Source organism: Arvicola amphibius, chromosome 5 (assembly GCF_903992535.2).
Source record: "Arvicola amphibius chromosome 5, mArvAmp1.2, whole genome shotgun sequence".
NCBI lineage: Eukaryota > Metazoa > Chordata > Mammalia > Rodentia > Cricetidae > Arvicola > Arvicola amphibius.
In genome coordinates this window covers 42818471-43029140 of record NC_052051.1, presented here as the reverse complement: position 1 = coordinate 43029140, position 210670 = coordinate 42818471, and the positions used below count along the sequence as shown (strand labels likewise).

Here is a 210670-nt window from a genome sequence, read left to right as displayed (position 1 = left end):
TACGCTTCCCTGAGGTCAGCACTGAAGGGGTTCAGCAGGAGGAAGCCTCTTATGGTATAGCATGGGGGAGTAAAAGCCAGGGTTGCCCTGGGGAAGCACAGTGAATGGTGTGTGTTCACTTAAATCTGCGTAAGTGTTTGCGACAGGCCAGCACAAGATACTTGATTCCCTGTGGCCCTGCCCCTTAACTCAATCTCTAGGAGGATAGAGTGGCTTTTTCCATTTATCTCTGTGAACCTTCAATAAAGACTAAGACAAGACACTGCAGCCCAGGCCTCTGGCAGGATGGCCTGTTTCAGCACTGAGGGTAGGTTCACGACCTTATTAGCTCATGAACACTGTGGGGGACTTAGGATAGCATCTGTGATGTTTTCCAGAACCACAGAGCCTTTGTGAGGGTCACTTTGTTCCAGAAACGTCAAATCCTGAAGATGAGAACTGCTGGCCCAATGTGAGGTTGTGTCCTGGGCTCGGGTCCTTCGCCTGTTTCTCCAGGTGACTCATGGTCTGGATTGGAGCCCGGGACCTTGCACTGACTCAGCCTGCGGTCCTTTACTGAGTTCTACCCGAACCGCAGTGATTGCTCTTTGGGAACATGCGACTGATCATATTATCAGTGATTTCAAAGCAGTACAACAGCAGCAGTTCTGTTTAAAGTTGGAAAGGGCTTTAAAATGCTGTATTGGGAAAAAGGAAAGAAATAGGTTTTAAACACACACACACAAAATGTTGTATTGGATTCACAGTTACACACAAAAGCGCATACATTCTATATGTGAATGTCAGTAATTCTCACAGGCTGAACCTATCTGTGCAACCAGAATCTTTCTTGAGCTATTAGACCCAGTGCTGCCCCTACAGGAGGCGTTCCATCTGCAGAAGCAATGAGAGCAGTGGGCACTGTCCTGTTTTCTCAGGGTGCTGGCAGCACACAAACTGAGCGGACAGCATTTCGTTGCTAACCTGTTCTGTTCAACATGCTAGGAAAATATGAATACTGCATGTAATCCATGGTTTTAGATGACAGTGTTCATCTAAATATAAGTTTAAAATGCAAAGGGCTAATTTAATAAAATTTAATTATAGAGTAGGTGACACCAGATGCTCAAAAGTTAGAACTATGGTGTGCCCCCAAATCGCTGAAGTCCAAGATACAGTAGAATAGATTATTCTAGGGGCTTGTGGGTAACTACAGGGTGGAATAGTGCAAACACATCCATGTTCAAAGCTACCTTTGCCTCTCTTTGCCACAGTGAAAGTTATTTTAAAAAGAAAAGCATTCACGCCTTTAATCCCAGCACTCGGGAGGCAGAGGCAGACGGATCTCTGTGAGTTCGAAACCAGCCTGGTCTACAAGAGCTAGTTCCAGGACAGGTTCCAAAGCCACAGAGAAACTCTGTCTCGAAAAACCAAAAAAAAAAAAAAAGCATTCATGAATGATCAGACAATATAAAAGACTAGTGATATCAAAATAGGAAAATAGTTTCTGGCTAGTAATTGAAGCAGTACCAATGTAAAAATGGATACATCAAAGGAAAGGGTTGAGTCCATAAAGCAGTGTGGTAGTTTGAAAGAAAATGGCCCCCCATAGGGAGTGGCATTATTAAGAGGTGTGGCCTTATTGGATGAAGTGTGTCACTGTGGAGGTGAACTTTGAAGTCTCATGTGTGCCCAAGCCACACCCAGTGAGTCAGCCCATTTCCTGTTGCCTTCTGATCAAGATGTAGCCAGCACCATGTCTGCCTGCAAGCCACCATGCTGATAACGAACTGGACCTCTGAACTGTAAACTGCCACTTCAATTCAATGCTTTTCTTTGTAAAGTTGCTGTGGTCATGGTGTCTCTTTACAGCAATAGAAACCCTAACTAAGACAAGCCGATATGCAAATTGATTACATAATGAAGGTGGCATTTCAAATTAGGCATGGCTGGGGACGTAGCTTGGTGTAGACCTATGTAACATGCACGTGGTCCTAGGTTCATCACCAACACAGGAAGAAGAAAAGAAAATGTAAGACAAAGACAGCTGTCAGCAATGGTTTTATAATGACAGACTCGCTGCTTTGGGAGAGGGAGAGTCAAAATAGAAAGCTGGGTTCCCCATCTCATTTCTTATATCCAAATGTCTTCTAGATGGGTTTCAAGGTAAAAAAAAAATCTATATAAGTGTTAGAGATATATATGTTTTATATTTATACATATATATTATATATAATACATATATTATACACAGGCATATGGGGAGAAAAGGATGTCTTGGATTGGGGAAATCTTTCTAAGAATTGCTTTAAAAAATAAAATCCTTAAAACTTCAAAGAAATTTTGATGAAATTGTCTAAAAACATATACCTTCTGGTCTGGCAAGAATGATTCAACAGGTGCTTGCTGCCAAGTGCGGTGATCTACCTGGGTTTGATCCCAGGACTCCGTAGCAGGAGGAGAGGAGAGAGCTGACTCTAGCGAGTTGTCCTCTGACCTCTGGAGTTGTCCTGGTGCATACACGTGATTTTTTGTTGTTGCTGGTGGTGGTCAACTAGACACAGACCTCTTCCATGTGTAGGAAGAGGGAATCTCAACTGAGGCATGGCTCCATCAGATCAGCCTGTGCACATGTCTGTGGGGCATTTTCTTGATTGTTGATTGATATGGGAGGGCCTAGCCCACTGTGGACAGTGCCATCTGTGGGCACATGGGCCTTGGCTGTAAAAGAAAGCAAGCCAGGGTAAACAAGCCAGAAAGCAGCCTTTCTCCATAGTTTCTTCTTCAGTTCCTGCCTCCAGGTTTCTGCCTTGGCTTCCCTTGTTGGACTTTGATGGACCTGTAAGCTAAGTAAAACCTTCCCTTGCCCATGTTGCTTTTGGGTAAGTTTGTTGTTGTTGTTGGTGGTGGTGGTTTTTCGAGACAGGGTTTCTCTGTAACAGCCATAGCTGTCCTGGAACTAACTCTGTAGACCAGGTTGGCTTTGAACTCACAGAGATCTGCCTGCTTCTGCCTTCCAAGTGCTGGGATTAAAGACATATGCCACCACTGCCTGGCTGGTGAGGGTTTTTATCACAGCAACAGAAATTAGACTAGGAAACAATATACAATGAAACTAAAGGTTGATTCTTCAAAAATATAAAGCTGAATAAATCTTTCAAATCCCCAGTAACACTGTGTGACAGTAAAACTGTCATTGATAAAACTGCACCCAGCTGAAGGTTGGGTACAGGCAAATGGGGAAAGCTGACCAATATCATCTACCAATAGCAATATCCTTGTTGTGATAGTATACTATAGTTTTGCATAATGAAGCCAGTGAGGGAAATGGAGTAAAAATTATTCAAGATATCTATTATTTCTCACAGCTGCAGATGCTATACACTTATAACAAAATCTAAAATACAGTTTAAAAAACCGAAGGGAAATGGCTCAGTAGGTAAAGCACTTGCCATATGATTCTGAATGTTTGAGTTCGAGCCCTGGAACCACATAAAGATGAACGGAGAGAACTCACCCCCCGAAGATGTTCTCTGTTCTCTACACACATGACGTGGCAGGTGTGCATACATAGTACACATAAATAATAATCAATAAATGCAATCTAACAATGAAGGGCCAGGCATTAGGTTGTACTCGCCAGCAATCCCAGCACTCAGGAGTCTGAAGCAGGAACGTGGAGAGTTCAAGACCAACCTGGGCTGCATAGACCCTGTCTCAAAAAAAAAATTTTTTTTTTTTTTTTTTTGGTTTTTCGAGACAGAGTTTCTCTGTGGCTTTGGAGCCTGTCCTGGAACTAGCTCTTGTAGACCAGGCTGGCCTCAAACTCACAGAGATCCGTCTGCCTCTGCCTCCCGAGTGCTGGGATTAAAGGCGTGCGCCACCACCGCCCGGCTTCAAAAAAAAAAATTTTTAAGGATCACCAAGTTATGTCAGGATTGGCTGAGCAGTTATTTGGTGGATGCTCTTGTAGTTTTGTCCACCTGGCAGGTTCACTGGTACTGGACAGCCTGAGATGGCCTGGCATGCATGCCTATCTATGGAGCCAGCTGCTGAGCAAACCATCATGTAGAGGGCAATTTCCAAGGGCACACTTCACTCGCATTCGTTAAGCCTCTCCTTGCATTGTATTTACCAGGGCCCCATAAGCCAAAGGAAGGTGCATGGTCAAGTTCAGAGGCCTTGTGAGAAAGGACTATCTAAAAGCGTGAATGCAGAGACATGAATCATTGGGTGCCATTTCTGAAATAACTTTCCACAAAGAATAGGAAGGATTTATTTTTAAAATCTACAACAAACCAGCAAGCAAAACAAAACAAAAACCCCACAAACTCTTGCATTTGCCTTTTCTTTCCCATGACCACCGCTTCCTGCCACCTCTCTCTTATCCTCCTTCTGTCCTTGTCCAACCCACACAGGACCTTTCCAAATATTCCCCCACAGAGGCTCCCAAGTTCCTGAATGTCAGCAAGGTGAAGGCCATGCTGGTTTCCAACTCAGTTATTCTGTCTTTTCTATGCTTTTTGGACCTGAACTTCCAAAGCCATCCTGTTCCGCCCCCATCATCAGGGTTCCACCTAACTACTCAGCTACAGTAATCCTACACAGCAGGACCTCTTTCAGCTCTTAGCTCACGCACATTCCTTCCCTAGTTTACCCTGCCAGTGCCAGGCAGGGACCGGAGATAGCAAAATCTAATCAGGACATGAATTTTATATTCATGTCTCTTGTTCAGCATCATGGAGAAGCATTCCAACAGCTTAGTTCTATTCTTAGCTGGAACCACAGACATTTAAAGCTAAGAGCAGCAGCTAAAGCAGGAGGTAGTTTGCGCCCTTTGAGCACCAACATGGCAGAAGGAATTGTCCAGCTGCAGGCGTGAGGTGGTGACACTCTGTTAACAGGCAGGGTGTTCCTCTAAACCCTCGGGCCCTCTTTTCTGCCTCTGCCAAGTGAGGTTATTAGCACAGCTCCAAAGCCCCTCAAGCTCAAACACTGATTCATCTCCAAAGAGGTTGGATCTGGGAGCCTGGTTTTCCAAATTGATTGAGCAGCATGGAGCTAAGTGCATGGAAAATTAAACTGCTCTTCATAAAGATTCATTTCCTGAGTTTAGTCCATTAGCCCACATTTATTAAACATCACTTACTCTGCAGCCCTGGGTTGAATGCTATGGAGACAGAAGGAGCACCTCACGGGATCCAAGGCCTAAAGCAGTTTGTTATGTAATCGGATTTGTTTATATAATACCAACTTATCAAGCTCATTCTCCAGCTTATTTACCTAAAACTTCTTTTGTGAAACCAAGTGACTTGACTTCAGTCATTGCATACAATCCCTGTGTCAGCTGTGGGCTCTTCTATACTATTTTACTTGAAATATTTATGTGTATATATACATATACATATGTTTTTACTCTAGATGTAAACATATGCATTTCATAAAATATATACATTTGAAATGTGTTTGTTTAAAATATATTTATTGACAAGTTGTGGTTTGTTTTTATTTTTTCGTTTGTTTGTTTTGTGTTTTAATACAAAGTCACTATATATCCTCTGGTGCCCTGGAACTTTCTATAAAACCCAGGCTGGCCCCAGATTTGGGATAACAGGCCTGTACCACTAGAGCTGGTTCATGTGGGCCTGAAGGCAGGTGGATCCTCTACCAAGATACAATGCAGCCTTTCCCTAGGGTGCTTTGTAACAAATCCCAGATGTTGCTCTATTGCATAAGTAAGTTTAGCAGAATATATCCTATGGGTGAAGCTTTTGGGGGTGGAGGATAGGGTCTCATATAGCCCAGGCTAGCCTCAAACTAGGTATGCAGCTGACGATATCCTTGAACTTCTGACCTCCCTACCTCCAGTGCTCTGATTACCTGTATGTACCACCACACCCAGCTTCTTTCTCTTTTTCAGTCACAACACCACTAATTTCCCCGAGGAAATAGTCCATTCCTTGACATCAGTCAATCCTCTGTCCGCGTCCAGTTTTCCCCAATTCTCTCAAGAATGCCTTCTCGCTACTGAAGTAAGGATCCACATAAGGGTTCGTGGTTCCATGTGGTTGCTGTACCCCAGAAGCACCTTTCGAATCGTGGTCGTCTTCCTTTCTTTTCGGCACTGTGCTGAGGGCTTTCACCCTATGCACATACACAGTGACTTAGGGCCCTATAAGGTTTGACGTGGACTGAATCTCTCGTTTTTACACAGGACGTTTCTTTGCCAATCTTCCCATCACCACTGACTATGGTAGCTGTGAATCTCAGCTGGCCAGCGCCGCACGTGAAATCTGGGAACTTTAGAACAGCAACATAAACTAAGCATTAAGCAGAAGGGACCCCTAAAGGAGCGGGAGCAAAGGACCCCACCATGACCTTCATCCTCCCTGCACAAGACCCTGGAAGAAGCTGTATTCTGGGCTATCGATTTCCCTGTCAGTCGACGTTCTGGGTATCGTCAGGGAGAAATGAACTCTGACCGACTTTAATACTTCAATGGGGCCATGAGTTGCTAAAGGAATTAGCCAGAAGGATGGATACCAGGTTTCTAAAAACAGGTGAGCTGTGTGGATATGTGGCCAGCAGGAACACAGCCAAAGGTACACCTCAGAGACACTCCAGGTAGGATGTCCCTAACTCTTGCCCTTCTCTGAGGGGCAGTAAATGAAAAGTCCTGCCACTTGAATTTGGCTAGCAGAGCCTACAGTCGCGACCAATTAGGGCATTCCTTACCCTCTGTCTGATGCATTCTGTCTCCAGACAAGCAGCAATATTTTGGGTGCCATGTTTGCAAAGGCTTTAACCTCATTAAAAAGGAAACAATTTCTTTTTGTGTATTGGTGGCACCTTTACTGTCACCTGACCCAATTCTAAAGGGAAACCAAGCACAATGGATCTACCTGATGTTGTGCTAACCTCAGTGTGACCATTCAAATCTCTTCTCCGAGGTTCCGTCAGCACTTGAGTTGCCCGTGAAAGTGTGCCAGGCTACTAGCCAGCAGGCTGGGCAGGGCAGATGTGGACCTTAGATTTGCTGCCCTCTGCACTTCAGTGTATTTCTGATGATGCTAAAATTCCATAATGGAAGATGGGGTTGTGTGGTTTAGTAACATGAGGCCGCAGCTGACACTGTGACCGCAGTTCCCTGAGGCTCAAAGTTTGGCTGTTGCTGTGAAAAGGTGCCCTTGACTTTCCTGGCTTGACAAACATGGTCTCCTCTGCTTTCTGATTGCCTCAGTGGATGGCATGGTGTAAAATAACGAGCTGGAAAGACCTCCAGTGCCTGTGAGTCCAGTTTAGGTTCCTCTCAGAAACAGATCCAGGGGAGCAAATGCAAATGAAAGCAGTTTTTCTTCCTACAGAGATGAGGCACTGGGACCGAGACTGGAAGCCAGGAAGATGTTACCACGCGAGTGGGCACTAGAGGGGAATCCAGCTGGGAGACTTTGGCAGCTAGGGCAGAAAGTAAGCATATGGAGTGGGGGTGGGAGATAGCTGGGTTCTTTGTTTTTGCTCTTTGGGGACCCACCACCCAGCTCCCAAATAAATACACAGATACTTATTCTTACTTAATGAATGTCCATCCTTAGTGTGGCTTGTTTCTAGCTTTTGTAACTAAATTATCCTATTTCCCTTTAACTACATTTTGCCTCTGGGCTTTTTACCTTTCTTTATATTTCCTTTTTACTCCTTAGCTGGTTGTGTGACTGGGTAGGTGGCCCTGGCGTCCTCTTTCTCCTTCTCCTTCTCTGTCTTTTCTCTCCCTCACTCTTGCCTTGAACCTAGATTTCTCTTTCTATTTATTCTCTGTGCCCAGCAGTCCCCACCTATCCTTTCCCTTGTCTAGCTATTGGCTGTTCTGTTCTTTATTAGTCCAATCAGGTGTTTTAGACAGGCAAAGTCACACAGCTTCACAGAGTTAAAACAAATGCAACATAAAAGAATGCAGCACATCTGTGCATCATTAAATGAATATTCCACAGTGTAAACAAATGTAACACATCTTAAACTAATACTGCACAATGGACGGGGTGGGGTGGGTGCTGTAAACCCCAGTTCCTGTCAGTCTGGTAGAAGCTGGGAAGACACTCATTTTTAATACTACACTGCAGTGTTCAGAACCTTAACTACCAGACAATTCCCTTCCATATAGAGACAGTTGCTGCCAGTTGGAATGAAGGCTGGAATTCACAGAACCTGAGGACTCAAAATGGCTGGAAAAGTCACCCTCATCACCGGATACCCTGAAGTCACTTTCTTCCTCTAGTCGAACAGTTTGGGTAAGAACGACAGCTTGCCGTACAGGAAGACTCTTGTATGGTAGAAACTAATGAACGCTTGTTTGTCGTGGTGTTAGGCTCAAGCCCAAGACCTTGGGCCAGCAGTCCTCCAACCTCAATTCTCATACTCTGGCACACACACACATGCACACGCACATGCATGCACACACACACGTTCATGCACACACATGCACACACATGGTGGGTAAAATAATACAGTTTTAAAGTATATGTTAAGAAAAAGCAAAACCTAAATAAAACAAAAACTTCTGTGCTTACCCTTGCTTGGATTCCAGGTTCACTTTTTTAATGAATGGCTTAATGATTTCCTTATCAATCCTCTCACTTGGCTTGATGTAATCCACCTGCCTCTGTCCAAGTCTTTGTTCTAGGACACAACATGGATGCTCTATAGTGATGCCCTTTGAACCCTAGTATTAGTACCCTCCTGAAATAGATGGTAAGATCCCCCAACATCTCTGCAAGTGATGACCAGCAAAAGACCCAGCCAACAAGGTCATTCGACATTCCAACAGGCAGCTAGAATTTTATTTATTATTTTTATCAGACTCAGAGGACGATTAAATATTCTATTAAAAAAATTGTGCCGGGGCTGTTTCAGGAGATGTTCCAGTGGTTAAGTACCACTCTTGCAGAGGACCTAAATTCTATTCTCAGCACCCTCATCAGAAGGCTACTCTGAAACTCTACTTTCCTTTCTCCCTCTGGGCTAGAAGTTGGCACCTGTTGGAAGAGATTTAGTCTGATAAGCCTTGATACTCCTGTTTACATCCAGAGCTGAGGTACCACTCAACTCTTCGTATTTGCCAAAGATTCTCTGTCCTGTGAATTCTGTGAAGTTTGACTCCACTGTGCTTCTGGAATGGTGTGGGAGACAGGAAAGACCAAATTTAGTAAATGTTCTAGCATTTTCTTTGTGTCTTATAGGATCATGTGTCTTGTAAAGGTCAAAATAGATTGTGTTGAGATGAGCATATGCATTGGTGACACGCCATTTTAGACAGTGTCATGTTTATGTGGCAATATAAAATTGGTATTTTTTTTCTTTTTTTTACCTTTATGAGAGAAGGTAAAAGAAATGAAAGGCAAGTAGGGACAGAGGGGCGGGGGAGTGATCCTTTAGCAAAAATTACATTTGCATATTTGTTACTCAAAACAAAAACGTGGGCAATTATATCTTGAGAGCACTTAAGGTATGCATATTTACTTAGCAGTAATGGTTCCTCAAGGGCCATTATGAATTAGTGGGAAATGAAATATTCATAGGTAGATAAAACTACAATTCTCCCATGTAAAGTTTTCCCTGGACATTCCACCTACAGAACACAGTTCTGTTAGGGAAGAGCTGCCGGGGGCTGCTGAGCTCTATGGTCCCATCAATAACTTTCATGCCGGCATCAGCAGGAGGAGGCTGCCTCACAGAGCAAAGTCATCAAATCTCAAACTCACAAGGCAGAACCAACTGACATTTTATGGCTCCTTGGGATGAGAGCAGAGACTGGCAACAGAATTCAGCAGCCAGAGGGGGGAAAATGGGGAACCCAAAACCATCAGGACAGAACTACTGGGGAACTCTCCCTAACGGCTCTGTTAGCTCGAGAGTGGCATGACTTAAGAGTCATGGCCACTCATTCTGGTGGGTAATGGAAACGCCACATTTTTAAAGGGTTGTTTTATAATGTAGCCGAATAGCAAATCTCCTTAGGAAGACAGTTGTATCCACAGGCTTCTTCATAGCAAGGGGATAAAGAGGCTGTGGGCAGGCACCAGGGACACGGAGAAGTGGTACTGGGAGATGGGAAGATCCCCCAAGAGAGCAGGACAGAGGTCTCAGCCTCCTGCCGCTCAGCACTGGAGGACTGCAGACTTTCTTTGTCTTTTTTTTTAAGTTAGAATTTTTTTTTTCCATTTTACATACCAACCCAAATACCCCTTCCTCCCTTTCTCCTGCCCCACCTCTCCTCTTTCCCACCCTCCAGAGGAGGTCAGACCTCCTTTGGGGAGGCAACAAAGTCTGGCAAATGTTCCTTTAAATCTGACTGGGGATTGAATGGGACCTGACAGAGGCTAGGCGAGTGCTCAGCCTCTGAGATACACCCCAGGTCTTTGTTTCCTTCTTAGTCTGAGTCAGGATCTCACTGAATTGCCCAAGCTGGACTGGAACTCACTCTGTAGACTAGCTCTTAATCTTGCCATCTTCTTGATCCCGAATCCAAAATGAGTGGAACTACAGGTTTGTGCTCTCAGGACTGGCCAGATTTCATGGTTTCCCCTAGCTTCCTTCTGCTTTGTGGCTAGGAAGAACCCAAGGCCACCCAATCCTTGCATTGATTCTACCTGGGAGACTCTTTCTGCATTGCTGTGCACCCATCTGCTTTATACAACATGCAAACATTTTTCTTTTTTTAAAAAAACATTTATCTATCTATCTATCTATCTATCTATCTATCTATCTATCTATCTATCTATCTATCTATCTATCTATCTATGCATTGATATTTTGCCTGCATGTATGTCTGTGTAAAGGTGTCAGATCTTGGAGTTACAGGCAGTTGTGAGCTGCCATGTGGGTGCTGGGAACTGAACCAGGTCCTTTAGAAGAGCAGCCAGTGCAGTGCTCTTAACTGCTAAGCCATCTCTCTAGCCCCATACATGTTAGCATTTTTCAACCTACGCTGCGCACACAACATTTTGTTGAACTGGGAGGGTACATTGAGAGAACAGCTTCCATCTTATCTCAGGTTCTGCCAACTCTCCCTTCTTGGTCAATAGACAATGTCCCAGGCCTCTCATTAACTCCAAACCACCCAACAGACAATTTTAAACCTGAATTCCCACATAGGTGTGGGTGTGTACAATCTCTCCCTGCTCTCTTGTGAAGCTTGAAGTCAAAGAAAACTGAAGTGTCCTCTCATGTGGTCGCACTGGTCTGGTCTTTTCGCTAGAGTTTCTAGGGGAAAAAAATACCAAAATTAAGAAAAATTAGTGTGATTTGAGTGGAGACAGTGTCCTCCCAGTGAGGTTAATTCCTTTCCTGTCTTGTCTCTGGGTATTACCAATGAGTCAGCAAACAATAAACTCTGCCAGACTTTGTTGACTCTCCAAGGGAGGCCTTACCTCCTCTGAGGAGTGGATGTGGGGTGGAAAGGGGGAAGGCAGGGAGGGGGGTGGGAGAAGGGGAGGGAGGGGGAACTGGGGTTAGTATGTAAAAATGAAAAGACCGCTTTGTCTTTGGGGACAAACTTTACATAGATGTGGGAAGGAAGTGACATGTGCTGGCCTCACTGTGTCCTGGTACTAAGATGGCGATCCTGCCAGCTTTGCGGAGTTCATATTATGTGATGTTCACACACACCCATTGAAATCTCAGTCCCGGAAATACTTATTTCAGAACACTAGAAACGTGTACAGGAGCTGATGGGACAAGTTCAGCCAAGCGTTCACAACATATTGATTCATAGTTCTTCTAAGCTGGGAACAATCCAATCCAAACACTCACCAACAGCAGCGTGGATAAACTGTTCCACACCATAGTACGGAACACTACACAGAATCGGAGAGCATGAACACCGCTCTCTATAGACAGATGGGCAGATCTCAGTGATGCCACACTGTCCTTAAGGGCTCAGGCTCAAAAGGGCACAGGCGACGTGGTGCTATTTATACAAAATTTGAGAACAGACTAAAGGATTCTGTGGTGTTAGATATTGGAAGTGCAGTTCTATTCGTTGGGAGTGTTGAATAAAAGGGATGGGGGAGCTTTCTGGGTTCTGGGAATGTTCTGGATCTGGACGGTAACTACATGGGTACATGTGTTAAACTTTAATCACCTATAGATGTAAGATCTGTGGACTGCACCAGTTAATTCATTTAATATGTTCAATTTTTAGGATGAAAATTCTTAAAATTAATTTTACAAAGAGAACGAATCTCAGCCCTGCCTTTTGCCACTGCACCATCATGTTTTTTGGTTTGTTTGTTTGTTTATTTGTTTTTTGGTCTTTTATTTTAGTCTCATCTGTAAAGGGAGAACTAAACATTTGGTCCTATAACATTAATTTTAAAACCTTATTGTAACACATATAAAAGTGCTTTGTAAACCAAGTCACGTTGCCCAGTGAGTGTGTATTAATGGGAGAATATACAAAGGTCATAAACACCCTTCATTTTAGATACTCCGGTTACGAACTGCATGGTTAGTAATATCAAGTGGTAATTTGTCAAAAGCACGAAGGGCTCGTCAAACTTACCATACTCAAAGCATAGGTGACCCTTCACCCCTTTCTGTCTCCTTCTCCTCCTCCCTCCCCCTTTTCCTCTTCCTCTGTTTATTAGCTGGGACAGGGACATCATACAGAGGACAACTTGGAGGAATCTGTTCTCTCTTTCTGCCTGGAGATCGAATGCAGGCTGTCAGGATGGATGGCAAGGGGCTTTACCCAAAGGGACATCTCACCAGCCCCCCCCCACTGTCAGTGTCTTGCTTCCTCTCAAATGTACTAAAGAACAGATGAATCGTTTCACATGTCTCATCCTATGCAAGCCTCAACTGAGGAACACCCCTGCTGTGTTACACATGACCTGGCTTCACCTCCTGACTTTCCTTGAGAAATGGTCATTTTCTTAAAATATATCTGCATGAAAGTTGTGTGGTGTTACATTATTCACAGTTTGGTGGATTTTAAAAAAAGTAAAACCTTTCTTGAGACTGGAATGGGCTTGCTACTTCTTAATTATTTCAAAATACATCAAAAATCTTATCTGCTAGAGAAACTGGATATAGTAGGTATTCCAGAATCAAATTTATCCAGGGAACGTTACTAGCTGACATAAGGCTCAGGTCGGGGAGGGGGCGGGGATGAAGTCAGAGTCACTAGAGATAAAGGTCTATCCTGGTGGCTGCCAACAAAGGGAATTCTGTGGACATATACCTGCAGGGCAACAGTTTCCATGGCTGCACCATCCCCTGGCAGGCCACGCTCTCACCTTTAATCTCCAGCCTTGTGGCGCTAATGCTGTGATTAATCTAAGGATTTACCAAAGCCGCAGTCAGCTAGCCTTACAAACAAATGAGTTAGTGAATTGGAAAACAAGAATCCAGAGTTAGAGCCCAGACTCCAAGGTGGTTTGATCTGTTTGCCGTTTGTTTGCTTGCTTTCCAATTTTCTCTCTGATCTTATCTGTCTCATTGGGAGACTGGCTTTTATAAATGATTTTTCCTGGTTTGCCCTGCTGTTTCCAGGTAGCTTCAGTTGCTAAGAGGCACTAGCTTTAAGAAAACAAAAAACAAACAAACAAAAAATAACAAATAACAAAACGCTGAGTAATTCTCCCCCTCCTCCTCTTTGGAAAGAAACCATTGCATCTCTGGCAGGAGCAGCCTCTCTCATTTCCAGCTGCTGCCCAGCAGCCTTCTTGCCTTCTTATCCCTACGTATTATTTTCAGTACCAAATTCCCTTTGTTGATTTCATTTTCAAGGGTGATCATTTCAGAAGTCGTGTACAAAACCACCTTCTTAAATACTGGGCCCTGGAGCTGCGTTTATTCCGCCGCAGTTCTAGGAAGGAATTCCGGGGAAATACTGTTTCCCGTGACTTCTTTTTCTAGTATTTTGTTGTGTTATCTGAGATAATATTATATCCGGAATATTATCAACAATCAAAAAGTTAAATCTTACCAGGCATGGTGGTGCACACCTTTAATCCCAGCCCTTGGGAGGCAGAGGCAGGTGGATCTCTGTGAGTTCAAGGCCGGTATGATCTACAGAGCAAGTTCCAGAACAGCTACCCAGCTGTTAAAATATAGTGTCATTCCTGTTAAAATCCCAGCCGGGTTTTTAAGTGAAAATTGACCATTGATTTAACACTTTGTATGGAAATATAAAGGACTGAGAAGAGCCAACCAGCTTCCTAGCAAAAACGAGATGAGATGGCCTTTGCCCTCAGATGAAGACAGTCTTTAAAATGACGCGATGCAGAGAAAGCGAGTGCCGAGTCAGGGAGAAGACAGGCCTGGGATGGAGCACAGCTGGGCCAAGCAGTCTGCAGAAACATCCACACAGCACAAACTCTGCTTTCTTTTTCAAGGTGAAATCATAGGGGAGTTATGAAGGGCCATGTCAAAGCAGGATTCCCAGGGCAGCCAAACTATGATATCATTAAAAACTGTGACCATGTCCCTCTCTCAGAGTCTAAGCCCTGGTTCCTTTAGTGTTCCTCTTTCTTTTTGTCTCCAAAAAAAACCGCACATGCTGGCAGTCTCCTCCCAGCGTCCGTCACTCCCGTACAGAGAAATCTAAAAGTGGATGTAGAAACTGGCTGTTGGCCAGGGCTGCCCTTTGCCCTCAACTAATTGGCAATGATGAAAATAGCATTCCTTCACCAAGGTTATCTTAATAAACAAAAACACAGCCCAAACCCACCCTGAGAAGCCAAAAGAGGGTTCTAGCATTGCTTAATCATGGTCCTCTAGGGAAAAAGAAGAAAGAGAAAGTATTGGGAAACTGGGGTGCAAATACTTCAGGGACATAGCAGTTGTAAATAACTACAGATAGTTAGCACATTTTAAAGAGTAGTATTAACCCTTGTGTAATGTCAACAACAGAGAGAACCTCTCCTGGACGCCCCTTCTCTCCCTCCTGTGCTCTTTTCTTTCTAGCCCAGGCTAGCCTGGGGTTCCACCACACCAAGCACAGCTCCTGTTTTCGGTATCCACTGCTTAACAGAGATTCTAAGCAAATTCTTTTGAATCACAAACATTCGCTTTTGTTTGTTTTGAAAGAATTTCAGGTTTCATAAAAAATGCAAAAATAGTATGCTGTTGTAGTATACTGTTTATCATAATTGCCCAAATGTTTATTATTAGTTTTTCTTTACTTAGCCAGGCATAGTGTTGCTCATTTTTTATATCAGCACTCAAGAGGCAGAGGCAGGAGGATCTCTGTGAGTTTTAGCTTACCCTGGTTTACATAGTGAGTCAAGAAGGAGAGAGAGAGAAAGAGAGAGAGAGAGAGAGAGAGAGAGAGAGAGAGAGAGAGAGAGAGAGAGATCTTTCTTTCTCTTTCTCTTCTGGTTCCACAGATACATACAGTTTAGACATTATCTGTTCATGTTCAGTCCAAGAGCCACACCATACACAACCAATCTCAAACACAGAAATGGCATTAAGAAACCCTGGTCACAGGGCTGGAGAGATGGCTCAGAGGTTAAGAGCATTGCCTGCTCTTCCAAAGGTCCTGAGTTCAATTCCCAGCAACCACATGGTGGCTCACAACCATCTGTAATAGGGTCTGGTGCCCTCTTCTGGCTTGCAGACATACACACAGACAGAATACTGTATACATAATAAATAAATAAATATTTTTTAAAAAAAGAAACCCTGGTCACAAAGATAGGAATCTCTTAAAGGAGTCGAACATGCGCTTTGGCAAGAAGCACAAAAAGAAAGGCCTGAGGAAGATGCAGGCAAATCAGTGAGAAGGCAGTGAGCACAGGTGCAGACGCCATCAAGGCTCTTGTGAAGCCCATGACGGTCAAGATCAAGATGCCAATGGCTCCAGCTGCAAACTCAGCTGTCTTGCTTCTATTGTTCATCCCAAATTTGGGAAGTGGATTAGAAGCTTCATGGCCAAGGGTAGTAGACTTTGCCAACTAAAGCCCAAGCTCAAACCAAGGCAGAGGCCGCAGCTCCAGTTCAGGTTCCCAAAGGTGCCCAGGCCCCTTTGAAGCCCCATAGAAAAGGTTTCTATTGACAATGTGAAGGCAGATGAACTGGTGTGACACACCTACACTATCTGCAGATGGTCAAAACCCTATGCTGTTTTTACAAACTTTGGGCAAGATCTGTTAAAAAAAACTTGAAAATGTTTGAGTGATTTTTTTCTTTCTTTTCCTTATATTTTTCTCAAAATTTGAGACTTGAAGTCTTGATATGCATTTTCTAAAAACAAAGAACATTTTTTGAATATTCAAGGAACTTGCCTCAACATCAGCAAAGAATTACCAACACAGCTATAGGTACAGGTCACAGTGGTGGGGGTTCGGAGAACATGGCAGGATGACCCATTGAAATGTGACACATGGTTGAAAACAGAACTAGAACTTGGCAGGCAGAAGCAAGTGGATATCTGTGAGTTTTGGGTCAGCCTGGTCTACAGAGTGAGTTCCAAGACAGGAAAAAAGAAGTCACTCCTGAAAATGGGAATGGTGTAATGAACTGGGGAAAACATCTGGTCAAAAAGCCCTGGGTCACAAGACTTGGTGCTTTTGCAGGTCTTTTACGCAGCACTGGCCTCTCTAGTGTAACATGCTGTCTCTTCTCACACATCCTCTGCTTCTATGTGTACTCTAGGTGGGCAAGAGTTTCCAGTCTGTCTTTGCCAATAAGCGTCTTTCATGTTCACATTTTACGTTTAAATTTTTCTGAAAGACTTATTTACTTTTATGTGGATGGATGTTTTGCCTACATATATGTCTGTTTACATTTGTGCAGTTCCCAAGGGGGCCAGAAGAGGGGTCAGATTCCTTGGAGTTGAAGTTACAGATAGTAGATTGTTAGCCACAATGTCGGTGCTGAGAATTGAACCTAGTTCCTCTGGAAGTGCAGCAAATGCTCTTAACCATTGAGCCATCTCTCCGCCCCCCCCCACCCCGTTTTGTTTCTTTTGTGTGTGTGTGTGTGTGTGTGTGTGTGTGTGTGTAGTGGGGGTGCATGAGTGGAGGTCGGAGGACAACCTTGTAGAATTGGTTCTTCCCCTCCACCTTTAAATGGGTTTGAATTCCAGTGAGCAGGCTTGCATTGTTGTGGCTTAGTCACTAGAGAAGTCTGCTCAGACATGGCTTTAAGTCAATAGATAGTTTTTATTAGGTAACTGGGGACCACAACAGGTGTTCAGGATCCCAGTGTAGCCCCAAGCCTTTCTCTGGGTGAACTTTTAAGCGCAAAAATTATGTTCTAGGTTGACATCCTTCAGTTAACAATAATTTAGCCAGAAGTGGAACTACAGAAGCCAGAAAGTAAGAATTAAGACATTTAGGGACTTTCCCAAAACCATGGACTTGGATGGATTAGGCCTGGGCTTTAGTTTTGGCAGGTGGTACTATCTATGTGCTGGGGTTTTCAGCCTGAATGGCATTGCCAGCATTGAGTCTAGGGTGGGGCGGGCACTTAGGTCTGGGGCCCTGTATCAGCATGGCAAGCACTCTCCCTGCTGCGCCAAATCCCCAGACCCTCACGTATCAGTCTTGATGTTGGTTTCTCTAGTTTCTACTCCCACCACAAGACAGTAGGGTCATGTGGTCTTTATGCCTTTTCAGATTTTAGCAGTTGTCTCAGAAATATTATTTTCAAGACATTTCTGATCTTCTGGGGTTGATGATATAGAACAGTGGTAAGGTGCTCGCCTGCATGCCCACGGCCCTATCTTCTCCCTGCCAATGCAGAAAAACACAAACAAAAATTTAAAAGCATATATTCTATAGCTGCGGTTTTGGTAAAAATAATCTTCCAGGAAGATGCATCTGTCTGTATACTCAGCACATGCAAAAAGAATCTGAGGCTCTTCAGGAAAAGGAACTGGAGATCCCTTTTTGGTTGTCTCAGTAGACAGCTTCATCACCTAACTGAGGAGATCTCAAGTCAAGTCTCACTGTTCCTCAGAATCTGTTATCAGAGCAGATTGTAGCTCTTCTGAGCAGGATGCTTGCCTGTGCTTTCTCCTGATTCCTTATTAGGCTAACAGAATCCATGTCAAAAATAATCTGGAAGATGTTATCACCTCCCTTGCACACATAGCTTAAAAATGCATTGCTATCTCAATTTAAAAGTAGGCAAAGATGAACAGGTTTTCAAGGATTTACTAGTTCCTACAACGTGGTTACTTCATACCCATACCCTGGCCTCCGGCTATGCCCATGTTATAAAGGAGTAACTAAAGGCCCAAAGGGGGTGGGGGAGTAACAACCTAAATAAATGTCTATCAGGAAGAGCTAGTTAAATACCAATATACCCATTCAGTGCAACACAGTGTGGCTATCCAAGAGGAATAGGAAGAGGGGGGAGGGGGAAAGGGAGTGAAAGAGGAATAGTGCCAGTTACATATATGTTCTAAACTAAATTAGGCCTAAGCCACAGAAAGTGCTTACAGAGGGAACTGAACTTAGAAACTGCAGTTAAAATAGAGAGATAATTTTACAGAGCTTCCTTTTGGCCTGTCTGATTATTTTTGTTGTTGTTCTTTTGTTTTTCGAGACAGGGTTTCTCTGTAGCTTTTGGAGCCTGTCCTGGAATAGCTCTTGTATACCAACTCACAGAGATCTGCCTGCCTCTGCCTCCTGAGTGCTGGGATTAAAGGTGTGCGCCACCACCGCCCGGGCTACTGATTTTTTTTCTTAAAGCCCATCTGAATAAGCTATGTATGTGGGGTGGGAGGTGTCCACGAATGGAAGACAGAGACATAGATGGGAACACAGATATACGGACCTAACATCTGGACCAAGAGCAGGTTATAGATTCCTAGCTGCACACTCTAGGTTTACAGCCATCACTCTCTTGTAAAGGCCTAAGAACCGCCTGTGTGTCCCAAGCAAGGATCTTCCTCAGCTGGGCAGAGGAGACACAACGCTGACCTCGTCGTTTACACACATCAGAATCACACGTATCCACCACAGTCTCAACCTCGCCTCTGCAGGCTCTAAGATGTGTGAGGGGGAGCTGGAGCGCAGGCGCCGTGCAATCCGAGTTGCCCCTCCTTGCCTGGGACAAACAACACCTGGCATCCCCGCATCCCCGCCTGCGCCTCCTGGACCCAGCGCAGGGCCACGCTCACTGGCTGAGGTTCTGCCCGCTGGCACCGCCCCGGGGCTGCTCCGTGACGTCAGGGCTGAGCAAGGGGCGCCCACGCTCGCCGCTCGCCCCCGGGCGCTGCACCCGGCCTGCCCTTTATAAGAGCCAGGCTTGCGTTCACCACGCCACAGCTGCTCTGCAGAGCCCGCACCCGCTGTGCTCCTTCTGCTTACAGCTGGCGAGAGGAGCCATGCAGACCGCCGTGCTCCTCGGCCTCCTAGGCGCCGCAGCTCTGGCCGGTGAGTGGCTTTCAGCACCACGGACAGCTACTGGACCTGGTCCCAGAGCCCCGGGATGGAAACGCTAGGTTTCATCCTTTACCTGACTGGCCTCTTTTCTCCCTTGTATCCCTTGCCTCACTGCTGTGAGTTGGGGAAACAAGAGCTTCCCAACCTTTTCCTGCTCTCCCCGCGGGGTCTGTGCGGCCCTTGAGAGCAAAGCCGCCTTCTGTGTTCTCTGCAAAATTGTCAAGCTCTCTATAGGACTTGTAGTCTGATTCTCTCTGTGTGACTCTTGACAGCACTGGGGCCGCAGTGGGGTGGAAATGCATGCAGTTGGCACCTGCAGAATTTCCTCTATTATTATAAAGATGCCGCGTTAGAACCAGACCCGTGTGCATATAAGGCATTTTCCTCAGCACGTCCTGTGTGTGCAGGTCTTCGTGTGTCTATGTTTACAGGGCTAACATATTTATGCTTTGTATTTATGTATCTAGATAGAGGTAATTCACTTTTAAGTCGACAGGCTTTTAATTTATGAATGGAAACCTCACTGGATATTTATTTTGTACTCTAGAAATAAAAATAACAAGACTGTGTAATAGCTATAAAAGTACCTCCGGAGTAGTAAACTAATGTTTCAGGCAATTTTGGAGGATGAAAACAGAAGGAGTTAACAAATGATGATTCGTGTGGTAGAAGATTGTGGTGTTGAATTTCAAATTATGCTAAATTTACTCAGTGATCTCTGATGACTTGAAGAGTGTGTTTGTGTTGGGATACTGATAAGCAAGTACAGCACCAAATTAAGCTAGCATTTTTCTCTTTGGCTCTTCGGCCTCAGAAAAGTGCTGTGTTCAGAGACCAAGATTCCTAACTAGGCTTGACTCTATAAATATAAACCTTTGATTGACAGGAATTCAATGCTTGACAAAAACGAAAGCCAAAGGTAATTTATTTTAATGCAGTCACAATGTTCTCAATTTTTAAAAATCATTCCTGTGAATAACCAATACATGTTCTCAATCTGATTAAAGAAGCCAAACTGAATAATTTAGAATTTTTAAAGTCCAAAGTATTTCAGAAAAGCCTTGCTGAAGAGGTCACAGTGATGCTATACATTGTGTTCTAGATTACAAAACAGTAACATTTTTGTAACTTAATTGTGGTGGTTAAACATTTTCATACCTCCTATGAGGGGATAAAGCTCATACTTAAGAGTGACTAAAACGGAGTTATGGTACCTTCTCATATTTTAGACTATAATTCACACATTATGTAGCCTATCTCTTGAAAGTGGCTGACTCAGTGGTGTATAAGCTATCTACAGATGTTACTGTCTCCACTACCAAATTTCAGGACATGCTCACCACCCCAGAAAGACACCCTGTATCTTAGCAATCACCTCCCCATTTCTCTTCCCCAAATCAGGCAATGAGGGACTCCAAGTGGTTTGTTATTTAGCAAAATCTTGGTTGGTAGGGAGCCCTCGGGAAGTTATCTAGTTCATTTTCTACCACTAAGAGCTTATAGAAGGAGATCCACAACTGTGTATGGATCATGCACTTTAAAGATTAATATGAATGAACTAACTGTAGGATATCTATGTCCTTACCATATGCAGAAGGATTTTTTGATATGTAGATCTTGTTTAACTTGCAACTTAGTTGAATTTGGGGTGCCCATGGTTTACTAGCAGGAGAACAGGATTAATCTATTTTGCAACTGTATAGTTCTATGGATGCTGACATTTCAGAAGTTATTCCCAGATTTGTTATTTGATTCTTTTTACCACTTGATTATTTCACTTTTTCATAAGTGTTAAATTTATTTCTTATTTGCTACAACATAAGTTGAAACAGTTTGGGGAGTTCAATATATCTCTAATTATTACTTTGCTATCATAGATTCTATAGGAAGAAATGCGTGTGACTTAGCAGTCTCACCGAGGTACACACTGTGCCTTCATAAGCAAACCCTAGTTCCTTTCTATTAAGAAGAGTCTGAGGAGCCTCCCTGGGGGAAACAGGGATGTTCTATAATAGTAAGCTGTAAACTGTTAATTGTCTAGGACAATGGGACCTCCCTTGACCATCAAATCTGACAAGGGTTAATACTTTGGCTGTATGGGTAAGTACTGCCTTAAGTTGGGGACAACAATAGACAACTGTATTGTGGAGCGGCATTGCTACAGATGGTCTGGGGCTGAACTGGGAAAGGGTGACTTCTTTGTCATCAGGGAGTAATTCTTCCACAGTTACTTTCCAGAGAATTTCACAGATTTCAGGTGGGGAAAAAAAAGTGCCAAAGTGAGGATGTTCTCAAGATAGCAGTCATTCAGAGCATAAAGGACTAGCCCAGGGCAGGGGCTGCAGTTCAGTGCGGGGGTGGGGGGACATTAGGTGATTATCTGTCCTCTGTGAGGACCTGGTCTCAATCTTCAGCACTAATGAAAAGGGAAAACATCAACAGAACCCCCCACAGTCATATGACCCTGAGCGCCAAAAGTTGGCCTGCTAGGTCTTACCTAACCTGTGTTTGAGGAAGAACCTGGGGTCTTTCCTTGTAGCTTGTTAGGCACTTTTCAAACATTTTTCAATGACCCTAAAAAGCTAGATAATAGTGGGCTGGAGAACTTGATACTTTAGTGGTGTTTACACAATTGTATACAATGCAGGGAAACATAATATTAAAACAGATGTAGAAGCAAACTGTTTAAGCAAAAGTTTTGAGTGATCAAGGATCTAATATCCATGTTTTTTTTGGTTGTTGTTGAGGTTGGTTTTTGTTTGTTGGTTTTGTTTTGTTGGTTTTGTTTTTATTTGTTTTTGAGATAGTGTCTTTCTATGCAGTCCTGGAAGTTATGCAGACCAAGCTGGCCTTGAATTCACTCATGAAGATCCTTCTGCCTTTGCTTTTAGAGTGCTGTGATTAAAGCTGCGTGAGCATCATCATGCCTAGTCTTTAATAGCTGTGTTTTCATAAAGTGAGTTTAGATCACCATGCCTAGTCTTTAATAGCTGTGTTTTCATAAAGTGAGTTTAGATCACCATGCCTAGTCTCTAATAGCTGTGTTTTCATAAAGTGAGTTTAGGGGAGATTTTCTTGGGCACAGGAATAGCAGATAGGGCCATAGATCTGTAGCCACTCAGTGTGAACAGAGGGAAAGGCTTACAGAGGGTACCTGATTCTATTTCAACTTAAAAAAATTATTGTAGCACAGAACACAGACACTACACAGAGTGCGTATACAGCCTAACAAACTTTTCACAAACGTAGGACAATTGTGCAACCAGCACAAGACATGGTAAGCTGCCAAAACTTAAGAAGCCCCCTCATCTGTGGTCTGCATTTGATTTATATAGGCTGTAAGGCAGCATTTCTTTCCAAATGTTTGAGGCATTGCTTGGAGAAACAGCTGTGTATGCTTGTGACTCCACACAAGTCTGTGCATGTGCACACGTGTGTACAAGCAACTCGGAAATGATGACCAATGTCATCATGCCAACTGTGGGTTCTGCTTAGTATTCCTTCTGCAGTCCCCTCAAAGAAGGCAGGGTGTTTTGCAAATTTGGCATCAAGCCTCCAAGAAGTCAATTCAAGACATTTTCCATTTTTCTCCTTCAAAGCTGTCAGCTCAGCTCCAGTGGATAACAGGAATCGCGATGAAGAAATGGTAAGTTGAAATGCTGGTCTAGAGTCTTGACTTGTGTGTACAGCCTAGACTGTCTCACTCCCTTTGACAGCTCCCTCCCCCGTGTTGACTTACAAAGCCAACGTTTTGTCTCTTAGAGACAAGAGATACCCCCCCCCCCCCCCCCCCGCCGCCGCCCCGTAGTAAGGACACACATTCTTCCCAGAGTGTTTAGTCCTCCCGCGGACAGAGGCAATGTCCCTGGAAGCATTAGACATGGGTCTTTATTTCCCTCCTTTGGGCTATCACCAGGCAATGACTTCTTTCATTTTGTAGTGTAGTACCCTGGGAGGCTTCCTCATGGTCCTGCCAGTCTGTGTCCTGGCCCTGAGGGTCCTCCATCAGTTCTAGGCACACACTCAAGCCTCTTGTGACAGAAGCTCCTGGTTGAATTGTGTTCTTGTGACACCAACTTCCCAACACACTCTTGTGTTTTCTCATAGGTGACCCGTTGCATTATTGAAGTCCTCTCAAGTGCTCTGTCCAAGTCCAGTGTTCCAACTGTCACCCCTGAGTGCCGGCAAGTCCTGAAGAAGAGTAAGTGTGCCATCATCCAGATAGACCTTTGTGTCTGTGTGAATCTTCTTCCTGCAGCCTCTGCCTCACCTGCAATTGCATCCTTGTGGTTTAATTCTACAGCTAGTGTTGATGGGCTAGAGTGGTAGAAAAACAAGTCATATCACTTCTGTCTGATAGTGGGAAGATCATTTTTTTAAAAAAAAAAGTGGTTTTTTTTTTCTAGGCTTATTTTTTCAAAGAAGGAATTGTGGTTGACTGTAGTCTTTGAGCTGTCCATCAATTCTTAAATTCTTTGGTTTCCTATCTTTAAAAAAATGTAAAGCAGGTCTTCCTTTGGGTGGAGAGGGGTGTGAGAAGTGCTTGCTTGTGGGTAGATGAGGTGGCTGAGGAAGGGTTGGAAGCTAAGAGGAGGTCAGGACCGGAGAACTGCTCTAGGCCAGTGGAGTATTTTCTCTGTGCTAACCTGCTTCTGTGGAAAACAAAGTTTGAACAGTGGTGTAAGCAGTATCTCCTGTTACCAGATTTTACAAAACTAGACAGTTCTTGTCATTTGGGAAGTCACACCAATTCAAACAAATGCTGTCCTTGTGAACACCTTCCACTGCTTGGTAGTTTTTAGTCTATCTGGAAACAGCGAGTTCTTTCTTTTTACCTCTTGGATCTCTCATGATAAGACAAACACTCTTGTGGCTGCTGCACGTGGGGTTTGTACATAAAGTGATACAGCAGTAACCATGGACAATTGGCTCGGACGTAACCTGGGTTAACTTACCCTGCTCAGAATCATCAAAGTTATGGGGGTGTGTCCTGAGACATGAGAACACCCATTAAACTGTGAATGGAAGCTTCCCTACCACTCCAGGCAAGGTGTTTCTCTTTTCTTTTTTTCTTTCTTTTTTTTTGTTTTTTTGGTTTTTCAAGATAGGGTTTTTTTTTCTGTAGCTTTTGGAGCCTCTCCTGGAACTCACTCTGTAGACCAGGCTGGCCTCGAACTCACAGAGAGCCGCCTGCCTCTGCCTCCCAAGAGCTGGGATTAAAGACGTGTGCCACCACCACCCAGCTCGCATTCATTTTTCTCAAGTTTATTTTCTGCTTATACAGGCAGCAGTTCTAAGTCATCACAGGAAGTACTTTGCTGCTACCTTTCCCTGTCCTCATTTGCCCGATGAATTTTGCAAAGGGAATGGTCTGTCATAGAAGGTCACCAGATATCCACGAATACTGAGGGGGATGAGAAGTGTTACCGAATGCCAGACTCTCCTTACCTCCAAAGTCAAGTACTCAGCCCTCAGGCTGTAGTCATAGTAATTCCAGCTTGCTGATTGTGGGTCTGTTAATCCTGCACCCGAGAACAAAACAGCTGGTTCAGATCTCTAACAAGACACTGGACAGATAGAGGCAGGAGGGGCAGGAAGATGGAAGTGTTCCTGCAGGGTTACAGCTTCAAATATCACTCAAGCTAGACACAAAAGCATGAAGGAGCAAGAAAGACTAGAGCAGAAGAGAAGCAGTGCAGAGTGGGCCCCTTCTGAGGACCCACTTTGCAGCAGCAGCAGCAGCAGCAGCAGCAGCAGCAGCACAATCCGCTTCTTAGGGCAGCAGCACAGCCCAGCAGCATTGAGGGCCAGTGGAGCGTGTGTTGCTTGGCTTTCAATCTTCTAGGGGCGACTACGCACACTCTCTGTTACCAGATTTTGCTATTTAGACTTTGCAAATTTCAAAGGAAGTCACAGAGATCCTCCTGCCTCTCTCTTCCATGTACTGGGATTAAAGGTACGTACCACCACCACCCTGCTTAAAATCTTGACTGTTTAAAGTGGCATCTGATATTTAAATATTGCCTCCGAAGTATAGGTCAAAGGGAACTCAGTTCTAGGCCACACCATCCTGTCCTGTTGTAGTTTTCTCTCTCCTGGCCTTGTCTTCTTTCTCCTGAGCCAATGGGCAGACTCACATGTGCAGCTGAGTGGGGGAAATGCCCTGCTTGGCCCGTGTCCCACCCCAAGTCCAGGCTCACCCCCACTCTCCTGCCCTCAGTAAAACAAGTATTTGGGAAGAAGGGAAGAATTGTGGGTTTTTTTTTTTTTTTTTGGTTTTTCTGTTTTGTTTTGTTTTTGGCGTAAAGAGACTTTATAGAAAAGTTCAGTTTCTTACCAGGTACAAGCTTTCTCTGGTCAGGGTTGGCCAAGGTTGATCTGGTCAGCTTTGAAACAGGATGGATGAGACGTGCTCCCTTTTTAATCTGGAAGCAAGGGTGAGCTGCACACTTCAGTGTTACAGAGTGCCAAAGCCTTCATGGGCTAATCAGCCCCTTTTCAATCTCACCTGCTGGGCATAGAGCTAAATTTAGGGCAAAGTGCTCAGCTCCAGGTACCAGCTGCCACAGGCAATACACATTTAACTCAAAAGAGATAAAAATATTTCTGTTCTTGACACTCAAGACCTAAATCAGGTAGGAAGAGGAGCATGTGGCCTCTGTTGTCCTCCAGTAAACTCTGAGAATAACATGAGCATCTGTCTGAGTCAGCTGTCCCACTCCTTGGCAACATGGCCACCTTCTGACTATGTCCTCCTGTGTGAAGGGCGGTTGTGTTTCTCATGTATCCTCTTGTTAGGACCTTGCTCCCATCGTGAGGGCTCCACCCTCAGGACCTGAAAATCTTCAAAGGTCTCAACTCCCCAAACTATCACAGCATTGTGCTATTTAGTATTTCAACACAAGAATTTGGAAAGGCAGCACAAGAAGTGAAGGATACCACCCAAAGCCTCCTTGCTTTCTTATGCCTGCCTGATTAGTCCTGCCCCAGCACTGTATATAATACAAGGGGCCACCTTTTCTCTTCTTTCTTTCTTTCTTTCTTTCTTTCTTTCTTTCTTTCTTTCTTTCTTTCTTTTTTTCTTCCTTTCTTCCTTTTTTTTGGGGGGGGCAAGGTTTTGCTTTGTTATTTAGGCTGTCTTAAATTCACTTTGTAGCCCAAACTGATGTAGAACGCATAATCCTCTGGGCATCATCATGGTCTCTTACATGGCGCAGGGCTGTGACCAATGAACTGGTTCTCAGATGTTTGTAGAAGACAAACCTGCAGCTTTGTAAACATGAGAACGTTATCATCATGCCAGGCTGTGCTTTAACAAAGAGGTACAAACCAGTTGTAATTTTTTTTTATTTTTTATTTTTTGGTTTTTTTGAGACAAGGTTTCTCTGTAGCTTTGGTGCCTGTCCTGGAACTAGCTCTTGTAGACCAGGCTGGCCTCAAACTCACAGAGATCTGCCTGCCTCTGCCTACTGAGTGCTGGGATTAAAGTCATGTGCCACCACTGCCCAGCTGCAATTTCTTGATGTTTTGTAAAATAAATAAATTTTGTTCTTTGTAAATATCAGTTCATAATGACTCATATAATCTGTTCCTGGTACGCTTGTCCCGTAATCAACTCCTGTCTAAAAACAAACAAAAAGGCCCATCAGCGCTGTTCAAAAGAAATGTAGTATGAACTACAAATATAATTTCAAATTTTATAGTGGACACATTAAAAAACTTAAGAAATGCAAGTGAAATTAATGTCAACATTCTATCTAATTTTGTCTAATGTACTTATTTTATCCATTTAGTATTACCCAATCTATAAAAATGTTATTTTAACACATTCGCTGATTTTGTATGAAGTCTAAGGCCTCAAGTCTCAGTTTACTTGAGCCTCATCTCGAGTGTTCCACAGCCACAGGGAACTGGTGGTTCTCATGACAGGTGGCGTTGGCGTTGACCCTTAGCTGCCAGTGACCTTGGCTTCGGGTCTTCTATCTGAACTGGTAAGAGAGGTTGAAACCTAAGCCCCTCCCAGCTAACAACAAAGACAGCGTGTTCTCCACACCTCTTTCCATAGGGTGTCCTTGGGGAGGATGTCGTAAGGACTTACTGACATTTGGGAAAGATGAAAGAGCACAGCAAAATGTCAGCTACATCTTCTGCTGCTGACTTGTGAAATGTGGAGACAACCCAGGGTCCTGAAACTTATCGTCAGCATCAACGAACATGTGGACTGGGTGGGACCTAAGCGAAGAAAGAAAGAAGCCCTTTCCATTCTTAGCACCAGTTACAGCCGTGAATCATATAATGATCTGAAAAGGCTCTCAGTGAGCCTTTTTGCTGCTGTACAAATATCAGTGATTGTATCTGCAGAAACCAAGAGGGTTATGACTCATATGATATGATGACATCATATGATATGGTGGCGTGGGACCACTGTGAAACTCGCAGTCCATTGTGGGTTGAAATACACAGTACACGACTGAGTTAGGCTAAGCTGTCCTTTCCTGCTGGATAGGGTCCACACAATTGACTATATAACAAGGTCTGATAAATAATTAAATTTTAAATCCTCCTTTGAATCGCAATAGTCCCTCTTTTGGCTACTTAATGTTGTTTAGTTGGATTATAGTCAGAGCCATTCATGTCCACAGGGCTAACTTTGCCACCTTATTCAAATATGGAAAAAACAGTCCTGAATTATATCCCTTCTGGGTCTCGTTATCTTCTATACCTGCAAAACAAGGAGGCTGAACCAGAAGAATTCTAAGTTCTTCTGGCTCTAAATTCCAGTCTTCCATAAAGTTCCATCTGTTTGATCATTGACAAGTAGAGATGCTAGGTCAGTACTGTGAAAACTTAAACCTGCAGAGAGCCCATTGGATTTAAACACAGCCTAAGAACTTCCATAGCATCAGCTTCTCAAAGAACTGAATCTATCCTCTATTGTGGAACTATTTTCCAGCATCCTCGGGATTTTTTGCGATCACTGAGGCTAGTACTTGAGGCTCACGCATTTCTGCAGTTGTGTTTATATTTTCATTACAGGTGGGAAAGAGGTCCAAGGTGAAGAAAGAGGTGAAAATGAGAACTCAAAGTTTGAAGTACGATTGCTAAGAGACCCAGCTGATGCCTCAGTAGCCCACTGGTCCTCCAGTAGGGAGGAAACAGGAGCTCCAGGAGAAGACACTCAAGGCCAGACAAAGACAGACAATGAGAAGTGGGTAGAAGGAGGAGGGCACAGCCGAGAGGGAGTAGACAAGCTGCAGGAGAGCCTCCATCCCTCCAACCAACAAGAGTCCAAAGAAGCAAAGATACACCATTCGGAAGAGAGTGGGGGAGAGGAAAGGGAGGAAGGAGAAGGCAAGAATTACCCAAAAGGAGAGCACAGGGAAGATGCTGGAGAAGAGAAATACCTCGAAGCTCAAGGAGAGAAACAGAGCACCTTCTCCAACAAAAGAAGCAACACTACGGGTAAGAAAAAAGAGGAGTCCTGGAGCAGACCAGATACACACTCTGTGGGGCTCAACGAGAAGACACACAGCCGGGAACAAGGCAGCCAGGAGAGTGGAGAGGAGGCAAGGAGGCAGGAGAAACAACCCCAGGAGCTTAGCAACCACGACCAGAGCGAAGAAGAATCTGAAGAAGTTGAGGAAGACGGGACCTCTGAAGTAACCAAACGAAGGCCCAGACATCACCATGGGAGAAGCCGGCCCAACAAGTCTTCTCAAGAAGGGCATCCTGTATTGGAGGAAAGGAGACATGGCCCTGAGGAGTCAGAGGAGGCAGATGTGACCACAGCTAGTTTAGGAGAAAAGAGGGGCCACCATTCAACCCACTACAGGCCTTCAGAGGAGGAACCTGAATATGGGGAAGAAATGAGAAGCTATCCAGGCTTCCAGGTTCCCGAGGGCCTCTGGGGACCACAGTATGGGGGCAGAGGAAGTGAAGAGGACAGAGCTCCAAGAACTCAGAGTGAGGAGAGCCAGGAAAAACAGTACCAGAAAAGCCAGGCCAACTCTGAATTTGAAAGCATGGCAAACAGACACGGTGAAGAAACTGAGGAAAGGAGGGGCTATGAAGGGGCAAAGGGAGGCCAACACAGAGGTCGGGGAGGTGAGCCAGGTGCCTATTCTGCCCCTGACAGCAGAGAAGAGAAAAGGTTCCTGGGTGAAGGACATTACCCTGTTCACGAAGGCCCCATAGATAAGGCAAAAAGATATCCACAAAGCAAATGGCGAGAACAGGAGAACACCTACCTCAACTATGGTGAGGAAGGGGACCAAGGGAAATGGTGGCAACAGGAAGAGCTGCTAGACCCGGAAGAAAGCAGGGAGGAAGTGAGGTTTCCAGACAGACAATACGCACCCTATCCCACCGCTGAGAAGAGGAAGAGGTTAGGGATGCTATTCAACCCCTACTTTGACCCTCTCCAGTGGAAGAATAGTGATTTTGAGAAAAAAGACCACCCAGATGACAACTTCCGCGAAGGCGAAGATGGAAATGGGTTGACCTTGGCTGAGAAGAATTTCTTCCCGGAGTACAATTACGAGTGGTGGGAGAAAAGGCCCTTCTCGGAGGATGTGAACTGGGGATACGAGAAGAGAAGCTTTGACAGGGCCCCTCATCTGGACTTTAAAAGGCAATATGATGACGGAGTGGCTGAACTGGACCAGCTCCTTCACTACAGGAAGAAGTCGGCCGAATTTCCGGACTTCTACAACTCGGAGGAGCAGGCGGGGCCTCGCCAGGAGGCAGAAGATGAAAAGGGCAAGGCTGACCAGAGAATTCTGACCGAGGAAGAGGTACAGTATGAGGCTTTTGCTTAAAATTAGATGATGATGATGATGATGATGAAGAAGGTTGATATTAGCATCGTCATGTCTGATAATGGGGAGAAACGGGTGGGAAACTGCTCTGGGGAAATGTGGGTACCCAGGTCACAGCAGGGCTGATTATCAGCCCCCGACCAGCATGGCGCACATCCTTGCCCTTATCTCTCTTAGACATGTATCACGTCTTTCTTAGAGAACTTGGAAAACGACTGTCTGGGATCTAGCCCCAGAGTCTGTCTGGTGAGTGCCAAGTGCTGCCTGGGCACGCAGTAAGCTTTAGTTCTTAGTCACCTGGTGCCCGCAAGGGGTTCCAATGCTCATGCTGACCGCCCAAAGAGCACCTTTCCCTAACCCGATCGTGTCAGATGGTGCTTCTCAGCTTGAAAGCGTATCAGAGTCACAGGAATTTCTGATCCCCCACCCCTGCCCCATGTTTCTCATACGGTAATTTGGCATGGGCCCCAGGAATCTTCATTCCTGGGCAGTTAGTTGCTTGGGGGGACCAAACTGCTGATCAGGAGAGCACACATTGAAGACCCCTGATGTTGGCTGACTCAGACAGCCTCTACTATACCTAAATCTCCCCGTCCCTTTTCCTTTGAGCTCCCTGAACTGGAGCGTGGGAATTGACTTCAGCGCTCCACTTTTCTGTTTCCCAGAAAAAAGAATTGGAGAACCTGGCTGCCATGGATCTGGAGCTGCAGAAGATAGCGGAAAAGTTCAGTCAGCGGGGCTGACGGTCCAAGAGTCGGTCGGAGAGACTGAAGGATACCACCGATTCACCCAAAGGCAGAAAGGCAGAGCTTAGTATTCATTAAACATTTGATGCAGTTGGAAATACCATTTATCTTTGCCAGAATGCTAATGCTGTGTGACTAGACTGACGTGTAGCATATCCTCTCTGTGAAATAGATGTTCACACGCCTGTGGCGATGACCGTGTAACTGGCTTTGAAACATAAACAATAAAAGATTTACCTGAAACTAAATCCTTCTTGGTGTTTAGCTTTTCGAGGGGTTAGTTAGGAAAAGTGAGATTATGAAATTCATTCTTCTAAGTATATTCTCAAAGATCGCTTTAGGAGTTGTAGGCATTCAAGTGAGTAACAGGAAAAAAAAAAGCAAAATTTCTGAAGTAAAATATTGCAAGATGCAAAGAAATATATTGAGAATAAAACATCTAATTTCTACCCTGGTAGAGATCAGGCAGATCTGAAGAACCCATCTTAAGAAAACATTATTTAATTATTGGATTATTTGATTATTAAAATTGCATTTGGTTTATTCAGTGTGTATGTGTGCACTCACATGTGTGTGTGTGTGTGTGTGTGTGTGTTGGTTGTTCAGAAAACAGACAACCTTCACGAATTGGTTCTCTGAGATCACAGTCAGGTCGACCAGCTTAGTAGTAAGTGCCTGCCTTTCCCATAGTGCCATTTCACCAGCCCAAAACATGGCTTTGAAAATTCTGCAAAGCCGAAGAGAGAAGGCAGGTCAGTGTAGAGGGCTTGTCTGGCATGTAGGAGGCTCGGGGTTTCCTAGCCAGGACTGAAAAAGACTGGCAAAGAGCATGGAGTGAGACAGGACAAAAAAGAAATGTAGCTGAACTCCCTCTTAAAAGTCTACAGCAAACTGCTCGTGAGGCTGAGACAGGAGAACAAGCCCCGGAGCTCGAGGCCAGCCTAAGCAATATATTGAAAACCCATCTTAAGAGAAATACAAACAATTAGACCTCAACAAACCGGAGAGCTTCAGGGGTAGGTGGTCAAGGACTGGGCCGAGTAGAAAGCCTGGATAATGAAAAGAACTCTGGACTGGGAATATGAACGCCTGGTGTGAGGCCCTCCCTCGGGGCGTGCCTGATTCCTGCCAGGTATGCAGAACTCGTCTCTGTGACTGCGTCTGAGCAGCTGTGCGGTTTCTAGTGCGGTTTTTTTTCCATCTCTGGTTTTCAGGCTAGATAAAACAAAGGTATCGCTCTCAGAAGGTTATTTCTAACCAGAGTTTATGCAAAGCAGTACAATGCCTGCTGTGAATGAATGGCGTGGGGGTAAGGTTGGCCGCTGCTATTATTGTCCTAGTAGCTTCTTAGTCCAAGATCATCTGACAGCCGCCTTCTCTGTCTTTGGCCAATCACCTCATTCCACATCAATAGCAGCTTTGACTAGGTCATTTTTATTGTTTTCTGTTCAGATAAAGACCTGTTTGCCGGAAGCTGGTAAAAAAAAGTCTGAGGGCTGCAGGTGATTTTTATTAACACAGGAGGGCCTGGACTTTAATTAAGCCAGATTCTTTCCAGATGAATCATGAGTGAACGGAGACTTTATTACACAGGGGGCCAAGCTCTCCGGTGCTGGTCAAATGGTGCTAAATACAGGCTCACGTTTCAGACCTCTCACTGTCTCCTTTCTGGAGTCTCTCTTCCTGGCTGTGGGATTATGATTAGCTGCACGCAATGACCAATGGAACATGTGCAGGGCCCGTGACTATTGAAAGCTGTCCTCATTCCTTCACTGTCCTTCGAGTCAGAAGTCCTAAATCAGGTGCTGGCAGGGTCACGCTTCCTAAGTCTGCCGAGGTGGCTCCTTCTTGCTCGTGTAGCTCCAGTGGCCCCTGGTGATTCTTGACTGGTGACGGTATTACACCACACTCTGCCTTCCTTTACATGCCACCTTCTGTTGCCAGTCTCCATCTCCTCACACGACACTATTGACGGGAAGGACTCCAGTCACTGTGTACTGACCTGTCTCTCTCCAGTATGGCCTCATCTTAACCAACCGCATCCACAATAACCTTATGGCCAAGTAGCATCCCATTCTGAGGTCCCGGGGGTTGGGACATCCGCGAAGGTTTTTCTGAGCACACAATTCAAACCATGATATGACAGGCCAGAAAAGAACAAAACAAAACGAAAAACAAGTCAGCTCCCACCTCCCCCGAGCAGATCACTCTATAGAAGGTACATTCTATTCTGCCTTCCAGACTGTCTCAGCAGTAACCTGCTTGATAATGTATCCTTTGCCTGCTGGTTGCCTTTCCCACTCTAGTCCAGTGCCGACAGGTAAACTTGGAGGTATTTCCCAGAGTCATCTTCCACATTAACTGTCTCTCCTCACATTCTAATGTTAGATTTGCTCCTGGTGGTTCATGACCTAAGAAACAGTCCACACTCAAGACTTGTATTGTAAATGTAAATTGTAATAGATCAGACACGTGCCCCACAGCCCAGTGTTATGGCCTAGGAAACTCTGAGCACACAGGCTGAGTTATGTGGTCCTTGCTGTCTTCTTGACTGGAGTTGGCATGACCAGGAGTTTCAGGCATACCTCTGGGCAGACTAGTAGTGTTTCCAGAGGTTTAGCAGAGAGGGCGAGACCCACCCTGAGTGTGGGTGGCATGGTCCCTGACAGGCTGGACAGAGGAGCTCAGGTGAAATGAACTGTGACAAAAAGAAGAAAGTTTTGCCGGGCGGTGGTGGCACACGCCTTTAATCCCAGCACTCGGGAGGCAGAGGCAGGCGGATCTCTGTGAGTTCGAGACCAGCCTGGTCTACAAGAGCTAGTTCCAGGACAGGCTCCAAAGCCACAGAGAAACCCTGTCTCAAAAAACCAAAAAAAAAAAAAAAAAAAAAAAAAAAAAAAAAAAAAAAAAAAAAGAAGAAGAAGAAAGTTGGCTCAGTGCCAGTTTCCCTTTCTTCTTTCTGGCCTACTGTGATGTGACTGTGTTCTCTCTCTCTCTCTCTCTCTCTCTTTCTCTCTCTCTCTCAATTTTCCCTCTCCTTTATAGGAATATTTCTTTTACTTTTAACTGTGTGTGTATGTGTTTGTGTCTGGGCATGTATGTATATGTATGTATATATGTATGTAGGTGCCTGAGGAGGCCAGAAGAAAGTCAGATCCTGTGGAGTTGGAGTTGCGGGTGGTCATGAGCAGCATGGGATGCTGGGAACTGAACTCAGATCTGCTGGAAGAGCAATATGTGTCCTTAACCACTGAGCCATCTCTCCAAAGGCTTTCTGCCCCTCTTTTTGAAACAGTCTCACTATGTAGCCCAGACTATTCTCCTGCCTCAGCCTCCAGACTACTGGAATTACAGACATGTGCCACAAGGCCTGGCTCAAATCCCACCCACCACCACTACATAAAAGGACAGGCATTACATGGTGTCCTGGGTGATAGCCATACTGTCCAATACCTATATCCAGCTGTGGGTATAAGCCTGCCCTAATAACCTCACCTGTACTTAGCTGCGCTTCCAAATTAGGTCCGTTTTAAGATTACTTGTTTCTACCATGAACATACACAACCCTTAGATGCTGCACAATATTGCTACCAACTGTAGACCGTGTATATGACAGTGGTCCTATAGGTTTAGAGGGAGCTAAAAAGATGCTGTCACTAAGGACATTTATGCTACTGTTACTTTTGTCTATCATGGGTTCTCTTTCTGGGATGAGTAGACGTGTGTGTTTTGTGTCTCCCCAAGAAAAGTCTTTCATATAACAACCAACAAGTATGCCCACCTACACACATGCGCATACACACATATGATACATATACAAACACATACAAATATAAAGCAATAGCTACAGGCAGTCATAGCTGCAGATAGCTTTGGGAGTACAGAAGTGGTAGCAGAAACTATCTCTTTCTTGTTATATTAGATTTCCAGGGCTTCCTTAACAAAGCACTACAAGCTAAGCAGAATTAAGCAACAGAAATTGCATCACCAGATTTGTGTGTGTGTGTGTGTGGTTTTACTTTCTTCCTCTAAACACTTTTTAGTTTACAGGCTGCATTAGTTACTACTTCTCTATTGCTGTGAAAAAGCATCATGACCAAGGCAACTTCTAGAAGGAAAGGATTATTTGGGTTTGTGATTCCAGAGGTATAAAAGTCCATCACCATCACAGTTGGGGAGCATGGCAGCAGGCAGGCATGGTGACTGGACTTGAAGGTGGAGAGCTGAGAACTCACAAACAGGAAATAGTGAGGCCAAGCTGGGGATGACAGGGTGGTGGGGGTGGGGGGTTAGATGTGAGGGGTGGAGGTTTGGAGGATGGGGGTGTTGGGGTTTAAAAGCACTTCCCAGTGACACACTTCTTCCAGCAAGGCTATACCTTCTAAGCCTCCCCAAAGAGCATCACTGAGGACCAAACATTCAAATGTACGAGAATATGGAACATCTAATTCAAATCACTGTACAAATCACAAAAACTAGCAGTGGTCCACATTTGGCTTGTGGCTTTAGTTTGCTGACAATTTATTCATCTCAGTTATATTCTTTCCATATTATATAGTAAGCAAAGTATGGCTTACTTTGCGTCACTCACAAGGGATAAAGAACAACGAGAAGCCACTTTACCCCCTGCCTTAGATAGGTTTTCTATTGTGATAAAACACCGTGGCCAAAAGCAAATTGGGGAGGAAAGGGTTTATTTCAGCTTAAAGCTTCTAGCCATCAACCATGGAATCTCCAAGATTCGCCTATGAATATCGTAATCACAATATAAAACATTCCAACTTTTAAAAGTCCCACAGTATTTAAAATCCAAACACCTTAAAACTTCAGTCTTCTTAAAACATCCAACGACTCTCCAAAACTCTGAAGTCTCTCTAAAATTCCAATGTCTCTAACTGTGTGTGGGTTTTTTTTTTTTTTTTTTTTTTTTTTTTTTTTTTTTTTTTTTTGAGACAGGGTTTCCCTGTAGTTTCTAGAGCCTGTCCTGGAACTAGCTCTTGTAGACCAGGCTGGCCTCGAACTCAGAGATCCGCCTGCCTCTGCCTCCCGAGTGCTGGGATTAAAGGCGTGCGCCACCACCGCCCGGCTTTAAATGTGTGTTTTTGTAAAACAAAGTAAGTTAAATATTCTCCTGTTCCAAGAGGAGATAACCAGGGCACAGCCACAATCAAATCAAAGTAAACCAAAACGCAACAGTGTCTAAAGCTCAGTATCAGACATCTGAGTCACTCACTATCTTCTATGCTCCAAAGGGCTCCATTTATCCAGTTCTGTCATTGTTAGCACACACAACGTGTCTCCTAGGTGCAGGCTGGCTCAACTCCACAACTGCTGCCCTTTGTGGCTCTTCCATGGTACTGGCATCTTCAAAATGCTGAGGTCTTTGCAACTGGGTTGCACCTTTACTGATGCCCTCTTCTGGACTCTTTTCAAGGACTCTGACATCACATCACACCGTGCCAAACCTCAGGTTGTCTCATGACCACTTTAGTCCTAGGTAGGACTCAGCTATACTTGGTCTACACTTTCACCAATGGCCTCTCCTGGGCTCTGCTCAGAGACACAGCCCTGACATAGAGTACCAAGTCTCAGTCTCCACAACCCCTTCAAGCCTTCAAAACCAGTACCTGGCTAACTCCTACTTGTTACCAAGTTTGGTTGCCAGCATAAGAGGTAGACTTGATTCTCTCTGGACCATTGCTTCCGGGTGCTGGAGTAAGGGAATACTTCCAGAAATATGATACTCAATAATGCCAATTGTTTTTCTTTCTTTGTCTTCCCTCCCTCCCTCCCTCCCTCCCTCCCTCCCTCCCTCCCTCCCTCCCTCCCTCCCCCCCCTCTCTCTCACCACACAGGGGTTCTTAAGATTTATTTATTTTCTATACAGTGTTCTGCCTGCAGGCCAGAAGAGGGCACCAAATCTTATCATAGATGGTTGTGAGCCACCAGGTGGTTTCTGGGAATTGAACACAGGACCTCTGGAAGAACAGCCAGTGGCTCTTAACCGCTGAGCCATCTCTCCAGTCCTCGCCAATTTCTTCTTAATCAATGCGAATTTCTTAGCTCCGGCTAACCAGTATCAATTGTCCCAGTAATGTTGCAGGATATTTGATCACACTGTGAATCCTGAGATTGCATTATTTACTGGAAAAACCTGTTTCTAGTTGTGGTGTGGCTCAACCCTAGCACATACCTTAATCCAAGAGCTTTCTGCTTGAATATTGTAAACAGGATTAAATAAAGTCAATCATAGGTTAAGAGGCAGAGCAAGCCACCAGTTGACAGGAAAAAAATGTATAGAGAGTTTGAGGCAGTCAGGAGGATGGATAGAGAGACACACAGGAAGTAGAAGGGAGGAACATTTAGTTTATGATGGCTTAGGAGAAAGCTCTCTTTCTGGGTTATCGGTGGGGGAGGAAGGTCAGCTAGGGTATTCTGACTCTCTGAGCCAGCAGGCTTTCAACCCAATATCTGGCTCCCAAGTCTTTATTGGTAAAATTTAACGACTAATATTTTGTTAAAAACAACACAGTAGCCGGGCGGTGGTGGTACACACCTTTAATCCCAACACTCGGGAGGCAGAGGCAGGCGGATCTCTGTGAGTTTGAGGCCAGCCTGGTCTAAAGAGCTAGTTCCAGGACAGGCTCCAAAGCCACAGAGAAACCCTGTCTCGAAAAACCAAAAAAAACAAAAACAACAAAAACAAAAACAACACAGTAAAGCAAAGATTTCACCCTAGTGGTACTGGTCTCTTGTTAATCACAGCTGATTCTTCTGCTCCAGCTGACCAGAACCACAAGTTTTTTTTTTTAAAAGATTTATTTATTTATTTTATGTATATGAATGCTCTATCGACTTTATACCAGAAGAAGGTATCAGAACCCACCATAGATGGTTGTGAGCCACGATGTGGTTGCTGGGAATTGAACTCAGGATCTCTAGACGAGCAGTAAGTGCTATTAACCACTGAGCCATCTCTCCAGCCCCAGAACCCCAAATTCTTAATTCAAAATATCAAACAACCCATACAGAGTGTTGTAATCTGCTGGCCTGGTCTGTCACCTGGGTACCCTGTCCCTTTAAGAGACAAGCTCTGCCCACTCCCAACCTCCCCTCCCCCTTCTGGTGCAGCAATTGGATCTCCCAACTCCTCTCCATTTTCCTTTCTCCCCCCCTCTTTTGCTCTCTCTCTCTCTCTCTCTCTCTCTCTCTCTCTCTCTCTCTCTCTCTCTCTCTCTCTCTCTCTCTCTCTCTCTCTCTCTCTCTGCCATTCTTCTAGAAAGGCAACTTGTGCCTCACTCCTCCCCCTTCTCCCATTCGCCTTCCCTTTTCCTCCACAACCCAGCAAATAAACTCTTATACCCAAACTCTCTCTGCATAGCATATCTGTCTCTCCCCTGCCAAGGCCTCAGGCAACCCTCCAGGGGACCTGCTGAGGCCTCAGGTGGCCTGCCACTGGCCCTGTGGGACTGTGGGCCCCTTGTGGGACTGGTCCCCACCCTCTTTATAAATGATAACATAGAATCTCAAAGCAACTCTCCAACTTCCTTGGGAAACTCCACGAGGCTGACCTGAACCTGGTACTCACTCTATAGACCAGACCTTAAACTCAGATTTACCCACCTCTGCCTCCTGAGTGCTAGGGTTAAAGGCATATGCCACCACTCCCGTTTTTTTTAGTTTTATAGAAGCTCATAGTCAGAGAATATCTTGAGTCTCAGATGAGACTTGGACTTTCAGTGTTGGAGGGCCAGAAAGACGGCTCAGCAGATAGAGGCTCTTGTCCTCAAGCCTGATGATCTGGGTTCAGTTCTCAGGATCTGCATGGTGGAAGGAGAGAGCCAACTCCTGCAAATTGTCCTCGGCCTCCACGTGCAGGGACACTCATGCCTGCACACAAACATGCATGAACACACGCAATAAACAGTGTGCATTGCTATGTGTACATCATGTGAGTGTGCATGTTATGTGTACATCATGTGAGTGTGCATGTTATGTGTACATCATGGGAGTGTGCATGTGTTATGTGTGCATCATGGGAGTGTGCATGTGCTATGGCCAACATGTGGTTGTCAGAGGCCAACCTCAGTCATTGCTCCTTGACTTCCATTTTGTCACAGGGACTTTGTTGTTTGCCACTATGTACTCTAAGATACTTGGCCCTTGAGCTTCTGAAGGATTCCTGTGTAGTCAGGTTTTCTTTGGACCACCAGCTCCCAAATAATGACACAGAGACTTATTATTAAGCATGAAAGCTTGACTTTAGCTTAGGCATATTCCCAACTAGTTTTTAAAACTTAAATTAACCCATTTATATTAATCTATATTCTGTCTCGTGGCTTGCTACCTCACCTCCATTATCGTACGTCCCATTTTCTTTATGTTGGGCTGGTGAATCTTGCCTCTCCTTCCCTGAAGTCCTGCCTAACAATTTTATTAAACCAATCAGAAGGTGCCTTGGCAGAAGACACATCTTCACAGTGTACAAAAAGATTATCCCATAACATTCCTGTCTTGACCGAGACCATATGCTGGTTAGACTCATGCCGGTAAGCCACAGTCAAGTGGCAATACACATTAATGGAGATGGGTTAAACTAATATGTGAGAGTTAGCCAATAAGGGGCTAGAGATAATGGGCCAGGCAGTGTTTAAATGAATCCAGTTTCCGTGTAATTATTTTGGGTTAAGCTAGCTGGGCGGGATGGAACAAGGGGCCCACACCTATTTTACAACACACTGTGATTACCGTGGCTGGCTTTACATTGGTTCTGGAACTTCAAGCACCATACGTTGGTTGCAATCACTTTATCCACTGTGCCTATCACCCCAGTACTCACTGTTTTTGTTTAAGCTGTTTCAGGGCTGGCAAGATGGCTCAGGGGATGGAAGTACTCGCTGTCCAAGACTGACTACCCACATGGAGGAAGGAGAACTGACTCTCAAGCTGTCCTCCAACATCTACGTATACACTGTGGCATGCATATGCCATTACTGACATACATCAAACACAGAACACATACAATAACATGCTTAGAAACTGTTTTAAGTATGTGGTTTGAGAACATTGGACTGTGACCTCTGGTGTTGGTATAGCTTTATAAGGCTCCCATTTAAAAACCTGGTATGATTAAAATTTTATTCCAATGAATAAAGGCTTAAAAAGCTGTGGGTACCTTATAAATGTTAACAGGATCGTTAACAGTTTGTTCCCTGCTCTTTAAGTAGCTGTCCAGTCTTAGAATTTGACCTGTGCCCACAGTTAAGTCCAAATAAACTCACAATCTAAGTGAAACTAGTTTACGTATGATGTGTAGGTGTGAGCATAGTTGTCACATGTGTGATCACAGGACGGTCTTGTGGGCTTGGTTCTGTTCTTTCACTGTATGTGGGCTCAGAGGTCGCCAGATTCATGCAGCAAGCACCTTTACCCATCAAGCCACAGCCCAGGATTCCTCTGTGAAGCCCTGACTGTCCTGGAACTAACTCATCACTTTGTAGACCAGGCTGGTCTTGGACTCAGATCCTACTGCCTCTGCTTCTGTGCTAGGACTAAAGGCATGCACCACCACTGCCTGGCATCTTTTTATTTTCTTTAAATAAAAGTTAGCATTATTCTAGAATTACTTCAAGTAAGGTGGTTAGGTCCACTCTCCTTCCTGGCACTGCACACAGGAGATTCCAGGATCAAGAATCTGGATGCTGCAGATCTTGGATTTTTAGGATAGTGTCTAGTCTTTGTATTGTTGCAGTTCTTACAACCTATACTTTCAAATAACATCCAAATACTCTCAAAATTTCATATGTATCAAAACTATGTCAGGGCTAGTGAGATGGCTGGCCCATAAAGCCACACACAACCCAAGTTCCAACCCTAGAGACACCTTTCCCGCTTTGAGGTATTTGCTAGGGTTCTGAGGCATGAAGGGCTTTGGTAGCTCAGACCCTAAATCCCTACCTTAAGTGCAGACTCAACAATTCAGAGGCTGGAACAGAACCCGGACACTAGCTGAGATCATTTTACCAGTGACCAACCCCTACTGAGCTTCCTCTGTGCAGTCTTACGCTCTCCTTAAATGTGACTTGCACATCGCACATCCCAGTGCATTCTCTACCACAGAGACCATTTCGCTGCCAGCTCAATGTGGTAAATGTGGCATCATTATCATTAATGACACATGGCTCAGAGTAGGAAACTTTTATTCTTTAAAAGCAATTATTTAGAGGAAAAGGAATAAAAACCATAGTTGGCAATCAGAGCAGCCATTATTAGAACAGCACATGCTACTAAAACAATCTTTTTCATCCAAGATGCTTCTTGCTGGGTAGACGTCTATGACACACACGCTATACACGACGAGCATGTTCTAGTGAGCAGGACTTAAGATTCTCAAGTGGACAAGAGTCTTGAGTTACTCTAGACATTTTTATTTCTTACAATGGAAATGGTAATTTGATTAGACTTTTCCAGAGCTGACAAAGGCCACCCACCTCACTCCAGCAGACAGACCTTCAGAGACCAGTGTGAGTAATCCCAGAAAAAGGCACTTGAAACACACTTGACAAGAAATGATACCAACGCACTGAGAGCTGGTCTGTCTTGTACAAGTCTTTACCACAGTTCAAATAAACTGTGTACTCATTCTCTCTCCCCACTACAGGTAGTACATTCTGTCCGTGTTGATACATACAGACGTACCAACACTGGTACACATTTCTAAAGAGGGAAAAAAATCAATTGTTTAAAAGTTAACAAAGTTCTAAACACTTTTTTAGAACAAAGATGCATGAACCACTGCAAAAAGCACCCACTAAACCTTTCTATGCACTGAAAAGGGGAGAGGCAGTAAAAGAAATATCTGGATCTTCTTTAGGCTGTCAACTATTAAAATAATAAAATCTAGTATTTAAAAAAGCTTATTCCATTGAAGGGCACAATTTTTTGGTACTGTAAATCTCATAGGCGCACACATCCATATTGCTTAGGTAGAGGAGAATGGATGAGAGGGAACTTCCTTTCTCTGTTCATCATGTTAGCTAGCTTGTATTATTCATCTTTGCTTAAAATATAAACAAAGTCTTACATATCAACATTTCAGGATGTTGACATTAGTTTTAAGTACTCAAAGTCTGTTATAGAAACAGGACTGCTGTACCCACCCATTACCGCATGTCGGAGCTGCAGTGCCGACTAACCCCATCTGCATCAGAAGCAAACGAAAGGCTTATTTCTTCCCAGGAACAGGTAGGTGTACACGCATTCTGAGGATAGGAAAACACATTTAGTGATGTCATCTAAAGTGTAATTGCCAGCTGCAGAATGCCTTGGAACAAAGAGCAATCTCTTAAGAGCCAGATCCCACGCATTTCTGTTTTTTAGCTGCTGGCTCCTCAGTCACGTGTGAGTCTAAAGTGCTTGCACAAGACTTGAGGCTGGGGTCCGCTCGAAGGCTGTCTGAGACAACGGTGAAGCCCGACAGAAGGTACCCTCCACCTCCACTCATCAGCAATTTGGGATGACTCCGATCTGGCAAAACCTAACCAAGACAGAAAAAAAACGGACATTCATATCTTTCTGCATTCTTACAAACTATGTCAACAACATAACAAAAATCAGAATTTAAATGACAAATTCTCTTGATTTAATATGACTTAACTTTAACTTTAAGAAGACCACTTCAGCCGGGCGGTGGTGGCGCACGCCTTTAATCCCAGCACTCGGGAGGCAGAAGCAGGCGGATCTCTGTGAGTTCGAGACCAGCCTGGTCTACAAGAGCTAGTTCCAGGACAGGCTCTAAAGCTGCAGAGAAACCCTGTCTCGAAACCCCCCCCCCAAAAAAAAAAACCAAAAAAAAAAAAAACCAAAAAAAAAGAAGACCACTTCATAGCACAATGTGGAAGAAGGTGATCTATTTGTTTTAAACAAGAATAACTGAAGCCCTGTTTCTCTCAAATTGAAAGCTAGTGTGAGGGGGAAGGCAAATAGTTTCTGTAGTAATTCTGGCTCCGGGAAGCTTCATGGCCAACAATCGGGTGTGTGGTATATGGAGAAACAACACAGGATGGACACTCCCCTGAGGTTAGCCCCTGCAAGGGCTCTTCTCACTTGTTACTCTGTATTCAACAGCATCCTTACCATGGTAGGAACGGATGCCAACCAGCAGGACTGATGTAACACGTGGTAACACAGAAGTGCTCCCTCCAACCTCCCTTCCTGAAGGAACTCGCTATGAGGTATTCAGGCAGCAAAGTCTCCAGCTGCTGTGACTTTGGGATCTGCTGCAGGGATCATTCTGAGACCAAACTGAGCCCAGGCACAAGAGCTGACCACTCCTGCTCAGTTCAGGAGGTCCCTTTCACAGGCAGTCTTTACTCCCAGCTCCCCACTGGCCTGCCTGAGACTATCTCAGTGTACGGATGTTAGCTATTCCTTTTTTCTTTTCTAAGTACTGACCTACATAATTCCATTCCCCTCTTGCCCCCGCCTTCTCTCCCAATATATATTTAAAGTCCCCTTTACCCTAATAAACCTCTTATAAAATGTCTACCTTGGCAAATATCTGAGGATATGGCTCAGCGGCAGAGTACTTGCCCAGCCTGCCTGAGATGCTGATTCTGATCTCTTAACACTGCCAGAGAGGGGGTAGGTGAGGAAGAAGGTAAGCACTAACAGAGCTCAGTGTGTGAGTCCCGGAACAACACACCTCCCACCAGTGGATCCTGAACTGGCTGGGAAGATGCTGCAGCAGAGGACAGGGTCACTTCATTTGCAGTGACCTACCTCCATTGACAAGGTCTTGAGAGTAGTATAACTAGTTATTTGCATTTTAAATATTCTGGACTAGTCAGGCACAGAGGCAGGTGGATCTCTCTGAGTTCAGGGCCAGCTTGATAGATATACAAAGGGAGTTACAGGACAGCTAGGGTTACACAGAGAAACCCTGTCTCAAAAAACTAAACCAATTAAACCAACCAACCAACCAAACCAACAAACAAAAAAACCCACTGACCCCCCACCTTCCTCTGGATCAGAGTCACATAACAGTGCACCCTGATATGAAAAGGTCAGGAAGCCACGGTATTTTCTATGAGTGACAGGCAGACACTTCCACCATTGCCACTGTAAACAATGGTTTTATTTAACAACTTGCAGTATGGTGGCAAGGAGCCAGCAGCTCTGGAGCCTGTGGTGAGAATGCTTACCTGGTAATTTCTGAGCCAGGTTTCAGACAGTCTCAAGTTGATGACACCTCCTCTCTCCCGAAGTTTTGTATAGCATTCCAACAAAGGCTAAAGGCAAAACCAGAATCCTGTTAGATATTTTCTGAGCTACAACAGGGGAATAAAAATTCAGATGTAGGAATTCTGCATTTTGTCTCAGCATTTACCTCTTTATACTGACAGTAGACCACAAACGGTCTTGATGGGGCCACAAAGTCTAGCAAAGACAGTAGCAGTGGAGTGGGGTGGAAACGACTGGCCACAATCAAGCTGCAAGGAAAACAGAGAGAACATTCCTCTACATCCTCCCAGTGGAACATGGCTTTTAAGTGTATTTAAAATGATCACGTATAGCCAGGCAGTGGTGGGGCACATCTTTACTCCCAGCACCTGGGAGGCAGAGGCAGGCGGGTCTCTGTGAGTTCAAGGCCAGCCAGGTCTATAGAGTGAGTTCCAGGACAGCCAGGACTGTTACACAGAGAAACCTGGCCTCTGGAGAAAATAAAACAAAAATAAATCAATAAATAATAAATAAAATAAAAAAAAAATAAAATGATCACCTAGTTATGCATGGTTAAAATCCTAACACTGAGGCCTAGGCAGGAGGATTGCCTTGAGTTCCGCAACTGTATATAGGGAGTAGGCCAGTGTGAGCTATACAAACACAACATTCTAGAAATTCAAAGCAGAATGACATCATGAGCTATTTATTTATAAGAAACTGGGTTATAAGCATTTGTGCTGCCTGGCAGCTAAATGTAGGATATTTTTGTATTTTTTTTTAGATCTTGTATTTTGCTTTTAGATCACCTGGAAGCAAATCTAACACTACACTTCTGAATCTACCTCCCATTGACAGAGGTATTGTTGCCCTTATTTTATTTTAGTGTGTGTGTGTGCCCACAGAGGCCAAGTGTCAGATCCCTTGGAACTAGAGTTATAGACAGTTGTGAGCTGCCAATATGGGTAAGAGTAGCAAGCACTCTCTTTTAACCACTTAGCCATCTCTCTAGCCTCTGACAGGGATTTTCATTGGCTTGTTTTTGGCCAGCATTATTGCCATATAAATGCTCCACCCCCACACCTAACAACTATTCAGTCCTATCTGATAGTCATTGCTAAATGTTCAGATTTCCTTGAAACTATCAAATTACACCACCAACTTACTCCCCTGCTACACTTGGCCTTTCTTTCAAAACAATCAACCAACTACTTATTTTTACTAGCCTTAAAAGCTTTGATAAACTGTTTCTTTTTTGCTTATGAATGTGTACATTTGCATGTAGATATGTGTATGAGTGTGCAGGTGTCCAAGGGGGCCACAGGTGTTGGATCTCCCCCCAGAAACTGAAGTCACCAGGCAGGGTGCTGGGAGCCTAACTCTGGTCCTTTGCTAGACCAGTGTGTGCTTTTAAATGCTGAACCTTCTCCCCAGCCCTGACCCAGTCTCTCAAAAATCAAAACAATCAAAAGAAAATCTTCATCTCACTTCCCACAAGAATCAGAGCAGACAGGGGAAAGAAAACGCTGATGCATTGGAAGCAGAATGCAGCAGCACCGAGGAGCGCCCCACATCCCTCATCAACATACCCATCTGCATTTCTTTCTCCCAGCAGAGCGGCAGCCTCTAAATGTCTTTTCCTCTGCTCTTCTTGTCTTCTTTGCTTTTCCTGAATCTGAACAGCAAGAACCCAATGCACTGAGGTCATTCAGCCAGGTTTACCAAAATGCTCTGTCTCATTAGAGCAGAGGTATTCAGCAGACAACAGAGAAAGGGGTGGTTTATAAGGAAGATGAGGATGCCTGAGTCAGCCCTAAGTCACCTCAGCACTGCTGAAGCTGCTGCTAAAGTCACCCAGAGTTCCAGCCCACAGACTAAGTCACACAGCTGTGTACAAACACACCCATCTCCCCCAGCTGTTTGACAGTTATCATCTAGGGACCTAATGTTTTAAAGTTAACTAAAATCTCACAACTTAAATGATCCACTGGGTCTGAGGCTATTACAAGGATAAAGAGTCTTACATAATCTCTTTTATTTCCTTTTCCTTTAGGCTCCTTATTCTCTGGGTCCCGAGGAACAATTTCCATTGTTGTCTGTTCTTCTAGGTTACTTTCTGAGGCTTCTGCTATGCTGTCCTCATCGGCTTGTTCAGATATCTGTTTTTCCTCATGTTCACCGTTACTCTGATCAACCGGAGTGCTGTCCTTAGGCTCCGAGGACAGCATCTCAGCAGAAAATGTTCCATTTACAAGACTGTTTATTTTGTTGAGTGGGAATTCATGAAGACCACTGAGGAAAGATTTGGGAAATCCAAAACAAGCTGTTGCTGCCCGCACAGGTCCATCTCCAGGGTACAGCTGAATAATGGAGCCAAAACCTGAACAGACGAAACAAATGGAAGGAATCTAGACTGTGCAATGCCCAGGTCCTTACACAACTAATTCATGATTCTTCTCCCATGTCTAGAGGGCGAAGAATGCTGCAACCCATCTGGATGTTCTTGACTGCTATGAATATATGAATATTTCTTTCCCTACAGAGAATATAATTCCAAAGCAAACAGGGAATTTTAAAGAAGCTTATCTCCTCAGGACACTATGGCAGGGAGAACCAGTGATCCTGTTTAGTTACGTGATTTAGGTTCATCCACAGAGAAGGTGGATTCATGCTTATCTTCCACAGAGTCAGAGAAACTAAGACAGGTCAGCTTGTGTATCCCAGGAGAGGATGCCTCCTGGGAAGCCTCCGTATTCAGCCCCTCAGGGCCCAACAACACAGTAAATCATTAGCCAGCGTCAGTTCCAGAGTTATCCCCACAGACAGCAAAGCAGGGAAGGCCAGCATCACAGGACACCAACACGGCCTTAGTGGAAGAGAAATGGGCCACACAGGAAGGTTCTGGGACAGGAGCCATAGAAATCTACTGACTTCGTAAAGAAACTCAATCTGGTTTTCTAAGTATCAAGTTTTGGACATCTTTCCTCACATCAGGGTAGTTTACAGTATTTGAAAACACCGAGGCTTACCTCCCATTCGTTCCATCATGGCACCTAGCACCAAGCCCGAACACGTTTCCATGACAATCATTTTATTGCCAGCACGGATATTTCCCAATGTCAACATCTGGGCTAGTGTATCATATCTCATGTGGCTAAGGGAAAAAAGGATGATCCACTTACTTTTAGTTAAGTAAAGTCTGACGTTTAATAATTGTTTTTCTAGCTGTTTCATAAAAATTATGTTGATAAGATTATTGTTTGCTTGAGGCGACAGTAAAAGGACTTACAATTTATGAGGAAGGAGGACACTTTATGCAGGTGAGCAAGCTTTTCATTTTACTTAAAATCATGACTCTCTTAAAGACATATTTTCCCCCAATTATACTTTGAAAGGAAACAAAGCGTACTTAATTTTTCCAGGTTCTCTTGCATAATACATAATTGAAAGAATACGGGTAGATGGCTTCAAAATAGTAACGATGGCTTCATATCTAGGGGAATTAAAAGCAGAATAACAATTTAAAATACCTTATTTTTAATAGTATTTACTTAGTAAATAAAAAAGATGTGCTATTTTCAATCATTTCAAACAAAACAACTTACTTTTTCTTCTTCTTTTTAATATATTTATCTTGGGCAAATTCTGTCTTGTCGCGGAATGTTGTACTATTTTCAATTAGCTGCTGAACTATTTCCTGTAAGAAAAGGAGGAGCAAGCAGATTTCCTGAGGCTTCACTGTCTTACCCCAGCACTTAGCCAAAGGTCTCATCTCCAGTCCCTCCTCCATGAAGTCCAGGCGGCTCAACTGTGTTTCTACACTCTACTTAGGACTTGCAATAAACACATTACAACTCCATTTAGATTTGTTTTTTTTTTTTCTGGTGTTGGGGATGGAACCCAGGGCCTTGTTCACACAACTCCTTTAAACCAAGCTAAAGGAAGAGAGATATCCAAGAAAGGGAGACGAGAGATGAAGATCAGCCAAGATCAAAATAAACGAGCTGTTACCTTCTCTTCCACTAACACTGTTAGTGCTGCCACTCACCCATTATTCCTATGCCATAAGAAACAAAATCCCCGTGGGTTCAACTGCACACATATTTTAACAGACACCCCATTTTACCTCAAGATCGGCATTAGAAACAAGTTTGTTACACACAAACAAAGGGAAAGAATCCTTTTTACCTCTCCTTTAATGCCCTTGTCTTTCAGAGCCTTTATATCATCTTGAGTAAGTTTCTGGGACTTTCCATCATCAACTATATTTCGATTATCAGTGCCTGCTTCTTTAGTCTCTAAGGAAAGAAATGGCTTTATGATAATTGTGATATAAGACTATTAAAATTATATTACTTAATTTTACATGTATTTGTACATATGTGTGGGCTCACACGTGGTGTGGTGCACGTTGGTCCTAGGACATGGTTCTTTCCCTCCTTCCACCAAGTAGGTCTCAGTGAACTCAGGTCGTCAGACTTGTTAACAGGTCCTTAACCACTAAGTCATCTAGCTGGCCCTCATTTGAAATTATTTCACAATGTTTGCTTTAAAATTTTTTTTTAAAAAAAGAGTTGGGCATGGCGGCACAGACTTTTAATCTCAACGCTAGGGGGGCAGAGGCAGAAGAATCTTTGTGAGTTCAAGGCCAGCCTGGTCTACATGTCAGGGACAGCAAGGGCTATGTAGAGATCCTATCTAAAAAATTAAAAAAAGAAAGATAAGGTTTAATTTTATGTGTATGAGTGTTTTGCCTACATGCATGTATGTGTACCAGATGCATGCCTAGTGCCTGGACTCAGAACAGGGTATGAGATGCCTGGAACTGGAGTCACAAGTGGTTGTGAGCATCATACGGGCATTTGGAACTAAACCTGGGTCCTCTACAAGAAACAAGTCCGTCTACCTGCTGAGCAATCTCACCAACTCCTCAGAGTTTCTTTTTGAGATAAGTTCCAGGTAGCACAGGCTGGCCTCAAGCTCACTACATAGCTACATATGAACCTGAACTCTGATCCTCCCACCTCCATCCCACAAGTACTTCAATTACACGCTCATGGAGTGCTGCAGATGAAACTGGGGCCTTGTGCAAACCGGGTAAATGCCCTACCGACTGAGCTACATGCCCGCATCTGCAATCCTTCTTTTCCCAAGTTCCCTTTTACACCTAGTCCATCAGCCCCTCAAGTCAGCCTTGGCTTTTTAGGATCACCTCTTGTTTTAGGTAAGTTTCCTGGAAAGCATCCAAATTAAATGGAAGTCTGCCTAGCTAACTGTAGACCGTCCATCTCATACATCCAAGCGTGGAGTACCTGAAGTAGGCTCTTCCTTCTTCTTCTTGAGCTGAAGGCATCCTCCATTGCTCACTTCAAATGTTGACCCATAACTATGGCCAATGGCATTATCCAGGTAGAACCACTGTTTTTCGAAAGTTACTTTCCTGAGGAAGGAAAAGCAACCAGTCAATTGACTTCCTTTACATTCCTGCTACAACAGGTGCACTCATTCTCACGATGCACAGTGACCAGCACTGCTTCTGTGCACAAACTTGACAAATGAACTAGAGACAACCAGGCTGAGGAGAGACACAAACATTCATAAAGAAGCTAGGAAAACACTGACTTTTAGAAGAAAAATGATATTCCTTTTATGGGGCACAGATCTGTTTGCACTTTGCTTAAACTCATGGATTCTGAAGATCTCGACATGCAGTTGACTGTTGAGATTCCCAGGCCATGAGGATGCACTGTGATAACCCACGCCGCTGGCGCTAGAAAACCCCTAGAGATAACCGCTGAGATGACAACAATTTTTAAACTCCCTGGTCTCTGTCTAACTGGCTGTTCTATTAGAAGAGTGGCAAATCCTAATAACCTGTATTAGAAATAAACGTTAGTGGCAATCTAGACATCTGAACTGAACACTGACGGCGCACTGCTGAGGGTGGGGCATTAGGCTCTCCTGTCACTCAGCCCTGTATCGACTTTCAAAGAGAAGCACACAACAAAATCCCTTTCCCTTCAAAGAAAGGAAATGAACCCCCGCTGAGTAATAACTAGACATTAAGCAACGTGTGTACCCTTTTCATTCTCACAGTAATCCTGGAATGCCCTTTTCCAGGATAGAAATCTGAGGCCCTGGGAAAACTGTACTGTTCAAGATGCTAAATTCCAGGCCATACTGGCCTTAGCCAGTGTTGAAACATGGCCATCTGAATTGCAGCGTTCCCTCCAAACTGAAATACTTCCTCTAGGAGGGGAGGAGACACCAGCTTGAAGGGGCAAGCAACAGGTCACACATTGGAGAACAAAATCTTCAAATTCTTAAAGGTCTCCTACCCATCAACATCAAAAGGAGTAAACAGTCGCTGGGTAGGGAGTGTGGGGGACAACTCTGACCAGTCAGGCTGCTGAGAGAAGTTCAACTTTGGAGCGACTTTACAGCCTCTGGGTTGCATGTGTGTAATGACTCCCCAGAAGTATGTCACATAACACACAATGACACCTGCTGTGTGTGCTTGCTTGTGTGAGGAGCTAAAGCTGGGGACTCATACAGGTCTGCAGTGTTTTTCTCTATCACCCAGCACAGCTGACACAAGAGCGCTGTGAAGGAATGCTTCTAAGGAAGCGTCAGAGCCCAGCGGGCACACACAGCATTTTGAGTTCTGAGACCGGCCCTGGTGAATTCTGTTTGTGCCCTACCTCACTCCTCTCTTGTTTTCTGTTTCTACAGGCTCGTAGAATGTGCTTTCCACAACTGCTAGTCCTACATGTGACAGGGTTCTCTATCCTGTCACATCTTTGTGCATCACATCCTTTAGTAAAAACTGTATCTACTTTTAGTGTGTGTGTGTGTGTGTGTGTGAGCGCGCACATGCGTGTGGTATATGTACATGTATGTATGTTTCAAGACCACAGCATCCATGTGGAAGTCAGGAGACGAACTCCACCTTATTTTGAGGCAAATTCTCTTTTGTTTACTGTTGCATGTCAGGCCAGCTGGCCCTCAAACTTCTAGGGCATCTCCTGTCTTTGCTTCCCTCTTGCTGGATGAATGTTGATATCACAGATCAATTATGTACCACCATATCTCATGCTTGTGTGCTAACATCTTTACTCACTGGGCCATCTCCCTAGTTTCATTCATCAAATGCCACTTGGACCATATGACCCTCAGGCTAGCTTCAGTGTTTAACACCAGGTGCTTTAAGGGGCTGCAAATCTGGCCAGAGCTGAGCAAATATTTTGAGTCTTATATGTTTGTTACTGAAAATTCAGCAAAGGATAAGAGTTGTCTATGTTAGGAGCTCTTTAAGAGCCCACCTGAGTTCAGTCACAAAAATACAGTGGCAATGAGGACAGTTGTAAGACTTCTCTAATTTCAACTACCAAAAAAAAAATCTTATCAATGGAGAATTTTAAAATGTTCAAAAGATTTTTGATTAGAATGAACACTCTGTCCCCCTGCTCTTCTTTTATCAAATTGTGCTTGGGCCAAGAAAGGTTGGCCACCAACTGACTTGATGCTCTGGACACTGCTGCCTAACTGGTTTTATTTTGTTGAGACATTGCCCAGGCTGCCCTCAGACTCTCCACGCATGACCCCGAACTTCTGATCTCCCTTTCCTCTGCCTCCCAAGTACTGGAATTGCAGGCCTGCGCCAACAGTCTATTAATGCAGTGCTGGAAACTACACCTAGGGCTTGGAGCACGCCAGACACGCACTCTAGCAACTGAGCTACATCCCCAGCTCTTAGGATTTTTACTGTTTCCTGCTCCATTTCAAATACCACTCAATGGTTTGAATCAAACAGTAGCAAAAATAACTTATGCAACGTGAGCATTAGAAGAGGTTCCAAATTTCATGATACCCAGTTTTCTGACCCACAAAGAGTTGTTCTCCTGACCTTGTACGATTTACTTCTTTTCAAGGAGTATCACGTGAACAGCAATGTGACTCAGTGGCAGAGCCCTTGTCTAGTATGCACAGAGCCTCTCTGCACTACAACAATCTAGCAAATAATGAAGCAGTATGATACTTAAGTTCAAAAGAAAACTTCACTGTACCAAAGTAACCTAATATCCCAATAAATTCTAACCATCAATAAGCTATTAGGATTAAGTAACTTAATCAGCTCTGTCAGAAAGTCACGAAGCCCAATTATGTATGAGCTCTGAGCTCTTAAGCGAACTGCTTGTGAACAATTCGATTTTCCAGGACCTTTAATACCTTGATGTAAAAAGAAGGGCTCACAGTAATTGCACACTGTAGGGATTTGGCTTTTCTTATTCATAGTAGACGGATTTTTCCCGCTGAGGTCGAGAGGTCTGCCTACCTGAAAGTCAGACTAGGTGTATAAAATCTTTTTTCTCTCTCTTCTCCCTGCTCTCTCTTACAGAGGAAGTCGAGTTTATGGGAAAGGTGGGGATGAGAGTCAGACATAATGAGGAGACCTCAATGTAAAAGGCTGGAGGAGTTTCGTAATAGAGAAGACCCTAAGAACCGAAGGAAAGCACCCTCGGGGACGGCAATACCAAGAACGGAATTCCTGGGAAGGGAATCCAGCGCTGAAGGTAGAAGGTTGGGGAATGAAAAGTAGAGGCGAATACTGTAAAATGAGAAAGGGGCAAATGAGGTCCTAGAGGCTAAGGATGCAAAAAGATCCCAGTGGGAAACGGCCTCTGTGGTAGGAAGATCTGAGTGGTGGCAACAACGGCTGGGGGGGGGGGGGCGGATTTAAAGAACCAAGAGTGGGACACTGGAGGGGGTGATTATCTAGGTGATGGTGCGCGCCGCCCAAGGCCAGTAACTTGACTTACTTTCTCCGCTGGACTTGCACTGCTTTGAACACATCTTCCCGCTTCAGCACCACGAAGTCGCCGTCACGGATGCAGTGCTCCCCGGGCTGCGGGGGCTGCGGGCTTGGCTGCTCCGCTGATGCCTCCATGGACGTCAGATCGCTTCCAAACTCCGTAACCAGCTCCAGCCGTCAGCAGCACCACACGACCCAGAGGAATCTACCCTTCCGCCGGCACCGCCCCCACGTGCTGCGCGCCGCTTCCGCTTTCCGGTCCCGACCTCAGGACGGCTTCCGGGAGCCTCGCGGCTTCCGTCTATCTGAACTCTTTGATTGGCTACGCTTCGTCCCGCCCTCCCGTCGCGTGGCTTCCTTAAGCGTCATAGACGCGCCAAAAAAGAACTTCGGAGGAACCCGAAGTTTACCTTGTGGTGTTGTGCTCGGGCTTTACCCGCCCTGCGTCTCGCGTTCCGGTGCTCGGCGAACCCGGGCTGGCACCCGGGCTGCTCTGGAACCCGAGTGTCCGCGTAGCCCTGCGTGCGCGTGCGCGTGCGCACCGCCTAGGCCCGGTCGCTGGCTGGGAGGCCTCGGGGACTCCCGCAATTAGGACGACGGGACGCGAATGGAGTCAGGGACTGCGGGTGGCTTACTTCCTTAAATATATGTTGGCCTTGTCACCGTTCCCAGTATGTTATCCTGTTGGGTGGATATGGAACGTGGTGTTGCGATGGGATGTCTCATCTTGAGGGTCCTGAAGGCTTGAGTTTTTATCTCAGTGTAATACAGTCAAAGCTTAGTTTGCTTATTTCCGAACCTTTTAGTTATTAACTAAACCCTGTCGAGATTAGAATAGGCTCTCCTAATGAATTTCACTGCAGTGTATGAATATATCATTAGTACTTTGTAGCAGTGGGATAGGCATTTTTAAGTGGATTTTTATTATCCTTTAGAACAGTTTAGGACAGCTTGCCACAGAAAATAATACAACAAAGATTGAACTACGATATAGCCCAGAATCTTACAGGTGGGGATTATGTTCAGCTAGTATTGCCTAATAATAGTCTCAAACTCTGCAGATAGGCTCAAGTTGCCGTCTTTATTTCCCCCTTGGTGGTTCTTTGAAAACTGGTGCTGAGTAAACGGCTGTAGTGTACTTTAAATCTTGATGGGTATTAAATTCTTAAGGCCGGGCGGTGGTGGCACACGCCTTTAATCCCAGCACTTGGGAGGCAGAGGCAGGCCTGGTCTACAAGAGCTAAGTCCAGGACAGTCTCCAAAGCCACAGAGAAACCCTGTCCTGAAAAACAAACAAACAAAAAACAATCCTTAAATAATTACACAAAACATAAGCTTTCTACTGTGGCATGGAATTTTGCAAGCCTATGTGCTAGTCTCAAACACAATACATTCATTTCCTCCTTTTACTACGTCAATACATTTTTAGGAGTACTATTGACCTTTAGAAGACATGAGCGGTGCATATAGAGGAAGAGGTTTTGGACGGGGAAGATTCCAAAGCTGGAAGAGAGGAAGAGGTGGCGGGAGCTTCTCAGGAAGCTGGAGGGAAAGAGAGGATAGAGCTGACCCGAGTAAAGCCACTGGAAAGTACACTTCTGGTAAGTGCGTTCTCGTGAAAGAAACAGCCCAAGGGCCAGGAAATGGTGGCGTAGGAAAGAGTGCCTGCCACCAAGCCTGATGACCCTCAGGTCCCTAGGAACCCACAGGATGGAAGGAGAGAACTGACGCCTCCACATGTGCACACTGGCATGTGTTGGCCCACACGTGGTCACAGACAACACACGCATGCATAAACAAGTGTTTAAAGAAAACAGTTCATGCCTAGTAGACAGCAGGATATTATTTTTATTGAACTGTCCGGTTTAGACTCTATTAATAGACCCTGGGAGGAGGAACTGGGAGTGAAAAGAGTGCTTTGTTTTTTACTAACGTCATATTCTGCTTTTCCAGAACAGACTTCACAGCCTTTACGTCTACAGTCAACGCTGGATCAGTTTATACCGTATAAGGGCTGGAAGCTTTACTTCTCTGAAGGTAGAGTTAAAGAGCTTAAATGTACCAGGAGTTATATATCCATTTTTGGATACTACATTTCATGTTACCATGCTTCGGTTGGCTGTATGATAGCATGCCTTCTGCTCTTCCAAACATTTGTTAGGGACGTTGTTTTTATTCATGTATCAGGAAAACAAACTGGTAAGTGTCTCAAAGAAGGATTTAATACAAAGAATTAGATGTGTATGTGGAAGACTCAAAAATCAGAAAGGGAACACTGAGGTAGCCTCCTGGAAAGCAGTGATTTCCAGACACAGCAGTCTGATCCCTGTGGCTGAGGGAGAACAAACATCCAGACTTTCCAAGGCTGTCAGAAATTGGGAGTTCAAAGGTGGAAGAACAGTAGAGATGTCGCTTTAATCTCAGGGCACCCTCCAAAGCTGTGCTTTAGGACTTAGGAAGGCACCCTGCTTTGTGCTCAGAACACAGATGAATGAAGCTGGTTGATCCCAGTAGCTAAGGACTCATCAGATGTTGGTTGGATCCTGAAGCTTGGAACTATAGTTGTTCTGTGCAGTAGGAGAGATGCTGAAAAAAAAAAAAAAAAAGCTGGAATAAGAGGCTGGCGACGTGGCTCAGAAGTTAAGCATACTTGCTATTCTTCTAGAGGGTCTGAACTTGGGTTCCAGAAGAAAGTTCGCTCTGAAACCCTCTTTTGGCCTCTGTAGACACCTGCACATGTAACATACTTAACACACACACACACACACATGCATAAAAGTAAATCTTAAAAGAATGAATAAAAACAAGAATAGTTTATTTCATACTTCTTGCTGCCTTCCAGTCCTTACAGTGTCTCCAGTTGGCTAAACCTAAAGGTTGTCTGGGAACTTGGGCACAGATGTCACTGTCCCAGCAAGAAACAGAGTAATAGGCTTGGAACCAAGAGTTAGATGCCACTTCAAGTTTGTGTAGAGAAGAATACCATCTACTATCAGACATTTTTGTGAACTGTGGAGATGTTGTTCTTCCTTCTTTATGGTATCTACATGTTTGTTATATTTTTATGAAATGTGCTTTTTGTTCTTTTTATTTAAAACTGTGGATTTTCGTTTGTTTGTTTTTCAAGACAGGGTTTCTCTGTGTAGTTTTGGATACTGTCCTTGGAACTAGCTCTTGTAGACCAGGCTGGCCTCGAACTCTGCCTACTTCTGCCTCCTGATTAAAGGCTTATGCCACCACCGCCCAGCTAAAGCTGTGTGCTTTTCCTTCCTAGTATACTATATTGCTGTGGTCAAGGATCCTGTCTTTGTGACTTTCAGTATTCATTCTATGAATGAATTCTTCTTTTCTTCCCTATTAACTTGATAGATGTCTTTCACAGATCTTTTAATTCCTTTATGATACATTAACCATTAATGTTTTTATTATTGTTCTAGTAGTTAGCTCAGAGAACTGTAAGTGACCTTTAGATTACTAAAGATGGAATTTAAGAGAAACCTTGCTTAAAGTTGGCCAGTTTTATGTCACTAGACTGAAGCAGCATTATAGTTTTGAGATTACAGTTAAGTGTTGGTCTGTGGTCTGTCTTCAGTCTTCAGAAATAATTTGAAAGGTGGCGGTCTGAACAAGTAGAATTTACTTTGCAAAGATAGTGATTATGTTTAGCTCCATTCATGTGTATGGCTTTGCATTTATTATAATGGTTAATTTAAGTTTATTGTATATTTGAGTATACTGAGTTCAAGACTCAGTTGAAAGTTTCTCAGATGTTTGGACTTCTATAGATATTTCAGGTTATTCAGACGACATTTTCTTTTTAGAATCTCAAGTATTCTTTCATATCAGTATTCAAATATAATCACAATACAAGGTAAGTAAGGAGGGAAATTTGTGGTGTTTCTAGGGATCTGTCTCAGGAAAATATAAATGCTTCTGTGTTTGATTATTGTGCTAATGCTGTATTTTGTTGGATTAGTTTACAGTGATAGCTCTCCTTTTATTGAGAAGATCCAAGCTTTTGAGAAATTTTTCACAAGGCATATTGACCTTTATGATAAGGTAAGTGCTTTCTGAAACAGCACTGTCTGTCTCTCTGTGACAGCTCACTGGGCAGGATGTTTGAGGTGCTCGTGAGTGTGAGCGCTGGGGGTGGATGGGGGGTCACTTAATCCTGGTTCTCACGTACCAGCAGTGTGGGCCTAAGTGAAGTGTAGTCTCTCTGCTGAAGTTTCTCACCCTTAGAGATATTACTATAAATAGTGATCTCAAAAGTTTGTTAAGTATGTACATGAAAATATTTGCAATATTACAGCTATGTAATAAAACTTAGAATTATCACTGTGTGATTATTCCATGCTTTCTCAAAGTGCATACTAAATAATTATGATAATTGAATTGCAAAGAAGCATTGTTATATTTAAGATTTAATCTTTTATAGGATGAAATAGAAAGAAAGGGAAGCATTTTGGTGGACTTCAAAGAGCTGACAAAAGATGATGAAATAACTGCCTTGATACCAGACATAGAAAGTGCACTAAGAGACACCCCTGAGAAAGCCCTGGCGTGTATGGGTCTCGCAATACATCAGGTAAATTTAGCCAACATTTTAAATGGAGATACCATAGTGTCAGTACCTTTTAAAAGGTACTTAGCTTTTACTAACAGAAGTTGGTTAGAATTTAAGGATTGCAGACTTCCCCTAGGAGATAACAAATTCAGCCTATATATAATTTCCTTGAATCAGCTTCATTTTACTAAAGATATAGAAGTTATGTTTTCTTTTTGAGGAGATACCTGATTTAATATGAAATATAAAACAAGCATGGTGTCAGGAATTTGGAGCACAAGGACTGGCCTCAAATGTAAGTTCCTTTAGTATCAGGTAAATCGCTTCTCCGAGGGTCCCTTGTGTAGCCTGAAAGTGACAGTTGTTCTGTGCTTGTATCAGTTGTCCTCAGGGACAGATGACACAGCACCTGAAAGCACCCACCCAAGTGCTTCCAGGTAAAAGGAAGCAGATCCTAGGAAGGGCACAGACTAGTGCTGGGTGCCTTCAGAGGTGGGGTAGAATGGGAAAAGCTCAAGGGAAGAAGTGGGCTTAGGATAGGTCTTAAATGAATACGTAGAATCTGGACACAGCAGGGGAGGCCAGGACATCCAGGTGCACTGATGAACACCCTGCACTGGGAACCTTGCCGCTTGCCTTCAGACCCATCCAGGCAACTGTGTCGTCTCCTCACTCATCTAACATGCTCTTAAGCACAATTCCTTTCTATCCTTCCTGCTGTGGCTCAGGCTGAGGCATGCCCTACAGGATGTTTTTTAGTGCAACCCAGTGGGTAATGGCTTTGAGGACTGTTATCTTATGTGTATGAGTGCTTTGCCTACATGTATGTGTAACTAGTGCCCAAGGACGTCAGAAAAGGGCATGGGTCCTCTAGAACTGGACTTGAGCCACCATGCAGGTGTTGGGAACTGAACCTCAGTCCTTTGCAAGAATAGCGAGTGTTTTTAACTGCTGAACCATCTTGCCAGCCCCCAATGTAAGAACTTTTAATGTTTTATTTGGACAAAAGGTAGGGGTGCTGAAGTTTTCTGGTACAGATACAAGAAGATCCCAAATAAAACAATCTACTGCAAAATAGTCATAATCAGTTATCAGTCTTTTAGCTGACTATCACAATACTCTTTTTTTTTTCCTGAGCTCTTCATGAACTTTCGGTTCTCTCTGAGAGTTCTGCTTAAAGAGAGTTCTGCTTAAAGAGTATTACTTTTCAATTTTTGACTTAGGTATTAACCAAGGACCTTGAACGGCATGCAGCTGAATTACAAGCTCAAGAGGGATTGTCTAATGATGGGGAAACAATGGTAAATGTGCCACATATTTTTGCAAGGTAAGAAACCTGATGCTATTTTTTCTCAATAACTTTTTGATTGTTGTACAAACAAATGGATTTCATTGTGAAACATTTATGCACACATATATCATGACTGTTTTTATTTTCCTCCCATCCCCCACTGGCCTCACTTATTTCCCCTCTCAGCCTTTGACTGGATCCCTTCCTCCCCTTTAAATAGTCCCTGTTTCTGTTTTCATGGCACAGAAATTCCGTTACCCTGTTTACCCCTCATGTCTCCCTTCAGACTTGTTCCCCCACTTCGATGACCCTTTCTACATTCATGTGTGTGTCTATAAATCTATATTTCATGTATGAGAACAAGTGAGCAGTGTATATTTCTGAGTCTTGCATATTTCACTTAATGTAATAATCTCCAATTCTATCCATTTTTATGAGTGTCATAATATCATTCTTCTTTACAATTTAATAAAATTCCATTATGTACCACATTTTCCCTATGTATTTATCTATTACAGATATGTAGACTAGTTCTTATCTTGACTCTTGTGAGTAGTACAGCAGTAAACGTGAGTATGCAGGCATCTGTAGTGTGCTCACTCAGAATCCTTGAGGTTTATACCCAGTAGTGGTATAGCCGAGTCATGTAATAATCCTGTTTCCATTTCTTAGGGCTACTGATGTGTCAGTTTACATTTCCCCAGCAGAGTGTGAAAGATCCTCACAGTGTTTGTTAACATTTTTTTTTCTTATTGATAATAGTTTTTACTGACTGAGATGAAATCTCAAAGCAGTTTTATCTTGCTTTTCCATGGTGCCTAATTGACAGTGAAATTCTCCAAATATGTTTTGGTCATTTGTATTTTTCCCTTGTGAACTATATTCAGTGTATTCTTTCTTGCTCACATGTTTTTGTGTGGTGAAAAGTATTAAGACAAGAACCTTGGGTTGGTGAGATGGCTCAGTGCGTAAGAGATGCTGCCACTGAGTCTGATGACCCGAGCTCAGTCCCTGGAACCTATATAGTGGAAGGACAGAGCCAACTCCACAGGTTGTCCTCTGAGCGCCACATGTACCCCATAGCACACTCATGTGTGCCCTTGTACACACTAATCAGTAAATGCTGAAAGAAAAGGAAAAAAAGCCAAAAACAGAACGAGAACCTCTGTTTATATAAACAAGGAAACCAATGTTCCTTGCTTATTTAGTACCATAACCAAATTACCTACTGAGGATTATTCTAACACATCATGATAAAAGTTAATATTTTTCTACCCCAGTAAGCTGATTTCCTTACCTGAAAACTTTTATAAAGGTTGTTTTTGAACCTGTTAAGACTACTATATAAATGTGATTATTTGTGGAGTGTACTTAACTAAATTCTTAGAGTTATATTAGATACAGGGGAATAAATATTCTCTACTTCATTATTTCCAGAGTTTTTAAATTCTTCAGGGTTTTATTTTTCTCTTCCAAAAATTTATAGGAGATATTTTGTAGCGGCTCTTTAAAAAGAAGTTAGGCAGGTGTGGTGGTATACACCTTTAATCCTGGCACCTGAGAAGTTAGGCCAGGTGTGGTGGTGCACACCTTTAAGCACCCAAGAAGCAGAGACAGGCAGATATCTGAGTTCAAGGCCTGTCTCTGTAGGGAATCTTTCTCTGTCCCTCCAGCCTGCTCCCAAATAACCACATAGAGACTTCTTAGTAAATTATAAAAGTTTGGCTGATAGCTTAGAACTAGTTTCTAGCTAGCTCTTATAACTTAAATTAACCCATTTTTATTAATCTGTGTGCTGCCCCGAGACTTGTTTACCTCTTTACATATTGTCCATCCTGTTTTCGTATTTCTTCTGTGTCTCCTGGCGTCTTCACCTTCTTCCTAGCATCCTCTGTGCCTAGAAATTAGCTATTGACCATTCAGCTTTTTATTAAACCAACCAGAGTGACACTCCTTCACAGTGTACAAATTGTCTCAAAACAACAACAAAACTAAGCATAAACCAGAGAGAGAGGGAGAGAGAGAGAGAGACAGAGAGAGGGAGAGAGAGAGAGAGAGAAATGAAAAACATGAAAAATGTTAGAAACTCTAGAGTCACTTTATAGAATTTTCCTTTTGAAATTATTTTTCCTTTCTTCTTCTTTTGTTTGTTTTGTTTTGTTGGTTTTGTTTTTTTGTTTTTCAAAACAGGGTTTCTCTCTTAGCCCTGGCTGTCCTGTAACTCACTTTGTAGACCAGGCTGGCCTCGAACTCAGAGATCTGTCCACCTCTGACTCCTGGGTTCTGGTATTAAAGGCGTACACTCCACAGTGGCTTCCTTTTTCTTCATTAATTCTTTCCCTCCCACTTTTTCCCTAGATGGCAACATATGAGATTTAGCATTTTTTATTTTTAATAAAACTTAGCTCATGTGAAATTTCTGGAATAAATTCTACAGCTGCTCCCAAAGGAACCTGTGAAAATACAACTCTTTCTTTTCATCATAAGTTTATAGATAGGCACATTCTTGCTTTATTTTTAGAGTGTACAACTATGAGCCCTTAACACACCTCAAGAGCGTCCGAGCAAACTGCTATGGGAAGTACATCTCTGTAAGAGGGACTGTGGTTCGTGTCGGTAACATCAAGCCTCTCTGCACCAAGATGGCTTTCCGTTGTGCTGCATGTGGAGAGATCCAGAGCTTCCCTCTTCCCGATGGGAAGTACAATCTTCCTACAAAGGTGATATGTTCCTTAACCAACTTTCCCTTCTATCTTCTTTCAGAATGCATATCCATTTACAGAAAACCTTTCCCAGAGTCTTTGATCAGAGCTGTTGCAGAGCAAATGGCCTTATACTTAGAGCTCAAAACCACAAGACTATTATTTCTCATGATTTCTTGGTTTAGAAGGCTGGAAGAACTCCCACCTGGGTAATTCTGCCTCTGTGTCCCTGTGGTGTTCCAGCCCATGATGGCTGGAGCTGGTAGAGGTGTCCTAAATGGACACCTTCCTTATTGGGCTGCTTTTGGCTTTTCACACACATGATGGCAGTTCAGAGCTTGTAGTCTGCTCTTGGCTGCTGACTGCTGCTGTGGAAAGAGAGCAATTGGTAGGCAGAATTTCAGAATATATGAGAATATGCCAGCCTTGGAAATCATGTACCATGACTTCTGTCACAGACTGCCAGATTCCAGGAGGGAAAATTGACTCCCGCTCCTGATCAGAAGTTACCCTGTTACTATCTGCTCCAGTGCCTTAAGTTTATAAATGCACCTGGAGCTTCAGACACCCAACAAGTGACCTAGGAAAACTTGAACACATCCTGCATGTACAGTGAGAATCACTTGTCAAGTGAGTATACCACACAGTGCAAAGGGAGCTAGGGGAGATCTGAGGGTTCTTGATAAAGACTTTCCAAAAGAAGAAGATTGGGTCAAAGCATGTAGACTGAAGGAGAAGGAGCAGGCAAGGAGCCTAAGACTGGGAGAGTTCCTAGGCTTAGAGAAAGGAGTAAGTATATGACAGGGAGGTAAGGTGGGAGCTTTGGCTACTCACAGCAAAAAGGAAGTACAGGCAGTGAGAAAGGTCAGCTAGAAAAGGGCCAAGAATGACTTCTGAAAATTATAACAGGGTGGGTAAGATTGTAACTTAGTTACTGTAAGATGTGATTATGGCTTACCAGAGTCCATGTAAATCTCGTGTTGCAGTGTCCTGTGCCTGCATGTCGAGGGAAGTCGTTTGCTCCTCTGCGCAGCTCTCCTCTCACAGTTACAGTGGACTGGCAGTTGATCAAGTAAGCACTCAGAACACTGAGTAAAAGAGTTCTTGTTCTGCCGAGTAAGTCTATGGTTTTATTACATGTATCATGGCATCTGATCTACAAACAGTGCTTATTTGATAAGTCTGTGTTTTAAAATGCCAATTATCTCTTTGACATTGATTGGTTACTGGAGTCTAGAAAGGATACAGCTATTACATCCCATTGCTACTGAGAAGTGGTTCATTTTGCACTTAAAAGTCGTGACTCATTTCATATTCCATGATCGGCTGTGATAATATTGAAGTTTTAGATAATCATTTAAAAGTGGGCTATTTTATGATAGGTTCTCATTTTCTGTTCAGCATTTTATGCCATTTACTATTGGCTTATTTTACTTTTATTTGTTTTGCAAGTAAGGCATTGGTTTTTTGTTTTGCAAAGAAGGTTTATTTTTATTTATGTGTAGTATGTCTACATGAATGTTTGCCATGAGTGTGTTACTGCCCGTAGAGGTCAGAAGAGGGACATCAGAGGCCAGAAGATTGGCGTGGGATTGAACCCCCGAGCTGTAGTTACAGGCAGTTCATGAGTGTTGGGAACTGAATGTGGGTGCTTTAGTAGAGCAGTAAATGCTCTTAACCGTGGAGCCCTCTCTCCAGCCTCCTCATTTACGTAGTTTTCATCTACTCATTCCAGCTTTGAGTTTATGTCCATGACAGCTCCTCGAGTCTACTTAGTTTTTGTCTTCCCTGCTGATAGTGGGACACCTGATGCTGTCGGACTCTCATTCTCTTTAGGGTGCTGAACTCCCCCTCTTTGTAATCTCTTTATTTGTGCACTTAGGAAATGGCAAAGGAATATTTAGTTATCTTCATGCCCTTGACCCTTTTGTCCCTGAGTTATCTTCTCTTTGGACTTCAGTCATATGCACCCCTTATGTCACCCATTGCCTTGTGTCTGCCCCACCTTTTCATTTCTCGCTTGCTTTCCAAATTAAGTTGGCGTTGTTGTACCATTTCTAGAAACCTTTGCTTTTTGTGTGCGTTGTTGTCATTGTATCGAGACAACTTTGTAGCCCATGTGTAACCTGTACCCACAATTCTCTTAGCCTCTTGAGCACTGGAGTTACAGACATGCACCACCCTGACTTACCCTGGTGATTTTAATTTTCTGATTTCCCTCTGTTCCCATCTCAAAACACTTTTAATTTTGTTTTTTGGACATACTCTTAGACTCCTGTTTTTTATTTTCTCTTCCTTGAACCTCTACCATTTCAGAGATGAGGTGAGAAATTGTTTGGAGAGGTGGGATCTTCTTTTCTGCTTTCTATGGGTTGGAGTTCTTCCTCCTCGGGTCTTCTTCCCAAGTAAAACATTTCTGAGTGTTCTTGAATTGGTTTGAGCTTCTAAAATGCTGAACTGAGGAGGTTTTATTCTGGAGCTGAGGTAGCTGTGTGGACATCTTAGCGCCCTCTTAGAAGGGATTTGCCCATCCCTATAGGATAGTGCTCCTGCTCCTGATGGTGAATTCTCATTCTTTCCCTACTTGATTGTCCACTCCTTCCAAAGGAATTCTAAAAACTTATTTTTGTACTGTCTGTTGCTGCCTGTCCCCAACTTTGAGAACCTCTTGGGGCTCTCCTGAGAACCTGGGTTGCTGCTTCTCTATCATCTTAGGAGTTTTGTCTGTGCATTCTGGACTGCATTGTGCTTAATCCGTCACTATTTCACTGTTTGCTCTTTTCAGAAGTTTCACCAATACCTCATTTGTTACTGTCACATTTGCATACTCCAAACTTGCCTTCACTTCCTTGGTGACTCTTATTTGTTGAATTCTTGAGGGATGCTAGGTGAAATGAATACATATGTTCATTCTGCCATCCTCAATTGGGAACTGTTAAAATGATTTTTGAAATACCATTGAACTCCTTAAAAACCAGTTTGCCTTCTTCTAGAGCAGCAGTGTACAGATCCTGAACAGTCACTGTATTGAAGAAACAGCTGAAGGGAAGATGTATTCTAACTGGAAACTGTTGAATGCCTTAGGATACAGGAGCTGATGTCTGATGCACAGAGAGAAGCAGGACGGATTCCTCGAACAATCGAATGTGAACTTGTTCATGATCTTGTAGATAGCTGTGTCCCAGGAGATACAGTGACTATCACTGGAATTGTCAAAGTCTCAAATACCGAAGAAGGTAGGTTGTAACTTTCTTCATGACTGTCTCTCAACAGTGATATATTAGCTTTTTTTAAAATCTGTGTAAAATACTTCTGCATCTCAAATAATTTAGGAATTCCTTTTTTTTCTATGTAAGATGAAGTGCTCTAGTCCTCAGGAAGCTGAGGTAGAAGGATTGTTACAGTTTGAGGTTCCTCTTGAGGCCTTGTCTCTAAGAAGCCTCAAGTGAATGAGTAAATAAAGTTACCCAGTCATAAATCTTGTGGAACACTCAGTCAAGTTCTTGTATGGAAAATGAAAACAGTACATTTAATATCTTGAATTTACAGGTTCTCGGAATAAGAACGATAAGTGCATGTTCCTTTTGTACATTGAGGCAAATTCTGTCAGCAACAGCAAAGGACAGAAGTCTCAGACTGCAGAGGACGGGTGTCAGCACGGGACATTGATGGAGTTCTCACTTAAAGACCTGTATGCCATCCAGGAGATCCAGGCCGAAGAGAACCTGCTGAAGCTCATTGTCAAGTATGTCTTAGTGACCCGAGGCTTTCCACAGATGTGCATGGCACATGCTCTTGGTTACTTGTCAGAGAAACTAGTCAGAATGTGCAACAAACTTGAGTCCGTAGAGCACACGTAGCCCGCTATTTGTTATTTCATGGTAGGGTGTTTATACTTATGCCTTTTTAGGAAAAATAATGCCTAGCTTAAATGATGATTGTCTCACACAGAAGGTTGCCATGTAGTTATTACTTGTAGTAATGTACTTGTCTTACTTGGTATGGTATACTTTTGGCGTTCTGACAATTTGGGGGTAATTTTGAAGAAATGAGGAAAATCAAGAAGGAAGAAGACTCGGAGTGCATTCTGTGAAAAATTGATCAAGGTTTCTGGCTCTAGAATTGAATCTTTTCTTTCTGTTTTTCATATGTCAGTTTGCCAACTGAGGAAAGTCTTGAGTTACTTAAGTTCTTGTCCTTAAATCCGTGAGTTTCCCACCACATAGCCACCCAGGCCTACTCTGGGAGAGCTAGCGCTGTGATAGGGTCAGCGTGTGTGAGCTACAGAGGAGTCGTCTGGGCAGGCAGGCGCCAGGAACAGCCAGCTGTCACTCCTCTTATGGCTGTAAGTGAAGCAGCCTCTTAGTGGCCCGTCTTCGGCACTGCTCACCAGTTTGCCTCTTTCTTGTCTTTGTGTTTGTGATTTCATCATCCAAACTGAAGTTTTTTTAAAAAAATTGTCTTTCACTCTGTGAAACCTAGCAGATTAGTGATGTAGGCACACTGTTTCTCAGGAAGTTTTTAGTGAACATACTACACCTGATTGATTGGCATGTTGTTAGTGGTTGCTCTCCACTGCTAGTTGAATGCTAGAGACTGAGTCAGTATAGTCTAGAGGGCTGAAATTATCCCCACCCTGACCTTCAGTTCATTGACCAACACTAGATAAGAAATGGAGGACAGAGAAGACAGAGTTAGAACTGTCAGTGCACAGCGGTTATGGAGGACAGAGAAGACAGAGTTAGAACTGTCAGTGCACAGCGGTTATGGAGGACAGAGAAGACAGAATTAGAACTGTCAGTGCACAGCGGTTATGCTTCAGTTTGGAGCCTTTGGAGGCAGCGGTTTGCTTAAATGTCATTTATTTGGGAGAAGAGCTCAGGAGTAGCAGGAAGGCAGGGGTAGTACAGAGAAGGGATGGCAGCCGGGCATGGTGCCCCAATAAGAGTGCCTCCTGGGGACCTAGATTTGAGGAACAGCCCAGCACTTCCGTTCTGCTCTTGTTTCTACTGATGATGCTTCTCTGGACGTAGAAAAGTCACAGGCACAAGTGCTTGGTAGGAAGCTGGTGGCAGATAAACTGGGACATGGTAAATATTAGTTTCAAGGGACACCAGGTTCTGTTTATTAAAACAGGAGGAAGATTCACACTTTATTCCTGGCTACTACTACCCTGTCCATTTTTATTTGTTCCTTACTTACAAAATGGACACATGCAAATACTGTGTGTGTGTGCGCGCGCGTGCGCATGAGTGCGTGCGTGCGTGCGTGCGTGCGTGCGCTTGCATTATGTTGACATCAGGTATGTTCCTTGTGTTTATTGCTAAGCATCTTATATTTTGAGCCAGTCTCTCAGTGAATCTGTAGCTTAGAGGTTGGCTAAGCTGGGCAGTGAGCACCAGAGATCTGTCTATCTCTACCTCCCCAGTGCTAGGATTACAGCTTCCCACTATACCTGTGGTTTTTTTTTGGAGGGTGGGGGTTGTTGCTGTTGTTGTTGTTTTTTTACAGGACTTCTCTGTGTAACCTTGACTGTTCTGCAACTCACTCTGTAGATCATGCTGACCTTAAACTCAAGAGATGTTCCTGCCTCTGCCTCCAGGGTGCTGGGATTAAAGGCATGTGCCCCACCATCTGGCTTATACTTGCTTTTTTTTTTTTTTTGGTACATGGTTCTGGAAGTCTGAAATTTTTATACTTTTGCAGCAAGAACTCTGTAGGTTGAATCACTCTCCAGCCCTTGTAGGTCTGTTTCCTTATATTCACATTTTAATCTGAATTGAACTGAAAAGAAATGAAATTCTATACTATCTTCAAATACTAATATTTGTACTGAGCTTAGTCATTGGTGTCCTCTTTTCAGTGACTTAACTACACAGATTAATGATGTCTGTTCAAATAAAACAAGAAACCTGGAATGTGGAAAACCTGATAATAGTTCATTTTAAGTGTTAATTCTGTAAGATCAGCTGTGTTAAGATGTTTTTCAAGTACTCCCTCAGAGAGGCATGGGTTTTAAAGCATCCTTCTCTTTATAGATTAAATAAAGTTTACTGTAAAAGTAAAATTTGTGGGATTGAGGAGATGTAAAATTTACTCCCTTTTGGATACTAAGTAAAGAAAATTAAGCAAATTGTAAAGTAGACCTTCTAATGGACCTATGAAATTTAAGTTAGAATTTATAAATTGTCTTCTATTTTTCAGTTCACTTTGTCCTGTCATATTTGGTCATGAAGTAAGTATATTACTTTACCTTCATTCAAAAAGTACATCAAGTTGTCAATATTAATACTAAAAAGTAATTAGATTCTCTTACCAGTTATTAATATTTTAATTTGAGTCATCATTCTGTATAAATTGGTTACGTTGGAGGCAAATAATAGCCAACAGCTACTGGGAATGCACCTCTGTGACACACAGACAAAGTAATTAGACACGAGGTTAAAGTCGGCACCATAGGTGCTTCTTACTTGGGAATGGATTGTTGACATACAAAGTTGTTCTTAGCAGTGTCTAAGATACCACTGATGTATAGACTTTCAGTCTTTGTTTTTAATCATTGTGTTATAGAAGTTTATTTGTAGATGTTTTTACTTTTGAGACAGGCTTTTGCTATGTTGCCCCACATAGCCTTGAAATTAGAACCTTCCTGTGTCTGTATCTAAGTTCTGCAATTGTTGACATGCCTGGCTTTGTTTCTTGACTTCACTGTAAAAAAATGAAGTTCAGTCACATTTAAAAGTATCCTGGCTGGTGGTATAGCTCAGGGATAGAGCATCTGACTAATTAGGCACCAAGCCTTGCCCTCCATCAGCACTGTGAAGAGAAAATAATCTCCAGACAGACAAGTCATGCTGTAACCATGCAGGAATACCTCCTGCTAGTCATCTTGATGTTTTTCTTTTTTGTTCCCTCCTTCTACACGAGCTTGTTAAAGCAGGTTTGACGTTAGCACTCTTTGGCGGTAGCCAGAAGTACGCAGATGACAAAAACAGGATTCCTATTCGAGGAGACCCACACATCCTGATCGTTGGAGATCCAGGCTTGGGGAAGAGTCAGATGCTGCAGGTATTAATTATTTAGTATTTTGCCTTCTGCTTATATAATGTATGAATAATTGACAGGTGATATTTCTCAACAAACGGCATTTTGGGTTGCAGAAGATCTAGTTTGTCTAGGGGTATAGAGGAACTGGAGTTTGTATGAGTAATATGTATTATGTATGTGGCTCTATTTTCACATCAGGCTAGTCTCCTGCCACACAGACCACATAGGCATCCTGGTCTCTGGTGATATTAACTATGATGAAATGCTATTTTTCTTAGACCATTATTGCACTTAGTAATGCTTTGCTAATCTCTTGTGATGTGACTACAGCAATGAACAGAACAGAGAAGGAAGTAAAGCTGGGCCATGTGTTCTCTCCTTACAAGTATTTAGGCATCTTGCTAGGGCTTCAGAATATTCTAGTAAAGGTAAGGGATCTATATCTGTGTACATTGCCACCGTTTCTCTGAATCCAAAGCAAAGCAGCTTTTCTGACCAGTCAGTTGTTAGCCACCGAAGAAGATTCTGTCTCTGTCAGCCGGAGCCTGATGGTGTGTTCCTCTTGGGTTTGTGATGGCTCTAGAAGATATTTTGTTGGAAGCTTGTGGTTTTCCAAGAATGATGCCCAGCAGTGTCCTTAAGGATATTCACAAACCCCCTCCTTGCAGTCATTCCTGTGCTGATGAATCTTTGTCTAGCAGTTGAGCGCTGGTTGTATATCACAGTTGTCTTTGAAACTCTTTGAGGATGGTATAGGCAGCCTGAAGCTTGTCCACATGTAGTGCCCAAGGTGATCCTGGTGTGCAGACAGGGTTACTTTGATCTTGCCATTGCATCTTCATCCCACCACTCTTCACAGTGTCATCTTTATTCCCTGTGGTTGAATAGTAAGCCTGTCTTTTTCATTCCTTTAAAACATTGCATCCTTGTTTGGGTCTCTGGCCAGAAGAACATACTTTAATCTGTTCTGAACCCTTGCAACAGCCTGATAGCGAGGCAAGGGTTACCTAGTTATAGTAAAAGTGAAAGCAGAGGCTGAAGAGATGGTTAGCTGATTAAAAGCAAGTGGTACTCTTGTAGAGGACCTGGATTTGGTTCCCAGTACCCACATAGCAGATCACAGCTGTTTCCAGTTCCAGTGGATATGACTCCCTCTTCTGGCCTCCCCAGGCACTGCACACATGTGGTACACTTAATACATTCATGTAATACACCAATACACACACACACACACACACACACACACACACACACACACACCAAAACAATAAAAACAATTTTAAAAAGCTATAATTAGAGGCCATGTTTTAGACCAGCACTACTGGGAAGCACTTAGCATTTATATTCCTACTTTCTTCTGACTACTTAGTGACCCGCCCCACTCTCAGATCACGGTGAGACTTCTCAGAATAGACTAACAAAGAGGTCTGCTAGTGTAGCCCAGTTGATAGAATGCTTGTCACACAAAGGACAGCTGTGGTTTTGTATCCTTGTAAAACCAGCACTCCAGGGTCATCCTCTGTACCACATAGTGACTCTGAGGAGGACAGCCTCAGCTATGTGAGACCCTGTCTTGGGGAGAAATAAGTGGCTCAGCAGTTGAGAACATTTGCTGCTATTCCAGAGGACCCAAGTTTGGTTCCCAGGACCCTTGTCAGGTGACTCAGAATCACCTGTAATTCCATCTCCAGGAAACCAGTACCCTCTTCTGGCTTCTATGGGCACCAGTGCATTTGTGGTGCATACACAGAAATATCCATCAGGGCTGCAGAGATGGCTCAGCTATTAAAGAGTAGACTCACAGCCAAAAATATAAGAAATATCCATCAAAAAAAGTCAGGAATAGAGCCCTTACTTAGTATGTGCAATATTACCAGGGTTTGAACCAGTGACTGTGGTCAGTGATTCTTTGCACGCACGCACCTGCCTGCCTGTGTGTTACTGTGTGGAGGCAGCCAGGTGTCATCTACCACTCTGACGTTACTCTTTGAGATGGGGTCTCTCACTGAACTTTGGAGCTTGTCATTTTGAGTAGAATGTCTGGCCAGAAAGTCCCTAGGATCTGCGTGTTCCCACTCCTGAAGCTCTGGGATTCTGAATGTTACACCACTTCTTCTGGCTTTTACAAGGGAGCTGGGGATCTGGACTTAGGTTCTCATGCTGCATGGCAGCAAAGATGAGCCATCTTTTCCATCCCTCTGAATGATTCTTTTAAACCTTTTGTTTTTAATAGGCAGCATGCAATGTGGCGCCCCGTGGTGTGTATGTCTGTGGAAATACCACCACCAGCTCTGGGCTGACTGTAACTCTTTCAAAAGACAGTTCCTCCGGAGATTTTGCTTTGGAAGCTGGTGCTCTGGTACTTGGTGACCAAGGTGAGAGACAAAAGGGATTAATAGTTCTGGGCTTAAAAACTTTCTTCAGATGAGCAATGGTGGTGCGCGCCTTTAACCCCAGCACTCAGGAGGCAGAGGCAGCCGGATCTCTGTGAGCTTGTGACCAGTCTGGTCTACAAAGTGAGTTCCAGGATAGCCAGGACTGTTAAACAGAGAAACCCTGTCTCAAAAAATGCTAAAAAAACAAAAACAAAAACAAAAAACAAACCAAACAAACAAACAAAAAGCCAACAAAACAAAAACTTTACTTCTTGGAACATTGGGCTTGCTATGTTAATCGGATTACCTCCAACCTCTACCACCTAAGTCCTGGAATTAGAGGCACATCACCACCTCTGGCGTACTTTCTTCATTTCGATGAATTTACTTTAGTATGAGAGCCATTTAGACAGCACTGTCGCAACCAGTAGATTGACAATGAATGTCAAATAATTGAACATACAGTACTATCATTTTTATTTCTGTTACACAATTGAAACTGATTTGTTTTCAGAATCTTAAAGCAAATATATGTTGAAATTAAATAATCAGATAAAACGTGGATGGTTTCTACACCTCCCACCTGATATCCCTGTCACATCTGTGATCATTTCTTTTGAAGTTCTTTGGTAAGTTCCTTATGGAACTATCCTATAGACTAACTTGTTCCCATTGCTTAGTGTGTATGTGCACAGTGAGTACCCAGTGAGAACCTTACTGTTACTTAGCTCATAATTGTTCTAATTACCTTGAATCAGGAAAGAAGATGGATGCCACCTTGTGTTCTAGAAGAACTGCCCTGTGAACTTAGAGCTGTGACTTAAATAGTTTCACTGTATTGATCTCCGTCTCGGCCTTCTTCTGTGGCAGAATCTGTTCTCATTGACATGACTGCCTTTACTCTGCAGAGCGGTTATCACCACGTTTTCAGTTGTCTGCCTCTTACTGGCCAGATAAATTCACAAGGGGAGGGCGATTTTATCTTCTGTGCTGTTCTGCATGCGTGGAGCATGCCACTGGTGTGCAGCTAATAATCAGCAAGTATCTGCTGGAGCAGGTGTTCGTCTGGTGCTTGTCAGAAGTCGCAGTGCTTTCCCTGAGTTCTCAGCTGAAGGAAAAGTCATGTAAGGGTAGTTAGCTGTCAGACTACCAGGCTACTCCTTAGAAGGCGGGGTGATTAGAGGGTTAGGTATACAACCACTAATGAAATGTAAGATGTGAAATATTAGTTCCATGTTTTGCATATATTTAGATTAACTAAACACCGAGGCTAACTAGCACAGTTAGATAGGTAGAAAGGAATTTTACAAATACCAACAGGACTGAGTTCTGGCAACAAACAGGGTCCTGCTAAAATCTTTACAAAGGTGAGGTTAAAAGGAAATATAAAGCTTTTAAAAAATAGTCTTTTCTAGTTAGATGGTGGTGGTGCGCACCTTTAATCCCAGCACTCAGGAGGTATAGGCAGGCAGATCTCTCTGAGTTTGAGGCCAACGTTGTCTACAGGACAAGTTCCAGGACAGGCTCCAAAACCACACAGAGAAACCTTGTCTTGAAAAACTCAAAAGGAAAGAAAGAAAGAAAGACAGAAAGAAAGACAGAAAGAAAGAGGGTATTTTCCTTCAGCATCTGATGAAATGACCAGAAGAGGTTTACGTATTAAATTTTGTGACTTAACGTTTGTACTTACACAAGCAGAAGAGTTGAGGGTGGTTCTAGTTCATGGTTTTCACCATGGGCTGGGACTGGAGAGATGGCTCAGCAATTAAGAACACTTGTTCTTTCAGAGGAGGACCTGGGCTCATTTCCCAGCCTCATGACTGTCTGTAACTCCAGTTCCAGGGGATTTGACACCCTCTTAGCTCCTTCAGTGCCAAGCACACTTGTGGTACACTTAATATATATACAGGCAACATACTCATACACATAAAATAAGAAAAAACTAATGAAAAAAAATCCCAGGAATGAGAACGTGCTTGTGATCCCAACCTTCAGGAGACTGAGGAAGGAACCACGATTCTGAGGCTTTATAGATCATCCAGGCTATCTGATGAGACCTTTTAAACCAACCGACACCAGGGCACAGCAGACTTCAGTCCATAGGTAGAGCCTGTGTTGGGCTTGTAAAAGCTAAAACTTTTTTTTTTTCTCATGGTTTATTTTTTTTTTATATTTAAAAATTTCCATCTCCTTCCCTCCTCCTCCCCCCCCCTCCGCTCCTCCTCCCCCTTCCCTCCCCTCCTTCTCCCCCTTCCCTCCCCTTCCCTCCACCCATACCTCCCCTCCCTCCCTCTCAAGGCCAAGGAGCCATCAGGTTCCCCACTCTATGCTAAGTCCAAGGTCCTCCCAACTCCCCCCAGGTCCAGGAAGGTGATTGACCAAGCTGAGAAGGCTCCAAAACTTTTTAATATATAGTTTTAAAGAATTGTACAGACAAACCAACCAACCAAACAAACAAACAAAACCAACTATACGTGTATGTAAACTATGGCCTCCTGAACCTAAGATACTTACTTATGGACCCTTTCAGAAAAATTTGGCTGCCTCGCATTATACTTTGTGAAGTAGGAGCCAACAGAGGGAGTTGCTTGATTTTGTTCCCATCTCATCCCCACTTGGGAGGAAATGTGCAAACAACTAAGAATTTCCAGTAACATCGTTGTCAGAGGCATAGACAGGACAGTGGGGCAGCACAGGAAGCGTGATGTGCGCACAGTCAGCCCCGGAGGGAGGTTCACTGTCCTAGCATTCTGTTGAGCAGCCTCGTGCCTTCCTCATGGATGGGTGAGCCCTCTCAGCAGAGGAAGAGAGGGGGAAGAGTCCAGTCACTCTTGCTTCCCCTTCCTGAGTCAACAACCTAGTTCATAAACTAACAGACAAGGGGATAGGGTGGATCACAACTATAGAAGGAAAAGTACAGTAGGAACGACAGTATAAACAGGCTTGACCAGAACAGCCAGTAAACATGAACAGGATAAACAAGCAAGGTAGCAAAGTTCCCTGTCTGCACAAAACTAAAATCCAAGTACCAATGAAAATTTCCCATTAACGACAACATGAATTTAATGAAATAAAATGAGACAAAGATATGAAATAAAATGAGATAAAGATACTAGATTAAGAAATTGCTGGATGGTGGTGACACATGCTTGTAATTCCAGCACTCAATAGGCAGAGGCAGGCAGATCTCTATGAGTTCCAGGCCAGCCTGGTCTACAAAGCAAGTTGCAGGACAGCTAGGACACAGAGAAACTTTGTCTTGAAAAAACCAAAGACATAAAAATAAAAATTGATAATCAATATAGGAAACTGACCCTGCCAAATAAGGAAAGGCTTACAGTAGCGTCAATGAATATGGAAGAAAAGAGCAAAGGTCTAAATAACTAGATGTGGGCATCTGTAGAGATGACAAGAGAGGAAATGCTGCACAAAGGGAAATTGGTTCCATGAAGTAGGAACCCAGAAGTGGCTCTGGATTGAACTGAAGGATGTGAGAGAGCTCTGACCCTAATGTGCCTTAGGTTCAAGCCCCAGCACCACAAACTAGATGTATAGGTCTTGAAACGTGAACAAGCTAAAAAGCAGTTATTTCTCATATGTGCTTAGCTGGCAAGGATTAGGTAGCCACAGAGTATAAATGAGTCTAACCACGGGTAAGCCCTCCAGAGAATCCCCCAAATGGTGTTCACAAGTGGGAGAAAGCGCACTACCAGATGTGCTAATGGTCCCAGTAACTTGTGCTTCAGGGGTAACATCTCTGGTACTCAAAAAACCTTCAGTGGTGGTACTATGTGTTAAGAGTCCCTGCAAGTGCCATCAATCAATACCTCCCTTTACTGAGCCATGTTTGAGCCTTCTGACTGGAGCTATGTTCTTCCACCTGAATCATGTTGCCTACAGTCCCCCAAGGACTCAGCTCAAGGAGTACCCTTTCCTTCAGCCCGTTTCATTCCCCTAGTTTAGCTAGACTGTGCTCCAGAAAGCAGGCACATAATCCTGCATATCTCTAGTGGTTTGGGAACTACATTTCTTAGATGTCTGTGTCTTGCCTGACTGATTAGGTCTTGATGCATTTTAAGACTTGCGTATCTTCATATATGGAGCCACCACATAGTGTGTTACCCACAGAGAATGGTGAATAATGCACAAGCTTTAGTAATAAGATAGATGTATCATGTGCTATAAAGCAAATGGCAGTTCTCATTAACTCTTGATATTTTAAGTTCTGGAAATAAATGGAAGTAATCTTTGTGTAGTAACCTCTGCCTTACAGATTTGAAACCTGACCAGAGAAAGATGTTTTTGTCTATTTTCCTACTGTGCTTGTAGGCATTTGTGGAATAGACGAATTTGATAAAATGGGGAACCAACATCAAGCCTTGTTAGAAGCCATGGAACAGCAGAGCATTAGCCTTGCTAAAGCTGGTGTGGTTTGCAGCCTCCCTGCGAGGACTTCCATTATTGCTGCTGCAAATCCAGTAGGAGGACACTACAATAAAGCCAAAACAGTTTCTGAGAATTTGAAGTAAGTCTCTTCAAGTGTGTGCTGTGATCACTAAGGAAAAGATAGCTGAGCATATCAGTGGATAGCTCAGAAGTTACAGGTCTCCAGTAAATGTCCAGAATGCGTTAAAGTCCTGAAAAAACAGTGAGGTGCCACGGATAGCCTACCAGACAGGCCAAGGTTTTAGATGCAGTTATCTATGTTAAAGGAGTGGGAAAGAATCCTCATGTCCTCCATATGTTGAAAACTACCTTGTATGATTCTGTAATTCTCTTTATTCTAACTACTCTATGCTTAGGAAATCCTGATCATAGTTAGCAACTCCATAGACATGTGTGGAATGCGCACTGCAGTGTTAACACCATCAAAAATCAGAAATTGTTTAAACCTCAGTAAGACCGAATAATGGGAAGCAGCAGTGAGAAGCTAGTGGCTTTGCACACCCTGATAAAGGATCCCTGTCTGCTTAGCTAAGAAGGCCATGTTGTGTACTTAAGGGCTGTGCTCTCACTCTTTCAAGAACAAAGTTTACTTTGTACTTCCTCTTTTTTTGGTCTTGTTTTTTGTTTGAGACAGGGTTTGTCTGTGTATACTTGACCTGGAACTTTCTCTGGCTCAGGCTGGCCTTCAACTCACAGAGATCTACCTGCCTCTATCCCATGAATGCTGTGATTAAAGGTGTGTGCCACACCTCCTGGCTTGTGCTTCCACTTCTGATTCATTTTGTACAGGGTGAGTGCAATGTGTATGAAAGAAAAACAGACTTAAATGACATAAAAGTGAGAAGACAATATCTCAGGGAAAACTAGGGCCTTGCTAGAGCAGCTTATTTCTTTCTCTTTTCTTCTTTCAGAAATTTACTTTTTCTTAAAGATTTATTTGTTTTTATTTTATGTGTATTGGTATTTTGTCTGCATGTCAGAAGAGGGTGTTGGATTCCCCTGGAACTGGAGTTACAGCTGGTTGTGAGTGCTGTGGGTACTGAGCCATCTCTCCGTCCTCCCCCATCCCCCTTGTTTTTGAGATGGGAATCTCACTGTGTTACTCATTGCTAGTCCTAAACCCATAGGTTCAAGTGACCCTTGCTGTCTTCTGTCTTCCACTATCTTCTCGTCTATAGAAGCTACAGGCATGTGTGCTGTCCACAGCTAATGTTAAATAATTTATATATCTGAGCAGGGTGTGGTGGCACACGCCCTTAATCCCAGCACTTGGGAGGCAGAGACAGGTGAATCTTCTGTGAGTTTGAGGCCAGCCTAGTCTGCATAGTGAGACCCTGTGTCAAAAAAACATAAATAAATTAATCTAAGATAGATAAGAAATTTTGCCAGGTGGTGGTTATAAGACTCTGTGTCAAGAAAAACAAAAAACATAAAACAACCAAACCCATACATATATACATATAAGCATGCATAAATAAGAAATTTTGCCAGGTGGTGGTTGTGCACACCTTTAATCCCAGCAGGTGGTGGCAGAGGCAGGTGGATTTCTGAGGGGCCAGTATTGTCTACAAAGTGAATTCCAGAACAGCCAGGGTTATATACAGAAACCCTGTTTGAAAAACCAAAAATAATAAATAATTATAATAATAGATTTAAGAAATTTATACATCTAAAATAGAAATTATCAGGTTAGCAAGATCAAGGTAAAGGTTTATTCCAGAACCAATTCCCATGAATTCCACACGTGCTTCATGGTACACACACACACAAATACATCTAAAGAGAAAAAATTTTAAATAAAAAATAGAATGCAATTGCATTGGGAAATTTGCAGTGTTTTTTCATTGCTTCCAACAAAGTCAATCTTCTGTTAAGATTTCCCTTAGTAAAATAATGATAATTCTGTTTTATAAAGTCTGTATAATCCTGGTGAACAAAACCTATATCAGACTTGGTTCTGTTTTTAGCACAAACTTTCTTTGGTGGTTTCATCAAACATTTTAAACAGCCTAGATTGGTTTTTCTTGTTATAAATAGGAAAGCTCCTGGTCAGTGGGCTCAGTGTGATGCCTAAAAGAGTGTAGCATCTTTGCTCTGTGTTTAACTGAACACGAGTACTTGAGAGACAGCATTTGGATGAGATAAGCCATCAAAGCATGGCTGGAAATATGGCTCAGCCGTTAAAGAGCACTTGCTGCTCTTGCAGAGGACCTGGGCTTGGTTCCTAGCACCCATGTAGCAGCTCACAACCATCCTTGATTCTAGGTCCAGGGCATCCAACATCCTCTTCTGACTTGCACAGGCACTAGGCACACCGCTGGCTCATAGACACACATGCAGGCAAAAACCCCATACATGTGAAAGGAAAAAAATGTAGAAAAGAGCTATGAAAGCACTGATAGATAGGCTTTGTGTCCATGAGCATGTAGCTCTCAGTGACTGCTGTGTGAGGAAAGACCACATCCACAGCTGCCAGGCATAGATTCACACAGCAGTCCAGCATGTGTGAGGAGTGGGAACACGTTTTGCGGAAACCTTTTCTTTAACCTGAAGATTGTTCCTTAGAAGTTCTGCATGGAACTAGTAAACAAGTCCACACTTCCTTAGGCTTTTCTGCTTCTTTCTTCCCTTCTTCCTAGGATGGGGAGTGCCCTACTGTCCAGATTCGATTTGGTCTTTATCTTATTAGATACGCCAAATGAGCAGCATGACCACTTACTTTCTGAGCATGTGATTGCAATAAGAGCTGGAAAGCAGAAAACCATTAGCAGTGCCACAGTAGCTCGGACGCTCAGTCAAGATTCAAACACTTCGGTACTTGAAGTAGTTTCTGAGAAACCATTATCAGAAAGATTAAAGGTATTCCTATTTCTTAATCATTTAGTTTCATTGTGCTTAAATGTGCAAATTCTGTGTGTTGTGGGGACTGGAAGTATGTCATAGTGTTATATTATGTGCTTAGCATGTACAGCTCTCTAGATTTAATCCTCGGCATCTACGCCGTTCCCCCCAAAATAAAATCCACCTTCCTCCTCATCCCTAGATATTTACCTGGTACTTTGGAATTTGAGGCAGTGGTTCTCAAACTGGGTCACGACTCTTTTTTGGGGGTTTGCATATCAGATATCATGCATATCACAAATTTACATTACAATTTATAAGAACAAAATAAATTATAAAGTAGCAATGAAATAATTTTATGGTTGGGGGTCACCACAATCTGAGGAATTAAATTAAAGAGTCGCAGCATTAGGAAGGTTGAGAACCACTGATCCAAGGCTGGGATTGGAAGCTGTAACCATAGTGTTTGGTTTATTTGGAGAAGTTTTGGAACTTCTTAATTTACCTAAACATGGTAACTTTTTTTAATTTATTTTTTATTTTTTTATTTTTAAATTCTACTCTAGGTGGCTCCTGGAGAGAAAACAGATCCAATTCCACATCAGCTGTTGAGGAAGTATGTTGGTTATGCACGGCAGTATGTCCACCCAAGGCTATCCGCAGAAGCTGCCCAGGCTCTTCAGGATTTCTACCTGGAGCTCCGCAAGCAGAGTCAACGCATGAGCAGCTCACCCATCACCACCCGGCAGCTGGAATCTTTGATCCGTCTTACAGAGGTTTGCATTTCCCTACATTCACGCTTTTTGTGGCTTGAGGAAGAGGGAAGGAGCTCAGCCTGTAAGTTAAGTTACTTAGGATGCTGAGGCAGGAGGATTGCAAATTGAAGGCATGCCTGGACTACAGAGTGAGTCCAAGGCCAGACTAGGTTACCTACTATGTGATATGTCTCAAAAATCAACCAAGAGATGACAGAGTTCAGTGGTCTTGAGTGCTTTCTCGGCGTGTGTAAGCCTAGGTTCAGTCTCAGGACTGTAGGAGAGGGTGTGTGTGTGTGTGTGTGTGTGTGTGTGTGTGGGGGGGAGAGAGAGGGAGAGAGAGAGAGAGAGAGAGAGAGAGAGAGAGAGAGAGAGAGAGAGAGAGAGATACTATGATTTCTCTTGATCAGTTTTCTTCACTATTGAACTATTGACTAGATCTTCTGTCTGAGAGACATTAAAAAATTAAAAAAATATAAAAGGATGAATAAAAGTTTTTTAGAAAAGATTTTGTTACTTTTGTAGCATATTAAAGCTATAGATTTCTTTCTAGGCACCAGTTATGCCAAGCAATGTCAGTTTTTTTAATGACACTGTAGATTGCTGGAGTGTCTGAAAAGTGCTTAGATTACCTAGGATCCTGGGCTTCCAAGTTGAGCATATGGGAACATGGAATATGTCGAGTGTCTTGACTACATGATTTGATTGTGTGAGAGGTCGGTAGGTATAGGCAGCCTTTCTAAGAGCGCTGTTTGTCACATTGCTTGGTGCTCTGAGTACTGTTGCAGTCAAAATTAGCTTCAGTGAATGTTAAGGTTCTTTTGATTCTAAAATATGATTGACACCTCTGTTATTTGAGTTTAAATAAACTGATTTCCTGAAAATAAAAGGCAAGGACAAAAACACATTTTCATAATCAAAATTCATAAAATGAACACTCAGAAAAAATATTAGTAGGTAAAAGTAAATTTTGGTTATATTTTAAGCTATTTGTACATATTTCTAATTTATTGTTTTTGTTTTTTGAGGCAGGGTTTCTTTGTGTAGCTTTGGTGCCTGTTCTGGAACTTGCGCTGTAGACCAGGCTGGCCTCAAACTCACTGAGATCCGCCTGCCTCTGCCTTCCGAGTGCTGGGATTAAAGGCGTGTGCCACCACTGCCTGGCTACTTTTCTAATTTTTATTCTTTGAGAATTGCACACATGCATACAATGTATTTTGAGCATATTCACTCCCAGCCCTCCCCATACCGTGAAATACAGCTAATAATGAAGCTTAGGTACAATGTACCGGCACAATCAATGGTTACAATATTTATCATTTATTTTAAAATAGTTGTTTTCTTTCATAGGCACGAGCAAGGTTAGAATTGAGAGAGGAAGCAACTAAAGAAGATGCTGAAGATATAATTGAAATTATGAAACATAGGTAAGATTAACACTAATTTTACATTTGTCTGGGAGCAGTGCATACACGTGTGGTCATCAGAGGACAACTGGAATCAGTTTTTGTTCTTCATCCATGTGTGTCCCATGGATTGAACCAATGCTGTCAGACCTGTCAAATGCCTTTACCTGCTCAGTCATCTTGCTGGCCCCTTAAATTTTGTATTTTTACCTTTCTCTTTTTCTTTCTCAACTTTCTCCCCCCATCCTCACTCCCTCCTTCCCTCCCTCCTTTCTCCCTATCTCCTCTTTCTGTCCTTCCTTTTTTCCTTTATTCCTTTTGGTGTTCTTGATAGGTAATTTCTATCTCTTCAAAGGTAAATTGTATAGAATTGTAAATTGTATTGAATTTGCTTTATGTTAGGGTGCTTTGCCAGTTCCTCTCTGACCCTGAACCACAGTTCTGTATAATTGAAGAACAGGGTTTTACAGTCCAACTTGAGGCTGCCATGGCAAGTTATACCAAAGGGACTGCAAGGTGTGCAGTAAAAGTTCATGGCATACAAATCGGATGATTTGATTCCTGGAAACAACATAAATGTGGAAGGAGAGACCCAACTCCACAAAGTTGACTTCCACTCTTGTGCTGTGGCATGGACACACAATAATAGTAGTGTTCTGTCAGTGCTAATGGAGTGCATGTTGGCGGGCACTGCTGTCCTCTATTAAAGGCTGCATAGATCCCCTTCCTCTGACTCATGCCATAAGCTGAGATCAGATCTTTTGTGAACAGCCAATAACTAGGCGGGGGGAAGGGGTATAGACAGGATTTCTGGGGAAAGAGAGGAAGAGGAGGAGGAGTGTAAGCAGGAAGATTCCACCAGAGAGACCCCAGGGACACACACTAAAGCGGTAGGACATACGGTACAAAGAAGAGGTAGCTGAGCCGTGGAGAACACAGATTAATAAAGCACATCAGTTTAAGTTATAAGAGCTAGTGGGACAAGCCTAAGCTAATGGCCAAGCCTTCATAATTAATAAGTTTCTGAGTTGCTATATGTGAGCTGGCGGCCCGATGAGAAAGTACTACTGCACAGGCGAGAAATCATGGCAATGTTGTGGGGTCTGGCTCTTGTGCTGTCCTTGTGGTTGTTCAGGAGTGTGGCGTTGATGACTGCTCTCCCCCCTTTCCCAGGCTTCATCTTGCTTTGCTGTGCTCATGATGGCTCTGGCCTTACCTGTGCCTTCTTCCCACAGGTACATAAGCAGACTTACGTAGAAGGGTACCCTGCTGTCCACTAGAGCTTGAGAAGTAACTGTGCTTGTTCCCTGCTTTTATAACCAGTCTGTGGAAGCACAGCCTTCTTTCATTCAGCGTGTCAGCAGCAAGGGGAGAGAATAGTTTGATCAGTGCTTAGGATTGCCTAGCAATATCAGAGATTGAGACCGGCTAACACATCAAGTTCAGATCTGTTCAACTAACACGCTTTCTTAGTGTATGAGAGAGAGGAACTTAACCATGTATACCATTGTCTTTCCAGGGCCCACAGTCACAGCTAGCATGTGTTATTAAACATACTTCGTTAATTCAACAATTGAAGAATTAAAGTACTCTTTAAAAAATTTGCCCTTTTTAGTTCCTATCTCTTCTGTGTCATTGAAACCACCATTAACATGTTATTCTGTGAAATTGTACTTTTAACTAGGAAGCAGAAACCTGAACAAGAAAAATATGAACCATGACATCGTTCATCTGAGTTAGCATAATATATACTTGGATTTTTTTTTTTTTTTTTTTTTTTTTGGTTTTTCGAGACAGGGTTTTTCTGTAGCTTTTTTAGAGCCTGTCCTGGAACTAGCTCTTGTAGACCAGGCTGGCCTCAAACTCACAGAGATCCGCCTGCCTCTGCCTCCCGAGTGCTGGGATTAAAGGCGTGCGCCACCACCGCCCGGCTTGGACATTTTTTGAAAAGTAAATGTTTTTATTTAATAAACAGCTTATATGAGTATTCTTTTTTATTTTTATTTTTTTTCTAACCCTAACCCTAACCCTAATTATATGAGTATTCTTACACAATTGGAAATATTCTAGAAGGAGTAGTACTGCCTACTGAGATTAGGTTTCTGTGAGCTTTTCCAATTCGGGAGAGTATGTCAAATATTTTATGTATCTTTTGTTCAAATGGAATCAAGGGAGCATGGATCAAAATCCCAGGTGTCACTCATTAGTAATGTTAACATTTGGAAAGTCATTTGTCTTTCTGCCAAAACTGTCCTCATCTGTAAAAGGAGTAAGGATAATTCCCAGAGCGCAGGGTGACTAGGAGGATGCCTGTGGTCAACAAGAAGAATTGCATGTCGGTACTCAAAGCATTTCCATTAGTTTGTTACGATTCAGGTGGGCTAAGCCTGAAGGTCGTGAATAACATGGACTGTTCTGTCATGTGCTTCTGTCTTCCTGAATGATGCACATTTCTGTGTGTACAGTTTCTTCTCTAGTAGAGGAACAGACCATGACCTTTGAAGGTCATTCCTAAGGACTCCTTAAGAAGGAACAGTGATTAGATTTGTTTACCACCCGGAGCCCACTTCCTAACAGGTGACCAATACATATTTGATAATTCCTGAGTAAAAACCTCCACTTGTTAAGCTGGCAATGCATTTTATGTGTCCCATTGTACAGATGGACTCATCAGTAGAGCTGGATTACATCGTGGTTAATTCCGTCTGTAATGGGTGTTTACAGACTCCAGCCAACTCTCTGTCAGATGTATTTCCCTTTTTTAGTGATACTGTAAAAATCAAACAGAAGAAAAGTGGGGATAGTGTCTGTCATCACTGCAAGCCAGCATGAGCTTAAGCTTATTCCTAGAGAATTTAAGATTTTTTTCTTATGGGTATGTAGAGGCAGACTTTCTAGCCAGTTCCCAAAGAATCACAGAAACTTATTGTTAATTATAATAAATGTTTGGCCGACAGCTCAGGTTTGTTACTAACTAGTTCTTATAACTTAAATTAACCCATATTTATCTACACTCTGTCACGTGATGGCACCTTCTTTTAACACAACAATTTCACCTTGTTTCTCTCTATGTCTCCTTGCAACTCCTAAGACTTCTCTTTCTTTTTTGTGCTCTTTTGTTGTCTGCAAGTCCCTCCTAACCTCTACCTGTCTAGCTACTGGCCAGTCAGCTCTTTTATTAACCAGTGGGAGCAGTGCATATGTACAGTGTGCAAAGATTGCTCCACAGCAGGTGTGGGTGTTTTGCCGGCACACATCTCGGCACCATGTGCACAGTGCCTTCCGAGGCCAGAAGTGAGAATGGAATTTCATGGAATTTCAGGTGCTTGTGAGCTGCCGTGTAGGTCCTCTTAAACCTGGGTCCTCTGCAAGAGCAGCCTGTGATCTTACCCATTTCTCCAGCCCCTCTAGAGTAGTTTGAAACATCTTTTCTTTGCAGATGCTGTGGAAGTTAATAACACATGTTTACCTGGGAAAGCCGAAAATGCTGTGGTCAGAAATTTTAGTTTTATTAATCAGAAAGAATGTTTTTGTTATTTGTAATATTGTTTTTCAACTCTACACTTTTGCATTTCATGTTTGCAAATTTGTTTTGGTGTTTTGAGATAGGATCTCCTTCCTTAGCCCTACTTGACCTGGTACTTGTTATGTTGAGTCTGTCTTTAAACTCAAGGAAGTTCTATGCCTTAGCTCCTGAGCACTGGGATTGTAGGCATGTACTGCCACTCCTGGCTGAAATGCTTCCTTTATAGCTGTAATTGTGTTCAAAATATGTTTCTGTCAATGTACATCAAATTGAATTCAAAGTAACTAACTAAGTCTCATAGCCATTCCCAAACTTCTGTTATGACTTGGAAGCCCAGTCCAAAAATGTCTGTAGCCATGCCATGTGAGATAATTCTTTTTTCTCCATCTTTAAGCATGCTAGGAACTTACTCAGATGAATTTGGGAACCTGGATTTTGAGCGATCCCAGCACGGCTCTGGAATGAGCAACAGGTCAACAGCAAAAAGATTTATTTCTGCTCTCAACAGCATTGCTGAAAGAACTTACAATAATATATTTCAATATCATCAACTTCGTCAGATTGCCAAAGAACTAAACATTCAGGTACCTGAATATTTAACAGATCGTTTTTGTACTAATTTCAGAGGGTCCTCATTACTAGAGGTCTACATTAGTTATAAACTGATTGGCCCATTAGCTCAGGCTTCTTATTAACTCTTATAACTTATATTAGTCCATTATTTTTATCTGTGTTGGCCATGTGGCTCGGTACCTTATTAGGCAGGGAAGTCACATCTTGCTTCTTCTGTGGCTGGGCCAGGACTATGGAAAGGACTTCCTTCTTCCCAGAATTCTCCTGTTCTCATTGACCTGCCTCTGCTTCCTGTCTGGTTGTCCTACCTATACTTTCTGCCTGGCTACTGGCCAGTCAGTGTTTATTTAAAATGTAATTGACAGAATACAGACCATTGTCCCACATCACTAGTCTAAGTTGGGTTTTTGGTTAAGACAAAGTATTCTTTGCTTTTTTGGAGTGCTGTAGAAAGCACATACTATTTTATTTGCCTGGGATACTTGTTGGGTGTCTGTCTGGAGACTGATGTGAAAATCATGTTTGGTGTGTTCCTAAATGGGCTGACTCTGGATGTTTGCTTCTAGGTTGCCGTTTTTGAAAACTTCATTGGATCACTGAATGACCAGGGTTATCTCTTAAAAAAAGGCCCAAAGATTTACCAACTTCAAACTATGTGACAAACTTACCAAGTCAGAGCCACCTGTGGTTTATTATAGCTCAAAACCGTCTTAATTACAAAAACTGAAAAGAAAAGGTCTGAAAAATGTCATATAACTCATAATGAAAAAATGTTAGTTATGGTCAGCTGAGAAGTGGTGAGATTGTATATTAGTAATCCATAATTTATCCAGAAGGCTAAAAGTAAAATGTTTGTATTATTTTATCTAAATAACACGAATATTATTTATACTTTTTCTTGTCATTTTTTATTAGTGTTTCATAGTCTTGTATATGAGGTGTCTCTCAAGCATCCAGGTAATATATAAACAAATGAGTATGTATTTTGGTGAAACTTTATTTATATTAAACTTTGAATTTCATAAAATGTTTACGTCAAAAAACCTCTTTATTTGTTTCTAACCCTTATGGTTATGGTGGGTCTGACTTGGCTTTTCATTTGGAAGTAGTAGAAATCTTTTGACTTAAGCAAAAGTTCTTTCTGGAAAATAATTGTTTACAAAATTGTATGAAGACTGGTAAAAGAAATGTAAAACTAGCTTACTGCCATGGTGTCTCAAGCACACCCACCTTTGTGCCTCACGGATGGTATTCCTATACCAGGAAATGCCTCTGTGGAAGGTGGCAGCAGCAAGGAACATCTTCATCTGGCCTCTTTCTGTTGTGAGTTCAGAAGAAAAAGCACAACAAGAAACATTGGTTTGAAAAGCTGGATTAACTGGGGAGTTTTCTGAGGTCTGCTTCAAGGAGGCAGAGCCCATAAAGTCAAAATTGATGAAAATAGATTGTGAGAAGCTTCAAGTGAAACTGGACCTCTAGCCAAGACACCCTTTGTATCTGTAACCATCAAACACTTCCACATATAAGCACTCAGGTATTGTGAGCCACTGGTTGGAAATATACTAAACTTCCAGGAAACCGGATGAATGAAAAATTGAAGAAACAAAATGAAGGGGGATTTTTCTGTCCTGCTAGCTAGTTCCCAAATAAATGACAAGGAGACTTCTTATTAATGATGAAAGCTCAGCCAGTAGCTTAGTCTTGTTTCTAACTAGCTCTTATAACTTAACTCATTTCTATTCATTTACTTTCTGCCTTGTGGCCTTATTAACTCATCTCTGTAGTATCCATCCTGCTTGTTCTGCATCTCTTTGAGACTCTGCCTTCTTCCCAGCATTCTCTCTACCCTGAAAATCCTGCCTAGCTATTGGCTGTTCAACTTTTTATTAAACCAATCTCAGTTACATATCTTCACATAGTGTAAAGGAATATTCCACATTTCACACTTTTTTGTCTAAAAAGGAAAGGTTTTAACTCTAACATAATAAAACTATAAACAATAAGTATCAGGTAAGAATTACATTTACAATGTCCTGTCCATTTGTGTTTGGCATATTTGGAGAAAATACTCCATTATTAATCTATCTTGAAAGTCCAAAGCTCTGTATCTAATTTATCTTTTATCATAACTAAGGAAAACTATAACTATAACTGTCCAGTCTTGAACTCCATCAAAGACCTTAGACATAATGTTACTTGAGTAAACAGGAACTGTAGAGCAAACAACTTCTAAAACTATAGAAATGTCAGGAACAGTTGACTGTTCAGTCACTCAAGGACCCTCTGCAATGCTAGGGCATCCATCTTCAGCCTGCAGAGCTAGAATATCTGACAGACTTCTGTGAAGGAGGAATTGTGAAGGACTGTCCTACCGAGTCTTGGCAGGTGCTTTCGTGTCCAATTTGGACAGTATACTGTCAGCAATTGAGGCAAGGGCAGTTTCTTGCCCAAATGGTTAGCTTTTACCACAAAGAAAGCAAAGTTCATATGGAGGTTCTTTGTCCATCTTTTCTTTTTTTCTTTCTTTCTTTCTTTCTTTCCTTCTTTCTTTCTTTCTTTCTTTCTTCCTTTCTTTCTTTCTTCCTCTTTTTTTTGAAGTAGATCGGTGCTGTCAGGAGCAGTCATGAAGAGCCTTGTCATAACATTTTAAATGCCATATTCTGTAGGTCTTCGAAGTTTTTGAAGATCACCTATCTAAACTATATCTCTGTGTGGTCTTGAAAACATATCTAACATGACTATAAGTTTGATTATTATAGATGAGTAACTATTAACCTGTATTTATTTATTATTTTAAATAGCTTTTAAGGCTAAAACTTTACATTTTACAGTTGCATGGGTACAATACCTTAAACAAGAAACAATATACAGAAAGTTTTAAGTCAACACACCACCATCCAGATCCAGACTCCCTGTGCATTTCCGTCTCCACATGACTTATTGCTTTTCTGTTATTCATAAATAATTTACTCTTTTCTATGACTGTGTACACCCATTTTCTTTTCTTTCTTAAGTCTAGGCACATTTTTAAACATACCATACCCTGTTTAGAGTTTTTCCCCCAGTCTAGATTTGTTTTTTTGTTTTGTTTTGTTTTGTTTTGCATATTTGTCACCTTTTCTGTCTGCATGAGCAAAATCTTAAACCACTGCGCAACTTAACTCATGGTATGCTGGCAGCTCAAGCCCTCAGGCAATGTCTGGAAGACTGCATCTGTGTAACATGGCCCCTAGGAGAGAATGGGACTAGGAAGCCACATTTGTCTCCACTTTTGTGTGTTTTAAAGAGGGAAGTCTGGGAATTGTGTTATCTTTTATTGATAACAAAATCCACGCACAATGATTACACGACAGAATGAGGGAGCCAGGCTGTGTCGCCAGCTGCTCTGCTGTTCCCACGGGGGAACCAGCTCACTGCTGCTGCTCTACAACCCCGTTCCCAAAAGGCAATGGAAGCTCCAAGCTGTGGCTTGCTGTCAACTCATCCACCATCCAAGAGAGCATGTGACCCCTTGCCCCTGGTTCTTATTGGGTCACTCATCCCTAGAGATGACCACACCCATTGGGCCGAGCTGCTCCAATACAATAGACTGTCAGACTGAATTCTCACAAGAGTATTTGGAACCTTTTTTTTTTAAAGCTTTCTCAGATCTTACCTGAAAATATATGCCCCCCCCCCTGCATTGGATGCCACACGTAGGAGATTTTTCTGTCTCACCAACCAGCTCCCAAATAAATGATAAGAAGACTTGTTAATTATGAAAGCTCGGCAAATAGCTTAGTCTTGTTTCTAACTAGCTTTTATATTAAGTCAACCCATTTCTATTAATTTACTTTCTGCCTCATAGCTTTATTATCTCCATAGAGCCTATCCTGCTCACTCTGCCTCTCCTTGAGACTCCATCTTCTTCCCAGCATCCTCTCTGCCCCTCAAATCCTGCCTAGTTATCAGCCATTTAGCTTTTTATTAAACTAGTCACAGTGACATATCTTCACACAGTGAAAAGGAATATTCACAACAAAATACACCCCAAACAGGATTGGAGAAATGGCTTCCTTAGTTGGTGAGACTTGACATGTAGACATGAGGACCTGAGTTCAGATCGTCTTACAAAGCCGAGAGGGTTTGCAACCCTAACATGGGCCGGGGTAGGAGAGAGGCAGATCCCTGAAACTCACTGGCCAGCCTGAACTAGTGAGCCCCAATTCATAGACCCAGTCTCAAAAAGTAAGGTGAAGTCACTCAACATCAACCTCTTTCCCTGACCCCTGAACACCTACACCACACACACACACAATGGCACTGTACATTAAATAACCAAAATAAAACAAATACTCATATTTTACAATGGGCTTTTAACTGATAATACATCCAAAATGAAATGTGGGATAAAATGCCACAAAATACCATAAAAATATTAAGGCCTGACTTGAAGCAAATGGTAGTTGTTAGTCTAAATATAATGATGTAGTGAATTGAACCTAGGGACACCGAACTGTATCTATAGCTCAATGTGGTGATGTCTACTTTTAAAAGATGTTTTTCTCTATTTTGGGGGTAGGGTGGCAGCGGGTGTCATAGTGTTCTTGTGTAGTCAGAGAATTGAAGTCAGTTGATCACAGTTATCTGCAAGCACCTTGATCAATTGAGTCATCTCATCAGTTGGGGATTAGTTTGTTTGGTTTTTAAAGGCAGGGTTTCTCTGTGTCACAGCTCTGGCTGTCCTGGAAACTTGCTTTTTAAGCCAGGTTGGCCTGGACCTCAGAGAGCTGCCTGCCTCTGCCTCCTGAGTGCTGGAATTAAAGGCGAGCACCTGACCTTGCCTTGTGTTGAAGGGCAAGAAGAGCTGATAATTTGTTAATAGAACGAAAAGCCTATTTCAGAAAAGTCAATGCATAGTAGCTTTTCATGAAAGAGGAAGATGAAATGCACAATCATTCAAAGAAAGATGGGCCTATCAGATTGTTGTCTAAGGTTAAGACTGCTACTTATAAGCCGGGCGGTGGTGGCGCACGCCTTTAATCCGAGCACTCGGGAGGCAGAGGCAGGCGGATCTCTGTGAGTTTGAGGCCAGCCTGGTCTACAAGAGCTAGCTCCAGGACAGGCTCTAAAAAAAAAAGCTGCAGAGAAACCCTGTCTCGAAAAAACCAAAAAAAAAAAAAAAAAAAAAAAAGAAAAAAGACTGCTACTTATAGAGACTATATGCCTAATTATGAGAAACCGCTGAATGTTTTCTTATATTCTATATTTGTTTATTTGGTATCTGTTGTCATAGTACCAAACTAACAGCTAAAAGTGGGGTGGCTGTGGTACACACCTTTAGTCCCAGCACTTAGGAGGCAGAGGCAGGTGAGGTATCTTGAATTTGAGGCCAGCCTGGTCTATATAGTGAGTTCCAGGACAGCCAAGACTACACAGAGAAACCCTGTCTCGAAAACCCAAATAAATAAACAAATAGCTAAAGCGGTTTACATCTTCCAGCCAGGCAGCTTTTGTAACTCCAAAGAAACCATCAGGTGTAGATGGAACAGCGGGGCTGTGTCCCGCCACCCGGCTAGCTTTACCCAAAATAATTACACGGAAAACTGTATTCTTTTAAACACTGCCTGGCCCATTAGGTTCAGCTGCTTATTGGTTAACTTCTCACATCTTGCTTTAACCCATATTTAGTAATCTGTGTAGCACCACAAGATGGTCGCTTACCAGGAGAGATCTTAACCTGTGTCCATCTTGGAGAGGAGAGGCATGGTGACTGCATATGGCGACTGCCTGAAGCGTCTCCCCAACTCTGCTTCCTTTCTCCCACAATTCTGTTCTGTCTACTCTGCCTACCTAATTTTCTGTCTCTTAAAGGGCCAAGGCAGTTTCTTTATTAATAATGAAAGTAACACATAGACACTCCTCCATCAATCAGGTACCCTTTAGCCCAAACCCCACGGGTTTCATCTCTTGCTGGCTGCCACCCACCCCATCTCACTTACAAAGGCTCTGGTCTCTGCTTCCTCTTCCCTCTGCCTACTTCTCACCAGAATTATCCCGAGTTTTTGAGAAACAGATGAAACCGTTCCAGTGGTAGTTTAAAAATAAAGTCTTAATATTGTTAAAATAACATTCTTAGATTTTTATGTGTAATGTGGATTTTTTCCTATTTAACATGTTTGGAATTTTAAAGATTTTCTTAATTTTTAACGTTTTGCCTGAATATATGTCTGTGGCATCTGTGTGCCTGGTTCCATGGAAGGCAGAAGAGGAAATCAGATCTCCTGGGACTAGCGTTAGGTTGAGAACCACCATGTGGGTGCTAAGATCTAACCTGGGTCTTCTGAAGAGCTGCCAGTGCTCTCAACCACGGAGCCATTTCTGTAGTCCCTAGCATTTCTCTTAATCAGTGTTCCAATAGGTGCACAAGAAATTAAAGATAGCGGGGCACGGTAGTAGATGCCTTTAATCCTGGCCCTTGGGAGACAGAGTCAGGCATATCTTTGAGTGGAAGCCCAACCTGGTCTACAAAGCAAGTCCAGGCCAGTCAGGGCTACACGAGGAGATCTCGTCTCCAAAAACAAAACAAAGTCAAAAATGATTTTGATAAAATGCTCCTTAAATCTATAATCGTCAAATTTAATTCGAGCTTTAAGAACAATCTTAAGATGATTGTGTGCTTCAGACTGGACTGAAGGAGGGTAGTGGAAAGACTGCAAAAGCTGTTGATTGCCATTTGACAGGGACTCGGGGCCTTCCACTGGTACTAGCCCTTGCTGGAGGCCCTGGGTTCAAGTCCAACACTGAAACAAAAGGTAGAAATATGTTTGTAAGGTTAGGAAGCCAATGTACTAGTAAGGTGTAACTTGTAACAACAGGTTCATTGTTCTCTCTCTCTCTCATCTCTCTCTCATCTCTCTCCTCTCTCTCTCTCTCTCTCTCTCTCTCTCCTCTCTCTCCCTCTCCCTCTCCCCCTCTCCCCCTCTCCCTCTCCCCCTCTTCCCTCCCCCCCCCCTCTCTCTCCTCATCTCTGTAGCTTTTGGGGGCCTGTCCTATAGCACTGACTGCTCTTCCAAAGGACCCAGATAACCCAGATACGATTTCCAGCACCCACACAGCTTTCTGTAACTCCAGTTCCAGGGGATCTGACACCTTCACGCAGACATACATGCAGGCAAAACACCAATGCACATAAAATAAAAATAAACTTAATAAAAATACTTAATAAAGAAGAATAAGCAAGTTTTTTTGTACAACTATTTCCATACCTATAAAAGTAAAGGAAATAAGAAAACTTATGTTAGAGTTGTTAGTAGGGTTAAATGCACAATAGCTTATACATTAGACACTTTTGCCAAGTAAATAGTGGTGCTGTGGTTGACATTTTTCATTGATTCTTTGGTCCTATTCATAATGTTATTTAGTGCTCCAAAAACAGGGTAGGTACTGTAATACTTTTAATCTAACACAAATATTTCTAAATTCCTTCAGTGGTCAGAGAGTGCCACGCACACCAGCGGGCCACTTGGCACCAGAGGCTTTCTTGCCGAGGCCTGATATGACTGGCTTCCTATGGCCACGTGGCACTCGCTCCTGGTCTTCCCTGCCTGTCATTCTTCTTAGCCCGAAGGCGAATGAGCTGCACCGGCGCACGAGCCCGCCGACCTTAGCTGCACATGCTTGCCGCTGCCGCCCGGGGGCGCTGGGGAGCCGAGCTGCTGCGTGTCGTGAAAGTGTCGTGAAAGCAACCTTCCTTGACGGCTCCGAGCCACCTGTAATAAGCGGGTCGTGCTGGAGTGTGGAAATTAGTATGGAGACATCCTTGCGGCTTGGGCATTGCCGGGTTCCCGTGGAGAAGCAGGCGGCCGGCGCCTGGGACTGCTGAGTTCTCGACTGTGACTGCACGGCGGCCGCAAGGCCATGCTGGCTTGGCGCGTGGCGCGAGGCGCGTGGGGGCCCCTTCGCGTGGCCGTCCGGCCGCCGGGGGCGCGGCTCGGCAGGGGCGGCTCCCGCAGGGCCCTGCTGCCGCCCGCGGCCTGCTGCCTAGGCTGCCTGGCCGAGCGCTGGCGCCTGCGTCCGGCCGCCTTCGCCTTGCGGCTGCCCGGCGCCGGCCCGCGGAACCACTGCTCCGGCGCTGGGAAGGCGGCGACCCCGGGGCCCGCGGCCGGAGGAGGCGCCACCGCGCAGGCTCCGGGCGCCCCTTGGGGCCCGGCGAGCGCCGCCAGCCCGGTACGTATGGCCGAGCAGGTGACGGGCTCGGCGCTCTGTCGCGACACTCGATGTTCTGGGAAGTTACGGGCAGGCGGCGCGTTCGGTCGCCGTGAGCTTCGGGGGAGGGGGGCAGCTGGGTACAGTCTCTGGCCAAATTAGAACCCACTTTAATCCCCGTCTGTCTACACCCGTTGCTGGGAGGTGTGTCTGCACGTTGCATTGGTAAAACATAGCTCTCGCTCGTCTACTTAAAAATCTATTTTTAATTTTTTGAAGCGAATCTTTGAGTGTAGAGGGTAAATTCGGAAGCGTCTAAGAACGGCCCGCCTGTTCGCTTGTGCAGGTTTGGTTCATCAACCTTTGGCCTTTGGTCATCATATACAGTAACACGGAGGATAATTTAGCGTGGGTTGTAATGACAAGAGCCTTCAACTTTGTATTATAACTTAAGACTATTCTTGCGGTGACAAAAGGAGGTATTTGTCCACCTTACCTGCTAACTTCTCGTCCCAGGCAGGAGACCCCCTAGCACGAGCATGGCACACCTTTTGTTGTCATGTTAGCAAAGCTCGTGCAATTATTACATCTTCAATTGTTAGGTCTTCAGAGGCCCCTGTCCTGCTGTGCTTTCATCAGTTACACAGCATGGGCTGAGGTGGCCACACCCCGGCAGGGGTCTCAACGTCAGGAATAGCTTTAAAGCCCTTCGGAGCTTGAACGCTGGATGCCTTGAAGCGGCCCTCAACCTGGCTGAAGCCCTACCCAGCACAGTTGGCCGAGTATGCCGCAGGTTATCTGGTTGGGTAATCTGAGATTAAGCTTTCCCAGTGTTGGCCTGTACAGATGTATGTAATAACTAGCTCTCGGTGAGCGTTTCTTGTAGGGCTCGAGCCCCTTCACTGGCCCGCTAGCGACCCATCTAGTTGTAGTGTGTTTGCCGCGTGAAGTGATAACTACTGCTGGCAGCAGCTCTGACCCAGTCTTGCCCCGTGGGCAGGTCAGACTAACTTTGGAGCTCTTCATTCCTGGCTTTTGCTTTGGATCACATCTTCTCCACCACGGGCTCTCTTCCCCTCTTCCCAGCCTTTGTGAGTTGCTGTGATATTGGATCAGTGTTTGACTGACCTTGTACCACAGTGTGCTCCGCAGGCTTGTCCTTCTCCTTACCCGTACAAAGGTCAGGAGAGCGTCCCTGATCCATCTCACCAGCCTGACACTTTTCCTAAGTTTCAGGAATGTTCTGATGTGTTGAACGTGTGTGTAAATGAGCATGTTTTCATACAACTTTATATGTGATCTGACTTTGAATAGAACATTCCAGAGTAGAGGGCTGTATTGCTTCTGATTTGGTGTAGTAGGATTTGAAGTTCTACAATTTTCTCTTTTTTTAAATTTACTTTTATTTCATTTCCATTGATATTTTACTTGCACGTATGAGGGTGTCAGATCTGGCAGTTAGAGACAGTTGTGAGCTGTCATGTGGGTGCTGGGAATTGAATATAGGTCCTCTGGAAGAGCAGTCAGTGCTCTTAACCTCTGACCCATCTCTCCGGCCCTGAAGTTCTATAGTTTTCAGTGACAGTATTTTGTCATCGGATTCCAACAGCCACCCCATTATCCCTCTGTACCAGTATGCTTTCTTTTGGATTCTTTTTGTAAAATAAATGCCTTTTCTTAGGAGGTAGGTGGCTCATGAGATTTTAAGATCTTGAGAAATGAACATCAGCGCTTTTTCCCTTTGGCGAGTGCACACATACTTGCTATGAACACATGCAGAGATGAGGACAACTTTCTGCCATGTGTCCTGGGAACTCAGGTTGTCAGAGTTGGCAGCAGGTACCCACACCTGCTGAGCACACCAGCTCAGCACCTTTTTTTTCTCTAAGAAGGTTAAGGTTCAGGCAAATTGGTTACTAATTTATTGATTTAAAAAGATGTTAGAATGGTTCTTTGAAGACAAAGTCCAGCGGACGAATCAGCTTTCAGGCTCCAGGGACAGACATTTTCTTGCTGTTTCTGTCCCATGTGGCGCAGGGCATGTCAGCTCTGCTGGGCTGGAGTTCTAAAGTTGAAGTGCTCTTGTGAATCTCCTGTTTGGCACAGGAGGGCTGTTCTTCAGGGCAGCTGCCAAGGGGCCCTTTTGTCAGTGCCAGTTTCTACAGCTTGGCTCCAAATGAACTTTCAAGAAGTCACAACTCCAAGTGGGAGCTGGGAACGCCCTCAGTTTTTATTTGAGGGAGGAGAAAGTGTCTCAGCATCTCCATGGCCACTTTAGAAATGGAGAGATTTACAGGACTCTCCATTTCCGTGGGCTTGGTTTGGGTTTGGTTTGTTTTTTGTTTTTTGTTTTTGAGACAGGGTTTTTCTGTAGCTTTGGAACCTGTCTTGGAGCTAGCTCTCGTAGATCAGGCTGGTCTTTAACTCACAGAGATCCGCCTGCCTCTGCCTCCAGAGTGTTGGGATTAAAGGCGTGTGCCACCACCGCCCAGCTCATTTCCATGTGTTTTAAAGTATGAATTTGTATTTTATAAAAACTGTGCTTTGTCTTTCAGTATGAAAATCCATGGACAATCCCAAATATGTTGTCAATGACGAGAATCGGCTTGGCCCCAGTGTTGGGCTATCTCATTCTTGAAGAAGATTTTAATGTTGCACTAGGTGTATTTGCTTTAGCTGGGCTAACGGATTTGGTAAGTTATGAATATGTTTGCTTTTTGCTCCCTTCCAAATCCCACACTATCCATAATTCCCCTGGAGTACTGGAAGGACGACCTCAGCATGAGTGTGATCTAGCACTTTGTGTAAGGACTTATCTTCAGCATCCATGTGGAACTGCTTTTCTGAGATCTAGAGGATCTAGAAAAGATGATAAAGATCTAAGAGATCTACGAGTGTAAAGGTCATGGAGAGCTGTAGGAGAGGATAATCTCTACCCTTAGTTTTTAACTTCTTTAAAAAAAAAACACATGTAGAAATGTTCAAGATCCAAGTACTTACTGTAGTGGTAGAGTAAAGAGAAGTTCTGGCACTCTGTGTCTACTGTGAAGGAAGTAGTCTGATCTGCAGGGAAAGTGGAGAAGGAGTGGCCTGGGTGCTGGTGAAGGTCGTGTTCTGCTTGGAATTGTCATTCAGCAACACACCTACGGCTGCTGTGCAGTGAAGGCCTTAGTACGAGATGGGAATTGGGCATCCTTTTTCCTACTTCCTCAGCACATGGACAAGGAGAGGCATTCTTTGGTATCACTGTCGGTTTGGGGAGTGTGATATCAAATTAGAATTGGGAATACAATGCCATGATAGAAGACTCTGTTGCTTTTGCTGACCAGCACTGCCATTGTAGATGACTGTGTTTATTACCTACCTTTTTACAGAGGGTTTGAAATGGCTCACAAAATTTTATGTCCACAAACACAGTTGAGAGAAGTGCAGAAGGATAGAGGAAAAACTTGAGGTCAGGGCAGTATGAGCATGCGGAAATAGAACCAATATTTTCTCAGACAGGAAAACTGGGAGATCTGTTTGTACCTGGATAGGAGATAAATTATGTTTTCAAACCTATTTGTTTTTGAACAGTTTTGCTCAACATTTATTTAATGAGAGTAGAAAACTGATTTCCCAAAAGTAAAGGTTGTATGGAAGTTTAAAAATGTTTGTTCTGGGCGGTGGTGGCGCACGCCTTTCATCCTAACAGGAGGCAGAGACAGGCAGATCTCTGAGTTTGAGGCCAGCCTGGACTACAGAATGAGTTCCAGGACAGGTTCTAAAGCTACAGAGAAACCCTGTCACAAAAGACCAAAAAGTAAAATAAAAAAAAAAAAGTTTGCTTTTCTGTCTGTGGTTTATAGAGACACCTAGTAACAGTAGTGTTAGTAATGAATGAAGTTAACGGAAGGCTTTGAAGATGGACAGACATGAACATTTGCTTTGTCTTAGTGTTTCTGAATATGCAGCAGATACAGCCTTTCACACGAGCCTTGCATTCTCATTTGTCAGCATCTGTTCGCTTTCTCATCATTTCTTCTTCTTTCAGGGCCTGTTTGTCCCTCTCCTGAAGCTCTCTCCACTCATTATTGGTGTGGTCTGAAAATCTGTCTTAGACTGATAATAAAATATTTTAGATAGTAAAGTTGTTTTTTTTCCCCCAGATATTGAATTTACCTTTTATATTTGTTAATTTGTGAGGGCTTTGTGGGGTAGGGGTTCAGCTGCCACATAAAATGGCCTTATTGAATGAGAGAGGCACCCCATTAACAAGCATGGCATGATGTGTATGGAAACCAGAATTAACTGATACCATATTGTGCACTTTCCCATGGAGATTTGGATGCCTCCGCACCTGCTGGTTTTAAGCAGGGGAATGGCAGGATCTGATTGTGTGGGAAGTAGGCTCTCGGCCAGCAAGAGTTGGGAGCCAAAGAGCTGGTGAGGAAGTAGCTTAGACTGAGTTGGAGTTTGGAGTTAGAAGTGGATGAGCTTGGATAATGTTCTGAATAAAGTATTGATATGTTGATATACTGGGCAGATTGACTGGAAATAAAACAGGATCACCAAGGCATTCCACCCCCACCCACACCCATCTTCAAAATCAGGTTCTTGGTGGTAACACTGGGGGATGGGGAACCCTTGAGAACAGGACAGGGTTTAGGGGAAACCACCAAGCTCCTGATAGCTGTTGCTTTAAGTTGAATGTGGTAGTGTAGACCAGAAGATGGCAGATTGGGAGCTGCCTGATCAGAGGAAATATCTAAGTGTGGTAAATTAGTCAGTGAGAGGGAGAAGTGGGCCATGAGTTACAGGGACAGAAGCCCGGCAGGGACGTTAGGGATGGTGAGAAAGGAAGGTGAGACAGAATGTCTCAGAGAGTAAGCCACAAAAGTGCTGCTAGTGTGAGGTCACATGATCTGAAAATGCAGAGCACATTGGTCATCTGCATGAGAACTTTCTAGAGGTGTGAGGATGATTGGCCTAAGTTGGTAAGCAAATGAGGGATGGTGGTGGTTGGCACTGCTTTTAGGGTAGTTTGTTTGTTTTGTAGGGGAATAGGGAAGGAGGGCCAAAGGAAGGTTGTTTTAAAGATGGGTGTGCTGAGGAAGATTTTGGATTAGCTGAGTAATAAAATGAGGAATGGAATTGCATTAGGGAAGACAGAAGATGAGTGCAGCTGGCTGTGTATTAGGAGCAGCGCAGGGAATACTGCTGGTGTCTTGTTACTGTTCCTTCTAGGAAAGTAGAGACATGGCTGTAGGGTAGAATGAGAGTGTTTAATACGCATGAAGTAGGTCGGGGTAAAGCATAAGATAATGTTAGTAGATAACAGCTAGCGTTGAGTGGCACACAAAAAGAAGGCTATGGTCATGAATTCGTGAGATCAGTCAGCCCACTTATGTATTTTTTGGAGCACTGTTTAACCACTTGCATGCTGGCCTGACGTGCACGGTGCTGGTGTTGTAGGAGGAATGAAGTGCAATGAGAGCAGTGTGCTTGTTGCGCAGGGAGTGATGTGAGTTAGAGCAGTAGTACAGACGGGGGTAATGCCAAAAAGTGGGAAAGAACAGAAACTGTACCAAAAGCTGGGTCTTCAAGGCCTTAATTCCCCATTATTGACACTTTGTTAATCAACCTTACCTCCAGTCCACTTAAAATAGCAGCACCAAAGGCAAGCTGATGACTGCAAAGTTCTGGACCAGCCAGGTGTAAATAGTAGGCTCCAGGCTGCAGAGGTAAGAGAATCTTGCCTGTGAATGAATGAATGAATGAATAATACAGGGTGGAGGGGAGGAAAGGGCAGGGAAGAAGAAGAAAGCTGATGTTCTAATAGTGATTGGAGTAGTTAGTAACTGCTCTTTTGAGGACTTGCTAAGAGACTGAACAAGTATTAATCATATTATGTGCTGAAGGCAGCCAAGGCTTTGAGATAGGTGGGTGTTACCTGTTTTAAGCAGGAAGAAAAGCCAAGTCTGAGGCCTTGTTCAAGGTCACACAAGAAGGGAGTGCAGAGCAGGACTTGGCAGCAGTCTGTTTCTGCTGTTGTGTGTGGGTGCTGGTGGGTTTTTTTTTTTTTTTTGTTATGAATAGGGATCATCTGGCCTTCTGTGTGTCAGGTGAGAGCTGTGCCCTGAGCCGCATCCTCAGGCCTAAACCAGCGACTTAACCACTCCCGGGACTGTCTTTCTCCTTAACTTATTGGAATACTTGGCAATACATGCTTAATTTTACATAAGTTAGTTTTATATTGTTTTCTTAGAAATAAGAATAAATTTCAAACATTTGTTGAAGTATAAAGTTAAATAAAATGAGTACTATACATTGGAGCTTAGGATAAACAAGGCAGACAAATCTGCCTTGTGTCATGTGACTAGGCAGCACCTGTTTTGATTCTCGTGACCAAGTCTGGCCCCTCTCGAATTAGGCTAGAGATTCAGGTTTTATGGTAAAAGAAAGCATGGCAACCTAGTGTGATCTGGGTTAAAATATCGTTTCTAATAAAAATAAGTAATAAAAGAAGTAATTTGCTAGGTGTGGTGATGTATTTCTTTAATTCCAGCATTCAGGAGGCAAAAGCAGGCAGACCTCTGAGTTTCAGGGCAGTCAGGGCTACGTAGTGAAACCCTATAATTTAAGTATTATCATTTAACTATAGGTATAGAGGAATTACAGTTTTCTTTCAATAGAATATCAAGTTATTGAATTAATAGTGGTACTATATATGTATGTGTGTGGCACATTTATTTCTTTGCGTGTGTGTGTGTGTGTGAGAGAGAGAGAGAGAGAGAGAGAGAGAGAGGGAGGGAGAGGGAGGGGAGGAGGGGGGTTATCAAATCCAAGGCCTCATAGAAGCTAGGCAAGCACTCACTGAAATACACCCCAGCTCTCTAATGAAATACATTTTAATATTGTATTTATAAGATAAGAGGCAGAGAGATGGCTCAACTGTAGAGTGCTTCCTTCTCTTCCAAAGGTCCTGAGTTTGAATCTCGGTACCCCCACATCAGACAGCTCCCAGTTGCTGAGTTCTGGAAGATTTAACAGTTTCCTCTGGCCTCTGTGAACACACATGTACACACACAAACACACAACTTACAGTCACACATATACATAAGTTTTAAAACAGGACCCACAAGAGTCAGCCAATACAGGAAAACAGATAGAGATGTGAAAGCTGAGTGTCTCACGGTTTCAAAGTAGTTCTTCCAGCAACAGCAGCCGTTTGGCTCAAAATAGTAGGCTCTTAGTCCCAGCTCTGTCAGTCACGCTTTCCGTGAGTTGTGTGGGTTTTATCTCTTCATTTATGTTTGCGCTCATTTCACGTGGGCATGCTGTGGAATTAGTAAGAAGTCAGTAGGACCCCTTGGAGAAGAAAGAACAGTACTGTAAACGTGAAATTTGTTTAGATAATTGCTGTTTTAAAAGCTAAAAGACTAAGAATGTTTGGGGGAATAAGAAAACAAGATTTTGCTGGCTTTTTCTGAAAGCATAGTTGTCTCTGTATCTCTTAAGCTACAAATTACCTACTCTGTGTCTATGATGATGTTTATTTAAAAAAAAAACACTTCTATTTTCAGTTGGATGGATTTATTGCTCGAAACTGGGCCAATCAAAAATCAGCTTTGGGAAGTGCTCTTGATCCACTTGCTGATAAAGTTCTTATCAGCATCTTATATGTTAGCTTGACCTATGCAGATCTTATTCAGGTAGAACACTGTGTTACTTTAAAATAACAGTGAGATAACAATGGTAGTGAGCTAGGCCTTCTCTTGAGAAATAGTTTTTCTTTCAAAAATGTTTTCAGCTTTAATAACTGTTTCCTCAATTTAAGCTGTTTTGCTTGCCACACTGTTTATTGTAGAATTGTATTCTTGTTACAACTAGTAGAACAGTTTTCTTTATAACTTATTTAAAATTAATTGAGATAATAGTCCACAGTGCTGATTCATAATACTCTGGAATTTTTTGGTGGTACTTTATGTGTTTCTAGCACACAGATATTTGGAAATAATTTAAAATCCCCATAAGTCTCTGATTTGTGTGTGTGTGTGTATATATATATATATGGTGTGTGTATTTTGCCTGCATTATGTCTGTGCCCACGGAAGGCAGAAGAGGGTATCATATCCACTGGGACTGAAGATACAGTTTTGTAAGCCACCATGTGGGTCCTGGAATCTAACTCAGGTCTTCTAGAAGAGCAGCTGGTGCTCTTACCTACTGAGCAACCTCCCAGCCCCTAGGGTTATCTTTATTTAGTACAGTTTATTCATAATGGGAACTCTGATACTCTAAAGATATCTGTAAGTTTTACCTTATTTTTTTAAAAAAAGATTTATTTATTCATATGAGTGTTCTATTTACATGTGTGCTTGCATGGCAAGAAGAGGGCATCAGATCCCATCACAGATTGGTTGTGAGCCACCATGTGGTTGCTGGGAAATGAACTCAGGACCTCTGGAAGAGCAGCCAGTGCTCTTAACCTCTGAGCCATCTCTCTAGCCCCAGCATTATTCATTATTATTCAGTTTCAAATTATATATACATACATAATGCATGTCTGAATATTGCAAATCTTTATGGTCTCTTGCTTTATGTGTTGTCATGCCTCTATGGTTCTTCATTTTGTGCTTTGGCTGTATTTGTCAAGCAGGTTTTCTTCCTCATCCCCCAAGAGTTGAAGTGAGGTTTGAGAATGGAAGCTGGTTCATTGTTTGTGTCTGGTAAAAGAGTGTAGTGGTATCTTATTGTATTGTCGTTATGTGTCCATTGTTGGCATTTGATAGGTGAAGTGTATTGATGCCTCATTCTGGGTCTCTACGTAGGGTCCTTGAGTGTCCATTGTTGGTATCTGGTAGACACGTGTAGTGATGCTCGTCAGTTTGATGCAGGTTTTCAAGTGCTCAAGACACATTAGTTATAACAATACATTAATTATTAATAACTAAATAACATTATTAGTTATTAGATATTCTTAGCTGTTTCCAGTGTGTCTGATCTTAGAATCAGCTTTTTTCCAAAGGGAAAAATAAAAATCTGTTGGGGATTTGATTGATTTGGGTTACATGGAATTTATAGGTATCTTTTGACAGATTTATTCTCAGGTATCTGATAGTTTGAATGTTCTTGCCATTGGAATCATGTAAGCCTTGTTGTGTGGTGATCATTGTTACTGATGTGACAGCAGTCAGGTCTTTTCCTATGTTAGCCTGTGTCTAGTAAGGCTTACTCCCTCTGACACTGTTAGTCTACTGGCTTGTCTCCAGGCCCAGTATGCACTGTCTGTGGTTGTGGCTGTTTTATCTCTCATTTCCTCACTGTGTGTCTCATGCTGAGCGGGGAGCAGCCTGACTTACCTCAGCTCAGACGCAGCTTTGCATCCATTTTGTGAGGTGATTCCTCTAGGGATTTAATGGATCCTCTTTGCAAATTAAGTAGTAGTTTTTTCTTGGAAATTTCTTCCAAGCGTTCATTCATGACAGAACACTGAGAACTCCTTGGCATTTTATGGTCTAGCAATGTTTTCCCTTTTAGGCTGCTATTGAGGTGAGTTGTAGTACGTTTTTCTAGTGTTAAATCAACCTGTAGTCCTGGTGAAATCAGGTAAAGCTTGGCCATGATACATGGAGATATTGTTGGATTTGGTTTGATCATATTTTATTGAAGATTTTGCATTCAGATTATGAGATTTAGCCTGGCATACTTTTTGTGGTAGGCATTCTTTGTGATTTTGTCCCTACTTTATACTTGCTAGGCATTATCTATCTACCACTGAGTTAAATTCCCAAGAATGTAGCCTGGAATTGTGTTTCTTAAAAAGTCTGTTGGTTTTTAAATTAGCTTTTTAAGTTATAAAGTAATGGTTTCGTCATGGCATCTTCATCAATAGGTGTCGTTACACATTGTTCTCAGTTCATTCCCCTTTGTCTCCAGTGGACCCTTTTCATTCTCTAGTTAGATGCCCTCTGCTTCCTGTTACACTATGATTACCTGCTCTGCAACCACCGTTGCAGATCTTGTTCTTTTAATGATCCCCTTTCTAGCTTTATGACCTACAAAAGTGTAAATATGCATAAATATGCACACATACATGTGTACATTCATACATGTAAAATTTTAAATTTAAGTTCTGCATGAGAGAAAATGTGATTTTGAGTCTGACTTACAGAGCCCAATAATGATTTCCAGCCTATTTGCTGTAAATGTCATAACTTTTTCTTTTAATGGTGTAAAATTTTTGTTCATCCAATCATTTATGAACATCTAAGCTGTTTGAGTTTCCTGACCTTTTTGAATAGTGCAGCAATAAACATGCAGTTCTTGGAGTCCTGCTGTGTACTTAAGTGGCATAGCTGGGTTATATGGTGGCTCTGTTCTGTCTCTCTCTTGAGGAAGCTCCATACAGATCCCTCTAATAACCGCATTCTCATCATCAGTGAACAAGGCTCCTCTTCCCCACAATCTCCTCAGCATTTGTTGTTGGTCCCTGTTTTTAATACCAGTGTTGTTACTTATCAAACAGGTTAGTGACTTTTTTTCTTAAGTTTTTGAGTAGTAGTTATGTGACATTACAGTTTTTCCATCTTGAATGTTTGATAGAATTTGTTGAAACCATTGAGAAGAATTTTGAAAGGTGATTAATTTTTAAAATAGTTTAATTGTTCCAGGGTAATTCAGTTTAATAATTCATCCTTTGTACCTTTGCAAGGGGTGATTTTTTTTCCCTAAGAACTTACCCATTTTATTTATATTAAGAAATTATTATTTATCACTCTTTGTTGGTACCTTAAGATTTATGGTATATAACATGTCCACATTGAGTCTTACTCCTTTGCTTTTCTCTTGATTAGTTTTGTCACATGCTTGCCAGTCCTGTGAGTCCTAATGAACCAAATAAGGCTTTGCAAAGACTCAGATTATTTATGTTATTAAATATTGCTCTTCTCCCCTTCTGGGAGAAGATATTGTCTTTCTCCTTATCTGGGTTTTCCTTGATCCTTTTTTGTATATCAGTTCCTTTAGTAGAAATAAAAAAGACACTATCTATAATGAAACATTTTTAATAACTATATTAAAAAATAAGAAATAGATTAAAATTTTGATGAAGCATTTTATTTTATGCACTGGATTAATGACATTCTTCTGGGTCATTGACGAGCTAGTAAGGTGCCTCCAAACCTGAGGATCTGCTTGATCCTCTGGACCCACATAGAAGAGAGAGAGAACTGATTCTGAAAGTCACTTCTGACTTCTGTGCCAGCACACGTGTACCCTGCCCACGTGCTCACACACTAAATAAGTCTTTAGGTTTAATTCAGAAGTGATTCTAGCATATACTCAATAAGAAATTATCAAATTGAAGTATAAAACTTCAAAATCAACTGTTTATCTCCATTTACTGCACCTTCCTATTTTGGTGAGCTTGTGGCTGTGGTATTGACAACACAGTCTGTCGATGAGCACATTTCCCTGAGGCTGCATTTTCTGCTTATGTACCATTTCACTGCAAAATGTGTGTCTTATGTTAGTGGCTTTGTCATTGTCCAATACAGAATATTTTCTTCATAATCTTTTGTCTGTCTGGCTAATAATTATTTTTTAGGGTGAGTGTGGCCCAGGGTCAGAACATTTCCCTAATAATACATAAGGCCCTATGTTCAATCCCCGGTACAACTAAAACAATATTTTTTAGTTGTCAATTTGTATGGATGTTGTAGGTGTCTTTTTAATGATTTCAAGCTTAACTGCATCTTCAGAGACTGCTCCGTGACTTTAGTCTCGCAGCTTGTATACAAACAGATTTTACAAATGTGTGCTTCAGTGAATGGATACTCTGTAGAACTATGCTGTGATGTTCTCTGTATAAGCTCAGTAAGTGTAATTTTCAGTCTTGTTGAAATCTTTCACATCTTGACTCCCCGTTCCTTCCCCCCTTTTTGGTTTGCCTGAAAGTTACTGAGAGGTGAGGGTAAAGTTACTGAGAGATGAGGGTAAAGTTTTTTCTTTGTGTCTTGTTTTACTCATCTCCCTTCCACCCCCGCAATTCTAATTTTGCTTTGTTATTTCTTTTTAAAATCGTGATATTAAAAGCACATAAGTTGGAATTGTATATTTATGACAAATAGAGTATTTTATTTGGAAGTGACTCACCAGATGGTTGCAGGGAGTAAAGTGACTCCAGAGACACTGCCAGGTCCTGTGCTGTATTGGCCCCAAGAGTACTGCCCAAGTCTGCGTTCCCTAGACCTCCATCCCCGCAGATTCCTCACAGCTAATGGTTTGACTTGCAGAGAGAGGTTCGCTGCTTTTAAACTATGGTTATTGTTAATTTATCTGCTAATGCTTACTGTAGAAATGCTTGCTTAATGATTAAGGAAGTGCATCTAAAAATCAATGTCCACATGGTTCATTGTAGCCTGGCTACTAGAGTCACATGCTCTGCTAGACACATTTTCTCTTTGAAACAGCACTGTCGTGGAGGGTGAGACAAGGCACATCCAGTTTGCTCAGCAGTTGCAGGTACAGAGTCAGTAGTAGTCAGGACTGGAGAGGGCCCTAAACACTGCTTCAGATTACCTCTGAGCTGTTTGAAAGTACCACGGAAAGGATATCGGTAAACTATGATTTGAATTCAGGATTTTTCCTATCAAATTTATCTTATGAAAGATATAGGATTGTGTGTTAAACTTTGTACGGTACAGAAGGCTCTAAAGTGAAGTAAGTTCTCTGGCTTCCCATCTAACATATCTATCCTGGGACCATGCTGGAAAATCTGAGGAATATGAGTTGAGTATCCCCAGTGGCAAGCAGCTTGGGGTTTTGGGTTGTTTGGGGGTTAGTGATGTTCAGCTGGCAATGTGCAAATATTCCAAAATCCAAGAAACTGAAATCTGAAACATCTCTTGTCCAAGCACATTGGATAAGGGAGACTCAGCCTGTGATAAGAATTGATTGACAGTCGAGGTAGGGAGAAGAATAATAGTTGTGTGGGTAGGAACTAGCTCAACAAGAGTGAATGTATTTTGTATTTCTGTACGCTGTATGTAAATGCTCTTTAGAGAGTAGACTACAATTCAGATACAAGGAATACTGAGACCTCAGGATGTTTTAACTTCCCTTATATCCCCATTCACCTCCCTGTCATTCACATTCAGTTCCAGTGACCAGGACCACAAAGCTGAGGAGAGTGAGGACTGGGAATGAACTGGAGTCTGCAGTTCATTCTGATCACAAGAAGGAATAAAAAGAGCAGAGCTTCACTGTAGGGGCCTGAACCATCAATAAGTATTTATTACAAAGATTTTACTTTCGGAAAACATCAAATAATGTGAGGCTGATTGAGGTTTTTCTGCAGTCAAAATATCTATTTGTAATTTTCAGACTCCTCATTTCTGGTTTTTATATTTGATTTTCAGTCCCACTCACTTACATGATAATTTCAAGAGATGTAATGTTGATCGCTGCAGTGTTTTATGTCAGATACCGAACTCTGCCAACACCGGTAAGTTTCACAAAATACTCTTTTAGCATTACTTACAAATATTTACTCTACTGAATGTAATTTCGCTTTATGAGAATAATTTATAGTAATTATTTTTTAATGGGAATTTGAAAAAAATTATCCCGCAATTTGAACACACTCATCGTCTGTTTTAAAAGATGGATTTCTTTCTGGGTGTGATGACACACGCTTTTTATCTCAGCATTCCAGAGGCAGAAGTAGGTGAATCTCTATGAGATTGAGACTAGTCTGGGGTTTACAGGGCTACAGTGAGATCCTAATCTCAAAGAGAACAAAAACTAATTCCAGTTGGATGGTATATATGAAACCCAGGGCAGCTTGTACAGGCACCAAACAGCTCATTCTTAGAGGTGTTTCATAGCTCCAAGCTATATATTGTTTCATTTAGCCTCACCATGAATGGTCCAGACATTATTTTTAATATGTCATTGAAGAATGGAATGGTTTGCTTACATCCTAGTTCATTAGTTCTGTAAGTATTTGAGTGCATACGTATAGCATTATCTTCTTTGGTTCTTAGGAAAAATAGAGCTATAGTTTATTTATTTTGTTTTTTTTTTAACCTGTAAAAGAGAATAATATGTTTCTTTTGGGAACATATGTGATGAAGCAAAGTTTGTGAGAACAATTGTATATAATTTTGTAGGACTTTACAAATCTACAGTTTGAAGAATCTTATTTTCAATAGCCTAGAATGATTAGGAAGGTATGTAAATAGTGTAGTACGTTGGGGCTAGGCATAGGGTAAGTAAGCACTGATAACTTTTGTTTAAAACCTGAACAGTAAATTGAAACTTTTTTTTTCTTTTGGCAGCGAACACTAGCTAAGTATTTCAATCCTTGCTATGCTACTGCTAGGTTGAAGCCCACATTCATCAGCAAGGTAAGAGACTCACAGCAGCCTTGTAAAGAACCCTGTCCTTTATGAACTTTTATTATAATAGAATGCATATAAGTCTCAGTCAGGAGCAGCTTAGAACGAAAGCATTCTTAAACATTTGTGTGCGAGTGTGTGCATGCTCATGTCCAGAGGGCAGAGGCATCTTGTGGGAGTCAGTGTAACATGATTAGTAAAAACCCAGAGACAGATATTGGGGTTCAACTTGAAGGTCAGAAAAGCAAAGCAGCCAGCCACTAGCTCTTACCTCTACCTCAGTCTGAAATGATGATCCTGCCTTCAGGAATCTCAGAATGGGACTGTGTTTGAGAACTGTCTCCTCCCGTTCTATATTCTTTAGGGCTGGGATTAAAAATGTATACCACTACTGCCTGGTTTCTGTGGCAAACTAGTGTGGCTGCTGGGATTAAAGGTGTGTGTCACCATTGCCTGGTCTGTAAGACTGACCAGGATGGTTGTTTTACTCTCTGATCTTCAGGCAAGCTTTATTTATTAAAATACAAATGAAATATCACTATAGGTCAGTTTTCATTTGTAGGTCTTGGGAATTGAACTCAGATTGTCAGTCTTGGCTACAGGCACTTTTGATTGCTAGCTGTCTTAATCAATTTGAGAATGAGACATTTAAATGCATTGATTAGAGGGGCTAGAAGAGGGGTCAGGCAGACAGTCTGAAGTTAATTCTTCTGTCTTCTAAATTTTTTTAGATCTTTGGTATATGCAGTTTGTCTTTGTTGATGGGATAAGAAATATATCTTGAATGAGATCATAGGGCAGATAAAATGTGACATTTAAGTGCTTCTTGAGATGCAAGATTATAGTCTTTTGTGTTTTTCCTGGCTCCATATGATCAGAACACCATGTCTGAGACCCTTTCCTTCATTCATTTTAATTGCAGATGCCTGTGTGTAGTATTGTGAGTGTGTGTGTGTGTGAGTGTGTGAGTGAGTGTGTGTGTGTAGGGTGATGTTGGTAGTCTTCCTCTCACTTTACACAGTTACTGATTGAGGCAAGGTCTCAGCTAAACCTGGAGCTTGCCTTAGCTCTAGGGATCTCCTGTCTCTTTACCCTGCTGAGCTATTTCTCTAGACCCAACCCTTTCAAGTGTTAGATGAGAAGGGAATAGACAAGGCCGGGCGGTGGTGGCGCATGCCTTTAATCCCAGCACTTGGGAGGCAGAGGCAGGTGGATCTCTGTGAGTTCGAGACCAGCCTGGTCTACAAGAGCTAGCTCCAGGACAGGCTCTAAAGCTGCAGAGAAACCCTGTCTCGAAAAACCAAAAAAAAAAAAAAAAAAAAAAAAAAGAAGAATAGACAGTTTTACTCACTAATAAACATTACTCTTTAGTTGCCTATATGTTTTGTTAAGTTTTTTCAGGATCATAAATCCACATCAACTTTTGCATAGAAAAAGATAAGTCATCCTTCTGTTTCTTGTGACAGATATAATAGATTAGATATCCTTGGTACAGAGGGACCATTGTGTTTGTACAGGACCATTGTCCTTGTACAGGTACAGAGTATTACCAGTTAGAGGGAGCTTTTAACTTCATGTGACTCTTACTTGTGTCAAATGCAACAATTTGCATGTAGCACTCCATAGAAAATCACTTGAAGTGCTGGGACAGATGCACCAATAAACCCTCTCTTTTTATTGATTTTTATTGAGCTATATATTTTTCTCGAGTCCTCTCCCTTCCACTCCCTTCCCCTTTTACCCTTTCCCTTGGTCTCCATGCTCCCAGTTTACTCAGAAGACCTTGTCTTTTTCTACTTCCCCTGTAGATTAGAACCATGTATGTCTTTCTTAGGGTCCTCATTGTTGTCTAGGTTCTCTGGGATTGTGAATTGTAGGCTGGTTTTTCTTTGCTTTATGTCTAAAAGTCACCTATGAGTGAGTACATATGATTCTTGTCTTTCTGGGTCTGGGTTACCTCACTCAGTATGATGTTTTCTAGATTCATCCATTTGCCCACAAATTTCAAGATGCCATTATTTTTTCTGCTGTGTAGTACTCCATTGTGTAAATGTACCACATTTTTCTTACCCATTCTTCAGTGGAGGGGTATTTAGGTTGCTTTCAGGTTCTGGCTATGACAAACAATGCTACTATGAACATAGTCCTTGTGGTACACTTGAGCATCCTTTGAGTATATGCCCAAAAGTGGTATTGTTGGGTCTTGAGGAAGGTTGTTTCCTAATTTTCTGAGAAATCGCTGTATTGATACCCAAAGGGGCTGTACCAGTTTGCACTCCCACCAGCAATGCAGAAGTATTCTCTTTAACCCACATCTTCTCCAGCATAAGTTGTCATCAGTGTTTTTGATCTTGGCCATTTTTACAGGTGTAAGATGGAATCTCAGAGTTGTTTTAATTTGCATTTCTCTGATGGCTAAGGATGTTGAGCATTTCTTTGTCTTTCAGCCATTTTAGATTCATCTGTTGAGAATTCTCTGTTTAGGTCTGTACCCCATTTTTTTGGATTATTTGTTCTTTTGATGATCTATTTTTTTGAGTTCTTTGTTTATTTTAGAGATCAGCCCTCTGTCTGATGTGGGGTTGGTGAAGCCCTTTTCCCATTCTGTATGCTGCTGTTTTGTCTTATTGACCGTGTCCTTTGCTTTACAGAAGCTTTTCAGTTTCAGGAGGTCCCATTTATTGTTTCTCGTAGTGTCTGTGCTACTGGGGTTATATTTAGGAAGTCATCTCCTGTGCCAGTGCGTTCAAGTGTACTTCCCACTTTCTCTTCTATAAGGTTCAGTGTGGCTGGCTTTATGTTGAGGTCTTTGATTCATTTGGACTTGAGTTTTGTGTATGGTGATAGATGTGGATCTATTTTCATTCTTCTGCATGTTGATATCCAGTTATGCCAACACCATTTGCTGAATATGCTTTCTTTTTTCCATTTTATATTTTTTGCTTTTTTGTCGAAAATCAGGTGTTCGTAGGTGTGTGGATTGATATCTATGTCTTCAATTCTGTTCCATTGGTCCTCCTGTCTGTTTTTATGCCAATATGAGGCTATTTTCAGTATTTAGCTCTGTAGTAGAGTTTGAAGTCAGGGATTGTGATGCTTCCAGAAGTTCTTTTATTGTACAGGATTGTTTTGGCTACCTGGGTTTTTTGCTTTTCCATATGCAGTGACTATTCTTTCGAGGTCTGTAAAGAATTTTGCTGGGATTTTGATGGGCATGCATTGAATCTGTAGATTGCTTTTGGTAAGACTGCCATTTTTACTATGTTAATTCTATCTACCCAAGAATATGGGAGATCTTTTTGTTTTCTGGTGTCTTCTTCAATTTCTTTCTTCAAAGATTTAAAGTTCTTGTCATACAGGTCTTCCACTTGTTTGGTTAAAGTTACTCCGAAATATTTTATGCTATTTGTGGCTATTGTGAAGGGTGATGTTTCTCTGATTTCTTTTTGTTGTTGTTGTTGTTCTTTTGTTTTGTTTTAAAGGAGAACAAACTATTTTTTTATTATACATACCAATCCAAGTTCCCACTCCTTCCATTCCTGATTTCTTTCTCAGCCCATTTATCATCTGTGTAAAGGAGGGCTACTGATTTTTTTTTTTGAGTTAATCTTGTATCCTGCTACATTACTGAAGGTGTTTATGAGTTGTAGAAGTGTTCCTTGATAGAATTTTTGGGGTCACATATGTAACTATTATATCATCAACAAATAGTGAGAGTTGACTTCTTTTCTGATTTGTATCCCCTTGTTCTTATTTTGTTATCTTATTGCTCTAGCTAGAACCTCAAGTACTATATTAAATAGGTATTGAGAGAGTGGACAACCTTGTCTTATTCCTGCTTTTAGTGGATTTGCTTTGAGTTTCTCTCCATTTAGTTTGTTGGTTGTTGGTTTGCTGTATGTTGCCTTCATTATGTTTAGGTATGTTCCTTATATTCCTGCTCTCTCTAAGACCTTTATTATGAAGGGATATTGTATTTTATCGAAGGCTTTTAAGCATCTAATCAGATGATCATGTGGTGTTTTTCCCCCCCAAGTTTGTTTATATGGTTGATTACATTGACAGATTTTCATTTGTAGAACCATCCCTAAATCTCTGGGATGAAGCCGACTTGATCATGGTGGATGATTTTTCTGATGTATTTTTGGATTCATTTTGCCAGTATTTTATTGACCAGTTTTCACCAATGTCCATGAATGCGATTGGTCTGTAATTCCCATTCTTTGTGTGGTTTGGCTATCAGGGTAATTGCAGCCTCATAAAAAGAGTTTGGCAATGTTCCTTCTGTTTCTGTTGATATTAGTTCTTTGAAAATCTTGTAGAATTCTGCGCTGAAACCATGTGGTCCTGGGCTTTTTTTGGTTGGGAGACTTTTGATGACTGTTTCTATTTCTTTAGCAGTTAGAGGTCTATTTAATTTGCTTATCTGGTCTTGATTTTTGGTAAGTGATATTTATCCAGAAAATTGTCCATTTCCATTAAGTTTTTCAATTTTGTGGAGTACAGGTTTTTGAAATACGACCTAATGATTTTCTGGGTTTTCTCCATGTCTATTGTTATGTCCCCCTTTTCGTTTCTGATTTTGTTAATTTGCATAGTCTCTCTGCCTTTTGGTTAGTTTGGATAAAGAATAAACACTGTTCTTATAGAAGGTTTCTCAGGCAGAATTTATTGTTTATTTAAAAAAAAAAACCCAGCTCACTGTCCTTTGACTGCAGGATAAATAACAGGACCAAGATGTGTCTCTGTGCACCTTCCTTAGCTGCATCGTGCTCCGATTGCTTCACAGAGTGTCGTCTTCAGACTATTTTTGGCTCTGTTTTGTGCTGTTGAGGATAGACAGTGCTTATTTCCCCAGAGGATTTCATGGCAATGAATGCATTTCAGTTTCTGACCTCACAGGGTGTGGCAGGCAGTAATAAAAGCAGCCTTGGAAGTCTGGGTTCTGGGTTTGGCTCTGTTGCTTGCTGTGATTCTTTCACCCAGGGAGAAGCCACTTCGTTATTTCATATTTACAGAGTTGTTTGAATGGGTAACAAGGAAAAAAGGCAAAAAGTGTTCTAGCACCCTTGAATTGCTGCAGGGGTCAAGATGTACCTTCTGATAGTTGTCAGCACCCTCATTGTAAATAATGCTATGTAGGCAGATAGGTTAGTTGTTGACTCTGACCTGGTAGGTATTCTCACCTGGGAATGCCAGCTTTGGCATGGGTAACACTGTTCGATCCAGAATGCTTAGAGTGTGTCATGATGAGTATACCTTTGCCTTGAAAGCTTAAAACACGACCCATTTGGCACTTCTTTTATAATAATTCATTTATTATTTTTTAAGGTAAATACAGCAGTCCAGTTAATTTTGGTGGCAGCTTCTTTGGCAGCTCCAGTTTTCAATTATGCTGACAGCATTTATCTTCAGATCCTGTGGTAAGCTACATTTAGAATTACTCTGAGAACATCAGTACAGTGGCTTATTGTGATGATCCTAGAGTGACTTTGTTCTTGAAGTGTTAGATGACAAAACTCTGGCCACCCCCTTTTCTCTTCCTTTCAATTCTTTTCCTCTACTACTTTTCCTGGTTTTGTTTGCTGTCTTTTTTTCTTTCTAAATGCTCAGTGAGTCCACTTAATGCTACTTGTATGTGCACAGGTGTATAGTACCCTCTACTAGAACATGGTAACCTCTAAGGAACCTTTGGGGATAGGGAAAGTGATATGACTCTTCTGTTTGCAGCCGGGTACTGAACAGACTCTCATAACCAACAGTTTGCCCAGCTTTGAACCCTGAAATCTATAATAGCAAATGTTTGCAGTAGTGGTACAAATATTATGGGAATAACCAACTACTTTCTGATTGGATTTAAAACCTTCTCCACATGATGGCACTAAAGCCTGGTTCTGTTAGCAGGACTCCAAAACTATTGACTGGCTAAGTCATAGACTCAAGGAGAGAACTTAGTACTATCATTCTGCTAAATGGACATAGTGATTAGTTGTCCTTAAGTTCCTGTCTTTATACCCATGTGTTAGTGCATCTCCCAACCCTACAGAGAAGCTGCTTCTTACAGTAGATGGTAACCGTGTGTTCTTTTAAAAATGCTACGGAGTCCCAGATGGCAGCTGTAGGCAAGCAGCAAATGCTATAAAGAAAGTCCCAAATGGTGGTAGCAGGCCATGTGGTGGCAGACAGTGGGCCCTGCGAGCCAGTCCCAGGCAGAGAAGGCTGCCGGTCTTAGAGCGGTGGCCTGAGCAGTGGTGGTGGCCTGAGCAGTGGTGGCGGCCCATGTGGTGGCAGGCAGCGGGCTCTGGGAGCAGCCAGTCCCAGGCAGAGAAGGCTGCCGGTCCCCGAGCAGTGGCTGGTCCCAGGCAGGGAGACACATGGTGGATGGGCAGAAGACAGAGACATGGGTAGACGTAGACATGACTTACAGAGTGTGGTTGAAGATTTATTCAGGGGGGTTATGAAGGGGGAAGGGAGGGAGGAGAGAGAGACAGAGAGAGAGGGGGGAGGAAGGGAGGGAGGGAGGGAGAGATAGGGAAGTAGGGGAGAGGAGGAGGGAGAGCAGGGAGAGGAAGGGAGAGAGGGAGAGAGAGGGGGGGGGAGCAGAGAAGTGGGGAGAGAGGCAGAAGCGAAGCTGCCTCTCCGAGAGGAAGATGGAAAAGAGAGTGAGCTCAGGCTGGAAGCTGAAGATCAGCCTGCCTCAGCAGAAGGGGGAGGGAGTGGGCGTGGCTTGTCTCTTAAAGGGACAGGGACCAAAACCATAACAGTAACTAACACAACTGGCCAGTGTGCCCTGTCATTCTTTTTGTTTGTTTGTTTTTTCAAGATAGAGCTTCTCTGTATAACAGCTCTGTCTGTCCAGGAACTCTCTTTGTAGACCAGGCTGGCCTCAAACTCACAGAGATCCACCTGCTTCTGCCTGAGTGCGAGGATTACAGGCGTGCGCCACCACCGTCCGGCTTGCGCTATCATTCTTAACCTTACTCTCAGGCATGGAGCATAGAAGTTAGCAGTCAAACTTGGAGGAATGAGGAGTATTGCCAGTGTGTTAAGAATTTTAGAGGAAGAAAAAGTAATAATAGGGATAACTACAGGAAGGAAGTGGCATTTGAGCCATAACTTCAGGTGAGCTGGATCCTCTGCAGACATTTTGGACAGTGGTGCTGAGGATCCATCTTAGTAGAAGGTGTGGTGGGAGGACACCCCGTGGAAGCACTTTGAATCTTATTTGAATGTGCTAATTACTGTTGTGGGGTAATCTTTTTGTGCATTGTGAAGATATGTCATTGTGATTGTTTTAGTAAGGAACGGAATGGCCAATAGGTAGGAAAGGATAGGTGGGACTTTTGAGGAGACAGAGGAACTCTTGGAAGAGGAGGAGGGTAGGATTCACCAGCCAGACACAGAGGGAGTCTGACATACAGAATAGAGTGTAGAAGGAGCGGCGGGCTGCGTTCCCACCCGGCTCCCGCACAGCTAGCTTTACACCAGAAATAATTACATGGAAACTGTATTTATTTAAACACTGCTTGGCCCATTAGCTCTAGCCTCTTACTGGCTAACTCTCACATCTTGCTTAATCCATTTCTAATAATCTGTGTAACACCACAAGGTGGTGGCTTACCGGGAAAGATTCAGCATGTCTGACCCGGTGGCTGGCTTCATGGCGACTGTCTCACTGCCATCTTCCTCCCGTCATTCTGTTCTGTCTTCCCCGCCTACCTATGTTCTGACCTATCAGGCCAAGCAGTTTTCTTTATTAATTAACCAATGAAAGCAACAGATAGATAGATAGAAAACCCTCCCACATCAATAGAGGAAAGGTAAAGAGCCATGTGGCGGAGCGTAGATGAACAGAAATGGGTTAATTTCAGTTGTGAGAACTAGGTGGGAACAGGCTAAGCCAAGGTCAAGCTTTCACAATTAATAAGTCACTGTCATTTAGGGGCTGGTGGTCTAAAGAAAGTCCAACAAGAAAGCTTATTTATGGTTATTTGTAAATGTCTTGAAATGTGTCAACTTAAACTTTAAGCATTCCATATAGACTATCATTATTGATTTTGAACTATATTTTGGTAAACTTTTAATTATAATTAAAACATGCTTTAGCAGTCTGAAACAAAGGTGGTTGGTTAACCAAAGTAAATTATGCTAAAGACTTTTAAAAATGATACAATCTGAACTTTATTTTCTTACATAAAATGAAAGGTTTTTTTTCCTTTGTGTTTTTATTCATTAATGGAGGTTTTCTCTCTCTCAAACTGCATCCATGTATAACTTGGTTCTCCTGTTTTTGCTTCAAGGTAATGCAAGGTAGTTTAGATATGTGCCAAGCCGTCTAAGTAGGAGCTGTGTAGATTTGCACCATATTTCTCCAGTCTTTCTACAGTTGTCTCCATTCTGTCTGTAGGAACACGTTTTTGTGGGAGAAAAAGAGAACATAGAGCACCTATGGTTGTAGTCAGAAAGGACAGTTGCTAGGACTGCTAGTCTGTAGGCCTTGATAATTAGATGACTTTTATTTGGCATCACCAATTCAGGTGTCTTAAAGGAAGTCATGGATTTAGATTTTTGTAGCTAGACAACTCTGTCACACAGTTCCATTTTCTTAGTCCATCTTTTACATGTGTACTTTATGATTTTTGCCATTAGTGTTTTTAGATTTGACAGCTGAGCCCCATTTCTCCCCTCCCAAGGTGTTGTACAGCCTTCACTACAGCTGCGTCAGCATACAGTTATTATCACTATGGTCGGAAAACTGTTCAGGTGATAAAGGGCAAATGAGAGACACCCAGCTCCAGCAGCAAGGAAGCGACTTGCATCATCGATAGCAGCGCCAGTGAAAGCTACAGGACTTTCCCCATCTTGGTGTTCAGCTGAGAAAGGACTTGTCAGACAAACCATGTCTTCAAACCGAAGTAATGTACGTCGAAAATAAGCTCTATCATGGGCCTATGCAGAATTTCCAGTGTATTTTTAAATACAAATAAAACTATAATGTAGAATTTTTAATCTTAAGTTTTCGATTAATTTGTGAGATGAATTATTCTAGTTACTGTTTTTTTAAAAATGTTTTTCAAAAACATTGCTGATAGCATTGAAACAGAAAAGCAGGAATGATTTCCTGAGATTAGGTATATACCTTACACAGCGTGGCCACGCATTTTTATGTTTGAATTTTAAGTCTGTATACACATTAACAGTTTATGTGGTTAATACTTGACTGTTTGAAAAGATGAGAATAAATTTAGCTGTGGGTAGGGTAAAGTTGTACAGATACTTAAAATGTACAGAGTTTTGAAAATAAAAAGATCAAATAAGATAGATGGTATTGGAGTTCATCAGTAGTCTTCCAGCCTCTCAGGTACCAAATAGTTTATGTTTTAGGATAACAGGTAACACAGGAGTCAGAAAGGAGAACATGTAATAGGCTTTGCGTCTAAAAGGCAGAGAATTACATCATGCCTCCCCACTACTTCAGATGTGATGTTTGTATGATATTGTAACCTGTACTCATATGTCATGTAAATAATATAAAACTTTATATTTTTTGGAGTCTTTTTTTTTAAAGCTTTGGAGAATCTTCTATTGTTAACTCAATAAAAGAATAAAAGAGCTGGGGAAAACGTGCCTTCCACTTGGGTTGTTCCGTGGTGTGTTTTATGCAGTTTGTAGAAGTTTCCCAATCTATGAAATGCACTAAGATGCAGCAGTTCCCCTTACGTGGTAAAAATAACTGGTTCAGGACCATTTGACTTTAAAGACTTGCCACACCTTGTGTTTAGGATAGTGGGGTACAGGTAGGGTCAGAAAGCTGGGGGTTCCTCTACATACTGGAAGCCTTTGGTTGACCTTTCTCCCAAGTTTTAACCTAAGTGTAATGTGAAACCATACAGTAAGACTCTGCTAGTTCATTTCTCGGCCGCCCAGACCCAAAATAATCACCCAGAAACTATATTAATTACGATACCGCTTGGCCAATAGCTTAGGCATATTTCTAGCTAACTCTTATTTGAATTAATCCATTTCTGTTAATCTGTGTATTACTACAAGGCTGTGGCTTACCAGTAAGGTTCTGGCTAGCGGTTGACCTTTCTCCTTTGGTTGACCTTTCTCCTTCGGCAGCTAACTAGTATCTCTCTGACTCCACCTTCTTTGCTTCTCTTTCTCTGCTTGGAATTCCTGCCTTGCTCTATTCTGCCCTGCCATGGGCCTGAAGCAGCTTCTTTATTAACCAATGGTAAAAAAAAACATATTCACAGCATACAGAGGGGAATCCCCATCAACTCTCCAGTCAGTTTGTTGAGCTGTGTTAAAGCAGAAGTTAGAGATAACTCAAGCTTCCTTGCATTTTTTTATTGGTGCAGCTCTGTTGCTGGTCCTGGCTTCTCACATCGTCAGGTACCAGATTATCTACTGTGGTGGTTTGAATGAGAATGTCCCAAAGTTTTGGGTGTTTGGATGTTTTGTCCCCAGTTGGTGTCACCATTTGGGAGAGATTTAGAGGGTGTGGCCTGGCTGGAAGAAGTGTGTCATATTCCTGAGGTTTCAAAGCCATGTGCTATTTATTCCCAGTTCACTAACAGCCCCAGGCCTCTGACACAGAAAACCATAACAAATAGCTCTGCTCAACCAGGAGCCGCCTGGGGACTCTAGCCCTTGGCTGCAAAAGCAACGGCTCTGTGCCATGCTTGGTTGGTAGGTCTCCATGAAGCACTGCCCGAGGCCCTGCGCCCTAACCCCTGCCCGCATGCGCCGTGCCATGCCGCTGGCTGGTGGTGGAGGACTCAACTAGGAGCCACCCGGATTCTAGCTACGGGCTGGGACTCAGCGACAGTGGATCCAAGCCATGCCATATGGCTGGTAGGAACACTAGGACACCATTATGGTGAGCAAATACAGTGTGGGGAAGTGAAAGAATAAGGTGGAGAGGCCCATGGGCTGGAGAGAGCCAGATCTGAGGAGGGGAGGATGGTGAGAAACAGGCCAATGTAAAAGGCCTTGTTGCCATCTGAGTCCGAGGCCTTGAAGCAGCTGGATTGATGTCTAGCTCCTGTTGACGCTGAGGGCCATGCAGAGGCCTGTGGTCTGGACCACAACTTGGGGTTAGATTGGTGTTGGGGTGCAACTGCTGTTTGGGGCTATGGTTCTGCCACAGCCAGGATCAGTATTGATGTCTGTGGCCCACGTTGCCACCAATGGCCACACTGATGCCTGGGGTCTGTGAATGTCTGAGGGCCTTGCTGCTGCCAGGGCCATGCTGATCTGAGTGGTATCATCTAGGCCAGGGCTGCTGCTTGGGCCATGTCTGGGTCCATGGCTCTACAGCAGCCAGGGTCTGAGTTGATGTCCATGGCCCATGGTACAACCAAAGGCCACACAGATGCATAGGATCTGGTCAGCCAGGAGACTGCTGGTGTCCCAGGGCCATGGTGATGCCTGTGCCAGGGCTGCTGCCCGAGGGTCATGTCTGGGTTCGTGGTCCTGCTGCAGCCTGGGTCTGTTGATGTCCATGGCTTGTGCTACCACAGGGGTCGTAGGAGCCAAGCATGTTGAAATCTGAGGATAGTGCTGAGCTGTCCCTGGAATAGCTAACTGTTGCTCACTGGAGACTGTAGCAGGAGAGCTGGCCCCTCTCCTCACCATGTGCCTGCATCTCTCCTGGGCAACACACTAGAGCTGACCCTGTTGTCAGTACATGGGTGAACCAGCTCTGAGGGTGTGAGAACAGCAGAGCTGACCCTGCCACTCACTGGTCTGCCATGTGGTGGCCTGGGTGAAGAAAAGGTGCCCTCCCCCTCCACCCCTTGCTACCTGTGTTTGCAAAGAGCGAGGGAGATGGTCTCCCTCCCTGATCACGCAAGTTGGAGAAGGAGCCTTTTCCCTCACTTTTCCCTCATCTCCTGAAGCACACAAGTGGGCCCTGCAGCCATGGGAGAGCCAGCCCTGCACACCACCTGGACAGTACACTAGGGCTGACGTGGCGGTGGTGTAGGTGAGCCAGCCCTGAGAGTATGAAGACTGGAGAAATGACCCCTCCCCCACTAGTCAGTCCTGTGGTGGTGCGAGCGCCTGCACTACGGGACGGGACAGTACGCGAGCTGGTACGCGAGCTGGGAACTAAGCTGGAGACTTAAAACACACACACACACACACACACACACACACACACACAGGCAGAGACACAGGGACACGGATCATTCTTGATACAAGAATGCCAAGTTTGGGGCTGGAGAGATGGCTCAGAGGTTAAGAGCATTGCCTGCTCTTCCAAAGGTCCTGAGTTCAATTCCCAGCAACCACATGGTGGCTCACAACCATCTGTAATGGGGTCTGATGCCCTCTTCTGGCCTGCAGGCATACACACAGACAGAATACTGTATACATAATAAATTTAAAAAAAATGCCAAGTTTGTTGTGCTCCACATAGAAGCTTATATAGAGATCCTTAACTGATAGCCACGCCCCAGCTCTGGGCCTCACCAGAACCCGCTCCCTCCGCCACCTCGCCATCAGGGTCTTGCGCTCTATGAGCAGCTGCAGGCACAGGTAAACACGTTGTTTTGTCTGTTCACTCCAGCAGGCAAAGGGTCTGAGGCAGGCAAAGAAAGTCAAAGGGCCAGGGGTCTGCAGCCTGCAACGGTGGTGGTATAGGTGAGGAAAAGCTGCCTGAGGTCACGCGAGAGTGGGAGAACTAGCCTGGCACCTCACTGCTGTGGCACACAGGAGAGCAGACCCTTCACCCTGCCAAGGCAACACACTAGAGCTAACCTTGTTTGGGATGCAGGTGAGCCAACCCTAAGGGCTTGAGAGCAGGAGAGTTGGCCTCACTGCCCCATGCTCCTCTCCCCCAGTACAGCAATCGGGAGAGAGGGCCCTGCACCTTTGCCTGGGCCAGACAGTGGAGCTGGCTCTGGTGGTGTCTGTGGGGGAGCCAGACCCATGGAGCTGAGAGACAGAGAACTGGCCCTGCTCCTTGTTGCAAGCTGGGTGGACTGGAGAGCTCCCCCTGCTGGTGACAATGGAGGAGAGCTGGTGGGCTGGCCAGCCCAGCTACCACCCAGGCCCAGAGCCAGGGCCACCGCGTACATCCACCATATCTGTGAACTGTTGGAACAGGTGAAGGGGACAAACTTATGGATCCAAAACGGCAGAATCCCCAGGACACAGGACAAACAACAGGATATCCGAGGGGAGAGAGCCCGTTATCAATAACCTTGAGCCAGACCCAGTGGCTCATGGCAAGAACACTTGAAGATGGAAGGACCTTGGGTGAAGTGGGTGACTCAACAGGCCACACTACAGCTTCCACAACAAGATTCTTCTTTTTGTTGTTGCTTATTTTGTTTTGTTGGTTTTGCTTTGTTTGGTTGGTTGGTTTTGGGGGGAGGGGGATGGGGATGGGGTGAGGTCGGGAAAGAAATCTGCAAAGAATCAATAAAAGTAAACAATGACAAAGTTTACTAAGACCAAAAAAAATAAAAAATAAAAAAATTAAAAAAAAATGAACTCTCAACATCTAGTTCCACCTGCCATGATTACCTGCTCGCAACCTCTGAGCCGTGACAGATTCTTGGCCCCTCTGGAAACACAAGCTAAATAAACCTTTCTTTCTGTAAGTTGCCTTGGTCGTGATGTTTTGTCGTAGTAGACAAGTGACAAATGCAGCTACTCTGGCCTTGGAGCGTAGAAGACCCTACCCATGATTCTCAGGGAAGAGGGATGGGTGGGCAAGCCTGGGGGCTGCCCCGCCTCAGCTCTCCCTACAGTTTCTAACTTTGAGCCACTGAGACTGGAGACACAGGGACTTCTGGAGCATCCAGGATGGTGAGCCCACAAAAATGTCAAATAAAAAGATGGCAAAGTGCTTAGGGAGGAAATTAGATGTTTAATCTCTTTATTATATTTGCTTATTGTGGTTATTGCTGTTTCATAGTATCCTTTGTATGAGGGGTTTTGCTCTAGCTCTGTTCAACACTTTTTCCATATCTTCTTTTACAAAATAGTTCAAACGTCCTCACGATTTTTTTATACCGAATTGTTAAAAAAATACATTGTCTTTTTTCTTTTCTTTTCTTTTAAGACAGGGTTTCTTTGTGTAGGCTTGGCTGTCCTAGAACTAGCTCTGTAGATGACGTCAGTCTTGAACTCAAAGAGACCCAACTGCCTCTGCCTCCCAAGTGCTGGGATTAAAGGTGTGCGCCACTATTGGCCAGCATTCGTTCATCTTTAAAAATATACTAGAGCTGTATTTGAATGAGAATACTAGGGTATTCATTTGTGTATGCTGATTGACAAACTTACCTCAGTGTCTGCATAGGATAGACTCATCCTTAAGTGTAGGCTAAGAACAACTGGGGCCGTTTAATTACTTAGGACAATACTCATTCACATGTTTGACTCTTGTAGCTTTAAAGCAGGATCTAGGGAAGATCTTTCAAATGCCTACTCCAATTCTCTTGGGCATATATTTGGTGAAACTAGGGCTATATGTTAGCATGTTGAAAACATGCTTGAATAACTTAGTCACTCCCAAGTATATAGCGTGTTTCATATTCGGGTCCAGCTAGGATCGCTTGCTATTTCTGCAAATGATGTTTTGGTGCTGCAACCTGTTCTGGAGACAGAGATGGATTCAAACAATTTTTTATTACAATAGAAATAAGCACTGTTTGTGGGTTCAATTTTGCTTCCTCTCCAAACTCTTGTAACCCCAGCATTTGGAGAGAGAGGCAGAAGGGTCCTGAGTTTGAGACCAGTATGGGCTGCACAGAAAGACCACGTCTAGGCTTTGGGGAATGTAGAACTTGTGGTTGTTTTAGGCATTAGATCATAATTTCTGCATGCAGATGTTTGATTGGAAAAAAGAAGCTGGGATAATTGCAGGTCTGGAGCCTCAGCAGGTGGTCAGAGGCTGGTCTGTTGTTTCATTTGGCTGCTAGAGATTAATCCAAGGCCTCAAATGTGTCTGATTTTGATGTTGGGGATAAACCCAAGACCTTGCGCATGGGTAAGTCACTACCACTGAGTTACTTCCTCAGCCCTGGCCGGGTTTTTGAAGGCCACCAGGTCAGTGTCACAGAACTGCCTGTGTGGCCTCCAGCGCTGTCTCCAGAGACACACAGACAGCACGAGGGTGCTAACCAGTAACAGGGCCGCTGGAGGTGGAGTACACAGTGCCCAGAAGATGACCACAGAGCTGGGCTTGGTTGTGAAGGTGGTAGCACATGACCTCTTCCAGCTGAAGTCTGTGGCTGGCTCAGGCAGCCCTGTTGGCTGCCTGTACGCAAAATGGTAGGTCGGTGCTTGGTGATAGCTTGTACAAAGGGGTGTTGTCCTGGCTGTAGCGTAGATGTCTGCTACTGACTGGTTCCCAGATCCTCCTTCTGCCAAGTAGCTGATCTGGTACCAGTGCACCACTGAGTTGGGGGCACACCAGTGGACGAGCATCGATGTGTCAGTCATCTCTGAAACCCCCTGCAGCTTGGGAGGGTCTGGGATGCTGTCTTCCCCGCTGAGGCCAGGGCAGCGGCATCTGAAGTGCCTCTGCAACTCTGCACATGGGGTCTGCAGATGCTTGCAGGGGTGGTAATCGCAAGATACATCCTGGTGAGGGGCTGCCACCTGATGCTGAGTCCCCTCCTCTTCCTCACTGTCGTCATCTAACAGCAAGACTGGAATCTCGTCCTGTGGAGGACGTGTGCGGAGAACCCTGGTGGTGGCTTGTGTCCTCTGGTTGGTCTGAGAGACGCTCCTGGGGTTTGGTGAAGTAGGCCAGGGTCCGAGGTGTTTGCCGGGCAGTGTGGTGGAGGCAGGTGAGATACTGGGCTCAGGGATACGTGTGGCTATCTGTTCTGCCCCGGTGCTGGCAGCACCAGGCAGAGCCCTGGAGGGGCTGTGAACAGCATCAGCAGTGGCCTGGGTAGCTTCCTCTGAAGTATCGCTATGCATCCGTGACCCTTGTGTAAGAGAAGCCACAGTGTGGGAAGAGACCTTAGTGATATTTTGTTGGCTTCCTCCAGGCTGAGCAGACAGGGCCGTGCTCTGTCCAGTGGAAGGCCCCTGTGTCCGTGGTGTAGAAACTGGATGATCAAAGTGGGGCGGGTTCAAAGCCAGGAGGGTGGTGCTTTGGTCTGACCTGCACACCGTAGACAGCTGGGAGAGGGAGAGAGGGCCAGAGAAGGGGCCCTCGGATCCTGGAGCCGGCTTACACATGGTATCTAGTGCCCTGGAGGGAAAATTAATCATTAGGAGATACTTGGTTTCGGGGTCTTAACCCCTCAATGTGGGGATCTCCTTTGCCGACACGTATCTACCAGGCATCACCTAGTAACATTTTATTGACCCAGGAAACCTTTGAAGGAAGTTTCTGTCACCCCTTCTTCTGGGCAGAGAAGGAAACTGGAGGGAGGTGCTAACTGCCCAAGACACCATAGCTAGCCAATGGCAGAGCATAAATCTGGGAAGCACTGTGCAGTAGGAACTGTCATCCCCACAGAGTGTGACAGTCATACCTATAGTAAGAAGTGGAATAAGCCAGACTCAGCATGTGCTCACAACATCATTTTTACCGACATAGGGCAACCCTGATTGTCAAGGGATTTGGTGCATCTTAGAAAAAAAAGCTTTTCTAAGCCAAGAGATACCATTAGAATTTCCTGCCCTTGAGAAAGCTCTGTAAGCATACTGGGCTTAGGCTGAATGGCCAAAGCAGAAAGCTAGGCCATCTTGGGGAGGAGGGGTCAAGGGACCTAGCGGGTAAGAGCCCAGATGTAGATGAAGACTGATACCGCCTCCTTCAATAGCCACATGAATTTATCAAGTACCTCACTTGCTTTGGGCTCCATTCCTTTGTCTGTAAAAGGGAGAAATGGTACAGCTGGTTTTCCTTTCCCTACAGGGCATGCAGACTACATTTCCCAGCCTCCTTTGCAGTTAGCTGTGCCCTGTCCACTAACTGTTGGCCAATGAATATGAGTGGAACTGGGAGCACCATCTGGCGACTTCATCCATTTAAAAACTCCCAAGTCATTTTTTTCCATGTTCTTTGCTTTTTTTGGCTGGCCGGAATAGGAGTAGAGCCCTCATCTCCCCTGTCTGACTACACTGGGGTGAATGCCCATGTGGTTGTATGGGTAAGACATGAGCTGGGACAACTCCAGCTCTGGAAGGCTGAGCTCACCTCACAACCATCGGTTTGGTAAATGTGTTACCTGTATAAGGCTGTCTTGTTTGCATCCTCGAGAAGCCAAGCCAGTTCACAGCTGCAAGTGAGAGGGTTGCCAAAGAGGCCAACAGATAAGATCTGGGAGGAATTCACAATCCAAGGACCAAAGGAACTCAAGTTGCAGCTGAAATGACACACACACACACACACACACACACACACCACACACACACCACCCAGTTAAGTCCATGCTTTAGGTTCAATTTGAACAATTAGGTTCACAATGTTCCCACAAGAGCTGGAGAGATGACCAGGGGTTAAGAGCACTGGCTGCTCTTCTACGGGATCTGGGTTTCAGTTCTCAGCACCCCACATGGTGGCATCACAACAAGCTATAACTCACATCTGGCTTCCATGGGCACTGTACACACGGTACACAGACATATACAGGCAAAGCAAGCATACATGTAAAATAAAATAATTAAATGTGTATCCATGGATGTGCCTGTGGATGTCAGAGATTGTCAGAATGTCATCCTCAATTGCTGTCCACCTTATTTTTTGAGGCACAGTCTCTGCACTGAACCTGAAGCTTGCTATTTGGCTGAGGCTGGCCAGCACATTGTGGGGGACACCTGTCTCTGCATCCCGGTCTGCTGCTGTTACAGATGTGCACCGCCATGTCTGGAGCACTAGAGATTGGAACTCGGGTCTTTATGCTCGCATAGCAAGCACCTTTCTCCCTAAGCCACCTCTCTATCCCCATTCTATTCTATAGACCCCTTCACCAATTCTATAGACACCTCCTATACTCCAGAAATGAATTTAAGAGCTCCCATTTGCTTTTCCCATGTGAAAATCCCCAAGGGAGGACCATTGTTATATTTATGTATTGCTTTATCATTTCCAGTGTTTTCATTCTTTTTAGTTGAATTGTGTATTTTTATCAAGCTCAAAGATGTCATAGCCACAAAATGTTTTCCCTCCACACCAAGTGTGCATAGTGTCTGGTTATTTAATGAAGGACAAGTGTTCACTCTTAAGGAAAAGCATTCCATCTTTGGCACCTGCACTGGGCAAAAGAGAACTAAACGGACACACTCTTAGGCTACCCTGGAATTGCTAGCCACAGCACCACCTTTTCCATGAATTGGCAAAGCCCTTGTAGCACCCTCTAAAACACCATCTTCATGCAGGTCTTCGTTCTTCCTGGAAAGTGCCAGCCAGGTGGGTCAGGGAACACAGACCCTCATGTAGAACTAAGGTGCAATGCTGCTACTTTTAATCTTTGTACCAATGGCCAATGATACAGAACAGACTGTTAAATAACTAGATATTGCCAACAGGGCTGTTTTAGGCTTAGGGTCAACAGAAACCATAAAAGCACCGAGACAGGAGCTGGCTGAGGTGCTCAGATCCCAAGAGACTTGTTCTACACCCTGTTCAAGACAAGGGATGACAAGGGGGTTACTGGCTCACTGTCCATCTGTAAACTTGGTCAAAGAGGGGAGAAGAGACTGGACACCACTGTGGAAGCTCCTCTAACCCTATCTCTACCAAAAGGGAGAAAAGAGGATGCTTCTAGGACAAATGACAAGTCCCAGATGTGGGCCCCACTGCCTAGAGGTGGCCTGGGGTCATCTTAAGTGTTCTGCTACTCTGAGAAGTCAAGCCATTGGCTGCTACTAGAAGAAGAGGGCCAAGCCCAGATCCTACGGCATGGTAAACCTTCCTACTCTGCCTCCTTCTCTCCCAGCCCCACTCATACCCTGGGATGGACTGAAATGGCATCGCTGGGGCAACGGAGGGTCTTCCAGTGGAGAGAAGACCCAACATCCTCGTGTCCTCACTGCTGGTTATTATGCTGGGGAAACGCCTGCTTAAAATACCACGGGAAGGAAAATGGGGGAGAACAGAAGCCCAGAGGGGATTTGGAAAAGCGCGGGTGACAGAAACAGTAAAGACTGGTATGTCATATAAAATTCAATGCAGTATAAGGGGCAAAATCAGTCCTACGACTGAGTTGGGCTTAGAATCACTTACTTCTGCAACAGAAGGACTTGTAGACAAGGTGTGTCTTGAAAGATCTCTGTGTTGACAGAAGTAAGCGCTGGGGATTCTTGACAATCCAGGTGTTGCAGGTTGGGAGTCTTCTTGAAAATGTCTCCCTCTAGTGTCTTCAGCCTGGGCCATCTTTCTCAGGTAGAGGGACTTGAGCTGTGGCAGGTCTCTGAATCCACCCAGACTCAAACTGAAATCAAGGGAATTATCCTTACGCAAGGCGCCAAAACCCCAGGGGACAAAAACATGAGTGACAGGAGAAGGCCACAGGTATAACTAACACTGGAAAGGCCCTTTCTCAGCTAGGCCTAATCCTTTCTTACAAGTCAGCCAAAAACATAGAGAAGCATGGCTGACACAAGCTGTAAGCAGGTACCTGGGACATCATCTCCAAGCCTGGTGCTGTCACAGCCTCAGGTTAAACTCCACACACAAACAGCTAGACTTAGCTCTCATGCCTCCTAAGAGTGGAGAGCCCTTCGAGGAACATAAGAAAGGAGAGGAGCACATGGCTGGAGGAGACCCCCAGGAACTCAATTTTGTTGTCTCCCAATATATGTAGAATAGTCCCTTTTTTGAATTTTCTTGTTTCTCTAGCCCCTTGCCACCCTTCCTCACACCACTGTGGGTGAACAAGGGGTTATAGACACGTAAAGTGTTTGGGTCTTTTGTTGTTGTGTTGTTTCAAGACAGGGTTTCTCTGTAGCTTTGATGCCTGTCCGGGAACTAGCTCTTGTATAGGACCAGGCTGGCCGTCGAACTCACCGAGGTCTGCCTGCCTCTGCCTCCTGAGGGCTGGGATTAAAGGTGTGCGCCACCACCGCCCAGCACAGTAAGTGTTTTCAAAGAACAATCAAAGAAAGCATGCCTGTGACTCTAAGGCACCTCCCTCCTTACACCCCCCGTTGGAAGCCAATCCCACAACACACACCTTAGAAACAATTGAGGGGAAAAAAAATCAGTGGATTTCTCTTTGGCACGCTTGGGGCAAAGCTCATATATATGTTCATGAGCTCCAATGCCACCTCACCATCCCACAGCTTCCATCCAGCTGGATGGAAATAGTGGCTATGGCGTCGAGATCTGCTGGTCGGAATGCTGGGTTTGGATTTAGGGACATTAGCCGCTAGACCCTGTGAGACCTTTGGCCAAGTCATTCCGCCATTCTGTGCCTTAGTTTCTTCATATGTAACCAGGAGATTTTCAACAGTTCTGAGACTGTGTGGCACTTCGGGGTCACACGGTTGGTTTCTGGGGCCACCTCTGGAGGAATGCAGCCCTGACTTCCAGCTGTCCCCATTCCCCTAGAGGCGCCTACGTAGTCTTCACAACGCACTCACCTCGCTCGAGGCGCGTGCCGCTCAGGTCCAAGACCTCCAGCGCCGCCAGGGGCCCCGCAGTCCTCCCGGGCGAAATGCCTGGTGGGCAATGTGCCCCAGCTCGCTGCAGGAGAGGTTGAGCAGCCGCAGCTCCGGGAAGCATGCGAAGGTCCGTGACCTGTAAACGCCCCGCAGTGGGTTCCCCGGCCAGCATCAGCGGAGCGCAGGTTGCTCACCGGGAGCCCGGCGCAGGGGGGCAGCGCGGCCAGTAGGTTGTGGCTGAGGTCGAGCTCGACTGAGCCCGGCCGGCATGCCGTGGCCCCAGTGCAGCGTGGAAAATGCGGGTTATGGTTCAGGGTGAGCACGCGCAGCTCGGGCAGGCGACTGAACTCAGGCCCGCCGAAGGCTCGCAGCAGGTTGTGACTGCCGTCGAGGCTGCGCAGCGTGTGTGGCAGGCAGCCGGGCAAGCGCTCCAAGCTCCGGTTTGCCAGGGTCAGGCTCGTGGCTCCCGCGGAGGGGAGCCCCTGGCAGGGCGAGTCAGTGGTGTGGCTGTTTGTGGTTGTCCCAGGGTCCACAGATGAGTGAGTCGGAAGAGGGGGATCGTTTCTACTGGGAAAGTCCCCGCCAGGCTCTGGCTCCGCACCATCAGCAGCAGCAACAGCGTTCCACTGCAGTCGAGTCTCTAGGGAAAGACCGCCCATGACTTCAGAGAAAGCCCCCGCACCGAACGGAAGGCCTAAGTGTGTCCCTGGATGTTCCTGTAGAGTGGTGTGTGTGTGTGGTGGGTGTTGTTCTTGTGTGTGTGTGAGAGAGAGAGAGAGAGAGAGGAGAGAGAGAGGAGAGAGAGATGAGAGAGAGAGAGAGAGAGAGAGAGACCCTCCCCTCCCCCTCTTCACCCCAACACTGTACTTGTCAGGGAAGCAGGTGGAACCAGCTTTTCCCTCCATCTCTGGTGCAGGACCCATGCACACTTGCTTGCCCTGCAAGGCCTTTCCAATGCCTGCCCTGACTTTTCCAGGATCCCCCATGCTTCCTTGTCCCTCTTCTATGAATTTTTTTAGCTCTTCGAATGAATTTTTTAGAGAAGGCTGTTTGCTCTCTTTTCCTCTGTAAAACCCCAGGTTAAGCAGATGCACCCTAATTGTGAATGCCCCTGGGTTAAACTTCAGCCGAGATTAAATGGGAGTCAAGACAGATTTAGTCATATCTAGACTGGGCCAATTTTTCTCATTAGAAGTGCCCAGCTACTTCCTACTTTGCCCAAAGTGAGTTCTGGGGTTCCTCTCTTGGGAGGGAGCTCAGGGCTGCCTGCAGAAGAAGACAGGAGTCCTAGACAGTTACAAGGCTTGGACCCTTGAATCAAATGTTTCCTGGTCCTGCTACCTGTGCTTTCCATGGCCACCGTAGCCCGAAGCAGCTCTGGTGGCTATGGGCTGACTTGGGAATGGCAAAGTGGCTTTTAAGCTGGCCCTGGGCAAAAAGTCACTGCCTGATAGCCCATGTTACTGCAGATTCCTGCCATGGCTTCCCGCTGAACACCCATCTCTGAGTCACTATCAAGGCTCCAAGGGAAAGAGGCCTTCCTGTTGGTAGGAATTTGAAGTGATGAGAAAATTGCTGAGACGTGAGGCCAGCAGCGGATGCCTGCAGTATGTCTTACTTACCCGGAAGCTGTCCCTGTGGTATGGGGTACCCCTTCACGATCCTCAACTTTTGAATTTTGCAGGAACCAGTGCCTTCTGACTGTGACTCTGAATGTCAGAGGGAAAACGTCTGGTTCCCTGCTGCTCCTCCTCCAGCTCCATCCAGGAGGAGCCTGAGATATTCCAGCCCCAAAGCCCCTCCTTCTCCACCAAGACTTTTCTTGTTTTTAGCCCACTTCTTCCCACCTCAGGCTTTTCCCTCCACAGACCAGCCCCCCCCCCCACCTACAGTCCTCCCATCCTCCATCCTTCCCGCCCCTGTCTTACTTACTTCACTCTTTCCAAGCTTGAGAAAAGGAGCCAGCAGCAAGGGCTGGTGCCCAGCGAGGCAGCACTGTCTCCTCCCAGGAATCTTATAATCTCTTCCAGGTGATTCCTACCACCCTTCAACCCCCACCCCCAGGATGGTTGGAGACTGAATGGTGAGCTGGGAGAGAAAGAAGCTGTCTTTCCTCAGCCAGCGGTAGTTTCCCAGAGTGGCTTGCAGAGACTCACAGAGAAGTGACCACAGCCCTGCAGAGGAATCTTCAAGCTGTACCTAGCTCAAGCCGTGTGCAAAAAGCCAGCAAGCCCAGTGATTGCTCTGAGACCCAGTTCACTGACAACCGTGTTTGATCCTGAGACTGTTGACGATAAATACAGAGCCCCCGAAATGCAGAAAGGACATTCCTGCCCATGCTGAATCCACACTTGTCAAAACCTGCAGGTGCCCTCAGAGGACAAGGTGACACAGCTTGTTTGGGGGGCACCTGTTTGGAGCAGACAGTGCTGTCTCCCCATCGAGCTCCTGCACCCCTTCCCTGATCTCTCAGGGCCTATCAGGAAGTGGGTGAGAGCAGGCTGGGCTGTTAGCCCCAATTCTCTGTCTGCAGACCCTGGGACCAGAGCTTCCTGTTTTTTTCTCCTGTCACTGCTTATCTGGGCAGCTCTGAGCAGTCCCAAGGCACCTCACAAACTGGTCCGATGGATTGCTAGTCCCTGCGGTTTCCTTTGAAGGTCGTCTTCAAGCAATGCCTCAAAGAGGTGTGTTGTAGTATAGGGCCAGCTGAGGCCTTGCTGATTTGAAGCATTCCTCCTCTGCCTAAGGCAGGTCCTGGGAGGTCTGCTTCTGGGGAACTGTCCAAGAGTCTGGGTCCTGGCCCTGGTGATGGGAGAATTACACGGTGGGAGGGAGAAGTGGAAGCAGAGGGAAAGATGGGAAAGAGAAGTGAGAGGAGGTTGGACTCCTGGGACCCAGCCCTGAAATCCTTAACCTTTAACTTGAACAGAGTTGCATACCCAAGAATCAAAGCCTCAAAAATCTAACATGCTTCTGTCCACCCTGGTCAGCCATGAGCTCCTTGAAGACAGCAGGGGAGTTATGAATTCAGTTGGAGACACCAGATAAGAAGGAGGAGAACCCACTTAAACGTAAGTTCAAGCAGACCACAAGGAGGATAGGGCATTTATTGACCTGGAAGGACTATAAAATATGTTGAGAAACCATGTTGGGGACCTCCCCTGTGCACTAGTGGGGCGGGGAGCCCCTGGCCCTGGGATCATTACCATGTGCTTCCTGGAGCTTGGACCCAGACCCTCTTAACCAACCTAACCCGATGGCCCTCTTAACCTGCTGTGTTGCTTGCTGCCTGCTGGGTCAGCTGGCCAGAGCTGGCCTGCCTAGGCATGATTTGCTGTTTAAGTGGGGTCCTCTGGGCGGCTCTGTGCTTCAGCAGTAGATCCTGGTGCTATCCATCCAACTGGGTCTCTGTGCCGGGGATGTCAGTCCCTGTACGGGTTTGTTTAGGATTTTTATGGATTGCCCTAGCCTTGCCCTTGTATAGTGCTTTCTACCTCTTGTCACCGTCTACCACTTCTCACTAGGTACTTCCCATCGCTAGACCCAGGTCCACAAAGCGTTCTCCTACTGACTCTTCTCACTAAGTACTTCCCATCGCTCTAGACCCAGGTCCACAAGCGTTCTTCCACTGACTCTTCTCACTAGGTACTTCCATCGCTCGACCCAGGTCCACAAGCGTTCTCCCACTCAATCTTCTCACTAGGTACTTCCCATTGCTAGACCCAGGTCCACAAGTGTTCTCCCACTGAATCTTCTCACGGTGCTGACTACTATCCCATGATAACGAAACCGCAGTTCCCGAGGTATGTATGTATCACTATTTAGATATTCAGCTGATCTGGTATTTGATGCTGTTGCTATATTCCTTTTTCTTTCTTTCTCTTTCTTTTCTTTTCTTTTTTTCTTTCTTTTTTGTTTTGTTTGTTTTGAGACAGGGTTTCTCTGTGTAACACTTCTAGCTGTCCTGGAACTAGCTCTGTAGACAAGACTGGCCTCGAACTCACAGAGATCTGCCTGCCTCTGTCTCCTGAGTGCTGGGATTAAAGGTGTGCTCTACACCACCCAGCTGTTATATTCCTTTAAAGATAACCTTTCATTTAGCTAATCCTATCACTTAAGATGCTAAACCATGTTGAAAATTTTCTTTGTCAATGAACTTGACTGGAGCATTGTAGGCTTGAAGGTGACTATACCATGGAACCCATGGGCATCTCTCAGAATACTGAAGACCCTTTGGCAGTCCTTTCTCCTCTCCTAGCATTTTGAAGTCATAGGAAAAGATGGCATGAATGTTTTACTCTACCAGAAAGGATGCTTAGAACTCTGTGACAAAGTCTTGGGACAAAAGAAGTCCATGATTTTCAAATCCCTACCACATCCTTCCCCCGACATGGCAACCTCCTGAAACTATTCCCCCTACTGGGGTGTCTCTCCTTTGGCCGACTCAGTCTCTTAACAACCTTCTCTATACCTGGAGTTTCCCTCAGGAGGCCTTTAACTCGGGACTCGGGTACAGGGAACTTATTTGGGAGACGATCTGAGGAAGCAGAGAGAGTCTGACGGTAACGGGCTGCCTCTGTGGAGAGAACTGGAGGCTTAGTTGTGCAGCTCTCGGCGGATTGTGTCTATCACTGTTGAGGAGGTACAGCATTCATTCCCACCTTCTGTATCCTGCTGGCCCCAGGGTCTGACTGCTGCTGCAGCTCCCAGCCATACCTGGCTTTCCCTGAGCATGGATGGAGTCACTCCAAGGAGCCCTACTTGCTATGGGTGAGTGCCAAGAGCATTACTCTAGCTCCTTGCTCTAAGTTGTATTAAATTCCCTTCCTGGGTGCTCATTCCCAGGTGGTACAGCCTGCATGCCACAGATGACTGATAGAGTACCTCTATCTGTAAGACTGAATGTCCTGAGAACTAGTCACGTTGGCAGCTCCAGAGTGCAGGGCAGAATCTGGCACCTGGGGAAAATGCTTGACGAATGAACAGGCAAAGGCATGCCGGGATCATAGTGGGTCCCTGTGTTGAGATTGCTAAAGAGAGGTAGAGACTGAGGGAGGGAAACTGAAGCAGAAATAGAAATTGAATCACCATGGGGTTGGAGAGCTTGCTCAGTGGTTAGGAGCACGTACTGTTCTTGCAGAGGACCTGGGTTTGGCTCTTCACAACTGTATGATGCCTCAAGACCATATCTCCACTTCCAAGGATCTGTTGCCTTCTTCTGACCTTTCTGGGTTCCTGCATGCAAAGGATGCACATACATACACTTAGGCACACACACGTACACACATACATACACTTAGGCACACACACGTACACACATACACACACAGGCACACACATAGAACAAATATTTTTAACGAAACTTAAATCAAGGATTTTGCAAATCCAGGTTCCCAACACATTCTAGGGGTTCAGGGTGGGGGAATTTCTCCTGGAAGATCACGTGATTAGAGGGTTAGAACACATGGGCCCTGGGGAAACAAACAACCAGCAATTATACTTTTTCTCTGGTGGTGTGTAAAAGTCAGGGTCAAAGATCATTGCTTTGAGAGAGGTCTTGCCCATTTGTCTGGCCCTCCCCCGACCCTGCCCATTTTGGAGGTAGAAAACTGAGTTCCAGAGAGGACAAAGGTGTGGCTGAGGTCACAGAAGCGTGAGTTTCTGGTTAGTAAAGAAAAGGGTGATCTCACTCTCATAAATCCTTCCAGGCCATTTGCTCACAGTGATAACCTGACCTGCACAGACGGCTCAGTCACACACCTCGTGAATGCCAAGCAAGGGGGGGGGGAGCTCTGGGGTTTTGACCTGTGCAGTTCTGTCCCATTCCCAGGAGTGTCCGAATATATACCTCAGACAGGTTGCCCCAGAGATCTCCTGAGGGGGTCTTGTCTGGTGGTGTTCACAGGTCTGGCAGCCTGGCTGATAGGGACTGGCCAGGCGACTGCTCAACCCATGGGTCAGCCTGGCTTTCCGGATGTCAGCTGACTCTGTTGCGGACTTCCCCTCAAGTTGCTGGAGTTGGAATGTCCAAGAGCAAAGCTTCATTCTTCTCTGACACCTGAGATAAGCTGTTGGGACGGGAGGGTGAGTGTGGGAGGACGTTGTACCAGGTCGTCAAGTCTCCGGGAAAGGGCCTGCTCTCATGGAATGGTATGTAGCACAAAGGCTTCAAGAGCTCACTGACGACCTGCCAGTGAGGATAGTGGTCTTAAGGAATAGGAGAGTGGCAGTTGAAAGCCAGGCTTAACTACACGGTGTCTGTGAGACTTCAACACAGGGATCTGTGGGAGGCTTGGGAGGGAAAAACACACCACTTAAAAACAAATCCATCATGGAAAAGATTCAGACCAAATCGAGGAGCCAGGCACAAATGTGTCCCGTTCTTTTGTGTGTAGTTATAGGAAGTGAGATGAAGACATAGGCTACATGACAGACTGACTTCTGGAGTTCCCCACAGCTAGGGGTACACTAGAAAGCAAAGAACTTTAAAGTTAGAGCGGCTCCCGCCTTACTGAGGACAATGTGAGGCCCTGGAGGAGATGGAGCTATGTCATGTAGAGGGTCACAAGCGTTGTGTTCAATGGGACGGTGAGAAAGATCCTTCTGTGCCCGAGTCACAGGTCGTTGTGGCTTAGCAGATAGTGAGTGAAGAGAGAAGTGAGCAGGGATGCTATCACAGGAGTGAGATGGACAGGACATGCATCAGGTGTTCAAAGGCCCAAGGTTGCCATGGTGATCGAAGGAAAGAGCAAAGGTAGAGTTATGGTCCATCGGAAACATGTTGTGAGCGTCCTGGGTCAACATGTTGCTGCTGGCCCCGAGAGGGATGACAGCAAAGGTGAACACAAATAATCCTGAAGTCTTTGGCAATTAGAATGAACAAGAGTTGTTAATAGCTTGGAATTGAGTGTAGTGGGCTGAATAATAATAGTCTGAGAGATGTTTTATTGCTTACTTCCAGAAGGGGTAAGTGTTACCTTATTTAGCAAAGAGAGCATGGCACCCTCTCCAGTGGCAAATCTTATAGAGGCATTTTCTCACCTGAGTCCCTCTTCCCAAATGACTCTAGATTATGTTAAGTTGACATAAAACCAACCAACACTACACCTAAAGCACTTTCATCAATCCCAACAAACCCTGCATTCATTAAATAGCTCCCTCTGCCCCTTCTACCCAGCTTCTAATAGCTTCTACTGTATTTTCTTTTCCTTCAATGGCCTATTTAAAGTACTCCATGTAAATGGAATTACATGCATTTGTCCTCTGTTCCTGAATTATTTCATTAAACACAAATTTTCAAGGCCTGCTCACATTAGAGTGTGTATTAAAATTCAGTTTCCTTTGTGTGTGGATAGCATTGCTTGTTATTTTAAGCAACCAAATCAGTGTGATTCTTTACAGTTGCCATGGGAAACCAATTGATGTAATGAGGGGAAAAGAAGGTGTCAAGGTGACTTGGTGTTTGGCGGAGAGTTGGACGGACCTAGACAGGGATCTACAAACACAAACAGATTAGGAGCAGGCTCCGTTCTGGGCCATGTTAAATTTCAAATGGCTGTTCTGCCTTCAAAGGACATGCTGAGGAGGCAATTGGCTGTGTAACTCTGGAATTCTCCCTTGTGCTGGGGAGTTGCATTTGGGAGGGAGGCATCAGCAGATAAATGATTCTTAGGGAAAATTGATGGGTTGTGTTCACCCAAGGAATGTGTGTGTGAAGAGAAGAGGAAAAGGTCAAGCCAGGATTGAAAGCAGAATAAGTCAGAGCGGCTGGGAAGGAGCAGTTAGGGAGGTGGCAGAAAACTCGGGGAAGCCTGGCTCAGGAATGGAGAACACTTTCACCTAGAAAAGCGTGGCCAGTCAGGTTCTGAGCAAACAGAAGGCCAGAAGAGGTTGTTGGATCCCCTGGGACTGGAGTTACAGGTGGTTGTGAGCTGCAATGTAAGTGTTAGGAATTGAACCCAGGTCCTTTGGAAGAACAGCCAGTGCTCTTACCACTGAACCAATTCCCCAGCCCCAATGGGGCAAATTCTGCTATGAGATGTACAAGAAGATGGGAAACATACAGATTTGAAACCATTTGAGGTGGAAGATACTATGGTTAATTCTGGCTAACCAGACCCCAAGCCTTAATATCGTTAGACAAGTCCTTGTGGTCTGTTCCATGATTTTCTGGAGAAGAATTTGGTCAGAGTTTGGCTACGTGGCCGTTTACTTCAGGTAGCGTTGGCTGAAGTCATAGGTAAGATTCGGCTTTGAATGGGCTGCCCTTGAGAACTCAGGTGATTTCACTCAGTGACTGCCTATATTCTGAGGACGGTTAGAAGGTCTGTTCTGTTGGGTCAGTTCACCTGGCTGGGGCTCCTTAGGGGAATCTTCAGCCAATTAGACATGGCACATGGTCTGTTGTCATCTACGTCTGGAAGTTGCCTGATGTTACTTCTGCTGTGTTCTGCAGTCAGTTCAACCACAAGCCCACTGGGATCTCTTAGGAGATGGTATTATCCCACCTCTTAATGGGAACACTATTAAATAATTTACAGTCATGATTAATACCCCTACTGAGGCAGAATACAATTACCAGCTGGATGGGAATGAGCCAAGAAGCTGGGAAAAACCAGTCACACTTAGGAGATAGGAACTTGCAGGAGTGAAGCCCTCCAGAAACCTTAAGGGGACACTCAGAAGGCTGGAGGTGGGTACTCTTCTCACTGAGACAAGAGGGAAGAAAGTCAAAGAGAGGGCAGACACAGTGGCAGGATGATGCCACACCACACTGTTCAACAGACAGACCGTCCAAATGACACTGGCCGAGGTCACCTGATGAGAGCTGAGAAGGGAAGAAGACACAGCCTGGAAACTCAGGGCTGGGGCACCAGATTTTTTTTTTTTTAAAGCAGATTTAAATAGGGATGGCATTCTGTCATTACTGAAAATAACATCAATTAGAAATACGTAATTACTAATCCCCAATAATGTATTGGTAATCCTGCAACTTTATGGCTAATTATTACCTTCCTAAAATCTTTACAGAACCTGTGAGACATAGCCCGTATCCTAGGAGTTGCTGCTGAGTGTTTGTCAGCTCGACACAAACTAGAGTCACCTGGGAAGAGGGACCCTAAACCGAGGAATTGATTCCATCAGATTGACCGGTGGCACACAGACACAAAGACATATACACACACATGAATTTTTTTAAATTGGAAATCATTAAAAATTGCTCATTTCATATGTATGAGAATTTTGCCTGTATATTGTAGGACCCAGCCATGATAAACTCAATAGGAACAGACCACCCAAAGGAAGTTCTTAACTTCCAGCCATTATCACCTGCAGTGTAGGATCAGCCATCGATAAGCTTAATGGAGGCCTGAGTCTCAGTAGTTTACCCTGAAGCAATACCTGGTTGTAGGAAGAACCACAAACTGAGATTCCTCAGGCACCACCCAGGAACAGAGCATCCAAAGGAAATTCCTGAAGTTCCAACCTTTGTAGATAGGATCACCTGCCAGCTCACATTCACCAGGACAGCCCTAGACAAATGTCAGCCTGATCCTGAACCTTAGAAATCCCTCACCCCCCACCTTTACTACTATAAAAACCCAACTCTAACTGAGATTGGGGCTTTCCTATTATTCCAATACACTGGACCCACAGAGAGACCGAGTTTGCAATCTTGTATAAAATAAAGGCTCTTTGCTTTTACATACAGGACTTGGTCTCCTTTTTGGTTTTCAGGGGACTTTGCAGATCTGGGCATTGTGTGTGTGTGTGTGTGTGTGTGTGTGTGTGTGTGTGTACCACAGCTATACATGTGTGACTGATGTTTATGGAGGTTAAAAGAGGATGTCAGATCTCCTGGAACTGGAATTACAGATGGTTGTGAATCAACATGTAGGCGTTAGGAACCAAACCCAGGTCTTCTGAAACAATGTCAAATGTTCTTAACCACTAAGCATCTGTGGCCACAACAAAAATTCTTTTTAAATAAGTCTGGCATTGCTTCTCAGCCCTTTGGCTAAGATCAAGTGTAGTACCCATTCTTATCAGTTTAAAAAAATAAGGCAAGACTTAGTCTTTAGAAATTTACTTTATAGGCAATGTCTTTTTGCAAGTGATGGAAAACCATGCTTATAATTCTTTTTTATTACATGTACTTATTTTTGTGATGTGGGAAGTGGGGCACTATAGTATGTATGTGGAAATCAGAGGACATCTTTTAGTGATCAGTCTCAGGTCATCAGACTTAGTGACAAGCACCCACTGAGCCATCCTGCTGACTATGTACTTGTAATTGTTGCTCTGAAATTTTCTTCAGGAGTCTCCTCTCTCTCTCTCTCTCTCTCTCTCTCTCTCTCTCTCTCTCTCTCTCTCTCTCTCTCTCTCTCTCTCTCTCACACACACACACACAGAGTCTTTTTCAATCACCCATTATCATAATCTCATTTTTCACCTTTGTCTTGGGTATTTCCAAAGACTGGGTCGTCATGGGAATAATGCGATTTTGCTGATGGTGAGGACATTCTAACAGTAGATAAGACATTGCTGAGAATTCTCAAGGGGAATTCCAAGAATGTTTTGGGCAGCACCGGCGTAAAAGTTCACAGGGTCTATAACATTGCGTCATGATTGTCATGAGTGGGTTCTGATCCCCACACCGGCAGCACACTGGGGACCCACTGACTGTGTACGGGACACTTGGTGGCTGTTTACTGGGTTTCCACCTACTCAGCTCACCAAGCAAGAAATTCTAGGTTCAGGCTTGATTCTGTTTTCCTTCATTAAGTAAATTCACGCGGTCAGTGTTAAAACAATCAGGAGTGTGTTGAGTCGTAGGTTCATGAAAACCTACTTAGGGCTGGAGAGATGGCTCAGCTGTTAGGAGCATTGCCTGCTCTTCCAAAGGTCCTGAGTTCAATTCCCAGCAACCATCATGGTGGCTCACAACCATCTGTAATGAGGTCTGGTGCCCTCTTCTGGCCTGCAAGCATACAGACAGAATATTGTATACATAATAAATAAATAAATTTAAAAATTGGATTAAAAAAAGATGAATGAGGATAAAAAAAAGAAAACCTACTTAATAATGGCAGGAATTCATGGCTGTATAACGAAGCCACTAGAAATAGCCTCTCTCCCTTGGCCAGAAACGAATGGCGTCACAAACGTACAAGCAGGTGCTAGCTACTGTTTTCCCTTCAGCTGTTCTGTGTTGCCGCAGGGGTTTTCTGTGTGAGAGGTGTGTTGTTTCAGCGTTTGTCTCATTTTTGTGTTTATTGCTCATCCCTCTGGCAGCAGGTGACTGCAGGGCTTCCAGCATTGCATCCAAATTCCAGACAGGATGAACGAGAAAGGTAAAGTTTAGACAGGTGGTATTGTCTTTTCATCAGGAAAGGAGCCGGTCACAGGCATCTGCACAGCACACTCAAGCCTTGCTGGTCAGAACTAGGTCATATGTGCACCCTTCTCTGCAAAAACAAGATGGGAGGTTGGAAAATAGGATCGTCACGGTTGGTATGGAGCAGTAAACATCCACCACCGGGGCTGGACATGTTGACTCTGCCAAAAACCTAGTTCTGTTACGGAGGAAGAAAGGAAAATGGTTTTTGTTCATAGATAATAGTCTGGGCCACAGCAGCAAAGTCTGTTTGGCTCTGGGATGGCTTGCCAGTGTGCTCCTGCCCCGTGTGCTGGCTTAGCTCTGGCCTGCCCCTGCACCCTCCAGTGTGGCCCGCCTTCCCTTGCTCCACTATCAGCTGCCACACTTGTATCTCTGCACGCCAAGCTGACTGTGGGCCATCGTGGAGATGAGCATTGTCGAGTTTTCTCCACGGACAATGTCTGCCAAGCTTGACTGAATTCCTACCCCTCTTTCTACTTGGCAAACCTCTTGTTGACCTTTAAGGCTGGGTCTAAATATTCGCCCTGAGAAACTTCTTTGACAGGCCCCTGACTCCACTGTCACAAACTATCCTCTCCTTGGTTTCGTGTGTTTTTATTTATTGTGTTAACATGTATTAGACTGTCTTGCTTTGCCCTACCGTCTGTCTCCCACTTGTTTCTGCACTTTGTGTAACCTGAGCAGCTAGCACAGTTCCTGGCACCTCATATGTGCCCGTGGAGAGGCAGTCGCTTGTCTCCCAATATCCATTCTCACCATTTTATCAGTAAAATAACCTTGACTTCTGGTTCAGTTTGTGGTCACTTTGAATAAAGAGCAAATACTCCAAACTCCCTTGAGGACAACTAAAGCCATGTGACGTGCTTGGAGCTGTAGCTGCCTTGTTGGACCAAGGTTTGACTCTGGAGATACAAGCTGAATATGGCAGAGCAAAAGGATACAAGTATGTAGACTCCTGGCTTGTGTCATGATTTGTAGTCCAGCCTTGCCTGCCTGAGGAGGGTTATGAAGAAGAAGGAAGTTTCCCCAAGCAGGGATTTGTTGTGGCATATTAGTTTAAGATGTGTTCCATTTGTTTATGCTGTGGAACATTTGTTTAATGATGCAAAGATGTGTCGCATTCTTTTATGTTGCATGTGTTTAATTCTGTGAAGCTGTGTTACTTTGCCTGCCTAAAGTACCTGATTGGTCTAATAAAAAATTGAACAGCCAATAACTAGGCAGGGGAGCAATAGGCAGGGCTGCCAGGCAGAGAAAAAAATAGGAGGAGAAATCTAGGTTCGAGAGAAGAAGAAAAGGGAGGAATGAGAAAGTGGTGTAGGAGATCCTTCTGTATTTGTGTTGCTTTCATTGGTTAATAAAGAAACTTTGGGCCTGGTGATAGGGCAGAACTTAGGTAGGCAGGGAGACAGAACTGAATTCTGGGAGGAAGAAAGCAGAGTCAGAGAGAGCTGCCATGAAGCTGCCAGGTCAGACATGCTGAATCTTTCCCGGTAAGCCACGACCTCATGGTGAAGACAGATGATTAGAAATGGGTTAAATTAAGATGTGAGAGTTAGCCAATAGGAGGCTAGAGCTAATGGCCAACCAGTGTTTAAATGGATACATTTTCTGTGTAATTATTTCGGGTGTAAGCTAGCTGGGTGGCTGGGACGAAAAGCAGGCCCACTCGTTCCTGTTACAAGAAAGGAGGAGAGGAGGATGCCAGGGCCAGCACCCAGCCACACAGACAGCCACAGAGTAAGAAGGAAAGAAAGATATATAGAATAAAGACAGGTGAAAAACCCATAGGCAATATGTAGCCAAAGAGAAATGGGATAATTTAATTTAGAAAAGCTGGCTAGAAACAAGTCAGACATTCATAAGCAAGAATACATCTCTGGATATTTATTTGGGTGCTGGGTGGCAGGCCCCAAAGAGAAAAAAAAAACCAACTACAGGGATTTAACTGAGAAAATTTTCTGATAGGAAAAAAGTCCATATGTATGCTTTAAAATAAAATGATTTAGACCAGACATGGTGTTGCGTATCAGTTACCCCAGCACTCAAGAGGCTCAGGCAGGAGGATCTTGAGTTTGATGCCAGCTTGGGTGGAATATTAAGAGTTGGAAAATGAAAAAGGGCAGGGGGGCTGAGGCTGGGGGATACATCTTGGTGATGGTTTTCCTCCACAGGTAAAGCCTGGGTTCCACCTTCAGCACTGCTAGAGGAAAAATTGATTTGGTTGAATTATAATAGCCGAGACCTGCCCCAGGTTGAAAATGATTGTTTGCTAGATGCATTAGGTCCTGACATATATTTGTCATGTGGTATTTAAAAAATAAAGATTCAGAAATTTTTTTAATTATGTATTTTTATGTGTCTCTGAAGAACGAGTCTACTTAGTCTTAATAAAAACCCAGAGTCAGATATCGAGGTACGCGCTGAAAGATGAGAGACGCAAAGAGCAGCCACAGTTACTTCTTACCTCCAGGAATCCTCAGACTGAATGAGCCCTTCTGTCTCTATGAATCCTCAGACTGAGTGGAGGTGATACCCTGTCTCTTCCCACCTTATATTCCTGTCTCCACTTCCACTTTGCTTGGTTCAAAGGCTTGAGCCTCCCAAGTATTGGGATCAAAGGCTTGAGATTCCAAGTGCTGGGATCCCCTCCACTACCCAGTTCTGTTTCTCTTTTAGACTGGTTCAATCTCACATAGCCCAGGGTGGCCTTAAACTCCTGATCGTCCTCTTCCTCCTCCCAAGTGCTAGGATTAAAGGTGTGTGCCACCACTGTCTGGCCTTTACTATTAACTAGTGGCTAGCTCTGCCCTCTGATCTCCAGACAGGCTTTATTTGTCAGAACACAAACAAAATTTCACACAGCATGTCTCCGTGTGTGAGGATGTACGCGTGTGCTCAGGTGCCCATGGAGGTGAGAGGCATCCGGTTACCCAGGAGCTGGAGTTACAAACAGTTGTGAGACACAAGTACCTGAGTAGGCGCTGGGACCAGAACTTGGGTCCTCTGCAAGAGCAACATGCACCCTTCACCACTGAGCCATCTGTCCAGCCGTGTCCTGTGTGCACACTGAAATAAAAACACCAGCACTACATGCTACTTGTCACTTGCAGATGCCAGTGACAGATATAGGACTTGAGTCTTTATAGTGGAATTTTGTTCAGAGAGCTGGCCATCTGAGAGGACAGTGGATTAACATGCACAGATCTGTCTTGCATCTCACTGCCAGAAGGCACATTATCTGTAGGGATTGGAAAGAGGGACAAAGGCAGTCAATCACTGTGGTGCTCAGGCTTGACCCTCTGGTCAGGAGGTCAGCCTTGTTTTTGAGAATTATGATGTCTAAACTCTCATCACCATTCCTTGCCCTCTTCCTTCCTCCGGTGGATGTTTGGGCCCAGGCACTTCTCAAGATGCTGAGTCCAATTAATTTAATGTCTGCGGTGACAACTTTGTACTTTTCCAGAGTCATCTGGGCTAGAGGTGGCAGTAACTCAAAACACATAGACCATTAATGGTGGGCACAGGCTAAGCTACTACTAACACGTGCCGATTCTTTTTTTATGATATGCAGTACGAAAGCATCTTTAAAACAGAATACAAGGGGCTGGAGATATGGCTCAGAGGTTAAGAGCACTGACTGCTCTTCCAGAGGTCCTGAGTTCAATTCCCAGCAACCACATGGTGGCTCACAGCCACCTATAATGAGATCTGGTGCCCTCTTCTGGCATGCAAGCATACATGGAAGGAATGTTGTTGTATACATAATAAATAAATAAAATCTTAAAAAAAAAACCAGAATACAAATGTATCTCCCTCAGTCCCCCTTCTCCTCTATAAATAGGAGGCAGGGGATGGCTCACAGATGGCCTCATATCTGACTGACCACACACCTGTTCATTTCCTGCCTCCCAGTGATTTTGTGTCTGCAATTCTATTTTTATGGGTTATAGGAGCGGGTTATTTAGCAGCCCTTTCCCAAGCATTCCACTGGTCATTTGCCTTCCTGATGAGCCCTTGATTTCCAAAGTCAGTTACAGAGGGAGGAAAAGGTTAGAACAACATCATTCCCCAAAGGGGCTTGGTCCCTGAGGGAGAGTTGTTGCTCTCTGGTGTGATTTGGCATCAACTATTTGCAAGCAACGGCAAGGTTTGGGCCAACCAAGTGTTTGTTGCAGGTCTCTGGTTGGGGTTTGGTAGCCCTTCCTTCCCCCATGAGCCCACCCACAAGCCAGGCTTGCAAATGAGTGCCAAGCTGGACAAGTGCAGTGACCCTTGGCATCTGAGGAGTTGTGTGACCCTTGGCATCTGATGAGTTGTTTAGTAGAAAATTTGGCATTTGAAATCTAATATAAAGTAACTGGAGGGGGAAATTCCATGACTTCATGAATTTCATCTCAATGTATGCTGCAAAAAAATCAACTCAAGTATTACCTACTCGTGGTCAGTGTCTGAGTTAGGTGTTTCCAGGTGACTTATGGGTTCCTATTGCTGTGATAAGGAGCGTGACAACCTTAGTTACAGTTGTTGCTGTGATGAGACACCATGACCAAAAGCAACGCGGAGAGGAAAGAGTTTATTGGGCTCATCCACAAAACTGTTCATCACTGAAGGAAGTCAGATCAGGAGCTCAAAGGTGGTAGCAACTTTGAGGCAGGAATTGATGCAGAGGCTATGGAGGGGTGCTGCATTCTTTTTTTTTTTTGGTTTTTCGAGACAGGGTTTCTCTGCAGCTTTTTTAGAGCCTGTCCTGGAACTAGCTCTTGTAGACCAGGCTGGCCTCGAACTCACAGAGATCGGCCTGCCTCTGCCTCCCGAGTGCTGGGATTAAAGGCGTGCGCCACCACCGCCCGGCTTGCATTCTTATAGCATACAGGACTACTAGCCCAGAGATGCCGCCATCTAAAATGGACTGGTTTCTTCCGTATCAATCACTGATTAAGAAAATGATCTACAGCAGATCTTATGGAAGCATTTTCTCAATTGAGACTCCCTCCGCTCCGATGAGTCTAGCTTATGTCAAGTGGACAGGAAGCTAGCCAACACAATGACCATGAGCAACTTGGGAGGAAAGAGTTTATCTTATCTTACAGAATGGAAGACAGGGCAGAAAGGACTCTACTGGATTGACAGCAAATCATGATGAGTGACAATACTCGAGGTCCCTGACTATTTTTTGGGGCTTCCTTTTATGGAGTTAAAGAGGAGAAGGCATTGGTTGCTAAGGGGCATAGAGTGGGCGGTTCTGTTTTAATGAGTAGATTTGGCTTATGGAAGCCTTTGCATTATTTGCATATTGCCCCCTCCATAGTGCATCCGCTATAAACATGTGCTTCCAACTATACTGAGGCATAAGATAATAAAAAAGGGGATTTCCCCCTACAAGTTCACGTGAGGACATAGTTATTGTTCATGTACTCCAAACAGTTCAGCCTGGGCTGGACCCTGCCTCCTGTACCCAGACATAACTGGGAACATATTTGAATAGAACCTGGTCGATAGGGGAGGAGACAGTGCATGCAGCTCAACACAGGTTTGGGGCTGTAGGTTGCTAACAGGCTTCCAAGGGCAGTATTAGAAAAGCGCTCTCTCTCTCTCTCTCTCTCTCTCTCTCTCTCTCTCTCTCTCTCTCTCTCCCTCCCTCCCCCTGTGTGTGTGTGTGTGTTGCCCAAACCAAGTAGAGTCCCAGGTAACAGAACTATCCTCTACTTTTCCCTGCCCCACAAAGATGCTATTATGAATAAATACACCTAGGATTCCTGGCATAGGAGCCTTGAATTCACACTGAAAATCAAGAGCAGTGTTGAGAGTGCACTTCAGTTCAGAAGACAAGGACTCAAAGCCTAGTTTCCTCTATATTAGCTTATAACCAAGACAAGCTGCTTGACTTCTAATCCCATTGTGTACTGGAGCTGGATTATTTTAGCTGGGTCATCTGATGTGCACATCTCCTTCCAAGCACGGGTCCACTATTGTTGCATTAGCTGTGGCATGAGTCTTGACATCAGAGCAATCAGCAAATCAGCATTCCCCCCACCAGAGTTTCTAAGCGTTTACCAGCACACCATTTCTATATTTGTGCAGTGGGGCTTGTAATGCGTCCTTGACTGAGAGGGGATGAATGGAGAGAGCTTGTGGGAGGCATGAAGCACAAATGACAGCCCTTACTACATTGGCATCTCTCTGTCATTCTCTCAAAATCAATCTCTCTCTGTTGTAACTGGAGGTTTCTCTCCCACCCAATAGTTCCTGAATAACCACTCTGAGGCTTAATATTAACTACAAACTGTTTGGCCTATTAGCTCAGGCTTATTATTAGTTGGCTTTTACAGCTTAAATTAACCCATTTCTTTTATTCTATATTTTACCACGAGGCTCATGGATGGTTACCTCACACCTTGCTTCCCTTTTGGCTGCTGGCTTCTCCCAGACTCCACCTTCTTTTTCCCTTTATGTTTGTTTGGATTTCCTGCCTAGCTATATTCTGTCCAGCCATAGGCCAAAGCAGCTTCTTTATGAACCAATGGTCATAAAACATATTCATAGCACAGAGAAGGATATACCACATTACTCTGTGATGACCTGCGAGTTACATTGTTGAGATTACTCTTTGTAGAAGCTGGTTTCATCCACTGTCATGTAGCTTTGCATAGCTACTAATCCTTCTGGTATCTTTTCTGCTCTGGGGCATATCTGGCAACAGAGCCGCCTGTCTCCTTAGTCTAAAATGTAAATTACATAGCCAGACGAGCTGGCCCAGATGAGAAGGCTGTGTTGTTGTTGGCATTTGCACAGCCTCCTTCTTTGTGCCTTCTAGTGCCTTGCTGACTCCATACTGGTTTGGGTCTTGTGTTTCTGACAGATGTGCTGGCCGAGGACTACCTTTTGAGGAGCAAGGCCTCAGCTTGAAATCTTTGGGGGTTTAATACTCGACATCTAGCCTTTAACAGCAGCGAGAAAATCCTCGTTGGAAGTGTGTATCTTTGGGAAAAGAAACACTGGTTTGACTTTTTCAAAACACGTAGCTGTGATTGTCAGAAGTTGGCCCGACTTCCAATCCTGGTTCTTTGAGGGCAGCCAGAAGATTGAGCCACAACAGAGATCGAGTCCCTTTTGTAAAGACCCCAGCCCTCTTCAGTTACAGGAATACCCCACCGTTACAATGCTATGATGCTGGGAGCAGTGCCCTTGCTCTCTCCTGATAGCCATATGGCACACTTGGGATCCAGCCAGGCACTACACTCAAACTGCCTCCCCCACTGCCAGCACAGTGCCTTCCCCACTACAGTTTGTATGGGGGCTACCAAGGCCTCACGATGACCCATTGTTTGGATCATACCCCGTAGGCTTTGGGACCTTTCTCCGAAGTCCTCTGCTTCCTCACAAAGGACCCTGCCTCCTCCTTAGGGCCCAGTTTTTCATGTCATGGGATTGTAAAATGTTGGAGGAACTCCTGGAGGCTGTTCTATACCTTCCAATCTGGTGGCATTAAGACTGGGTTTCATGTGACTCTGAGCTTAGGGATGGTTTCATTATTAGGGTCCCACTCTTCATTGAGCAAGATAGTTTCCTTTGCAAAGAAGTCTGAGAAGTTACCACGTACTCTTAGGTTTAGGTTTATATGGGTGAGCTTTGAAGTTGTGCTTCACGCTCGCTAGACATGAAGCATACTAACCAAGATACATCCTCAGGCCAACGAGATGGCTTTCACATTGCTTCAGGAAATAACTGTTGCAAAACACCCTGGATTCTAAGGCCACTGACTCAAGGACTAGCTTTCAAATGAAAAGACTCATTCCCTTACTTGTTAGGATTTAAAACTCAAATTTTTTTTTTAAAAGGAAACTTTTTAAGTGAGCTATTTGTCTCTCAGACCTCCTTGGTTCACCTCCACCCGCCCGTCTAACTCTGAGACAGCCACTTTCTCGAAGCTGGTGACACTTTCCTACCAGTTTCACTCGGACGTGGGGATGTTGACTTGGTGGCTGGGAGTGGTGGACACTGAGTCACAGTGGCCCCATGAGTGGGGGACACATGGGAGGTGGCTAGTGCCTCAAAGCTGAGCTGCGTGGGAGAAGGTTGACCAACTTGACTTTGAATCCTGGTTCCACTGCTTCTCAGCCATATGACCTCAGGGTAGCACCCCCGTGAGCTTTCTTCTGTCTGCAGAACAGTAAAACAGGCTCTACTGTCCCCGCTCCCCCATGGGCTGATGTGAGAATTTCATGGGAGGATCCTCTAAAGCACAGGTTTATACCTATGTGGGACTGTTATCCAGCAAATAAAGAGGTGCCCTCAGCATCCAGCTAGGGAAGGTGGAGGCCTTGGCTCTTCCTTTCTCTGCATATGTATGTCTTTGTTTTCTGGTGGACTTTCAAGATCTAGAAAGGGACATGCAGGCCACAGTAAGGACAGGACAGGAAACCTAATGCCCGTCAGTGAGGGAAGAGCTGAAAACACAGGTTGAGAAAGCACAGGTTCTAGTGCCTGGAGGAGCCAGAACATTGGTGTGCAGACGTCCAGGCTCAACCTGTCTGGATTCTTCTTCCATAGCAGAGAGAATGTTCACTTTTAAACAGACAGCAGGCCAGATAAGACACAACTGGACTATATTCAAACCCATATAAAACTCAATTTTAAAAGTCACATAAATAATACAGTACAGATTTCAGCATCCATGACAGATAATACAGCAAATGGTGGTAGGACGCACATTAATTTAAAGTTTCACTGGGGACAATGACCTGACCTTTTGTACCCACATGTTAAAAAGAAGGGAAGGAGGAACCAAGCTGTTCCTTCTCACACCAATGTATTCCTTTGAGATGTTGCAGTGGAGCCACAGGAGAAACGCTACTCAAAACTGAGAGAAGTTTGGATAGAATATAGCCAATGCCTCTGAGGATTTCATGAAAATGTCAGCCAACCATGAAAAGTTAAGGAGGGATTGACCTGAAGGCCTGGGTTTGGGTAAACTAGGCAAGCAGAGCTGTCATTGGCGACATCAAGGTGACATGGAGTCAATGAGGTCACTGTGACCAGGGCCTGAAAGGTCTGTCTAGACTAGCATGCAAATGGCTTATGTTTGGGAGACGGTCTCATTATGGTGCCCTGACTGGCCGCGGACTCATAGAGGTCTGCCTGCTTCTGCCTCCTGAGTGCTGGGATTAAAGATGTGTGGGCTACACCCAGCCTCCCATCTAGGCTCCAAACAGTAGAGTCCAGGACAGCAGAGGAATAACCACCGCAGTGCTCACTGTGTTCATTTAACAATGGTGTCAGCATACAGCTTTCCAATTAAGTTCTTTGTGATAGGAGCCAGAACTTCCAAATGCCTAAAGCATTTCTGAGCTAAGTTGAATCTCAGAAACTGAGTGGACGCCTGAAGGCCCATGAATACACATCTCTAAGGAGAGGCTGAAAGAAACCTCCAGGTTCCTCTGGCTCAGGTCTGTGGCCTCCAGCCAGGGCTGTCTCCTGACTCCTGGGATTGCAGAACTCTCACTTCCCAGGTGGCTTTGTTGGGAAACAGAGCCACAGCTGAGGCTTAAAACGCTCTGGGCTCCAGCCAGGTCCCTGGAGAGTGCAGCCTAGGAGGTTGGCAGAGTTCAGGCAGAGCCCTTCCTCCATCTGTGTGGTTTGGATTCATGTGGAAGGAGAAAGGCTGTGCATGAGCAGATGAAAACACCTTCCTTTCGCTCTGGTGCTGTGTCCCACCTACTCAAAACCTACTCGTTCCCTCTTGCTGGAAAACCAGAATGTGACATTCAGGCAGCTGCCAAGGACCATAGCAGGGCAGGGATGACTAGCAAAAAAAGCAGCCCCCAAGAAGCTGTTGTTGTCTTGGGATTTGCAAAGCTGAAGCTGGTTAGGGAAAACGCCCAGAATCGTAGACACAGACTCCACACCCAGAGCTCCGCTGGGATGGAGGCCACTTCTCATCGCGCAGACCAGCCAGGGCTCTAGAGGCAGCCAGCCAGTCATTAGTTCGCAGAACTTCAGCATGGTGGGCTCCAGGAACAGGTCTGCCCTCCTTTCCTTACCTCGGTTGGAATGGAGGCCTGAGATTGGATTCTGAATCCTGTCACGGGTGCTTTTGTTTTTTTTGAGTCATTTTTAATTATGTGTGTGTGTGTGTGTGTGTGCGCGCGCGCGTGCGTGCGTGTGTTTTGCGTTGCATGTGCATGACAATTCAGGTGCACACGGAGTCCGGTAGAAGGAATCGGATCCCTGGAGCTAGGGCACTGCGAACTCAGTTAAGGTCCCCTGGAAGAGCAGCAAGCCCTCTTACCTGCTGAGCCACCTTTCCAGCTCCATGGAAGGTGGTTTCATTAACAGAGAGCTGGGCCTGTTTTCTCGAGACCCAGTCCAGAAGAGAAGTCATTAAGTCATATATCTCAGCTAAGAACGGGCTTCCCTGTAATCCCTTCAGTGCACGTCTTTAAGAAAGACTTCAATGTGTCCATGGGATTCCCTAGGAAAGGGGCTTCTAGCGTCAGCAATAATGCGAGGACCAATGATTAGGCCAGATGGCCAGTGGTCATCTTGACAGATGCGACAGTCACTGTAGACTGATGACCGCTGTAACCCTGATCCTGCCCGCTCATCTCTTCGCCCTCCAGAGAAAAGGCGTGTCCAGTCTCCATTTGTCATCTTGGCAAGGTGAGAGCCACGATTGCTTTTGTCAAGGAAGGACCCGAGTTTTCAGAATGAGATGTGGACTTGCGACGGACATATCGCTGTGACCCTTCTGTTCTCACCGCTCACTTACCGTGAGGCACATAAGCAGAAGGTCAACTGCTAATTACATACATGTGCTTGCAAAGCCACAGAACTGGAGAACCAACCGTGTTGGGTCTTAGAGTGGTCAGAGTAGCAACCCCTCCCTCCCCACCCAGTATATAGGAAAAGCAGCAGGAGCCCAGTCTACTGCTGGCAGTTCCAGGCAAAGTCAGACAAGGGATGGGCTCGCAGTGAGTTCAGATGAGGCAAGGAAGGAGCTGGGCATCTGGTGGTAAGTGTACGTTGTGTAAGTCTGGAATCTACACACTGGGAAAGGCGTGGGTCCTATCCATCCTGGAAGGTCTCCTAGATCCACAGAAGCCAAGCAGGCCTGCTTCACTTCAGTCCTGACCGCCAGTCAGTTTGTGAAAGAGGTCCTCATCGAGCGTTTCATTTTGGTCCTTGGATCGCGTGGACAGGAAAATGTAGCCCCCGATGTACTCGTGCACAATCTTGCAATCTGCACTTAGGCAGGTGAACGCGATGGAGACATTTTGGTCAAACTCAATTGCCACCTGGAAAAGTAAGCCACGAATAACCTTAAACCCTGACAAGGAAAGCCAAGAAAGCCGCTGTTGCGCTGGAGACAGTCCCCAAACCACCACTCAGAAAACGGGCTTTCTGAAGGATGCCTTGCCTCTTTGCGCCCCCTTGTGGTATTAGCTCTGATGCGCATCTTTGCTCTGTCACTCTGTGTGGAGGGGAAAGAAGCATTGTGGATTCTCTTTTTTTGTTGTTTGTTTGTTTGCTTTTTAGAGACAGGGTTTCTCTGTGTATCCTGGAACTCACTCTGTAGACTAGGCTGGCCTCAAACTCAGAAATCCACTTGCCTCTGCCTTCCGAATGCTGGGATGAAGGGTGTGTGCTAGCTTTTAACCACCGCTGGCTAGCTTTGTGGACTCTTTAAGGTGAGGTCTCACTGTGTGTAGCCTAGGCTGGAAGTCCTGAGCTTGCAGCAATCCTCCTGCCTCAGCCTCCCAAGTTCTAGGATTATAGGTGTGAGCCACCGTTGTGGAGTGCAGATTCTTTAATGGAGAATGGAAGGCCTGCCTTAGTTGTCCGGCAGCAGCTGCCTTTCCTACATGGCCGTTATAAGGCCTATTCCCACCCTGGGAATTCCCCGCAGAACTTTAAAAACGAATAACGCTCAGTTCCAGCTCCTGGGCAGTAATATTAAAATGCTTTAAGATCTAGTTTCTGACCTTCATTCTATGCATGAATGACCAGACAGTTAATCTTGCTGAGGGGAAACCAGCGTTCTGAAAAGAAGTGTGGGTTTCTCACTGCTCTGTCACGCTGCTAGTTCTCACTTAGGAAAACGAGAATGTAAAGGAGCAACGAAAGATCGAGTCTTATGGGTTTATTTTGGTGTGTGTTGAGGGGGTGTGGGTATGCGTGTGCCCCTGTGTGCACCCCGTGGAGGCCAGAGGACAGGGTCAGGTGCTTTCCTCTATTATTCTCTACTATCCCTTTAAGACGGGGTCCCTCGTGGAACAAAAGCTCCATGTTTGAGCTAGCTTGGCTGTGCAGCAAGCTCCTGGGATGTCCTGACTTCACTCCTCAATGCTGGGGTTACGTGCGTTTATAGTCATGCCTAATGGTTTCCATGGATGCTGAGGATTGAAACCCAGGTCCCCTGTGCATGTACGGCATGCGCTCTTAACCACTGAGCCACTTCACCATCCCCAAGATGGACTTTATATCAGCAAAAGCAAACTTTTCTGCATCGGCAGCAGGATTCTAAGGCACTTCTAACTTTATCTAGAATTTTCTATGATGTATGCTTGGCATTGGCCTAAGTATAGTTCCTAGGATGTAAAGTGATGGCAGCCGTTACACAGCTGTGGGCTCAAGAGCTCATCTTATGGGACAGGCTTTTTGGGTATCTCTGGGTATCTCTATTGCTCCTTAGCGCTCTTCCCCTCTTGGGCCTGGAATGTTCTCTGGGTAGGCAACTGAGCTGGTGGGTCCACAGGTAGTCCTAGCTTTTGGCAGTTAGAGGTGGCGTTTTTGGCTTTGTTTTGTGTAGGGTTTCATCTAAGGTGGTTTCTGCTAAGCAATGATTGTGCTCAACCATATATAATCCTAGGGTGAGTTTATGAAAATGGAACAAACTGTACAGCAGTTTTATAATCTGCCCACAGGAGAAGTCTTCACAGAGCTACATCAGTTGGCAGTGTTAAGTGAATAACTTTGGGTCTAGATTTGTTAGGAGACGGCTCAGAAACGTATGCTAGTATTTCAAGAGGCTGTTACGACATGTTTCTGGCTCATGGGTTCTCAATGCAAAGGCAACTTAAAGAACAGAGTAATGGGACTCCCTGAGATTGTATGTTTGTGGGTCAGCCTATATTATCGGAAGCTCCCGCCTTACCTGCCGGATCTCCCAGTTGACGTTCCACTGCTTCATGTTGGCGAATCTCCACGTTGTAACTGGAATCCCGGTGACTGCATCAATTCTAATCAACCTGTTGTAGGACACTCCCAGAATGTCATCTTTCTTGCTCCCTTTAAACCTGAAAATGACAGTATTAAGAGAGCAACTGTTATTCATACATAACTTCTTTAAAATAACTTATTTTTGTTGTTTGTACACGTGATGTATATGTGTGGGTGCAGAGCACATGTGTGAAGGTCAGAGGACAACTTTCTGGAGTCACTTCTGGCCTTCCACCTTTATGTGGGTTCCAGGGAACTCAGGCCACCAGGCTTGTACAGCGTTTACCTGCTGGGCCAGCTCTCTGCCCCCACATACAGTTTCTCAAAGGTGACCTTATGACATTTCTGAATTACCTCAGAAGAAAAGACAGTAAGCAATCTGCTTCTAGAGGAGGGCACTTCAGCTGACGCTCAGTTCCCGCTCCTGGACAGTAATATTAAAATACTTTAATATGTTAGATCTATTTTCCGACCTTCATTCTATGCATGTGTGCCCAGATGGTTAATACTCATGAGGGGAATCCAGCATTCTGAAAAGCAGCGTGGGTCTCTCACTGCTTCAGAACCAGAATGATCTTCGGTGATTCACAGGAGCAGTGTCTTTTCTGGAAAGGCTGGGGGACACGACACATCTGTTTGCTAGGGCATCTGTCTGGAAACCCAAAACTCTATAAAGCCACACATGGGTCACACCATGAGACACATAGCAGGGAGAGAAAGGACATGAAGGGAGGCCGCAGGTGGCACAGACTCAGGAGCTGAGATTCTCCTTTTGGTTTGGCACAGGTGGTTAGCCCAAAAGAACAAAATTTCCAGCCGGGCGGTGGTGGCGCACGCCTTTAATCCCAGCACTCGGGAGGCAGAGGCAGGCGGATCTCTGAGTTCGAGGCCAGCCTGGTCTACAAGAGCTAGTTCCAGGACAGGCTCTAGAAACTTCAGGGAAACCCTGTCTCGAAACCCACCTCCCCAAAAAAGGAACAAGATTTCCTTATAAAGTCTCAACATTTCCTTCCCTACATGTAGCTGAGTTTCAGGGAGGGTTGACTCACTGAGCAGAAGGTATGGAAGATTCTCCAGGGCAGCCAGAGTACTGGGGCCCTTTGTGAGATGGAAACGTGCTAAAACAAGAAGAACTTGGCATTCTGAGAACAGAGTAGGCTTCCAGGAAGCCATGGATGGCTGATGGGAAAGTGAAAGGGCACGCGGACCCTGGAATTACCTGACCAGGTAGTAGGTGAGGCCGAACTCCGGTAAGGACTGCCATGCCTGGATGAACTGCAGTTTGGCTTCCACCAGAGGCATCTGGGCCACATTATGGTGAGCTTCCAGGATCCGGGCTGCCAGCTAAGGAGAAATGGGAGGCGTCAGACCCTGCTTCACAACTCGCTGATTGCTTTCTAATCATTCGCCTCGCTCTGGATCCCCAGCGAGAGCGGAAAGCACAGGGCTCCACTGAACTCTGCGCAGATGGCCCATCCTATCAATTGCCTAGGTAGTTAATTCGCTTTCTCCCTTTTGCAGAGTTGTGAGAAATCATTGAGTAGGAGGAGGGCCAAGCTCAGTCAACACACACACACACCCTTCTAAGGTTCGTGCGTCTGGCTCTCTCTTTTCATTGGTGATTCCACTGGAATAGGTTCACCTGCGCAATCTCTAACCCACTCTATGGGGGCATAATTTTGTTCTTAATGGTCTTATCCTTAATTAAGTTAAACTCCGAACTATTACTATATTCAGTCAGCAGTAAAATAATCTCTAACAAAATCAACAGTAATTTCGCCCCATCGTCTACTTCCCAGGGCACTGTCAAATTTCTCCCTTAGCCTAATTTTCATGATGGCCTTAATTGAATGGAGTTCCTCCTTTTATTTTAGAGTGTTAATTCCTGTATACAAACAACCAAGCAGGTGAGAACCTGTTTAGACTTGTGCTTTTTTGCACAGCGAGGTGATACTAGACATTCCGGGTTCATATCCATGTTTTCGATACTGGAAGCCACCGGAAGCGAAGTATTCCGGTTTTTCATCTTCAGAAACGAAAGGATGCTGAAGACCTCTGTCTGATAGGAGCTGTCTGCCATGGTTTTACCCTTTGATGCCAAGACGCAGGCTGCCATCCACCGGGCATATTGATCCTCCTGGAACAAAGGCAGAGAGGGCTTAGAAGCAAGTTCACCAGGGGAGCTACCTTGCCACAGACTGGCAGAAACTGGCTCCGTAGTCGATCTTAGCCAAAAGGGTGAGAGGCAACAGAGGCCTCGGGCTAAGATACAAAACTATTGTTCTCAATCAAGGAAAGATGTGACGTGGCACACACTCGGAGTGACCTCTAGCCACTGAGGGGAAACACCCAGTAAGAGCTTTTGAAGCGTGTCCTGTCATTTTTTTTCTTTTTTGCACCAGGAACTTTGTGTGCAAAAATGATGCAAGGAGACAAAGAAGTCCTGAGCAGTGCAGACAAACGAGGCCCCAAATTTCCCAGGAACTTTCTAGATCCTATTTCTGCCTTCGTAACATGGAGACACACATGATGAAGAACACCCCTCTCCAGCCTTCTGTATTACTTGTATCCCCATCTATCCTAGGTAAAGATTCTAACTCTTAGGAGGTAATCAGGGCCTTGGATGGGATTGGAACTAGTCAGTGGCAGTTTCTATTACTCTTCAACGTTTGCACCAAGCATCCTGAGACCCAGAAGGAAGTCAGCTCAGACTGAAACAAGGAGCCAAGCTTAGGTAGACCTGTAGTTCAGTAAGATGCAGCCAGGTACTATCAGCCTGGAACATCAGACTCCCGCCGTGGAAATTCAAACACTTTCGGAACATCGGGGCGACACTACTTACCTACTACCTCTAGGGGGCTGCTGTTTTTTTCCTACAGCTCTATGGAGGAGCCTTCGATTTTGCAGTGAGGTGAAAACATGGTTCACAATCATTCTTTTCCCCTTGCAGTACAGAACTCAATACATCACATAGAGTATATAGTACTTACTGTGGTACAGGTGTTGGGTTGGGCGATTTAGCCTATGTGTAGGCTCTTGTATGTTCTGAGCATGCCTGAGGTAGGTTTAGCTGGGATGTTCTGAGCATGCCTGAGGTAGGTTTAGCTGGGATGTTTGTAGGTTAAGTGTTTAAAGCGCAATTTTGACTGAACGATAACTTTTAATTTGTGATGTGTTTATGGGATCGAGTCCACTATATGTACATCAACGGCATCTGTGTGTTTTGCTCTTAGGATTCAATTTTTTTATTTATTCATTTATTTTTATTAAAATAATTAAAATTTAAATTTTATTAAAATAATTAAAAAAATAAATGTTTTTATTTATTCATTATTTATTTGTGTGTGTGTGTGCGTTGGGGTGGGTGCGTGTGTATCCTGGTGTATGAGTATGGAGAAGGTCAAAAGACGACCCAGGGGAGTCAGCGTTTTCCTTCCGCTGTTGAGTCCCGAGGCTCGAACTCAGATCATCCTGTTTGGCAGCAGGCGCCTGTACTCATTGGGCCATCTCGCCAACCCCTGCTCCTCGTCTTAATCCAGAGGAGCCGATGAGATTTCGTGGCCGTACTTACGTGGTCACATCTCAAATACACTTCGTTCATCCCATCGGCGACGGGGATTAGTAACTTGATTCCAAATTTTCTCCCCGCCACATTTACATCTGGTGCAATCTCACAGCCTGATGAACAAAAAGCAGGGGGAGACTGAGGGCTGGGAAATCTGTTGTAGTAAATACCCACGTACATGTCTGAGCAAAGGCATGACCATAAGCCAAAGTCAGAGGAGCGGCCGATAACAATAATTTAAGGAACACTAAATAGGTTTATAAACAAAATGGATAGAGAAAATGATTATATTATTTTCTTTAAAAAATTAATTGACTTCATTTTTAGGATGATATTGGCTGTCTTGTAAGGAGAAATTATACACACACACACACACACACACACACACACACACACGTACAAGATCTCAACGTGTTCCAGGCTGGCTTTACTGTGTAACTAGACTGGCCTTGAATCCATAATTCTCCTGCCTCAGGAGGTTAACCCCTCTCCTGGTATAAATAAAAAATTTAAAAGGGAGCAAAACAGAAGCGATTCTCTGCTGCAGTGACGGCAGAGCCGAGGTCACTGGCTGATCAGATAACCCAGGAAGCAGAGACACCAATACGCTCCTGGTCACTTTCAGCAATTAGGATGCGCATAGAAGTAACTAATAATGAAACATAACATTTCTTGGCATTTCCCACCCCCCTCCCCTTCTCTAGTGCTTAGCATCGAACCAGGGACCTTGCACAAAAGCCCATGCTCTATCCCTGAGTCAAGCCCCAGCCTGGACACAACTGTTTCTGAATGAGAAAGCCTAGCAGGCTGGGTGACAAGGGAGAGCACAGCACGGACCCCATGCTCTGTAATGCGGAGGAGCCCCTGCGGCAAGCAGCTGGGGCTCAGAGTTCTCCTGGATCCTGTTGGATGCCACAGCGAGGTGCCAAAAGCTCTTACCTCTAATGTTTAGCTTTTCTATAGGCTCTCCTTGTTCAAGTTCCTTATTTTTAAAGTAGGATATAGACGTGTCCTTAAAGACAAACCAGTATTGCTTGAAAGCTTTTAACATTAGCTTCTTGGGCCTGCAAATTAAAGTACAGCAAATGTTTAAACACCAGTCAGAACTGCAGAACACATAGCAAATGTTCAGTGGAGTAAGGCCTTGGGATAACATAGTCTTTATATGTTACCAGGCATATAAAGATCATACGGATCAGACCCAGGGCTTTGGGCATGCTCAGTGAGTGCTGTACCACTGAACTGCACCCCAGCCCACTAACATATAAAAGCAAGAAGTGAAATGTTGCTGTGTGATGCACAAATTAATGCAAATTAATGCAAATTAATGCAAAGGTCTGGAAGTCATAAGTCAGACCTCTTGAGTCCATGTTCTTCCTCTGCCACTGTGGGACTCCTAACAGTGGGAGCAGGGGCTGTCTTTGACTCCTTTTTTCTGGCTTTTGGGACCTTATTTCTCTTATTAGGTTGCCTTGCGCAGCCTTAATACAAAGGGAAAGTGCTTGGTCTTACTGCAGCCTGATATACCATGTTTTGTTGGTATCCATGGGTGGCCTGCCCTTTTCTGAGTAGAAATCGGGGAGGAGAGGATGGGGTGTGGGAGAGGGGAAATTGAGGGAGGACTTAGAGGAGGAAGAAGAAACTGAAGTCTGAATGTAAAATTTTTTTAAAAAAGATTTGCCTTGTGGTGGCAGTGTGCGCCTTTAATCTCAGCACTCAGGAGGCAGAGGCAGGCGGACCTCTGTGAGTTCAAAGCCAGGCTGGTCTACAGAGAGAGTTCCAGGACAGCCAGGGCTGTTCAGTGAAAACCTGCCTTAGAAAACCAGAAAAAAAACTAAACCAACTAACCAAACAACAACAACAACAACAATAAAAACCCATGAAGCTATTTTGAATACCTGCCTCCCTTATGACTGTGTAAGTATTTCCAGGCAGTAACACTGTACTACTAATAACATTATTAGATCTACACAAAAATATAAAGTGAGTGGATCATTAAACCCATTTCAAGAAAGGAAGCAGTTACTTTCTCAAAGCCCAGTGGGTTTACCTCGGCTGTATTACTGAATCGTGACGCTAGAGCCCTACCTGTGCAGGTGTTCGTCGAGACAGAGCTTCTAAATCCCAGCCTCACTGAAGCCGGTCACTTCACTTAGGAAAGTTAAGTAGAATATGCAGAATTTTAATATTTTTAGTAAGTATGTTTCAGACTCACTGTAGCTCTTGAATTAGGCATTATCCAACATGGAAATATATGTTACCATGTTTTAAAAGCGTGCAGACCTTTTCTTTTCTTTTCTTTTCTTTTCTGGTTTTGAGGACTGGACAGACACTCTACCACTGAACTCTTTCCTCAGCCATTATTGCATTTGTAAAACTACTTTAGGGGGTGGGCGGGGGGGATGAATGAGAAGAAAGTATAATGACACTTATGTAGGAAGACAGCACAATGCATTACTATGTATGCCAGCTGTGGGTAGTTTGAAAGAAAATGGCCGCCAAAGGGAGAGGCACTATTCGGAGGTCTGGCTTAATTGGAATGGGCATGGCCTTGTTAGAGGAAGTGTATCACTGTGGAGGTGGGCTTTGAGGTCTCTTATGTGTTCAAACCATACCAGTGTCTCAGACCACTTCTGTTGCCTGCAGATCAAGGTGGAGGAATCTTGGCTCATTCTCCAGCACCATGTTTGCCTGCATGCTGCCATGCTTCCTGCCATGACAATGGACTGAACCTCTGAACTGTAAGTGAGCCAGCCAGCTAAATGTTTTCCTTCAGAAGAGCTGACATGGTCATGGTGTCTCTTCACAGCAACAGAAACTCTAAGACAACAGCCTAAAAATTACTATTTTAGTACTGTAATCAGGAATGGTTGTCATTGAAGAGTTTTTATTTTTTTTTTTTTTTTGTTTTTTTTTTTGTTTTTTTTTTTTTTTTTTTTTTTTTCGAGACAGGGTTTCCCAGTAGTTTCTAGAGCCTGTCCTGGAACTAGCTCTTGTAGACCAGGCTGGCCTCGAACTCAGAGATCCACCTGCCTCTGCCTCCCGAGTGCTGGGATTAAAGGTGTGCGCCACCACCGCCCGGCTTTATTTTTATTTTTTGACATGTAAAGAGTTTTGTACACTTAATATACAAATCTGGATGAATTTTGGGGTATCAGTGTGAAATCATCCCCCTTAATGCCACATGTATGTTTGAAACCTGTCAAGGTTCCCTTGTGTTCCCTTACCACCATTCTCTTCGGTGCAAGAGCAGTTAATTTTCTTAGAAAATTCCTCTCTGCTGTGGAGACCTCCAGGATTTCCTTATCTTCCACATAAGCTCTGTATCCCCGAGGCCTCACCCATATCCTCTTATTCCAGATCACACCGCCAGTTACTTCTGCCTTCCACTTCTCTAAATCTGATGTTTTAGAGCTACAACATTTGTCTTGTTCTGTTTTTTTGAGACAGGGTTTCTCTGTGTAACAGCCCTAGCTGTCCTAAGACTCGCTTTGTAGACCAGGTTGGTCTTGAACTCACGGAGATCCGCCTGCCTCTGTCTCCTGAGTGCTGGGATTAAAGGCGTGCGCCACCACCCTCAGCATTTGTCTCTTTAATACATGTACATGGCATGATTATTGGCAGCAAGGTAGCCATGGAAACATTGCAGACTGTTTTAAAAATGTTATCTTTGAGGGATGGAGAGTTGGCTCAGCAGTTAAGAACACTTGCTGCACCCACATGGTAGCTCACAATCACCCGTAACTCTATTTCCTCGGACTTGGACGCCCCTTCTGGCCTCTGTGGGCACCAGTTATGCACATGATGCACACACACACACACACACACACACACACACACACACACACACACACGGATGCCGTCAAAACACTCATATACATAAAATACAAAAAAAATTTAAGACATGCCATCTTCACAGCATTCCTATCTTTCAAAACCTAGTCAGTCTATCACTATTGCAAAAGCACTGGTCCCTCCAGGGAGAAACTGTGTAAACTGTTTTGGAAGCACGTGGTGGATTACAAGTGATGGTAAGTGTAGGATACTTGTTTTTGAAAAGTAAAGTCACCAGGCAGCAGGACACAGGTTGTTTTCAACACGTCACTCCTTTGTAAAACACTAGAACATCTACAAGAAGGGGCTGCCTTCGTTTGTTTCGTGATGTGCCGGCTATACTGTCTTCAGAGACTATGAAAACTAAATTTCTTTGTGAGATAATTTTACATATTTTATAAAGCTATAATTTGCCACATCAAAGTACTCTTTTCCCTGGAGCTCTGAGTATCATCAGACTGATCAATTGTAGTTACAGCTTCTTGTGCCACAGAAGAGACCTGAGACCATACCCTGTCAATATAACAAAAGACCAAACAAACCAACCCTAGTCACCCAGTGACAAATGACATCTTTGGACCCTTGCTTCTCATGGAGACACCATTCACCAGTCAATCTTTGCAAGTCCTTCTTTGCCTCTTGTGTGGTCAAAAGCAACTTGCATTTCTCTCAAGGCCAGATGCCCCAGTGAAGTTTTGGTTTGTTAAGAGAAGTCAATAAACCATAAAGCAACACAGTGACTGCTTTGTTTCTTTCAACTTAGCACTCCTTGGTAGTATCACAAGGGTGGCAGTCATCCATTAAAACAAACAGAGATGGCAGAGGATTGACCAACACTGAGCAGGTGAATGGAGGCCCAGGAACGAACAGAAACAGACCGTGATTACACTGCCAAACAGCTCTCTGATGGTGTCAGGGTCCTGAGCCTCCTGATCAGACCCTAGCAGAAAGGCTGTTGTGATATAGATGTTCATTCTTGCTGACCTGCTCGTGTTTATACCACTGGTCCACAAGCATCTATGTGCCAGGAACCAGGCTACATTCTTCAAATGCCCCATTTGATCCAGTGCTCCCAACAAACTCAAGAAGATGTATACCCCTCACTTTACAGCTTGGGAAACTAAAGCTCAGAGTCATAAAATCTCCACTCAAGGCGGCCAGTGCATGGGGCGGGGGTTAAGGTTCAACTCATTCAACAACTCTGTGACAGAGCCCGCCTTTGACCCATGAACCTGCCCGCTGGTTATACAATTACGCCCAATCCCAGGCCCTACTTGTGGGGGTTTGCTACAAGGCATTCTTTTGCCCTTTCAACTTACTTACCTAAATAACTTGAGATAATCTGCGAGTTTCGGGATATCGGTAATGTCCTCCTAAAGAGAGATGCAAGGATTAGCAGCAGGAACCTTACAGACGGCATTTCCATCCACACCTGCCTCACGCAGCGTGACCATCACTTGCCACAGAGCTACTTTAAAATCTGAGTTAATTAAAATGAAATAGCACGAGAGACTGAGTTCCTTAGTTAGATGACCCACAGTAGTTATCTCTGGGGGAGGGGAGGGGAAGAGCGGAAACTGAATGAGGAACATGCAGAGGCTCCTGGGTAGGTGACAAAGTCCTGTTTCCCAATCCTGGATGGTGACACGGTTGGCAATATTAATTTGTTAATATGTATGTTTGTATATATAAATATACGTATTTAAATATACAAACATACATATTAAAAGTTAATATATATGCATATATAAAAACACTTTTCTTTGTGAGGATAGGAATGTGAAAAGAAATAAAACCAATGGGTACTTCTTATACTTCCACATCATTCAAGTTAAAAATTTGAGTTACGAGTGCAGACCTTTATGTACGAACAGATCTTCTGTAATTTTTAAGTTAATGTTGGCTACTATGGTAGCCTGGGTCACTGATTAAACTTGGCAGGAAACTGGTTCAAAGTTCATTCTGAGGTGGCCATTGAAGGCTGGCTGCAGCACACAAAACTCCCGGGAAGGAGGGAATTTCTCATTTGTCCAAGCAGGATTAACTTCCTGTTACACACTCGGTGTAGGTGGCAGGCGAAATGGAGCTGCAATTTCTGCTCTGGTCGGCACTGGCCTTGTGTGGGAAGGGTTTGCTCCCCCTTTGGAGTCATTTACTGATAAGAACTCAGAATGAAAGCACAAGGTTGCCGTGGTGACTCATTCTTCGCGCTCAGCCCAGCTTCCGTGGCCCCACTGCTTGGATTCAGTGTGGTTAAACCAGCAGTTATTCCCTTGGTTGAACAAGTTAAAATAAAAGAGCAGTGCCCAGAACAAAATCCAGCCAGAAGGACGTTCCAATGACAAAGCTGCCATTCAAGTACCTATGGGGAGAGGCAAGGGGTGGATAACTGCTTTTCTTTCTTAGGGATGACTGGAGGGGTTCAGCTCCTGAAATCCAAATTGTTTAGGAGTGTTTGATTCTATTCTAGATCAATAGTTCTCAACTTCCTAATACTGTCCTTCACACAGCATTCATACAGTTCCTCATGCTGTGGGTGATGCCCAGCCATAAAATGGTTTTCTTTTACGACTTCATAACTGTAATCTTGTTATGGTTATGAATGGTAAGGAAATATCTGATAGGTGACCCCTGTGAAAGGGTCATTCAACCCCCAAGGGGTCACGACCCACAGGTTGAGAACTGCTGTCCTAGCGACAGGCCTTCCCCTCGGTCAGCCTTGCTCAGTGACAACGTATGACCGAGTACCAAGGCTTTACCTGTTTCTTCATCCTCAGCTGCCCGAGGCTGTACAGCTCCTTCTAAACTTAAAAGATCAAGGGTATGTTCCGTGCCAGTGTAAGGGAGCCCATTGTAGTTTCCCCACATACCGTGCCAGCTGATCTCCCAAAAAGAAATGCAATACAAAAACTTTCATGGGTGGTGGTGGAATTATCTCATAGTCCCTTGCCTAGCTAGCCCGAGAAAAGCCAGTTCTTGTTAAATTTAAACGGGTCACGCGAGCGGCGTATTTTTCTTTTTGGAAGAAATGTTCTTCGGGTCCCAGTCTGCATTTGTCATAACAAATTCTGAGTTACCGGAATGTTCATACCAAAGTGTTGTCCGCCTTCCCGCCTTCGAGGGTCACTTCCAAACTAGAGAGTGCCGCTTCCACCTCGTCAACCTCAGACTTGGCTGCAAAGTCCTGGATTTCCGCACACAGCGACAGTTTGCTGATATGGTACTAAAACATAAACAGAGGTTTTAGTTTTCTTTAGTTAAATTAATATATGTTTTTTAAAAAAGATTTATTTATTTATTATGTATTCAGTGTTCTGCCTGCATATATCCCTGCAGGCCACAAGAGGGCACCAAATCTCATTACAGACGGTTGTGAGCACATGTGGTTGCTGGGAATTGAACTCAGGACCTTTGGAGGAGCAGGCAAAGCTCTTAACCACTGAGCCATCTCTCCAGCCCTAATATATGTTTTGAAGGCAGGATCTTGCCACATTGTTCAGGCTAGTCTCAAATTCTCTAAGTAGCCTAAGCTGCCCTTGAATTTATGATCCTCCTGCCTCAGTCTCTCACATGCTGGGATTACAGGCCTGCTCTACCTCACCTGGCTCAAGACAGAGGTTTTAGAAATGTTACAGCCACAAGTGGATCATCAACCATGTCTTCTTCTTCGAGGAGAGTTTTCCTGGGATCCTGAACATCTGGAAGGAGGTCTGTCTATGCAGGAAAATGGCATCCAACTGGGCTAATTTTGAGATTTAGATAGTTGGGGGTTAAACAGTTCTGCCTTGTCTCTGTGCATGTGAGAGGCAAGCAATGGGAATTGCAGAATAGATGCCTTATATAGCGTGTGCACACACATAGATTGTGAGGAACATTTTATATGGAAAATTACTCTCTTAATTTTCATTTCTGTCATCAAAGAAACAAATAGAAGGCTTTAACCAGAACAAACTAAAATTGCCTCCCTCACCCCTGAGGAGAGCTACAGACATCCCCACCCGTGAGGAGAGCAGCAGACTCCCACCCCTGAGAAAAGCTGCAGCCCCCACCCCCTTGGAGAGCTGCAAACATCCCCACAACCTGCAGTGCTGCGAAGATCAACATTTCTTCTTCTGTGCAGTCGATTTCCTCCAAGAGAACAGCCCACCTGGCTTGCTCGTAGAGTTGGTTTATTCGGACCGCGTCATACTAGAGAAAGAAACAAATGTATGTATGCGTGTGGCATTTGTTTATTGTCCACAGAGCAAAAGTTTTTGCATAACTGGGGCCATTCTTTGTGAATCTCACTCTCGAGTCTAGCTCAGGCAACTTCTTGTTGCCCTGCTCCTTTGATGTCTGTGGTCAGAAGGAACTTTCCCTAAGCATCTCCCAGAGGTTCTTCAAGCAGTCAAATTAGTCCATCATTGGTGCCATGATTTTTGCTCTCCGTACCATGTTTCTATTGAAAGTAAAAACACACAGTACATGATAGATAATGAAAGATGAAGCTTATCTCCAAACTCTGCCATTTCAGTAAGAACCTGATGGGACATTTAAAATGGAACTTTATACCAATTCATAGGTGAACTAGAAGATATAACACTCAAGTATTGACGAGACAACTTTGAAAAAGAATCACATTGCCAGGCAGTGGTGGCACACACCTTTAATCCCAGCACTTGGGAGGCAGAGGCAGGCGGATCTCTGAGTTCGAGGCCAGCCTGGTCTACAAGAGCTAGTTCCAGGAAAGGCTCTAGAAACTACAGGGAAACCCTGTCTCTAAAAACCAAAAAAAAAAAAAAAAAAAAAAAAAAAAAAAAAAAAAAAAAAAAAAAAAAAAGAAAAGATAAAGAATCACATTGAAAGAGACACTTGTACCACCAGACGCCAAACACAGTAATCAGAATAGCATGTTACTGGTTACGATGGACACCAGTTACTACTACACATGAATGAACATTTACTAGAAAGTAAAAACATTGTATATAGCAATGGAAATGCATAATATCCGGGGGACAAAAATCCAAAACAAAACAAAAAAAAATAATACCACTCCAAATTAACTGACCCGTGGATTAAAGAATTTAAACGTACAAAACCTCAATGGGGTTCCACCTCACATCAGTATGATTGTGCTAACCTGAAAACCAGACAGTAACCAGGGGTGGTGAGGATGTGGAGCGGTCAAAGCGAGAGTACACAGCTGGCTCTAACATGGGGCAGACAAAGCACCAAACACAGACTAGGAGCCAGCCATTCCTCTCCCTTAAAAAAGGGGAAGCAAAAACTCGGATACTTGGCACCTATTCTCAGCAGCAGTATCCACAGCAGGCAAAGAGTTGAAGCAACGTGAATGTCCATCACTGGACAAGTCGGTGGGCAAAAGACAATACGTGCACACAACGGGATAGTATTCCATGTGGTGGTTTGAATGAGAATGGCCCCTTTAGACTCGTATGTTTGAATCTTTAGTCCCCAGTTGGTGGAACTGTTTGGGAAGGGTTAAGAAGGGGTCATCTCATTGGAGGAGGTGTGCCACTGAGGGTAAGCTTTGACGTTTCAAAGTCCATGCCATTCCCAGCTCTCTCTCTCTCTTCTCTGCCTTCTGCTATGTACCAGGACATAAGAGCTCAGCTACTGCTCCAGTACCATGCCTGCTGCCACGCTTCCCAGCATGGTGGGCACAATTCCTCCTCAAATTGTAGGGTTCCTCACAAACTTTTTCTGCAATAAAATGCTTTGGTCATGGTGTTTTGTCATAGAAATCAAAAAATAATTAAGACACTTGGTTTTTAAAAGAAAGGGAATTCAGTTTCATGCTGTAACATGGATGATTCCCAAAGATGAAATACTTGAAATGAGCAATAAGGAAGAATATTACATGATGCCACTACTATGTACTACCTAGAGTAGGTAGACTCATCCATCCAGAAAGTCAGAAGTGTTCTGACTTCACTGGGCCTGGGGGAGGAGAAGAGAGTGACTGTTCAATGGGTGGCAGTTTGGAATGTTGAAAGAGTAAAGGAAATGGACATTGATAACACTTGCATTATGAATGTTCAGTAACCCTGAGTCACCACTTACGACAAGATGGTAAATGAGTAATTATGTGCACTATAAAGAATTTAAAAAGGGCCGGGCGGTGGTGGCGCACGCCTTTAATCCCAGCACTCGGGAGGCAGAGGCAGGCAGATCTCTGTGAGTTTGAGACCAGCCTGGTCTACAAGAGCTAGTTCCAGGACAGGCTCCAAAGCCACAGAGAAACCCTGTCTCGAAAAACCAAAAAAAAAAAAAAAAAAAAAGAATTTAAAAAGCCCAAATGTGCATGAGTATCCATAGCATTATAGTATTATTAATGACAGTCAAATGTGGATATGATTCAGATATTCTTTGATGAATTAATGAATATACATAGTATATCACCCAATGGAACATTATTTGGTAATAAAATGAAATACTTGTATATACTAAAATATAGATGAACTTGGAAAACATGCTATATGAAAGAGATTAGTCACAAAGTCCTGCATGCTCTATAATTCTATGTATTACTTTTTTTTCATTTTTTTTTTTTGAGACAGGGTCTCATGTGGCTCAGGTTAGCCTGGAACTTGACATGTAGCTGAGGATGGCCCTGAACTTCTGATCTTCCTGCTTCCATCTCCTAAGCGTGAGAGTTAGAATTACGGACATGGTGGTCCAGGTGATTGAACTCAGAGCTAGATGAGAACTCTATCAAATGAACTAGGTCCTCAGCCAGAGTAGGCAAGTCCATGAAGACATTAGTTTATTGCTTTTGCCTGGGGCCGGCAGGATTAAAGGGCAATCAGAATTGTGGCACAGGGCTTCCTATGGGGTCACAGAAGGTTGTGAAAATAGACAGTAGTGACGGTTGAACAAGTCTGTGAATACATAAAAACATCGATCCGTGCTTATCCCTAGGTGAATGCACGGTCTTTAAATGGGTGAAGGAAGCCTTCTGTTCCCCTTCCTTTCTCCCCTTTCCTCCTTTCCCTCTTCCTCCTGTTTTTACTCTTCTTTTGGTATTGGGATTGAACTTAGAATCTGGAGCATGCTAAGGACATGCTCTGCTACTGAACTCCACTCCCTGGCCTGCGGATGAGGTTCTGTGTAAGACAAGATACCTAAACGTTATGATGTATAAAGTAGACTTGACAACATAGAATTAAACATTTACAGTGAAAAAATACATTCAAGAGGTCATACACTCATCAGATAAAGATCGAAAGAATGTATTTCATTAAATAGAAGAGACAATATTCATTAATACAAACCATTCCTATGAATGAATATAAAAATCAGAAAATCTAAGAGGATGTAGAACAAACATAAACAGGTGTTCCACAGAGAAAACCAAATAGCCATTTAAACACTGGAAAAGATGCCCAACCTTATCAAAAAAAATTAGAGGATTCAAACTAAAACAAGACGATAGAATTTCTGTTCTATAGGATTGGCTTGTTAGGCATTGTTAGTATCTGATGTTGTGGGATGAGGTGCATCTAGTTCGCTTTGCAGCTGTGGTTATAGGAATGCTATCTAGACACATCTCTTAATATCCTCTTGCACTTGATGAGTATCTAGAAAGAAATGCTGGCACTCACCAGACACTTTTGTAAGATGCTTGCCACACATGGTTCCCAACAGTATGTGTTAGCCTTTCTTTGATTATAGTTCAGTTGATAAAAGAGCAAACTGGACTTTCGATACTGAAGATAGCTCTGTTAGATAAAAAGCTGCAAGCTCAGAGCATGCAAAAGCTCCCATCTATACAGGGAACACACGGTCCTGGAAACCTGGTAAATACAGCCTAGAAAACGTGTGAAAAATCTGCAAGGATGTTAGTCATGAAGTTGTGGCTGCCTTCAAGAGAAAGGCCATAGCCAAGGGTGGTTCTCTTTGTTCTCTTGGAATGAGTTTACTGGGTATATTTATTGTGCATATTTAGGGTTTGCAACATATTTAGGAATATAGGAATAATATTATCAAAAGAAATATTAACAATAAAATAATAATAAGAAATATAAAAATAATAATATAGAAAGTAAAATGGTTTTGTTTATGAAAAGAGCAGCCAACTCACCAAAATCATAAGGTAAGAAAAGCTTGTAATACAAACATGTCTACTGCCCATGGTCCTCACGTCTTACATAAACACTCTAGAATTACTCATCCTGTGTGTCTGCTACTTACTATCCTTTGACCTGTGTCTCTCTATTGTCTATCTACCTGACCAGTGCTGCCCTCACTAAGACTGTAGCTTGGCGTGTTCACGACTTTTTCTTCTATGTCTTCTCTTTTTGGAGTCTACGTACAGGTGTCTGCTTTATTTTATTTTGCATATGTGTCCTCCAGACCCACTTGTGCTGTGGCAAATGGCAAGATCTCTTCTAAAGTCATTCGTATCTATGCAACCAAAACTTCACAGATGCTATGCATTTAGGTTAAACACTATCATTTTTATTCTAAAAAATCCCTCTTTACATTTACCTTAAAAACAGCCTCAACTGTGGTAGACTATGTCTAACAAATTGATCTTGACCTTTAAAATGTACGGTTTAGTGGCACAGGTACATTCACAATGTTGCAGATCACCCACCTTCCAAACTCTTCGTCTTGCATGACCAAGAGTCATTCTATTCTATTCTCATTAAATCATAGTTTCCATGTTAGCGTTTGTTATGTTTTTAGGAAATGATTTCAAATTTCTCTCCCCACCCCGTGTGTGTGTGTGAATTTGGTATGTGCTTGTTTGCTGCATGGGCGTGTGTCTGGTAGGTGTTGTGAAAGAGGAACAAGGAGTGTGTTGATATCCTCTTCTATCACCCCCTGCCTATGACTTTGAAGCAGACCTCTCCTTGAACACGGAGTTCATCTTTTTTTTTCCAGTTTGTTTGGCACCCTGAAAGCCCCAGTATCCGCCTCAGTCTGCCCATCTCAGTGCCAGAGTTACAGATACATACGAGACCATGCAGAGTGCTAGGATCTGGTACATCAAGCACTCTTAATCACTGAATTATTTCTCCAGGACCATTGAATTTTTATAACGAGTATATATTATACTATATATTTTGAAAAAATTAATAAAGAAAACATGAAAAATACCCAGAGCACCTCAGTAGACTCATCATGAATTGATTAACACTGGCTTTATTTATTTACGTTAATCTCATGTCTGTGAAGAAAAGAGGCGACAGGGAATGTCTAAATGTGAAGCAAGCCCAAACCAGCAAATACCTCTGATAATGGTAAGTGGGAAAGATGACATGCTTTGTTGACATGCTCCTTCTCTGCATTTCTAAAGTTTCTGGGAAAAGAAGACAATGCAGAGCCAAGAGGGTGGGATTTAGGATGTGACTTTCACATCCTAACTGTGGTGATGTGCTCAGACCTTCAGGAAAGTCTGCCTCTGTTCTGTGATCTACAAAGGCCTCTCATATAGCTGGCCTTGGGCCCCACCTCCCCATCTCTCCAGACAAATGGAAACAAACACACTTGAGAATAAGCACCACATTGCCGTTCACAGCAGGCCTGAGCAGACAATCAAAGCACCCTCACTGAGCTGGAAAATGGATAGACAAACTGTACTAGGTCCTCACAATAGGCACCACTTAGCATCAAGCACAGCATGGCGCCTTGTGAGCATGCCTGGTGAACCAGACATGACTGATGTCTATCTGCGTAGCATTTCTAAAAAGGGCAAAAGCTGGAAGAGAAGGTGGAGTGGGCAGGGTGAGGTCCAGCGTCTGACCAAAAATAGACTGAAGGGAGCTTTGTGTGATGGCTTGTGATGTTGGTTACATGCACGTATACATTTACCGAAACGAAAACCAAACCACCAAACAAAAGTATCATTGTACTGTACAGTTATAGTATACATATTATTTTTTAAGTCACTTTTTTGGTGTATGTATGTATGTATGTATGTATGTGTATGTATGTATGTATTTATTTATTTAACAAAAGGGTCTCATGCAGCTCTGGATGGCCTACAAATTGTTTTTCAACCTAGGCTTGAACTCTGGATCCCACTGCCTCAGCTTCTTGAGTGCTGGAATTATAGGCATGTGCCATGATGCCTGAATTCCAGTGAATGACTTTTTATGGTACATAAATTATAGTTCAGTCAAGACTTAACCAACTAAAAGAAATTCACATGAACAGTGTACATTGTAGGCCCATATTTCTATTTGGTATGGCAGCCAGGCTCTAAAGCCATAGTCTGTATCTGAGGATGGTCACGTAGCCTACCAGACAGGACATCACTACCTAACGAAAGGTCAGGATGTGGTTTTGCTCCTTTCTTTGTAATTTGGAGGATGCCTGATTGAGATGTTAATTTAAGCCTATGTGGCAGCTAGCACACAGTGCAGACAGGTAGTTGTGGACATGACAAAAAGCCATTCACCTGGTTACCTAGGAGACAGAATGCTAATGTATTTCCTCTAAGTTAAGTTTTGGTATAAAGGCTGTTTAGAAAATAAAGCAGGAGAAATTATTCAGGATGTAAACTCAGGACTTCATGAGGGACCACTGAGAATCTCCCTCCCGATGAACCCATGTGAGTCATGTCTTTATTTTCGTCTCCTCTACATTGGTCCAGAGAGAGATAGTTTATTTTGGCATCTGGTTCAGGCATGGTGGCACATGCTTATCATTTCAGATACAAGGGATCCTGAAGCAGGAGGATCATTTGATCACAGGAGTTAGAACCAGTCTCCTCTTAAAAAAAAAAAAAAAAAAACAATCAAAACTGCTAGGCAGTGGTGGCACACACCTTTAATCCCAGAACTCAGGAGGCAGAGGCAGGCAAATCTGAGTTCGAGGCCAGCCTGGCTTACAGAGCAAGTTCCAGGACACAACTGTGTGGTATGGATGCATCTTGATATAGCCACACAATTCTCTACCGATAGTTTCCAATCTTTTCTTAAAAGCATTTATGCAGTCATAATCTATAGTAGTAATGTATAGAGTTACATAAATATTACTCTGCTATAAAGAGTAGATTTGCAGGTCAAAGCAGAGTTGTAATTCTGATAGATATTGCTACACTGCTTTCTAGATTAATTTATATTTTGACTTACAATCACTGTGTAGGACCTACCCTGGATTTTATTATTTATTCAATTAATTAAGAAATACACATATTATATGTCCAGTTTGAAAAAGATTTTGCTCACTGTAATTCATTGTTTCAAGCGGTAGAATTACGCATTTTAATTCATTGGCTTTAATGTCTGATGGGTTTGGGCTCCCTGTGTGCAACTTAGTTCTTGGATAATAATAGCTGCTTTATAAATATGTAAATAAACAAACAGTGGGGAAACATTTGAATAGACAAAATGGGGCCAGGATACTGACTTAGCAATTAAAACTGAGTGAATATAGTTTCTATTAACATTTATCTAGTTTTGTGAACAATTTCAGTTAGGCTATTAAAACAGAAAGCACAGAACAACATAGGTTAGTTGGGAACTAAGTGAAGAAAGACTCATGTTGAACCAGGGATCAGGCTTAAAAATGAAATCACAAAATCTCCAGCAACAGGCATGAGAAAACTCCTCTTGACTTGTTGGTCGGGGGAGTTCAAGAGACTCATAAAATAATATAGGTTATGATGTCACCCTTGGTTGCTTCCCAGAAGTTGAAGGTAAGTCCTTGCTGATGACACCACGAATTTCAGCCACAGGACTCTAAGGATTATGAACTGGATATGACCTGAAAACCTCCCTCCTGGGGCACAGCACCAGAAGGTGTTATGCAAAATGTCAAGGAAGAAAAGCAATTAAAAGTCCTACCCAGCTGTGACATCTAGGAACCACAACAATGACCAGCATGGCGAGATATTCCTAATGGTGCAATAGTGGTACTCTTATCTTATCTTAGCTCTCTAAAGAGACTTGAGTCTCAACCGGAGAGAAATCATGCCTGGTACTGGAAACTCAAGAGAACCCAATACTGTCACATTCTTAAACCAGTATAATCCCTTACTTCAGTCTAAATATCCCTACACCCACAAATATTTCTCATTCCTCATCAAAGAAGATTCTTTTTTGCCACAAATGGAGACCACAACTGGTTAAAATGCAAAGAACAATTAACTATGGGGTGTCAGACCCAACTGATACATCTACAACACATCTCTCTACACCTAAAACCCGGAACGCTCTGGAAGATTGTTAAGAGCCAGATGACCAGAAAGTCTGCTACGAGATTGTTTCTTCCAGATATGACAGAGAAGACATACCCACCAAAATCTCAACAATATAGCTGCCCGAATAAGATCTGTACAACTCAATTAACAGTTGACATCTCAGCCTGGATGGGTGAAGTCTCATGGTGCCTCATCCATAGATGATGAGCAACAAAACCATCAATGATGCTGGGGGAGAGAGAATTAGTCTTCCTCAGGGATGAGTTTCTTAATCAGTTATCCAACACCAAGTGATCTGCCCTAAACATCTCCCTAACACCACAAATGGACCTAGCAGACTGGCTTACATATTTAATAATGTATGTGTCACAATAATAGTGGAAAAAAGAAGCCATCAATTTGAGAGGGAGTTGGGGAGAGTTTATGGGGGGTTGGAGGAAAGAGGGGGTGAATAATATAATATTTTCATTAAGAATAAATTAAAAAAATTTTACTTTAAGCTAAAATACTAGGTTTTTTACTTTTTGTATGATAGGAATATTTTGCAATTTATAAAGCACTTTTAAAACAACAAAAATGAAATCACAGAAATGTATAATTTGTATCTAGTAGACAATGCAGAAAAGGAACCATAAATAGTGTTCATTAAGGAACTTAAAAAGCAAAGCAAAATGAAACAGTTGCTTAGGAGAGTGACACATTCATCATCCCTGAATACTTTTACTAAGAAGCCAAAAATTTCCTGTTTTGTCACAGTTCACTGGGAGTCATGCATTCCACACACAGGACAGACCCATCAGCTTCCAACAGCTGGCCAGAGTTTTCCATAGAAACGACAGCAATAGAGCTTGGGGGAGGTGGTCCAGTCAGCAAAGTGGTTGCTGAGAAAGCATGGGGACCTGAGATCAGATCCCCAGCACCCAGCATGGTTGGTGGTTCTCTCTGTAGTCCCAGAAATGGACAGGCGTAGACAGGAGGTCCCAGAGGCTTGCTGCTAAGCAGTCTAACTAAATTTGGTGAGTTCCGCGTTTAGTTAGGGACCTTGTCTCAAACATAAGGTGAGAGTAGTAGAAGATGACATCTGATGTTGACTTTGGCTTCTATATGTGCACACACATGCACACAGACACATACATGTAAGCACACACTCCCCCCCCCATCCCTAAAAAGAAATAAGGAACAAGGTGGGTTTTTGTTTGTTTTTTGAAAGAAGTTGAGTAGGGAAGCTAGGGAACTGAGATGGGCTTTTGAAAGACAGACACAAATCAACCAAGAAGGCAGAGACGTGACTGCAGGGGGAAGAGAGTAGAGGAAGGTTGAAGCAAGTTCCTCCTACAAATGCTCAGAACGAAATGAAGATGTGCAGTAGGCACAGACCCTGGGTGGGGCTGCTGCAGCAAGGTTGTCTGGCCACCCAGAGATTACAGTGTTTCATTTTGTGTTTTCTACAAGGGGTCATTCAGCTGCGGATGCTCAACTCCACAGAATGGCTGGCTGGAAGGAGGAAAGCCGTAGAAGTCCAAAGGACTCGTCTCACCCCTCATTAATTTTCCTAATAAGCTTTGGGTGGAGATTTGCCTTAGAATTGGAGTTGGTGGCTAGCAGGGCTATTAGACAGATGATCCCTTTTCCTCAAGATTGTTTTAACACTGCAGCGGGGAGTTTTGTGTGGATCACCTTGTGGTCCTGGCTTGCTCTTAAGAACATGTCCTCAACCTAGTGCTGATACCTCCTTTCCTTCCTAAGCCATGGCAGATTCTAGCTATGCAGGCACCTCACTCCCTTCTTGTTCCTGTGAATGTTGAGAGGCTGTGTGCACCATGCTGGGTACGAAGATCCCAGGCAACTCCTGCTAAGGCTGCTTAGCCTGCCCGAGGAGGCAGAGAGGAAAGTTCAGAAGCAGGCACACCTGCTTCAGTCTAACCTGCAGGGAAGAGGAGCTCATGCAAATCAGCCCAGACCTAGATAACAAAATGAAAAGTGTAGAACTTCCACACACACACAACACAAAAGGAAAACAAAATGAAACAAAAGAACAATTTCTTACTTTAGGATTCAAGTCAAAGAAGGTGTAGTATTTAAATCTTAACAGCAGTTGCTCATCCTCTTGAATGTTTTGTTCCATAAGGGATCTGGAGGAATCCAGCCAACTAGGAAACAAGAGGGTAGGATTTAAAAGCCAGCCCACTTTTCCCATCTACCCACCACGTTGTGTTACAGACTGCATCTTACATAAATCCAAGGACATGGACAGAATAAACCATATCAACAAAGCCAGTGAGCACAAAATAGCTTATATTTGCTCTTTACCTTACAGTCCCCCCAACCTCTCCAGATAGGGTTTTTCTGTGTAACAGCCCTAACTGTCCTGGAACTTGCTTTGTAGATCAGGCTGTCCTCAGACTCACAGAGAATCACCTGCCTCTGCCTCCCATGTTCTGGGATTAAAGGCATAAGCCACCACACCTAGCTCTGTTACAATTTTTAAGATAAAAAGTTTTCTCATTGACCTATGAAAGTAAAGGAGCTAGGAGTGTTGTTTGATAGTGTTTCCTTCCTCCATGCCTCCCTCTTTCCTTCCTTCCCTTTCTCCCCCTTCCTTCCTTCCTGAATCTTACTTTGTAGTCCAAGCTGGCTTTGGACCTGTGATCCTCTTGCCTCAGCTTTCTGAGGATTATAGACATGTACCACCATACATACATACATACATACATACATACATACATGTGTGTGTGTGTGTGTGTGTGTGTGTTTACCACTCTGCATCCCCCAGCACTTTTTTCACACCTGCAACAGCATCGAGAGTCACAGTCATGGATGGTAAGCTATCAAGTTATTTGAAGACAATTTTCTCACATTTTTAAGGCATTGAGACCACCATAGTCTATGTACATCCCTTTTTCCTTTTGAAGTTGGCACTCTGAATTTTGCTAGGGAAACATAATGTCCATGCCTATTAATTAAAAAAATTACATAGCCCCCATCTCTTTAATTCCTCTCAAGTGTCTGAACAGCAGTTCAGACAGGAGAAGATGGTCCCCCTTACCCTGCATTCATCTTGGCTTTGTCCACCAAAGACCGAGGCTGGAACATGTCGGCGAGCACATCCGGTGATGGAGGAGGTTGGCTGAAGGCCAGAACATTGCAGTTTTGCTCGGTCAAAGGGCTGTCACCGAACCAAGTCATAGTGGATAGGGCTGGCGTCCCGTTGATGGGGTCATATGTGGGTGTCATGGTCTTACTGTACAAGCCCGGGCTGACTGTGGGGCAGGCAAATGAAAGATGATCTGGGTTAGGAATCTTTAGAAGGAGATTATACTAAAGTGAACTTTGATTTTAAAGATATCAGGAGTCAGGATAGTAGGAGATCAGCTGCACAGGTAAAGATCTTATCTGGACCTTCCAGTCCTGGAATCCCAAAGATGTAAAAGTTTCCAAGAATCAACACAGATAAATGTTGGTAAGTAAGTCCTTTCTAATCATCCAGAGTTTTCTATTTCTTAGTGTGATTAGCAAACCGAGAACACAGGCACAAAATGTCTCAGATAGCAAAGAGCTACATCTGCTACTTTTAAGAACCCAATAGTTATTCTTACTAATAATTGGCCATTACCTCTGAACATTGCTCAGGTCACTCTTTATTCTTTGTGTCTGAATAGACTATATAAGAAAGCCCTTGATAATGCAAGAAAGTAAGAGACAGTTGTTTTGATACAGGTATACCTTTTAAAAATCTTTACCTGCCTTTCCTTTACAAGTCAAATGAAAGCATGTTTAAGGAAAAGCCTGTTAGTGCACACCTTTAATCCCAGCACTCGGGAGGCAGAGGCAGGTGGATCTCTGTGAGTTCGAGGCCAGCCTAGTCTACAAAGCGAGTTCCAGGACAGGCTCCAAAGCTATAGAGAAATCCTGTCATGAAAAACCAAGAAGAAGAAGAAGAAGAAGAAGAAGAAGAAGAAGAAGAAGAAGAAGAAGAAGAAGAAGAAGAAGAAGAAGAAGAAGAAGAAGAAGAAGAAGAAGAAAGAACTGCACAAAGACAAACTAGGAAAAAGAGAAATATATTGAAATTACCCAAATTACCTTCTTTCTAAAATGTACTTTATCATCCACAATTCACGCTGGATGTGCTAGTATTTTACGGCATAAGATATCCAATTAAAATTATGAGTTGCTAAGCATGGCTAAGGTAAAAGTCTAAGTATAAAAAAATTCGAAACGTTAACTATATATCTCCTTCTCAACTTGTCAGTTAATCCTTCAGCAGCATTGCTCCTTCTTTGTTTGGAGAGAAAGTAGGGGAGGAAGGAAGAGAGGGGAGACATAGATCCCTCTGCTGCTTTAAGGGTCCTGGGGGGCTTCCTTAGGTCCACTTGTCCTGTCAGTTCATAAACTGTTATATATATGGAAAGAAAGGGGCAGAGGAAAGGAGGGAAGGAGAGAGAGAGAGAGAGAGAGAGAGAGAGAGAGAGAGAGAGAGAAAGTGGGGAGAGACATCTGAAACAGCCCAGTACCTGGGGAACCAGAACTTGTTGAAGAGCTATCCAGGCTCAGGACGTCGTCAATCATGGGATCTTTACTGCTTTTGTCTTTCTTCTTTTTCTTCTTAGAATAGTCACCAGCAGGCTTTAACAGTGAAAGTTCTTCTGGTCTTCTAATATCTAAAAAAAAAAAAAAAAAAAAAAAAACCAAAGTAAGAACTAACACACACAAAAAGGGAGAAAACTAAAGAGAAAAAGAATCCCTTCTGAGACTCAGTTGCTCTGTGTATTTGACGGGTCTTAGGGGATTGTGCCAGATGGAAGTCACTGCCTCCTGTTTGAGGGGACAAGGACCCTCTAACTGGATACGGACAAATAGTGGCAGAGGGGTCAGCCTAGTGCGGTTTCTAGTTTGTGTTTTCATTTGTGATGAAGATATTTTAAATACACCCCAAGCAAAGGGAATAGTGTAACGCCCTCTCTGAGTGTTTGCTACCCAGCTCAACCACCGTCAGCGCTGTGCGGCTCCTGTGCCAGCCATGGACAGGCAGGATTTCTCTTTTCCTTTGCTCCTAGCTCTGTCTCTCTCTTCGGTTTTGTAAAAAACCACAAAGGGTCCCACATCCTTTTTTTTTCTTTGTGGAAATTGACTCTGCAATCTTTTTTTTCCCCTACACAATGCCCATCATTTCCTGCCATCCCTGTAGAGGTGTCCTCACATCCCACCTTGCCTTCTGGGTCTCTGTCATTTCATGTGTGCCAACCTGACTTCCAATAGTTTGAGAGCATTTGTGTGTCTGTTAAGAGCTTTTGTTGGCGGCTAGCCACGTTCTGTGGCAGCTAGCCCCGTCCATGTGAGAGATTTGTGCTCTCCAAAAAGGTGCTTTTGCACTCTACAGATTCAACGCAATGCCCATCAAAATCCCAGCAAAATTCTTTACAGACCTCGAAAGAACGGTACTCAACTTCGTATGGGAGAGCAAAAAACCCAGGATAGCCAAAACAATCCTGTACAATAAAAGAACTTCTGGAGGCATCACAATTCCTGACTTCAAACTCTACTACAGAACTACAGTACTGAAAACAGCCTGGTATTGGCATAAGAACAGACAGGAGGACCAATGGAACCGAAGAGAAGACCCAGATATCAATCCACACATCTTTGAACACCTGATTTTTGATAAAGAAGCAAAAAATATCAAATGGAAAAAAGAAAGCATATTTAACAAGTGGTGCTGGCATAACTGGATATCACCATGCACAAAACTCAAGTCCAAATGGATCAAAGACCTCAACATAAAGCCAGCCACACTGAACCTTATAGAAGAGAAAGTGGGAAATACACTTGAACTCACTGGCACAGGAGATGACTTCCCAAATATAACCCCAGCAGCACAGACACTGAGAGAAACAATTAATAAATGGGACCTCCTGAAACTGAAAAGCTTTTGTAAAGCAAAGGACACGGTCAACAAGACAAAATGACAGCCTACAGAATGGGAAAAGATCTTCACTAATCCCATATCAGACAGAGGTCTGATCTCCAAAATATACAAAGAACTCAAGAAATTGGACACCAAAGAACACATAATCCAATTTAAAAAATGGAGTACAGACTCTCAACAGAGAAATTTAAAATGGCTGAAAGACACTTAAGAAAATGTTCAACATCCTTAGTCATCAGAGAAATGCAAATCAAAACAACTCTGAGATTGGATCTTACACCTGTAAGAATGGCCAAGATCAAAAACACTGATGACAATTTATGCTGGAGAGGTTGTGGGGAAAAGGGAACACTTCTGAATTGCTGGTGGGAATGCAAGCTGGTACAACCCCTTTGGATGTCAGTGTGGTAATTTCTCAGAAAATTAGGAAACAACCTTTTTTTTTGGTTTTTTTTGTTTTTTTTTTTTGTTTTTTTTTTTTGGTTTTTCAAGACAGGGTTTCTCTGCAGCTTTAGAGCCTGTCCTGGAGCTAGCTCTTGTAGACCAGGCTGGTCTCGAACTCACAGAGGTCCACCTGCCTCTGCCTCCGGGGTGCTGGGATTAAAGGCGTGTGCCACCACCGCCCGGCTGGAAACAACCTTCTTTAAGACCCATTTGGGTATATATACAAAGGATGCTCAATTGTGCCACAAGGATATGTGCTCAACTATGTTCATAGCAGCTTTGTTTGTCATAGCTAGAACCTGGAAACAACCTAAGTGCCCCTCGATCAAAAAATGGATAAGAAAAATGTGGTACATTTATACAATGATGTACTACACAGCAGAAAAAAAAATAACGACAGCTTGAATTTTGTGGGAAAATGGATGGAGCTAGAAAACATTATTTTGAGTGAGGTAACCCAGACACAGAAAAACAATTATCACATGTACTCACTCATAGGTGGTTTTAAAACATAAAGCAAAGAAAGCCAGCCTACAAACCACAATCCCAGAGAACTTAGACAACAATGCGGACTCTAAGAGAGACTTACATAGATCTAATCTACATGGGAAGTAGAAAGTAGAAAAAGACAAGATCTCCTGAGTAAATTGGGAGCATGGGGACCTTGGGGGAAGATTGAAGAGAGGAGAGGAGCAGAGAAAAATGTAGAACTCAATAAATATCAATAAAAAAGAAAATGACTATTTTAAAAAAAAGCAGACTGAGCAAGCCAAGGGAGCAAGTCAGTAAGCAGCACACTCCCATGGCCTCTGCATCAACTTCTGCTTCCAGGTTCCTGCCCTGTTTGACTTCCTGTCCTGACTTCCTTCAGTGTTGAACACTGATGTGGAAGTGTAAGTCAAATACCCCCTCCCCCCCAAAAAAGGTGCTTTTGGTGGTAGGCTCCTTCCTTGGTACCTTCACCCTCCTGGGACAGCCCAGAGGCTGTGTCTACACACTGCCTCCCAGAGGTCCCGGCTGCCCTCACTGCAACACTCTTGGTGAAAGCCAGATGTCTACAATCTCTCTTCCTGTGTCTGGATTCCACACAGTATCTCCAGGTATCGGGACCTCAGTTCTCGATTCCTTATCTCAGAGTCTGATTCTGAAGAAATCCAGCTGCAATAACCCTTCCTGAGTCATCTGAGAGTGCAACTGTGATTAGAACTTCCGATAACCCACAGAGCAGCTTTAATCCAAGGAAGCGGCTGTTTTAATGGTCCTGGTACGGCTCCCTTGGATCCTCTCATCGAGTCAGTTCGTGAACTGTGAGGTGCCCAGAGGCAAGAACAACTGACTCTATCATCCAGGAAGCCTGACTCTAAGGCTACACCACGCCTGGAGCCATCCCAAATGTCTATTTTATGCACACTTGACAACTTATATATTATAGTGTACGCATTAAACAATCAACAAAGTGAAACTCCTCTGCTCCGAATCTGTGCCTCGTCTGTTCTTCAGGGGAAACTGCCATATTGCTAAATCCAAGTTAGTGCTGATTGATTAGACTGAAGAGCCACGATTAGAGATGCTGAGCAGAGATCTCTCTGCACTGTGTCTTCAAAGCCACAGTTACAGAAGAGAGCACCTGACTGCTTGGCCGCAGCGGTGACATGTCACCTAGTCCCCGTGGGGAATGGACAAGGCCTTTTTGTGGGATGGCTTTCGTGGTGTTCAGATCCTCACTAGAGTACAACATGGCCTTGTGCTTCACAATTTCCCAATTCCCAATTTCACAATTTCAGGGACACTTCAGGAACTTGTGCTTTGCAATGGACTGTTCCCATGTATTGGTTGGTTCACTAAACAGCCACTGGGCAGCCAGTGTGTGCCAGACATTGATACGCTGAGGTAGTGATTTCCTTCCTAATCCCATTTCAGGCTCTCAGACCCCTTGATGTCTCCTATGGGCATTCCTAAATCCGTGGATACTTTCCTTCATTTGCTCTACCGCCCATCCCATTTCAGCACTCTCTGCTCTTTTCCTTGCTTATTTTTTGGCTATCCATCTCTGCCTGTTTTGAAGGGCAAGACCTCATTGACCTTCATCACACTGTCTACCATTCACCTACTACTGGCTGCACAGTGGGCTCAATGAGCATTTGTTGGGTGAATGAATAAAGCAGCTTATTGTTTAATGGAGGACGGTGACTACTTAGTGATGTGTAATATCTTGCATTCACATGCTGGGTGGCGATGCCACCAATATTCTTGGTGTCAAAGAAGGCACCCACACATTTTCAAAAAATAGGAAGTAAGAACCACTCATGGTCTAATCTAAGGGTCCCTCTTTCTACGGTGTACCATAAAGAGAGAACTAATCAGGTAGTGTTGTCTCTGTGATACTATACCACGAGACACTAATTCAGCAGGTGAGCCTGGTGGCACATGCCAGTGATCCCAGTGTTTTTCAGGCTGAGGCAGGAGGATCACAAGTTTGATGTAAGCCTTGACCACATAATAAGATCATATTTTAAACCCCCCCCCCCCAAAGATTAGGCTTCTATCCACAAATAATTTTTGTATGTTTATGTGTGTGGTGTGTATGCTGATATTTGTGTGCACACAGGTCCACATATGCCTGTATGCATATGTGTGTGAGGCCAGCAGACCTCCTTGGTGTCATTCCTCAGAAGTCATCCTCCTTGTTTTTTTTTTTTTTTTTTTTTTTTTTTTTTTCTCATGGTTTATTTTTTTTTATATTTAAAAATTTCCATCTCCTTCCCTCCTCCTCCCCCCTCCCTCCCCTCCTTCTCCCCTTTCTCTCCCCTCCTTCTCCCCCTTCCCTCCCCTCCCCTCCACCCATACCTCCCCTCCCTCCCTCTCAAGGCCAAGGAGCCATCAGGGTTCCCCACTCTATGCTAAGACCAAGGTCCTCCCAACTCCCCCCAGGTCCAGGAAGGTGATCGACCAAGCTGAGAAGGCTCCCACAGAGCCCGTCCATGAAGAACAATCAGAGCCCAGAGCCATTGTCCGCGGCAGCTGCCCGGAGAGGGACCACCGACTCTCCACAACTCCCCCTGCCACCAGCACACTTCCTGCTCTTCCTGCAGGGGTTATTCTCCCCGGATACCGCCTCTCTCTCCCTGTCCCTTCCCAGCTTGCACCCAGAATCCTCCCCCCCTCCTCCTTGTCTTTTTTGAGACAGGGTCTCTCACTGGACCTTGCCAAGTAGGGCAGGCTGGTTGGCCAGTGGATCCCAGGGATCTGTGTGCTTTTGCCTTTTCATTGCTGGGATTACAAGTGTGTGCTATTGTGCCCATCTTTTTAGAAATATGGGTTCTGGGGGTTGGCAAGACAAAGCCCCACACTGATAAGCTCTCTTCTGAATGACTTCTGTAGACAGAGTTATTTACAGGAGCCAAGTACTAAGGAAGGAATTGAATCATGAAGTACCACCATCCCAAAGACGGAGATGTGTCGTTACGAAGGACTCAACAAAACTCCCATTCTTTGGTTTGTCTTAAACTTCTGAGTGTGTTTTGGAGAACTGAGCTTGGAGAAGAAGCCTCAACACGACCACTTCTACTTACAAGTGTATTTTAAACAATTGCAAGCGAGTGGAAATGGCTCTGACTTATGCAAATAGTGTTCCCTTCATTTCATTCCACTTGAACAGTTGCAGCGCTCTGCACTGGGCTCGGGAGTTTGCTTCCTTGTAAAGGAGGGTTCTCCAGCCAGCGTGCGAGGCAGGCGGGAAGCACAGGTAATTTTCCTGTTCTCCTTTGCCAAGAGTCTAAAGGGCACAGAGGCCCCGCAGGGAACTCACTCAGCACTTTGCAGATATCGGCAACGGCCTTAAACACCACAGCCGAAAAGCTGACGCGCAGTCGCACGGTCTTGGTGTTGGGTAGGCGAAGGCGAAGCATTTTATGCTGCGGGGTGAAGAGGAGCTTGGCGTCAGCCTGGACTCCACACTTGTCCAGGGTCCAGTGGGTTTTCAGAAGCCAGCAGCGCTTCTGCTCCCACCACAGAGCGAAGTCTGACCAGTCTTGGGCTACGTCTGCAAAAAGCGGAAAACGCAGTTAAGCATGTGAGGGGAGGTTGAGCACGCAGCCTCCAGACACCTCGGTGTATCCACTGGTAAAGCACTAATCTTTAGCTTGTGATCTCTTTTTATGTTTCAAGGCTCAATAGCTGTTAGCTTCCTTCCAAAGTCTCCCAGGAGGGCAGGGAGCAAATGGTGTGTGAACTCTACCCTCATTTACATTTAAGTATCATAAAAACAACATAAAGTAAATTTTCTGTTCTGATGAACTCTAAACCACTCCCCCAATTACTCTGTGCATCATTCTTGATTGTTTATCTTAACCTCTGTGAGAAATGAGTCCTCTCATTACGGATCGCAAGGGAGCACACTGGTCTCCACAGGCCACACGGAAACACGGAGAGCTGACAGTTCACCCTGCTCGGCCATGCCCAGCTCCTCTAGCAGCCTTGTACTTGCAGTTCGCAAAGCGGCCACACTGACATCTGAGCTGCTCATTCTCCCTTTTAGTGTGGCATCTACACCTAGACTTGCCTTCGACATGATATCAAAGGTGGACTCTCCCTTCCCCAGGATGAAGTCAGTCCCGTCCTTTATTTCGCTGTATGGAGACATCACCATTCCAACTTGCTTGTTACTTTTCTCTCTGTGAGCTTTGCCTTTTCTTTAATTAGAAAGCCCTCCTCTCAGTGCTCTTAGTGGAAGCGTTGAATTATTTTGGAAGGCGATGAATCAGTAATTGTTCTCTGTGGCATAGACTATCTCTGTTGTGGTTGGGATATGGCTTGAGGGTCCCTTGGAAGACTTTATGAGTTGGGGTTTGATTCCCATTGTTAGGAAAGAAGAGGGTAGAGACTTGATTCGACCACTGTGTTGGGAGATGGAGCCTCTGGAAAGTATATAAGATTAGGTAAAGCCATTAAAACTCAGACCCTCTGGTCGAATCTAGTGGCTTTATAAGAAGAGGCAGGAGGACCAGGTACATGCACACACACACACACACACACACACACACACACACACACACACACCTTCAAGCTATATGATGCCTTGTGCTGTCCTGGGAGTCTTTCAGGCTTCTGTCATCAGCTGTAGTCCCTAGACTTTTAGCCAAAACCATGTGCTAAAATAACCCTTATTTCTTTACAGTTACCTATACTCAGGTACTTTTGTTAAAACAACAGAGAAATGAATTAATGCAGTCTTCAACAGAAATATCTATCAAGAGATAATGATCATATATTCGACCACCTCCATGAAATGAAAATGGAAATAATTCAAAAGTTCATCAATGGACAAGTGGATAAAATGTGGCAGGTCCACACAATAGACTATTATACAGCAGCAGAATTAGATTAACCCAAACTATGTGCAACAATATGGATTTTCTCTCAACCATAATATTAAATAAAAGAAAGCAGCTGTGTGAGAGTACATCCTGTATAAATGCATTTACGTGAAGTTCAAAAACAGCAAAATGAGAGGTCAGGATAGTGGTTGCCCTTAATGATTGGGGGATGGGTGGGTAGCAGCCCGGGCTTGAGAGGGGAGCAGGTAATATTCCTTCTTGATTTACATGATGAGTCATGTGAATACAGACATAGGATGCACTTAGAAAAGACCTTTATCTCAGTATAAATGAGCAGTCAGCATCCAAGGCCTCAAACAAATACAAAATAAAACATGAAATTCTGAGGCCAGAAGTAGATTTCCTGTCTTTGTTGGTGGGCAAGTATGGAAGGACACATTAAGAGCGAGCTGAGTTTAGCATGAAGTTATCAAGTATTAGTGGAGAATGGACTCGGTATGCCAGTGCCATATCACCTACGATTACCATGAATGACAGTGGTAGGATGACCCTTGACCTTGCAGGGCACAGCTTTCCACCCTTCTTGAGAGCTTCAGTTTGCCACTAAAGACTCAAGCTTTTACAAAGGTGGTTGGATTCCACTGGAAGCTCTCACACGGGAGAGGAATACACTCTGAGGAAATCTAGGGCCAGCCACGGAATGGTGAAGTAACAGAGAGGGATCGAAAGCAGAAAAACCGTGGAGAATGAATGACCTACTCATCTCTTCCACCAGCTTGAGCATCACTCCTCCGATATGCAGGTCCCCCGACACCCTCAGCGTGATTTCTTTCTGCTGCCGCTCTTCCATTGCACGGTCAACTAGGACCACAAGCTCCCAAGAAGCAGATGCGAAGTCACTGGATGACATCATTGTGGCACAGGCAGGTGTCTTTAGGGACAAGGACAAGTGTAGGTCAGAATGGCAGGGGAAAGTGGAAGGTGCCAGCAGGTTGTCAGAGAAAGGACATTGCTTTTTACTTTTATAGTTTGTTTTAGATTCTTGTTCAAAAATTTCTGCAAGGTTTCTGGTACCTAGATACTAAATTAGGATCATAAATGTATAAACAAAACTTCTAAGAAAAATCCCAACTATTTAAAGTTCTGTATTTTCTTTTCTCCACTGAGGTATGTATTTTCTTTTGCCCACATAATGTATCTATCTTCATTTCCCCTTTCTACTAGTTTTTCTTGACTTTCTCTGAACTATTTTGATAAAACAAACTATGGCAGTTTTTCCAGTGATCTCCATCTTTACCGAGATTACAATTTGCATGTGATAAAGTGTACAGATTTTAATGTGACAGTTCAACACATTTTGTCGTATGCAAATTATACTTCAATAAAGTCAACTCAAAAATCTTTTCACTAAAGCCATTTCCCACTAAAATCCTCTTTTGAGCATCTCTAATACATCTGTGTCATTGTATTCCTCCCATTAATATTGGCATCTTCTGGTACGAGAACCCCCCAAATAAAAACTCAGCAAAATAACTGCATGAGTCATTATCTGACCTAATGTGCGTGATGGCATACGCGTACGACCATAATCACTGCCGTACAGTAGATTTACTTAAGCTTCTGTTTTCCTTCTATAGCGCTGGGTGTCTAACCTAGGGCCTTATCACTTTAGTCAAATGATCTACAGCCCCCAAAGCAAGTTACTGCTTTAAAGCACACAATAATTGATGCATAAATTACACTGATTAAGATTCTTCCTTGGAATCCTCTGGCTTCAGGTTTCTCAAGTGCCGACATGACAGGTGTGTGCCACCTTGGCTCCATAGCACTTTTTTTAAAAATACATTTTTTGGCAAAAGATTAAAAATGATGAGTGACAGGCAAAACTTTAGTCTTGAGGTAGGAAGCTCAAACCCGTAGTTCCCTCCTAGCTGGAGGCACTAGAAGGACAGAAAACAAGGAGAACCCAGACCCAGATGTGTCCCCCCCCCCCCCCCCCCCCGATGGTTTTAGGAACATCAGAATCCAAAGCAGGCAGGGACTTCAACAAAACTTGAGAAGTTGCCTCAAACGACACAGCTAATCTAGACTTTTGAAAAGCTTTAAACAAAGGCTGGAGAGATGACTCAGTGATTAAGAGCACTGGCTGTTCTTCAGAGGTCCGGAGTTCAATTCCCAGCACCCACATGGTGGCTCACAAAAGCTTTAACTAAAAGGTCATTTAAATGACTGTAAGGAATCCTTTGCACACAGCTGTGTAAGGCGGCTCACGAAAAGCCAGCCCATGCTTCTCAAGGCCTATCCTGAGGGACCCACTGCACTCCTGACCGTGACAGAGGTCTCAGGGGATCTTAGGTGTGGGGTAGAGCCAGTGACTCTGAGGCCCATCCAGCGTCTGTGGCTTACATTCTGCATCTCAACAGGCAAGTGAAAAAGTAGATGTAGAACTCAGTACCCCTGTCTGCTTACCAGACCAGTATGAAGCTGGGTTGGTGATGATGTCTGAGATGCACTGTTTTCATAATAATTGGTGGATAATTAAACCACCAATGTCACACCACATATTCATCTCACATGGTGTATATTATAAGCACTAAGCAAATCTCAAAAATACACCAGATACATTAACTACCACAAATCCATAGATGAACTACTGCAATCTGAACATGCAGTACAGACTGAAGGTGTCTGAATCATATACAAGAGCTCAGGAGTGTTTCATAACTGGAAGTATCCCAAGACGCAGTGGTGTGCCCCTCAATACGGAAGCCCTCAGGGCAGCTTCTTGCATCCAGTGGTTGACCGGCCTGAATGCTTGTTCCCCTCATCAGCCTGCGGGAGCATTTCTGGTGTGCATCAGCGACCATCCCAGCATCAGGTCCTCCACTCTCAACAACACTCATCTGAAAACCGGGGAAGCTTGGGCAGAGGGAAGGTAGGCCGCCTGCTGTAAATCATATTCAATCCGATGTGGGAACCCAAACATGAATCCATCCCCTTTATAGACTCTAAACTTAACCATCGCTCTGAGAAATGTCCTGGGTAACAGGAGGAAACTACATGAAAGAAATTCTAGCTTTTATTAACATAGATCATTTCTACAAACAGATCTGCAACGAAGAGACAATGAAAACACCCTCTTGACGGTATCATAGAAGGGCTTTAAGAGCCTTATGGTCTCCAAAATGCTATTTTCCGAGGCTGGGTTTTTAAAATAACGTTCTGCACATGCGTAAATAACTTTGGTCTTAAAAAAGATGGGTTTCTCGCTGCTCATTTCCTGGGTCTCCAGACACAGAGTTCTTAGTTTTCCTGACTGGAGGGATTAAAACGTTTGCGTAGACAATGGACAGATCCTTTACAAGGAAATTCCTCCTAAGATGAAGACGACCTGGTTTCTCCACATTCCTTTCCTATCTCTCTGCGCCTTCATTTTGCCGTGAAGTTCTCGTCCTCAACAAGCTGTTACTTGTGCAGTAAACTTCAGCCCGTGAAAGCGCACCCAAGGAGACCAAAACAGAAGGTAAAAGGCGCCTTACGATCACCCCCGCCCCGGTTCAAAGAGAATGCGGGGAAGAAAAGGGGCTCCGTTTTGGAGGGTGTCGCGGGGCGCTTGGCGTATACTGGTGGCCAGCCACCTGCCCCTCGCCCATTAACGACCACAGCCGGAGCTGAACCGAAGAGTTAATTTGCGCGGCCAGATTACTGGGCCCGAGAAGGTGATCACATCCAGAAAAAATTATTTCAATTCAACGGTCATTTAACTGCACAGAGCTGCAGAAAAGAAGGGGACAGGGATCCCAAGTCTTCACGTTGCGGATCACAGCCTGGCGGTCCCCACTCGGAAGCCCCAGGTCTCACCTGCTATGGAGCCCGCGGCGTCCAGTCTGCAGCCTGCACGTGGAGAGCTGCTTCCCCAGAGCCCGCCTTGGGCGAGCCGGGGTCTCGCGGGACAGCACAAGGCTGTGGTGGGCCGGGTGACGCTGCGGGGCCCTGGCGACAGCCAGTGAGTGCGCCGAGATTCCGCCGCCCAGCGCCCAGCACGGTCCCGGGACCGCAGCGTCGCGGCGCAGGCTAGAGCGGCGGCGGGCAGGCGGGGGCACGTCCAGCCCAGCCTGCTAGGTCTTGCTCGCGCGCGGCGCAGGCCAAGGCTGCAGATGCAGTAGGGGTTGAAGGGAGCCGCAGGGCAGCTCCTGGCTGGAGCCAAGCAGCCTGGGACACACTCCACCCCTCCTGACTCCACTTTTATAAGGCTTCTCCTGGACGCCTTCAGGGTTCTGGATACTCTGAAGCCCTCCCCACGGGTCGCAAAGCCCAGTCGTTTCTCCTGCTGCTAGGTAAATAGAATAGCCAGGGGGCCTGGGAGAATCCCTTCCTGTCTGCAACTGTCTAGTAAGCCTGACTAGACAGACAGGTGGATTGCACAGAGGCGATTCACCCCTGAGTAAGAGGGTGATATCAGTCTTCCAAAAAGGTGAGGCGCCACAGGAGGAAGCCCCTCCGATCAGAGGAAACTCCAAGTCAAAGGCTGGACCACTTCGCGGTGGCTCACCCTAGGCAGGCAGTCGTCTGTTACTCTCCTATTGTGTATACCAGACAGCTGCCTGCCCAGGAAGTGTAGGCGACTTTGGGTACACTTGACTGAATGTTTACTGTGCCAGGCCCGTTGGGCTCTGAGGATACAGTGGTTAATAGAGCAATACTTCAACTGGAAATGAGTAGAAGGATGGGCTGGCAGCCACTCCTTGGGAAACTTTTATGCATCATGCTTTGAACTTCAGGTCTGTACACCAACGAGGTAACTTTAATTTAGGTACTCAATTAAGTAAATCGAAAATAGTCTGAGATTTAAAGTCGAATCTTTGTTTTCATTTGAACATCAATATTTAGGAATTGTTTTGATTTCAAAGTATTTTGAATTAGAATTAAAAGCTGGGGTGCAGGTAGCTCAGTGGTACAGAGCTTTCACGATACACACAGCACTCTATGACTTCTCTCTCTAATACCTAAATAAATAAACATCACTTGAATATTATTAACAAATGCAGGATTCTAAGAGCAGAGGGTGCAGTTCAGTGGTAGAGTGCTTGCCACTGAGTTCCTTTCCCAGCAGAGACAAGAGGTTTTTTTTTTTTTTTTTTTTTTTTTGTTTTTTTTTTTTTTTTTTTTTTTTTTTTTTTTTTTTGTATCAACCACACAGGCTAGAGTCACCTGAAGAGGGAACTTCCCTCAATTAAGAAAATGCTTCCATAAGATCTGGCTGTAGGCAGACCTGTAGAGCATTTTCTTAATTAGCGATTGATGTGGGAGAGCCCAGCCCATTATATATGGGCTACCCCTGGACTAGTGGTCCAGGGTTCTGTAAGAAGACAAGCTAAGCTGCACTTCTCCAGGTTTCTGTCTGAGGGTAGGAGTGGGGTGGGGGGTGAGGCTGGTGGTGGGTGGGGGTGTGATGATGTTTTGTTCTTGTCCTGACTTCCTTTGATGATGAACTGAGGTCTGGAAGTGTAAGCAAAATAAACCCTTTCTTCACCAACTTGTTTTTGGTCATGGTGTTTCATCACAGCAATAGTAACCCCAACTAAGACGGGATGTTCCTAATTTACTACAGCCAACTATAGGAATGGGCTGTCCCCTGACTCTTCCTTTTCCAGGTAAATATGCCCAGACTTTGGCTCGACAGTAAACGTTTCCAGACCTTCTTTCTGAAGATTGCCCCTTGCCGATTAGAAATGAGCTTGCGTTCAAGGTCGGCAGTGTGACCTTGAAGGATTATTTGCTCCATTAGTACCAGTGCAGATTTTTTTTAATCCCACTCAAAACACCTGGATCATACTAAAGAATTCAGCTGCCTTTAGGCTTTCTTCCTGGTGTTATTTAAAAAATTTATACAGATCCTCCCTGACTCTGACAGGGTTACACCCCCAAATGCTCATGGAAAGTTGAAAGAACCTTGAGGTAAAAAAATGAATTTACTGCACATAACCTCCAAATATAGTGTGGTAGCAAAGTATGCCAGAGAGCAGTGGCTCTCTCCCCTGTGATGGTGTGACTGGCTGACTGCAGTGCCCTGCAATGAGGAAACATGTCCAGCCCCAAACTCACAGCAATGCTTGTGGTTCTGAACCACTGAACACGGAACCACGATAGTTCAAAAAGTAGATGTCCTTCTCAAGCGGGGTTTGCCAGTCTTTGCACTTCATTTAAAAGAAATAGAATAATGTGTATTATTTAGTGTGTGTCTTGTGACATATTTGTGATTTTCACCCATAGTATGTATCCTTGACATGTGATTTAACATTTTACTTATCACTTGGTGGTTTTGAGTTTTCTGAAACAGGTATAAAAACATCATGAGTACAAAGCAGATTAGAAGGTGCATTCTGGACTTCAACATTTCACACCCTTCCACACACCCATGTACACATACACACACCCACATATATGCAAACAGACTATACCCACATATACACACACACCCACACATACAATGCACACACCCCTTTTCCCTCCTTTATAATACAAGCAGTATCACACTTGGGTCTTTCACTTAATCGATTCATGCACATTAATCAGCAGGGAATTTGATTTGACCCTTGTTTCTCTAGTCACTGGGTTAGGTAGATGCTGCACCAGACCTGGCAGTACAAACTGACAACACGCAGGGGCTTATCTTCACATTTTAAGTGTAATGTGGATGAATAGAAAATAGAGATGCTTAATTCTGCCAGGTGTTCAGAGTGGTGGGCATGAGAACAGGCTTCAGAAAGAAGATGGCTTATTTATTATTCTGTGACATGTGTGTACAATGTGTTTTGGTCACAGTTACCTCTCCTATTCCTCTCTCACCCCGCTCCCATTTCTACCAAACCCCTTCTTATTCCCAGGAAGTTCCCTTACAATTTTCACATTTTTTTTTCTTGTCTCTCTTTCTGCTTTCGGTGACATGTTGAGTTTATCTGGGGTTGCTTGCAGGCACACAGGGAATCACAGCTGGTGGGGGTTCATGAGGGCAGTGACTGTGGCAGGCTCAGGAGAAAGCATTCAACAGCACTCCTCCCCACGATCCAGCCCCCTCTCTGCCATGTTTCTAGGAGCAAGGAGGCTATAGATGTCCGTCCCCTGTAAGGCTGATCACTCAACAGTCACTTATCCTCATCATTTTGACTCAGTACGATTTCTGCATTAACCACTGCAAACAGAAGTGTCTTTAATCAAGGCCGAGCGCAGTACTAATCTATGGGCACAAACAAATATTTAGAAGACAACTTGACAGTGTGTTTGTTGAGCAGAACAGTGGTATGTTCCCTCATAGACTCCTTAGCCACAGGCTTTTGACCAGGTTGACTGTACCAGATATGAATTACATTCTGTGGCGTAGGCTTCAGATCTAATCAGCAAGTGGATGGTTACCTCCCATAACTATCATGTACTATTATTCCAGTGGGCACCTCTTGCCTGGCTTCTTGGTACTGTAGCATGCAGGGTTTACAGCGGGACAAGACTGTTGCCAGCTTCCCTCCCCCAGAAGCCTGCCTTGCACCTTCCAGGACTGTGTAAAGTAGCCAGCGGGGAAGAAGTTTCCAGGTCATTTCCAGCGTGACTTCTGCTTTGCAAGTACAGTGTGTGGTCTTTTCGACAATAGGGTTTTACCACGTAGTTCTGCTGGGCAACCAAGAACAATAGTAGATTGTATCGCTTTGGAGACTTCCGAGCCTCTATTACTCAGAATGTATACAGAAGTATCCCGTGCCTGGCATTGGGATTTCCATTTAATGACCTCTGACTTCTCAGAGGAGCGTTATCTACCCGTGCGGAGTGCCTAAGGGAGATGATGCTGAGAGAGAATTTTAAGCTTCAGGTGAGAGAGAGAGAGAGAGAGAGAGAGAGAGAGAGAGAGAGAGAGAGAGAGAGAGAGAGAGAGAGAGAGAGAGAGAGAGAGAGAGAGAATATGTATGTGTGGAGGTCAGAGGACACCTTTTCAGGACTCTGTTCTGCTTCACCTGTTTGTGAACACGGTTTCTCACGGTTTCTGCCTCTGTGCCGCCTATGAGCGCTTCTACCTGATTCTCCTGTCTCTGTTTCCCATCTTGATCTTGCCGCAGGAGTTCTGCGACTACAGATATGAGCCACCACACCCAGCTTTTCAGGTGGGTTCTGGGGATCAAACTCAGGTCATGAGGTTTGTGTGGCAAGTGCCATCTCACTTTATAACCCTGGTGGCTCACCTTCCGCTCCACTGGGTGTGTCCTGAATTTAAACTGCACATTGATTTTGGTGGACTGAGGAGAAAGGAGGTGATGCTCCGTGCCCAGTTATTCCTGACTGGTGGTTTTATTTGCCAAGATGAACAGGATCTTACCCAATACACATTTCCTCATCAAGATTCTAGCTTAAATATGCTTATATTTGGCAACTAAGCAAGAAATGTAGCAGGCACAGTTTTATTATGAAAGTTTTATTTTCATAGACCCTGGGATATGCACAAATGTGGTGTGGCCATTTGTACAGAGTGCAGGTTCTATTCTGTGTGAGATGCAGAATGTATTTTATGACTGGCGTCTTCACCGGGTAAGCAGCCAACACATTTTATGCTCAGGCAAGTTCTAAAATGTTCTCCTTGCCACACTGGAAAGGGCATGTCTTGTGCATCTATAGGCCCTGGATGAAGACCAGTGATAAAGGAAATAACAAGGCCTTCCACAGAGGTCATGCTGCAGCCACCCGCAGAAACAGGGCTGCTGTCTTCCTCTCCCTCACCTCTCTCTCTCTGTGTATGTGTGTATCTCTCTGCCGCTGTCTCTCTCAGGAGCTGTCTCTTACTTCTTTTGGCACTGTGTCTTAGTCAAAACATACAGTGATAATTAAGTCTCCTTACCCCTGATTATAAATTTTCCTTTCCTAGAGATAATAGTTACCTGGTTCTGCAGAAACTTCTTAAGCAAATGACAGGATTCCAGATGCACCATTATTATACCTTTTGCTTTTCTCCCTGTAGAATATCTTGTTGATTGTCGTAGATGTCAGATATTTTCAGGGTTGCCCTCCCATCTTTGAAAAATCTGATCTAATATCTGTGGACCTTCCCACAATTCTATCACAGTCTTGAAGCATTTAATGAGATGACGATGTTTTTTTTTTTTTTTTTCCTTTCTTTGTTTTATAGTAGAATACATTTGTAGGGCCCGGGTCTACCCTTGTTCCTGGGGTTCATCTTGAGGACAGTTTCTGGTCAGCCGGCTAAAACATTCTGTTTGTTCCTGTGCTCCCTCTGCCCCGCCTGGTGATTAGCTGTAGGGCATTGTTTACTTCATCTTTGGTGTGGTAATTTCTCACCTGCCTGGGTGGAAATCCTTGTGCAGCAGCAAGGTATATAAGGATTTCCCCAAAGTTGAATAAACGGCATTCGGCTGATCTCCTTTCGAATGACCCAGGTCTCTTTGTGTGTTCTTTCAATCTCCAGGCCCTTGCCCGACTCACGTATGGTACAGTGGCGCGCGAACTGTACCGAGGGGGTAACACAGAATCGGGTGTTAAATACATTGACAGATTTTTTAATATGCTGTACCATCGCTGCATCTCTGGGATGTAGCCTATTTGATCGTCGTGGTTGATCTCTTTGATGTGTTTTTGGATTTAGTTTGTCAGTATTTTATTGAGTGTTTTTGAATTAATGTGATGAAGAAAATTACTCTTTAAGTCTTTGTGTGGTTTGGATATCAGGGTGGCTGTGGCCTCCTTAAAAGAATTTGGCAGTGTTCCTTCTGTTTCTGTTTTGTGGAATAATTTGAAGACTACTGGTATTAGCTCTTCTTTGAAAGTCTGGCAGAATTTGGTGCTGAAACAGCTGGCCCTGGACTGTTTTTGGTTGGGAGACTCTTAATGACTGTTTCTATTTCCTTGTAGGTTATAGGTCTATTTAAATTGCTTATCTGCTCTTGATTTAATTTTTGGATCTATCAAGAAATTTGTTCATTCTTTTAGATTTTTCTAATTTTGTGGAGTACATGTTTTTGAAGTATGACCTAATGATTCTCTGGATTTCCTCAAGTCTGTTGTTATGTCCCCCTTTTTTTGTGTCTGATTTTGTGGAATTGGATATTCTGTCTCTGCATTTTAGTTGTTTGGATAAGGGTTTGTTTATCTTGTTGATTTTCTCAGAGAACTAACTCTTTGTTTCATTGATTTTTTTATATTATTTTCTTTGTTTCTATTTTATTGATTTCAAACTTAAGTTTGATTATTTCCTGCCATCTACTCCTCTTGGGTGTGATGCTTCTTTTTGTTCTAGAGCTTTTGTGTGTGCTGTTAAGTTGCTAGTATGAGATTTCTTCAAATTCTTTGTGCAAGCACTTAATGCTATGAACTTTTCTCTTAACACTGCTTTTGTTGTGTCTCATAAGTTTGGATATGTTGTGCATTTGTTTTCATTGAATTCTAGGAAGTCTTTAATTTCTTTCTTTATTTCTTCTTTGACCTAGTGGTAATTTAGTTGAGAGTTGTTCAGTTTCCATGAGTTTGTAGTTTTTTTTGTAGCTTCTGTTGTTGTTGAACTCCAGCTTAAATCCATGATGATCTGATAAGGTACAGGGGGTTATTTCCATTTGTGACTGAGTATATGGTCAATTTTGGAGAAGGTTCCATGAGGTGCTGAGAAGAAGGCATATTCTTTTGTGTTTGGGTGAAAGGTTCTGTAGATCTCTGTTGGGTGCATTTGAGTCATAACATCTGTTATTTCTGTTTAGCTTCTTTCTGACAGACCTGTCCGTTGATGAGAGAGGGGTGCTGAGGTCTCCCCTGTTAATATGTGGGGTTCATTGTGTGATTTGAGCTTTAGTAATGTTACTTTTACAAATGCAAATGCCCTTGCATTTGGGGTATAGATAGTTGATACTTGTTCAGTTTCCATGAGACATCATTTTGGTGGATTTTCTTTTTTGATGAATATGAAATGTCCTCTATCTCTTTTGATTAACTTTGGTTTGAAGTCTATTTTTATCAGATATTAGGACAGCTGTAACAGCTTGCTTCTTAGATTCTTTAGATTGGAAAGCCCTTTACCCTAAGGTAATGTCTACCTTTTATGTTAAGGTATGTTTCTAGTATGTAGCAGAAGGATGGATCCGGTTTTTATATCCATTCTTTTAGCTTGTGTCTTTTTTTTTTTTTTTGGTTTTTCGAGATAGGCTTTCCCTGTAGTTTCTAGAGCCTGTCCTGGAACTAGCTCTTGTAGACCAGGCTGGCCTCGAACTCAGAGATCCACCTGCCTCTGCCTCCCGAATGCTGGGATTAAAGACGTGCGCCACCACCACCACCGCCCGGCTTAGCTTGTGTCTTTTTATTAGCAAATTGAGTCCATTGATATTGAGAGATAGGAAGGACCAGTTGTTAATTCCTGTTTTTATTTTTTTCAAGACAGGGTTTATCTGTGTAAAAGCTCTAGCTATTCTTGAACTCACTATGTAGACCAGACTGGCCTTGAACTCACAGAGATCTGCCTTCCTATGCCTCCTGAGTGCTGGGATTAAAGGCATGTGCCACCACGCCTGGCTTCGTTGTTGTTATTTTTATTGTTGGTGGTATTATGTGTGTGTGTGTCTGTGTGGGTGTGCATGTGCGTGTGTCTTCGAGTTTTGCTGGTGTGAGATAATCTTTTGCCTGTGTTTTTGTTAATGTAGCTAACTTCCTTGGGTTGGAGTTTTCCTTCTAGTATCTTCTGTAGGGCTGGATTTGTGGGGATATTGTTTAAATTTTACTTTGTCATGAAATATCTTGTTTTCTGGGTCTATGGTGTTTGAAAGTTTTGCTGCGTACAGTAGTCTGGGCTGGCATCATGGTTTCTTAGAATCTGTAAGACATCCTTCTAGATTTTAGAGTCTCCATTGAGAAGTCAATGGTGTAATCAATGGTGTAATTCTGGTAGGTCTGCCTTTATATGTTACTTGGCCTTTTTCCTTTGCAGCTCTTAATATTCTTTGTTCTGTACGCTTAGTGTTTTGATTATTATGTGATGCAGGTTACTTTTTTTTCTGGTCTAGTCTATTTGGTGTTCTGTAAGTTTCTTGTATCTTTATTTATTCATGTGTTGAGTCCCATAGAAATGTAGTTATAGACAGTTGTGAGCTACCATGTCGGTGATGGGACTCAAACCCAGGTCATTTAGAAGAATATCTAGTGCTCTTAGCTGCTGAGCTGTCTCTCTAGCCCCTTCTTGTATCTTTATAGGCATGTCCTTCCTCAGGTTGAGAAAATTTTCTTCTGTGATTTTGTTGAATACATTTTCTGGGCCTTTGAGCAGGGAATCTTCTCATTCTTCTATTCTTATTATTCTTAGGTTTGTTTTTTTCCCATAGTGTCCCAGATTTCCTGGATGGTTATGTTAGGAATTTTTTAGATTTAACATTTTCTTTGACTGATTAATCTATTTCCTCTGTTGTATTTTCAATGCCTGAGATTCTCTCTTCCATCTCTTGCATTCTATTGATGATGCTTGCATCTGTAGTTCCTGTTGTCTTACCCAGACTCGCATCTCCAGAATTCTTCCAGTTTGTGTTTTGTTTTTTGCTCCTATTTCCATTTTTGAGTCTTAAACCATTTCCTTCTTCTGTCTCCCTCCCCCCTTGACTTTATTGACATTCTTTAAGGGATTTATTGATTTCCTCCAATTGTTTTTGTTTGTCTTTTCCTCAATTTCTTTAAGGGATTTTTCATTTACTCTTTAAGTAGCTTTATAATCTCCATACAGTTATTTTAAGGCCCCTTTCTTGTGTTCCAGCTGCATTGGATTACTTGGGTCTTGCTGTCATTAGAGATCTGGGCTCTGGTGGTGCCATATTGTCCTTGCTGCTATTGATTGTGTTTTATACTGGCATTTAGGCATCTGGATTTGGGATGGCTATAGGTCTAGGCATTGGTTCCTGCATTTGTCTTTGTTGCATGTGTGTTTTGTTGCTTGGTTTCTGCTTCCTCTCTGGTCTTCTGGTCTAAGTGTCCAAGGATTCTGGTGACTAGCAAGTCTTCAGGTCCAGTAGGATGTCCCTGCTGGGGTTTTGGGGGGTCTTGGGTCCCTAGATCCGACCTGGTCTATGGTAAAGCCTAAGTCTTTTTCTGAAGTTGTAGGCCAGAATATGGAGCCCAGGGGAAGGTGTGCTGTTGGGGGATGTTGGGTGAATTTTAAGAAGTGTTAGTAGGTGGTGGATAATGTCTTATTTGGGGTCCCTTGATGATGGAAGTTACAAAATAATCCCACACCAGTTCAAAATTATGAATAATAAAAGGATTATTTATTTAAGGGGAAAACTTACAGATCACTTTCCTAGATAACAGTCCTCTGCGTGAACAGGAATAGAGTGTAGCAGTCTGAAGCAGGAGCCGGAAGCAAGAGAGCAGGCACACGCTTTACAACTGCTTTCAGAGTATCAGAGACCACACCCAAGTGGGCTGGTATCTTAAACGCTATTGGCTGAAGGAGTAGAATGTGCTCCCACAGCAGTCCCAAGGACCAGCCTGGGCTGTGGGCTGGAGTATGGAGCCCAGGAGAGGGGGGTAAATTTCATTTTTATACTGCTGAATAATATTCTGTTATGTACTTGCGGTGTGTTTTCATTACCCACCGCTTGTTGATAGGCATCTAGGCAGATTCCTCCCTCTAGTTCGTGTGTCTAGGGTACTAGCATATGTGATATTCGAGACAGATGCACATTGCAAGTTGAATGAGGCAGTAATGTTAGTGAAAATGGTAAGGAATGTGTAGAACATCGGCTCATAGGGATGGCTTCTTGCCGGTGGCAGCAGAGATGGATGCATTAGCTACTTTTTATAGCCGTGATAAAACAACATGACCGAGGAAACTTAGAGAGGAAAGAGCTGACTTGGGGTTAAGTTTCCAGTGATGGCAGAGCGAAGGTGGTGGGAGCAGGAAGTTGACGGTTCTGATCTTCAACTGTGAGCTGGAGATGGCAGAATCTTTCAACTTTCAAAGCCACCTCCAGTGACACAGTTCCTCCAACAAGACCATGCCTCCTGAACCTCCCCAAAACAGTGCCATCAATTGGGGACCAAATGTTCATATGCCCACGACGGTGGGATGCCGCATCCAAACCACCAGTTTGTAAAGAGAATATGTGAAGACCAGAGCCCGCCGCTGACAAAAGGAGATGACAGATACTGCACTTAGCCAGGAAGGCTTTTGCAGCCACTGGAGGTCCAAGTTCAATGTGAATCCTATAATTTGGGCTGAAAAGAAAAAAAGAATTGTTGCTCTTTTATTTTTTCAGTCAGGGCGGCATAAATGGCTGAAACACCTGGGGGCAATGGTGAGGACTGTAAGAATCCGTGTGGCCAACATATGTGTTCAAAGTGGCCCTGATCATGAAGGGAAACAACTTGTGCTCTCTGGTTGGGGATGTGGCTCTTGCCCAGCTGCCCCCGTCCCAGCATAGCAAGAGAGTTCTGTGCTGTGTATTGTCAGCTGAGAGAGAGAGAAAAAAAGTCACAGTATGATTTCTGCCTTTGAATTATAGATAACATCTAAAATTTGTAAGTTTGGAATCCATAGGACAAATGCTACATATGTTTAATTCTCATTTTTCATGACAAGCAAAGTCATCACAAGCATTGACTACTGACCTCAGGGAAGCATGCATGTATGAGCACGCATGACAGGACTCACATGTCAACAGACTGTAATCTTTAATCCCAATGATAAATCCTGATCCTACTTAAAATTTGCCCCAAGGATAGAAATATAAATTGGCTAGCCTGAGGACACCACCGTAATGGGAGTCTGAGTTAGGGCTTAAGATCATCCAAATGGCTTCTTGTGCTGAACTGCCCCATGGCCTCTGCTCTCCCAGGATCTCTTTTATGAACTGGGAAAGCAGAAGCATGGCTGCCTTGTCCCCCCTCACTGGGTCAGGAACACATTTGGTGTGACTCAATTTGGCTTTGGCTATCATGAGCAAAAGTACCATGAATATTATTGATTTTGAAGTAACAAAGTTTTTAGCTAGTAGGAGAACTCACAGATAGCATTTTTTAGTGATGATGATGAACTCCACAGAAATATGGATTTAAGACCCAGAAACAGTCATTTTTTTTAATTCTTTCACCCTTGTTTCTGGAGCAATAATAGGAAGAAGGAAGAAGGAGACCCTTTCACTGCTGAGGCTAACATTTCATGATGTGAAACTGGACTGCCCCTTACCAAACTGAGACTGTTTCCAGGGAGCCGAAGCTTCCAGAACACTTTCCATGACAGAACAAAGCCTGCATGTCTCACAGAAGCTAGCCCCACTTTCATCTATGAACAGGAAAATATGCCCCTTCTCCCCAGACCCACAGGATAGAAGAGCAAACAATAAAAGTATCTGTTTTCCTTAAAAACACAACACGACTCTTGCTTGTCTTACTGATGGTAAAGATATTTTCATGTTGATTCATGTGATTGTCAACCTTTGCACTGTTGGATACACCAAATTTAGTTCATTGTAGTGGAAAAGACAGAAGCAGTTCGATTTCTGATGGGAACTTGCTGTCTTGGCTTGTTCATCTGGTGCCAACTGGGGAGGAGAGAATGAAGATTGGAACTAGAGGTAGGTACAGTCTTCAAGGTCCCCCCCCCCCCCCCCCCCCCGTGACCTACTTTCACCAGTGGGCCTTGTATCTCTCAGGCACTTCAAAAAGAGTGCCACCAGCTGGGGACCAAGAGTTGAAACACATGAGCTGAGCCTGGGGAGAGCAATTCATAGCCACACTACAATACCACCTATTGTCCTACCTACTTTTGTACCCAGCCATTAACCCGCCTCCACATTTACCTGTTCATGAACACTACCGCCTGTTCATTTATCCAGTCACCCATGAATGAGCTCCTATCACCTGCCAGAAATAGTAGGTTCAAGCATCAGTAACTATTTGTTGAATATTTTCCAGATACCATTCTAGGTATTGGAGATAAAGTAGTAAATAAGATATGGTCTCCGCCCTCATGGACTTTGTAACGCTCATGTAAAAACAGACATACTTAGGAAGATAAAATGCAAAACAGTGTTTCTCCCTGTTCTGATTTTCTTTTTGCCAAGGCCTCTTCAGTGTGACCGGAAAGCTTTTCTCCTGGAAAACCAATGGTGTGTTTAGCATAGAAAGATGACTTTATCAAGCTGTGGGGGTATCTGTGAAAGCTGAATGGGATTTGTGGCCACCAGAATCTAAGCTCCTGTAGGGTAACAAACATGTATGTTTTAATCCATTAATTTGTCTCCAGGGCCTATTCCCAAGTAGACACCAAATAATGTCTGCCAAGTGTGAGGATAGCTCAGAGTCACAATATCTTCCTGAGTTTGGGTTCATTGGGATGCTAAAATAAAAAAGTAATAATACTAGTTTTTAAAAAGAGGGCCTTGAGAGATGGCTCAGGGCTTAACAATATGTGTTGTCTTTCCAGAGGACCAGATTTCAATTCCCAGAACCCAAATTTCCTGCTTGTGACTCCAGTTCCAGGGCATTTGTTCCCTTGTTCTGGCCTCTGTGGGAACATGCACACATGTGGCACACACACCTATGTACACATGTGGTGCACACAAGCACACATATGTGCATACATGCAACTCATACACAGACATGCACATATGTGGCACACACAAATACACATATGTGCACATATGGCACACATTCACATGCGTACACATATGCATATACATGTACATGTACACAAATTTAATGAAGAAATCAAGGCTTTTAGTAATATTCTTACAGGTTCTCATAGATGTTAGCTATCAGAGGTAGAAATTAGCCCAGATAATGGAATTAAATGTATACTAATGACACTACAGTTGGCAATTAAAAATCAATTAAGTTTCAAAACAAGCTCCCAAACACTAATATTAGAAATGGACATATAAAAATGGGAAATGCAGATGTATCCATTGGGTCTGGGCACTCCCAAATCAGCTGTTCTCTGCATTTTGACCAGTTGGGGGTTTCTGCAATGGTCTCCACTGGCTGCAAAGAGACACTTCTCTGATGAGAGGTGAGAGCTGCACTTATCTGTGGGTGTAAGCGTAGTGATTAGAATGGGTTAGGAGCTGTTCTACTTTAGGACAGTGGCAGCAGAAATGTCTCCTATCAGATCCACTATCATGACCTCACTAGCCCCAGGAAGTTGGGAAAGTTTCCAGCACCAGACATGGTTTCCCTCCTGTTGAGTAGGCTATACGTCCTACTAGACAGCTGCTGGTTACCACAGTTGTCTGACTATCAGTATTGTATCTTTAGGGATATCTTGCCATGCTAGTCCTTTCATAGATATCACAGCTGGGTATGACCACCAGATGTTTCCCTTCCCTCAAAGCTTGTAGAACGGATTCTGATACTGCGTGTCTCAGTTAGGGATACTATTTCAGTGATGAAACACCATGGCCAAAAGCAACCTGGGGAAGAAAGGGTGTATTTCACTCACAGTGCCATAAAGCAATGAGGTCAGGAACCTGCAGGCAGGAACTGATGCAGAGCCCATGGAGGGGTGCTGCTTACTGGCTTGCTCCTCATGGCTTGCTTAGCCTGCTTTCTTATAGAACCCAGGACCATCATCCCAGGCATGGCCCCACCCGCAATGGGCTGGGCCCTCCCACATTAATCACTAATTGAAAAAAATGCCTCACAGCTAGACCTCAGGGAGGCATTTTCTCAATTGAGATTCTCTCCCCTCTGATGACTCTAGCTGATGTCAAGTTGATACAAAACTAGCCAGCACACTACAAAAGCTAGTCCTCAATAGGGAGGCTTTCAGCTTAAATCCTCCGAGTCCTGTGTCTGAATTACATGGTGTCTTAAGTAATAGGGACTTATCTTCAAGCACCAGGAAGTCTGCTGTGAAGTTGTGTCTCCTAGAAATGACAAGAAAGCTTGTCTGCTTTCCAATAGACCCCAGGACCACCAACCCAGGGATTGATGCACTTACAGTGGGCTGGGCCTTCCTGCCTCAATTGCTAATTAAGAAAAAAACCTCACAGGCTTGTCTACAACCCAATCATTTTTTAAAATTGTTTTTATTGAGCTATATATTTTTTCTCTGTTCCTCTCCCTTCCTCCCCACTCCCCTCTTACTTTTCCCCATAGTCCCCATGCTCCCAATTTACTCAGGGGATCTTGTCTTTTTCTACTTCCCATATAGATTAGATTCATGTATGTCCCTCTTAGGGTCCTCTTTGTTGTCTAGGTTCTCTGGGATTGTGGATTGTAGGCTGTTTTTTTCTTTATGTCTAAAAGCCACTTAAGAGCGAGTACATATATTTGTCTTTGTGGATCTGGGTTACCTCACTCAATATGATGTTTGCCTGCAAATTTCAAGGTGTCACTATTTTTTCTGCTGTGTAGTACTCCATTGTGTAAATGTACCACATTTTCCTTATCCATTCTTCGGTCAAGGGGCATTTAGATTGTTTCCAGGTTCTGGCTATGACAAATAATGCTGCTATAAACATAGCTGAGCACATGTCTTTGTGGTATGATTGAGCATCCTTTGGGTATATACCTAAAAGTGGTATTGCTGTACAACCCAACCTTATGGAGATACTTTTTCAGTTGAGGCTCCCTCCTCTCTGATAACTTTAGCTTGTGTCAATTAGATATAAAACTAACAACCACAGAAACCATTACAGATCTAATAACTGCTCCAGCTTCCTGCTATATCAGCACTTATAATTAGAGCTCCAGTTTGGTGGGGTTGATCATGTGCCATTAATTTTATTCTGCCATATTTGTATTTAATTTATTTCATTTTTCCTAAACCATCGGGGAGAACTCTCTGGCTATATTGGTCAGTTTTTATGTAAATTTAATACAGGTTAAAGTCATTCAGAAGAGGGACCCCCAGTTGAGAAAATGTGCCCACTAGATTGGCCCATAGGCAAGCCTGTGGGACATTTCTTAATTAGTGATTGATACCTCAGCAATATGGTTGCTTAAACAAGACCTGAACAATGACAACACCAATAGGCATAACAAGGAGGGGGAAATCTCACAGGTTTTACCAAGAGACCAAGAAATATCAGCAACTAAGGACTGCTGAGAAAGGGAGACTTAGCCCCAGGGAAGAGTCTCCTAAATGGTTATTCAATTTCAGCTGGTCGGTCCTGAGATCATATACATTGAGGATACTGAATGAACGAAGCAGGTTTTACACACACACACACACACACACACACACACACACACACGCACACACGTGTGCGTGTGTGTGTGTGTAACAATAACAATTAAAGAAAAAGACACAATGGAATTAAGAGGGAATGAGGTAGGGGATACAGGGAAGGAGTTGGAGGGAGGAAGGGAAGGGAGATTATGTAATTATATTTTAATTAAAGAATATATTAACAAGAATATAAGAGCTCATAAGTCTTGTGCTTCAGTTTCCCAAAAGCTGGAATTACAGGTATTTCCACTGTACCTGGTTCAAACAACTTCTTGTCCTGTATTTTTAACATAGGTATCAATGTTTTTATTGAACAGATATCTGCATTGGAACGTACTGTATGGACTGGGGCGAGATGGCTTAGTGGTTCTCAGCCTTCCAAATGATGTGGCCCTTAATATAGTTTCTCATGTTGTGGTAACTCCCAACCATAAAGTTACTTCATTGCTACTTCGACTGGCAACTTTGCTATTGTTATGAATCATAATGTAAATATTTGATATGCAGGATTTCTGATATGTGACTCCTATATGGATGGGTCCCACAGGTTGAGAACCACTGGCTTAGCAGCTAGAGACATTTGCTGCCAAGTGCTAAGACCTGAGGAATCTACACGGCAGAAAGAGAGCACTCACTATGGAAAGCTGTCCTCTGACCTTCACATGTACACTGTGGCATGTGTTTGCAACCACAAGCACACTCCCATGAAAGAGAAAATGTAAACATACAATTTAGTATACTATGACAAGTACACGGGTGGTAGAAGATGTAGGCACCCAGGTGAAGAGCTACTGCAAGGGAACTCGCTTCCCACCATCAGGGGACAAGCTGATTTTGCTGTGGGAGCACATTACACTCCTTCAGCCAATAGCCTTTAAGATACCAGCCCACTTGGGCATGGTCTCTGATACTCTAAAAGCAGTTGTAAAGCATGCGCCCGCCCGCTCTCTTGCTTCCAGCTGTTAGACTCTGTTCCTGTTTGCATAGAGGACTGTTATCTAGGATGGTGATCTGTCCTTACATAAATAACCCTTTTATTATTCACAATTCTGTTAGACTCTGTTCCTGTTTGCGCAGATGATTGTTATCTAGGAGGGTGATCTGCCCTTAAATAAATAACCCTTTTATTATTCATAATTCTGAATTGGTGTGGGATTATTTTGTGATTTCTATCAGCGTCATAATCTGGCTCCCACCATTTGGTTTTAGAAATCCTGGCTCTGCTGCACGCAACCAGGCTCAGAGCATGCCTGGTTTGGCATGAGTCCTCCCTCAGCCTGCCTCAGTTACAGCCTGTGCTTGGAGCCAGCAGTTCATATAGAATTCTCACGCAGTGGCTTTTCTTGCTACAGATCAGCTGCAGTTCTTTATATTATTTCATTACACACCTCAGAGTGGTTCGGCTTCAAGTCCCTGCATGCTTAACCAGGTGCCTGTGCCCTGCTGCCACACACCACATGGAAACTCAGACAGGATACAGGCATTCCTGGGTGACTTCTGTTATTTTGTTATCCCTGTGCTCCTGTAGCTGCTGACTGATCAGGGCCCACCACAGTACACAGTCTTTGATTTCTATTAAACAACTATTTTTGACCTAAGCATATCTTTCAGCATTTCACTATAAAATTAGATTCAGACCAGTCATGTGACTCTAAGTGCACTGCTATGCCCAGCTAGGTTTGTTTTTTAGGTGGCCCGGAACACCTACTGGCTGGTAACAGTTATTGCACCTAATCCAGCTAACTAAATCACAGGTAAGATTTAATACCCCAAATATAAATCATAAGTTGCTAAATTAAAAGGGCAATATGTCAGACAACCTAACCATTCAAGGTTTCAATAGCCTCTTTACTTACATCATGTATGAGGTTTTTACAAGACTTATATGATGTCCCTTCTACATCACTATTTTTGATTCTGGGGATTAGTCTTGTCCTCAATATTTTTTTTTCTTAAAAATATGGTTTGACAATAGGGCTAAGAATGATGTGCTTTTAGAAATGTTACCAGGCTTCTTAAAAAAAAAGTTGGAAATCTGAAGAAGGATATGACCAATTTAACTAACAAAACTCAGTCAACTGAGGCACTTTTAGAAATGGTACAGACTGATAGTAATTTATTTAAAGGAAGATTCAGCACTCTGGAGAAGGATACAGCCGATTTGGCGCATAAAACCCAATCAATGACAGTGGGTGCTGGAACATTATTTGAGAGAATTCGTACTGTTTAATGTATTAATTGGACTCTGTTGAAGGGGTATGACAAATTGACTGATAGAATGTCTCTCCAGGAAAATATTATGCATGCAAGTTCACAGTGACAGTGACGTTCTGCTTGGATTCCGCACATATATTCAGGCCAGGAAGCAAAGATGGCTGGGGCAAGAGGTAGAACTTGACTATAACCTTAAAGGTTCCCCCTACAGTAGCCTACTTCCTCTAGCTAGGACATAATGGTTCCACAACTCCCAAAGCTCTGCCCCTGGCTACGAACTGATTATTGAGACATCTGAGACTGTAAGCCATTATATTTTTGTACCAGGTCCTTATGAGCTCATGACCATCTCTTAATACAAAATATATTCAGTCCAACTTTAAAATCCAAACAGTCTTTTAAGAGGTTTTTTTTTGTTATGTTTAATTGTGTGTCTATGTGTGGGTATACAGGTGCCTGAAGAGGCCAGAGGTGCTAGATTCCCATGGGTCTAGATATACAGGTGGTTGTGAGCTGATTGATGTGGGTGCTGGGAATGGGACTTGTGTTATACAGAAAAGCAGTATATGCTCTTAATTGCTGATCCATCTACCCAGCCCCCCAAAGTCACAATCTCAACAGGTCTAAGCCAAAAATCTAAAGTATCTTCTGGATTCAAGGCAAACTCAGCAACAATTTCTCTCAAAAAAGTTATTTATTTCCAATATTTGTTGACAGAGCTTTCTGTCCTGCCTGATCTCAAAGCCGTTCAGCCCCAATGAAACACACAGAGGTCTACATTAGTTATAAACTGGTTGGCCTATTAGCTCAGGATTCTTATTAACACTTACATCTTAAATTAGCACATAATTCTTGCCTGTGTTAGCCACATGGCTTGGTACCTTTTATCAGTTAGGCATTCTCATCTTGCTTCCTTTATGTCTGGCTTCCTCTGTGTCGACTACAGAATGAACCATTTCTTTTCCCAGAATTCTCCCATTCTGGTCACCTTGCTTATACTTCCTGCCTGGCTCCTGACTAGTCAGCATTTTATTAAACCAGTACAACTTACATAACTTTACAGGGTATAAGACAATTGTCCCACAAATATTGAATGTAAATCTTACCATTCCAAATAGGGAAGGACAGAACCTATGATGAGGAAAGGTTACACTAGAGCAAGACCCAAACCCAGTAAGTCAGACATAAATGATATAGCTACACATCCAGAACCCAGGGCAATGTCTGGCCTCTGCAGGACCTGTGTCCTGTGACTTAAGGATACATGACCTCTCTCTTGAGTCAGCTACACTCTGTACCTGCAGCTTGCTTTGGCCATAGTCCCATGTCCCTGGCATTGATAACTTCCTGTTGTCCCCACTGCTACATAGATTTTACCCTCACAACTTCTTCTTGATTAGTGTGTTCAAGTCCTCCTGTTATAACTTCGTTGGGTTCTGGTGCTATCATGTTGTTTTTCAAATTGTTGGAGGAATTCTTGCATTGGCGCCTGCCCATTTCTTCCTCTGAATAATCCCCTTTGGGTCTTCTTTTAGAAGTTCAATTCCCCCCAATGAATTCAATTCACTCACCCCAATGAATGATGGATCCTCTGGCAGACTGTCAGGTCTCCTTGCAGGCCAAACGGCTCGCTGACAAAGGGCCTGCCTTGCTGGGGGCAGGCTAATGAAGGAGGGGACCTCCCACCGGCCTGGGTGCACTCAATTCCAGGACCCCGGTGCCCAAACAGGCTGAGCTGTGGGATTTTGTGGCCCCAAAGACGGGACGATGAGGCGGGGTAGGGGGTTCTGGGTGCAAGCTGGGAAGGGACAGGAAGAGAGAGGCAGTATCCGGGGAGAATAACCCCTGCAGGAAGAGCAGGAAGTGTGCGGGTGGGGGGAGAGTTGGGGAATGTCGGTGGTCCCTCTCCGGGCAGCTGCCCGGTTCAGGCACTCACTCCTCACTCACCCCAATGAATGATGGATCCTCTGGCAGACTGTCAGGTCTCCTTGCAGGCCAAACGGCTCGCTGACAAAGGGCCTGCCTTGCTGGGGGCAGGCTAATGAAGGAGGGGACCTCCCACCGGCCTGGGTGCACTCAATTCCAGGACCCCGGCGCCCAAACAGGCTGAGCTGTGGGATTTTGTGGCCCCAAAGATGGGAGGATGAGGCGGGGTAGGGGGTTCTGGGTGCAAGCTGGGAAGGGACCTTACCCTCACAACTTTACAAGCTGTCTGCTCATAATATCTCTGTTGAACATTAATTGACCTCACTGTGCTCTGCTGGGACCTGGAGCAGACCTTGATGACCCATAACTGCCAGGGCCCGCAAATGTGAGTCCCTTCCACCTCGCCTAAAGGTCAGAGAGTTTGAGCTTACTCTTGTGCTCTCAAAGTTGTTGACAACAGGTGTGAGTACAAATGTGAGATCCTGACTTAGGTGTGGTTAATTAGTATTTTGGGTATAGAGGTGGATCCTCTTTACCTGGACCCAAGGTCAGAGAATTCAAGTCTATTCCTTATATCATGTTAATGAAGTCTGTTGCCTCTCCCTTTCCATTTTGGAGTAAAGTATATGAGCATGTAGAAAATAAACATGTGTGGTTCAGTATTCACTGAATGTCCCTTCTGAGGTTGTTCTGCATTTCTATCTTTTATTTCTCTCATATCTCTGTTCCTTTTCCTTAATAATTCTAATCCTTAAGATGTGTGATTCCCCTCTCTATGCTGTGAATACCATTGGTTAATAAAGAAACTGTCTTGGGCCTGCACAGGAAAAAGAGGTAGGTGGGGAAAATTAAACTGAATGCTGGGAGGAAGAAGGCAGGCTCAGGGAGAAGCCATGATGCTGCTGCCAGAGACAGATGTGCTGAAACTTTGCTGGTAGGCCACGAAACTTGTGGTAAAATATAAAATAATGGAGATGAGTTAATTCTACATGTAAGAGCTAGCTATCAATACACTTAAGCTATTGACCAAATAGTATTGCAAATAATATAGTTTCTGTGTGATTATTTTGGGGCTGAGTGGCTGGGAACCAACAAGTGTCCCTCCTTGCAACAAATTGTCACCAACATGGCTGACTAAAATTCACTTAAAACTTGAGAGAGTTTGGTAAGAAATTCTAGACACTCAAAACAGAGTTTAGCTGCATTTTTTTTTCTTGAATGAGCTATTCTTGCTGGCCACATGCTGCAGCTCTTTTAAGAGAGGTTTTCTGATTCAGTGGTAGCAGAAAAAAAGGTGCGCCCTTTTGAAATGCTGCTTTCTGGATCATGCTGCCAGTGCGACCTTTAACTCTTTCAGGAGGCTGAGCATTTAAATGGCGTTTGTAAGCAGCATGTTACAAACTGCTTAATGGCTTGATGTAGAGTCATTGCATACTTGGAACTGGGGTAACATGCATGTTTTGCAGAGGCAGTGAATGGACTTTCACCACGTTGGACGATGTGGAGCAAGCAGAAAGTACCATATATACCCTAGTAATGCCTCAGCTTAAGTTTTTAAGAAGCGCTTAACATTTTAAGAAGCTGTTCTGGTCAGAAAAGGGTTACAGATATGCAATAAGGACAGATTTAGACATAAAATAACTCTAAATGAGTCACAGTGTGTTTAATAAATGTACATAGGCTTGGGAGAGAGAAGAAAAAGAATATAGAGAGTTATAAGAGGAAGTAAATGGTTTATAAAAAATAAAACAAAGTTTTTAAAGAGACAAAGTACAGACAGTCATAGATTAAAAGGAGTAAAGAAAAATAAGCCATGTAAAGATGGAAAATTCACAGAGACTCTGGATTATATTTATTATTATATCTTCTTTGAATTTTTTGCCTGTGAAGGAGCTAAGTACAGAGAGACATTTCACTGTACAGTTTGCTAAGCTAAACCAACGTAAAAATATCTTGACTTTAAAATTTGAGTCTAAGGATATGCTGCTTTGGAAAAGAGGTTCTTCTTTTGTTTCCACAGAGGATGAGAATCTGTGGATTGTTTCCAGACTAATATGGTTTGATGCACCAAGGCCCCCTGAAAGGTTGCTGTGAACACCTCCCCCCCAATTTCTTCACCCAACTGCTGAGATGAACCTAGCACACAGGATACACCATAAAATACTTGATTAACAGCAGCCCCAATCAACAGGAAGTAGTCTAGAGAACTATGTCCAAATTCCCCAATACTGTTTATAAATGTTTGTTTACATTTAAAGGGGAATATCCTATAGAGATGTGCATTGATAAGCATCTTGGTTTGTTGATAGAAATTTAAGGTCAATTTTGTTATATGTATATTTCTGCTCTTGATTAAGGTATTGTAATTGTGTAGCTCATTTAAAAATATAATGTATAATTAAGAAATATAGGTTAATAGATAGTCATCTATAATAGTCAAACTTCTAGTCATATTTTCTAGGTATACAGAAATATGTTTCAGTTTGATAGGTATTTTTCAAACCTTTCAAAGACTACAGAATATGATATTCAAAATGTTTTAAGAATTTAGGACTTTTCATGACAGTGAGACACATCTACTGGCAGCACCAATCTACTTCAAGAGGATGATGGACATTGAGAAGGCTCCTTATGGAGTTGGCTAGCCATTTGGGCAAGAAATCGCTCTTGCCTGGATTGCTTGACGAACTGGACATGCAGGACCCACAGAGAAATGACTGCTGAACTTGCCTAAAGGTGAGATGATCCTTCGGGGTTCCTGCTTCATGAAAGAGTCTGCAAGGCATTCTGCAGGACACAGAAGAAAGTGTCTGACAAACTGCCAATATAGGCAGAAGAGATATTCAAATTTCCTGCTTCATGGAAAAGTCTGCTGGATACTATGGGGCTGTAGGTTGAAGATGGATTCCCCAACATTACAGAAGAACTGGCTGTTCAGGCAGCGAGATGTCTCTGTAAATTCTAGAGTTTTGGAAGTTGCTTACAATGCACTTCCTGTTTATTTAGGTAATATATCCTTCTGCAGTCTTTGATGGAGTTGAAGAATAGATATTATATTTTTCCTTAGTTATGATAAAAGATAAAGTAGATATAAATATTGCAACTGTAATTCTTGCTTGATAACTGTTTTGTTATATGAAATTTTACTATGTCAAAGTTAAAGCCTTTCTTCTTATTAAACAGAAAAGGGGAGGTGATGTGAGACTCCTCTCTGTATATTGTGAATACCATTGGTTAATAAAGAAACTGTCTTGGGCCTGAGCAGGGAATAGAGGTAGGTGGGGAAAATTAAATTGAATGCTGTGAGTAAGAAGGCAGGCTCAAGGAGAAGCCATGGAGCCGCTGCTGAAGACAGACATGCTGAAACTTTGCTGGTAGGCCATGAACCTCGTGGTAAAATATAAAATAATGGAGATGAGTTAATTCTAGATGTAAGAGCTAGCTATCAATATGCTTAAGCTATTGGCCAAACAGTATTATATATAATATAGTTTCTGTGTGATTATTTTGGCGCTGAGCAGCCAGGAACCAACAAGTGGCCCTCCTTCAATATCTTCATACTCCTGCCCTGGAACATGCAAACTCTGTTGAGGCTGGACCCTAACAGATGTTACCTCAAAAATGTGGCTTATGACTCATGACTATTCCATTCTGCATGATTGCAAAGCAGCACCAAGAACTTGATTACCAAGTTCTGCTGTCAGTTCAGTACACAGAGCCTGGCCACTTTGGGTCACAGTTGCAGTGTCAGGGCTTGCAGAACTGAACTGACTTGGGCAGACATTTCTCTAGGAAGTCCTGTGTG

The 210670-nt window shown here is 43.8% G+C and overlaps 6 protein-coding genes and 1 pseudogene across 7 annotated transcripts; 4 read left to right on the top strand and 3 right to left on the bottom strand.

The window, feature by feature from the left end:
- Positions 1 to 6221: 6221 nt before the first annotated feature.
- On the top strand, positions 6222 to 31139 carry Chgb (chromogranin B). The gene is made up of 6 exons (XM_038330865.1): positions 6222 to 7446; positions 8135 to 8261; positions 22973 to 23019; positions 23481 to 23574; positions 28410 to 30166; positions 30856 to 31139. Exons 3-6 carry the CDS (start codon positions 23017 to 23019, stop codon positions 30931 to 30933), a joined length of 1932 nt encoding a protein of 643 aa, XP_038186793.1. The 5' UTR covers positions 6222 to 7446; positions 8135 to 8261; positions 22973 to 23016; the 3' UTR covers positions 30934 to 31139.
- Positions 31140 to 41118: 9979 nt separating this feature from the next.
- Trmt6 (tRNA methyltransferase 6 non-catalytic subunit) lies at positions 41119 to 53195 on the bottom strand. Of its 2 annotated transcripts, XM_038330183.1 has the most exons (11): positions 52977 to 53195; positions 49470 to 49597; positions 48346 to 48455; positions 47763 to 47854; positions 47567 to 47650; positions 47187 to 47311; positions 46182 to 46537; positions 45747 to 45832; positions 44324 to 44426; positions 44139 to 44225; positions 41119 to 42472 (listed from the first exon to the last, which is right to left on the bottom strand). In XM_038330183.1, exons 1-11 carry the CDS (start codon positions 53102 to 53104, stop codon positions 42281 to 42283), a joined length of 1491 nt encoding a protein of 496 aa, XP_038186111.1. In that variant the 5' UTR covers positions 53105 to 53195; the 3' UTR covers positions 41119 to 42280. The 2 variants fall into 2 exon arrangements, with proteins under 2 accessions (XP_038186111.1, XP_038186112.1); XM_038330184.1 differs by lacking the exons at positions 47763 to 47854; positions 48346 to 48455; positions 49470 to 49597; positions 52977 to 53195 and having other exon boundaries at positions 47447 to 47584.
- A 163-nt stretch (positions 53196 to 53358) lies between these two features.
- On the top strand, positions 53359 to 85525 carry Mcm8 (minichromosome maintenance 8 homologous recombination repair factor). The gene is made up of 19 exons (XM_038332050.2): positions 53359 to 53640; positions 54399 to 54570; positions 54923 to 55006; positions 56946 to 57028; positions 57408 to 57557; positions 58760 to 58863; positions 61349 to 61547; positions 62516 to 62601; positions 64614 to 64765; positions 65079 to 65274; positions 67734 to 67764; positions 68457 to 68597; positions 70810 to 70951; positions 75281 to 75476; positions 78037 to 78256; positions 78805 to 79014; positions 80344 to 80420; positions 84320 to 84509; positions 85065 to 85525. Exons 2-19 carry the CDS (start codon positions 54423 to 54425, stop codon positions 85155 to 85157), a joined length of 2502 nt encoding a protein of 833 aa, XP_038187978.1. The 5' UTR covers positions 53359 to 53640; positions 54399 to 54422; the 3' UTR covers positions 85158 to 85525.
- A 6747-nt stretch (positions 85526 to 92272) lies between these two features.
- Positions 92273 to 116703, top strand: Crls1 (cardiolipin synthase 1). Its single transcript, XM_038329851.1, has 7 exons — positions 92273 to 92706; positions 95241 to 95378; positions 100251 to 100377; positions 106086 to 106174; positions 107010 to 107078; positions 112401 to 112492; positions 115763 to 116703. The coding sequence occupies exons 1-7, from the start codon at positions 92398 to 92400 to the stop codon at positions 115848 to 115850; spliced, it is 912 nt and encodes a 303-aa protein (XP_038185779.1). The 5' UTR covers positions 92273 to 92397; the 3' UTR covers positions 115851 to 116703.
- Positions 116704 to 121226: 4523 nt separating this feature from the next.
- On the bottom strand, positions 121227 to 128314 carry Lrrn4 (leucine rich repeat neuronal 4). Its single transcript, XM_038331365.1, is given in 9 exon segments — positions 121227 to 122328; positions 122330 to 122400; positions 122403 to 123294; positions 124280 to 124417; positions 126277 to 126422; positions 126424 to 126478; positions 127631 to 127704; positions 127707 to 127826; positions 127829 to 128314. Coding segments are annotated over 9 exon segments (2226 nt in total). The 3' UTR covers positions 121227 to 122084.
- Positions 128315 to 137653: 9339 nt separating this feature from the next.
- On the top strand, positions 137654 to 137761 carry LOC119815994 (annotated as a pseudogene).
- A 12418-nt stretch (positions 137762 to 150179) lies between these two features.
- Fermt1 (FERM domain containing kindlin 1) lies at positions 150180 to 184446 on the bottom strand. Its single transcript, XM_038331167.1, has 14 exons — positions 184293 to 184446; positions 182006 to 182239; positions 176342 to 176488; positions 174877 to 175090; positions 173878 to 173980; positions 163757 to 163864; positions 162768 to 162899; positions 161000 to 161049; positions 156782 to 156906; positions 155849 to 155955; positions 154193 to 154414; positions 153497 to 153621; positions 152213 to 152354; positions 150180 to 150353 (listed from the first exon to the last, which is right to left on the bottom strand). Exons 1-14 carry the CDS (start codon positions 184444 to 184446, stop codon positions 150180 to 150182), a joined length of 2037 nt encoding a protein of 678 aa, XP_038187095.1.
- Between the last annotated feature and the right edge of the window lie 26224 nt (positions 184447 to 210670).

Bases quoted from the DNA above. Each gene is read 5' to 3' on its own strand.
- Chgb (XM_038330865.1), top strand. The intron at 23,575-28,409 runs GTAAGTGTGCCA...TTTTCATTACAG, and splicing joins CCGGCAAGTCCTGAAGAAGA to GTGGGAAAGAGGTCCAAGGT. The intron at 30,167-30,855 runs GTACAGTATGAG...TCTGTTTCCCAG, and splicing joins GAATTCTGACCGAGGAAGAG to AAAAAAGAATTGGAGAACCT.
- Trmt6 (XM_038330183.1), bottom strand. From the start codon at position 53,104: ATGGAGGCATCAGCGGAGCAGCCAAGCCCGCAGCCCCCGCAGCCCGGG. The intron at 46,538-47,186 runs GTAAGCCTCGGT...TCGTCTGTTCAG, and splicing joins CATGATGGAACGAATGGGAG to GTTTTGGCTCCATTATTCAG. The intron at 45,833-46,181 runs GTAAGACTCTTT...CTTGCTGTTCAG, and splicing joins AAGGAAATAAAAGAGATTAT to ATTCAGGAAAAGCAAAGAAG.
- Mcm8 (XM_038332050.2), top strand. From the start codon at position 54,423: ATGAGCGGTGCATATAGAGGAAGAGGTTTTGGACGGGGAAGATTCCAA. The intron at 68,598-70,809 runs GTATTAATTATT...TGTTTTTAATAG, and splicing joins GGAAGAGTCAGATGCTGCAG to GCAGCATGCAATGTGGCGCC. The intron at 80,421-84,319 runs GTAAGATTAACA...TCCATCTTTAAG, and splicing joins ATTGAAATTATGAAACATAG to CATGCTAGGAACTTACTCAG.
- Crls1 (XM_038329851.1), top strand. From the start codon at position 92,398: ATGCTGGCTTGGCGCGTGGCGCGAGGCGCGTGGGGGCCCCTTCGCGTG. The intron at 95,379-100,250 runs GTAAGTTATGAA...TTCTATTTTCAG, and splicing joins TAGCTGGGCTAACGGATTTG to TTGGATGGATTTATTGCTCG. The intron at 106,175-107,009 runs GTAAGTTTCACA...TTCTTTTGGCAG, and splicing joins ACCGAACTCTGCCAACACCG to CGAACACTAGCTAAGTATTT.
- Fermt1 (XM_038331167.1), bottom strand. From the start codon at position 184,446: ATGATGTCATCCAGTGACTTCGCATCTGCTTCTTGGGAGCTTGTGGTC. The intron at 175,091-176,341 runs GTACTGGGCTGT...CCTGCCCCACAG, and splicing joins AACAAGTTCTGGTTCCCCAG to TCAGCCCGGGCTTGTACAGT. The intron at 161,050-162,767 runs GTATGAACATTC...ATCTCTCTTTAG, and splicing joins GGAAGGCGGACAACACTTTG to GAGGACATTACCGATATCCC.